The sequence below is a fragment of the Phacochoerus africanus genome, chromosome 3 (genome assembly GCF_016906955.1).
Source record: "Phacochoerus africanus isolate WHEZ1 chromosome 3, ROS_Pafr_v1, whole genome shotgun sequence".
NCBI lineage: Eukaryota > Metazoa > Chordata > Mammalia > Artiodactyla > Suidae > Phacochoerus > Phacochoerus africanus.
In genome coordinates this window covers 8,069,071-8,357,428 of record NC_062546.1, presented here as the reverse complement: position 1 = coordinate 8,357,428, position 288,358 = coordinate 8,069,071, and the positions used below count along the sequence as shown (strand labels likewise).

The following is a 288,358-nucleotide window of genomic DNA, read 5'->3' as shown; positions in this document are numbered from 1 at the left end:
GCCATGTCGGTGACGGACACCACAGCTCACTGCAACACCAGATCCTTAACCCACTGAGCAAGGCCAGGGATCGAACCCGCAACCTTACGGCTCCTAGTTGGATTCGTTAACCACTGTGCCACGACAGGAACTCCTAAATGCAAAACTTCTGAGTCAGGGATTTAGTGGTGGGGAGAGTAAGTCATAGGTTTTGAGCGTGTACAAAAGTGATGGAAAATTACCAACAACGATAACACTAACAACAAATAATAATCATAGCTCACTTATAGCTCTCTGTCAGGCACTGCTTTAGGTCGTTGCAAGGATTAATTCACTGAATGATCACGTCAACTCTGTAAGGTAGATGTTCTTATCCCCACTGCGGAGTTGAGAAAACCCATACGGTGCAGCTAAGAAACTTGTCCAAGGCTGGTCCTAAAGAAACACCTCCGTTCCCATCCTCCCCTGGCGGTGATTATAAACATAGGTTTAGGAGTTCCCGTCGTGGCTCAGTGGTTAACGAATCCGACTAGGAACCATGAGGTTGTGGGCTGGATCCCTGGCCTTGCTCAGTGGGTTAAGGATCCGGTGTTGCTGTGAGCTGTGGTGTGGGTCACAGATGCGGCTCGGATCCCGTGCTGCTGTGGCTCTGGTGGAGGCCGGTGGCTATAGCTCCGATTCGACCCCTAGCCTGGGAATCTCCATATGCCGCGGGAGCGGCCCAAGAAATGGCAAAAGACAAAAAAACAAAACAAAACAAACCTCCCCCCAAAAAACCCACATGGGTTTAGGCGTCTATTAATTCTATTCTCGTTGGCCTCTGCAGCCCTAGTCCATCTGGGACCTTTGGGCTAATTAGAGAAAGGTGCTCCCTCAGGGCAGGTGCTGCCTCTTTGAGATGAGGGCTTGACAGGCCTGCCTCAGGGGCCCCACGAGGCAAACGGCAGAGGCACTCGATTTCAGCTGACCCGCATTTCTCTGTGCCAGGCCCCCTGGAGTAGGGCCGGTCTGCCTGTGTGTGGGGGGGCCATGGCTCCCCCCGCCCCAACTGCTTCTCCGTTTAACCATCACGCTGCGGCGGACCTCAGACGGAGCTGGTGGGGAGGGTCAAAGCCAGAACGGCCCTGGCGCATGGGATGCCCAAAGGAGGTGAGAGCCAACGTGAGGCAGTCACACCGCTCCTCTTGTTGGATCCCAAGCTTGTTGGAGACAGAGAGGAGACATTCAGAGGTTCACTTTAAAATGCTGAGGACTCCGTGCCACAGAAAGGGCACTGGTGTTCTCTAAGCAGTAGATCACGTCTTTGGTTATTGCTGGTGAAGCTACGTTGTCAGCGAACTCCCTGAGACTGTTGTCAGAGCAGCGCCCTGTTGAAATAGACAGAGGCACTGTCACTGCGTTTGGGAATTGCCTTCAGAATGCCTTCACTGGGTTCCAGTGGGCTCCCAGATGTTATGTGGGGGACCAGATGGCCCGCAGGTACAGCCCAGAGCTGCTGCTGTAAGGCTGTGTGACTTAGTCATGCTCCACGTTGAGTTTCCTCGTCTGTAAAAGGGGCTAAGAGCAACTCCTTGTAGACTTGGGAGGGTAAATAAAAAAACGACGTCAACTCTGTCACCCCATCCAAAGCAAACGGTGCTCAGAAAACATTTGCTGGCTTCGTCAGTTTGATGACGATGATGACGTGGAATACAGAATTAAGGGCAGCCTTGGAGTTTTTCTTTCTTTCTTTTTCTTTCGGCCGCACTGGAGGCGTGAGGAAATTCCCAGTCCAGGGGCTGAAACTGAGCTGCAGCTGCCACCTACACCACAGCTCCAGCAACACTGGATCCTTAACCCACTGCACCATAGTGGGAACTCCAGCATTGGTGTTTCCTGATTCTCTTAAATTCTCTAAGTTTAACCTCACAGGAAACTATATTCAATATTCACTTTAAGTGCCTGATTGGTGTTCTCTCTCTTGCCGTCTTAGGGGATGTGATATTTTTTCTTCAATCAATAGATGAGTATGAAGTCTAGCTCCAGACTTGCCTGTGCGTTTCTGCTGCGAGGAAGAAGTTCAAGGTAGAGGATGAGTTGGCATCTTTCACTGCTTCATCACCAGGACTAGGGTTCTTGGAAGCTCCAGAGTTGAGGGTAGCTGTTCCTTGCTTCTGTTCGCATTTGGGCCATGGCTTTTCCTTCTCTGAGTGCATCAAAGGCCAAGGCCCACTGTGAACTTGGGAGAGTGATGAAAGCCAGTGAAGGTATTTCTCTCTTCCTTTGCCTATTTGGTATGTGAAATTCATGAATGATGCAACCCCACTTAACACGCTTGTACATTGAGAAGAGTCCCTCTGAGCTCTGGTGAGCTCACTGGATTAGAAAAGGTCACATCGAGCTGTCCTCGCATGGAACACCCAGGCTGCTCTCTGGAGCGGGTACTACCGGCTGTCGAACAACAAGTTGCCTTGGCTGCAGGTAGTAAGAACTTCCAAACGGGGGTTAACCAATAGGCTATTTTTCTCCTCCACATAATAAGAAGTCTTAGATTCTAGGGCTGGTGGGACAGTCCAAGGAAGTCAGCAAGGATGCAGACTCCTTCTGCATCAAGGTCCACCGCCCTTTGCACGTGGCCCTCGACCTCATGATTCCATGGTGGCTGCTCCATCACGAGAAGGGGGACATACCCCAAACGGGAAGCAGAGGGTAGGTGATGAATGGGCATGCGGCAGAGTCTAGGCCTTTTAATCAAGAACAAAAAATTCTCCAAGGAAATCTGGAAAATCTTGTCTTTTTCTTTCCTTCAGCCGCACCTGCACCCTGTGGAAGTTCCTGGGCCAGGGATGGAACTTGTGCCCCAACAGCGACAACACCAGATCCTCAACCCACTGGGCCCCAAGGGGACTCCAATCAAGTTCTTCTTTTAGCTGGGCTTAATGGCACCCTGAATAATCTCAGAATGGTAATAATTAAAAAATAAAAGAAATTATATATGAGCAACCAGTGTTGTGTACCAATTACCCCCTGATATTCCCTCCTCCCTGAAAGAGACCTTTGCTTCTCAGGGTGGCCACATCCTGCTGAGAATATCTGTACCAGCCCCAGGAGGTGGGCTCTGATTAGCTTAAGCTATTCCGGGTGACCTTTTTCCTCTTACTAATGATTAAGTTATGTATGGATAGGCGACATCATTTTGGACAATGAGCCAAAGGCGACATCATTTTGGACAAAGGATGCCAAGGGGTCTAGGGGAAGAGGTTCCTTCTTCCCAAAGAGAGACTTGAGGAACTGAAGAGCTTTTTTTTCTGCTTCTAGATGTTTTGTGAAGATGTGGAGGCTGGAGTGAAATGCAAACATGAGGGGAGGTACCTCAAGGCCAACATGCTGGGCTTGGCATGATGAAGAGAGGAGGAAAATCCATGCTATTTAAGAGGCTATAGAGCTGCTAAATTAGCTGAAGCTACTGTTCTTCCAGACTCCTTTTTTTTTTTTTTTTTTTTAAATGTGAGATGATAACTTTCCTTATGGTTTAGCTACTTTAAATTTTTTTTTCTGCCTCTGCAGCATACGGAAGTTCCTGGGCCAGGAATCGAATCCAAGCCATAGCTGCGACCTATACCATAGCTGTGGCAATGCAGGATCCTTAACACACTGTGCCAGGCTGGGGATCAAACTCGTGCCTCTGTGGTGACCCAAGCTGCTGTAGTGACAATATCAGATCCTTAACCCACTGAGCCACCAGGGAACTCCTGAAGTTGGATTTTCTGCTCCTTTCCTCCCAGGGCATTCTAATGGATACTCCTGTATGATGAGACCAATAAATGGATCAATGTTTTGTGTGTGTGTGAATAAACCTCTGAGTGATAGAAATAACTCTCTCTTTGACTTCATTTTCTCCCACTTCCTCCCAGTTTGCTGCTATTTTTCCACCAGGACAAGAACACTCCCGCCTCAGGGCCCTCACGCTTGTGCTGTTCCCTCTGCCTGGAATGCTTTCCTCCCAAAGAGTCATTCAGTTTCATCCATCCCTTTATTCTGTCTCTACTCAATTATCACCTCATCACAAAGGCTTCTCCAACCACCCCATCTGAACTATAGCTCAGGGCCCTGCCCGGCCCCGCCATCTCCTCGCTCCGTTTTATTCTTTTTCATAGAGCACATCCTGTCTCTTGCTTCTTGACTGTCTCCTTAACCAGTGTGGAAGGTCCCGAGAGCCAGGGCTTTGCTAGATCCAGCTCCCTGCTCACACAGTGCCTGGTACGTGGTGGCCGCTCAATATATATGCGATGGCTGAGTAGGGAAGTTTGTTCAAAGTTCCCCTTCTGTGACTACTTCCATTGCACCAGAGGCTCATATACTGCGGCGCTAAAGAATGCAGGATGTGGAGTCAAACACACCAGACGCTGAACCGTGGCTCTGCCGCTTGCTGCGTAAACTTGGCCAAGGCGCTGAGCCCGTTTCTTCCTTGATAAAATGTGAGTGCTGTTTTTTTTAAGAAGGGAGCTCATGGACTTGATGTTAGAGAGAAAGACGATCATGAACATGACATCAAGGGCGTCACGTCGGGGGAGCCGGGACGTGGGAGGGGATTATTGTGCAATGGTTAGAGCCAGCTGCTCTGTACCCAGCAGCCGAGGTCCTCCCTTTGCCCAGGTGAGAGCTTTGAAACGAGACTTGAAATATTTCATCAGGCAAAATGTGGGAGAAATGTGAAAAACGTACAACTAAATAAACATCTCAAAACTGCTGTCCGCCCGGGTCCATGGTAAGAAGACCAGAACATTCTTCCTGCACAGATGTTATTAAAGATGCTGTTTGCCAGAGTGGAGGATCTGGAGCCATCTGCCACCGCAAATCCTCCTGCGCTCCTTTGAAGAGAAGCCTGTTTCCTCCTCCTTCCCTCCGAAGGTTGACCAGTATAAATACTGCTAATGGCAAATATAGGGAAAGAATAATCCCACTCAGCTATTTTTAGTTTCCCCTTGAAGTCGTACATTTCACATTTTAAGTTTGTTTTCAAAGTTCTCTTCCAACCCAAATAAACCCAGGCTCGAAATGAAAGGACTTGGGTTATTACTTTCTGATTCTCCCAGGGGGAGGCAAGGAGGCCGGCCTCCCGAGGAATTTTCAGCGAGTGCATCGGCCGGGCGAGGACCGGACCAGTGGCCACGGCAGCCACTGCCCACGCCATCGCCACCAGCCCCTGCTCCTTGACACTCAGACTTGGCGAGGCGGCCGACTTCCCCCGACCTTTCAAGATAACCCATGCAAATAGAATCTTTCAGGATTTTCCATTCAGATCTTGTAAAAACCTTTCTGTTCGCGTTGCTCCGTTGCTTGCTGATTCAAGGAAGCGTGCCTTTTCATGTAGGCATTCATTCAGCAAAGAGTTATGAGGTGCCTACCGCGTGCCCAGGACTATGCGGGAGAGTCCCTGCTCTCAGGGCACTTATTTTCTTTTTTTATCTTTTTAGGGCCACACCTACGGCATATGGAAGCTCCCAGGCTAGGGGTCTAATCAGAGCTACAGCCACCAGCCACAGCCACGCCAGATCCTTAATCCACTGAACAAGGCCAGGGATCAAACCCACGTCCTCACGGTTACTGGTTGGGTTCGTTACCTCTGAGCCACATCAGGAACTCCAGAGCACTTCTTTTTCATTAAGGAAACTGGCAAAGCACTAATACCAAAAAATGAATGAATTTATAAATCATTACAGAATTGAATGGATTTCCTGTTATACTGTAATTATAATGAATCAAATAACTTATTTATTAAGACATGACAATATAGGGAGAGGACTTTTTACATGCTGGGTACCATCCTAAGCTCTTTATATATTAACTCATTTAAGGCTTCCCTGGTGGGGAAACTAAGGCATCAAAAAGCCAAATATCTTTTAAACGTCCCAAGCCAGTTGAGTGGCCAGTGGGATTTGCAGGTCAGTCTTAGGGACTTAGGGTCTGTCTTGTAACCATACTACAACTTCGGTCTGGTCTTTAAGACAGCCCGTGAACAAGTGGGAGGGATGATGGCAGGAAGTGACAAATGCCACAAAGGAGGGTGAGCCGGGGGATGAAGAGGGTGACTGGTGGGTGGGGCGGGGGCTGCTCTCAGGGCAGGTGGACCAGGCAGAGCCCTGAGGAACCAGAAGGGACACACCTCAGGGACAGGGGGACTGTCTGCGTGACCATGCTGTGTGCCTGGGACAAGCTGTTTCTTGGGGTGCTGATGGGGGACAAATAAGCAGGGAGACAGATCCTGGTGGGTTTTCAATTTCAACTGCCACTGAAAAAAGGAAATTCTTTAATGGTTCATCTGGCTCGGGGTTTTGTGGGGACTGGCCTTTGTCACAGAGCTCAAGGATATGCAGAAAACCTGACATCATCCTTTGGGGCTGAACACCTTGAAGCGTTTTCAAATCTGTCCTTCCTTCGTACGTCTCCGAACATAACCGGGTCACTGGGATGATTGGTGGTCTGACCTGGGTGACAGTTCAGGACCCAGTGACCCGCGTTGAGCACCAGTGATCTTGTAACCATCTGAACAGCACTTACCCTCACCTCAAGATTTCCCCGAAACGGTATGTCTTTGGTTGCGGTTTAAAAATAAATTCTGAAGATTAGGTTATTTTCCTATGATTTACATGATGTCTAAAAATGGGACACAGAGGCCAAAAGTACAAAGAGAAGGAGGTGGGCTTTATGCAACCTGCTTCCAGTGACTCACGGTCGTTCTGTTGTTGGTGAATGCCTCCACGGTGGGGCTCTTTACAGATCTGTGGCTTCGGCGAGGAAATAAAAGGCCTGAGTTAAGGGAAAATAAACAGCCTGGCCAATGACCAAATACTTGGCAACAAAAATGTGTGCACTGGCACCACTTGGAATTGATGCAATTGGTTAATAGTCCGAGCAGAACAAGAGGAACGGCCTGGCAGACCTGCGAGTCAAAGCACCTTGGCCCCAAATCGGTCCCTGGGAGGCTCTTCTGAGGGTAAATGGGGGGGGGGGTTTCACAGAACATTCATCAAGAGGAAAGGAAGCGTCCTGGCAGCCTGAGTGAGAATCCCCCAATCCTCCATTCCTTGACGTGCGACGTTGGGAAAGTCACCTCTCTTCCCCGAGGCTCAATGTCCTCATCTGCAAGATGGGTATACAAATAGCACCTACTTGGCAGGGTTGTCCTGATGACAATCAATCCATCGATGGGTAGCAGATTAAACTGAGGTACAGAAGGTGGCTGAGAGACGTGCGTGAGGCAGGCCTCAGGAGACATTTCTGTGTGTTTCCTTCTCCACCACACCCCTTCCAGCCCTCAGCCGGTGGTCCCAGTGCTGCTGTCCCGGAGCCACCTCTGCACAGCTCTACTCAAGGGAGGGGAGTGGGTATTTCGAGGTTGGCAGAGCAGCGGAGGGAGAAGCCGTCGCGGGGCGGGCGCCTCTTCAGAGAACCTGCGCCTTAGCAAGGAGGCTTTTGCTCCTCGGCAGGGTGCTACTGACATTCGGGGACAGGCACCCTCTGCTGTGGGGGACTGCGCTCTGCAGGGTGAGCAGCAGTAGCCCTGGTCCCCGCCTGCCGGGTGCTAGTGTCCCCAGCCCCCAACGGCGGTGGCAACCCAAAGCGTCTCTGGACATTGTCCAAGTCCCCTGGGGGACAAACTGCTTGGTATAATTTAAATTCGTTTTTTTTTTTTTTAAATCATGAACTAAATTATATATCCTTATTGCTGGGGAAAGGCCGAGAGATGGACGGAGTAAGGATGAGAAGGAAGAAAGGAAGGAAAGGAGGGAGGGAGAGAGGAGGAAAGACATCGTGCGCAGAGGACAAAGCACACCTGACACAAATGAGAACCGTTAGACCACTCCTAAAAATCACAACACACGTTTCATAAACTATGCTTGAAAAGCAATCTGTGTATGAGTGAATTTATAATCAAAACATCTTTGGACCCACCTCGCACACAGATGTCTGGAGCAATGTCTCCTGGATCAGAAACCACGGGCTTGAACCTCAGCCCCACCCCTCAACGAGCTGTGGACAGTGGCCGAGCTGCTTTACATCCTCAAGCCTCAGTTTCCTCATCTGTAAGCGGGAACGATCATGGTACCTAGCCAGCACAGTGCCTGAAACACCCACTTCTCGTGGGCTCGTACTACGTGCAAACATATGTACAGCAGGTGCCCTGGGCCAAACACAGCACTATGAACGAAGCGCTTTCCGCAAGTCAGGTCATAAAGTGATCAAACAGCTGATGAAGCAGGCCTTCTTCTGTCCCCAGTCTATAGGTAAGGAACTTGCCGCTTCCAGAGTGACTTGCTGCGGGTCTCAGGGTCTCACACCCGGGAGGAGGAAGCAGCAAAGAGTAAGCGTTCGCTCTCTCAACTATTCTGCTCTCCCGCTGTTACTCGGAATTCTAAAACCTTTCCTAACTGCGTGTAAGCAGTTCAGTCTCTCTGCATCTCTGGGATCTCTTGCCTTGGGACAGTCGGGAATTTAGGGCACTTATTCCATTGAGAGGCTCAATTACTTTCTGCTGTCACCTGCTGAAGACAGGCCGTTCTTCATTCCACCGGAAATCCGGGGAAATATCCCCAATTCAAAAAGATGGCAAAACTCTGGAGATGCCTGTGCTCTGGGGTTTGCTGCAGTGTCTTTGCCAACCTACTCCTGGAAGGGACACCCTACCACGTCTGTGTATTCCACCCCACAGATCCGCCCCAATACAGTGGAAAGGGCATCACGGAGGGTGAGGTGAACGTGTGTAATTCTGGAATTTAACGTCTGTCTAAGAATATAGTAAATACTGTTTTAACTGAAAATACAGCAAAATGTTGTCTCAATGGAAAATGATTCATGGGGTAATGATTTGCATGTCAATTCCATTAAGCCACACTAATACTAAGTCAGAGCTCACCAACATAATAAAAATGCACAGCAACTGAAAACAAAGAGTAAATTACTAAATATTAGTAAACCCAAATCCTTTAAAAGTGTATGTCTGGTCAACCGTGGCGATTCTTTTAGGATGTCCAGGGTTAAAGATTAGATATGCACCTCTACTGACAAGGAGAAATAATTTCTTTGAATAGCACGCTTCAGTTTTCGTGAAGTATTATTAACTACAGGGCCCTACGCCATCTGGCTCTTGCCTGGTGGAAAGACATCATCTCACCCACCACAGTCTAGCTCGAGTGGGCACGTTCCTGATTGTCAAACCCAAGCTGGTCCAGACCTCAGGGCCTATGCACTTCCTGTCCCCTGCTCTTGGAGGACAGTCCCAAGGACCACCCATCACTGGCTTGGCCGTCTTGAGTTTCTGTACGTATGTGCCTTCTCCAGAGAGGCCTTCCTCTAGCCCCTTCAATGAGTTTCTTTCCCATTGTCTGGTTTTGTTCTCCAGAGCACTGGCGATGACCTGATTTATCTTCATTTTTCAAACTGCTTATTTTTCAGATTGTACCTGCCCCTAAAAATATACGCTTCTTGAAAACATGTTTGAGTGTCTATTCCCCAGGACGCCAGCACATTATCTTGCATACAGTAGGTGCTAAATAAACCTTCTCTGAATTTGTTTTCGACTCAATTTATACATAGGTGAGCCACACTTGGTTGCGATCACTTTTGATTGGCAGGCGAACTGCAATTCACTTATTTCCAGTTGCCAAGGGTTGCCGGGCTGGGGGAACGACAATCCCCCCCACAATGGCTGTCCTGCGCGCCACCAGCGTGACGCTGAAATGTCAGGTGACGCCAGAGAAAGAATGGCTCACGGCAGCTCTTCAAACCTATAAACTACGAAACATCCGATACACCAGGACCTGGCTCAGGGAGAACTCCGCCCCTGCCTTAGTACAGGGAAGAGTTGGGATTTACAGTCAAAGTCCACTTAGCAAAGGTTTACTCTGCAAGTTCTTTCCTTTTGTTTCCTGTAATAGAGCTTCACGCCCTGCCAGGATCTGAGGTCACGGAAACACGAGGAGGTTATTAACATATCAATGGAGGATCTCCTTGGAATCCAGAATTTGGAAGAATATTTGCATCTCAAGCTCAGCAGCCGCCCAGGCAAGCCTGCTTATGGATGGCCTTTAATTTCCCCTTAAAACAGTGTCTCTTTCTGAATAAAAGATTAATAGAGGAGGGCTCCGTGTGTCGAGTGATTTACACTCCAGTTCTGCCTCCTCTCCATTCAGAAGAGCTTTGCACACACGTCCCCGCCCCCAAGCGGTTTGGATTCAGTTCTCCAAGAAAAATCACTGCTGGCCACCAAAGCCTGCAGCTTAATTGAATTTGTCTTTGTTCACTTAACCTTCAGGCTTACAGAAAGTGTAGGGGGGTGGGATCGGTGTAGAAAAAAAACACACCTGAGAAATACAGATGATCGCTAGGAGGATGGGATGAGGAAAGAGATATAAAATTCGCTGTGAAAAATGAAAATCAAGGATGCCATTTGGAACGTCTGTGCTATACTTGCTTTAGTATTAACAGATACACCAGTATCACCCCAGCATAAACACGGTGACCTCAAAAGTAAACTATTGCACCAACTTGGAGCAGTTCTATCATTTTTGTCTTGATTGTTTCCTTTTGGGGAAGAAGAAACACGAGAGGAAAGTGAAGATTTGTTTTGTATAAAGTTTGGAAACCTTTCTCTGTAAATGAATGGTTGTTAATAATATTAATAACAGCATTCATTCATCAAGCACTTCCCCCCCCAACCATTGCACTACATGCTTCATATTCTTTATCTCATTTAATCTTGGCTCCAACCCTCTGAGGAGGTCCCATTAACAAGGGCATTCAGGCAAAGCGTGGCAAAGTGCAGGAAGCCCGGTTTGTGAAGAGGCAGAGCCTGGTTTTGAAGCTGGTTGTATCTGAATTGAAAATCCAAGACTGTAGTCCCACCAAGAGAAGGGCATCCTCGGGTTTGCTTCCCCCGCGTTTATGTCTTCAACATACAGGATGGAGGGAGGAAGGATGAGCTTTCGAGGTGAGCGGCTTGAGCTTGGAACCCCAGATCTGTTTCTTACTCCCTATTCTTAACCGCTAGGCAGCATTATCTCCCAGGGCCAAGCAGCGTTCCTGGAACCAGCCTGCTTGCAGTCTGTCGGCTTTATCTACTACAGAGTCACTTTTCGGGCAAGTGACTTATGACGCTGCAGAGAGGAAAGCTGGATCAATAAGAATCCGAATATCCAGCAGCGCACCTCACCCCAGCCGCCAAGAATTACATCCCAGGCTCTGATAAAGGGAAGGGCACTTTCGAGATGCCATTCACTCAGAAGCTCACCGTTTTCCTCTTAGCCTAAATAAGCCCGATGATGTTCAAGGCTGGAGCTGTGAGCACAAGAGGTGCTCAGGCGGAGGTTCTCTGGTTTCCCTCTTTGATCGGACACGTGTGGCATAATTCTTGGTCTAGTGATCAACCCAGAGCTAGAATGCAGGGTCTGAAGAACGAACGCGGTCAGATTTGGGAAGGCAGGAGGGGACCGTGCCAGCTTTCTTGGCGGGGATCATGAGCCCCCGGTTTTGTGACTCTCCACACTGGCTCTTTCCTGGACTCAAACGCAAAAAAACAAAAAGCGAAATGGAAGATACTGGTGGTGCGCTGACTACGTGCAGACCCTGTCAGAGGCGCTGGGCCCAAGACCATAAGCAAGACAAGGTCCTTACAAATAATTACCTGGAGACACACACTGAATAAATAATTCCTCACCAAGCAATTTAATTACCATTCGATACTTGCTATGAAAAGAAAGGCGCTGAGGATGCAGTGAGGCTCTATCTGCGTGGCATCTGAGCTTCCATCCCACCTCCTGCCTCCCTGGGACTCCTTCTCCCTTTGCTCCACGGCAGGAGCCCGGCAGCGGTCCCATCACAGAGCTTCGGATCCTGTATTATCACTTAGCGGCTGTGTGACCTTGGACAAGTTACTGAACTTATCTGAGCCTTAGGTCCCAAGCAGTAGAATGAGATCATAGAAGTGCCTACTCATAGAGGTATTATTAGAATCCAGCGAGATGATCGAGGTGAAGCCCTTCGCCTTAGGAACGGGCACAGAGGGTGCTCAGTGAAGGCTAGTTGTTATGATTCGCCCCGGAAAGCGCCATCTCTGCTCTTTTCTCCCTCACGTCCGGAGGGAGTGGGTTGTTTGCTCAAGATGCAACGAGGAGCATGATTTGGAGAATGACTCGTCAGGGTCAGAAGCTTGGGAACCCCTCAAGAGCTGTGTGTCTTTGGGCAAGTCAGGCGGCCTCTCTGGACCCCATTTCCTTCTTCTACAAAGGGAAGATCTCAAATCCCCTCAAGGGTTGACGTGCATAAAACCCTTAGCTCAGTAAACAACAGCTGCTATTGTCATTACCTTATTATTATTTTTAGACTCTATGTAAAACTTTATAAAGCCCAACTGTACCTTCTAATCCCACAGTGCTAGGGATGTTTATGCACCAGTTTCACTGCGGGATTCTGGAGGTCTTTCTCCCTTGCGTGAATGGTCTCTGTCTCCTCCCACATTTCTCCCGAAAGCTTTTATTTGGTGAGTAACACTTACAAGAGGGATGGTAGATAAGGGATTCAGATGGAGTTTGTCCTGAAAACACTTCTTTAATCTCCACAGTTGCTGTGGAATTTGTGTCATTTTTGCTTGGGAGATTAGATTACGTTTCATAAACAATATCCCCTATGTTTAAAAATCTTTAAACAGCCACTTGTGAGTGGCTTGACGTGGAGTGCAGTTAATGCCTTGTTTGACATGGACCTTCCAGTGTGGACGGGGTCGACAGTCCACTGTCCATGCCGGCATGAGGCTCCTGAGAGGAGACCTAGATTTTTTTGACAATATGCTTTCTCACTGGAAATACTTCCTTATTTTTTCTGATACCCTCCTGTCGAAGAATTTGGGCCTATGGACTGTCTCTTGCAATCTTCCCCAAACTGGAATTATTGCTGCGTTTTGAGAATTCTTTCTTTTCGTCCTGGTGTTCATCTTCATTTTCTTCACTTTGAAACTTTCAAACATCAAAATTGACAGCTCACTCTGATCCTTCACCACCCTGGGGGTATTAGGGAAAACCGGCTATTTTCTTTTTTTTTTCCTTTTTTTTAGGATTTATTCTTTTTCAAAGTCATGTGGATTGGTTCTAGTGTCTCAAGTAAAACTTTGGTTATAACATAACATAGTTGGCCAAGGAAACCAACTCATGAACTCACAATTTTCCATCCTCTGACTTCTGAACATTTAAAAAAAAAATTTTTTTTTTTTTCCCACTGTACAGCAAGGGGGTCAGGTTTAAAACTGGCTATTTTCAATTGCATTCTTAACTAAACTAAAACTTCCAAATTGAAGGATTAAAACTTCGTTTATTGTTTATTTTGTTTACAGGCTGCTCCTACAGGGGACACCCTTGATCTGTGCTCTCCCACCGATTCTCTCCTCCAGAGTCCCAGCCGGTTCACCTCCACAAATGCGTCTCCCATCATTTCCCGAGTGCTCCCCTCTCACTGCGACGGTGCATCTGCCTGCCTTTCTTGCTTCATTACGGCCGGCTTCAGCTCATCGTTCACAGAGCAGCCAAAAGGGCTTTATTCAAATGCCCATCTGACCATGCCCCCTTCCTATTTAAGGATCCCACTGTACTTGCAACAAAATAAAAACTCCTCAGCAGGTGTCTGGCCCCTTTTCCTCCTGCACCATCTCCAGCCACCTCTGCTCATTCTATTTCAGCCACACTCTCCTTCCCTCTCTTCACGAAGGAGCCAAGCGTGTCCCGCCTTTGGGGCTTTGCCTTCCCTTCCTTCTGGGCCTCCACTGCTTGTCCCCAAGACAGGAGTTTGCCAGTTACTGTTCAGCAAAAATGTCCTATCCTCAAAGACACCCTCCCTCCCCCAGTTACGACAGCCATCCAGATCCCTCTGTCCCGTTCCTGGATTTGCTGAGCAGTATCTTAACCCGTCTTTTGTCTGTTTTCTCTGACTTGGTTTGCTCTTTCTCCTTCCAGGACAGGGGGCAGGAGCTCTCAACATCAGCACGACTGGGTAACTGTGTCAGGGGGACCAGCCTGTGCAGGGCAGAGTCTCTAGCTGCACCCCTGGTCTCTACCCGCCAGATGCAGCTTGCATCTTCCTCAGCTCCCCCAAGCTGTGACAGCTCAAAATGTCTCTAGATGTTGCCAGTGTTTTCTAAAAGGCCCAACTGCTCTCTGTTGAGAAGCAGGGGTCTAGAATTTAGGGTCTTGTCTCATCTGAACACAGTGCCTGGCACGTTCTTAGGTGTTAAAAGTTTACATGGTGAAGGGATGAATAAACAGCCCTCATTCATGGTCTGTTAAGAGCCCTCACTCCACACAGCTCCTGGGACTGCAATTGATGCGACCAGCTCCGGGGGACGGAGCAGCGAGCACCGGAGCCAGGTTCCACCCGGATTGGTTGGAAATGCACGTCCATCTTGTTACTTTAGGCCACATTAATACACAGGCGATTCAATGATAATACCACCGAGGTGCGTTGAAGAGCCTCAATTTAAACCCCACTCTAGGCGGAGATACCATTACTATTTACCTAACTTCATCTAATTTCTACATAGTGCAGGAAGATACAAATATTTTAACAGCGAGTAGCAACATCCTCTCAGAAGATAACCACTGTTTTAAACTTTACCTTGATGGCTTTTTTTTTTTAAAGCCACCTTGATAGCTTTTTACAAAAATCAAGCCTTTGGATAGTTCATGCCTTCCTATGGTTTGAAAAGACATTATAAAAAGGAAAATAACGAGAAGTCGAATTCCTGTCTCCATCCGACCCAGTCCTGTCTCCATATGCCCCTTTTTATTAGTTTCTTAGACGTCCTTTCAGGGTTTTCCCGTGTACCTAAAGCTAACACATTTTCTTGTTCAATCTTGCATTTTCCGAAGGCAAACTCTGTTGTAACATCTTTTTAGGCATCTTGCTTTTTTCACCTAGCATGGTATCTCTCCACATTAGTGCAAAGAGAGCTTTTTCTGTCCTTTTTACAGCTGCAAAATATCCCACTTTATGATCACATGCAAGTTTGTTTAACCAGTTCTCTGTTGCTGGATATTTGGGTGGTTTCTTTCTTGTGTATTATAAACAGTGCTGACACGAACAGCTTCAATATACAGTATTTTTCCTGAACCGAGAGCGATACATCTTCATATCATGCAGAACTGCTGGGTCAAAAGGACAGTGCGCTTGAGAGACACAACGATGGCTTCTTTGGGCAGGAGAGTCCAGCTGCCCAGGTGAGGTATCGGGGGTGGGGGTGCGGGTGGGGGTCCAGGGAGATGAACATTGAAGAGGGTCAGTTAGAACGATGGACCGGAACGGGGAGGGAAGTTCAAGGCAGGTGGCAGTCTCTGAACCTGGGAGAGACGCCGACAGGAGAAGAGGCCAGAGGGGGCAGGTGGCAGGGTAATGATGAGCACAGATTTCCAGCGAAACATCTCCAGTGGCAGAGATGGATGAGGGGCTTCGGAAAAGACCTCCATTTCCTCCAGATGCTCGGCCAATTTCTACCCTACCGGGGCGGGGGCGGGGGGTGGCGGGAAACCCTAGCTTTTCCACAAGATTGGAGAAATTGCAGGCGCCCAGTGGCGGGTGACGCAGAGTCTGTTCATGTTCCCATTTTACAGACGAGGAAGGTGAGGTTCAGAGGAGGTAGCCCGACTCCACAGTTGTGTGTCTACCAAGCAGCAGACTCGAGACTTGCCCTCTGATGTCTGCTCTGTTCTCGTAAGCATTTTTCTCAAAGGAAGTTATATTTGTTAAAGACGAGTAGGCAGCAAGAGGTACAAATAAACTTGATGAGCAATGTCCAGGCTTTCGTTCTCATTACCTATGTCTTCTTGCGGCATTAAAACCAGTCAATTATTATGGTTCAGATTTGTTGTGCTTCTGCAGGTGAAAGTGACCCACCACACACCTGGCCTGAAAACTGCTAACCCTGACAAACACAGGGTTAAGCTGGTGGAGGTTTATAGCATAGCTGTGCCTGCAAGAAGCCCAGGAACACTGCGAGTGCCTGCATTTCCTGTCCGCAGCAGGATGCATCTCTGGAACACTAGCCTTCTCTGAAAGAGCACGAGATGCCTGTTTTGTTCTCTGCAACGTGCTCAGGTTCACAGCGGTCTTCAGAGTTGTCAGTGACTTCTCCCCTGGTTCCCCGGTTCCAACCCCTTCGTGCTGCCACAGGACGTCCGTTACCCCTGGATCGATCTTCCCTCTTCTGCTTCCCAGGCTTGCGTTCTAACTTCCAATAGAACCAACCTACCTCCTTTCTCCTTTCTTTTCTTTTCTCTTGTCTAGTCTTTTCTTTCTTTCTCTCTCTCTTTCTTTCTTTCCTTCCTTCCTTCCTTCTTCTTTCTTTGGTGCTCTCTCTCCCCTTCTCTCTCTTCCGTCCTTCCTTATTTCCTTCTTTCTTTTCTCCCTCCCTCCCTTCTTTCCTTCCTTCCTTTATGCATGCAGAAGAACAAATTGGACTCAGAATGAGTACTGCACTCAGATTTGCATCATGAAATGCTAAATGCCCTGGCCAGAGGGAAACAGTGTGGCCACCATATGCTAGGACTCAGAGCAAGGGGAAGGGTGTGTGTGTGTGTACTGGATTGCTATGAATTTACTTTGGGAATTTGCAGAAAAAGGTCTCACAACAAATGGACTTAGAAGGAATTACTGCCATTCAGGGCAACTTGAAATAGGAGATGAATGAATCTTTACTCAAATGAATGGATTTTAAAAGGTCTCAGTCTTGCTGGATCTGGCTATGATCCTCATTTAGCCAGTAACTCAAAGTTCTTTAGTGAGAGAAATTAACCCGCCAAATTAGGAGTCAGGATGGTTGAAGATGGGTGAGCAAGTTATGACCCATGGGCCAAATTCAGTTTATGTCTAGTTTTGTAACTTAAAGGTCACATTTGAGCCACATACTTGAGTAGGATTTTGCCATGCAGATTTGGAAGGAAGAACGTCCTAGGATGGACTGACAAACTACCACCTGTGAAGCAAATGGGGGCACCACCTGCTTTTGTAAATAAAGTTTTATTTGAACACAGCCATGTCCATTATTTATGTTTTATGTACAGCAACTTTCACTCTACAAAGGCAGACACTGGGTGGTCCCCAAAGCCCAAAATATTTACTGCCTGATCTGAAAAAAATATGCCCACCCCTGGTGTTAGGATTAAGCACTTATGCTGTCAACAGCTTTCCTTCAAATCTTAGTTCTACAACTTACTTCTGTGCAGTTTTGGTTACATAGCCACAAAATGGGAATTATGAATACCTCTGGGTTGATGTGAGAAGCAGGTTCAATAATCTTAGTAAGTCCTGGTGGTTAGCATGATTCATCTGAATTAAAGACTTCCAGAGGTTTTGCTGTATTCTTGGATGCCCTGTATTATAAACATGTTGGATCTTTTCTCTCCTTATAAAAATTAAGCATCAAAAACATTTGAGGAATTCATGGAGCCACCCTTCCTTTTCCAGGAATATAAGAACATAAAATACTTGCAGCGTATATTTTCAGTATATTTAATGTTGATTAATAAAGCCATGGCAACTTAGGACGTGTCCATTGGTGTGCCATGGAGCACTGACTTGGGTCTATTCTGGATATCTTTTTGGTTCAGGACTGAAAAATGAAGGGATACAGATGGAATCTCTAGGAGACAAAAAACTGATATAATAGGATCAAGATTCACAATGGTCTCTGGTTAGCACCAAATGAAGAAATGGAAGAAGTAAGAGAATATTTCCCAGAGATGGATGTGGATTCTGGCACCAATTATTGAAGTCTGGGAATGGGGAGACTTGGCCAGACAGCAGTTCCTGGGAAGTAGATCTAGGGCTTCTAGTTGGCCACAAGCTCAATTTGAGCCAGATGGAGACAGCTGCCAAGGAAATGATCTGAGGCTGCATTAACAGAGTCAGTACATGCCTTGTGGGTCTAAGGAAGGTAAAGGAAGAAAACAATTTCAATGAGCCAGGCAGCCCACATTTGGAGAAGGGAGGTTAGTTATGGAGACAAATTACAAATCTGAACGGGACATTGCAAAGGAGCACAGCTGAGGGCTGGGGGAGCGGTCAGGTTGATGAGTCATCTGGGAACTGTCCTAGAGAGGCATGACTGGAGGATCTAGCGAAGTTTCCCAGGAAAGGAGCTGACCGCAAGGGAAGAGAGAGCTTTTTAAAAGCCCCAAAGGTCTTCCACATGGAGGAAGCTGCCTTCCTATCTCTATTTCTTTTTTGGCAAACATTGGGGAAATAAATGTGATACCTCTTGGGGTGTCAGCTCAGTTCATGACAGTTCCTCCACCCCTCCCCTGTGTACCCCAAGTCCACTGTCAAGTGCGGCGAGTCCCTGAAAGCCGTGTTTGTTCTTTACAACCCTGCCTTTCTGTTGCCAGCTGATGGGACAAGCGGTGGATGTCTGCTGGAAACTGGAAGCACTGATCCTTGCCCTGGGGAATGTGGAATCTGCCTTGGGGACCGCCAGTCTGCCTCTCCATATGATGGGACCTGTAGTAAATTGTGTAACTACGGGACAGGCATTTGCCACCATGGCAATGGAGGAGCCAAGAAAATCAGTCTGCACAGAAATGCAAAGAGGCAGAGATGGGAGAGAGAGGGTCTTCTCTGGCTGGGTTCTTTTCAGCTTCTCTTTTCTTTTCCTTTCTCTTTTTTGCTCTTTAGGGTCGCATCCATGGCATACAGAGGTTCCCAGGCTAGGGGTCTAATCAGAGCTACAGCTGCCAGCTTACACCACAGCCATAGCAATGGTAGGTCACAGATCCAAGCTGCGTCTGTGACCTACACCACAGTCCACGGCAACGCCGGATCCTTGACCCACTGAGCAAGGCCAGGGATTGAACCCCAAACCGCATGGTTTCTAGTTGGATTCATTTCCGCAGCACCACGATGGGAACTCCCCCATTTCTTCCAAAAGCCAAAATGCCTTTCTGGACATGGGCTTCGTGAGCTATCTTTGTGACCTTGTTATAAATCCCCATTCCCCTTTACTTCCACCAGCCCAACTGGGTGGCTTCACTTATAACTAAGTATTGCAGAGTGTAGCAGAAAGCAGCTTAGTATGTGGAAGACATAATGGTGAATCCTATTCAGCCATCGAAAGAGTAGCCTCAGGAGTTCCCGTCATGGCGCAGTGGTTAACGAATCCGACTAGGAACCATGAGGTTGCGGGTTCGGTCCCTGCCCTTGCTCAGTGGGTTAACGATCCGGCGTTGCCGTGAGCTGTGGTGTAGGTTGCAGACGCGGCTTGGATCCCGCTTTGCTGTGGCTCTGGCATAGGCCGGTGGCTACAGCTCCGATTCGACCCCTAGCCTGGGAACCTCCATATGCCTCGGGAGCGGCCCAAGAAATAGCAACAACAACAACAACAACAACAACAACAACAAAAAGGAAAAAAAAAAAGAAAGAGTAGCCTCAGGAAGCAAGGGTATTTCTGTTTCTGGGCTCATTCAAGTAGGAGCTGAAAGACTGTAGATAATGGGGAGGCATAAGGAGAGAGCTTGCACTGGGGCTTCAGAAAGACTTGGAACTGACCCTGGGCTCCAGCACTCTCCTGCAATTTTCTAAATCTTACTGAGCCTATTTCTCCTGCAGAATACGGAAAACAGGCACACCTCACAGAACTGTTGTGAGGAGGAAATAACCTAATGTATTAGTTTCCTATTTCTGCTGTAAGAAACTGCAACATACTTGGTGGTTTAAAAAAAGAACAAATTCATTATCTTACAATGAAATCCAAAACGGGTTTCACTGGCTGAGGTCAAGGGGTCGGTCGGGCTGTGTCGCTCTGGAGGCTGCAGGGGAGAATGCGCTTCCTGGGCTTTTGCAAGTTTCTTGAAATTATGGCCCCTTCCTCCATCTCCAAAGAGCATCATTTCAGCCTCTGTCTCCATCATCACATCTCCTCCGTCTTTCACTTACAAGGACCCTGCGATGACACTGGACTCCCACCCCCGCCCCCCATAATCCAAGATAATCTCTAATTTAAAAATCCTTAAGGTCATCACACCTGCAACATCTCTTTGGCCACAGAAGGTACCATACTCACAGGTTTTGGGATCAGGATGCGGACATCTTTAGGGGGCCATTATTCTGCCTCCCACATGTAACAAGAGTAAGAGCTAACTTTGATTGAAAGCTGTCTATTAGGCACAGTGCTAAATGCTTTTAGGAAGATCACCTTATTGGAGCACCGCCACAGCTCCAGAAGAGAGACTCAGAAAGGTGAACTGATTTGCCTGAGGCCACCCAGCTGGGAAGAGGCAACGCCAAGAACTAAGACTTGTTATTTCACTCCAGAGTTCTCTCTCTTCACCACCAGCGAGAAACGGCAAACCCACAGGCCTTACTTCAGGCCAGAGTCGGTGGTGAACCAGAAAGGACTCACGCTGCCTTATGAGGTCAGTGGCTCCATAGTTCCAGCCCATAGGCGCCAGTTTTCCGGGAGATGCCATGTATCTGGATTATTCATGTGCAATGAATGTCCCAATCTGGAGCTGTTGGAAACATTCAAATGTTTAAAAAACTTTATGAAGCCAAATAATACAGGTTGATGGGTATCCCTCACCCCTACACTGTCAATTTAAGATATCTTCAAACACATACCATACATATACATTTGTATTTGAAGATCTCTGGCTCATCGTCATGACTAACCGTTAGTGAGCAGTTATTAAATGCCTGGCATGATGTTACATGCTTCACTGTCTTATTTCATTCACTGATATGTGGTTTTCTTTTAATTAAAAAAATTGCTTTTTTGTCTTTGTAGGGCTGCACCTGCAGCATGTGGAGGTTCCCAGGCTAGGGGTCAAATTGGAGCTATAGCCACCAGCCTACACCACACCCATAGCAACGCAGGATCTGAGTCGCATCTGCGACCTATACCACATCGCATGGCAACACAAGATCCTTAACTCACTGAGCAAGGCCAGGGATCGAACCTGCGTCCTCATGGATGGTACTCCTAAAACTTTTTTTATTATAGTTGATTTACAATGTTCTGTCAATTTCTGCTGAACAGCAAAGGAACCCAGTTATATATATATATATATTCTTTTCTTTCACATTATCCCCCATCACTATGTTTTTAATTAAGAATTTAATTCCCTAGTTGGGAAGTTATTTTTATTTTTAATGGGATTCTTACTGGTAAGTGTAAGATTTTCGTGAAGGGTCTTAAAGAGCAAAGGTTCAGCTGATCTTGGGTTCCAAATGTGGGCCCCGCAGTTAACCAGCTATGTGATATGGGCAAGTTAAGGCACCTCTCTGAAGCTGTTTCCTCATCTGTAAAGACTGTCTGCAGCTTTCTGGTAGGGCTTCTATGACAAATACAATTGTAGGTGGAAGCACTTTCCAAGGCGCCCTGAAGATATGACTCATGACTCATAGATAATTCACCCAAAGAACGTAACCAGGAGATAAACAGCACAGAGCTGGTGGCCCCTGTTATTAACAGACGGTTGAGATGAAATGTGAAGTTTGCAGCTAGAACGAGTCACACGTCGGGTCTCAGGACTGGAAGCAGCTTCAACTGCCCTGGAGGAAAGAGGGACATTGGCTGGCCGGGAAACAGACCAGTTCTGCCTTGGAGTTACCAGTATAACCTTCTTGAGTTTCTCACCCATTGAACAGGTCTGTTTTCTACAGTGGAGACTTTCATGCCTGAAGTGGCAGCAAGGACTGCATCTCAGGGAATCTGGCTGTTGTGTGTAGACTGGTCATTAATCAGATGGCCTTGGGACTTTTTCATGTTCTCAACTCAGTTTTCGCATCTGGCGAATGGGGCAAATATCTGTGATAGGCCTTTTACTTTAAAAAACAGACCAAAAAGATACCATGGAAATCCTTGGCAATGCATCTTCAAACGTTTTCTATTTTCAGAAGTGGTTTCTGTTTTGGAGCGTAGAAGAGTGGTTACCAGGAGCTGGGGTGGGGAAGGGTGATGGAATTAGGAGAGATGTTTAAGGCACCAACTTGCAAGAGTAGATAAATAAGTCCTGGGACTCGAATGCTCTGCACAGGGTTTAGAGATGACAATACTGTATCATAAACAACAAACCTGCTAACAGCCTAGATCCTAACTATTTTCCAACACACACACACACAGAAGAAATGGTAATTACGTGACTTGACGGAGGTGTTAGCTAACCCTATAATGGCAATCGTATTGCAATTATAAATTAATCAGATCAGCATGTTGTAGATCTTAAACATATACAATGTTACATGTCAAACATCTCGATTTTAAAGGAAGTGGTTTCTGTTTTGAAGGCATCTGGACACCAGAAAAAAAGTGAAAATGAAAGTGTCTTAAAATATTCATGTTTCAAAAGTTCAAACAGGCGAAAATCAAGTTTCCCACCCTATTTTGTTCATGAGCTTTGAGTTTTCATCTTCAGAGGAAACAATCACAGGGTTTTTGCTATCTTCTTCCAGGGATGGTCTATGCCCGTGGTTCTCAAGGGAGGGTGACCTTTTTATTTTTTTTTATCATTTTTGTTTTTTCCATTATAGCTGGTTTACAGTCTTCTGTCAATTTTCTACTGGACTGCAAAGTGACTCAGTCACACATACAGACATACATTCTTTTTTCCCACATTATCCTCCATCATGCTCCCTCATAGGTGACTAGATTTAGTTTCCAGTCAAGGCAGGATGATGCTGATGGTAGGGACGATTGGCAATGTCTGGAGGCACCAGGTAGAGACCAGGGATCCTAACAACATACAGGACCATTCCCACAGCAAAGCATTATCTGGTCCTCAAAGTTAACAGTGCTGAGGGGGAGAAACTTTGCTGTACGCAGATATTAGCAAATACAAGGGTGTGTGCACACCCAAACACACCCCTTTTTATATACAAAAGGCAGATACGGCACACACGTTACTTCTTTCCCTTTTCCTTTAACCTCCAAGATTGTTCTGTATCTACACAAGCAGATTCTTTTAATCTACAGACTAGCCTGCTGTATAAATGATCATTTATTTGCTCAGTCTCCTATTGAGACACAACTTAGTTTCCAGCATCTACAAACGATATTGCCATGATTCTTTTTCACAAATGCCCATACGCTGGTCTATGACACTTCCTCTAAGTGGAAGAACCAGATCAAGTCCTACATGGCTTTAAACAGTCGACAGGTGTACCCAAAGGTCCTGCAAAGACACCTAATTCACATTCCCCCTGAGGATGGAGAGAGAGAGTCTCGCTGGCGCCTTACCAACAGAATATGGCCCTTCTGGCTTTCAACTGACTTCTCCTCAACTAACTGCACACTTTAAACCAACTGTAATTTCCAACCATTCATGTCACAACATATATTTATTCTTTTTGACGGGCACTGGGGCAGGGTGGGAGGAAGACTAAATCTTAGCGTCTGCTCTCAAAGGTACTCCCGGCAGAAGAGAGGGGCGCAGAGTCTGCAATGGAGTGTGATAAATTCTTTGAGTTAGGCCAGCATAGAAAGGCACCACTTTCCGCTTTTTGCTTTTTTGTGGGCCCAGGGTGTGTCTGATCTAATTATTCAAAAAATGCTTGGAAATTAGAATTTTAGGGGACAGCTCGTTTTGAAACAGGGGCTAAAAATTCAAATGATTTAAAAACTTTTTGAGAACTAGAGAAATCAGGTCTGAAGGGTGACTCTAGCTCGTGGACCCTTAGCTGGGTCAACCTCTGATGTTCGGCTCTCCTACTGCTTCTTAAGGAGACTGATGGATGTAAAACCTCCCTCCACAGGGACCAGAGGTGGGGTATGTACGTTTGCATGTGTCTTTTATTTCTTCAGGATAAATCCTCAGATGCGCAATTGCTCAATAAAATAAAAGCTTCCTGGGCATTTGCTACACATTGCCAAGGTGGTAGAAAACTATGCTGTGTTACCTTTCTACCATCAGTATGTGTCTGCTTTCCCCTGTTCTCTTGCCGACACTGGTTATTAATAACGAAAACATTCTTTTGCCAGTTTTACAGTTTAAAATAGTATTAGGAGTTCCCGCCATGGCTCAGCGGAAATGGTTCTGACTGGCAACCATAAGGATGCAGGTTCAATCCCTGCTCCCTCAGTGGGTTAAGGATCCGGGGTTGCTGTGAGCTATGGTGTAGGTCACAGATGCGGCTCAGATCTGGTGTGGCTGTGGCTGTGGCCGGCAGCTGTAGCTCCATTTCCACCCCAGCCTGGGAACCTCCATATGCCACTGGTGTGGTCCTAAAAGACAAATGAAATAAAATAAAATAGTATCATTATTATGCTGTTTTTATTATTTATGATAGTCTTGGCTAAAATTAAAATGCTGACTTTACAAAATGTTGGTGAGAATATAGAAATGAAATGTTCATATACCACCGGTAGGAATGCAAAATGGTACAACCACTTTGGAAAATAGTTTGCCACTTTCTTAAAGTGTTAAAAAATATACCTAGCCTATGACTCAGCCATTCCATATTTAGGTGTTTATTCAAGAGAAAAGGAAATAGATGTCCATGGGGAGACATGTACACAAATACCTACAGCGGCTTTTATTGCAATAGCCCCAAACTGAAAATAACCCATATATATGTCCATCAACAGAGGTGTGGAGAAACAAATGATGGTTTACCCAATCAACAACGTGCTACTTGGCAATAAAAAGAAACGAACTATTGATACATGTGAAAATATGGGTGAATGTCAAAATCATTACGGTTAAAGGTGCCAGGCAAAAAAAAAAAAAAAGAGTTATGTATTGTATGATTCCATTTAACTCTTAAAAACTCTAGATAGTATACCCTCATCTAGAGTGACCGAAAAAGCAGACTTGGTTGCCTGGTGATGATAAAGGAGAGTGAAAAAGAAGGATTTCAAAGGAAATTTGGGAAGAGGTTACGCTCACTAAACTAATTGCTGGTGATGCCTTCATGGGGCCATACAGAGGCCTGAACATAGCAAATTGTACTTTTTAAAAAAATATTTATTTATTGTCTTTTTTTTTTTTAAGGGCTGCACCTGCATCATTTGGGAGTTCCCAGACTAGGGGTCGAGTTCCCAGCTGCCGGCCTACACCACAGCCATGGCAATACCAGATCTGAGCTGCATCTGCAAACTATACCACAGCGCACAGTGATGCAGGATCCTTAACCCACTGCGTGAGGCCAGGGATGGAACCTGCATCCTCATGGATACTAGTCGGGTTCGTTACCGCTAAGCCACAATGGGAACGCCCTGTACCCTTTAAAAATGTGCAATTTACTGTATGTCAATTACATGTCAATAAAGCTATCTGTTTGTTCATATTTGGGTTTTTAGGGTCACACCCATGGCATGTGGAAATTCCTGGGCCAGGGATGGAAGCTGGGCCACAGCAGGGACCTGAGCCGCCGCAGCGACAACACTGGCCCATACCCCGCTACGCCCCCAGGGAATATCCTGCAAACTCTCTTTCTATACGACGGCTCCCAAATGAGTGTCTGTCAGACAGGTGACAAAAACATCTTCCCCAGCTTTGCGTTTCAGAGCTGAGTTTTGCTTCCACTGAACTGGTGACATTTACTTCTGATCTGACCACTTCCTTGGCAAAGCACTACCCTGCCAACTAGTGTCTTGGCACCTAGGATCATGGCCTCAGCACTCGTTATTTTAGAAAACAGGTTTGTCCAGCAACTTGTATTTGTAAACTTCCTTGTGATTCATTTGACCAAATGTATCATCTCTGAGACTGGAGGGCCACCGGCTTACAGGTCAAATGCCGTCAAGCTTTGGTGGGCATTCTGAAGCGTTTACCAGAAACCCCAGCTCTTAATAAGATAACTGTCAAGTGGGCTTCTCCTTTTCTCTTCTCTTCTTTTTATTTCACTTACACTGATCACCATCATTACCTCGGTATTGTGAGTTCCATTTTATAAGGAAGGACACTAACTTTAGGAGAAGTGAAAAATCTAGGGTCACGTGGGGAACAGGTGAGGAAGCTGAATTTTGGACTCATCTTGGTTAGATTCCAAATGTCAAGCTGTTTCCCACTCCCACTCTGGGTTTCAATCAGTTGTTTATGAGACTGTCTTTATCTTTTTTTTTTTTTTCTTTAACGGTCGCACCCGCGGCATATGGAAGTTCCCAGGCTAGGGGTCGAGTCAGAGCTGCAGCTGCCAGCCGACACCACAGCCACAGCAACGCTGGATTCCAGCCACATCTGCCACTTATACTGCAGCTTGCAGCAACACTGGATCCTTAATCCAATGAGCGAGGCCAGGGATCCTCACTGCCACGGATACGCTTCGGGTTCCTAACCTGCTGAGTCACAACGGGAATTCCCAGCGCAGCTACTAGTATGTCCTTGGCCGAAGAAAGTCCTCTTCTCCTGGGGATGGTTGTCCTCTTTGACCGAGAGCACAGCTTCAGGAGGGGTGCACGTGCAACCTCCACGTGCGCACAGGGAGGAAGGCACCTCCCGCCCAGTCAGCCAGATCTGCCGAATCACCCCCTGCCATCAATGGGGTGACAGACGTCGCCGCCAGATCGCCCCCACATCCAGTCCGCCTTTATCTTAAAAGGACAAAGACAGAAACATGCCTCATCTTTCAACCTTGATAACAAACCTACGAGCTTGTACACAACAGGCCTTGCAATCTGGTGGGTTTCAAGAGGAAAAATAACAGTCTGTATGGAGTGAGGGGATGGAGGCGGGGGTCGGGGGGGGTGGTTCTAAAATGGTTTCATTTCAGTCCCACACACAGTCCTACTGACTTTAACACAGTAAGACAGTAAACTCGTTCTGTCACACATCCCTCCAGTGGTCAGATAGTACATGATAACACGGGCAGGGAAGTTTCTCAACTTCGGCCCTGCCGACATTGGGGAAGAGAGTTCTCTAGGCTGGCCTGTGCCCTGCAGGGTGTTTACAGCTTCCCTGGCCTCTGCCCACAGATGCTTGGTTGTGACTACCACAACTGCCACCAGGTATTGCCAATCGCCCTCTGGGTCGTGGGGAAACTGCCTCTGGTGAAAAGCCCCTGGTCCGTGATTAATAAAGGCTTTGCAATGACTTTCAGAATACCAAAAAAATATCCTTAGATTACAGGGCCAGGGGAAAACACACCAGGCATCTCTCTCTCTTTCCACCGGCAGGACTTCCTAGCTAAGTGTTTGATGAGCATGCTTAGTAGCCTGAGAAATGTTAACTTTACACATGGTGGAGTCAAAGACAACCTTTTTACAGTCGCTTTCTCATTACAGATGATACTTATTGAACTCATACGATCTGCCAATTTCAGTGCTAAGCTCCTTAATGCGAGTCATCTTAAGCTAGGCAGAAACACCATCCCCATTTTACGGATGACAAAGCAGAGATTCAGGGAAACGAAATAACTTCTTCAAAGTCACTCAGAAGAACTGATGCAGCTGGGATGCTCGTAGCCCCCCTTTGTTTAACACTGGGGTTCACTCACCATGCTGATTTCTAAAATATGAATGCATTTACGGTAGGGCATTAAAAAAACCCCAACATGAAAAGGAGAAAATAAAACCACTGCTGATCTCACCAACTAGCAATCACTAGTGTTGACGTTGTGTTAAGAATCCATCCAGTCAATTTTCTCTGCTTTTAAAACCACATGTATTTTAAAAATAAATAAGTACATATTTTAGAAAAGAAGGGACATGTTTAACAGTCTGCTCTTTCTCCTGTTACTTGGGACTGCTCATCCATCAGGACGTTAAATACTCTCCTCCAGCGTCATTCGAAAGGGCGGGAGCATGTGCCGGGGGACGAATACCCTCCCACTGTCAGACAACCCAGGCGCACTGTTTTCTCCCTCCTTTCCCTCTTCCTTTCTTCTTCCCTCCATCCCTCCTTCCTTCCTCCTCCAGGCTGTTCACTCCGGATAAATTCCTGGCAGTTAATCCTGGAGTCGTGGTCATCGTATTCTTAAGGGTTTGTTTGTTTGTTTTTCGTCTTTTTTTAGGGCCGAAACCGCCACACATGTAAGTTCCCGGGCTAGGGGCTAAATCGGAGCTGCAGGTGCTGACCTACCCCCTGGCCACAGCAACACAGGATCTGAGTTGCATCTGCGACCACAGCTCACCGCAATGCTGGATCCTTAACTCACTGAGCGAGGCCAGGGGTTGAACCCAAGCCCTCGTGGATTTGGGTTTGTTTCTGCTGAGCCCCAAGAGGAGTTCTGTTAAGGCTCTTCTTGATGCTGCTGTCAAACTGCACTGATTTACAGTCTCCTTGCCCTGTGTGGATGGATACATCTGTTTCTCCCAAGAAACGCAGGCCTTTTAACTTAAAGCAGGTACATACGCACGCGCAGATATCACAGAGGAAATCATATTTGGATTTGCATGTCTTTGACGACTAGCAAGATTGAAATTTCTTTGTGAAACATACGGCAAATGTGTACACTTTAAAAAAAGTAGTGGGGCAGCAGTGGTGAAAGACAGACTCTCTGAAATATGAGTAATCTACAGGCTCCCTTTCAAGGAAAAACGTCCTGTTGATTCCAAGTGTGAACATATACATTTAATTATACAACACTCAGGCACAGCCACATAAGAGAAGGCTTACGTTCCGCACACTAAAGAACCCTAAGATCAAAGCAAACGTACAGATTAATACAAACAAAACTACGAAAACTGTTAAACCCAAACTAGCTGCATAATTTAACACGGTGGTTGAAACAACTGCACAGAAGTGAAACCTGGAAATCTCCGCAGGCAACGCAGACTCCCGGTCACAGGCACTTTCTGAGGTGCAGTGACTCAGCCCGCCCACCACTTTCCTCCGTTGGGACCAAAGTGAGAGAAACAAAACCTTCCTGGGGCACAGATACGCCCTGTACACGTTCAGCCTGCCTCTCTTTTCTTCCTGTTCACCCCACAGATGAAGTACTATAACTCAGGGCCAGTCGCTGTCAACCCAAGTGCAGGAGCAAGTGCGATGCTCAGACTACAGGAAGATTCTTTTCAGATGATGTGCAAGAGGGAACATAAAATGACAGCTATGTTCTTACCAACCCGAAAGCCTCACTGGGCTGGACTCGGACAGCACAGAGCAAGGATCAGACACGTTGGAGCCCCAGCTCTCTCATCTGTACTATGGAGCACTAATAACTCCCTCACCAGACTGGAGTGGGCTGAGTGAGAATAAAGCAGGTAGGCTGCTCAGAACAGGCCAATACGTTCTCAGTTCCTCAATTGGTTTCCGCGGGATTTTAAAATGCTGTCTTTGCAGGAGAAAGGCTGCATTCCAAATCAGGACCACAAGTTATGTTTTTAGAAAGTCCCCAAAGCAAAAATACATGCTCCAGGATGCCCCCTTTGCCCGCCTTAGCCTAGGGGTGGCTTGAAGGTTCTAGGTTCACTGGCACAATTCAACTTGAGCACAGAAGGCTTCTTAGTCTCCCTGATCAAACAGCTGGATACATTTGGACTGATCTCAGGGAGAGAATCACTGGCTTCTACACTGCACCAACCCCGGGAAGCTGATTCACAATGTTCTGTGTGGGTCTGACTCTCCCCCAGGTCCCCCCAGGAGGATCGCCCCTCACCTTCCTGCTGTCTGACTCCAGGAAGGTGATGTTTCGGCCTCCTCCTGCCAGCAAACTCCTGGGAAAACGACACCGGCCCCACTCAGGCAAACCCCCGTCACCCCTGCTGGCGGGAATGGCTTGACATGCGCTGTTTGTGGATGTTTCCTGCGTGTCTCTCGAAAACGTAAAAGAATTCTCCTCCTTTCTGTAGTAGCAGGAGCAGGTGAGGATACATTCAGTGCTTACAGGTTTCTCATGCTTCCCTAATGCTGTGACTCACGGAGCCTCAGGCTCACAGAGAAATCCTGCCGGTTCCTCCCGGCGTTTCTAAGAAGGCCTTTGGAGGTCCAACTTAATGACTATTATTAACTAGGGTCCAATTTGCATATAAGAAATTGCAAATATTTATAAAGTACAGTTTTACGAGCTCTGACAAGTGTCTGCAACCTTGTAGCCACCGTCTAATTGATGTAGAACCTTCCACAGCCCCACTATCCTCCCTCGTGCCGCTTCTGAGTAATAACCTGCCCACTTGCCATGGTTTGGATTTCTATCCCCATAGCTCAGGTTTGCCAGTTCTGGATCTTCATGTAAATAGAACGAGGCAAAATGTACACTCTTGGGTCTGGCTTTTTCTCATAATGTTTTTGCATTCATATTATGTATATCCTTAGTTTTATTTATTTATTGTCTATTTAGGGCTGCACCTGGTAACACTGAAGTTACCAGACTAGGGGTTGAATGGAGTTGTGGTCGCCAGCCGATGCCACAGCCACAATGATACCAGATCTGAGCCACATCTGCTCTCTACACCACAGCTCATGGCAACACCGGATCCTTTAACCCACTGATCAAGGCCAGGGATCGAACCCATATTCTCATGGATACTAGTTGGGTTCATTAGTTCATTTTTTTTTTTAATTTAAATTTTTTTTTTTTTTTTTTGCTTTTTAGGGCTGCACCCATGGCATGTGGAAGTTCCCAGGCTAGGGGTCAAAATGGAGCTGTAGCCACCAACCTACACCACAGCCTCAGGCACTTGGGATTTGAGACGTGTCTGTGACCTACACCACAGCTCATGGCAATGTTGGATCCTCAGCCCACTGAGTGAGGCCAGGGATCGAACCCGCATCCTCACGGATACCAGTAGATTCATTTCCCCTGCGCTACAACGAGAACTCCTTAGTTCACTTTTAAATTGCTTCCAGGTCACAGTCTGCTGTGTGGATATGCAGCACTTTGTTTATCCATCTGTCGGTTGATGGACACTGACCACTTTTTTTCCCCTGCATTTGGCTACGACAAGTAAATCTGTAGTGGATGTATCTATGTAACTCTTTCTGGAGACACGTATGTTTATCTCTTGAATAAACACCTAGGAATGGAACTGCTGGGTCACGGGGTGCATGTAAGTTTAATCTACATGTGAGACACTGCCAACTGTTCTCCAAAGTGGGGAACATCCTTGGCTCTGAAATTTAAATCGTGTGCCTCATTACCTACCCTTTAGTAACATAAGACCTTGTATTTTTCTTTGTCGGGGTAGAATGACTGCAAGAATGGCTGTGTCTCGTCACAGCTCCTTATGTTCACAGCCTCTGCGACGTCCCTTGTGGTGCCTTCCATCAAAGAGGTGGAGTCTATTTGCCACTCCTTGAACATCAGAGTTGTGTCTTGTTTTGACCAACCAACTGCAGCAGAAAGAGCAGTAAGCCAGTTCCCAGCCTTTACCTCAAGAGGTCTCAGCTCTTCTGGGCATAGTTTGGAATGCTGCTCCTGCCACAGGCACAGGCCTGGCATGGCCACACAAAGCTGGGCTCACTTGTCTCAGCTGAAGCCATCCAGGACCCACCTACACCAGCCAACCTGGCTCACATGGGAGAGAGCCCACTCTGGATGGGCAGAGCCCCGCTACTCAACCCACGGCTGACCACGGAAGCCTGAATGAGTTTAACCTTGAAGAGAAGAACCACCTGGCTAAGTCCTTAAACTGATAACCAATAATAAATGCCTATTGTTTTAAGTTACTGAGTTTTGGGGGGATGTGTTACACAGCCACACCAACGGACACATCTCTATTTTCCAGTAGGAGAGCTCTTGGCTTCTTCCTCTACCATTTACCACTTATGTAAACACAGTCAACGTAGTTAACATCTTGGAGCCTTAAGACACCTTATCTGTAAGATGAGTGTGTGTGTGTGTGTGTGTGTGTGTGTGTATTTTTTTGTCTTTTGTCTTCTTAGGGCCGCACCTGCAGCATATGGAGGTTCCCAGGCTAGGGGTCGAATCGGAGCTGTAGCTGCCAGCCTATACAGCAGCCACAGCCACACGGGATCCAAGCCTCATCAGCAACCTACACCACTGCTCACGGCAACACCGGATCCTTAACCCACTGAGCGAGGCCAGGGATTGAACCTGCATCCTCCTGAATGCTAGTCAGATTCGTTTCTACTGAGCCACAACGGGAACTCCTAAAATGGGTATTGTGATATTTACTTTACAAAACTGTTTTGAAGATTAGATGAGTAACTGAGAGAACATAATAGTGCCCAGCTGATAGCAAGTCCTCGATAAACTGTGGCTATAGTAATAATAATACATTTAAAAAATCACCCACGCTCTTTTTGCCGTAAGACATTTTCTTAGAGCAGACTCTTCTAGGATTTTAGAAACAGGAGGTTCTGGACATTCTGAAGACTTGTCCTTCCAGGTTGGAATATGAACTCATTTTTTTTTCCCACCAGACATTTCATAGTCACATGATATGGTCAAGCTATTCATTTTCTTTTTTTTTTTTTGTCTTTTTGCTATTTCTTTGGGCCACTCCCGCAGCATATGGAGGTTCCCAGGCTAGGGGTCGAATCGGAGCTGCAGCCACCAGCCTACGCCAGAGCCACAGCAACGCGGGATTCGAACCAAGTCTGCCATCTACACCACAGCTCACAGCAACACCAGATCCTTAACCCACTGAGCGAAGCCAGGGATCGAACCCACAACCCCATGGTTCCTAGTTGGATTTGTTCATCTCTGAGCCACGATGGGAACTCCCACTTTGGCCATTTTTAAGTATACAATTCGGTGGCATTAAGTCCACTTACAGTGTTGCATAGCCATCACCACTATTTCCAGAACTTTTTCAGCAGCCCACACAGAACCCTGTACCCAGCAACGAGTAAATCCCATTCCCTCCTCCAGCCCCCACTCCCCAGGAACCTCCTTTCTTCCTGTTTCTATGAAGGTTCCTATTCCAGGTACTTCATGAAAGTGGAAGCACACAGTTTTGTCCTTTTGTGTCTAGTTTATTTCTTTTTATTTTTTTATTTTTTTATTTTCCCACTGTACAGCAAGGGGGTCAGGTTATCCTTACATGTATACATTACAATTACATTTTCCCCCCAGCCTTTCTTCTGTTACAACATGAGTATCTAGACAAAGTTCTCAATGCTATTCAGCAGGATCTCCTTGTAAATCTATTCTAAGTTGTGTCTGATAAGCCCAAGCTCCCGATCCCTCCCACTCCCTCCCCCTCCCATCAGGCAGCCACAAGTCTCTTCTCCAAGTCCATGATTTTCTTTTCTAAGGAGATGTTCATTTGTGCTGGATATTAGATTCCAGTTATAAGTGATATCATATGGTATTTGTCTTTGTCTTTCTGGCTCATTTCACTCAGTATGAGATTCTCTAGCTCCATCCATGTTGCTGCAAATGGCATTATGTCATTCTTTTTTATGGCTGAGTAGTATTCCATTGTGTATATATACCACATCTTCCGAATCCAATCATCTGTCGATGGACAGCTTATTTCACTTCACATATCCTTTGTGTTTCATACCGTGTATCTCATTATAAGTTTGCAGAATTTAATTTTTTCAAAGGCTGTGTTTAACAACCAGCTTGGGAGATTCCAGGCAATTTGACCATCAGCTCCCTGAGCCAGCCTGTGGTCCAGCTGGGACTCTCCACTCTTCATCACGGGTCCCAGAGGACTTCCTGGCCCCATTCTGTTCCATCGGCAGTGATGTCATCACAAACCACAGCAGAACCCGGCATCCTAACCCTGTCTTTAGAAACATGGCTGAAGAACACCCGGGAACATGGATGGGGCTTTTGTAGTATTGCCAACACCTACTGACTCACACTAGACACAATGCAGACTCCATTTGACCCACCTCAAAGCCATTATGTATTTTTAAGGCAAGAAAACTGAGAAAATAACGCTCTTGAAAGAGTAGTGTCATATGAATTTTTTTTCATCACCTAGAAATTGAAGTCTCTCACTAGGAACAAGTAGTGTCATGTAAATTTTTTTCATTACTTAGAAACTGAATTTGCGATTCACTCATTCACCTGACTCTCATGAGTCTGAGGTGAGAAGCCTTTTAATATACACAGAATGTGCATCCATCCTCATGTCATAAATCTTCCAACAGAAGATGAGGACACGACTTATGCGCTACAGTGTAATTTCTTCCCCCTGTTCGATTTGCAAGGGTCCCGCCATGTCGCCGGTGGTCAGGGCATCTGACAATGAGATCAGAGGGGCTGGACAGCTGCTAAGATGGCACATGATGGAGAGACACCTCCCACGGGGGCTGGAGCTCTGGGTGCCCACTCAACTCACAACACCTCTCCAGGCCCTCTGGGGGGTCTCATCTGTGGGACTCCAGGCGGGCTGCTCAGCACTCTGAGCTCCCTGGGTCGTGACCCCAAGGCCGTCCAGCGTGGACCGCTTCCACGCCAGCCTCCGTCACCAGTGTTCCCTTCATTTCCTCTGCCCCGCCACACGCGTCCCCTGCTGGTCCTTACAACCGCACGCTCCTGCCGCAGGGCTTCTGCCCTCCAGGTGCCTCTGCCGGGCACTCTTTCCCCAGATAAACCCCAGAGCTTGATTTCTCACTTGATTCCGTCTTGGCTCAGTTGCCACCTCTTTATATAGGAATTTCTGGACCATTTTGTCTAAAAGAGCACCTTTCTCTACCCAAATCACTCTGTCACCTTTTCCTGCTCTCTTTTCTCCATGATGGTCCAGGATGTAATTGGTTTTGTTTGTTTGTTTTGTTTTTAACAGCTTTATTGGGATATCATTCACACGCCATATAATTCATCCGTTTAAAGTGTACAATTTCATGGTGTTTCGTACCTTGTGCCGCCATCACCACTGTCAATTCTAGAACATTTCCATCCTCTCAAAAAGAAACTCAAAAAAAAAGAAAAAAAAAAGAAAGAAAAAAGGAGTTCCTGTCGTGGTGCAGTGGTTAACGAATCCGACTAGGAACCATGAGATTTCGGGTTCGATCCCTGCCCTTGCTCAGTGGGTTAACGAGCCGGCGTGGCCGTGAGCTGTGGTGTAGGTTGTAGACGCGGCTTGGATCCCGCTTTGCTGTGGCTCTGGCGTAGGCCGGTGGCTACAGCTCCGATTCGACCCCTAGCCTGGGAACCTCCATATGCCGTGGGAGCTGCCCAAGAAATAGCAAAAAAAGACAAAAAAAAAGAAAAAGAAACTCAGTACCCTTTACAGATCATTCTTCATTATCCCCTTTCTCAGCCCTAAGCAACTGCATCTACTTTTTGTCTTAGATTTGCCTCTTTTTGATGTTTCCTATAGATAGAGTCATGTAATGTGCATCTGTTGTGACAGCTTCTTTTCCTTAATGTTTCCAAGGCCCATCCACGGTACAGGGTGTATCGCTACTTCATTTCTTTGTATGTCTAATAACAGTCCACTGTACGGATGCTCTACATATTTGAAAATTCATTCACTGGTTGATGGGCATTTGGGTTGTGCCCTGCTCTTGGCTACTATGAATAATGCTGCTATAAACATTTACATACAAGTTTCTGTGCAGACATGTCTTTTCAGTTTTCCTCGGGTACACATCTGGGAGTGAAAGTTCTGGGTCAATATGGTACCTCTGTGTTTAACCATCCGAGGAACTGCCAGGTGGTTTTTCCAAAGTGGTTGCACCATCGTACATGTTACCGTGGGCAGCACATGAGGGTCCAGCTTCTCCACATCCTCTCCAGCCAGGACATACCTGTTTACCTGTCTGTCATCTCCACCTCTGGGATGTAAGTGGCCTGGAGAAGGACTTTTTGGAGCTGTTCATGCCTGCACACCCTTCCTCACTCTGGAATGTAGTGGGTAACAATACTGGATGCAAGAATGACTCTCTCTTTGCCTAGAACCTGGCACAGCACTTGGCATCTAGGATGGGATTGGAAATCTTCAAAACCTGAAAATACTGGTGACTGCAGAAGTCCATTTGAAATGCATCATATGTGCACTTAATTTTCAAACTGAAAAATTTTTTTTCTTTTCATTTTACAACCAAACCTGCAGCACATGGACGTTCTGGGCCAGGGGTTGAATCAGAGCTGCAGCTGAGGCCTACGCCACAGGCACAGAAGAGGGCTTGAGTGCTTAGCCTCGGGGACTGTTGAGTCTTTCATTTTTGTTTTTCTTTTTTTGCTCTTTCAGGGCTGCACCTGTGGCATACGGAGATTCCCAGGCTAGGGCTCAAATCAGAGCTGCAGATGCCAGCCTACACCACAGCCACAGCAACATGGGATCTGAGCCACCACGCCTGCGATCTACACCACAACTCACAGCAATGCTGGATCCTTAACCCACTGAGCGACGCCAGGGATCAAACCCGAATCCTCGTGGGTACTAGTTGGGTTCATTACCACTGAGCCACAATAGGACCTCCGAAGTCTTTCATTTTTAAATGATATAGCACCTGCCAGTCACATTGATAAGGGAGCTGGCAAGCATCACATGAAGCACACGCAGGTACCAGCAGACCTTCGTAGCATTTTTCCAAAGGACTACAGGGGAGCGGCTACAGGGATGGATAGACAGCATTTCTTGAACTCAAAAGACTCTATTGCTATGTAGGAGGGATTCGTTACTTTTCAAAAGTACTGCTGGCGCACGCACTGTGCTGGGCTTTCTTCAAGGCACAGGGGAGGTGGAGTCAGTGGTTAAACTCAAATATATGTTTCAGGGAGTTTATAGACTAACGGAGCAGTCAGGTCATAAACTAAACATATTGATTTATGACTCATTATCAGATGGTAACACATGCTGCGAGGGAAAAAACACAGCATAGGAGGGAAGAGAGAGCACTCAGAGGGAGAAGCTATCTTAGATGGTGTGACCAGGGGCGACCCCTCTGCAGAGTGTCACCTGTGCAGAAGCTGTGATGAGGAAGCCTCTGAGGAAGAGCATCCCAGACAGAAGGAACAGCACGTGCAAAGGTCCGGAGGAGGAGTAAGTGTGGCAGGTAAGGACCAGCGTGAAGGTCCGTGCTCACAGCACAGGGATCAAAGGGAGGTGGGCAACGTGAAGGATTAAGTTGGAAGGTGCCCAGATTGTACAGGACCTCATGAGCCACGGTAAGGACTTCACGTTTTCTTTTATTTGCTTTATTTGGATGAAAGTCATTGGAAGGGTGATTATATTTTACTTCCTTAATCTTTATGAAAATATTATCTTGCTTAATCCTTGTCATAATACTGTGGGAATAAGCATAGTTATCCCCAGTGGACATTAGAAAAGAGGCTGAGGAGTTCCCGTCGTGGCTGCAGTGGAAATGAATCTGACTAGGATCCATGAGGATGCAGGTTCGACCCCTGGCCTCACTCAGTGGGTTAAGGATCTGGCGTTGCTGTGAACTGTGGTGTAGGTCACTGATGCGGCTCAGATTTGCCATTGCTGTGTAGGCCAGTGGCTACAGCTCCAGTATGACCCCTAGCCTGGGAACCTCCATATGCCGTGGGTGTGGCCCTAAAAAGACACACATGAAAAAGAGAAGTGGCTGAGAGAGACACACAGAGAGAGAAAATGAGCCCAGGGTCACACAAATAGTAGAGCCAGGATTTGATCCCAGATGGCATGACCAACTAGCCTGATGTACCCAGACTTGGTCCAGTTTTAGCACTGAGAACTCTCCTTACCTAGAGTGACCATCTATCACACAAACGGAGTTGCTATTAAGAGTGAAAAGGATCCTGCTGTGTAGCTCTGGGAACTATATCGAGTCACTTAGGATGGAATATGATAATGTGAGGAAAAAAGAATGTACACATGTATGTGTGACTGGGTCACCTTGCTCTACAGTAGAAAATTGACAGAACACTGTAAACCAGCTAGAATGGAAAAAAATAAAAATCATTAAAAATCACTCAATCAATAATGACATAAAATAAAATAGTATAAAGGATGTTATTAATAATCACGGGGAAACCAAGAGCATTAATCAGGGCAGTCCTGGGCAAGCTGGGCTGGAGAATCGCCCAATCCATACCTGGATTTCACCGCCAAGGTTCTAGCACCTGCGCGCGTTTCTCGGGCTTTAAGTTCCAGAAGCTCTGATCAGGGTGTTTTTCTGATACAAAGCTCGAAATCCTCTTAGAAGAACCAGTTGAGATACGTGGGCCCTCTGCTCTCTGTCTGTGTGATAGTTTTCAAGCTTCAATAGTCACGGGGGAAGGTTTTTTTTCCCCTCAAGTCACTAATGACTCAGTTTGATTCTGTTAAAAGCACTGGCACTTCCCAGGTCAAAAAGAACTGGCCTAAGTCCAATAGAAATAGTAGCTACTACTATTTTCTGAGCATCAGTTACATGTCAGGCAGGCGTCTGCATAACTTAAGCATCAGAACATTCCTTGGCGTTGGCTGCCATTAGCCCCCATGTTATAGATGAAGACACTTAGGCTCAGAGTAGTGAGCCTGCGTAGCCAAGGTCACACAGCCTGTATGAGGCAGACATAAGAATCTGAATTTGGAAACATTTGACAGCAACGCCTGGCTTTTCATCCATACAAGAAACATTTTCTCTGTATCCCTTTGAACTCTTGAGCTGACTGTTCTTGCCTCAGGAATCCTTAACCTGGTACCCATGGATCTTCCTGAGTGATCCTTGGATAAAATTCGGGATAAACAGATAAAGCAAATAAACACACAAACGCTAACCTGAATGTTATTTTTTCCCCCTCATTCTGAAAACAAGGAAAAAAATTGGCAGCATTTTAAACTTGGTCACCAATGGGAACCAAATATTTTCCCAGCACATCAGTGACAGATAATTTGAAATATCTTTTATTTATTCATTTATTTGTCTTTTTGCCTTTTCTAGAGCTGCACCCGTGGCATTATGGAGGTTCCCAGGCTAGGGGTCCAATCGGAGCTGTCGCTGCCGGCCTACGGCAGAGCCACAGCAACTCGGGATCTGAGCCGCATCTTCGACCTACACCACAGCAACTCCAGATCCTTAACCCACTGAGCGGGGCCAGGAATCAAAGCCACAACCTCATGGTTCCTAGTCGGATTCATTAACCACTGCGCCACGACGGGAACTCCTGAAGTATCTTTTAGAGTCACTGCTACTTGCAAATCTCAGTTGTTACTAGAGTTCCCACCAGACCTGTCCTTCACTGTGTTAATAAAAAAGCACATTTTTCTCACATTATACATTTGCTTAAGCCATTTTTTTGGTAACTGTGTTTCAGTATAACTGTTTTTCTTCGCCAGCCTATGCATCTTTCATACATTTAGAAACACTTCTGAGAAGGGCATCACAGCCTTCCCTAGACCCCCAACAGGGTCGATGGCATAAAAAAAAAAAGACTGCACTCCTGCAAAGAGCTGGGAAGCAGGCCATTTCTTTAACAAATGATTCATTCTTTGGGCACAACGTGTTACAAAATTTCTTTGCCGTCTCACCAAAACTTGCACATATAAGAGGGAGGGAAAGTCTTCACAGAAATATCTCATTCATTCACGCCTTCCTGAAACAAACATTATTTGGGCACCGACTGTGTACCACTGTGAGGGGCACGGGAGGGGGGTCGGACCCAAACGCCGCCTTCGCAGCAGCACTGGCCTCGAGACTGGTGGAGACAACACTGCAACAATCACAGCACCTCTAGTGAAGTAACACAATGGTGACAGGGCCTGGGGTGGGTGCACGGAGAACCCCCCGACCAGGACTGCTTGGCCAAGATCTGCAGGACAGGGAGGAGCTGACTGGGCAGAGGGATGGAGAGTGAGCTTCATGGCGTTGACTCGCCCAGGCTCAGGAAAGCCAACTGAGGAACTTCCAGGGATTCTGTGATCTGGTTGTGAAACACAGCCAGTATTTTAAAAAATTAACTCTATAAAACAATTGGATGAGTTACATTTAAAACAACGAAAAGAAATCCCTCGCGCGCTGCTCCCGAGGTGCCAACGGGGGTGGGGGCGGGCTTTGTTTTCTGACATCCGTCAGCCACGGTGGGGGTCACTGCTACTCGTTTCCAACATCCCCTTTCCTCTGCGAGCCCCTGGACCCCTACAACTCCTATCACCTCCCACCTCCCTGAACTGCTTGCTTGTCTTGCCTCCAGAATTTCTAGCACCTTCCAACATCCTATATAACTGGATCATTCATCTCCTGTGTTTACCACTCTAACGTTATACTCCATGGAGCAAGGGTTTTTTTCCCCCCGTTGCCTTCCCCACCAGGTCTCCAGTTCTAGAACCATCCTGGCATAGAGGAATGAGTGTTGGGATCTGAATCCTTGTTATGAGTTGACTTTAGAGTCTATTTCCTTAACCCTCATCCCTTCCTGGCTGAAGCAGCAGTGGCATGGCCCACTGCTCTGCCCTCTGCCCTCCAGCACACTGTGTTCTGACACGCAGACTCTGGGATCTTTGACTTGAACTTGAATCCCAGCTCTCTGTGGCCAAAAAACTAGATACAGATCTAAAATGCTTTACAGAAATTTGAGGGAAAAAAATATCCAGAAAAGCCAGAAAAATCCTCTGTCAAATGGGGATAATAATAGCACAGTCCAACCATTCTGAGAAGCCACCAAAATGCAACATTAGGAAGCAGGAAGAAAGAAAAAAATTGTTACTAATTATAAAGATAGCCCACGGACTCTAAGACTTACAGGAACTTTAGAAATGTTTAGAGTTGCCACATAAGATACAGGATGTCCAGTTGAATTTGAAATTTGGGTTAAAAAAATGAGTATTGTCTTAGGATCCTCTTATCTCTTTTGGAGCCCGCTACTTGGGACATCTCCAAACCAGGAAATCATCATCATCATTATTATTTTTGCTTTTTAGGGCTGCATGTGCAGCATACGGAAGTCCCCAGGCTAGGGATCGAATCAGAGCTACAGCTGCCAACCTACACCACAGCCACAGCAACATGGGATCGGAGCCGCATCTGCAAACTACACCACAACTCATGGCAATGCTGGATCCTTAACTTATTGAGTGAGGCCAGGGATCGAACCCGCATCCTCATGGAGCCTCATCAGGTTCGTTACCGCCGAGCCACGATGGGAACTCCTATACAAGGAAATTATGTGTGTATCTGGATTTCAACTGTATTGGGATCCCACATATTATTTGCTAACTCTGGTACATCTAGTTAGAAAGGCCCAGATGCATGTCCTAGACTCAGCGAAACAAGGGTGTGTCGGCGCATTGGGAGGTGTGAGCTGAAGGAATTATGGTAGGAAAAACCTTAGATAGGCACCTGGCACATAGTAGGCCCTCAGTAACTACTGGGTTGCTGTAAAGTAGCTCATACCGGTTCAACAGGCTGTTTCCTCCAGCCGGGGGCTCCCAGGAAGCTCAGTGTTCCAGCCCCAGGTCTTGGCACACATCATCTTACCCTGAAAGAATCCAGTATATTTATTCAGTGAAGAGAGACTCACTTTTTCCCCTCAATGAATGGAAGAATACCCCTTTAAAAAACTCCATGAATGGAGCGCTTCCACTTTGTTTTTCACCCGTCTTCTGTACTGATTGGCCCACAGTCTCAATCCTTTGACTGCTCACAGGGTCGGTGGGGGGGGGGAATGCAGTCTGTTCTAAACTTTCTCTGCAGTGCGGGAAGCGAAGACTTTAGAGAAGCCCTGGCCTCAAACTCCTCTCCTCCAGGAGCCTTCCAGCAGCTACCTTTGGGAGCTCAGGTGCCTGCAGCCAACTGCATTTCCATGCTCCTGGTGAAACCGCTTCATTAGCCTAATTGCAGGGCTTCGGGCTGCCTGGGAAGCGGTATTAACCCCGCATGTCCCATGCACATGGAGGCCCCCAGGGTCCCCCGGGCCCTTCTAGACAAATTCTCTTGCAGTGGCCAGAACGCACTCCAGTTGGTTCCGAGTCTGTTTCAAACCACCACCACCAATAACGTAAAAATAACAGTAATATGGACTCATGGCCCAACATTCTAAATAGGACACGCGTGTAAAGTGAGACCTAAACGTGGTCTGAACACTCATCGCCTGCATTCCAGCTTCGCTTCCCGAAGTAAAAATTGCTGTTTCTAACATATATATATAGGAATGTTCTACACCCAAATTATAAGTATACATCACGTCTGTAAGCGTTTGTATATATTTGGGATATATTTAGGTTCTTGATCTTTGGCACCAAACTGGAAGATACTGTCTTTGTTTTGTTGATAGTTAGTTTTTCTAATTAAGAATGAATGATATCAGTTGAACACTACGCAGTCATTCTAAGTGCATTGCCCGTTTTATATGGATCTGTTCACCCATAAATAGCTGTTCTACTTATTTTGACAACTGGGATTATAACATATATGCATAGGGGACCTGCCTTGGTGGTGGAACGATCCACCCTGGCTGTGTTTAATGTCCACACATTAGAGCTGACTGTTCTTTCCTCTAAGGCTGCACGACAGTCAACAGGAAGGACAGGTTATCATTTATTTAACAAGCCTCCTATAGGAACCATTTAGGGTGCTTCCAGATTTGTGCCATTAAAAAAATATATATATATATGCAGGGAGTTCCCAGCATGGCTCAGCGGTAACAAACTGGACCAGTATCCATGAGGACACAGGCAATGCCTGGACTTTCTCAGTGGGTTGAGGATCTGGCGTTGCCCTGAGCTGTGGTGTAGGTCACAGACATGGCTCGGATCCTGTGCAGCTGTGGCTGTGGTGTAGGCCGGCAGCTGTAGCTCCAAGTCAACCCCTAGCCTGGGAAACTCCATATGCCACGGATAGGGAACTAAAAAGACTCTCTCTCTATATATTATATATACATTATATTTCCACATATGTTATATATATATATTTCCATATATATGGAAAGGTAAACAAAACATGGCAACATCCTTGAAGTGGTGGTGATGGTGATGGTGCATCTTCAAAGAAGCCCTGTCTGCCCAGGTTTGGACCAATCAGAAGGAAGCAGGCAGTGGTCCGCTGGGGATTCTGTGTTAACACTTTTTCTTTCTTTCTTTCTTTTTTTTGCTCTTTTCTAGGGCTGCATATGGAGGTTCCCAGGCTAGGGGTCGAATCAGAGCTGTAGCTGCCAGCCTACACCAGAGCCACAGCGATGCTGGATCTGAGCCATGTCTGTGACCTACACCACAGCTCACGGCAACAGCAGATCCTTAACCCACTGAGCGAGGCCAGGGATTGAACCCACAACCTCATGGTTCCTAGTCAGATTCCTTTCTGCTGCGCCATGACGGGAACTCCAACACTTTTTCCCTTTCTATTCCCTTTCTCCCTAACTCAGTCTCTCTGCCTGCCAGGTCTTTGAAGAGCTGAGCCCACTTCCCTTGTTGAACCCAGTGATCCTGTGGAAATCCAGATGTGATTCCTCTGGGAATCCTCCCCAGCCCCTTTCCTGGGGGCGGGGGGAGGGGTCCTGTCCTTTCTCTGCTACCCCGATCCCTGATCACACTTTGTTGTTCTCCCTGGTTCTCTGTCCCCTGCCCCCAATAATGTGTGAACCACATGAAGGCAGCTAGCCATGTTAAAACCATATCCCCAGTGTCTAGCGTGAGTGAATGGCACTGGTGGCTCCTATGTGCACTTAGTGAAGGGATGGGCAAGCCTGGGAGGCTCTTGCTTCGCTTAATGCAGCATGGATGGCAGCATGTGTGTGCCTTCAGACTCCATGAGAAGGGGTGGGGTAGGGGAGTAAAGGGTTGGGCTGGGACTGTGTTCCTGCCATGGGTTATCTTAGACTGCCAGCTTCAGACGCTCTTAAGAGGCACGCAGTGCCCAGCATCCCGGTGACTCACTCTCAGCATCGTGAGTGCTGGCTCCACCCACCCCTGGTGTTCATGTCAACAAAGATCTAGGGAAACAGGAATAGTATTACTGATTAATATTGTGCTGGCCTCCCCATATGGTACCCAGATCCTACAAGTATTTCACCCGGATGCTGGCGCACAGAGATCAGAGTTTTAACCACGTTGCTGGGCACATGGTTTTTTTTTTTTTTTTTTCTGACGTTCTCATCATCCCTTTTGGTTTAACAGGTGTGCACGCAGGTGTTTTATGTGTCAAATCTCCGATGTGCTGTGGGACACAAATTGGTACTGATGGGCTCAGGAGGCAGAGACCACGGAGAAATCTCTGCAGAAGTGGAGGAGGGCTCGCGTGTGTATGTGACTGTGTGGGCGAGAGTGAGCAAAGGCATCTGAAGTGGGTGTGTGGATGTGTGATTGTCTACAAGAGCAAAGGAAGACGCTCCAAGGACAACCCTGGTTTGGGAGGATCCTCAGCATCTCCTGTGGGTGTCAGGGCATTTTCATCTTTGAATGTGGGAGTGAGCAACTGCGTTCCGGAGTAACACCTACTCCAGAGGGGATCCAACGGTGGAAAGAAGAGGCCGTATCAGAGCTGTGCCGTGGAAGAGATCGCACTGTTCTCATCACCTAGAGATAACCTTCGACAACACGGTGGTGCACGTTCTTTAGAAATTATTCTGTGTGTGTGTATGTATGAGACACCATGCTGTACTCACCAACTACCTACGGTGTAGTCAAATACGTTATGAGCATCTTGTCAGGTCATTAAATGTCCGTTCACTACCTTAGTTCTCAGGGCTATCTAATATTCTACTTTATGATGGGGTTATGACGCATTTTTCTTTCATTGCGAAATATTTAGGTTTCTAACTCCCAACGCCCATGAACAATCCCTTGGAAATAAAAATAGAATCTGGACAATCAAATAAAGTCTAACCTTTTCTTTTTCCTTTTCCTTTGTGCTGAGTCCAGTTTCGCTGGGTGGCTTGGAGCCTCATGCAGAGGCCCGGCTCCTGGACCTTCAGACGGGCGTTCTTCGCACCACAACGCGGCACTGGCTGCTTCCACCCGCAGGCTGCGTGGGGAAGCACTGCGCATGACACGCAATTCAAGATTCAAGATGGCGGCAGGGGCCCGCGGGCAGCGACTGCGCATGACAGTTGGAGCCAGAGCCTGGGTGCCTCTCAGCTGCGCCTGTCCCGCGAGAACTCTGCGCCCTCCCCGAGACCCTGTTAAAAAGCCCCGCGCACAGCCTGTCGGGAGAGCGTGCTCTGCAGCACAAGCTCCTGTTACCTCTTCGTTCTTTCTTTCGGGGATGACGCTTTCTTTTGCGAACCTGTCTTGTTTAATTGGCTCCAAGGACGCCAGGCGGAAGGACACTTGGGTAGGTTCCGGTCTAAAGGTAAGTAACAGGTTATTTTCTGTTTGTCACTCTTTATTCCAGCGCAGTTTGACTTGTAAAAATATCAGTTTACCAAATGGAATGCCGTTTGGGGAAAGGCTTAGTGCATACTCAAGTGTGTAAATTTTTACCGTGTTCATGGTCAGCTTCGGCTCACGCAAGTGAGTTGCTTTCTTGGCCCTGACCCCTCGGGAAGTGTTGAGGGCAAAGACAGTTCCTAATTCTTGCCTTGAGGTGTCCCGACCCCTACACAACGCTGAGCACATGGTGGGCATTGGGCAGGAGAGGTCAGGTGTGAGGTGGTCCCTGATTGGCAGCAGCTGGCTGCCATAGCGTCTTGAAAACAGTAATCACAGTTGGTAGTTTTTTTAAATTAAGGGGTAGATCATTGAGATAACTTTCTAATTCATTTGTATGTATATATATCATAAATGTATATAGCTCAGTGGATTTTCACTCACTGAACAAGCCTGAGCAAACAACAACCAGATCTAGACATAGAATATTCTAGCACCCCCAAAACTCTTAACCCCCTTACACTCCAGGCATTCATTTCTGTTTTGTTTTGTTTTGTTTTGCTTTGTGGTCATTGTAGTTGGGTTTTGTTTCGTTTTGTTTTTCAAATACAACCTTTGCAAATGGAATCTTGCCTACAGCCTGGGGAGAGCAAGCCCTCATTGTCAGTTGCTGGTACAAGGAGCTTTGGGCTGGTGAGGGGGACTGTTGATGCAAATGCAAGAAGACAAAATATAACAATAACAAAAAATTAAGGCATTTAGAAGAGCTGATGAGATGCAGTTGGAGGTTAAGAACATTTACGAAAATGTCATCCTTCTAAACTTCTGAGTCCAGACCTCCAAGGGAGAAAATTCATACTTGGTACTATCAGGGCCTACATTCATTTCATCTGCATTCTTCATTCCATCTAGCCAGTATTTTAATTGACTACCTACTACAGGTCTTAGACCATTGTGCGTGCTGGAGAGAGCAGGAATCAAAATCAGTAAACCCTCTGCCCTCAGGGACAGACAGAGAAGGGAATAAGAAAAGCAGATTTGCAAGTGAAATGGATGGGGCGCTGCTAGAGCAATGAGATGCGGTGAGGGGACTGGTGGTGCCAGCAGGCAGCCCTGTTTTCTACAGGCAGCCAGAGGAGGACCTCACAGGAGGACCTTTAGAAAGTAGCCATGGAGCCACACATGGAAAGAACATTCCAGAAAGAGGTCCCAACTGGGGCAAAGGCTTGGAGGCCAGAGCTGTGGGGCCTGTCTGAGGAATGGGAATGAGACTCAAGTGGTTGGAGTCAGAGGCCTGAGAGGAGGAGTCTGGACTTGAGCTTAGGTTGTTTTCTGTGTGGGGGGTGTGTGTGTGTGTATCGTTTCTACTTTATACCTGGACTTTCCCCTTTTACAGGAGGAACTGGAAAATAGGATGTCAGGATGTTCTAGGTATGCCTTAAATTTGAAAGCATGGGAGTTCCCTTCATGGCTCAGTGGTTAACGAATCTGACTGACTAGGAACCATAAGGTTGAGGGTTCGATCTGTGGCCTTGCTTAGTGGGTTAAGGATCTGGTGTTGCTGTGAGCTGTGGTGTAGGTCGCAGACGTGGCTCGGAGTCCGCGTTGCTGTAGCTCTGGTGTAGGCCGGCGGCTACAGCTCTGATTCGACCCCTAGCCTGGGAACCTCCATATGCCGAGGGAGCAGCCCTAGAAAAGGCAAAAAAACCAAACAAAACCATGAAGAGGAGTAACTCACTTCATCTAGGGGAACGTAAGCGTGTTTCACTGGGCGGGTGGAGAGGCATATGGTGAGGACCTTGGAGGTGGTTGTGGGGATTGTGTGTTTACTTTGGGGGAAATGGGGAGCCATGGTAGGGTGGGGAGCATAAGAGTTACATGACCTGGACTAGATTACAAAGATCACTCTGATGGCTATTGGGGTATTTATGGGGGGGGGAGGATGGAACAGGAAAATCAGTTTGGAGGCTAGTACAACAATCCAGAGGAGAGATTTTTTCCCCCAGTTATTTTTATGGTTTATCAAACACCCCAACATTTGTGGCTTAAAGCGTCAGTAGTTTATTATTTCTCATGGTTCTGTGAGCCACCTGGGCAGTTCTTTTGCTTCACACATATCAGCTGGGTTCTGTTTTCCTCCATCTTTGCATGTCTAGTAATTTTTTTTTTTATCATTGTTTGCCCATATGATTTGATCTTGTTGGGTGTGGGGTGTTTTTATGCTTCCATGAACAGTCTCAAGCTTTATTGTGGGATGCAGTTCAATAACCCAGAAACATTTTGATCCTTTCAGGTCTTGCTTTTAAGATTTGTTAGGATCAGAGCGGTGTTTAGTGTTCAGGGTTAATTATTCCCTACTTTGAGGCAAGACCCTTCTGCTTGTTCTGCCCATTACCTGGGAGTCGTGAGGTTGAACAGCCTGGCTGTGTGAGCTCCAGTGTGATTGGCTCTAGTCTGGCGATGGTTCTCTCTGCTGCCTCGTGAAGTTTCTTCTGGGGTGTGTACTGGTCAGTATTCAGCTGAAGACCTCACGTGGGTCCTTTGCAGGTCTCTCGAGTTCTCTCTCCCTGCCCCACTCGTCTCTCTGGTATCCTGCCTGCTGGACTCTGGCTACCTAAGTCACCTTGACCTCTCAGCTCCATCTCTAACTCAGAGCATCCATCCTGCTCCTCCTGGGTTTTCCTTCCTCAAACCTTTGAGATGCTTCTTAACCAGCCCAGCAGAGATTCCTTGAACTATCCAGAAGAGTCCCCTACAGCACCCCAGACTTCTCTTAAGATGTGTCAGGGATGGAGTTCCCGTTGTGGCACAGTGGTTAACGAATCCGACTAGGAACCATGAGGTTGCGGGTTCCATCCCTGGCCTTGCTCAGTGGGTTGGGGAGCCGGCGTTGCAGTGAGCTGTGGTGTAGGTCGCAGACGCAGCTCGGATCTCATGTTGCTGTGGCTCTGGTGTAGGCCGGTGGCTACAACTCCGATTCGACCCCTTAGCCTGGGAACCTCCATATGCCTCGGGAAGCGGCCCTAGAAAAGGCAAAAAAGACAAAAAAAAAAAAAAGATGTGTCAGGGACTCACATGGGTCTCCTGTGGAATGAAATGTTGCCTATCAAGTGACTGCCTTGACCTTTGAGGTCAATCTGGCAACTCGACTGTAACTCCTTAAATTATTTCACATACTAGGTCTTTGATTTGGTCCATGAACCTCAGAACTTTAGCTTTTTCTCTTCTGTGTTCAGCTAAAGGAAAACAATGCACTGGTGATTGTCTTTATCCCTTATTTTGAGTGTATGTGGAAGAGATTGTGCTTTTGATTAGTGGGCTGCAGTGCTGTATGTTAGTTGTAGTAGTTTAAGTACTGGCATCGGTGAATGATATGCTCTTATAAATACTGGTTAGAAAGTGTTTAAGGCACTCTTATAATAATACCACGCTCACTTGCCAGCTTCTATATCAGCCAAGACCCTTGATTGCAAATCGTGGAGGTCCACCTCAAACTAGCTTAAGCAAAACTCCTAAAAGAAGTCTCCTTATACGAATGGAATGTGTAGGCTCATGTAGCTCAGTGCTTAAGAAGTAGGGAGGCAGGGCCTGATTCAAAGTCTTCAGCTGCCTCTCCTTTTCCCTCTCAGTTCCGCTTACCTCTCCCTGTCTGCATTCTCAATTTGGTGGGAACAAGCTTCTGTCGGCCTTAGAGTTATGATCTCAGCAATAGAGAACACTTTCCCCAGTATCTCTCCTGTGGGCAAGGGCATCCCAGTTGGCCAGGGGTGGCTCCCGTGCCCATCCTTGATGTGGGGTCAGAAAGAGGTCAGGACCCCAGAGGGACAGGACCGGAGCAGGGTTCCTCATTCCCGGCAGCACCGATGTTCTGGGCCCTGTAATTCTTTGCTCTGCGAGCTGTCCTGTGTGTCCTAGGATGTTTACCAGTACCCTTGGCCTCTACCCGTGAGATGCCAGTCTAACCTGCACCCCCTATTGTGACAATCCCAAATCTCCCCAAATGGTGTCAGAAGTGCCCTGGCTGGCAGAACCACTTCTATGGAGTGAGAGTAGTTTTCTGTGGGGAGAGATGCTGGCTGGGAAAAGTGCGTTTTCTGAGCAGAACAGGAAGAGGTGGATGCGCTGGGATCTGTTAGTGTACTCTGACCCTCTGCGATGGGTACAGTTTAGTGCAGCTCTTTAATTCTTACAGTGTTATTTTGTGACAGGGTTCGTAAACCTTGGGAGATACCTGTGAACACGTGAGAGGTGTATGAACGTTGTAGCAAAACCAGAAGAGGTGAAAACCCTCTCGTGTTACGTGTTAAGGTAGGAGCAGTAGACTAAGAAGGAACTACCAAGGTGCATTTTGGCTCAGTCTTGTCCTAGGTGTTCCATCTTTTTAAAATCATTTATTCTCCTTTAATCTTTGCCTTTCTCCAGTATAAAAGACGATTAACGAAATCAGACAAAATAATAAAACAATTAAATGATTAAAACAATATATGTGAAAGCCCTGGATAAACTCTAAATGGCAGGCAAACTGAAGGTATTATTTAAAATGTACTCTTCAATTAGCTGAATGTGGAAGCTACTTGGGTGATCTCTGAGTTTCTGGATTACTCCGCTTAGAAGGTGTCCTCGGATTGTTTATTCCATGACTGTGGAGCGTTGCGTTCTTTTTCTTGTTCTCTCTCTTCCTCCCTCCCTCTCGGCTCCTTCTCTCCTTCTCTGGTTTGTTGATTAATGTAGAGATGTCAGTGCTGCAAGAAAGAGGATGGTTATTTTTACTTTCTAGTATGTTCCAGGAGGCAAACGAATTGCTCACCTGGTTAATTACTGATCTCTTCTGTTCCTGCTGTTTAAAAAGGAAAGAAAAACATTTCCAGCTCATTGAGCCACCTGGTGGGTAAGCGTGCTAGGATGACCCTGTCCTCATGAAGGCAGACAGACGGTAGGTCCCAACAACACATCGTATGTGTGTTTGCAGCTTTTTGGCTCTGTTCCACCTTGGTCATAACCTAGCCAGTTGATGCAGTGGGATTTAAGCTTCTGATCTTTGTCTCAACAAATCAGAAATTGCCAGAAAACGTTTGAACAAATCGTGGAACCCGGTTGTAGTCAAGGGTAGACTCTATCCCAGAAACAAACAGATGACCTAATCCCATGTCAGATGCAGGGACTAAATGATTCATCTCTTAAAAGAAACTTAGAGTCCGTGTTTATGTCCCGAGTGAAAGAGAGAAAATTTGCTTCTTGATCTAAACCAGTTGTAGGAAAATCTTAAGTGTGTCATCTTTTGGAGCAAACATGGTTTGACTTTTGGATAAGATTCGTGATTAATTACACAAGACCGTCTCCAGAGGCTGGGGTTAGGGATGCTGCGTGTGTTCCTTTGCTGTTGTAAAGACAGGCTCTCCCGGTGACGTCTCTGGTTGTGATCACCATCAGTGGATTGTTTCTCATATTCTTGTTTCAAATCTAACAGTCACTGACATGACACATAGCATTTTGCAGCCAGTAAAATATCTCCTGAAAGATGGCTTCCTTCTCAGCAGGAAGCTTTGGAAACTTCCGGAGAAATTTGGCAGTCTTTAAGTCAGAGACCACATGAACAATCATCACAGTTTACATGTGAAGAGTCTAAACTGCAGGAAATCACACACACACGCACACACACAAGAGCATTTTATTATGTGCTTGGCTAGGAGTCTGAATGTTTATAGTCTGGGAGCGGATCCTGTGAGCGTCTTTCTGCTGTTAGGGAGTGGCCACGTTCCCACCCCACACCCCCATCTACGGCCTTGGCCTTGGAATCAAAATAGCACTCATCCTACACTTCATAGGACTGGGGAGATGTTTTTCCCCCTTGGCATACTTCTGCAGCTGGAAACTAAGGGAGCAAGGAGGCTGATTAATCGCATTCTGGCTCAGCACGTTAATACTATCCTCTGCATCTCCCAACAGTTTGTTTTGTTTGGTTGTGAGGACCTGTTTCCTTTCTAATGAACTTTTGGTATGTCCTTCTGTGAAGGCTTCTTTTTGGGCCCGTTGGGGTTTCTTTTACCAGCGTTGTTACTTTGACCAGAGAGCTGAGCTGCTTCTATCTGTGGACTTCTGCAGGCACAAGAACTGTGCAGGAATTCGAGCCACAGGATATATGTGAGTGTGTGGTGAGGAGGAGACACCTCTGCTTTTCTTTTTTCTTTTTCTTTCTTTCTTCTTTTTTTTTTTTTTTTCTTTTTAGGGCCGTACCTGTGGCATATGGAAGTTTCCAGACTAGGGGCTGAATCAGAGCTGCAGCTGCTGGCCTACGCCACAGCCACAGCAGCGCTGGATCCGAGCCATGTCTGTAACCTACGCCACAGCTCACGGCAATGCCAGATCCCTGACCCAGTGGTCGAAGCCAGGGATTGAGCCTGAATCCTTACGGATACTAGTTGGGTTTGTAACCACTGAGCCACATCGGGAACTCCTTATTTTGCACTTTTAAAATTATAGTTGATTTGCGATGCCCTGCCAATTTCTGCTATACAGCAGAGTGACCCAGTCATACATATACACACATGCTTTTTCTCATATCATATCCCCCATCATGTTGTGTCGCAAGAGATTGGGCACAGTTCCCTGTGCTGTACAGCAGGACCCCGTTACCCATCCGTTCTAAATGTCAGTTTGCATCTACTAACCCCATACTCCCTGTCCATCCCCCTCCCCCTCTGCTTTTCCAAATATGTCCTCAAGCACTCACAGCTCTCCTTCCAGGGTGGATAAACGTGGTTATTCCAACCGCTTTTAAGGTTTGAAGGGCCAGTCAACATAAATAATAACCCAAATCTTTCTTCTTACTCAAAGGTATGTGAGAACTCTGGCCACAACCTAATTTTCAAAAGCATAACATATTAGTGATTAGAACAAAATTCTTTCCCAGGGCTCTTTTGGATAATGCCTCCCTAAGTGAGTCAGTTTCAGGAGCCGACCACTGGCCGCACTTCTATTTTTAAGAATCACTAGGAAAAACTGGAAACGATTTTAGAAAATAAAGGAAGTACTCTTTGTCCTTTTTTTTTTTTTTCTTTTCTTGTGGGGGAATTAGAAGAGACAGAGTCTTTGACTTATGTCCAGCCAAGATCTAGGAGTAAAACAAATAGAGTAGAACTCTTTCCTCAGTGGTAGGCACACGCCTCATTTCTGCGGTTCAGGGATCTGGTCTACATCAAGGTTTTTGTGGGGGTGGGGGCGCGGTGCTTGTTGTCAGCAACGTGGTTTGACCTCATGGTCCACCTAGGGTGCCCTGAATATGAAAGCAAAAATATATTGAAATATTGTATTGGATTCGAATCGCCTAAACACAGCTCTCATGTACACAGTCTTATTGTTCTAGTATCAAACTTTGCATCGTCCATTGTCAGGTTTAATTAAACTGCGGTGAACCTGTGGCAACTGTAGATGATGGAATCCATCAACCAATAAACAGCTCTGATTGTGCACACCTGACATTTTAGGGCTTCCAAAGTTCAGTCACATTTTATAGTTCCAACAGTTGCCCTGCTTTGATTCGTGTTTATTTTCATTTCCCCTGGGCAGAACTCTAATCTGGGCTTAAGTTTTTATGCTATACTTTGGAGAGGAGCTCCGATTACCCTATCCCAGGAATGCAATATTCTTAACATGGGAGATTTTGAAAGTGCCTCTGTCCACCTGAAACAGAATTTGCACGACGATGCACTTATTATTCTGTAGATACAGGAAACACAGTTATTGTTTGGAATTGAACTAGGCCCTTGAGGGACGTGAAGCTCTGTTTTCTCCCCCCATCATCAGACATGGGCTTTCTTTTATCAGAATTAAATAAAAATGGATGATGTGGTTGCAAATAGCTACAGGGAGGGGAAAATTTGTTTGTAAATCTTGACTCCTTGTGCCTGAATAAGAGTGGTCTCTGATTATTTGCTATTTACAAGAGAAAATCATTTTTCCTGGCTCCTAAGTCTAGAAGTCATTCATACAAGAAGGAACAACATTCTTGAGCTGTTTTTATTCCCTCACTTCTCCTCTAGGCATTCGGTATTTTGGCTGATAATACAGTGAAAGAACAGCTTTAAGCAGTTTTTTTCTGGAAATCGAGATTTCTTTACTTTTTTTTGTTGCTTTTCAGGGCCGAACCCAAGGTGTATGGAGGTTCCCAGGCTAGGGGTCTAATTGGAGCTACAGCCGCCAAGCTACACCACAGCCCATGACAATGCTGGATCTGAGCCAAGTCTGTGACCTGTACCACAGCCCTTGGCAAAACTGGATCCTTAACCCACTGAGCAAGGCCAGGGATCAAACCCACATCCTCATGGATCCTAGTCAGATTTGTTTCCACTGCGCCACAACGGGAACTCCCTCTTTACTTCTTTGGATAATCAAATATTCCTTCCTCAGAAAGGTCTCCTGTGAACAACCTTCATGAAATGCGGCCAGAGCCCCCACCTCCCACCCCTCTCCATTTTCTTGCCCAGCTTCATTTTTCTTCAAGGCATTTATCCACACAAAGTATTATGTTAACACATGTATTTATCTGCTAGCGCATAAACCTCTAGGATGGTGCTACCCGGTAGAAATGCAATGCAAGCCACATAGGACATTTGAATTTTTCTAGGAAACACATTCTAAAGGTAAAAAGAAACAGATGAAATTAATTATAATGTTGTCAACCTGGGCCCTTGGACTCTAATCAATAGAAATTGATAAGAGGCCAGAGAATTCCTGGCAAGGCTTTACTGGGGCTTGTGCTATGGCAGGAGGGAGCGAGAACAAGAAACAGGTGCCTTCACTTGCTCTGGAGAGGAGCTGCTTGAGTTCCTAAATGGGATAATAATGGGGGCGGGTCCCTGGGTTGGACAGGAGGGGTCGCTTAGTCTGCCCACCTGCTGGTGGTGCTGCACATGGTGGCCTGCCTTTGCGCCCAGCACCTCGGGAATGGCAGTTGGTTTGTGGCCTTTCGGTGTCCTGTTGTTCATAATTGCCCCAGTTGTGGCATCGTGCAGTTATTTTTAGTCCCTTATAGTTTCTTTCTTTCTTTCTTGGCCACTCCGCAGCATATGGAGCTCCCGGGCCAGGGATCAGATCTTGGCCGCAGCTGCAGCAACGTCAGATCCTTTAATCAATCCGCTGTCCTGGGCCAGGGGTCGAACTGACGTCCCGGCGCTGCAGGGGTTCCGCTGATCCCATTGGGCCACAGCAGGAACTATGCCCCTGTGTATTCTGTTGTTCAGGGAGACAGTGAGTGGTCCAAGTGCAGTCTCTCTGGTAGAGGATCCTAGGTCCCAGCCTGTCTCCACAGTATGCTTTGTTAAACTCAGTGCATCCGTAATTATTTTAAGACCAAGTCCATATAAAGTGAATAAATTTTATATTCATTTTTTGGATTAAATCTTCAAAATCCAATGTCACCTAGCCTGTCTCAATCCCAACCGGCCACCTTTCAAGTGCTCTGGGGCCTCAGGTGGCTGTGGCTGCCCTGCTGGACTGTGCGGCTCTGGGATATAATCTCCAGATGGTTAGTGACTTTGTTTTGTTCACTGGAGAAAGTAAATACTGTGCACATATTAAGTGCATAGTAGTCAAAGAAATAACAATTGAATATTAAAATCAGAAGGACCACAACTCTTCTGCCAGAGGTCTATTAGATGTCGTCCGGCATGCTGCAGTGCCTGTTTTTCTCTTTTTCCTAACATTTCCCTCTTGCCTACGACTCTAAGAATATCAGAATTCGAGAAAAGTCCCTGTACTCATTTATTCTGCCATTGACCTACTTTTGCTGGGAAAAGCCGAATGCCGTGTCCTGTGGTGACTCTGCCCACACACCCCACAGACAGGCTCAATAAAGTCCCTGCCTACTTGTTTTCTCCCCTCTTGGTTCTGTGCTCCTCTTTCATCATGTCTCAATCTGCCAAATCAGCAGTGGTTTATAACATTTTTAAAAAGATCGCACACCCCTTGATATTTGGGAGGCACCTCCTTTCTCCTCTGCCAAGTCCCATAAATAAAAGATGCATCTGGCACCTTTTCAGTGCCAGATGCCATTGAAGTAGGCACTGCACATACACCTCAAGGCAGCGTAGATGCTGGCCCTGGCTTTGAAGAACTTTCATTCCCGTGGGGGAAAAAGACCGAGGGGTTGGCACGTGGTGCTGCCACTTACCAGGTATGTGGGTTTGAGCTGACCATGATACACCTCTCTGCCTTAGTTCCCTCGCCTGTAAGACGGAGATCCTAAAAGTTTGTCCTGCATAGTCTTGTTGTGATGGGTAAATTATATAGAGGTGTACCCTGTTTTTCTGCACTTGCGTATTGCACTTTGAGATACTGTTTTGTTTTTTGACTTTTTTTTTTTTTTTTTTTTTTTAACAAATGAAAGTTTTGAGGCAACCCTGTGTTGTCGGTGCCATTTTCCCAGCAGCATCTACTCACTTTGAGTCTCTATCACATTTTGGTAATTCTCACACGGCTTCAGGCCTTCTCATTACTGTATTTGTTGCCGTGATCTGTGGCCACTGATCTTGGACGTCACTACCACGAAGCTTGCTGAAGGCTCAGAGGACGGTTAGCAATTCTTAGCAGTCAAGTATTTCTCTAAATTTTATTTTATTGAAGTACAGTTGATGTACAGCATTGTATCAGTTACTGGTATAATTCAACCATTTTATTACTATTATTATTTTTTGTCTTTTTCTAGGGCTGCTCGCGTGGCATATGGAGGTTCCCAGGCTAGGGATTTAGTCAGAGCTGTTGCCACCGGCCTACGCCACAGCCACAGCAATGCGGACCCGAGCCGCGGCTGCAACCTACACCACAGCTCACGGCAACGCCAAATCCTTAACCCACTGAGCAAGGCCAGGGATCGAACCCGCAACCTCATGGTTCCTAGTCAGATTCGTTAACCACTGAGCCACAACGGGAACTCCTAATTCAACTATTTTAAAATTAAGGTATAGACATTGTTTTAAGACATAATGCCATCACACACTTAATAGGCTACAGTATGGTATGAACATAACTTTCATATGCACGGGGAAACCAGAAGAGTCATGTGCCTTGCTTTATTGTCACATTTGCTTCATTCTGGTGATCTGGAACTGAATGGGCAATATTTCCGAGGTGCCTCTGTGGGTATTGCACGTTATACTCTTGTAAAGGGGTGGCCTTGGGTCACTGCTAACTGTGGTTGAGACGTGTGTGTCTAATTTATGTGACTTACTAGAAGAGTGCCTGGCACTAGTGTATTTCTGAGTGTTAGGTATTCGTATTGGAAGAATCAGGCTCTTGGGGAGAATTCAGGGGGCACAGCAGCCCTGACAGGTTGGGTGACATTTCCTGAAGGAAACACCACCCATCACCAGTGAAGCCTGATGCGGAATTTAAGGGGGGAGGGAACAACATTTGTGAAGACCTGGAAGTGAGCGCTCTTAGGGCAGTTTGAGGAACTGAAAAAGCTAAAGCTGCCTAAAGCACAAGCCCAGAGGCCACCGAGGACCGGGAGGAACCTATGAAAGTGAGCCGTGTGATTGTCCACAGTCAGCTGTGTCCACATGTAAAAATGGCGGTGGTGGCATAGCCTGTTAGTCTGGCTGGAGAGAGCTGTGTGTAAAAAGAAGACAAACGAAACAAGAGGAAGCACCTTGCTCCACAGCATGGCCTAGGACGCTTCGTCTCACTGGCCACCTGCTGCTGGGCTGGGATGGCTTGTGGGGAAGAGGCCACGGGGGCCGAGGCGGCCTGGATGCATGGCCGGCTGCAGGGACCCTGAGGGATTGTGCATACCTGATGGTGCCCATTTGATTTATTTACGTGTTTATTATTATTATCACTATTTGTCTTTTTAGGGCCGCACCTGCAGCATATGGGGGTTCCCAGGCTAGGGGTCCAGTTAGAGCTGTAGCCACTGGCCTACACCACAGCCACAGAAACACCACATCTGAGTGAGCCTTGTCTGCAACCTACACCACAGCTCACCGCAATGCCAGATCCTTAAGCCACTGATGGAGGCTAGGGATCAAACCTTGGTTGGAACATTAGGTTAGTTAGATTATTTAGAATCCCTCATGGACTTAGATTTGTTTCTGCTGAGCCACGATGGGAACTCCCAGTGGCGCTCATTTTAAAAGATAGATCCAAAGAGTGAAGATTTGCAGGTTGTCTGTGATTTTAAAATGTTAGCTCAGATTTTGGGGAGGAGAGGAGTTCCCACTGTGGTGCAGCAGGTTAAGGATATGGCGTTGCCTCAGCAATAGTGTAGGTTCCATCCCCGGCCCAGCACAGTGAGTTAAGGCGCTGGTGTTGCTGCAGCTGTGGCGTAGGTCACCGGTGTGGCTCGGATTCGATCCCTGGCCCAGTAATTTCCATATGCTGTGGGTGCAGCCAAAAGAAATTTTTCTGGGTGGTGGGGGGAGCGGGGCACAGTAGGGACCAGAGGACTTGTTGGATGAACAAGCCAACAAGATGGGGGGTGGGGGGTGGGTGGGCAGGAATGAGGCTAGACGTCTGAGTCTGAGATACTCTTTAGGAGTGAATTATTAGCTGTTTTTCTTACTTTCTCTTGCTCTGCTTGCTGCCATCATCATTCAAAGTCATTTCCTGGAGTTCCCATTGTGGTGCAGTGAAAATGAATCCAACTAGGAACCATGAGGTTTCGCATTCAGTCCCTGGCCTCGGTCAGTGGGTTAAGGATCCGGTGTTGCTGTGAGCTATGGTGTAGGTGGCAGACGCAGCTTGGATCTGAGGTGGCTGTGGTGTGGTGTAGGCCGGTGTCCGTAGTTCCGATTAGACCCCTAGCCTGGGAACCTCCATATGCCTTGAGTGCCGCCCTAAAAAAAAAAATTAAAAAGTCATTTCCTTCTGAAGCCCTCCAGTGGCTTCCTACCATGCTTAGATCACATTCAGATCCACCCCAGTTTATAAGACTCCAACTGACTGACCCGGCCACCTTCCAACCCTGCACGGTGCTCCATCTACACCTTTTTAAAAAAAAATTCCTGAAACCTACCCAGCTCATTCTGGCCTCAGGCCCTTTGCATGAACTGTTGTCTGCTTTAAGTACTTTTCTCTCTGACCCGCCAGAGAAAGGTTGGCTCTTTCTCACTCAAGGGTCAGCTCAAATGTTATGTCTTCAGAGAGGCTGTGTCGGAGGCCTTCAAAAACACTTGGAGATTTGAGGATTAGCTGGGAGGACTCCCAGGACCCAGCCTGGCCTTGATTTAGTGCAGTGAAAGGATGCAAAGGAACATCAGCCCCGGGAAAAGTCACGTGGGGTGAAGTCCAGAGGAGACCAGGAGCTAGCTCCCGAGGGCCCTCTCCCAGCGGGTCGCTCAGTGACATCCCCTGTAAGGCAGCGTCCACCACGGAAGCTCATCAGAGACCCAGTGCCCAGGGTTCCTGGGGGAGGCAGGCCCTGCCCAATATGGACCCAAATCCCGGACCCCCAGGAGGAAAACAGGTGCTTGTCACAGCCGCACTCAAGCTCAGTGAACCCTTCTCTACAGCGGGGATCCTTCTGAAAATCAAGGTTCCAGGCGGCAGCCCAGGGCCAGTGTTACCCAGGCCTCCGTCAGGACAGCCCCGCCTCATGAACCTTTCTGCACCCAGGCCTTTTCTGAGCTCCCCACCCAAAATTACTCTGCTGAGTCACTCCTGGACCTTTCTCCTCGGTCTTGCGATGATCTGACGTCCTCCCATGTGTTCTCGGCTCACGGGTCGACTGCCTCCCAGGACGTGACCCTCTGGAGCGAGGGAATCGTGTCGGCTCTGTGGCAGGGCCCGACTCGGGCGGGCGGGGAACATCCATCGGGGGGAGGATTGTGCCAGTCCACGCGCAAGGGCAGTGCTCGCTCCCCCACCCGAGCTGTCTCAGGCGGCTGCTTCTAGGCGTTTCCCTTTGACCTGTAGGTACAGTGTTCAGGGTTTTCGCCCAGTGTGTGCGCCCAGCTGAGAGGCAGCTTTCGTGAGAACAGATTTTGTCTTGTCCCCGACCAGACTTGAGCTTTTCAGACTGAACTGTCCTGGGTTTATTAGCTGTGTCCTGGCATCCCCTGCCCTTCAGCCTCCCTCTGTTCCCTCACCCCTTTGATCAAAGGTGTTGTTCTTCTCTGGCTGAACTGTGTACACGTGCGCACACACACACGTAGAAGCACTGAAAGAGTAAAAAGGCAGAACTTTGACCCTCACACTGTCTTTACTTAATGGCAAACTTCTCCAAAGAGATTCAGCTGAAGAAGCTTCTAAAACTCCTTTCTTCCTTCATCCATCTTTTCTTCGCTCTTATGTGAAACTCTCTGAGCCAGGCACTTCGTCAGACATGGGAAAACAGGTGCAAACGAGACAAACACCTGTGGCTTTTGTCTAAGATCTGGCTTTCAGGAGTTGCCGTTGTGGCTTAGCGGAAATGATCCTGACTAGTATCCATGAGGACGCAGGTTTAATGCCTGGCCCCACTCAGTGGGTTAAGGATCTGGTGTTGCCGTGAGCTGTGGTGTGGGTGGCAGATGCAGCTCGGATCATGAGTTGCTGTGGCCGTGGTGTAGGCTGGCAGCTGTAGCTCCGATTGGACCCCTAGCCTGGGAACCTCCATGTGCTGAGGGTGCAGCCCTAAAAAGCAAAAAAACCAAAAAATCTTGCTTTCAGATGCCATGGGCATGGATGCTAACAGATAAGGAAATATTCAGCTGCAGTCATTTTGCAAAAGGACCCCACCGGTGAGGAAGCTGCTGAGGTTATAACTGCTCAGGGCCCCACTCCGCACTGAAGGTAAGGCCACGACCGCCAGGCCTGTCCACACCTGGACATAAAAATGACACCTCTTTCCAGCTAAGAAGCTTAAGTGAGCACAGCCCCACTCGTTCAGCCTGTGTCCAGAGCCCAGTCCCTCCACCTGAGGGTGGCGCCCTCCCACGTTGTGCATTGAACAGGCTGTGTGGCTGTGGGCTGTTTTCTACTGCTTTTAGTGGTAGTGCTAGAATTTGCAATGTACGCATATATGCATTTACACACACACACACACACATTTGTAATTGATCCGGGTCCACTTTCAAATAACACCACATCCTTCACAGGTACTGTGGGTGCCTTTAACAGATAATCCTGATTCCTCCCATCCCTTGTCCATTGCTCTCATTCTACACACACACAGATGTCAATAAAGAATAAGAGATAAACATTTTTATTCTCCCTTCACTTATTCCTTCGCTGATGCTCTTCTTTCTCTATGTAGATTTGAGTTCTGACCTATTTTCTTTCTCTCTAAAGGACTTTGTGAAATATTTTGCAAGGCTGGTGTGCTGGCCACAAATCTCAGTCTTTGTCTGAGAAAGTATTTCTCCTTCACTTTTGAAGGATGATTTTGCCTGGAACAGGATTTTCAGTTGGTTGGGTTTTTTTCCCCTCTCAACCCTTTAAGCATCTCTCTCCACTCTTTTCCTCGCTTGGTTTCTGAGCGGTCAGGTGTCCTGATTGTCCTTGCTCATCAGTAAGGTGGTTTTCCCTCTGACCTCTTTTAGGAATTTTAAACATTTATTTTCCGCGTGTTATATGCTTAGATATAGGTGTTCAGCCTGTAGAAATAGGGTGTAGCCTGAGCACAGGCATTTATCCTGCCTCATGTCTCTGAGCTTCCTGGATCTGTGGTTTAGTGTCTGACATTAGTTCTGGGAAATGTCCAGTCATTGGTGCTCCAGATAGTTCTGCTGCTGCTTTCTATCGCTTCTCTTTCTGGCGTCCCTCTCACACATATGTTACACCTTTCGGAGTTCTCCCACAGCCCTCGGACATTCCACTCTGATTTTATCAGTCTTCATTCTCTATGCTTTTTGGTTTATGGGGAGTCTCTTGATAGATTCTCAAGCTCAGAGATTGTTTTCTCTGCCATAGCCTGTCTACTAATAAGCCAACTAAAGACATCTTTCACTTCTCTTGCAGTGCTCCCCCCACCCCCACCACACCCAAGGCCTGTTGAATTCCTGTTCAACTCCTGGATTGCATCTGAGCCACAGCTGTTGCCTGTGCTATCGCTGTGGCAGTGCCAGATCCTTTAACCCTCTGCACTGGGCAGGGGATGGAACCGTGTCTCTGCAGCCACTACAGTCAGGTTCTTAACCCACTGAGCCACAGTGGGAACTCCTGTCACAGTGCTTTTTTATCTCTAGCATTTTTTTTTTTTAATTTTTAGAATTCCTCTTTCCCTGCTTATGGTGCCCGTCTGTTCCTATGTGCTCTCTCCCCAGTAGAGTTTTTAGCATCTAATCATAGCCAATTTAAATTAGTCTGAGGTTTCCAGCATCGCTGCCACGTTGGAATCCAGTTCTGATGCTTGCACCCTTTCTCCAAACCATGTTTTCCCTTTAGTATGCCTTGTGATTTTTTACTGATGGCCTGGCATGATGTCCCTGGTAAATGAGGTACCTGGTAACAGGAACAGCTGCAGGTTTTTAGAATGTGGTGATGAGGGCAGGGGCCGCATTCTGCAGTCCTGTGTTTAGCTCTCAGTCTCTTAGTGAGCCTGTGCCTCTGGACTGTGAGTCCACAAGTGCTTCTCAGCTCGTCTTCCCCACCCTCTCAAGTGGGACGGGGTGACTAAAGCGGGCTAGAGTTGGGCAGTTCCTTCCTCCATGTGGAAAGCCTCGGGGGCCTGGAGTTAGGTGTGTCCTTCTCCTAAATCAGTCAGGCTCTGATAAAACCCCGGCAGGCTAAGTTCTGGTTAAGTAGTTTCTCCTGAGCCCCTGTTAGGAGGGACAGAGTGTTTTGGCCTATTTCAGTTTGATTTCTTCTCCCCGCCCCTGCTGGAAGCACACAGAGGCTTTCCTCTGATACTCACTGTGGGAGCCTACAAGTATAACTTGCAGACTGCCCCCCGCCCCCCCATGACTGGGTACCTCTGGAAATTCTGAGTCTCTGATCTATACACACGAGCCTCCGGCAATTCACTGATTTCTGCTCTGATTTTCCTGCCCCGCCCCGGCTCCCTCCAGGGTTGAGGGTCCCTCCATTCACCTGTCTTCTTCCTTCGGGGCAGTGGTTTGCCCTTTGACCTCATTTTCTTACTGATCTAAGGAGAGCTCTTAATTTTTCAGTTTGTTCAGTCTTTCACCTGCGGCTGTGACAAAGTGGTGACTTCTGAGTTTCTTACATGCTGAACCAGAAACTGAAAGTTGGCCTGCCAGTTTTAAGAACCAAAAAAGTGACTGATTGAAAATGTCAAGAATTTTTTTTTTTTTTGGGGGGGGGAGGCATTTGTCGGGTTAGAAATGGAAATTTTAGGCGTCTGCTGGACGTTTCAAAGGTGCCTGAAAGAGAAAGTTTTCACTGACATTCTGGCCACATGTGGAAAACTGTGCTAAGGCAGCGCACATGAGTCCCGGGATGAGGAAGGGGAGCTTGAACCCTGCTGCTCTCCAGGCCCCGCTGTGTGACCCCAGGCTGGTCACTTCCCTTTTCTGAGATTCATTTTCTCATCTGAAACTGGGTGTTGGGACATTCACCGGAAGTTGTCGAAGAGATTAGAGGTAATTGGTATGAAGTTCAAAGCAGAAGGCACAATCCCAGTTATTTTATAATAGTAGTAAAGAAACCATATAGCGCATTATAGACGCCACGTTTTCTCTTCCCTTTACTGTATATTTAAAAAAAAAATCAACCAACTGAAAGAATGTTTACTTAAGTCTGCAAAAACACAGGAAGTGACTTAAGGTTAACACAGCACAAACCAAGCTGGAGACGGGTGTGTGGAAAAGCACATTTGACCAAAAGGTAGAAACCCCGAGTCATTGCTGACATCTGCCTGGAGCGTCTGGGCACAGCTGGCAAAGTATAAGAGGGCAAGCTCCCCCCGAGGAGTTGTCTTTACTGGGGAGTTTCTCCCTTGAGGGGAATCATTTTATAATACAGGAACTGAGTAGGGAGAGAGAACCCTCTTGTTAAAAACAGTACATGGCCGGGTAACACATCTTCATCAGTTATCAAGAGCACCCCTAAAAAGGAAAAGTCAGTGTACCACTCAGCACAGGGTATTCTTCTGTGGCTGGGAGCGTAAACTTATGTATAAAGCACAAAGGTGCCCCCTCCCCCTTTGAAAAATCTCCAACTTCTGTTTCCTCCCTGCTTCGAGGGAAGTGATACACTAAAATGAAGCAGCGGCTTCTCATCGTGGTTGGCAACATGCACTTGGAGCCAGTCTGTCCTAGATTTGCAGCCGGGCTGGCCACCACGTGTCCTCGTGTGACCTGGGGTGAATTAACTGACTTCCCTCAGCCTCTGTTCCTCACCTGTAAAGTGCCCATTGTTGCAAACATGAAATTTTGGTAATCCCTGAAAAGAACCCAGCTCCAAGCTTGTGAAGATGTGCCATCGCGATTTCCAGAAAAGGGCCGGTTTAAGGATGTTTTGAAAGTCTGCATCCTTCTCTGGAAACTGTGATTCAGAAAGACCTTGGAAACTACGGGAGCAATTCAGAACAAGGTTTAAAAGCTGGGAAAATGCAGAATTAGGGATGGTGAGAGATAATCTTGGCACCTGGAAGAGAAGCCAACATGCTCCTGTGGTTTTGCTTTCCTAGAATCCTTCTGCTTCTAGCCCACAAATGGACAAAGGTGGAGAGAGAGCAGGAAGGAGCAAAATGAAAGTGATGAAAAGTGTTCCATTTTAAGAAGGAGCCAGTTCCCAGTTCTGGGCCGAGCCCGGGCCCTAGTGTATAAGTAGAGGGCGGGACGAATGGATGCATGGAACTCGTACTGCACTGTCAGGCTCCAGCTAAGTCCCCTTTCATGCTGTGCTGCTCTGTCTGCCGCCACCCCTGACACACACGTCTCCAGGGAGCACAGAACTGCCCTCCAGGGGGTCATACTCTTTCTTAATTTCTCAAAAATTATGCTGTTTATAAAGCACACAAATAGGCACAGTACATGAACAGATAGACAGTATATCTGTGGCATGAATGTTTCATGGTATGAATATTTAGAAAAAAATGGCTAAAAACATTCCTTAAGGGAGCATGCAAATGAAAAACATGTTGGGTGATACTGGTGGACTCTGATCATGGGAGGAGGGGGCTGTGGGGGAGGGGCAGGACCCAATATAGGTATGAATATTTAGAAAAAAATGGCTAAAAACATTCCTTAAGGGAGCATGCAAATGAAAAACATGTTGGGTGATACTGGTGGACTCTGATCATGGGAGGAGGGGGCTGTGGGGGAGGGGCAGGTACCCAATATAGGACTGAAAATGGAGGGACCTCGGATGGCAGGAAGGTGGTGATGGGTGATGGGAGGAAGGATTGTGTGTGCAGGAAGCGCCTTCAATAATGTGAGAAATGTCCCCTGAGGGAGCAGCATCGCTCTCTTTGCTGCTGCTGCTTCCCAGTGGGGAAGGCTGTGTTGTGTAAGGAGGAGAAAACAAACGTCTTGGGAATTCTGGCTCTGCCGTTCTTTTGCTGTGTGTCATTGGGCAAACTAGTGACCTCTCTGAGCCGCATCTGTGACCTGGGACTAGCCATGTGAGAGGCTGAATGAAGTACCTGAGAACAGCAGATGTTTGGTAAGTGTGACGTCATTTTCACACCATCCTCCTGGTCCTGTGAAGCAGGACATGGCCCAGTCCGTAGTGGTGGAAATTTTCAGGAAGAGAAATCAGTTCCTTTGAGGTGGACCCTTATACACCGACCTTTTATTCACATTTTAGTCCCTTTCTCTTCTTTCTAGCCATCTCCTCTAAAGCTCTGGTTCTTCGTTTTCTTTGGGAATTTCCCATAGCACATAGATTAGGGATGCATTATTTGCCAGGTATCAAACACATTATTTAATCCTCACAACAGCCCTATGAAAGCTAGCACTTGATATACCAGTTTTTTTAAAAACCTTAGCCATTCTAATAGGTTCGTGGTGGTCTCCCCATTGTGGTGATGAAAGATATTGAGCATTTTCTCATTTGCTTATTTGTCATCTATATATTTTATTTGTGTCTATTTAAATCTTTTGCCCACTTAAAATATTAGGTGGTTTGTTATGATTTTTCTCACGGTCATGGTTCTCAGACCCATGTTCCGAATCCTTTGTCAGATATGTGACTTACAAGTATCTCCTCCTAGTCTGGCTCGCCTTTTCATTCTCTCGGCAGTTTCTTGCACAGGGTACATTTTTACATGTCAATGATGTCCAACGTATCAACATTTTTTTTTTAATTCTGTGGGTGGAGGTTTTGGTATCATGGCGAATGTTTGTCACCACCACGAGCCAACTGAAATACATCTGTAGGCCACGTTCATCCTGCAGGCCCACGTTTGGGTGGGATTTTTAGATCAGAAGGAACCTTGGGGGTGGGGAAGCCCTGAGGCTATGCCTCTGCGCTCAGGTCCACCTTTGTGCCAAGACCCTGTTTCCCTCCCGTTGCCCCTTACCTGTGGCCGCCTGACATGGGGGACTAAAGCAGCCTCATTCCTGGGACACTTTATGAAAGCTTTGCCAAAACTTTCTTAGAGGAGTTCCCACTGTGGCACAGTAGGTTAGGGACCTGGTGGTGTCTGCAGCAGCCTGGGTTCGATCCCCAGCCTAGCACAGTGGCTTAAGGATCTGGCATTAACACAGCTATGGCACAGGTTGCAGCTGCAGCTCAGATTTGATCCCGGGCCCGGGGAACTTCCATATATACCTTGAAGTGGCCAAAAAAGAAAAACAAAACAAAACAAAAACCCTCTTAGAATAGCACCAGAATCTCAGATTATTCCTACCTACCTGTTCTTTCTTTTCTCCTCTGCAAAGGTTATTTTTTATTTTTATTTTCTTGGTCCTTTTAGGGCTGCACTTGTGGCATATAGAAGTTTCCAGGCTAAGGTCCATCTCAGAGCTGTAGCTGCTGGCCTACACCACAGCCATGCCAGATTCAAGCCGTGTCTGCAATCTGTGCCACAGCTCATGGCAACGCTGGATCTTTAACTCACTGAGCAAGGCCAGGGATCGAACTCACATCCTCATGGATACCAGTCAGATTCATTACCGCTGAGCCACAGTGGGAACTTCTTGGTAGCAATTAGACCAGCACTGTGCTCTCACTCTTCTCCCAGCCTCCCCTGGCCTCCTCGTCATGTTCTTCCTTGTATTCCCACCGGAGAAATATCTTGTATGTCCTCTCACAGCTTGGCATCTCCCAGCATCACTGCCTCACCTGCCATGCCTGGCAGGTGATATAAATAGGTAAAGTGGTTTGGGGAGGGGGGTGAGGTGAATGAAACCCCATCCCTGTTTCATGAGGACAATTTTTATCTAATCCTAATTGATGCTTGCCAGGTGGAACATGAGCCCAGGGCGAAACATTCATTTTTAAGGAGAAAACTTCAAAAAGTTCCAGCCCCTAATTCAGCCCTCTCATTTGACAGAAGAGATGGAGGCAAGGAAGAGAAATGCCTTTTCTCTGGTCACCTCTGTACTAGGTGGTGGAATGTGGCCAGAACCCGGAGATGCCAGCTCCTTATCCAGCTCTTTCTTTCCTTCCTCTCTGTGTGTTATTAATTGACTGGGTAGGTCTGTGTTAGTCATCTGTTTTTGTGTAACAAATTGTCCCCCCCCCCATCCCATCCACTCCCTGCCCCCACTGCAGCTTATAATAAGGCACACATGTCTCACAGTTTCTGTGGATCAGAATCTGGACCATGCTTAGCTGGGTCTCTTGCAGGTCTGCACTCAAGGGGTCACTTTAGGCTGAGGCCTCATCTGAAGGCTCAAGTGGAGAAGCATCTGCCTCCAAGCTCACGTACCTCTTAGTAGGATTGGTTTCCTCAAGGGCTGGTGGATGGAGGACTTCGGGTCTTTCCTTGATCTTGGTCAGAGGCTCCTTGCCACACGGGGCCTCCTCACGTGGCAGCTTGCTTCATCACAGTGTATAAGCTGAGCAGGCAATAGAGTCTGCCGGCAAAGGTGGAAGGTACAGTCCTCTGTGACCTGATCCTGAGGTGACATTGCATCATGTTTGCTGTATTCTATCTGTTGGAAAGTCACTAGACCAGCCCTTATCCAATTGCCGTGTTTGAACATGAGCCACCACAGGTCTTCCTTGGAAATTAGGACATCCCCAGTCGTGTGTGATTCTCTCCTGTAAACCAAGACACTAGTGAGGGGAGAGCTCAGCCCTCTATTTTAAAGCAAAAAAAAAGTGATGAACAGCAAAGAATAGTTCTCTAGTGATGTAACTAGAGAGCCAGGTCCATGAGGACAAGAGGGTAGTGGTGGCAGGGGACAGGGGGACAGGTCGCAAAAAGAATCTCCAAGCCAGGGCAGCAGACCCCTCCATTCTCCCCCCAGGAGCCCTCACTGTGTCCTCTTTCCATTTTGTTCTGTGCCATGGCCATGGAAGACAGATTACTTTTAGCAAAATTCGGGACATTGCTCTTAGAGATCATTTGCTCTCAGATTATTACAGATTCTTCCTAGTACCCAGAGGGCACAAAATTGTTGAGAAATATAGGGAGGAAATATAGGGAGGACAATAATTAAAATAATGATAACCATGAATATTTGCCAAGGGGCTGGCTGGAGAGCCTGCTGGGATCCCAGAAGCTTTGCCCATTGAGTCTTCAGCACAACTCTGTGAGGGTGTATTCCTGTTTTCTCCATTTTACAGAGGAAGAAACTGACACGTAGAGACTGTGAGGTTTACCTCATGTCACAGCTAGATGGGGCTGGAGCGGGAATTAACCCATGTTCATTTCTCTTCAATATCCGCCACCAGACTATTTCCCAAACTTCATTCACTCATGTATGAACTGTCAGAGGTGCTGCCATAGCCAGTGGCATTTATTCCACTGTCACAGAGGGGACACATTTTACGGCTCCCTCCCCCAGCCTACGATGGCACAGGCTTCGGCCTCTGGCAGAGCAGAGTTTAATCCTGCCCCACCACCCTGCAGCCACCCAGTCTCTCTCATCTATAAAATGGGTGCACTATTAGTGTGTCGTCTAACAGAGAAACCAAGATAACAAGAGTTAGTTAGGCACATTGTAGATGCCCTATAAATGTTTGGTTGAAGGGACCCTCAAGGAATGGGATCTTTATTAACTCTTCTAAAAGATATATCCACAGGTAGCATAATGTCATCAATATTAGGAATCCCTTAGCACTTTCCATGACCTCCCAGAAATTTCCAATTAAGTGTTTGTTAATATAGTGGTTTTTGTTTGTTTTTTCTGCTTTTTAAGGCCGCACCCACAGCATGTGGAGGTTCCCAGGCCAGGGGTCTAATTGGAGTTACAGCTGCTGGCCCATGCCACAAGCCCTTCCAGATCTACGTCTGTAACCTACACCACAGCTCACAGCAATGCCAGATCTTAACCCACTGAGCGAGGCCAGGGATCAAACCTGCAACCTCATGGTTCCTAGTCGGATTCGTTTCCACTGCGCCACAACGGGAACTCCCTGGAATGTCCTCAAGTTTGAGGAAACATCAGATAGTTTTGTTAAATCTATCTGGAGCAAAAACATTTTGCTAGTGTTTTTGCTTGTGGAAACCATAATGACAGTATCACACCATGATTAAGAGTGTAGGTTTTGAAGTCAGTAAGATCTGGTTTTGCTCTCAGATCACTCCATTCACTGGCTTTGTGACCTTGGCTATCTGATTGTTTGCGTTCAGTGTCATTCAGTCAGTTGGGAATGCTTTCAGCTGTAAGTAGCAACCACCATAACAAAAGGTCAGCAGAGACTTAGGGTTTTTTTCCCCCTCACTGAGATAGAAGTCCAGAGGCAGGAAGTTATTGTTACGTTTCATTAGCTCCAGAATATCAGAGCTTTGCGGATTTTCTCTGTGTGCTTGCAGGGCGCCCTACCCATTTTACTCTCAAGTCAGGGAAAAGGAAGACAAATAGTACTAGGGACAGCTTTTCCTTTTCAGGACAACACACCTGCCCGGCGCTCTCCTGTTCATGCCTCACTGGCCTGAGCAGTGTCATGATCAAGTTGCAAGAGCGGCGAGGAAGGACTCCAGAGTGGACTTAGGTAAGGCAGAGGGGGCGCTGGTGGAGATTAGATCAGATAATGCATATAACTGGAACAGGGAAACTGAGGCTTGATTACAGTGTCCTGTGGTGAGTGAGCATCAGAGACAAGAGCAAAAACCTGGTTTTCTACCGGACATTCCATGAGGCATAAGGGGAGGGGTTTTTTCCTGCCTTTCTCATTTATTTTTCTAGCTTAATGCCTAGAACACAGATAAAGATAGGGTGCTTCTCAATAAATATTTGGTGAATAAATGGATAATTTGGTACATTAATTTACTGTCATTTATAATTTTCTCAAACATTTATTCAATACCCATTAAACAAACATCAGAATGTGAGAGTAAGCCCCTCCCTCCCCGACTCCAACCTGTGCCCTTTGGTAATCATATGCTTTTCAAAGTCTCTGAGTCAGTTTCTGTTCTGCAGGGCTTGCTATGTGACAGAATATTCCAAAACTTAGGAAAATAACAAACATTCCTTATCTCACCCAGTTTCTGAGGTCAGGAATCACTGAGAACAGTCTGGATGGACGGTTTTGGCTCAAGCTCTCTCCCAAGTAGTCACGGTACAGTCAGGATGTTGGTCGAGGCTGCCAGCATCTAAAAGCTTGACTGCAGTTGGAGCATCTGCTTCTAAGATGGTGCACTCACACGGCTGTTGGCTGGAGGCCTCAGTTCTTCACCATGTGGATTTTTTCTTGAATGTTCTCATGACATGGCCATTGTCTTCCAGAGGGAAAGAGCAAGGAGGAAACTACAGTGTGTTTTATGACTCAGCTTGGATGTCACCCAGTGTCATTTGCACGGTATTCCTCTCCTTTGAGAGTTGCGAGGCACAGCCTAAACCCAAAGGGAGAGGCTTCTGTCTTTCTCAGGGGGAGTGTCACAAATTTGTGAACATTCCCCCCCCCCCCAATATCTTTATACTTTATTTATTTATTTATTTATTTATTTATTTATTTTTTGCTATTTCTTGGGCCGCTCCCGTGGCATTTGGAGGTTCCCTGGCTAGGGCTTGAATCGGAGCTGCAGCCACCGGCCTACGCCAGAGCCACAGCAACGTGGGATCCGAGCTGTGTCTGCAACCTACACCACAGCTCACGGCAATGCCGGATCGTTAACCCACTGAGCAAGGGCAGGGACCGAACCCGAAACCTCATGGTTCCTAGTCGGATTCGTTAACCACTGCGCCACGACGGGAACTCCTTTATACTTTATTTTTTATTGAAGTATAGCTGATGTAGTGTTTCAGGTGTACAGCAAAGTGTTTAAGATATATGTATATATGTTATGTATGTTATGTATGTATTTCAGATTCTTTTCCTGTGGACAGATCTTAAAACCACCACTCTCAGTTCCATTCCATGTTGTATATTTGTAGCATCTAGATATGCTTGATTAATATAATAAATGCTTAATCAGAGCTGGTTCCAGTTCAGTAGGCCTTGAAGGTTTTAAAATTTAGGAGCATTCTTTTTTTTTAATTCAATGAATTTTATTATATTTTTTGTTGTACAACCATCTTCACAACCTAATTTTGCGACATATCTATCCCAAACCACCAGCCCCTCCCTCCCCGACTCCAACCTGTGCCCTTTGGTAATCATATGCTGTTCAAAGTCTCTGAGTCAGTTTCTGTTCTGCAAATAAGTTCATTGTATCCTTTTTTTTTTTATTCCACATATAAGTGATAGCATATGATGTTTGTGTCTCACTGTCTAACTTCACTTAGCATGATAACTTATAGGCAATCCATGTTTCTGCAGATGCCATTATTTCATTCCTTTTTATGGATGAGTAATATTCCATTGTGTATATAGTTACCACATCTTTATCCACTCCTCTGTTGATGGACATTTAGGTTGCTTCCATGTCTTGACTGTTTTATATAGTGGTGCAGTGAACATTGGGGTACTAGGATTGCTGGATCGTATGGTAATTCTATTTTTAATATTTGGAGAAATCTCCGTACTGTTTCCCATAGTGGTTGTACCAATTTACGTTCCTGCTAACAGTGTAAGAGGGTTCCCTTTTCTCCACACCCTCTCCAGCATTTATTGTCCATAGACGTTTTGATGATGGCTTTTCTGGCTGGTGTAAGGTGTGGTACCTCATAGTGGTTTTGATTTGCATGTCTTTAATAATTAGTGATGTTGAACATCTTTTCATGTGTTTGTTTTGCCATCTGTACGTCATCTTTGGAGAATTGTCTATTTACATCTTCTGCTCATTTGTTGATTGGGTTGTTTGTTTTTTTTGGTATTGAGCTGCAAGAGGTGTTCATTCATATATTTTGGAGATTAATCCCTTGTCAGTCGCTTCATTTGCAAATATTTTCTCCCATTCTCTGGGTGTCTTTCATTTCATTTAGGGTTTCCCTTGTTGTGCAGAAACTTTTAAGTTTAAGTAGGTCCCATTCGTTTGCTTTTATTGTCATTACTCTAGGAGGTAGATCTGAGAAGATATTGCAGTGGTTTATGTCAGAGAGTGTTTGGCCTGTGTTTTCCTCTAAGAGTTTTATAGTATCCAGTCTTATATTTAGGTCTTTAATCCATTTTGAGTTTATTTTTGTGTATGGTGTTAGCAAGTGTTCTAATTTTATTCTTTTTTTTTGTCTTGTCTTTGTTGTTGTTGTTGTTGTTGTTGCTATTTCTTGGGCCGCTCCCACGGCATATGGAGGTTCCCAGGCTAGGGGTTGAATCGGAGCTGTAGCCACTGGCCTACGCCAGAGCCACAGCAACGCGGGATCCGAGCCGCGTCTGCAACCTACACCACAGCTCACGGCAACGCCGGATCATCAACCCACTGAGCAAGGGCAGGGACCGAACCCGCAACCTCATGGTTCCTAGTCGGATTCGTTAACCACTGCGCCACGACGGGAACTCCCTAATTTTATTCTTTTACAGGTAGCTCTCCAGTTTCCCCAGTACCACTTAGTGAAGGGACTGTGTTTTCTCCATCGTATTTTCTTACCTCCTTTGCCATAGATTAGTTGACTGTAGGTGCATGGGTTTAATTCTGGGATTTCTGTCCAGTTGCATTGATCTCTATTTCTGTTTTTGTGCCAGTACCATACCGTTTTGATGATACAGCTTTGAGGTGTAGTCTGAAGTCAGGAGCCTGATTCCTTCAGCTCCGTTTTTCTTTCTCAGGATGGCTTTGGCTATTCTGGGTCTTTTGTGCTTTCAAACAAACTTTAAAATGTTTTGTTCTAGTTCTGTGAAAAAATGCCATTGGTAATTTGATAGGGATTGCATTGAATCTGTAGATTGTGTTGGGTAGTAATGGTCATTTTGACAGTGTTGATTCTTCCAACCCAAAAGCATGGAATATCTTTCCATCTGTTTGTGTCATCTTTGATTTCTTTCATTAGCATCTTAGAGTTTTCAGAGTACAAGTCTTTTGTCTCTCTAGGGAGGTTTATTCCTAGGTATTTTATTCTTTTTGATGTGGTAAATGGGATTGTTTCCCTAATTTCTCTTTCTGATCTTTCACTATTAGCATAGAAAAATGCAGTCAATATCTGTGTATTGTTTCCTGCAACTTTATCAAATTTATTGATGAGCTGTAACAGTTTTCTGGTCTCTATGATTTTCTAGGTATATAGTATCATGTCGTCTGCAAACAGTGATAATTTTACTACTTCCTTTCCAATTTGGATTCCTTTTATTTCTTTTTCTTCTCTGATTGCCATGGCTAGGACTTCCAAAACTCTGTTGAATAGTAGAGGTGAGAGTGGACATCCTTGTCTTGTTCCTGATATTAATGGGAATTCTTTCAGCTTTTCATGATTGAGAATGATGTTGGCTGTGGGTTGTCATTTATGGCCTTTATTATGTTGAGGTAGTTTCCTTCTGTTCCCACTTTCTGGAGGGTTTTTATCAGAAATGGGTGTTGGATTTTGTCGAGAGTTGTTTTTTTTGTTTGTTTTTTTGCATTTATTGAGAGGATCATATGGTTTTTATTCTTTAGTTTCTTAATGTGTCTCACACTGAATGATTTGTGGATGTTGAAAAATCCTTGCATCCCAGGAGTAAATCTCACTTGATTATGGTGTACAGTTCTTTAATGTATTGCTGGATTTGCTTTGCTAGTGTTTTTTTGAGGATTTTTGCATCTATGTTCATCAGCGATACTGGCCTGTAATTTTTGTGTGTGTGTGTTGTCTTTGTCTCGTTTGAGTATCAGGGTGACGGTGGCCTCACAGAATGAGTTTGGGAGTCTTCCTTCCTATGCTATTTTTTGGAATAGTTTCAGAAGCGTTGGTGTTAACTCTTCTCTAAATTTTCTTAGAATTCACCTGTGAAGCCACCTGGTCCTGTACTTTTGTTTGTCAGAAGTTTTTAAGTCACAGTTTCAATTCCAATACTTGTGATTGGTCCATGCATCTTTTCTGTTTCATCTTGGTTGTCTTGGAAGATCGTACTTTTCCAAGAATTTGTCCATCTCTTCTAGGTTGCCCGATTTATTGGCACATAGTTGCTTGTAGTAGTCTCTTATGACCCTTTGTATTTTTTCTGATGTCCGTTCTGACTTCTTTTTTCATTTCTGATTTGAGCCCTCTCTTTTTTTGATGAGTCTGGCTAAGGGTTTACCAATTTTGTTGATCTTTTCAAAGAAACAGCTTTTAGTTTCTTCTCTATGGTTTTTCTTTGTTTCTGTTTCATTTATTTCTGCTCTGATCTTTATGATTTCTTTCCTTCTGCTAACTTTGGGTTTTGTCTCTTCTTCTTTCTCTAGTTGCTTAGGTGTAAAGTTAGGTTGTTTGAGATTTTTCTTGTTTCCTGAAGTAGGCTTGTATTGCTAAAACTTCCCTCTTAGAACTGCTTTTGCTGCATCCCATAGGTTTTGGATTGTTGTGTCTTTGTTATCATTTTCTTTTAGGTACTTTTGAATTTCCTCTTTGATTTCTTCAGTGATCCATTGGTTGTTGAGTGGCATGTTGTTTAGTCTTCATGTGTTGGTGTTTCTTGCAGTTTTTTTCCTTGTTGATTTCTAGTCTTAATAACATTGTGGTCAGACAAGATGCTCAATATGATTTCAGTTTTCTTAAATTTACCAAGGCTTGATTTGTGGCCCAGAATGGGATCTATCCTAGAGAATGTTTTGTGTGCACTTAAGAATGTGAATTCTGCTGCTTTTGGATGGAATATTCTATAAAGATTAAGTCCATCTGGTCTAATGCATCATTTAGGGCCTGTGTTTCTTGTTGCTTTTCTGTCTGGATGATCTGTACATTGCTGTAAGTGGGGTGTTAAAGTCCCCTGCTATTATTGTGTTATTTATTGTTCATTTCTCCTTTTTTTTGTCTTTTGTCTTTTTGTTGTTGTTGTTGTTGTTGTTGCTATTTCTTGGGCCGTTCCCGCGGCATATGGAGGTTCCCAGGCTAGGGGTTGAATCGGAGCTGTAGCCACCAGCCTACGCCAGAGCCACAGCAACGCGGGATCCGAGCCGCGTCTGCAACCTACACCACAGCTCACGGCAACGCCGGATCGTTAACCCACTGAGCAAGGGCAGGGACCGAACCTGCAACCTCATGGTTCCTAGTCGGATTCGTTAACCACTGTGCCACGAAGGGAACTCCCCATTTCTCCTTTTAAGGTTGTTATTAGTTGCCTTATATATTAAGGTGATCCTATGTTGGGCGCATATATAATTGTTATATCTTCTTCTTGGATTGTTCCTTTGATCATTGTATAATGTCCTTCTTTTATAATATTCTTTAAGACCTATTTTGTCTGATATGAGTATTGCTACTCCAGCTTTCTTTTGATTTCTGTTTGCATGGAATATTTTCTTCCATCCTCTCACTTTGAATTTGTGTGAGTCTCTTGAAGACAGCATATATGGATGTTTTTGTATCCATTTAGCCGTTTTGTGTCTATGTCTCTTGGTTGGGGCATTATTCCATTTACATTTAATGTAATTATTGATATGTGTGTTCTTATTGCCATTTTATTTTTTGTTTTGTATTTGTTTTGTTGGTCTTTTTTCTTCCATTTTTCTCTTGTGGTTTGATGACTATCTTCAGTGTTGTGTTTGCATTGCTTTTTCTTATTTGTGTGTGTGTGTGTCATAGATTTTTGGTTTACAGTTACCATGAAGTTTTGATATGAGTCTCTATATATACAGGATTGTTTTAAGTTGTTGATCTCTTCATTGCAAATGTATCTCCAGTATCTTGTACTTGTACCCTCTTCATGATTTCTGGTTTTGGTAGCATATTTGTATGTGGATGATTCCTACCTTTACTATATGTATGCCTTTACTGGTGAGCCTTGTCATTTGTAATATTATTTCTAGTTGTGTTTTTTTCTTTTTCACCTAGAGAAGTTCCTTTACAACAAATACTAAAGCTGGCTTAGTGGTGCTGAATTCTCTTAGCTTTTGCTTGTGTGTAAAGCTTTTGATTTCTCCTTCAAATCTGAATGAGAACCTTGCTGGATAGAGTAATCTTGGTTGGAGGTTTTTTCCTTTCATCACTTTAAGTATATCTTGCCACTCCCTTCTGGCCCACAGAGTTTGTGCTGAAAAACCAGCTGATAATCTTATCGGGGTCCCTTTGTATGTTATTTGTTTCTTTTCCCTAGCTGGCTTTCAATATTTTCTCTTTAATTTTGGTCAGTTTGATTAATATGTGTCTCGGGGTGTTCTCCTTGAGTTTATTTTATATGGTAGCTGTTGTGCTTTCTGGATTTGAGTGAGTGATTTCTTCCCCATGTTAAGTTTTCAGCTATTATCTTTTCAAATATTTTCTCTGGCCCTTTCTCTCTTCTCCTTCCTGGCACCCTTATAATACTGATACTCATTTAAAGTTGTCCCAGAGGTCTCTTAGACTGTCTTCATTTCTTTTCAATCTTTTTTATCTTCTGTTCTGCATTAGTGATTTCCACCAGTCTGTCATCCGTATCACTTACTCTCTGCCTCCTGTATTCTGCTGTTGGTTCCTTCTAGTGACTTTATTTAGCTATTGTATTTTGCATCTCTACTTACTTAGTCTTTACATATTCTATTTTTTTTTATCAATCTTTGCCTCCAGTTTATTTCCAAGATCTTGAATCATCGTTAGTAGTAAAGTCTTTTTCATGGAGGTTTCAATCTCCAGATCATTTAGCTGTCTTTTTTTTTTTTTTCTTGTTCCTTTATCTGAGTCCTAATTCTATGCCTTTTTTCATTTTGTATAGATTTTTAGTGTGGTAATAGAGTTGTAGTCTCTCTTGCTTCTGATATCCACCCCCCTTGAGGGTGGCTGAAGTTGGTATGGGGGCATGCTGCCTACTTCCTGATGGGAGGGACTGGTGCCTGCCCCCTAGTGGGTGGAGCTGAGTCTTGTCCTTCTGGTGGGTGGGGCTTTGTCTCTGGGTGTGATTAGAGGAGTCTATGTGCCTGGGTGGGGGCGGGACTTTAGGTAGCCTGTTTGCTGATGGGTGGGGCTGTGTTCCCACTGGGTTTGTTCTCTGGCCTGGTGCTAAATTTTTCCAAAATGGCCACCTCTAGAGGAATTCATGCTGATGATTATTTCCGAGACCTTTGCCTCCACAGTATCCTTGCCCAACAACGAGCCACAGTCACCCACTGTTTTTCCAGGAGATCTTCCAAGAACCACAGGCAAGTCTGACCTAGATTCCTATGGAGTCTCTGCTTTGTCCTTGGACCCAAACACACAAAAGCCTGTGTGTGCCTTTCAAGAGTGGAGTCTCCATTTCCCCCAGTTCCATGAAGCTCCTGTGTGTAAGCCCCACTGGCCTTCAATGCCAAATGCTCCCGGGGCTCCCTCTCCCAATGCCAGATCCCCAAGCATGGGAACCTGACATGGGGCGCAGAACCCTTACTCCCGTGGGTGAGCCCCTGTGATACAGTTAACTTTCCAGTCTGTGGGCTATCCCCCCGTGGGTATGGAGTTGCTTATATCACATAATCACCCCTTTTACCATCTCAATGTGGCCTCTTATTTGTCTTTTGGAGTAGGATATCTTTTTTGATAGTTTCCAGTCTGTTTTGAAGGTTGTTCAGCCGTTGGTTGTAATTTTGTTGTTTTCATGAGAGAAGGCGAGCTTTACTCCTTCTACTCCACTGTCTCAATCCCATCTCCTGTGTATATTTTTTAAAAGTAACTGTGTGTGCAAACAATTTGGTTTCAGAGGTTAAGTCCCTCTGCAAACTGGAGGTCCAGGAAAGCCCAGTTAGTTCCAGTCCAGGACCCAAGTCTGAAGGCCTGAGAACAGGTCCAAAGGAAGGAAAGGATAGCTGTCCTGGGGAAATAGGCCATAAGCGCTCTTCCAAGGCAGAGGCAGGTCGGCAGCTTTAAGAAAAAGGATGTAGATGAGTTCCCTGTGGTACAACAGGTTAAAAATCTGGTGTTGTCACTGCTATGGCATGGGTTCAGTCCCTGGCCTGGGAACTTCCGCATGCTGTAGGCATGGCTAAAAGAAAAGAACTGTAGACATTTAAAAAAATAAGTTATAGGAGTTCCCGTCATGGATCAGTGATTAACAAATCTGACTAGGAACCATGATGTTGTGGGTTCGGTCCCTGGCCTCGCTCAGTGGGTTAAGGATCCGGCATTGGCATAAGCTGTGGTGTAGGTCGCAGACGCAGCTCAGATCCCACGTTGCTGTGGCATAGGCCGGCAGCTACAGCTCTGATTGGGCCCCTATCCTGGGAACCTCCATATGCCATGGGCGTGGCCCTAGAAAAGACAAAAAGACCAAAAAAAAAAGTTAAAAGATTTTTTTTTTCTTTTTATGGCCACACTTTCAACAGATGGAAGTTCCTGGGCCAGAGGTCAAATCAGAGCTGCAGCTGCCAGCCACAGCCACACCTGCAACCTGTGCCTCAGTCTGCAGCAACACCAGATCCTTAAGTCACTGATATAGGCCAGAGATCAAACCCGCATCCTCATGGATGCTAGTCAGGTTCTTAACCCACTGATCCACAATAGGAACTCCACAAATTACGCAATTTTTAAAGCTGAAATATACATCACAAAATCCCCCAAATAACATGCTTATTTTTTATTAACTACCTGACTTTTCCTATAATGTGTGTTTCCTGTATATTTTGGCTACATACTCTTGGATTACCTGTTAATACAGTGGTCTTGGATTATCATTTTCTATAGAAATTATTCGAAAGAGGATTTAATCTTTCTACCTTCTGGATTGATCAAAACTTATTGTCAATTTAGAAAAGTTTATTTTGGCTTCATAACTCATTACTGGTTAGGTGATATAAATTTTTAGGATTGTCACGTCAGCTTTAGGAAAGTATCCATCAAGTGTGTTATAGGCGACCTCTTAAGATTTTAGACAATTTTAGTTTTCTGGGGCAGTGATCAATCTGAAATACTCTTTGAATGATGACGCATTCATTATTTTGTTGTTGTTCTCTTTGTAAAGATGGAACATTCCTTTGTATTATCTTTATCGATGCCAATATTTTTTTCCTGGGTGATGATTTGTTCTTCTTTATCAGACTGTAATGGTTAAAATTTTGTGTGTCATCTTGACTGGATCACGGGTTGCCCAGATACTGGTTAAATGTTATTTCTGAAAATGTCTGTGAAGGCGTGTCCAGATGAAATTAGCATTTGAGCCAGTGCACTCGGCAAAGCACTGTGCCCTCCCCAGGGTGGGTGGGCTTAGCCACTCTGCTGAGAGCCTGAACAGAACATAAAGGCAGAGGAAGGAAGAGTTTGGCCCTTCCAGACTCACTGCTTGAGCTGGGACATTGGCCCTCCTTCCCTGGGTGCTCCTGTTTCTTGGGCTTTCAGACTCAGACTAGGATCTACACCACTGCCTCTTCTGGGTTGCCAGCTGGCGGGCAAAATTATGCAACTTTCCAGCCTCCGTAATTGTGTGAGCCATTTATCTGCTAACAAATCTCTTCATATACATACATATCCTATTGATACTATTTTTCCTGGATAATCCTGATTAAGAGTGATTTAAAAACCAATAGCCCAGTTACTAAATTTTATTCAAAATTGTTTCTTGCTTTTACATTCCATCAGCCGACAGAATTCACTGAGCTCTAAGGTTAAGGTGCATTGGATATATGTAAGAATTAATGTGTTGGAAATGCACCAAATGGGACTCTTACGTGTTTTCACACATATACTTACTATTTGTGGAACTGTCTCACTGAAGTCTAAATTCTGCTGTCCGTATATACCGTTTCATTGGAACATACATGCTCGTCCGTTTCCTGTCACACTGAAATCTAAATTCCAGTGTCCCTATGTGCACTTTTATTGCAACATACATGCTCACCTGTTTACTTATATGCAGTAGCTTTCACGCTGCAGCGTCAGAGTTGCATAATTGTGATGGAGGCTGCATGGCCTACAAAGCTTAAAATAGTTACTCCTTGGTGCCATACACAAAAAATCTACTGACCAATCCCTGTCCTATGGCAGCGAGCAAGAAGAGACACACTCCCCTTTATGGCCTTCTGAAGCAGTGGCCATTTTTCAGTCCTTCAAATATAACCAAGCTGTGTACTGCCTACTGTTCTCTCTATAGCACAGTCTTCTCTGTCTCAGCCATTCTTGGTCTGATAGTATTCATCCCTCATACATTCACCTACCTGGAGAAGACTTCTCTGGCCGCCTGGCTAAAACAGTTTATTGTTCCTAACTCTTGTTTTTCCTGTTCTTTTCAATCACGGTCCTGCCTTGGTTTTAATGACTGATTTGTCTTTTTTGTTAAGGCTGCCACCCCTTTTTACTCTGTAAGCTCCTTGTCAGCATGTCTGTGTCTTTCCAGGGTGGGCAGGACTGTGAGCTCTGAAACCAGACAGTTTAGATGTGAACCCCACTTACTTGCGTAAGTCACGTATCCTTTTCATTCCTCAATTTTCTCACCTGCAAAACAGGGATAAACAAAGTACCACATTAAGTTTTGAGGATTAAATAAGTTGTAGATAAAGCACTAAGAACAGTGCCTGACAGCAAAGGAAACCAGAAACAAAAAGACAGCCTACAGAGGGAAGAAAACATTCACAAACAATGCAACTAACAAGGGCAAAATTTCCAGAATATACAAAGAGCTCATACAACTCAGTATCAAAACAACAACCCAATCAAAAAATGGGTAGAAGACCTAAATAGGCATTTCTCTAGAGACATACAAATGGCCAACAGGCACATGAAACATGTTCAGCATTGCCGATTGTTGGAAAAATGCAAATCAAAGCTACAATGAGATCACCTCACACTAGTCAGAATGGCCATCATCAAAAAGTCTACAAATAATAAATGCTGGAGAGGATGTGGAGAAAAAGGAACCCTTCTACACTGTTGGTGGGAATGTAAAATTTTGCAGCCATAATGGGGAACAGTACTTTAAAAAAAAAAAAAAACTAAAAGTAGTTATTATATGATCTAGCAATTCCACTGCTGGACAAAACGACAAAAACTTAACATATACCCCGTTGTTTACAGTAGCAAACCCATGGAAGCAACCAAAATGTCCATCAACAAATGAATAAAGAAGATATGTGTGTGTGTGTGTGTATAAATAAATATTACTCAGCCATAAAAAAAGAATGAAATAATGCCATTTGCAGCAACATAGAGGTACCTAGATTATCATACTAAGTGAAGCATGTCAGATGAAGGCAAATGCATATCACTTATGTGTAGAATCTTAGAAATACAATGAACTTACTTAAATGGACTTACAGACAGAAAACAATCTTTGATTATTAAAGAGAAAGGGGGGAATAAGGGGTTTGGGATTGACAGATACACACTACTGTATATTATAAAACAACAAGGAAGGAACACTCCCGAAGACATTCTGTGAAGCCACCATCACCCTAATACCAAAACCGGACAAAGATACTACCAAAAAAGAAAATAATAGGCCATTATCTTCGATGAATATAGATGCAAAAATTCTCAACAAAAGTTTTAGCAAACCGGAGTTCCCATTGTGGCTCAGCAGGTTAAGAACCCACCTTATTCTCTGTGAGAATGTGGGTTTGATCCCACCTCTCACTCAGTGGGTTATAGATCCTTTGTTGCTGCAAGATACTGTGAGGGCTGTCAGCTGCAGCTCCGATTCAGCTCCTAGCCCAGGCACCTCTAATGCCACAGGTGTGGATGTAAAAAGAAGAAAAAAAAAAAATTAGCAAACCCAATCCAACAACGCATAACAAGGGTCATACACCACGACCAAGTGGGATTCATCCCAAGTTGACAAGGATTTTTCAACATATGCAAATCAATGTAATAAATACACCACATTAACAAAAGTCAAAAATCACATGATCATCTCAGTAGATGCAGAAAAGGCATTTGACAAAATTCAACATCTAGTCATGATACAAACTCTTACCAAAGTGGGTATAGAGGGAACAGATCCCATCATAATAAAAGCCATTTATCACAGACCTACAGCCAATATAACATTCAACAGAGAAAAAGCTGAAAGCCTTCATATTAAAATCTGGAACAAGACAAGGATGTCCACTCTTTTATTCAACATAATGTTGGAAATCCTAGCTACAGCAATCAGACAAAAAATAAAAATAAAAAGTATCCAAATTGGAAGAGAAGAGGTAAAATTGTCTCTATACGCAGATGACATTATATAGAAAACCCTAAGGATTCCACACAAAAACGACTTGATCAACAAATTCAGCAAAGTAGCAGGATACAAGAGGAACACTCAGAAATTGGTTGTGTTTCTATATACTAACTGAGATAGTAGAAAAGGAGTATAAAAAAAACAATACCTTTTAAAAATTGCATCAAAAAATTAAATATCTAGGAATAAACCTGACCAAGAAGGTGAAAGACTTATATGCTGAAAACTATAAAACATTAATCAAGGAAATTAAAGAGAACTCAAATAAATGGAAGATATTCCCATGCTCCTGGATTGGAAGAATTAATGCTGTTAAAATGGCCATACTACCCAAAGCAGTCTACAGATTTAATGCTATCCCTATCAAATTACCCATGACATTTTTTTACAGAACTAGAACAAATAATCCAAAAATTTATATGGAATCATGAAAGACCCAGAATTGCCAAAGCAATCCTGAGGAACAAAAACCAAGCAGGAGGCAGCATCACTCTCCCAGACTTCAGACAATATTACAAAGCTGTAGTCATCAAGACAGTGTGGTACTGGCATAAAAACGGACATACAGGTCAATGGAACAGAATAGAGAGCCCAGAAGTAAACCCAGACCCCTATGGTCAATTAATCTTTGATAAAGGAGGCAAGAATGTAAAATGGGAAAGAGTCTCTTCAGCAAGTGGTGCTGGGAAAACTAGACAGCTGCATGTAAGTCAATGAAAGTAAAATATATCCTCACACCATGGACAAAAATAAACTGGAAATGGGAGTTCCTGTTGTAGCGCAGTGGAAATGAACCCTACTGGTATCCATGAGGACACCAGTTCAATCCCTATCTTCGCTCAGTGGGTTGGGGAACCTAGCATTGCCATGAGCTATGATGTAGGTTGCAACCATGGCTTGGATCCAGCAATGCTGTAGCATAGGCTGGCAGCTGTAGTTCCAATTCGACTCCTAACCTGGAAACTTCCATATGCCATGGGTGTGGCCCTAAAAAAAAGCAAAAAAAACCCCAAACCAACAAAACCCCGAAAAACACAACAAACAAAAAGCCCCCCTCAAAATGGCTCAGAGTCTTAAATGTAAGACAAGACACCATAAAACTCCTAGACAAGAACATAGGCAAAACATCCTCTGACATAATCTGTACGTATGCTTTCTTAGGTCAGTTTCTAAGGCAGTAGAAATAAAAAAAATAAACCAGTGGGACCTAATCAAAGTTAAAAGCTTTTGCACAGCAAAGGAAACCATAAAAAAGAAAAAACAAAAAACATGAAAATATAACCTATGGAATGGGAGAAAATAGTTGCAAATGATGCAACCAACAAGAGCTCAATCTCCAAAATATACAGACAACTTATACAACTCAACAACAAAACAAACCAATCAAAAAATGGGCAGAAGACTTAAATAGACATTTCTCCAAAGAGGACATTTGGATGGCCAGTAGGCACATGGGAAGATGCCCAATACCACTAATTAGAGAAATGCAAATCAAAACTACAATGAGGTACCACCTCATACCAGTCAGAATAGCCACCATTAGTCTACAAACAACAAATGCTGGAGAAGGTGTGAAAAAAAGAGAACCCTCTTATGCTGTTGGTGGGAGTGTAAATCAGTACAACCACTATGGAAAACAGGATGGAGTTTCCGCAGAAAAATGTCATAGGAGCCAGCAATCCCACTCCTGGGCATATATCTGGACAAAACTATAATTCAAAAAAATGTATGCACCCATATGTTCATTGCAGCACCATTCACAATAACCAGGACATGGAAACAACCAAGTGTCCATTGACAGATGAATGGATTAAGATGTGGTACATATATATATATAGTGGAATGCTACTTAGTCATAAAAAAGAATGAAATAATGCCATTTGCAGCAACATGGTTGCAAGTAGAGATTTTCATACTAAGTGAAGTAAGTTAGACAAATACCATATGATATCACTTATATGTGGAACCTACAGTACAGCACAAATGAACCTAACTGCAAAACAGAAACAGACTCACATAGAGGACAGACTTCTAGTTGCCAAGGGGGAGGGAAGAGGGAGTGGGATGGGCCGGGAGCTTGGGGTTAGCAGATGCAGCTATTTAATTTAGAAGGAATAAACGATGAGATCCTACTGTATAGCACAGGGAGCTATATCCAGTCTCTTGAGATGGACCATGATGGAAGATGATGTAAGGAATGCATATATACATATGACTGGGTCACTTTGCTATACAGCAGAAATTGGCACAACATTATAAATCAGCTATGCTTTAATTTTAAAAAAACTAGGATTTATTATATAGCAGAGGGAACTATATTCAACATCTGATAGTAACCTATAATGGAAAAGAATCAAAGATTATATATATACATACACACACACACTCATATATATGTAGTGTGTGTGCATATATATACATACATATGAGAATCAGTTTTCTGTATACCTGAAACTAACACAACATTGTAAATCAACTGTAACTCAGTTAAAAAAACCCCAAAAAACCCAAAACCCAGTGCCTGGCTCATAGTAAGCATTTGATAACGGTTGGCTATTAATATGTAATATTATATCTTCAAGGTTGAACACAAAAATACAATTAGTATCTCTTGGAACAAATTTTTTTGGATGAAGCATTTGTGGAATGAAGGCTTTATCTAGTGAATACATGGATGCTTCATATCTCTTATTCTTTAGCCATATACTATTTTCATTTACACATGATGGGCCTCAAGTTTCATTTAGTCCATGAAAGGCTGTAATTGACCTTGATTTACATAACAAAGTCAACTCAGCAAGGCAAATGTTTGAAGCATCTTTTGAATTACTTTTTTGGGGGTCATTTAGTATCTGTCATGGTAAGCCCAAGGATAGATTAAGACTTAGAAATATTATGGGGCCTACATCAGTCAGCTATTGCCATAATAATGTCCTGTAACAAGTTACTCAAAGCTCAGTGGCTTAAAACAGTATATTTAATCTCACAACAGCATCTGCAAGTTGGCTGGTTTTCAGGTGATCCAGGCTCGGCAGGACTTCAAGATGTGGGTTGCATCCAGGTCTGCTCTAGGTGTCTTTCATCCTTTTTGGATAAATAGGCAGCCACTTCTCATGGCCATGCTGGACGTGCAAAAAGAGCCAGACCCGTGGTGCAAACATGTTTCAAGGCTCTGCTTGCATCCTGCTTCCTGACAGCCTATTAGCACACAAAGTCACATGACCAAGTTCAATCTCAGTGGGACAAGGAAGTCTCTTCCATTCCAAAGCAGGCATGAGAGAGGAGCATTTTCTGAACCATAATACACACAACCCCAGGACCCTGACTCAAATAAGTAAAAATAAAAATCAAACTGAAAATGAAAAGTCATGTTTTTCAAAGAGACAAAAACATGGACATGTTAAAACTTGCTCTTCTGAATTTTCTGGTTGTCTCTTTGGGTGAGCAGGAAGGGGCTGTATGGTGTCCCTGCTTTTCAGGTCCTTCCTCTGTGTGTCTAGCCTGCATCTGGTGTCAGCCAGCACTGACGAGCAACCCTTTTTATGCCCTGGTGCCCTGCACGCAGTAGGTCTTTGATAAAGTTTGTCAGAGGCACTTGTTGAATTCTGTAAATGTATGGTGATTGCATCCATGCTCTATGTGCTCTCTTTGCTTTACTGAAATTTGGGAGCACTGTCAGTGTTACATGTTTCTACATCAAAGCTTCAAAGGTAGTTCCGGGGTGGGGCGTCCACAGAACTTCTGACACCGCCCTGCATACCTTGGAGGCCTCCAAGCAAGTCGCTGCCTCTGGGTCTTCTGTTTGTCTCCCCTGTGATGGAAATGAAATCACTTTCTCATCTGACGTTGCTCAAGGGAAGTGTATGCCTGGAAAATAATCAACAGGGAGGAGAGTGTAGACAAGTAAATAAACAGTTAAATGAATATAAGATAAAACATGAATTAAAGCCAGCTCTCACATCCTCACATTTTCCTTTCATCCACTGTTTATTCAGTAATTGCACAGTCAATTACAACTTGCATAACTGATTTTATATACCTATTAGTCTATAAATACCTACAGTATATATATATATTCGTAGATAAGGAGGGCGGGGACCATCGTGATTGAACAAACATGTTCTGACATAGAAATAACTTTGCAGACACCATCCAGTTCAGATTCTACCAATGCTAGTTTTTCCTGACCCAGGCGAACTCAGTGTTAGGAATTTTAATCATAACTACCTATAATTGAGAGCCTAACACAGGCCACACATTGGGGTGAGATGTATCTGTTATTTTTAACCCATATAACTGTACTGCCATGTTAAAACGTATCCTCAAACTGCAGAAGGGAACAGGGAGATGCAGGAAGTAGCTTGAGCTGGTATTTGAACTCTTACGTGCTTCACTAGACAATTGGGCTGTTTCGAAGGTTGACTACCCACCTGTGTACAGCAAGGGCCAATGGAGGACAAGCAGGGGTGGCACCTAGTGACCACGACATCTTATTTCTTGCACCAGGATTAATGGAGCAGAACAGTCGGGGGGGGGGGGGGAAGCCACCTCAGGGCCACCCTGCAGATGTCAGTACATCTCCCACCATTGCGTTTTCCTTCAGTTAGGTAGCGCGGAGCTGCTGTTTTTAGAGGACTAGGAGAGGCGTGGTAAACATGTCACCTGGATTGTCAGGTGCTCTGGTCTGGAAATGTTCACAGAACCACCAGCGAAACCCAGAGATGCCATCTTACCAGCTGGTGATAGAGCTTCGAGTAGCTTCCCCTGTGAGAAGGGCCTGATTACGTGTGATTTTTCAAGCGGTATCTGTAGATGATACAGGTAAGGTGTCTCCTCTCTGTCTGCTGTGCACCGTACTGAATCATGGCTGTGAGCTCCCCGTGGCTGTGTGTGAGGGCCGCAGAGGTCTCCAGTCGGGTTCAGCCACTGCCCACGCCAAGCTCATCATTGCTCTTTTGGCTGACACTTGAAGGAAAGAACAACAGTTAGGTGAAACTCATGTCAAGGAAGCACTCTGGTCTGCAAAGTAAAAAAAAAAAACAAAAAGCGTTAACCTTCAAGGTATTTCTTTTCTGAAAAATAAATTTAGTGTTTTTTTTTTTAAACTACAAGGGTTTCTTGTCTTTCCAGTTAACAGCAATCTTTAAAAGGCATCCAAAAAAAAAAAAAAAAAGTTGGCTCTGTTTTCTGAATTGCTAGTTGGGAGAACAAAAGCAGCAAGGGAAAATTTGACTTGACTTCCTCTACAATTTGTTTATATCATCGGAGCAGAAAGAATCTCAGGGCTCAGCTCACCACTTCCTGAATGAAAAGAGAAAAATGCCCAGCGCTGGATTCATTGAGAAGCACAGCGTGATCCACAGAAACCCAGACCGCTGGGAGGGGCCCAGAAGGCAAAGGAAGAAGCTTCTTCCCTCAGCCACCCCCTGACAAGATAACTGCAAAGTCCCGAGTCTCCAAAATGCTCGTGGGAGGCCCCCTGGGTGGAAGGTGCAGGCTTCCCTGGCTTGTTGCTATGGAGTCAGCTTCCTCGGAGACAGCATTGTCCGTCACGCCAGGTCACACGGCAAGGAGAGAGCCTTGAAATTACCAATATTTACTTGAAAATAATGTCCAAGTTAGACGTAACTGAAATGATAAGGTTCTGTCTGCTTCTGTCCGTAGTAGCCAGGAAACAGCCACACCGGTTAGGTGGGCAGTTTTCTCTTTTTGGTCAGGTATGTACTGAGCCCCTGGCAGCAGACTTCAGGAATTTTTGGAAGAGCAGTTCTTTCTCTCTAGGTTCTCCTGGGCAGAAAGCCTGCATCCCTTCTCCACACACACAGTTTTTACAAGAACCATCCCGAGGCTGGCTGAGCTCATTTGATTATCGCTGTTAAGTTTCCTGCCACTTGTCTTTGTGGGCTGGAGTGAGGCCTAAGGATTTAGACGGAAAATATCAGGCCCCTCTCCTCTTGGTGAATCTCCCCTGTGCAGATTTTCCAGCTTGCCTTTGCATAATTTTATTTGGTTGAGGTCTGCCATCGCTGGCCTATGAAAGAGAAATTTGAAATCAGTGAAGGGAAGGGCCAAGAAGCAGAAAAATACAGTCGAGCAGTGAATGTACTTGGCTGAGTACCCCTTGGGAGAGAGATTTCATCGGCCTTTGGAACACTGAGGAGATTGCAAAACACGCAGATGGAACAGAGATAGAACTCAGAGACAGGGAGGCAGAACGCGGAGATAAGGAGGTTCTCCTTTCCTCTGAAAGGGGGGCTCGGTCTTACTAAAGTACATTTCTTGGGGCAGCTCAGAAGCCAGAGAAAAGGCTGTGTAATAGGGCTAGAGGCCATTTGAATAATGAATAATATAACATGCAGTGATCTCAAACCTTGCAGTTTGTTATTGGAAGTTTTTCTTCCAGTTTGGAGGGCAGGTTTCATTCCTGCTTCCTGCCAAGCTGCCGCTGTGAGTGTTTTCAAGAAAAAACCTGGGTCATCATTTGAGAGCTTCAAAAACCTCAGTGTTCAATTAGCCTTCTTTTGAATCACTTTTGATGGTTGGTTAAATATGGGTCCAAAGTGCTTTCTGTAAATGGAGCCAATCTTGGGGTGAGGAAATTTGATTTTCTGAGTGTTAAACTGAAAAATACATACTGTTTTCACAGCACCATTACTAGAAAACTTGGAAACGGCATTCTTCTAGGCTGTTGTGTTCAATTCTATTTTATTGACATCTGAACATTTCAAAGTACAAAGCGTTATTATAGTAAAAGGACACTTGGATATTCTCCTTAAAGGAATGTTGACAAGATTACCAAGTATGCTTTCTCATCACTGTATATTTTAAATGGCTCAGCTATGACTCCCACGTTTGTTTGAGAATCATTGAAACTGCTTGAATGGTACTGGGATATCCTTTGTTCCCACTGATTTGGAAACAAACGACTCAGGAAAAAAAGTTTACTTTGCTGCTAAATGCCATATGCAGATGAACGTATTGCTGATTAAATTAAACCAAGGATCTGAAGACTTCTTCAAGTCATAGAAAGAATGCTCTCGTTGTTACCGTACATGTTACAATTTGCCCTCCCGTTTTCGTTTATCCCACTGGGCTTGGGTCCGACATAGGGTTACTTACATCCCACACCCGAGTCTTCAGGAATAATAAAGCGTAATCAATACAGGAGAGGCAGCATCAAAGACAACAAAAGATGCTGTGTTGTTTCTGAGGTGGAAAAGAACCACATGGACATAAGCAGGCAGTGCCCTCTGCTCATTTTCTCCTCTCCATCTTTTCCAGTTTCTCAAGGCTGAGGGTCTCATCTCATGGCACTGCTGACATTGAGATTGTTGTGCCTTGTGGGGTGTTTATCAGCTTCCCTGGCCTGGACCACCACATGCCAGCAGCACCCTGTTTGCAGTCATGACAAGCAGCTTCCCCTCCTCCTACCCTGCTGCCACATCACATGTCTCCTAGAAGGGGGGATCGTCACTGGCTAGGTTTGGATTGCCTCTGGTTGAGAACCACCGTTCTGGATCAACCCACCCCCAGAATCTTGTTTGAAGGAGGAAGAGTAACTTAGTGCTCAGTCAGTGACATGAAAGTCACTGGTTACAATTCATTATTTCAGTCAGAAGTCATAGAGTTAGAATTGAAAATCTAAGAGAAGGGGAAAGAGAATGAATCAAAGAACTCAGAGATAACTTACAGCCAGCCTTTTGTTTGCACAAGTGAGGCTGGTAGAGAAGTGTGTTCCCAAGTATGATGAGATGGTGAGCTAAGGCTTGCTAGCTCTGTTTTAGGTAGCGCTGAGATGCCCTTACCTATCAGCGTGCTGCTCCTGCTGGTCAGCGTCTCAGAGCAGACTGCACACAACACGTCCCAGGATCCTTTTCCTTAAGACCTGGAAGTAATATTTATTAATTTTCAGTGGATAAAAATGGGCATGTACGACAATAGTAAAATACACATATCTTATGAGGTACTGTTAGTATAATAAAAGGAGCTCCCTGGTGGCTCAGCAGGTTAAGGATCTGGCACTGTCACCATTATGGTTCAGGTTCGATCCCTGGCCCGGGAACTTTTGCATGCTGCAGGCATGGCCAAAAACAGCTAAAATAAAATTTAATGACCACATATGACTAAAGAAGTTTAAAACATTTTTCAGTATATAAAGATGTCTCTCTGTTTTCTCTAGCATGTATCGTTCTCAGTGATTATTTTTATTAAATAGCGAAAAAAGAGAAGCAGTGCCCAGAACCACATAACCTGAGTCCTGTATATCCATAGCTAATAAAGCCATCAGTGTTCATTTTTACTTCTTTGAAAAAAAAGTTGTAAATTATGAAATATTTTGAACACTGTGACATGGCAGAAAAAAATTGTACAGTAGTCATGACCTCACCGATAAGACTTAATGGTTTCCAGCTCTCCCATTTCAGGGCCTTTCCTGGTCCGTCCTTCAGCTCTTGGCGTGGCTCATCCCTTCCTTGCCTCCATCCAGGTCACTGCTGAAGTCTCTGCCTCCTCAGGCCTCCTGACCTTTCTCTGCAGTGATGCAACTGCGGCCTGTGTTCTGTGCACACCCTCCATCTCCACCGGTCACTCGCCACCCAGCCCTTCTTTAATTTTTCAATGCAGCTCTTGTTACGTGTTTGTATATAATGTCTACTTACTTATTGTGTTTCCTCCAACTTGAATCTAGTCTGTGACTCCCTGCGAGCTTTGTTTTATCTACTGGTACTCAGAATAATGCCTGGTACACAGTAGGCACTCAGATAACTGTTGAATAAAAGGGTTATTGTCCGGGCAAACTTTGTGGGCACCAGCAGGCTGGTAGCAGTTTGGTGTGGGTTGAGGAATTCTTGCACTCTTTAAATGACCTTTGTCTTTTCAAGTGTAACATTATATTTAATTGGCTTGGCATGACAAGTTAAATATTTCAGGCAGTTAATCATTTATTCACTTTAACAGGTTTTTTTTTTTTAAATAAAATCTAATGAAGAAGATAAAAATGGACTCTCAGCTTATTGATCAGAAAAGCCCTGCTGATATTTAAATAAGAGAACAAATAATAGAGAGTTCCCATCATGGCTCAGGGGTAACAAACCTGACTAGTATTCATGAAGACCCAGGTTCGATCCCTGGCCTTGCTCAGCGGGTTAAGGATCCGGCGTTGCCATGAGCTGTGGTGTAGGTCACAGATGTGGCTCAGATCTGGCATGGCTGTGGCGTAGACCGGCAGCTACAGCTCCAATTCAACCCCTGGCCTGGGAACTTCCATAGACTGCGAGTGCAACCCTCAAAAGACAAAATAATAAATAAACATTAAAAAACATAATAAAAATATATGCCTATAGTTAGAAACTTCAAAATGTACAGAAAAGTTATAGAATAAAAAGCAGAAGATGTCCCTCTCTCTCCCTTTCTGGTTCCTGTCACAAAAAGAAACCCTCGTCACCAATTCCTCGTGAATTGTTCCAGGAAATTTTTCTCGGCCTATAGGTATATACATTTACTGGCAAAAAATGCATTCTCTTAAATTGCTTCAAACACACACACATACACCAGAATAGTTTCTTCCCCAGCACTTGCACAGTTCGTACGTACTTATTTGCTCAGCTCTACGTTAGACACCTGTCTGCCACCTGACTCTGCCTGCCTGTCCACCACTCAGTCCCTGGGGCCTGGCACACAGCAAGCCTCATTACCTCCTTAGTGAGTGAGTGGCTAAGCTGGTACATACTCTCCAGTAGCAGGCCCTTCGCTTTTATTAACATACCGTGGCCAAAACAGTATTCTTATTCCATTAGTGAAGTTCCTCAAGATTGGTGTTCCATGAACATTTATAGATTTAAAAAATTATTAGCATTCTAGCTGTTTTCACATGAATCATGTGATCCTCAGGCAAATCTCCTAAAGTGATTATTTTCATGTCTGTTTTTCAAATGAGAAAACAGATGTCAAAACTGAAATCTATATATGCAGATTTTAATATTAGGAAAAAGTTCTAGGCCTCCATGTCCTATTTATAGTCTAAATATCTTTTTTTTTTTTCTTCCACCAATCCCAACAGTCAGAATGCTATGAACGTTTTAGTTGAGCTCTAAATACCAAATATTTCTGTATAGTCTTTCATATCACAAAGATAGCATTTTCGGGTCTCTCTGTCATTACCTCAGCAGATGAAGCAAAGATCTGAAGATTAACAAAACAAACAAAAAACCCAGAAAACTCCTCTGACACAAGAGAAACTTCTTGACAGTGTAAAAACTAATCCACTTGGCTTCTAAGAAGTAGGCCTGAGCAGCTCAGAATCAAAACACAGGAAGTAAGTTGTAAATGGCAGAATGAATAAAAACTACTTGGGGAGGGGGGGGTGAAACAGAACCTGCTCTTTAACTGTCACATTTCCAAGTGGGGAGGAAGCTCAAGGGGTGAGAGTGTTCATCCAGTGGCTCTGTTTGCAAAAAAGAAAACAGCCAGGATACAACTCAGTAAACTTAAAAAGCCATTGAATCACACCCTTAAAATGGGTGAATTTTATGGCACGTAAATTATATCTCAATTAAGGTGTTAAAAAAGTTAAAGTCAACTTAACAGTTAAAAGTTGTTTGATTTTGCCCTGGGTCAGCCAGTACGGGTTCCACTCTTGTGCGTGCATGTGTGCGTGGTTGAAAAATGTGGTGTGTGTGTCTGGAGCACCCCAGGATGTGGGAGACGCAAAGGTTACTGTTTAATATTATGTAGAGAACACATGTGCAGAGCCAAGGAGGCAGAAAACATAGTAGCTAGTATGAAAAAAAAAAAAATGTATATATGTGTGTGTTGTGTGGCTGGGTCACTTTGCTGTACAGTAGAAATTGAAAGAACATTGTAAACCTATACTTTAATGAAAAATTTGAGACCATGGGGCTGGGGTCTCCTGAGAAGTAAACATAGATGAAAAGATGAACCCTTAGTCCTAGAGCTGTCCCCATGTCGTCCTCCTCCGGGAGCAAAACCGCAGAGCCCAGGACGTGCCTCCTGCCCTTCGTTCCCTCGCAAGAGCAGCCTTGCTCCATCTGCGGGGATTCAGAGGTTTGTGGAGGTCGAGTGCAAGGGGAATTATTTCTGAAAGAAATCATCACAGGAACAGAGAGAGGGATGGAGGGAAAGAGAGAGAAATGGAAGAGAAATTAATTTCCAGGAGAGAATAAAATTGGCTCTCCTGTCATTAAGAACTACACACTGGCGATGCTGCTTTAAAAAGAGCCATCTGTTGGGACGGGACCAGTAAAATGAAACTCAAGAGGCGAAGGGGATGGGCGGGGAGCAGGGCTTCGCAGTTAAACCTCATGTTGTGGTTTTCATGTCTCTTTGACTCACGGAAGCCAGAAGAAGGCAGCAGCCCACTAGCTGGGGTCAGGCGGGACCTCACTCACACTCAGCAGCGCCTCCTGTGGGATGAAGGAGAAAAAGACACTCCAGCAAACCTTGAAATGACTCATGGCAGAACAAAACCCGAGTCTACAAAAACAAGGGAGGTATTTTTCTGAGAATTACATAAGCAAATACCCCACGCTTACCTCTGATTATTATCTCTTAATCATAGGTTTTCAAATGTCAATAAAAAGTATGTCAGGCTGGGACAATGGTGGCCTTGGGGAAAGAAGAATGGAGGGGGCACAGAGGGACTTTTGGGGTGCTGATTACTGGAATCTGTCACTTTGGGAAAATTTATCAAGCTGGATGCTGATTTGTTCGCTATTCTGTATGTATAATTATTAACATTAGACAGTGCCAACGTGGAGTTCCCTGGTGGCTCAGCAGGGTTGGGGATCCGGCATTGTTACTGCTGTGGCTCGGGTTTGATCCCTGGCCCTGGAACTTCCGCATGCCACACACACACACACACACAAAAATCCAATATGATCCCCAAGTTCTTAGTTCTTCCTTCATTTGAAACTTCCCAGAGAGGACCCAGATCCTCCCCTCCCCATGCTCCCCCTGCTGTGCTCACGGTAGCCTTCAGCAGGTACTCACCCCAAGACGTCGGCGTCGTCCTGGATTCCTTTCTCCCATTCTGTTGTCTCTGCCTCCAAAGCAGATCCCGCATCTCTCCAACTCCCTCCGTCTCCACTGATCTTCCGAGTCCACACCGTATTTGCTGGACAGCGGTGGACCGGCTGCCAGTTGGGTCTCCTACTCCAACGCTCGCCTCTCTCTCCTGTTAATCCATCCTCCAAAGTTGCCTATAAAAATGGAAATCAGGAGACCACACGATCCCTCCTCGAGGTCTTCTAAGGGCTTCCATCCCTTGTAAGACCCAGCTGTGGGCAAGCCTCTGGAGTCACCTTCTTTCTGTTCCTCAAACTTACTAAGCTCATCCGTTCCTCAGGGACTTGGCTTTCCCATCCCCTGTCCTGGTCTCCACTCTCAGGTCCCTTCACCTCCGATGGTCACCCCTCCCCATCACCTTAACTTCACTATGCCTGGCACTACTCACAGCGGGGTCTCTCTCAGTTGTATTGCTGACTGGACTTCCTCACACCAGTTTCCCAGGGAGGCCGGGACTCTGTCTAGTCCATATCCCCACCTGCAGGATAAAAATAGCTTCAAATGTCACACGCCTGAAACCCTGCCCCCCCCTCCCCCCCATCCTTCAACCTGCTTTCCTCAGTCTTCCTCGACTAGGCATCTCTTACATTCAGTCTCAGGCTAGAAATTCTGGAATCACCCTGACACCCTCCCCGCCTCCCACACCCAATCCGTCAGCACCTCTGATGGCCTTACTTTCAAAGAGCCTGACGGCTCGTCACCATGTCATGAAAAAAGGACTCCCAGACCTTCCCAACTCTCCCTGGTGTCCCCCAAGGCCCCCTTTCCTTTAATCCCCGCAGCGGGATGATTTGGAAATCATTTTAAATCCCACGTCTCTTTCCAGGTGTGTCTTCCCAGTGACTCGCCATCACAGAGCAAACTCTAAAGGCCTGCGGAGACCCCCCACATCTGCTCCTCTCGTAAGTCATCCACCCACCCTCTTGTCCTTCACTCTGGCACAGTGGCCCAGGACACGCCTGACCCTGTGAACTGCCCGCCGCTGTTTTTGGAATTATCCCCCAGGGGCCCCAGGCCGCCTTCCCCCGCCTGGGGTTCCTGCCCAAGGGGCTTTCTCCAGCATCTCTCCCCCAAATTGCCCCCATCCTGACCCTGTTTCTCTCCTCTACTTGTTTTTCTCTGAAGCACTTGGGACATGTGACCAAGGAGTCCTGCTTCTCTCTTCATTGATGCTCTCTCCCCCTGTACTGCAAGTTCCATGTGTCGAGGCTCACCCGGCCCCCAGAGGTGCTTGGCAGATAGTAAGCACTTAGGGGTTATTAATTCGTAATCAACTGAATGAACTAATGATGCTATTCATCATTGAAAAATACATGGTAAAGAGTTAAGGCCTCATGGAGTGAATGGAGAAATAATTAATAGAACTTTGTTAAAGTCATTAAACCAGCAAAGATATAACAGTTTCTATTGTGGGTCTGAGACCAATCTAACCACATCTGTAGTTGTATATACAACAGACAGGGTCACTGGTCACCTGGAACATGCAGCCAACTTAAAGGAGCAACCGATCCAACAATCACAACAAACATCTCATTACAGACATGGTACTGCTGGGATAAAAAAACACTGAGAGCAGAGCTCCATTAGTGAGAACTGGGAAGGCTTCTCGGAGGAGGTGATATTTGAGCTGAGAAAGTTTGGGTGTACGGGGAAGAGACTGGCTGGGGAGAACATTTGTGGCAGAAGAAACTTCCAAAGCAAAGCCCTCCCCCCCAAACATCAAATCCAACAGCTGTGGATTATTTCACATCTTACTGTTCCCAAGACCCTAGTAAGCCTTGGTATTGGGTCTCTGATGTATACCGTTAAGCTTACCTTTTAGCTGCCAGTATTGGTGTTGGTTGTGATTCTTTTCCTAATGGAGGTGGCAGCTGTCTTCAAACTTGAGACTAAATATCAGAAACCTCAGAGTTTATGCAGTGTGTGATTGGATTTTTACATCATCCTTGTTTGTTTTCTTCTTTTTCCAATCCTTCCACACTAGCTGGTCATTAAAATTTAGAACTCACCCTGGGTTAAGTGGATGATTTCCTGGAAAACAGCTGGTGGAGCTTCCCCCTGTGTGCCTCTGAAATAAACATCCCCTTTGGAGAAAGGCTTTCTTTAGTGCCTTCCTGCTCAGCATCTTTTTTGCAATTCACATTCCTGTTTTGCATGACTTCTCAGGAGAAATCTAGAAGAATAATCACTAAAATAACAACCAAAGGTTATTATGCATTTTGCAGCATCACTGGTCTTAGGAGCATGGTACTGATCTTGTCCTATAGTCAGAGAGGAGGAGCTGAAGCTTGGCAAGTGAAGTGATGGGTCGAAATCAATCAGTAACTAAACGGCCGAGGCGGGCTTTTTCTTCCAGGCCAGGTGACTCAAGAACTCGTGCTGTTAATCAAAAAGCTACAAGGCTTCCTTGACCCCAAATTTGAAAGTCTCCCCTTCAGTTTCTCCAGATGTGAGCTGGAGGTATGGGACCCAAGGTTCTAATTCTTCCCATCCTTGTGCAGACAGCTGGGTTGGTATTTTCCCCCACAAAGCCAGCTGGTTCCTGCTGACATGGGCTGAGAAGAGTTTAGTGGACTGATACCGAGTGACTCACAGATGGGGAATTGAGAGCGAAGAAAGAAAAGAGGGGAAGAGAGAATTAGGCTGCCCCATGCCTCTGGGGAGCAGGTAGACTTCTCAAAAAAATATCCTTCTAGAGCGAGGGAGCTGTGGCGTGTGCCTTCCACCCTGCATCATTCTGGTGACGCTCGACCATCCCCACGCCTGGTGGGTGATGCTTTATCTTGGCTGTGGATTCCCCCGAGGCAGGTGCCTCGACCTTCCCACTGGGGTGAGTCACAACAAGGTAATTCCTCAAAGGAAGAGCAGGGCCCTGTAACCGGGGAATGGGAAATGGATGCTGGGCTTCTCAGGGACAGCTGAGCCCACTCCCTCTACCTCAGAAAGGCTGGAAGTGAAAACTTCATTCAGTCTCCATTAAGCTGTCTGCTCCCACTTTTCAGGGCTCATCCTTATCTAAAGGGTGCCCGGTGCAGTGCCAGGCACAGAGCAGGTGCCAAGCAAGTAAATGTGGGATGAAGAACTGAGAAGAAACACTATCTCCAATCCCGAATCATGGCTCTCACTTAGAAAGCAGACATCACTAAAACCAGCGTCCCCCGTGAGGGGTTTTGGGGAAGGTCTCTTCCCTGGCAGAGTTCTTATTCATCTGAGAAACAAACAATTGAGCAGGTGGTCTTCCTCCATCTGGGCTGCTGTAACCAAAACCCTAGACTGGGTGACTGATAAGCAAAGGAAATGTCTTTCTCACTGTTCTGGAGGCTGAAAGGCAGAGATGAGGGTGCAGCACGGCCAGGCCAGGCCTCTTCGCAGCTGCTGACGTCTGTGTCCTAGCAGTCCTAGCACTGTGTCCACTCGTGCAGGCTCCACCTTATGACCTAAGCACCTCTCAAAGGCCCCATCTCCTAATACTGTCTCATCGGGGGTTAGGTTTCAACATGTGCATGTAAGCAGGGGAAGGACACCCATCCAGTCTGTGGCGCAGATGGGAGCCAAAACGCCCCCTTTATTGCTGGTCAGTCTCACTATCTGTGGGCCCCTGGGCTTCCCAACACTGACCCCAGAGTAAAGTGAATCTTCCAGTTCCAATCCAGGAGCAGAGAACTGCCCCCTCCTCTGCCGCCCCCCCCCCCCCCAACAAGGAAGGGCACAAGGAGCAGGGCACAGCTCAGTTCTTCCCAAATTTACCTGCCGGATAAGCCTCCCCTCCTCTCCGTGTGGGGGGTGGGCAGTGACTGAGGGGAAGCACCTGCTCAGGGGAGACGCCCTCCTCCCCAGCCTCCAGCCCCAGCACCACGTGGCCCGGGGAAGGTGCACGTGGGGCTCTGACCCCGAGCTGATAGCAATCTACTCTGCAGCCCCGTTCGTATCCTTGGTGGCTCTCTACTGGTTACGTTCTCACAGCTGTGACGATAAATCTTTCCATCACTCAGGACTTGGCACGAAAACACCTGGTTTTGAAAAGTGGAAAATTTTGTCAGAGGACTGTGAAGGTTCTCTCAAAATAGAAACGTTCAAAGCCCCAGAAAGGAAGGTACGATAATTAGCATCATCAACTCAGTGACAATCAAAGGCCAGTTTGCCTGACGCTGGGTTGATTGACAGGCCAGGAGAACAGTGGCTAAGATTTGGTGTTGTGAGACTCCCGAGTTTGAACTCCTGCTTCTTATAAAGTAGGTAAACTGAGGCTTGTTATTGCTTCTAGACCTCGTTTCCATAACTGAAAGGATGAGAACAGCTTCTATTCCATATGTTTGTTTTTTTTTTTTTTTGAGAGGATCTGTGGATACCATGCAGGTCAAAGACGCAGACCAGAGCCCAGCACAGAGTAGGCACTTAGCGAATCTTAGTTAATGCTCTTATGATGATTTGGGGCCATTGGTGATGGTGGTTAGAGTCCTTGTACTCCCATGCAACATGCTGCTTATTCATTTGCATTATCCTCTGGTTGGTTGTTTGCTGATGTGCAGTAGAAACAACACTGGAAGAAGAATTTGGGGATCCAAGTTCAAATCCAAGTTCTTATACTTTCTAGCCACCTGCTACTTGACAAAAATCACTAAACCTCTTTAAGCCTCAGTTTCCTTATCCGTAAGGGGTGACATCATAGAAAAGCTTAATTTGAACTTGGAACATGAATTTCTTCCCTTGGAACATTCTTTCCTTTATCCCCTCATCTGTTACCAAGTGTTCAGCCAGGATCTCAGCTCATCTGCTGCTTCTACAGGGCAGGCCCCCCTGCCCATCGTGCGTGTCCATTTGCTCCACAAGTTTTAATGAGCACCTACCCTGCGTGCCTGATACTGTTCTCTGGGCAGAGTGATCAATAAGCCAAATGTGGTCTCAGGCTTTCAGAATTAGAGGGAAAAGGAGTTCCCGTCATGGCTCAGTGGTTAACAAATCCGACTAGGAACCATGAGGTTGCAGGTTCGATCCCTGGCCTTGCTCAGTGGGTTAAGGATCTGGTGTTGCTGTGAGCTGTGGTGTAGGTCACAGATGCGGCTCAGATCTAGCGTTGCTGTGGCTCTGGAGTAGGCTGGCAGCTACAGCTCCGATTCGACCCCTAGCCTGGGAACCTTCATATGCCACGGCAGCGGCCCAATAAATGACAAACAAAAAAAACAAACAAAAAAGAATTAGAGGGAAAAGTCAAGAGCCTTCTCTCCTTATTGTCTTCTCCAAGGTCACGCCCTCTCCAGGGTCACACCTCTCCCTGGTCAGACTTGCTCCAAGCTGTGGACACCATCAATAAGATCTAGGGTGAGAAACACACACAGTCTCTCTCACCTTCTCCCTGGACCAGCTAATAAAACTCCAGCTAATACACTGAACTTCCCCAGCAAAGTCCTCCCAGCCTCAGCCTCCTCTTCCCTGCAGAGTGAGATTGTTCAGATTCATGAACAAACTTCCTTGGAGCAGCTCCAGCCCATGATGTAGGAGCACCAGGGTCCTGACTCAGTCAAGACGCCTTGCCACAGGTGGACCTGCACAAAAACAAGACAAAACCAGACAAACGCCAGAGGTGGGTAGATCACCTCCTTTCTCACTATTCCTGCCAGGACGCCCTGGGCCAGCTTCAGTGGGCGGACAGGCTGGAGAGCTAGGCGTGGACAGCATGGGCCTGGGCACCCCCTACTCCTCGTAACCAGTATGACCTTGCACAAGCAACTCTCTTAAGGCCTCAGTTGCCTCATCTGTAAAATGGGGATGGTGACATTTCCTTCCTAAGACCATCATGAATGTTAATAAGAGACAAAGTAGGAGACGCATTTAGTGTCGAGCTTGAGGCATCACTGCTCAATAAGTATCAGCTGCTGCTCCCACCAGGACACATGTCATGCTCACACAGGAATAAGGCCAGCTCATACATGACTCATCCACTGTATGGCCTGGAGTGAACCCTTCTCCCCACGTGGCTGAGTCCTGTTCTCTTTTGAGGTCATGGCTGTTAATACCATCTCAGTTATTCTCAACCTTGGCTACACACTGGCAGCTCCTGGGCGCTTTTACAGCGAGTGATGCCTGGGGCAACTTCCCGAGGTTCTGATCTAACCAGGGGTGCTCCCCAGGCCACACTAGTGTTTGGCCTCAGCTGAGAGTCACCGCTGCTGGAGCCGGTGGAGCATGACAGCCAAACGCCAGCCTAGAGCCAGACTGCTGCAACTGGTTTGATTCCTGGTTCTGCAACTCACTAGCTGTGCGACTTTGGGCAAGTTGTCAGCGCTCTCGGTGCCTCAGTCCATTGCCTGTGAGACGGGTGTAGCGATGACAGAACCTACCTCATGGTGGTGTAAAGATTAAGTGGATGGATGTGTGATATGCTTAGTACAGTGCCTGACAGATTCCTAGTCAGCCCTGTAGTTATAATTCCTTTAAATTTTTTTATCGAGGTAAAATATACATAAAATTTACCATTTATCCAGTATTCAAGTGTACAGTTCAGTGGCGTTCAGTGCATTTTCAGTGCTATACAGTAACCACCCCTCCGGGTTCCATTATCATCCCAAACGGGAACTCTGTACCAATTAAAGAACTTGCACCCCTGCCCCCCGCCTCCCAGCTGCTGGTAACCCCCTTAATACCTTCTGTCTCCATGAACTTGCCTCCATGTTCCAACAGATAAGTGGAATCATACAATATTTGTCTTTCTGTGTCTGGCTTTTTTTTTCACTCAGCATCATGTTTTGTAGGTTTCATCCACGTTGTAGCATGTATTAGAATTTTTCTTAGAGGCGAATAATATCCCATTGCATGTATATACCTGTTGCTTCTCTCCTCTGTTGATGGACATTTGGGTCGCTTCCACCGTTTGGCTCTTGCAAACAGCACTGCTGTGAACTTGCATGTACACGTATCTGGGTCTCTGTTTCCAGTTCTTTGGGTATAAACCTGGAGTCGAATTGCTGAATCGTATGGTAATTATCTGTTCAACGTTTTATGGTTTTTCACAGGGGCTACACCATTTTACGTTCCCAACAGCAAGGCACAGAGGTTCTAATTTCTCCACATCTTCCCCAACCCCCCCCCTTTTTTTAAATAATAACCATCCTAATGGGTGTGAAGTGGTGTCTCATCGTGGTTTGGTTATAATTCCTTTTGATCTCATCCAAAGTGGCTTATCCATCGCCTGTTACTCACTCACCCACAGAACACAGCTCTTTACTTTCATGCTGTTATCACAGCGTGTCCTTTTGTTTGTTGAATGTTTGCCTTGCCAAGTAGCCCAGGACTTGGCAAACTGTGGCTCGAGGCTGCAGGTCAAATCTGGCTGCTCTTTGTTTTTGTACAGCCCCCAAGCTAAAAATGATTTGCCCATTTTTAACTGGTTAAAAAATAAAAGACTACTATTTCATGAAATCACAAGTATTTTCTGAAATGTGAAAATTATGATATTCAAATTTCATTGCCTGCAAATTAAGTTTCATTGGGACACAGCTATGCCCTTGTGTTTCCGTATTGTCTGTAGCTGCTTTTACACGATAAAGTTAAGTTGCATAAAGGGACCATATGGCCTGTAAAGCAAAAAATATTTCCTGTCTGGCCCTGTTTCTACGTAAAGAAAAGATCTGCTGAATCCCGCACTGGACCCTGAACTTGGGAACAGCCATCCCGATGCCTGAACAGGACTGCATGGAATTGGTTTATCCATCTCCCACACTAACTCCAGACACAAAAATAAATTTGAGATGGATCAGAGAATTAAATGTAAAAGCTAGAACTAGGAATCTTCTAGAAGAAGACAGAGGAAAATATCTTTGTAAAAGAAAAATATCTTTTATCAACTTGGGTCAAAGATTTCTTCAGACAAGGAGTTCCCATTGTGGCTCAACAGGTTAAGAACCCAACTAGTATCCATGAGGATGCTAGTTCAATCCCTGGCGTCACTCAGTGGGTTAAAGATCTGGCGTGGCTGTGGTGTAGGCGGGCCAGTTCGACCCCTAGCCTGGGAACGCCCATCTGCCGCAGGTGCGGCTATAAAAAAGGAAAAGAAGAAAAGATTTCTTCAGACACAATTTAACATAAGATAAATCGAACCACATTAAAAGTTTGTTTCTTCTTATTCAAAGATACTCTTAAAACAGACAAGCCACAGATTGGAGAAAGTTTTTACGTTTTATACCTATGTGTCATTAAGAACTTGGATCTTGAAACTTTTACAACTAATGAAAGACAAACATACCTATTTTTAAAATGGGCAAGAAACTCAGATACTTAAAAGATACAGGCATGGCCAATAAGCACATGAAAAAGTACTTAACATCATTAGTCATCAGGGAAATGCAATTTAAACCCACAATGAGATACAATCAATTTCACACATTAGAAAAGCCAAAAAAAAAAAAAAACCCAAAAAAACAAAAAACACACACACAACAGTCAATGTTGGTGAAGAGAGGAGAACTCAGCTTTTACTAGGGCCTGTCATTTAATAGCTGAAAGCACAACCGCTCTGGAGAACTGGCAGTTTCTCATTTCTACTCCTAGGTTGTTACCCAAGAGAAATGAAAACAAATGTCCATACAAAAGCCTTCTCCGTGAATGTTTACAGCATTTGATTCACAACAGCCACAAGCTGGAAAGGACCCCAAAGGCCTTAACAACAAAAGAGATTTTTAAAACCAAGGTCCATTCATCCGATGTACCTCCTCAGTCTTAGGATGCAAAGACGTGTGTGGATGCATGAAACGGCATGGATGACTCTCAAAATGATGCAAAGTGGGGAAAAAAAGGAGGAAACGCTATGTGATGCATTTCTATGAAGTTCTAGAAAAGACTAACCTCCACCGACAAAAGCAGATCAGTGGTTGCCCCTGGGGCGGGGGGGGGGGGGGGGTGGCAGTGGTGGTTGGTTTTGTCCAGAAAAGGGCGGTTCTGAGGTAATGAACCGCCAGTCTATCATTTGTTTGGGGTGGACATTTATCACAAAGGTGTATGTAGTTGTCAAAACTCAGAACAGTTAAGATCTGGGTTTGTACCTAAATGTTACTGCCATTTAAACAATGAGTGAACAGCTGAACTTGAAAGTGGACCTCTCAGGGTCTGCCTCTCCCGCCTCTGATGAACCCGCTCAGATGTACAGAGGAAGAGGAGAAAGCGGGGCCCCGACGTCTGTCAGCTGCCAAAGACCAGGTTCCTCTTTAACCTGAGCTCTGGCGTGAAGGGAATAACTGAGGTCCCTCCTCCTCGGAGCCCTGGAACTCGGAGACTAGAAAGCTGTTTCCTGGTCTTGCAAGACAGCTTCCTCTGCTCAGCTGGAAACTCCTTGCACCTGCTCCCTCGTGGAGACTGCTGGTGGCTAAGCCCCACCACAGAGCGCCCCTCCTCCCACAGGCCAGCCAGAAGCTCCCTTCTGCATCAGGCTGCATAGACCCCCGAGGGAGCACATAGGTCCCAGCTCGCAGGGTAGCTGGAGATGCGGAGGCAGGGCTGGATGGGGGTTTATGTGAAACCAAACTGCCTGCGGGAGGCGAACTGGCCAGACCCCTGACTTCCTTACACATCTGAGGCCTGAGCCGCAGTCTTTCCTTGCCGAGGGAGTGTCCTAGGGCTGCAGTAGCGAATCACCTCAAACACAGTGGCTCAAAAATAACAAAGTTATTACCTTACATTTCGGGATGTCAGACACCCAAGGCAGGCCTCGGGGCTACAGTCAAGGTGCTGGTGGGGATGCATTCTTTCGGGAGAAGATTCTTGGGGAGCATCCGATCCCGCACCTCTTCCATCTTAGAGGCGGCCTGTGTTCCTTGGCTCATGGCGCCTCTGAGCATCTTCACAAAGTCAGCAACGTAAGCCCGCCATGACTTGCTTCTAGAATCACGCCCCGTCCCTCCTCCCCCTTTTAAAGCCTCTCTGATTACATAGGCTCCACCTGGATAATCCAGGCCCCCTCTCCCTACTTTGAGCAAGCTTAGTTCCACCTGCAGGCTTTACCCCCGTTGCCATTCAAGGTAACAGTTCACAGGTGCAGGGCATTAGGACATGGCCCTTTCTGGGGAGCCAGTGTTGTCTGCCAACAACACCCCCTGGTGTTCAAATTGGACGTCCACTCCCAACCTCCTCAGTCTTGTAAAATGGACCTGGTTGATCAGTTCTGAGACTGACAGGTTGTGTGGATAATGACAGTTACATCAGCAACCACCACCGCGACCATACCTTGAGGACATGATTGATGCAAAAGCAGGCTCTGGGGACACAAGGTCTCCTTCGATCCTTCTGGGACCCCAGTGGAGTGCAGATCATCATCTCGTTGGAGATGAGGAAACGGAGGCCCAGCAGTAGAAACGGCCAGCCCCGGGATGCTCGGCTTTAAGAGGCAGATCCGAGATTGGTACCTAGTTTCTCTGACTTTGGAGCCTTTGGCCTCAACAGCAAGTGCCTTTTTAAAAAAATTTATTGTATTAAAGCATAGTAGATTTGCAATATTGCATTCATTTCTGCTGTATAGCAAAGTGACTCAGTTTCTGTGTAAACATATATCCTTTTTCATAGTCTTTTCCACGATGGTTTATCACAGGACAGTGACTCCAGTTCCCTGTGCTCTACAGTAGGACCTTGATGTGCAGCCATCGTATATGTAAGAGTTGGCATCTGCTGATCCCAGACTCCCAATCCCTCCCTCCCCCACCGCCTTCGCCTTGGTAACCACGAATCTGCCTTCTGTGTCTTAGTGGTAAATGTCTTAAGAGCGAGCCTCTATGATGTTTCCAAGGCACCCATTCTCTGAGCAGAGATCTTAGATGAGGATTAAAGATAATGTCTGTCCAGTGCTTAGCACAAAGTAGAACCTATGACCTGGAACTTTTATGGGTAGCTCAAAAATAATCCTGTTGTCTCTTTATACCGCTTCTATGCCTGCCTTCCTTCCATCCATCTATCCACCCACCCATCCATCCATCCATCCTAGGCATCTTTTAAAGTGGATTCAATGCTGCATAATAGTTAGAATCTAGGCTCCAAATTCAGACTACCACCCCGGTTCAACACCTAGTTTTATTTGTTTATTTATTTTCAATTTATTTATTTATTTATTTATTTACTTACTTACTTATTTTTGTCTTTTTTTAGGCCCGCACCTGCGGCACATGGAGGTTCCCAGGCTAGGGGTCGAATTGGAGCTGTAGCTGCCAGTCTATGCCACAGCCACAGCAACGTGGGATCTGAGCCCCATCTGTGACCTACACCATAGCTCACGGCAATGCCAGATCCTTAACCCACTGAGCAAGGCCAGGGATCGAACCTGTGTCCTCGTGGTTCCTATTCAGATTCGTTAATCACTGAGCCATGACAGGAACGCCCTCAACTTCTAGTTTTAGCTGTTTCCTTTTGGGCTCACATCATCTCTGGAGGCCTGAAATATTTCCTCATTTATAAAAATTAGGCAATTTTATCTACCCTATCAAGTTATTGTGGGGATTCAAAGCCATCATGCATTCACAAAATACAAGGTGAGCGATCATGATTAAGTCACTCCTGTGTGTCCCCTACTGAGGCAGGTTGTGTAAATAAGGAACGTACCACCTTTGTTCGCAAGGATCTCTCTTGCTTTCTCTTGCGTGCGTGCACGCGCGCGCGCGCACACACACACACGCACATTGCAATTAATGACATAAAATGGGAAATTAGGCAGGACTAAAATTGGGAGACCAAGATAGTTGCTAACATGGTTCTAATTTGTGGTTAGGAAATCCATCAAGGACGAGGTCAGTGTGTACTCAGAGAAAGGAAGGATTCACTAAGAAAGAGCTCAGCATGAACCACACGGGCCGTCACTGCCTGCAGCCCTTGAAGAGGCTCCGGGACCATCTCGATGGGCTATTTTTGTCACCAGATGTGGTTTTCCGCAGCACCCCACGTGGCCCTTCACGTATGAACATCATGATTTTTCACCCTGTCTCTGCCTTGCCTAGTAGTCTACTTAATTCTTTAGCTCCGCCTCCTACTTATTACAACCTTGTTAATAGTCATAGTGATAAAATTATATCAACAAGTAGTACTTAGGACTACTTAACTACATTTCCATCACAAGGAGACTTTATGTCCCTCCAGTAAGGGGGAGACTGATTCGCTCGCCACAGATAGAAAGAAACTGAAAAGAAAACTATGGCTATTGAAAGTGATAAACCATTTTACCCTCCATCTCTTAATGCCATTCCGTATCCCGCCGACGGTCGGCATAGCATCCCTGGGGATGCACCTTCCCCACGGAGAGCACCGAGGATGCCACACCTTTCCATGCTTGTTGCCTAAACTTTCTGGCTCTCGGTGTCTTGAGCTGTCAGTGAACATAGCCACCCTTATCGAGAGATGACTGAGCTGAGCAGTGGCCACCCCATAGCCCATTCATTTCTCGCAACGTTTCCAGGATGATGTGTTGTCACTGAGGTTGTGTCAAACCGAGGCACAGAGAGGGGAAGTGGCTTAGCCCCATCACACAGCGGGAGATTGGACGAGCGGGAATGTGCAGCCAAGTCCATCTGCACGCATGCTCTGGCCTCCTGTGTCCCTCTGTGCCGCTTCATGGGGGCAGAGGGCAATCAGATCCGCTAGCGCTTAGGAAGAGGTACTGGGGAAAAGAGGGGAGGATATTTTGGATGCCTAGCAGGGGCAAGACCCTCTTCTAAACACTCTTTCTGTATTAACTCATCCCGTCCTCAGAGTGGACCTGCGATGGAGGTCACCTTGCGGTTCCCATCTTACAAATGAGGATGTTGAGGCACAAAAGAACCTTTAACAAACTTGCAACTCGTCCACGGTGGATTGGAACCTAAGGGGTCTTGCTCCAGAGCCTATGCGCCCCCCCTCCCATTTTATCCAGGCATCAGTGGCACAGCTGTTAATGTCATTGCCTCTGCCAGTTTCCTCTTTGCTGCTGAACATTGATCTGGTAGCCCCAGGTCTTATCTCGCACCTGCCAACCCCACCTTGCTTAATTTCCTGTCTCAGGTAGAATTCCAATGACCTTGGCCTTCCAAGAAATTAACCTCATGCCAAGAAAGTGATGATCCACTCACTCAGCATCAGGAAGGCTGGCTGCAGGGCGCAGCACTCAGTGGGATGGCTCGGACGGAAGACACCGCCAGCATAGAGACGGAAGATGCACACTCAGCCCCGGCGTTTGCCTGCGGTGGGACTTAGGGTTCGAAGCCCACCAAGTGTGTTTCCTCATCTGTAAGAGGAGATTACTACACCTGCCCACAACTCTTTTTCCCCATAATTTACCTTTTGGAGAGAATTTTGGGGGTGAGTGTTTACTCAGCAACACCCTCTTCATTCATTCATTCTATTCTTTTGCGTAGAAGAGCATCATAATGCCTTTCAGATGTTTTTGCGTGTTTGTTTTGCGGGTCGGAAACGTCATACAGGACCCCAGTCCTCTGTCCCAAAACCTAGGGGCCAGGTACATTGTCTAAACCAGATTTCTTTCAGATTTTAGATGTTTTGTTTACACTGAATATCCAATACCACATTAATAATTCTTCCAAGAAATGTATGAATAGTCACACCACCTGAGGTCATGAAAGCCCTCGGGTACATTCAGAGGAGCCCAGGTCGGCTGTCAGTTGAGCTTTGTGGCTTTGGGAATGATGGGTGAAGGATGATGAACAGGACCTGCTATGGTGGAAAATTTGGAAAAACACAAGCAGGTATTGAAAACAGAATAATCATATTAACAAGAGATAACAAGTGACATTTCCATGGATCTCTTCCAATTCATTGAATTATTCAAAACAATATGATTGGACATTTTTTATATGTCTAGGCCAGTGGTTCTCTACCAGGGGTGACTTTGTCCCCCAAAGGTTGTTTGGTAATATTTGGAGACATTTTGGTTGTCAAAGGGGGGGTGGGTGGAGGGATGCTGCTGACCTCCAGTGAGTAGAGGCCGGGGATGCAGCTAAACATCCTACAGTGCACAGGATGGCCCTCAAAGAATTATCTAGCCAGGAGTTCCCATTGTGGCTCAGTAGTAAAAAACCTGACACGTATCCATGAGGACACAGGTTCAATCCCTGGCCTTGCTCAGTGGGTTAAGTGTTGCCATGAGCTGTGGTGTAGATTGCAGATGCAGCTCAGATCTGGAATTACCGTGGCTGTGGGGTAGGCCGGCAGCTGTAGCTCGGACTTGACCCCTAGCCTGGGAATCTCCATATGTCTCGGGTGCAGCCCTAAAAATACCAAAAAACAACAAACAAACAAAAAAACCCTGGAGTCTTATGGTATTAGATGAAAAGCGTAGCTGGTTCAAGCTACTTAGGACGCATCTAGAAAATTCTGGTGACCAGAAAAGGCCTTCAGAAAGAGGGGAATGGTAAGAGGGGGTCCAAGTTGGACTTGCCATTTCAACCTGACTGGATTGGGTCTGTTTCCTCTTCATCAGTCTCCCGGCACTCATTGAACCTTAGTCATCCCCGAATGGAAGCGGGTTGGAAACCGTTCAAAGCCTGGGCAACAAACCATAATTAAGAAGCGGCTGACTTATGGGAAAAGAGGATAAAGGCTCAAAGTCTGAGCGCTGTGTGGCAGAAAACCCTGGAAGCAGGTTATCAGCATTTCCAAGCATTGAAATTCAGCAAATAAAAAGCTAGAAGAGGAACTTCTTGGGGGGGGGGGTTCAAAAGGTAATGGGATATATTTGAACAATGAGAATTCCAGAGCAAAATCTCAAGAGGAAACTTCCTCATCGTTCTCTCTGTGCCTGCTCTGTTGAGGACAGGAATCAAGTTCCTCTCAGAGGGTTAGTAGGTGAAACGTAGGCGAGATGCCGGCCCATCAGAGGCTGTGATTTGGTTCTCCACTGAGTGTTGTATGAGAACTTAATGGAATGATTGAGTCTGCCTTGGGCGGGGGCGGGGGGGGGGGTGCTGAGGCTACACAGCCTCTGCTATAAGCCACAGAGAATTCACATTTTACTTGAGGCTAAACAACAATATCAACATCATTTAGAGTAGGCGTTGGCAAATTCTCCATAGAGACAGATGGCAAATATTTCTGGCCGTGCATATCTCTATCACCTCCTGAACTCTGCCTTGGTAGGCTAAAAGCAGTCACAGGCAAGATGTCACTAATGTGCATGGCTGTGTTTCAATAAAACTTTATTTATAAAACTAGATAGGGCCCCAGAAGCCGGGTTTGCTGACCCCTGATCCAGGGACTGTGGGAAAAAATGAGGTGATTTCTTGAAATCTGGGTTCGAATTCCATCACTACCCGCTAATGGCTGTGGGACCCCAGACAAGTTAATTAACCTTTCTGAACATCACTTTTCTTAAGTATAAAAAAGGACTAATTGGAGTAACCACTTTATGAGTTTGTTCTCCGAATCAAATAGAACAACGCTTGCATGATGTTTAGCATTGGCCCAGACACATGGCAATACTGTATTAAAAGGAAGGTAAGAAAGAATGCAGGTGTTACAGTTCTCACCTGGTTACGTTTGGGTTTGCGTAACTGTTTTCCTCACTAGCATGAGCTCCTGAAGTTCAAGGACCATATCTGAGTGTCCCAGAGCCTGTGGCCTTGGCACATAGTGGGACTCTAGGAGCAGAAGTCGGAATGTGGACTTGGGTGCACGTGGTGTAGCCAAGGAAGGCGGCCAAAAGGCGAGGGAGGGAAACAGGACAGAGCAGGCAGAGGCCATGAGCAGAGCTTTTTTCTTAACTGGAGTCTAGCTTCAGCCTGATCCCTAAAGCATACATTGCACCACGGCGTCACCTGGAGGTAAACAAGCTGGCCCTTCACACCTGGGACAGTCAGTTAGTGGTTATGGGCTGTCCCATGAAAGGTGCAGGACAGTGCCCCAAGTGAGTTGGCACCTGTTGTGCCAACAGCAGCTCCAAGGATGAGCAGCTAAAGCGGCGTCGGCGACACAGCAGCCGGGAGGGTGGGCGTTTGCTCATAGGGAGATCTGAGGGGATACCAAGGGCCTTCCACACAGCGCCTGGCGAGGGCTGCTTATGTCAATTATGTGCTCTAAGCCACCCATGAAACAGCTGCTTATAGGAAAAGGGGGAAGGGCAGAGCCTGGGGACAGGTCATCGTCTGTGACTACAAAGATCAACTGTGGCTGAACCCAGGGATGGGGAGGACCTTGAGGGGGATGTTCTCGTTCTGCAGGGACGGGAAAGGGTTTCTTGCCCAGGGCCTGGGGTGCTTCCCTTGCCCGGAGGAGTGAGTGGCATCACTCGATGACCCAACACTGCCCTGGGCACAGATGGCTCTGACCTCCCCGTCAGTGATGCTCGGGCTCTGGGGCTGAGTGGTGGGCGGGGGTGGGGTGGGGTGGGTTGGGGGGGTCAATTCCTAGCTCTGCCGCTATAGCCATGTCACCCTGAGCCAGTACTTGGCATTCCTCGGCCTCGGTGTCCTCATCTGTAAACTGGGGGTAGTCGTCTTTCCTAATTCATGGCGTCTTTGCGAGGATTACAGGTCAGGCCTCTAAGATAATCTATATGCATCAAGTGCTCGGCCCCTAAGGAAGGTTTACTGCATGGCCAGTTTTTTTTCTTTTTTCCCTTCTCTGTTGTGGTGGTGGTTTTTGTTTTGTTTCAAGAAACGGCATTGTCCAGCTCACTGTTTCTCTGTTGTCATTTGCCTATTACTTTGGATTTTTGCCATATCTGTTACCACCTACACTATTTTTCGTGCAATGTACATTAACCGACTTCTTTTTTTTTTTTTTTTGCCACACCCACCGCATGGGGAAGTTCCTGTTGCAGAGATCAAATCCGTGCCACAGCAGTGACAGCTGAATCCTTGACCTAATAAGTCATCAGGGAACTCCTGACATGTACTGACTCACACAGAAAACAAAACGCTTAAACATTAAAACTCGCAAACACGAGCAGTCCAATCATGGTTCCGATGAACGAGTGCCTGGCACATGCTATGTTGGCTATAATGAGAGCCATTGGCACCATCACCACGGCTGCTGGATGACGGTCCGTGTGGCCCCATTTCATCCCTTTCTCGTAGAATCAAGTCTCTTGTGTTCCCTCCGCTGAATGAGGTCACATCTTCATTCTTGCATGAGCTCATGGACGTGTTCTCAGAGTGTCTGGCTTGACTAGAAATTTTATGTCTAATATCAGGGGATTTTTTTCCCCCCCTGTTAAATAACTTGGGCTCTGACAGATCACAAGGAAGTGGTTACTCAGAAGGGAGTGCTCCCGCCTGATTAGAGAGAGGAATGGAAATTCCCTTTCTTTGCCTAAAATAACTGGAACTAGAACTCGACAATATGAGCTTTGTCCAGGCTTGAAACCGTATCCTTTCCAAGTGCATTTTAAACGGAAATGCTTACCAATATACGGTGGTAGTTCTCGCTGACAGGCTAGAAAAACTTCAGTCATGCTGTGTTCATTTCAGAAAGGGTCATTGTAGGAACCATGAGTCCCAGAGGAGTGAAGTCCAAGTGTGTGGACGTGGTAATGCCGGATTCACCTGACTTCTCTCTGCCCCTTATCCTCTGTGGGTTTTTTTGTTTTGTTTTGTTTTTCTTATCACATACACACAGAATCAAATTCTGGAAATAGACAAGCACATCTGTTCGTGACAACCTTCTCCCAGACACTCCCGAGCAGAGTCTGAGGAAATGAGAGAAGGAAATGCCCAGATGCTTATAGTGGAGCAGAGTTCAGAGTGGCTGAGTCAGGACGGAATCCCATGCCTGGAGCTGGGTCAGAAGGTCCATAATTAGAGCGAGGGCAGGTGTTCAGCCTGGTCCCAACTCAGGATGAAAAGACCTGGCATTTGGTTTGGATGAATAGACTAACCCACAACTGTGATTTCTGACTATTGGAAACTTAAAAAAGAAAATAGATTGGTGGGATCTCCAGAACCACTTCACTCTCTGTTTTTTAAACATTTGATTGTCATTTACCAAAATGCATTTAAGGCTAAGAGGAGGAGGGCCAGGAATGGAAGTGGGAAGTTATAAGTTGGATTTTTTTTTTTTTTTTTTGGCGCCAAGAGATTTTGTTATTGCCGGCGTGTTAGCCAGTGTTAAGATGTTCTCAAGGCCTCAAGTCTACCGTGGATGTGGATGATTGATGACGATGAAGCATCCATGTCAGGGGAAATTTCCCTCTAAAAGAAGGAGGCAGAGCGTACAGGTCGTCTTGACTCGCTTTTCCTGGCTGAGGGCTCTGTCTGTCGGCCCTGTTTCAGGAGGAAACATCCAGGGCAGGGACTGGCTCCACCCACAGATTGAGGCTCAAGGCTTTTGGCCTTTGCAGAGTGGCAGGTGGGACTTCACTTTCCCTCAAGCCTTTTCTCTTTTTCCTCTCCTGTTATATCCTTCTTGTCAAGGCAGAGAAGTTGCATCTTTCTGCTCATTGAATATATACATATATGTTACTTGAACTCTGTGATCCAAGTTGGCCCAGGGTTGTCATAGGAGACAGAAAATAACATTTGCCATGCTGGTGACAGTCCCTTCAACTCTTGGGAAAGCTGGAGCTGGGAGGTCACGCCTGCCCTTCCCATAGGAAGGGAGAGCCCTCATAGTTTACAGATTCATAGTGGGTTTTGTGTGTGTGTGTGTGTGTGTGTGTGTGTTTGCCTTTTCTAGGGCCGCTTCTGTGGCATATGAAGGTTCCCAGGCTAGGCGTCCAATCGGAGCTGTAGCCGCCAGCCTACACCAGGGCCACAGCAACACGGGATCTGAGCCTCGTCTTCGACCTACACCATGGCTCACGGCAAAGCTGGATCTTAACCCACTGAGCAAGGCCAGGGATCGAACCGGCAACCTCATGGTTCCTAGTTGGATTCTCTAACCACTGAACCATGATGGGAACTCTGATTCATAGTGTTTTCTTAGACCGTGATTCCTAAAGGTAAGCCAAGGATTGTGTCTGGTGTTCAAAGAAATAGTCGCCTCTGTATTCCAGAGTAACCCAACACGAATGCCTAACAGAGGTCTGGAGAAGAATGGACAGGTCGGTCTGGTTTGTCATGGAAACAGGTGAATTTGCACAAAACGGCCAGTTACGAGAGAATGTATTCTGGGTTGAGTATATGCCTCAAGTGGATGGTCAGTGAGATTCTTACCTGGCACTTTGGTTGGAAGAATTAGGGAAAAGAGGTGGGTGTGTGTTCTTCATCTAGGCCTGAAGCTACAGATGAATCCTTGACATTCGCCTGGACAGAGTCTACCTGAAAATAATGTCGACATAGAGGAAAAGAGAGCCAAGAAACAGAGAATGGCAAACTCCTGTTAACCGTATTTGACACCTGGATCCAGCTATGCCTTCGGCAGCAGTGAATGTAGATGCATCCGTTACACACAATGATAAATCCCTTTTTTATTCTTACATCAGATTGAGCTATGTATGCTGCTGCCACTTGCAACTGAAGTATTCTGGCTATTATCTCATTCTCCTTCTGACCTGAACTCTACATGGATAGGTAAATACTTAACTTTGGTTAAGGACCAAACTTTGCAAGAGAGAAAACCCACTAACCCAAGAATCAAGTGCTAAGACTTTTCTATGTGCAAGGTTGGACTTTTAAGAAATTGGGCTGCTTCGATTTGGACAATTTGTCTAAGGGGAAATGAAAAGATATTCCAATTGCCATTGAATAGCCATTTGGGGTTTAATTTTGGACCCAGTTGATGGTATCAAATCCTGGGATATCGGTGATAAGTGCAAAGGATTTCTTTAACAATCTCTTTTCATCATAGAAGTATAAACTCCCCCTCTGAGTCACCGGTTAGCTAATAGTTCTTTCTGCCAATTTGGGATGGCTGTTTACCCAGATTTTGAGTTTCTGACAAATACACACTCCCCAATATCTGCCTCTAATGAGCCTCTAGGTCGTGCTGTGGTGTGTGGGATGTTACTTTGTAATCCTGTGAAGTGAGTAAAACCAGGGACCCATTTCCCACGCTGCCCACTGCGTGGTGATTTCGCCATCCGGGGCATAAGCCTTTGACTTGTTTTTCTTGTAGAAATAGTGCTTCATGGCAAGTCATCCACAGAACAGTGTGCAACCAGGGACGAGGCTGGGCTGTCTTAAGATGCAAAAGGCAATTCCTGTAAGCTAGTTGCATCACGGCCACCTCCTGTTGGAGTTTGTGCCTAAGAAGCGCCCTCTCTCTTCAGCCTTCCAGAGACCTGTGTGGCTTCAGGGAGGGAGCCCGATGGGGATCTATCTGGAAGAATGTGGACATTAAACAGGTACAGGACCCGAGACCATGGAGAGTCTGGGAGAGGCCTAGGCAGTGCCTCCTTGGTGAGACGTCTAGCATCTCAAGAGACAAAAATGAAGAGCTGCCAAAACAAGGGCTACCAGAAATTATGGAATATTTTCAGTGTTTACGTTGAACAAAAGCAAAGCTTAAATACAAACACTAATTACTGCTCATTGCAGTGACATTGTGCTGTACGCAGGATTATAGGGCTTTTAGACACATGTCTTAGAATAAACTACGTCCAGCATGATCTGTTGATGGAACACATGTGTTGAAGTTGTCCTGTGAACTGGATCCCTGTGAAGGCCTCCAGTCTCTTTGGAGATGACATCAGAAGATGAATGGGAGGGCTAGGTCAAATGTCCCCTGGACCCCTCACAGCCAGCCCTACCACATGACATGAAAATTAACTTGAGGAGTTCCTGTCATGGCTCAGTGGTTAACGAATCCAACTAGGATCCATGAAGTTGAGGGTTCAATCCCGGGCCTCGCTCAGTGGGTTGAGGATCCGGCATTGCCGTGAGCTGTGGTGGAGGTCGCAGACGCGGCTCAGATCTGGCATTGCTGTGGCTCTGGCGTAGGCTGGCAGCTACAGCTCCAATTAGACCCCTAGCCTGGGAACCTCCATATGCCGTGGGAGCGGCCCTAGAAGTGGCAAAAAGACAAAAAAAAAATTAAATTAAATTAACTTTAAAATCTAAATAGATATTTTCCCCCAGACGGACAGATGGCCAAAAGGCACATGAAAAGATGCTCAACAGAAAAATGCAAATCAAAATTACAATGAGGTGTCCCCTCACACCCGTCAGAATGGCCATCATCAAAAAGTCTATAAACAATAAATGCTAGAACAGGTGTGGAAGAAAGGGAACCCTCCTACGCTGTTGGTGGGAATGTAAGCCAGTGCAGCCGTTATGGAGAACAGTATGGAGGTTCCTTAAAAAACTAACTATAGAACTGACATATGATCCAGCAATTCCACTCTTGGGCATATATCTGGAAAAAACCATAATTCGAACCTATACATGCACCTCAGGGCTCCTTGCAGCACTATTTACAATAGCCAAGACATGGAAGCAACCTAAATGTCCACAACAGAGGAATGGGTAAAGCAGAGGTGGTGCATATATATACAATGGGCTATCATTCAGCTGTAAAAAAGAATGAAATAATGCCATTTGCAGCAACATGGATGAACCAAGAGATTATCATACTAAGTGAAGTAAGCCAGACAGAGAAAGACAAATATCATATGAGAGCGCGAATATGTGGAATCTAATAGAAATGATGTAACAGAACTTACAAGACAGAAGCAGACTTAAAGATTTAGAAACCAAACTTATGTTTACCAAAGGGAAAAGGATAAATTAGGGAGTTGGTTTACACACTGCTATGTATAGACTAGACAGGGAATGGGGCCCTACTGCATAGCACAGGGAAACTTACTCAGTACTGTGTGGTAACCTATATGGGAAAAGAATCTGAAAAGGAGTGGAGATATGTGTGTATATATATATATATATATATATATATATATATATATATATATATGAATGATTCACTTTGCTCTACACCTAAAATTAACACAAGTCAAAAATACCCCAATAAAGTTTTAAACATAAAGTTAACTTTAAAAAATTAAGATAAAAATGATTGTCATAAGTTGTGCCTGTCTTTTGCCTTCTTAACCCTGGAAACGGGGACAGTGTGAAGTAGCAGAACCATCACTTGCTGGGGACCCTAAAGAATTCAATGCTTGCTCTAAGGCTTTGTCCCAACCTGCTGTGTGACCTTGAGGAAGTCACTTAACCTCTCTGGATTTCCCATCTATAAAAACGCAAGCACTGGATGAGGGCCCTAGAAGTTCCTTCTAAAACTTTATGATTACACCTGTTGAGAAGAGTCTAAGTACTAAGGATAGAGTGGCGGGGAAAGACAACCCTACACTCCACGGAGATTCATCAGTCTTTGCCTACAGGGAGCTTACATTCTATGTGCAAGTGGGGGATGAGTACAGGGTGTGTGTGTGTGTGTGTGTGTGTTGACAGTCAGCAAAAATGATACTCAGCAGTGTAAAAGAGGGTGAATGCAGTGAAGAACAATACAGCAATGAAAGGAGATAGAAAGTGGTCTGAAGAGATGGCCATTAATGCTTCCCAACTGATTGGATATTCTTTCAGCAAGATGCCGATAAAGGATGTGCCACAGAGGCGGGCAGAAGACTCAGTGGGCAGAGGGCTTATTGAAGGATCTAATGATACAGGAAATGACTCCTTGGTGAGTCAAGAAGAGAAGGGAAAGAAGAGAAAAGAGCAGTGATGATCAGACCTGGATTCCTGTCACACGACTGGCAGGCAGGTCTGGACTTGAGTCCCCGCTCTAACCTCTTACCAGCTGTCCGCCCGCCAGTCTGATCTTTAGCCTCATCTGTAAGAGGGAGGTAAGAACAAGCCCCGCCTTGTGAGCGTGAATTGGAATAATGTCTCCAAAGAGCTTAGCTGAGGACTGGGCCCATTAATATACACCCAACCTATAATTAGTATTGTGCTTGCTAATATGTACGGAGCACCAACCAAGTCATACTTCATACGGATGACTTCCGCTACCCCTCCCCAGACAAGCCTATGGGGCAGGGACTCTGACGATCCCATTTTACGGATGAGGAGGCCAGGAGGAGTGATTGGGTCCAGGCGTGAGCGTTACTCATCATTAGTATTTGTCCTCTGGCAGCACCAGAGGAGGCTGTGGCCACCAAGCAGCTTAACAAGAATGTCAGCATGGACCAGCAATGGCTGTTAAGGCTGGCGTTCTTCTAGAGGTGGGAAAGTGAAGAAATACCATATTTGACAGATAGGCATTTTTCTTCATCCAACATGCTTGTATTTTATTGAGGTGTCATTTACACACAACACAATGCACCAACGTCAGGTCTTGTTTTGACTTCTGAGAAAGACCCAGCTCAGCAACCATCACGACACCCTTGGTGATCACTGATTTGCTTTCTGTCGCAATAGCTTTGCCTTTTCTAGAGTTTCATGTAAATAGACCCTATACTTCTTTCACTGAGCATGTATTCGAGATTCACCCATATTCTTGAGGGTATTAGTAATTCTGCCCCTTACGTTGCTGTGTCATATTCCATCACAGGAATGCACAGCAATTTGTTTATTCATTCATCGGTGGATGGACCTGTGCGTTATTTCCATATTGTTGGCTATCATAAATGTATTATGTTATTCTATATTATAATATACTATGTTATATATAATGTATAAGAGCATATTATATTATTAAATATAATATATAACATAAATTATAATATGTTGTATTATATCATTAAATATAACAACTTTATTAAATATATGTTATATACTATACAATATAAATATCTTCACTTATGACATTATTATATATTATAAATATTATAAATAGCTGACACTATAAATGATTAAACACACTTTTTTGTGTAGACGTGTGCTTTTATTTCTCCTCAGTAACACCCTGGAGTGGGATTGCTGGGTCCCATGCTAAGTGTATGTTTCACTTTATAAGAAACACCAAACTGTTTGACGTGGCTGCACCATTGTGCCTTCCCATCAGCCCCGTATGGAACTTACAATTGCTCCCCAACCTTGCTCACAGCTGGTGTTATCCATCTTGAAAATTTGAGCCAATCTAACAGTAATTGTGTTTACTGTGGATTTAATGTGTGTGTCCCTAATGACTGATCACATCGAGCATCTGTACATGTGCTTATTTGCTATTCTTATTTCTTCTGTGGCAAAATGCCTGCTTAAACATTTTAGTGTATGAACTCCCTGCCCTCCTGGAGTTTCCAGTCTGTTGGGGGTTGGCCTTGGGCAACTGGAATGATAATCAGAAATATATGTAAATTATAGTTGTGAGGTGTATACCGTGTGTGTGTGTGTGTGCACTCAGACAGTAATAAGTGCTATGAAGACAACTAAGCAAAGGAAGAAGGAAGGAATGGATGTGTGTCTCTATGTAAGTGAATCACTTTGTGGTACAGCAGAAATTACCACAAATTGGAAATCAACAGTACTCCAATAAAACTTGAGAAAATGAAAAAAGAAAAGAAAAGAAAAGGAAGGAGGAGAATGGTGAGGAAAGGGCTCAGTGAGGAGGTGAGAGTAAACCCAAAAGAAGTGAGGGGTTGAGCCAGGCCACATGTTCTCTTCAGGGCAGGCGGGAAAAGAAATGCCTAGAGCCTGAGCAGAGTAGGAAATATTTAGACAAAGTTAATGTACTATATTTGTATGGAGTTTTAAAAAAATTCCACTTAGTGGAGTTTCTATAATAAATCAAGCTGGATAATGGTTGAATTGAGTCTGAAATGATCTTAGAAGATGAAGGCAGCAAAACACTGGATAAGAGCTTTCCAGGAGAGGGAACAGCAGGTGCAAAGGCCCTGAGGTAAGAAAGACTCTGGCATGCTGAAGAACCAGAAAGCAGGCTAATTGGGAGAGTCTTTCAGATGAAGCCCAGCAAATAAAAACGAATACACACACACACACACACACACACACACACACACACACACACACATGACTAGGTCACTTTGCTGTATAGTAGAGAGTGACAGAACACTGTAAATCAACTATAATAGAAAAAAAAAAATCTTAAAAAAAAAGAGGCCAAATGCCTGCAGGCAGGACTTTGTGAGCCAGAAGTTAAGAATGTGGATTTTATTCTAAGAGGCAATGATCTTTAAGGAGAGGGAGACATAAGATTGATTTCCATTTTTAAAAGTCTGTGTGTACTTCAATGTAACTTAGTAGCCTGTATTTCAGAAACTTCTAGAGTCCTAAGAAACCATTGGGGTGTGGCTCTGCCATCTGGCAGCTTCCAGTAAACCCTTCAATCTGGGAAAATTTATGAGAATGTTCAGGAATGTACTTCACATTTTGACTGTGGAATTGTCTTGGGTGCAAACAAGGACGCTTTATTTTATTAGGATGAGGTATGACTTTTGATATATGGGGGGGGGGTGTGGGTGTGGGTGGGTGCATGTGTGATTGGAATTCTTAATCTTGATGAGTCATGGAGTGCATTTCCACATTTCAATGAGATGAACATTCAGTTTATTGTTTATAGGCTTTCTCTGTCCCTGGCTTTAAAAATAAGACTTTTTACGTGAAAATAATTTCAAACTTACCTACTGAGTTGCAAATATAGAAATGATATAGATCACCTATGTAGCCCTTTATCGTATTTACCTATTACTATTACTAATATTTTACTCCATCTGCTTGATTGTTTGGTCTTTCTCCACACACACACACACACACACACACACACACACACACAATTTCTTCCTGGACCATCTGTGGCTGTTACAGTCACTCTAGACCTATACTCATAAATACTCCAAGTAGGTATTTGTTAAGAGACACAGAAGGTTTAACAACTTTATACCTTTGTGCTGATGCGACTCTTTCATTCTCATCCATACTCCCATGCCATCAGTTAGCCTTCTGCTGTTCTTTTTGACTTCTTCCCCCCAGGGCCCTGCCGAGGGACAGTCTTTGCATTTCACTGTCATTTTTTTTTAGCCTTCTTTGACCTGGAGCGTTTCCAGAGCTTTTCTTTGTCTTTCGTGATATGAGAATTTTTGAAGGCCAAAATCCTTCCCGTGTCCCCTGCCCCACTATAACAGAATGTTCCTCGGTTTGTGTTTGTCTAATGTTTCCTCACGATGAGAAAGAGGTTAAACGCAAAGCAGAGAGAATTGTATCCTCAGGATATTGTTTCTGGAGGCATATGATATCCAGCTGTCTGTCACTGGTGACATTAAGTACTCACAACCTTTTATCTGATGTGTGTGGACAACACAAACTGGGGCAGGAGTGAAGAAAGCTGAAATACCAAGGAGGCCCATGACTCAGCACTAGTTAAGTTCCTGAGTCATTTGTGCTGCTGATTTAACCACCCAAAGCAAGGTTTTGTATAATCACAAGGGGCAAGGACACACAGACACACACACACAGACATATACACACCTCCAGGCTCTGTTCTATCCTGCATTTTTTTAAAGCTACCGCCAGAGTCCTGTTTTAACACATGGGACATTGGAATGAATAACATAGGAGAGATTTTCAAATTCTGCATTGAAGCTTCTCATAAAATCATGACTTCCTCATCATTCCTTGGGTCTTAAAGGATGTGGTGCTATAGTTAAGAGCTTTGTGGGCACTAGCCAAGCATGTGCATTAGCTTAAAGCAGTGGTTTTCAGCCCCATATATTACATGCTCCTGGGTGCACTTAACACCCTGTGCTGGGCAGACCCCACCCCAGATCAACTGAATCAGAACCTCTGAGGTTGGTGCTCAGGGAGGAAAGAGTTTTAAGATAAAGAATCACTATCTTAAAGGCATGATTCTGGAGCTTCAATGACCCCCAAAGTTCTTTAACTTTTGGTCAAGCAGCTAAAAAGTATATTGAGCATTACTGGTGTCATGGATGTCCATAGATTTTTGTTTGCAGAGCATCCACTTTCCCTTCCTTGGGTAAAAAGCTCCCTGGTTTTCCTTTGGCTAATACCAGCCCCCTTGCAACTCAGGTGGTTTGGGGGTGGGGCAGTGGGTGGGGAGGCAGACCCTCAATCCTGATTTCAGGAATGGACTTAGTTCCTAGTCTTGGCAAGTTGATTTGTCCATGAATGGTCTAAGTTGTTCAGATGAGGCCTGAGCCAAGACTTTTGCTAGAATTACTGGCAAAGAGGTGTTTTATTTCCAGTGGGGCTTAAAACTGAGAGAATGTAAATGTGAAGTTACTAGGGGCTACTACAGAAAGGAGACCTACCCAAGAGGGAAGCCAACATAAAGGAAAGCAGAAAAAGAGATGAACTCAGTGGATATTGTTTAGAGCCCCAGCCCTGGATCCAGCCATGCCTGAAGCTTGTCAACTCCTAGATTTAGCTTATATGTGCCAACAAATTCCTATTTTGTTTAAGTCAGTTCGAGCTGAGGTGTAAGAAGCAGGTAAGACAAATCTCAGCTATGAGGACTGATATAACTTGATCTAAGGTGGAAAGTTATCAGAGGCAAGAAACCCTTAGAGAAGGAGAAGATTTCAAACACTTGGGCCTATGGCCTGTGTGGGCGATGTCACGATCACTCAGTCTCTCTGGGCTCTAGCTTCCTCCTCAGTAGGGCAGGGGCTGTGATAGTGGGGCTGATTCCACAGCGTTGCTTAAGGATTCAGCTGCAGGCCTAGTAAGGCCCTTCATAGCAAGTGGTTACTGATGCCATTTTTAGGCGCCTGCATGAAATTCAAGAAGGTATTTGGGGAGTTGATGGAGCAGGAGATGAGGCTGTTTCTGAAATGAAAATTGTGCCTGCTTCAGCCACAGCCTCGTCCTCTCTGGGTGGGTGTATATGCGAGCGGGGCATGAATAGGAGGTCTGGGTTCCAGTTTGCAAGGCCACTGTCTTTGTCTCCCCTCCCCTGTCCTGTCCCCCAACATCGAGCCATCATCCTTGCTCCTGGTCACATGGTGTACATCCCCGACCCTAGCTCTCACCCTCCCGGCCTGCTGTGTCATTGGGACCTTAGGTGACACCTAATCTAACAGTCAAGCCCTAACAATTTGCAAAGCCACCTGAGAGGCCTTCATGGACCAGTGGGTTCCTCTCCCTGGCCCCAGAAGAGGTTTAAAAGACAAATGGACAAAGCCATAAAATAGAATTCTATTTCTTGACATGACACACAGCATTATCTGCTACAATTATTTCCTTTTGAGGTGTCCTGTTTCTTTCTTGGGGAAGTGAACCCTTTCTTTGCTGCTGCCTCAACTGTGTGACTGGTCGCCCGTTGAGAAAACCTTCCCTGCCTGTGCACCAGCCAGGCCAAAGCACCTGCCTGCTGTTAGCCCACCAGCCCCGGTGGCACGTTTTCCCCCAGTGATCTCTGGTTCCCAGATGTGGAGAGGAAGAGGGGAGGGGATTTGCCCATCGTCAGGGAGCTACTCAGCTCTGCAGGTAGGAGGGGATGCCTGGCCTAGTTCTCTTATTCTCTCGTCTGTTTCTGTCTTTCTATTATCTATCTATCTATCTATCTGTCTGTCTGTCTGTCTATCATCTTTCTGTCTAGATCTAGCAATCATCTATCATCTATTTACCTATCCATTTATCTATCAGCTATCACCTGTTTGTCTATCATTTATCAATTATCTATCTATCCACCCATCCATCATCCACCTATGTAGCTCTGTCTCTTACACCTGACTTTGAACTTACCCAGGCCTCGTGTTATATTTTTGGCAGAGTGACCTTATTTGCCACCCAATGGAGCACACTTGGGGAGTGGAAGGGGGCACTCGTAGCTCTGAGGTGAACATGGGCACTGCCTCAGGCACCCTGGCAAGCGTGGCGGTGAGGAGGGCCATGGCCCAGGTATTTCTCTCTAGACCTTAGCTCATCATCTGGGCTCCAGGAAGGTGTCTGAGTGTGTTTTATCAACAGTATCAGAGGGCTGGTAAGGAAAGAGCCATTGTTTTAGTCAAAGAGAAACTGGATTGCAAAGCCATGACTTACAAGGTGACAGAGAGGAAGTCACAGGTGAAGTGGGGCCACACCTCTCCCAGGATTCCAGGGTTCAGGTGATACAAAGCTCCCGCCATCAAGCATCTGTGCTCAGGAGCCCAGCGCTAGCCTCCTGGAGGGAGCTAGTGGCAAAGAAGTAATGAACTAGTTCTCACTGGTGTTCACTGAATTCATGCCGTGTGCCTTCCCTAAGCCCTTTACCTGCATCGTCCTCCTTATTCCCATGGAAGAAGTGACTGCTACAGAAAAGGAACCCGAGAATGCCGGCGACCAGTCCCTGGAGCCCAGAAGACCAGGCGTGTGCCTGTTTTCTTCCCTAAAGGTGCGAAGGAGCAGTGCTGGGAGGTTGCCACTGAGAAGCCCCTTCGGCAAGTTTTCTGGAAATCTTAAAAAGAGCAGTGAACCCCCCCCGCCCCGCGCCTTTAGAAAGGAGCTTTTTCACCTCACACATATGTTCAAGGCACCAAAACACAACGAACAAAATAACCCAAACCCAAACTTGGCTCAGCACCTCGGCCCTTAGATACAGAAAAACAAATCACAAACTAGGCTCAGTAATGAATTAGTAACATGGAGTAGGCATCGCATCAGCCGGACCTCAGCCCCCTTCCGTAGGGGGAAGGGAAGATCCTGCGGAAAATGTGCCAGAGAAGGAGGAGGAGAAAGAAGGAGGGGGGGGGGAGGAGGGAGAGAGAAGGAGGGGGAGGAGGGAGAGAGAAGGAGGGGGGAGGAGGGAGAGAGGAGGAGGGGAGGAGGGAGAGAGAAGGAGGGGGGAGGAGGGAGAGAGAAGGAGGGGGGAGGAGGGAGAGAGAAGCGGGGGAGGAGGGAGAGAATGAAACGGAGAGATTGGGCAGGAGGGAGTGGGGGGGAGAGGGAAACGGGGGGGGGCGGGTAATTGAGAAAAAGAAAGAGATTGAAGGAGATGCTAGATGGTAGACAGATGGACAGAAAGATGTTGAACGTCGACCGCTGGTGTAGAGAGAGGCAGTCACGCAAGTTGTATCCGAGCCGCCTCTGCTTCCAGCCCCGCCATGTGTCCCCTGGCAGGGGTGTGAGATGCACGGCTGTTTCAAGAGCCCCACCAGGAGAGAGGCTGGCGTGGGGCGAGGGCTCCTGGGGGCGGCCCTCTAGCCCCCCCTCCCCGCCCCAGACCCGGCTCTTGGAGCGGCTCGGGTTGCATGGAACACGGTATAGCCCTCCTTCCTTAGTTCTGCAAAATGGTGTCTGCGGTGTTTACACTGGCGGCTGCCTGGGTGCCGAGCCCGCGCGGGGGGGGGGGTGGGGGGGAGAGCAAGTGTTCAGTTCCCTAAGGAGCCGCCTGCTGGCCTGAACGGCTCTAATCTCCACGTTTCGATGACATGTCCTTAAAGTGACCTATATTATCTGGCACCTTGGATTGCTGCTCACCAAAAAAGTAACACTGGAAGAAAAAAAAAAAAATCCCTAATGATTGTGTAAATATTCTTTGCCAAGAATATTAAACTCAGGTGCCCTCTGCTGGGCGAGCTAAGTAGGGGCCAAGGCCAGGAGCAAAGGCAGCTGCTGGTCGGGCAGCGGGTGCCAGGAGGTCCCTGGAATAGAGGCGGAGCCTGGGGCCGTGGTGGGCGGGGCCTGCCGCCCCTTCCTGTGCGCCCCGCTGGCATCACTCAGGGCAAATGGAGCCAAACCGAGCTCTTTCAGGCAAGGGGAACTAAAAAACAAAGCTGAAACTGCTTACAAGTTAATCATTCACTTTGGGAGAACTGACAATTTCTTCACTGGGATTTTTTTTTTTTTCTCTTCTAGTAATAAGTTTTTTTCTCTCCTGTTGAATTTGACCGGTGGGAGAGAATGAGGAAAAAAGGCAGGGGGCTTGCTGACACTGCCCTTTTTCATCAAAGCAAAGGGTTTAGGATTTCAGGGAAATCCTGGCAAAGACTAGCTGGGGGCCGTGGGGCGGGGGGGGGGGGGGGGGCTGCGAGGACATGGTGGCCGGGTTTATTTCCAGTCTTAAATTATTGTTGTTTTTACGTCCGCACCTGGTATATGGAAGTTCCCCCACTAGTGGTCGAGTCAGAACTGCAGCTACCGGTCTGCACCACAGACACAGCCAAGCCAGATCCAAGCTGCATTTGTGACCCCCTCGGGCAACATGGAATCCTTAACCCACTGATGAGGCCAGGGTTTCAACCCTCATCCTCACAGACACTATGTCAGGTTCTTAACCCACTGAGCCACAACGGCAACTCCCCAGTCTTTAAATGATCATTTCTCAACCAGGACACCTTGAGAGTAAAAGAAGCTGCTGTTAATGATTATACCAGGTCAGTAGGTGTAATCCCAGCATGTCCCAGGCAAGTCCGATTTAGCACAGACCTGTTCAAAAAGAACTTTCTCCAGTGACTAATATGTTCTAGATCTGTGCTGTCCAAGCTGGTAACACCAGCCCCGGGTAACTATTGAGCATTTGAGAGGTGGCCAGTGCAACTCAGAAGATGAATTTGTAGCTTCATTTAATTTGGACTAATTTAAATTTAAATAGTTGCATATGTCTAGTGGCTAGTATATTAGACAGCAGAGCTCCGGTCATATTATTCATAGCAGAAGACCAGAACCCTGGGTGACAGCAGCTAAGGCCCCAGGCAGACGACTTGCTGATGGGGGCCCTCAGTAAGAACTTGTTGAACAAATAAAAACGCAGTCCTCCAAAGTCACTGGGCTCCATCTCCACCGGGCAGAAACTCAGACTGCTTCTCAGAGACTTCCAGGAACTTTGAGAAACACAGCTTCGCCTGGGGAGAGCCAAGATCCCAGTGACATTTCCTGTCAAGTGTCCAAGGCTAATCCCAGGTCCTGAGTGTCCGCCCTGGCATGTGGTACTGGGATCAGCACTGGAAGGGTTGTTCACTGCTTGTTCCCAGTGCTTGCCCAGCAGTGTCCAGAAAGCCAGCGGAGTTTCCATGCCTGGTCAGAAAAGGCCTCTTACATTTGGGATTTCACCAGCAACTGAAAAAAATCTCTCCCATGGTCTCCCGGTGTTATAGATTTGGAAAGAGGCGTTTTCGTTTCTAATTATAAATTCCTGGGTGAAGTCATTCAGTCCCCAAACACCCACTGGGGCCGTGCCGAAGAGGAAAAGACAGTATGCAAACAAGTTATCTGGAGGTGTCAGCAAGAAACAATGCAGAACAGTACAGTTTGGGGAAATGTTTTCCAGGCTGCTTTCTGGTTTTAGCAACTGCAGGGGAAGCGATAAGATACACATGGCTTTTATAAGGAGGCAACGGGATCCCCAGGGGACATGAGGCAAGAGAAAAGAATCAGGCAGAAAACATTCAATCATCACATAGTCACTGAGAAACAGATTACAGTATAGCAAAGGACGCTCTTCAAGGAAGGGCTGCTATGGGGACCTTTGGGGCAAAGATTCAGCGGGCTCTGGGACAACTTGACTTCAACCTGATGGTATTTGAATAATCTGCCAGAGAGAAAACAGCTATAGCACCCTGTCACATGAAGCGCTGAAACTCTCAGTTTGACCGTGAATGATGTTCAGCCATGCCCAGAGGTCAGGCCTACACTCACTCAGAAGCAAGTGGGGAATTGAAGCTGTTATTCAGGTATCCACAGACCTAGCTACTGGCCAGGGTTGCATCCTTGATTTAGCCCGAGAACAATAACACTGTTCTAAGCTGTTTGCATTGTATGGGTTTATCTTGAATTTATTAAGGAAAGGAGATTACAGAAAAATCCAGACTGTCAGTGGGAATGCAGTCTGGTCAAGTCACAACGACAGAGCAAAGTAGGAGATTGAGGGCCTCTTACCCCTGAAAAGGACGTTTTGCATTTGACCAAAATGGAAATAAAGAGTTGGGCTTAAATGTTCCAGATGGTCAGTTCTTCACATATCTTTAATAGGCACCGTTGCTACATTTCACGTTGGACTGCATTGGGGCCAAAAGATAGAAAATGGAAAAACAGCACATTAAGAATTTTGAAATACGGTGAATATAGGAATATTATTTATAGCTGTCCCTTTCTGTGATTTTTCGTGGGCTAGTCAGGTGGGAAAAAATTTTTTTTCCCTCCTGGATTGTTCAGAGTAGTTTTAAATAGAATATAGTTTACTTGCCTGTAGGAGAAATCCAAATACAAGCAGCTTAAATAAACTTATTTTCCCTATTTAGTAAGAAATCAGGAAGTACATTGGTGTAGTATGAATTTTTTTTTTTTTTGGTCTTTTGTTGTTGTTGCTTTTTTTTTTTTTTGTCTTTTGTCTTTGTTGTTGTTGCTATTTCTTGGGCCGCTCCCGCGGCATATGGAGGTTCCCAGGCTAGGGGTTGAATCGGAGCTGTAGCCACCGGCCTACGCCAGAGCCACAGCAACGCGGGATCCGAGCCGCGTCTGCAACCTACACCACAGCTCACGGCAACGCCGGATCATTAACCCACTGAGCAAGGGCAGGGACCGAACCCGCGACCTCATGGTTCCTAGTCGGATTCGTTAACCACTGCGCCACGACGGGAACTCCGTGTAGTATGAATTTTTAAAAAATTATTATTATTATTTGGCCTCACCCGTGGCATGTGGAAATTCTGGGGCCAGGGATCGAACCCACACCACAGCAGTAACCTGAGCCACAGCAGTGACAAAGATGGCTCCTTAACCCCCTGTGCCACCAGGGAACTCCCTCGTGTGGATTTAAGGCCAAAGTTTTGGGTCTTTTTCTCTTGGTCTCATAATTCTTCAGGTAGCAGAAAAGAAGAATGGGAAAATAGATCGCTTAAGTCTTGATCACCATCCCCTCCCGGCACTGCCCCCAGAATTTTAAGGAGAATCTTGGGAAGTCCACCCAGTGGGATCTGACATCTCATTGGCCAATGCCTTGTTAAATGGCTACGTCTACTTGCAAAGGGGGCTGGGAAATGTAGTTTTTAAAGCTGCAGTTTTTAAAGTCCTCTTCTCCCATTAAAGGGATATTGTGTGAATAAGAAAGAAGACTGGATATGGGTTACACATCAGGTAGACTGCACCATGTCAAATCATCTTAAAACAAATCTTAAAAAATGTTATCTATTTTTGCAAAAATAATCTTGATATGAATGACTTATTTATAACTAATTACCATGTAGTCAAACATGCTCAGGCCTATTAAATATGTATGTCAAGGAAGAAAACCAGAGGAGTGTGTGTGTGTGTGTGTGTGTGTTCTCCACGAAGCTCAGCTGCATTTTTGCTGCGTGATGATCTGTAGGACATTCCTCCCAGAGGTTTACATGAAGTAGGTGTGACTTTGGCAGCCCTGAGTCTCCTTCCATTAGAATCTGAGCTGAGTGGGATCCTCCTGAGAATGAACTTCAGTAGGGAGTTTCTTAAACCTGAAACGCACAGTCTAGAGCAAGTTCAACTTCATTAGTGATTTGAAGAGAGATTTATTGAGCCAAAAAGAAGACCTCTCTGAACAGAGGATGTCTGCCTTGGTTTAAGTAACTAAAGCACTCACAGTCACAGTATTTGAGTGGTGCTTAGACCCAGGTCTGAAGCAATTTCTTTGTGAGTCACGGGGGTGTGGGGGGAGAGTTGAAGGGAGGGGCTGGGAATTAAGGCCGATATGAGGGTGGGGCAGAGGGGCCATTGACAGGTCCTTTGTGCCTCTTAACAGGTTGATCTTCAGCCTGTGGTTCTTGGCTTGCAAACTCTTTCGGAGCCAGGCAATAACATGGGTCCAGGAGGCTGGCCAGGGTCAGAAAACGGGGATGAGGACAAAGGCCCCAGCTCCTCATGGTGAGAGTCACTGCTGGGCTGGGGAGGCTCTACACTTTTTTCCACCACCCACCCCCAGCTCCATCCACGCTTGCCTTCTTGAAATCTACATGTAATCCTCTCAGGTATTAACTGGCCGTGTTAATTCCATGGGTGAGTAGAGACCCAGTGCTGCCAGCCAGCCAAATCTTTCAATATCTGAACATTTATATGAAATCTGATTTGATAATGTTGAGTCAAGATTTATAATGCTGGGCCAAGTGCTAATCAAATGTGGCCACAGCGGGCAACTTTGCTTTGTGAGCAACGTGGCGCCACTCAGGCTGCCTGAGCTGGTTGGGGAGGGGATGGTGAGAATGCTTGAGAGTGGTGAGGGGGGTAGAGAAAGGCAGGGGCCAGGGAAGCATCCAGGAAAGCCAGTTAGGATGCTCTAGTCCCAGCCAGGGTGTGATCTGGTTAGAGCTTTGGAATTAAGGCAGCGTCGGTGAGGATGGAAGGATGGGCTGAATTCTAGCATAATTTCTCAGGCAGAATCAGAGGATTCATGACTGACTGGATAAGGGACAGGCCCAAGGAAGGAAAAGGGGGGTTTGAAAAGGGATTGATTTTCTAGGAGGGAAAAGTCATCGCCTAGCATCTCAGCAGCTGAACCATCCTCATAGGTATGTTTTGTGGCCCATGTGGAATTATAGTTTCTCTTAAGTTAATTTCCAATTCTTAACAAAAAATGTGAGCCTTTACACACCAGCCTAGAGTTCCAGCTCATTACCTGAGAGTATTACATGCAGATTTCAAGAAGGCAAGCGTGGCTGGAGCTGGGGGTGGGTTGGGGCTTGGGTGGTGGGGAAGAAGTGTAGAGACTCCCCAGTATTTAATATCACACACCTGTTTCCTATACACATTTGAGTCTGTGGACCCTTGCGGGAGCCAATTGTGCAAGCCACAATTGTACAGGAGATCACTCAGGTGGAGCAAGAAGTGAGGAATTCCAGGCAACAGCCACGTTTCAGGACTGATAGAGTAGAGGAAAGGGGTTTAGCAAAGATAGGCTGGAAGAATAAAAGAGCCATAAAAAAGGTAGAATGAGAAGTAGAAGTGAGTAATCCTTCACATCATGTACAAAAATAAACTCTAAATGGTTTAAAGACCTAAATATAAGACATGATACCACAAAACTCCTAGAAGAGAACAGAGGTAAAACATTCCCAGACATAAATGTGGCAATCTTTTTTTTTGTAGATCAATCGAAAAAGGCAAAAGAAATAGAAGCAAAAATAAACAAATGGGACCTAATCAAACTTAAAAGCTCTTACACAGCAAAGGAAACCATAAACAAAATGAAAAGACAACCCACGGAATGGGAGATAGTATTTGGCAAATAATATACTGATGATATATTAATATCTAAAATGTACCAACAGCTCATACAACTCAATATCAAAAAAAACAAACAACCCAATCAAAGAATGGGCAGAAGACCGAAAGAGACATTTCTCCGCAGGAGCCATACAGACGGCCAACAGGCACGTGAAAAGAGGTTCAGCATCACTAATTATTAGAGACATGCACATCAAACCCACAATGAGGTGTCATTGCACACTGGTCAGAATGGCCATCATCACAAAGTCTACAAATGTAAATACCGAAGAGGGTGTGGAGAAAAGGCAACTCTTGTATGCTCTGTGCCAGTGTAAATTGGCACAGCCACTATGGAAAACAGTGTGGAGGCTCCTTAAAAAGCTAAAAATAGGGTTACTATATATCTAGCAGTCCCCACTCCTGGGCATAGATCCAGAATAGATAACTCTAATTCAAAAAGACACATGTAGGAGCTCCCATTGTGGCTCAGTTAATGAATCCGACTAGGAACCATGAGGTTGTGGGTTCGATCCCTGGTCTTGCTCAGTGGGTTAAGGATCCGGTGTTGCCATGAGCAGTGGTGTAGGTCGAAGACTCGGCTTGGATCTGGTGTTGCTGTGGCTGTGGTGTAGGCCAGTGGCTACAGCTCTGATTTGACCCTTAGCCTGGGAACCCCCATGTGCCACGAGTGCGGCCTTAGAAAAGGCAAAAAGACAAAACAACAACAACAACAACAACAACAAAACCATGGACCCCAGCGTTTAGAACGGCACTTTTACAATAGCCAAGACACGGAAACAACACAAGTGCCCATCAACAGACAATTGGTTTAAGATGTGTACACAGACACACACACACACACACACACTGGAATGCTACCCAGCCATGAAAAGAATGAAATAATGCCATTTGCAGCAACATGGATGGACTTAGAGATTATCATACTAAATGAAGTAGATCGATAGAGAAAAAATATTCTATATCACTGACACGCAGAATCTAAAATATAATACAAATGAATCTATATACAGAACAGAAGCAGACTCACAGACAGAAAACAAGTGTATGGTTACCAAAAAGGAAAGGGATGAGGGGGGTAGGAATAAACGAGGCGGATGGATTAACAGATACAAATAATTACTCCTGAAATAGAGAAGCAACAAAGATTTACTGTATAGCACAGGGAACCACATTCAGTATCTGAGAATAAACTATGGTTATAAACTATTATAACAATAATCTGAAAAGATAGATGTGTACCTGCTCCACTTTGCCTTGTACCTGAGACTAACACAATATTGCAAACCAACCAAATTTCAATTTTAAAAGCGTCTCGTCGAAGGGATGCTATTTCTGCACGATGCTCCTGAAGAGCCCAGTGCAGAAGGACTGAAATGGGCTATTCGAGTAGATCGGTGGGGTCCCTCGGGAGGGATACTGGTCCACGGTGCATGAACATTAACAGGAGCAGTGCCAGCTCAGGGGCCTGGGGGTCCCATCCTCTGCATTTGCCCCAGAGGAATGGAATTCATGCCCAAGTGCCCAGAGAGAAGGGGTCACGACTATGCTTTGCTGCCTCCTTGTCTGCAGTAATAAGGAGCCAGAAACCACCTCGTGCCTCTCAGTAGAGCTACAGATAAATAAACGCTGAGGCATGGTATAGCTGAGCCCTGGAGGCACAGGGAACACTTTGAGAAGATACACTAAGTACCTTCCAAAGAAAATGGATAACACCTGACACGCGCCCGTTCCCCTCTCATTCTCTCTCTCTCAGTCTCTCCCTATGCGCAGATATAGGACCTGAGGTTCCCCCGCCCCCCACCCCCACCCCACTTGCAAAGAAACTAGACAGCCTTGTTAAAGGAGAAAGTTGCCTAGATGAGGGGTTAGCGGTTACCAGCAAATCTACTTTAAGTTGGCAATTATTATTATTATTTTTTGTCTTTTTAGCGCCTCACCCATGGCATATGGAGGTTCCCGGGCTAGGGGTCTAATTGGAATGGAGCTGTTGCTGCCGACCTACGCCAGAGCCACAGCAACGCCAGATCTGAGCCGTGTCTGCAACCTACGCCACAGCGCACAGCAATGCCGGATCCTTAACCCACTGAGCAAGGCCAGGGATCGAACCCACAACCTCATGGTTCCTAGTCTGATTTGTTAACCACTGCGCCACAAAAGGAACTCCTAAGGTGGTAATTATTTTACCTAGGAAAGTGCATTTCTGTATCACGTATGCAGTTAAACATAAATTGATCATTTGAAAGCCTAGAACAATGCATCTAGCATTTTGCAGTGATGGTTGTAGCAGGCAAAGCGAGTGGGGAAGAGATGACTTGAGGAATAAATGGGAGGTTGAGAGGCAGGCAAAGAGAAACACAAGCTGCAGGAAGGCTGGGGTCGGGGACACTCACAGGAAGGCCCCTTGTTGCCTGGCTTTTAACAGGGTGACCGAAAAGCTCCAGAAAAGGGCCTTTCGTTTTCCTCTTACAAGGTCCTGCTTGTACAGCACAGCATGGGGTTTGCTTCTGATTTGACATCACTCCAATGACTTGCATCCTAACTCTCCTGATATGGAAAAGTCTAGAAGGATTGATGGGAAACGAAAATTGACTGATTGGCAGGAGAAGACCAGAATACTTGTATAAAGGCAAAGCGTTCATCAGGAGAAAATGTTGCTTAAAAGAGAACACTGAGGAATGTCCACCAGTGGAGAAATGATTAAAAATGTTATAATAGGTGTTCCTATCGTGGCTCAGTGGTTAACTAATCCAACTAGGAACCGAGGTTGTGGGTTCGATCCCTGGCCTTGCTCAGTGGGTTAAGGATCTGGCATTGCCGTGAGCTGTGGTGTGGGTCGCCGACGCGGCTCAGATCCCCAGTTGCTGTGGCTGTGGTGTAGGCGGGTGGCTACAGCTCAGATTGGACCCCTAGCCTGGGAACCTCCATATGCCGCGGGAGCGGCCCAAGAAACAGCAAAAAGACAAAAAAAAAGTTATAATAATTAATTATACACGGAATAATAATTGATAGGGTGGACGCTTAGGGACGTTATTAAAAATCATGTTTTCCAAGTTTTAAAATTTAAAAACATGGGGAAATGCTGGTGATGCAGTGTTTGCTTTAGAAGAGGCGGAGGCACACATTCCATTGTTAACAGTGCTTGCTCTGGGTGATGGGGAAATAGGTGATTTTCGTTTTCATGCATTTCTGGGGACACAATTGTTTTCTATCAAAAACATGATTGCTCTTATAATTCCCCAAAAGAATTGTTTGAAAAACTGTGTTTGAAAGTTTGAGGGAAGATTGTCCAGGGAGGGTTCCTGTTTGGCAAGGAATCAGGCGGTCAGGCCCCAAGCAGCCTTTTTTTTCCCCCCCTTTTGTCCCAATGCAAAGTGTCCGCACAGTTAAAAAGGACCTTAAACCATCAACTTCCCCAAAGCTGGGTGACAAAGGTCAGCTCCTTCCCTGACCCCACCCTAAGCCACGAGGCTGTTATGTGTTCTTAAATTTACAAGAGAAAACACTGAACTTGAGGGGCTGAAGCCACAGGCTGGCAACAGAGGCTTGGTCTGTGTCTCCTTAGACCAAAACTGTTGTGTTATGTAACAAGCAGACCGAACGAGGCCCCGGCTCTGTCCCACCCTTTCCACCAACATGGCAAGAAGCAATACAGCCTCGTGAGCAAGCCTATAAACTTTGGAATCAAACAAACCCGTCTGGAATCCACTTAACAGCTCTGTAGTTTCTGGCAAATTCTGTAACTTCTTTGTACTTCTTTTTTCCCTGTGTATGACATGGGGCTGAAGAGCCCCCCTTCCTGTGTTCCTTTGAAGATGAAATAGGATAAAACGCGGAGAGTGGACGTGTAACAATCATAGAATCAATGGTTTTATTCTCAGGTTTTCTATTTTAATTTTCTTCTCAACCCTCCGTTAGGGCTCCCATTCCTGGCATGAAATAAGGAAGGACCGTTTTGGGGGGAAAGATACTCTAGTTAACTTGCAGGTTTTCCTGCGAAAAGCAAAACCTCCCAGGTCCAGGTTAATATCCATGTGGCACCGATGAGCCAATATGCTGAGCAGTATCACCTTCCAGGCGGTGTGCTTAAGCCCCTTTCAGGTACACGACCGACTTCCACATAGATGATAGTATCCTGTCGTGTTTTATTCAAATAAGTCCTGAAAACGGCCACCTCTCACCACCTCTTCAGCCTCCACGCAAGTCTCAGCCACCGCCGCTTTGCAGGAAGGCAGGGCAATGGCCTTCTCCTTGACCGCCCCACTTTCATTCTTCCCATTTCCACTGAATTGTGGAGCCCACCAAAATGAGACAACAGCCAGTCTGGAGAGAGAAGCCTTATATGTGGAAGCCCAGGGACTTTGGAAGACTTAGGACTGAACCCTGCCTTGGCCACACCTTCGGTCACAAGGTGCTTTTCATGCTTTGGAAACCCCACTCTTGACCACGAGGCTTGAGGTCCCCCATCGTTGCCATGACGAGCAAGCGTCAGATGCATCTCGCTGGCTCTGCATTGCCAGGCTCATGCCTCTTACTTAAGTAGATTTGCTGTGATTCCTCCTTCTTCTCTGCTCTATGACCCATGAGAGAGAAATTTAGCCACTCTACTCATCCTAAGATGTGGGCGGTGCTGCTCCAGGAAACACAATGCATAGCAAGAAATCTTTCTCTGCAGCTTTTTAAAGCTGCCTTTGGATTAACCAGAGGTCTGATCGGCTTTTTTTTTTTTGTAAACATTATACCTACTAAGAATGAATGTGTTGTTGTGGCTCATGAATTCATCAAAATACTCATACCTTTTATTGATGTGTGTGTTGGGAGAGTTGTCAGTTTTCATACCACGTTTTGGGAAAGAGTGCAAAGCAATACTTCAAAATGAAAACAGGATCATGCAAGGCAAGGTTTGATTGTCTCGTGGAGCTCATTTCATTACAACCTGATCTCAGGAAAGGAATCCCATTTGGTTTAACCTTTTTTGTTTTGTTTTGTTTTGTTTGTATTTTCTAGGGCCAAACTTGTGGCATATGGAGGTTCCCAGGCTAGGGGTCTAATCAGAGCTATAGCGTCCAGCCTTTGCCAGAGCCACAGCAACGCGGGATCTGAGCCATGTCTGCGACCTACACCACAGCTCACGGCAACGCTGGATCCTTAACCCACTGAGCAAGGCCAGGGATCGAACACACAACCTCATGGTTCCTAGTCAGATTTGTTAACCATTGAGCCACAATGGGAACTCCTGGTTTAACCTTTTGAGGCTCCCCACTCAGCTAACTTCAAGGTTTAGCTTGGCGCATTTAATTCCATAGTCTACAATCTTAAGTCTACATCTTAAGAAATTTTATGAAAAAGTCAAAAACACCATATAGAGAACTCTGCTGTGGCAGAGTCTAAAGTGGAATGATCTGTAATAATTCTAAGTACAACAATATAGCAAAAGAGAAATGGCTTAGCCAAAGCTTGTACATTGACACGAGATATCCTGGAGCCATAAAATTATAAGCATGCAGCTTATGAAAAGGGAATGTACATATTATAATTATATCATATCATATAAAATATAATATAAACTTAGGTACACAGGCATAACAAAATAGTTTGCACTGAATTGGTCAGGCGGTCTGTATGCATTTTATTTTATGTTTGCTTTTTAGGGCCACACCCACGGCACATGGAGGTTCTCAGGCTAGGGGTCCAATTGGAGCTGCAGCCACAGGCCCACACCACAGACACAGCAATGCCAGATCCGAGCCTTATCTGTGACCTACAACACAGCTCACGGCAATGCTGGATCCTTAACCCACTGAGTGAGGCCAGGGATCAAACCTGCAACCTCATGATTCCTAGTTGGATTCATTTCCACTGTACCATGACTGGAACTCCTGTGTGCATTTTATTGGTCACCTGCTGTATGCCAGGTACTTTCATAACTATGAAATAATCAATACAAAAAAGATTTGAAGGGACAATGTAAAAATAAAACTGAGTCAGAATTCCTGTTGTGGTGCAAATACAGTGGGATACTACTCACTCATTAAAAAGAATGAAATTTTGCTGTTTGCAGCATGGATTGACTTGGCGGGAATTATGCTAAGGGAAATAAGTCCAACAGAGAAAGACAAATACTCTATGATATTACTTATATGTGGAATCTAAAAAATGCAACAAACTAGTGACAATAACGAAAAAGAAACAGACTCACAGATATAAAGAATAAAGTAGTAGAGAAGGGGAGGAGGGAGGGGCAATACAGAGATAGGGGATTAAGGGGTACAGACAATTATTTATAAAGTAAACCCCAAGGATACACTGTACAACACAGAGAATATAGCCAGCCAATATTCTACGCTAACTATAAATGGACTATAATCTTTAAAAATACATGGTTTCATAATTTTTTTTGAAAAGGAAACAAATGCTTGAAGTAGCATAATGATAAATGCTAATTTTGTGCTAACTTAATCCCAGGCACTGCTCTGTGCAGGCTGTGAATATAATTTGATTTACTTCTACAGTGATGGTATTATCAACAATATCACTCATATTTTACAGTGAAGAAACTGAGACAGGATGTTTTATATAAGCCCACTGTCTTTTAGAGATAGTTTATAGGAGAAATGAATTCTAAAACGTTCTTAGAACTACTACTCCAAACATATTACACATGGAGATGGAGGGAACAAAACTATGCATGTGGGATTTCCTGTAGCATTTTCTTTTTCTCTTTTTACAGCCACACCTGTGTCATATGGACGTTCCCAGGCTAGGGGTCGAATCAGACTCGCAGCTCTCAGCCTATGCCTCAGCCACAGTAATGCCAGATCTGAGCTGCATCTGTGACCCACGCCACGGCTTGCAGCAACCATGGATCCTTAACCCACTCAACAAGGCCAGGCATCAAACCCACACCCTCCAAGATATTATGTCAGGTTCTTGACCCTTGAAGCCACAATGGGAACTCCCCTACTGAATTTTCTTGATATTTGGCCTTTGGAGTAGATGCCTCCTCAGCTATCAAGTGGTGTCCTCTGCCTTTCTTATTTTTCACTCTCCCAGACCCAGACTCACAACTCACAATCAGTCAATGAAGAAACCAACCCCACCTGTTTAAAGGCAACCAGGAATGGGGTCTTCCACTTCATTTTTTCAGAAGTATCTGTCCACACCATGGGACGTCAATAAGTTTATAATGTGTGTTCACCATCCCAGGTTGAAACAGAAGATGGTATCCCAGTTCACAAGACAAGCCAACACTTAAGCTGAGAAGACAGTGAGAAACCCAGGGACTTACTGCACCCTGGAAATGTTTTGGAAATAAATGCTTCATGTTCCGTAGGACACAGACTCATTTGCAAGTTGACTCACACATACATGGACTCCTGACTATCTTATGACTGCTACACAACTCCCCCCCGCCCCCACCGCGGCACACACACCCCATCTTTCCAAAATGCTAACCATGCAGCACGAACCACTCACGCTTGAGAGCCCTGAATCCTTCAGTGTCAGCCTTGACTCCTGTCTTTCTCTGATGTTCACATCCAATCCCACAGCAAACCCTACCCATCTTCTAAATTTGAGACCTACCGTATGGGTTGGCACATGCCAATTTTGATAAATATTCCATGTGTACTTGAAATGGAATATATATTCTGCAATTATTGGTCATTTTGTTCTATAAACATCAATTAAACTGAGTGTGTAAATAGTGCTGATCAATTTTTTTTTTATTCCTCCTGATTTGCTTTTGTTGTTTTCTTTGTTAGTTACTGATTGAGGAATGCTGAAGCCCACCACTAGGACTGTGGCTTTCTTTATTTCTCCTTTTAGATCTGGGGGTTTCTGTTTTATATATATCAAAGCTGTATTAGCAAGAGTTTGTAGATTTTTAATTGTTCTCCTTTTCTGGTGGGACTGACGCTTTTTGTTGTTATAAAATATCTCTCCTTATCTATGATATTGCTTCTTATCCTAAAATCTAGTTCATCCGATACTAGGCTAATCAGCTTTCGCTTGGGTAGGGTGTGCATATAATATCTTTTTCAATCCTTTTACTTTCATCCTTTCTGTGTGTTTATATTTAAGGCTCATCTCTTATCATCAGAATACAGTGTTTTTAAATTTAATATGACATGCCTTTTAATTGAAGTATAGCATCCACTTACATTTAGCATAATTACAAATACATTAGTAATGGAGTATACATATATTATGAGCCGTTTCAATTGATTCCATCTGTTATGAGTTCCCTTTTCTCTCCTTTATGAATTTTAACATTAGCAAGGTCTTTTTTTTAGGTCATTCTATTTCTCCTCTTTATTAGCTTCTTATTTCCATATTTTCTTTCTTTTTAAATCACTCTACAGATTACAAGTGTGACCCTTGACTTAATCGAGTTTAATAGAAATAGTGCTTTTACTACTTCTCCGACAGTACAAGGAACTTAGGACATACTTAATTCCCTTTTATTCTTACCTTCCTTTTTTTTGGTTATTGCTGCCAAAAATATTAATTCTATAGGCGTTCCCATTGTGGCTCAGCGGAAACGAATTTGACTAGCATCCATGAGGACACAGGTTTGGTCCCTGGCTCTGCTTCCTGGGTTAAGGATCCGGCATTGCTGTGAGCAGGGGTGTAGATCACAGATGCGGCTCGGATCTGGCGTTGCTGTGGCTGTGGTGTAGGTCTGATACCACCCCTGGCTCGGGAACCTCCTCACAAGGCATTATTATTATATTTTAATGTAGCCAATATTTGCTTAGATTTACCAACACATTTATCTTTCTGCTGCTCGCTGTTTTTTCCTAAATTTTTATTTTTCCATATGAGATTATTTTCTCTTTCCTTAAAGGACTTTCTTCAGTCTTTTAGTTAGGATCCGCTGATAAAACATCCATTCAGTTTTGGTCGAAAGGTACATTTATTTCATCTTACGTTTCTAGGAGTATCTTTTACTGATTGTAGAATTAGAGACTGGTAGTTACTCTCTTTCAGCCCTCCACATTTTTTTAAAAAGGGTCTTATCTTTTGGCTTCCATTAGTTCTGCCAAAAGTCAACCTGCCAGTCTCACTGTCACTTTCCACGGGAGTGGAACACTGTGTGTCTTTGTTCTAGAATGCCTTCTGATCAAATTTTTTTTTTTTTTTGTGGTCTAGCTTTTGCAGTTGTTTCCAGTGGGGGGGATGATCTACAACTAACTATTTGGACACTTTTCTAGAGAGACATTTTCTGTACTGAACGGCTCTTATTTTCCCCAGACGTTGTTGGAGATCTATCAGCTGGAGGTCGAGGGGATAACGGATGAGCAGAGGCAGAGAGGCTGGGACAGAAGTTGTAGCCTTACTTAAAAGGCACGGGCTGGAGAACATGAGCAGCAGTCTGGAGCCAAAGCAGAGATGTCCGCAGAGAGAATGATACTTTCTGAAAAGAAATAGCCCTAGAACCTCAAAGACTATGTTCTCTCTATTGCGTTGCACTACCCTGAAGTGACAGAGATCCGGAGAGGTTGGTCAGCTTGTCCAATGCCACACAGCTAGTGCACTTACTGAGATTAAACCCATGCCAGTAGCCTCCAGAACCTACACTTTTAACCACTAAACTATATCAAGGTCAGAGACTTTTAAATTTTTCTGATTATAAACCACAGTAAGAGATCTGAGTCTATATGTTCATAATTAAATAACCTTTCCCTAATCAATATTATTCACTGACCTGTACTACAACACGAGGTATTCTGCCTATTCTACTCCATTCCATTTCATTCTGGATCAACATTAATGGGTTGGTCCCAGTTTCAGATAAAAATCACTGCCAAAGACAATGATGTACCTTGAAGATGAATAAAGTACAAAGCTCTGATTTGCCAGGGGACGCTCGGAAAGCAAGAAGGAAGGGCAAAGGACAGTTCCTATTGTCTTTCAGAGTTGATTTTTTTTTTTTTTAAGGCTGCACCTGTGGCAGGTAGCAATTACTAGGCTAGTGGTTGAATCAGAACTGCAGCTTCAGGTTAATGCCAGATCCTTAACCCACTGAACAAGTCCAGGGATCGAGCCTGCATCCTCACCGCCACTCCAGCAGGTTCCTAACCCACTGAGCCACAACATGAACTCCTGTCTTACAGGGATTTTGACAAGAGAACAGCTGTGGATCTCCCCCCTCCAGCTTCTCCTAGCAGGCAGCCTCCAGTGGCGCCTTTGACTTAGCTGGCACAGAGCAAGTTATTTGCCTGTTTCGGGGCCCATCGGCTCCCCCCTGCGCAGTGCAGGGGCAGTGCAGGCACTCAAGTTAAGGGGTCAGAGCGGGGGCGGCAACTCAGAGTCTGCTCTGCATCTCAGCTCGAATATTCTCCACTGGCCCCTGCATCAAGACGTCTGCCACATGCCCCTGTGAGTCAGAATCAACAGCGAGAAAATCTCCCAGCACGGTCACTTTTCCAGAGTTGCCATCCCAGGCTGTCCTGGCAGCGAGGGATTCAAGAAAAATCACTACCATCCCCCTTCCAGAATTTCCTGTCTTGTCTTGCGGTTGACTTAAAACACTTCAACTCCCCGCCTCCCTCTTTCTCACCCTCTCTCTTCAGAGGTTACAAATTTGCAAAGGAAATGATTAAGCAAATCCTGAGATCTTGGCTAGGGGACCTGATTTTCCAAGGCCCTGGTTTTTGAGCGCTGAAGAAATCTGAATGATGAAGGGTTTGCTCAGGAGTTTTTAGCTTTGGTCAGGACTGGTGCATAATTTCCTGTTTTTGTATCCTCCAAACGGCTAAGCTACTTGTGAACAACTGGCCGGCCAAGATAGGGAGGGGGCAGGGGCTGAGGAGAGAGGCTTGTGAGCCAAGAGGGGTGGGGAAAGCTGTTCCTCCTTCAGTTCTGGCAGAACTGTGAAAGTGGAAACGTTTGGGGGTTTTTTAAAAATTTTTGTTTTGTTTAAAGGCAATGAAGGCGAGCCTGGAGGCAGATGCTGAGATTCTGGTCCCGAAGCTGGGGGATAGGGTGGTAAAGAGAAGCAGAAACAAGTTTGAGCAGGAAGTTTAATAGGTTCCCAGACACTCAGACAACGGCCTCTCACAAAGTTCTGATAAGCAGGAGCCTTTATTAGGCACTCACTATGGGCCAGGCCCCGAGCTGACTGCTTTGCAGGGAATCCATCCTCCAGTCTCCACAGCAACCCCAGGAGGTGGATTCACTCTCAGCTCCATTTTATGGAGGTGAAAGTGAGGCTGGAAGAAGTTAAGGGACTTGGCATTCCAACCCAGGTTTTCAGACCCTGTGTCCTAACCACTCCTCTGTCTTGAAGATACAGAAGGTGACAGGATTGTCCCAGGGACCGCAATATACATGCTCATTTATTTAGATCCAGGGGAGGGGGTGGGGCTCTAATAAAAGTTGCTCCCTTTTTTTTTGTTTTTGTTTTGTTTTTCCACTCTCAAAGCAGGTTCTCAGTTGGTGCTGGACATTTGCCTGTTCGCCCTTAGCTCCTCTTTCCATGCTTGCCTTCAAACTGCCTTCCCCGGGATGCATTGCCAACTGGCTGGTTTGGTTCAGCCAGGGAGAGGCCCTGGCACCAAATGATATTTTCCCCTCCCATCAGCAGAAAAGCGGTGCTTCCGGAAAGCCCCGCTCTGGTCCCAGCTGCCCTCCTCCCACTCCCTCCTCAAGGTGCTGCCCTTCCCACGGGACATCCAGGTTCCTGGCCTCTGGTGACATCACCATCACCACTTCCTTTCATCTGTCTGGCCCTAGTAGTAGGTGCAGCTTCTTACTGTGTCCCTCTCTGGATGGCCTCCTTGTCATGTGCTTGCCTTGTCAGCCCTCCTGGCATCTTTAAAGCTAGTATCCACATCAACCCCCCTCTATGAAACTACATGGCACAAGCTGGGTTTCTCTGATGGAACCCTCAGTGAGACAGAGATGTTTGTGCTTTAGATACAGACCCTGAGACAAGAAGGTAGATGCAGGTCGTTTATTTGGGAAGGGATCCCAAGGAGCACAAACGAGGGAGGGTGTGTTTGTGAGGGTGCTACTGCTGTGGGCATCTGGGTTCTGCCTTGCTGGGGACACCTGTACGGACATGAAGAAGACACCTTCAAACGGCCACCCTGAAAGATGGGGAAGCTGAGACAGTCACTTGCCACCTTCCATCCCTCACGGGTTGAGGGTTGTCTCTGGGGGGGGGGGCAGGAACATTCCGGCATTTCTAGGAGGCCCCTGCGTGGGGGCTGAACAGGTTCCCAAGCCCCTGGAGGAAGCCACCAAGAAGAAAAGCAAAGAACCGGAGGGGTCATGAAGGTGGGATGTTGTCACTGTGGCAGGTGAGTTCAGAGATGGGCTGAGCCATGAGACGGGGCATCCACAGCACCCGCTGCTATGGCAACCAGGCTAACAGCTTAAGTAGCGACAACCGAGGAAAGTCAAAGGCAGACCTGAGTCCCTCCTGCCCCTCAAATTCCACTTTATTTTAAAATGGGATGGACACGGGGGAAAAAAAAAAAAATCAACATTTTTTTTTTCCTTTTCTCCTCCCTCCTCTATCTTTTCCGTGGTTACAGGGACACAGCTTAAGGGTGTCCCAAAGACGGGGCGGGCTTTGAGCCCTTGAACCGGAAGACTTCCATCCTACCTTGAGCAGATGGGATCTGCACCCTCATGAATAATGCTTACGGAGCACTTATTCTCCGGGCACCCTGCCGACAAGCTATAAAGGTGTGGTCTTATTTACCCTTCTCAGCAACTAAATTCTTCCCGTTCTGCTGAGGAACAAACTAAGGTGAAGTAACGTAAGATCACACGGGTTAGGTCACAGGTGTGGGTGATCTGGATGGACTGTGGGGCCAAATTCAAATTTGCATTGATGACCCTTGGACATAAACATTTATGCATCCTTTATTTTTTTCTTTTTGGCTGAATTTGAGGCATGTGGAAGTTCCTGGACCAGGGATCAAACCCACACCACAGTAGTGATCCAAGCCAGTAGAGTGACCATGCTGGATCCTTTACCCACTGTGCTACAAAGAATTCCTGAGCATCCTTTTAAGGACCAAAGCCAATAAAGTTTTTATCTAAGTGAATATTTTTTTTATTCTCATCAAAGAGGCTTACAAATAAAATGATTATACTTCCTGATATCCAGGAAATAGTTCGGGTCACTCAATGACTATGAGTTGAATTAGTTCAGTTAGTTGAGTTGAATATCAGTTGAATTGAATATCAGTTAAATTGAGGTTGCATTAGATTCTACCTACAAACAAAATACCAATCTGATCACCCTCTTGCTCAGATCTCTCCCATGGCTCCCTACTGCCCTCAGGAGAAAGTTTAAACTTACTATGGGCTCCTTCCTACATGTCTTTGATCTGACCCGCACCTTCTCTCCAGCCTCAACATCTTCTCTGCCCTCCCTGCAGACTCACTCCAGCCATGCTGAACTACTTGCCTTTCTCTCTGTAGACTCTGGGCCATTGTACTTCTGTTCTACTGGAAGCCCATTGGGCCATTCTTTTGGATTTAGCTAATCTATGACCTCCTCAGACGGCCAACCTCATCCCCTATAGTCTTGCGGCCAAGCTTTCCTCTGAGCTCCTCGATGCCCTGCATTCACGGATCTTACATTATTTTAGGATTGTCTTTTGGCCTGCCCGTCTCTATCATAGACATGAAAACATGCCTTTAAGAGCTGAGGTTGGGTTTCGACCTTGGCTCGCAACTGTGTGTCCTCGGGCAAAGTGTGTCCTCCCCTCTGAGCCTTGGTTTCCTCATCTGTAAAGTGGGCAGTAAACAAGGAATTCGTGTGAAGCACAATTCCTGGCCTAAAGTCCAGTGTGAGCTGCTATTTCTTTGCATCTTCCAGATTGGTCTTTTTTAGTTGACGCTCAGTGAAGGAACAGTTCAACCTAGATGACTGGTTTTCATTTTTTTCTGCATCAGAGCCACCAGGAGGGCTTGCTAAAACACACATAGCTGGGCTTCACCCCTGGCATTTTTGACCCCTAGGCCTGGAGTGGGGCTTAAGATTTTGTTCCTAATTGTTCTTCAGATGATGCTGATGCTGATTGTGGTGGGACCATACTCGGAAGACCACTGGGCTGGGCACATGAGAAGGGAAGACGTCCAATTAGCATGATCACCCATTTGGAGCTGAAGTAAACTCATGCTAGAGTGTAAGGCAACCCACTTCCCAATGGATGAGGCCCTAGGATATTTATCTATCAATGTGTCCATTCACTAGCTATTGATTGAGTGTCTACTATGCCCAGGCATTGTGCTAGACATTAACAATAGAGCAGTGACAGAGATAAAGTCTCTGCTGTTGATGAGATGAGCTCACAGTCTAATGGCCCTGGGGTGGGGAGGGCAGGCATAACTGCTCAGGTCCCATCTCTTTGCATCCAAGGGGCATGGTTGCTGTGGGGAATGGCTAACTTTAAAAATACTGGTATTGGAGTTCCCGCCCTGGTACAGTGGGTTCAGAATCCAACTCCAGTGGCTTGGGTCGCGGCGGAGGCTGGGGTTCGATCCTGGCCAGGCACAGTGGTTTAAAAGGATCCAGCATTGCCACAGCTGCAATTCAATTTCTGGCCTGGGAAACTCCATTTGCTGTGGGTGCGGCCATAAAATGTAAAAAAAACCCCTGGTATTAATGATTGCTTTACTGTTTAGTGCATCATCGTAGGTGCCTTCTCAAGATCAATTTCACCAAAATGACAAATCAAAAGCAATGGCGGTACTCCTGTAATTCCCCGGCCTGGCACTGCCACCATCAGTTGGCTGTGGTTTTAGGATGAGGTCAGCTCATGGGACATAGCAGAGCAGAGTCCCCGGAATCAGAGCCAGGCTGTGACAAAACACCTGTTACACGAAATGATAAATATCTGTGCTGTTGTTATAATTATCATTAGCCAGTCTGAGTAGGAGTTTTCAGGGACTTGGTGCTCAAATTTCGTACAGCCCTCATATACTGTTGGCTACACACCAGCCGCTGTATTGAAGGGTTTGCATGCTCCATCTTACTCCACACACACAGCAACTCCGCAAAGCAGGAGGATTAAGAGGCATAACTTGTGTCCTCCTGTTTCAGGTAGAGACTGACAGGTGAAATCACTCGGCCTCTCCTTTAGTTGGCTGTGGCAACTGGAGAGGGAAGGGGGGCATGATGGGCTGGTGAGGGGGACTTGATTCCTTGGCCATGACACCAACTTAAATGGTTTGCAATCACACTATCCTTCCTTAAGCTTCTTCCAAGACTGAGCTGATAAGAATGGAAAAACCAACGCACCAACCCGCCTTATCTTTGTCTGGGGGGACTGGGCAGTTGACTCACCGGGTTTGGCCCTCTGATTCTAGCTCTCTTCATAAAACTTGATGGCTTTCTAGACGTTCGTCCGCGGACACCTTCTTAAGAGTTGCTTCAGCCCGCCCTCCTGGTTAGGCAGTCAGTCAGGGACCAGGAGCCAGGCTAGATGGAGACTGTGGGACCCTAGGTCCTAGATCGCCCCCCTGTGGCCAGATTTAAATGCAAAGTCCCTCGAGGAGAACAAGTCACGTGACCAGTGAGCACCCTTTGCCCGAAACACAGCTGGGGGCCATTTTGTCTCCCCTGCGCCTTTGGAGGGGGGAGGAGGCCCTACAGGTGCACACCTGCCCCCTCATAATTCAATGTAAAAAAGGAGGCAATTAAGTTCAGTTAGGGGCAGACAGCTGTAAATTAGGTCGTGTATTCAAAAAGCATTCTACACACTGTGCGGTGTGGTAATAATTGTTATTATCCTTATTTCTATGAATTCGCATGGGTTGCTACCCATTCACGGGCTAGTTAAAGGCCCAGGGGATGGAGAGCCTCCCATGAGCAGCTTTCTGGGGGAGGGAGGCAGAGGCGAACGAGTTAAACGCTCCAGAAAACCAATTTATGCAAAGGGCTGGATCCTGACCGGCATTCCTGCCCGTGCTAAAGATCTGAATTACAAATTTAACCAAATTTGCTGCTCTCTAAGTAATTTCTTTTCTTCCTAATGGAGCCCGTAATTTTCCAGTGGGCTGGGGCTACTTTATTTCCAGGGATAGAGGGAACGCGCTCTAGACCACTGAGGAGTTGATGCCGCTCCCCGTGCAAAGTGCCTTTTTAAAAGGCTGCTTCAAAAGGAACACGGGGAGGATGGTTAAAAGCTGCTAAGAATCCTCTTGTATTTCTGCAAACACGTGCCCTGCGTTTGCAGCTTGGCTGAGTGAATAATGGAAACCATTTTCCTTTCCTTCTCTTGAAGGGAGGGAGGCCGGCTGTGGTTATTTTGTAAGGCTTAAGATCAATTTGGGACTATCCAACAGAAGAAATGATACCTGTTAAGTCTGCTCCCTTCCAGGCAGCTGGCAAAGGAGCCAGCTGGACACAGGTTCTAGCCCCTTAGAATCTAATTTAATGGGACCCCAGGGCATCTGTTTGCAAACAAACCACCATTCAACTGAAGGGTCTGTGTGTGTGTGTGTTTAAATCATGGGTAATTGGTTTAAAAGGCAGGGGGCTACACAAAACCACCCGAACTTCACTTTTTTCTCTTTTCCTTCCCCCTTGGGCCTTTCTTTGGGTACTAAGGATCCCCCTTCCCCCAGATGATGAAGCCTGAGGGACCTCGGGGGCTGCTGAGAACAACGACGGTGCTTCTGAATGAATTCTTCTATTGGGTATCCGTCAAAAAGTCACCGTTAGCTGGAACTGGAAAGCGGAATTTGAGGGTTTTTTTTCCCCCTCCTCCGATGGCAGCTGTTTCAGCTCAAAAGCCCAGTTCTTGGAAAGGCCACTTCTTCTTGACACTGGAGAAGACACGCTTCCCTGTGCACCTAAAAATAAATCCGTAAATAACGTCATGAGGATGGCCGTTCTTGCAAAGCACCTCTGCCCCCTGCTCTCGGTCTTAATCTCCCCTTCAGCTTCTGCGTGTTCTCCGCATCTTACTGTGGGAGCTCTTGCTGTCCACATGGCAGTCCTGACTCTGCATTTTGAGGAACTTCAGTCCTGAACTCATTTGGGGAGCGCCTGTCCCCCTTTTCACACTAGTTCAGCGGGAGGCATGGACGTCAGTATTTTTTTTTTTTTTTTTTTTGGTAAATGCATCAGGTCTGGACTCTTGATGCAAAAAACAAACCCCACAAAACTCAAAAATGGAGTTCAATCTGCTTCTTAGGCTACAATTGGCTTTAGAACTCCCCTCCCTCTCAAGCCTTTTTTTTTTTTTTTTTTGAGTCCTCTCTGGCTTAAATTTTCTTTTCTTAAAAAAAACCAAGCAATTGTATTAAAAGAGCGTTCTCTTTTTTGGCCAGGAGGATAGGAAACCAGTTACAGAAACTGCTGGCATGCTTTGCAACAAGATTCTCAGCAGAGAACTTCTTTTTAAAAGTTAAAAAAAGTTTTTCCGGGGTGGGAGGGAGTGGGAGGGCTCCTGAATTGGTGACTAAGTCCCTCCTGGGGACATTTCTCATCAGGGCAAAAACCCCCTGTGTCCAGTGAGGTGAAACTTGCCAATAATACTGTCACCCTTCTCAATGGACTGGTATGGCCCAGGGCTCAAAGGTCATACCAGCCACCCCCCCTGGTGTTTAGAGACAAAGCAGTAACCAGCTGCCTGTTTGCCTTGAATCATCCCAAGCTCTCGGAGGGCAAAGGTGGAGGGAACGTCACCCCCCATCCAGGGCTTCCCCAAAGGGCTTCTTCCTGCTTTGAGCCAAGTTAAGCATTCAGACATGAAGCAGCATGAGGTCATTCTCAGCTGGGTGAGTCACAGACACTGAGGACTCTCCAGGTTCGGGCAGGAGGACCGATAAAGCTAAGCCAGGTGCGAGGAAAAGACCTCTGGTCTTTATCTGAAGCTGAGCATCAGCCAGTCCACGCTGGGAGCTGGTGGGTCCCGGGAGCAAAGAGCCTCCTCTCCCCAATCTGTTTTTAGAAAGAGATCATTTTTGTCCTGAACGTACTTTCCAAAGGCCTTTTTGCCTAAGCCATGGTGTGAGTGACCTAAGGTACCGATTTGTCAGTGTCATTTCTCCTCAGTGCGTGATGGACTGCACACGTGATGGATTCATCTGAGCCAGTGTGCGTGTGTGGGTCTGTGTCAGTTACACACGTCTATTTGTATGTGTATGACTAGCAGCATGTGCCTGCATCTCCCTACTCCTGTATGGAGGTAAATATACAAGGATGAATATGTGCCTATGTGGGCATAAACGCATGTCTGGGTCTCTGTGTGTGTGTCTGGAGTGGACCTTGCTGAGTGCCTCATCTTCCAGCTGCTAAGGGATCCCAGCTTCTCAGCTCAATGGGAGCAGCTGGCCTGTCCCTCCACCTCCCAGGGCGGCCCAGGAATCACCCACAAGCGTCCAAAGCCAGCCAGCTCGCCTGTAGGTAGAACAGCGTTATGGCGCAATTCATGCTCTAGGGCCCCCTGGGAGATCAGGATGAAATTCCAGCTGAGACCAATCCCTGCCCTGTCCTTTATGTCCCCCTTTCCCCGGGACCCCTCCTTCAGCCCATCAGGTGCATCTGAATGCCTGTCTCAGGCTCTGCTCTAGGCAGCATCGCCATGACAGTATTTACACACGTGTGCGCTTGTGTATGAAAATACACACGTGAACCCATTGCTGTGTGCAAGTGCCCACGGACAAGGATACCTAGGAGCATCTGGGAGAGAAGACACGATGGAGGAAGAGCACTGAGTTTATGCTGTGGAAGCAAAAGGCATCTCGGACATGGAGTACGAGAGACCTGCTTTAAAAGGTGAAAATTAAAAGATCCTTTAGATATAAATGTATTTTTTTTATTAAATCAGAAAAAGGTACAGTATACATGATATCAGTCCATCATCTGGCTACTGTGGATTACATTTTAATAGACTCGTGGTCCTATTTACTCCTTTGCACACGTATTAAAAAAAACTCAGGTATTTGAATAATCTTCTATAAATTTTTATTATTAACTGGGGTTAGGGGGAGGGTTTTATCAGAGCACATCCTGAGAACATTAGGAAATTACAGACAGACTTGAGATAAGTGTCAGACAGAACAGATGAAGCAAGCCCCTCAGCCATCTGAGAAACATTAATAATGTAAGATTGCAGAGACCACATCTTTGTTAGGGATACAGGATGCAGGATTAAAACGGAGACCTTGGCGCCCCCTAGTGTTGCAAAATAAATCTGCAACTTCATTTATTTTGTTTTGTTTTGTTTTTCAAGTTGGAATCCTCGCCTTGGTCACTGAGCCTCAAAAAGCAATTGTTTTCCCAAATCATTTCAAGCCCTCTCCAGTCAATCTTTTCCCTCTTGTCAATAACGTTCAAGGATCCTATTTGAAAAACAATTCTTATTCATTCTTTTTTCATTCCCCACACATTCCATTCCAGAAAATTGGCCACCTCCCAACACAGAGCCCACAACAACGTTCTCCCTCCTTGAAACGTGAACTTACTTCTCTCCTCAAGCTTAGAGGATGAGCATGTATTTACTACCAAGCTTCATTCTTTCCAGCAGGCATTTTTCCTTCTGTAACTGACTTGTCACTGTCATTTTTCATGACCTAACCAGAATGCAGCCCTCCACCCCTCTCCCACCCTGCTTGGCACCCATCAACCCTTCTGACCTGGCTAGTTAACCTGCTAAACCATCTTTACAACTATTTACCAGGAAAGACTGGACCAGAGACGTAAATAATACACCTCAATATACAACAGCTCAGACCTAATGTGTAGGCAGAATTTCATATCATGGCCATCAGCAGAAAAGATATGTACACGGAGTGGATTTGGGGAGTAGGAAGAAGACATCTTGGTGGCAGAACTTGGGAACCAAGGTGATTTGTTTACTTGGATTTGCCAACTGGTCCGATGGATACGGGGTCAGTTTGCACTTGAGCATCCAACATCCGCTTTGGTCCCTGGAGAAACATATAAAAGGAGTTGCATCTTTGTGAAGATCTGTAATAGCAATAGCAACAATTGCCACTTATTTATTAGCACTTACTTGGGGCCAGGTGCTGGGCTAAGTAAATATCCCTTGTTCCTGGGTGGTGGATGAGAGAATGGACTCCAACCAGATGCCCACGTTCAATGTCCAGGTAGCTTACCTTCTAGCTTTGTGAAATCTTGGATAAATGACCGATTCTTTGTGCTTCAGTTTCTTCATCTTTAGAATGGAGGTGATAAAACTGACCTCAGAGGGTTGTTCCAAGGTAAAGTGAGTTCTTACTTGGGATGCACTTAGAATGGTACCTGGACTGTCGAAAACCGTCCAGTTTTAGCTCATTTCAGTCAGCGTCTCTAACCACGTTCTCACCACACTGCCCTGTTTTATCTTCCTACAAATCATATCACTCGCCGACATGACCTTTTTATCTATGTCTGACTAACATCTGTCTCCACCAGAACGAAAGCTCCGTGGATTCTGTCTGCTGTATTCTCAGTGCCTAACGAGCGCCTGGAACATAGTAGGTGCACCTTCCTATTAACGGACTGCAGCTGAATAATCTCCCTGGGTCAAGTACTATTATTGCGATTGCTGTTATTGTTATTTACCTTTCTGTTAAGTATAATTTACATACAGTAGAATCAACACTTTTTTGAGTACAGTGCTATGAGCTTTGGCCAACACAGTCACGTAACCATCTGCCAAATCAAGGTACAGAACAGTTCAATCATCTCCAAGGTGCCTCTTGTGTTCCTTTGTAGTCAGCTCCTCCCAACCCCCAGACCCTGGAAATCGCTGTTCTCGCCTTCATCCCTAGAGTTCTGCCTCTTCCAGGATGTCTTATCAATGGACTCATAGCGTATGTAGCCTTGTGTGTAGTATAGAAAGAGATGGGATAGTATATATAGTATGATGAAGCATATACATGTATGTATATACACACACACACGCATAGTATACAGTATTATACTACAGTATTTATAGTCATATAGTACAGAGCAGTAAATTAATATACAGCTATCCCTTGAACAATGCAGGAGTTAGGGGCACTGACCCCTGGATGGTCAAACATCTGAGTAAAGCTTTCAGTTGGGAAGTTTCCTTGTGGTGCAGCAGGTTAGGGATCTGGCATTGTCATTGCAGTGGCTCAGGTCACTGCTACGGCACAGGTTCAATCCCCGGCCCGGGAACTTCCACATGCTGCAGGTGTGGACCAAAAAATGACCCCAAATAAACTTTACATTTGGGGCCCTATGTCCACAGTGCTGCATCCCTGGATTCAGCCAACCCTGGGTTGTGTACGACTGCAGTATTTACTGAAAATAAAGCTGCATGTTTGTGGCCCTGTGCAGGTCAAACCTGTGTTGTTCAAGGGTCAACTGTAATACAGTAGAGAGCAGCACACGACAGCATAGTAAAATATAGTAAATAGAGCAGCATAGTATAAGTAGTCTAATATATGGTATAGCATACGCAGACAGTGTGGTACAAGGCGGCATAGGATACTGCAATACAGGATAGTGCCTACAGTAGATAGCGCATAGGAGACTCATATATATATATATATATATATATACACAGCATGACATAGTACAGGGAGGGTAATGTACTATTGAAGAGTATATATCTATAGCATATATGCAAGGTGCCATGTGGTACAATGCATTATAGTACTGTAGACATAGTATAGGATGGTGTAATGCAATACTTGGTATATGCAATGTATATAGTATATTTATACTACAGTATACTAAGTATATGATATATAGTATACTATACATACTACAGTATACTAAGAATAGCACAGCATAGCAATGTATGTAGTATATATCCTGTATACCAAGTATACGATATATAGTATATTCTGTATACTATAGTAAGTATACTATGTAGCGTATGGTATACTAAGTATATTACACAGAGTATACTATATGTACTGAAGCATACTAGGTATAGCACAGTGTAGCATAGTATAGATAACATATAGAGGGTGTATATATCACACATAAACAGTGCTCTATAGAGGGTGCTACACAGTATGTACTCTACAAGTGGAGTTTACCACTGGGGCCAGATTGCTGGCTTTTGAATCCCAGATCTGCCACCTCCAAGCTGTGAAACTTTGGTCCAGATGCATAACCTTCTGCACTCAGTACAACTGCTGATAAAATGGAGTCCACAGGGCAGTTACGAAGATTACATGTCAGTCTCTGTAAAGGGGTTAGGAGGGTGTTTGTCACAGCAGGTGCAAGAAGAGTTGTCATTACCACTAATGGCAGCAGCTGGATCATTCATTCATTCGACACCGTACGTGGAGCTTCTGTGATGCGTGACGCACGTGTGAGTCTTTGGGAACGTGAAGACCACGTACAGGTCCCCACAGATGATGGGAAGCATGGGCTCCAGAGTCACCCAGAGTTGGGTGACCGCCCCCTTCTCAGGTGGTGTGACCTCCAGTCAACTCCTCATCCTGTGAGTGTGTTCTGCCCTGGTGACAGCTGGGTCACACCTGGTCCTCACCACGCCCTATGAAGGTGACCCCATGATCACTCACACCAAAAAAGGAGGAAGCTCAGTGCGTGTAAGTCACTTGAGTCCTCTGTCAGTAAGGGGGGGAGCCGGCTTCGGCCAATGGCCTGCCCACGAAGCGCGAGGCAATTCCAGCGGCTCCTGTGCGCTGCATTATAAACACTGGCTGCTTGTTGAGACCACAGACTCCTCAGGACACAGCAGCAGCATCTTAGTCACCTCTGCGCCTTTCCAACCTGTCAGGAGCTGCCTAAACAATCATCACAAAAGCAGGGATTCCTTCCTGACAAATTAAAATGTGCCAGGCATCGTTCTAAGGACTCCGTACACAATTTCATTTCAGCCTCTTGCTGATGCTGTGACGTCAGCATTATCAACCCCACTGATACGGTTCCAGCAACTCAGGAAAGTGACGTGTCCAAGGTCACACAGCTGCTGTGTGGCAGAGCTGGGTTCAAGTGCAGAAACCACTCTAAGTTTGCAGGGCCTGGACTGAGGCTGGCTCAGGGGGAGTTTTCCTTCCCGCCCTTCTGCTCCCAGCGCTCCTGCCTGCTGTCCTGGTTCACAAAGCCCCCCTCCCCATGTCACTGGCCTCTACAGCGCTACCAGTGACAGGTCCACTCCTTTGAGTGTCCTGACCTGGGGCCTGCCTGGCCCAGCCCATCAAATTCAGGTCGCCAAGTGGCAACCATGAGCTGAATCTGGCTTGTGGATGGGCTTCATTTGACAGGCAATTTTTTTCTTTTTCTTTTTTTTTGTCTTTTTGCCTTTTCTACTTCCTGCGGCATATGGAGGTTCCCGGGCTAGGGGTCCAATCGGAGCTGTAGTCTTCAGCCTACACCAGAGCCACAGCAATGCAGGATCTGAGCCACGTCTGCGACCTACACCACAGCTCACAGCAACGCTGGATTGTTAACCCACTGAGCAAGGGCAGGGATCGAACCCGCAACCTCAAGGTTCCTAGTCGGATTCATTAACCACTGCGCCACGACGGGAACTCCGTCACGACGGGAACTCCTCTTTTAATTAATTAACTTACTTATTTTTTTGATCTTTTGAGAGCCTGGGTCTATGGAGGTTCCCAGGCTAGGAGTCGAATCAGAGCTGTAGCTGCCAGCCTACACCACAGCCACAGCTACTCGGGATGCAAGCCACATCTGCCATCTACACCACAGCTCATGGCAATGCCAGGTCCTTAACCCACTGAGCGAGGCCAGGGATAGAACCTGTGTCCTCATGGAAACTAGTTGGGTTTGTTAACCTCTGAGCCATGACTGGAACTCATCTTTTAATTTTTAAATTAAACACTGACATTTAAAAATACCTTCACATTCAAATTTGCATATTTGCTCTTTTCTCTTGAAAAATGTCAAGACCCTGCCACATGGAGGTCACCGTCCTGCAAGGCAACGGGGGCGGGTGGCAGTGCCGCCTTGGGAAGGGCCCTTGCTTCCAGCCCAGCCCTGCAGGCCACAGATCGTCTCCCCGGACCCCATTAGGCCTGGACTCTGGAGACGGGACACACAGACGCGCCTCGGTCCTGCCCTGTCCTCAGCACCGCACTTCACCATGTGTAATGCCCAATGGATCTATTCCCTCATTGGGTCCTCTCCTGATGGATCCCCATGAGCTGGGAAGTGATTACTGACCCAGTTTTACAGATGTGGAAACTGAGGCTCCGGGTGACCTGAGACTAGCGTGTGTAGTGATGGCCTGGCCACCGTGACGTGGCACCTGGCCCCCAGCTCACCTGCCCTCCCAGGCCTCATCTGGTCTGCTCTGTCTCACCCCCACCCCCAGGTGGAAAAACTGAGCCAATGGTCACAAGCCTCGGCTCAGCCTGTTCCCAGCATAGAGAGGCAACGAGGACAGGCAGGGGACTCTGGGGGTTCACTCCGAGTAAGGAACTGGTCCTGCCTTCTCGCAAAGCCTCCTGCAGATCGGCTCACACAGAATCCCAGAACCTCACAGAGCTGCCTCAGGGCCCGTGAACATGAGAAAGACGAGGGGTCTATCCAGCAGGTGGTACCTGGGTGGGTGGCGGTGGGGCACCTACTCCCGCTCCAATCAGGGAGCTCCCCCTTGATCAGCGATTACGTGTGTTTGTGTGTATGTGTGTATATACACATGCATGTGCATGTGCACACACAGGCATACACACATACTCCTGCAGAGGTTCTGTGCCAATTTCTTTGTCAAAGAAGTCCCTCTGCTCCAAACCAAAATGTTTGCAAACGGTTGCACTTGATTTCTCGAGGCTTCCTTCCAGGGCTTTGCAAGCTCTTCACATAAGACCAAGGAGGCTGCTCTCTGTTAGAATCCAAGCCACATATGGAGGGGGAGAGAAAAGGGACGAGCCAGGAGGATGTCACTAGGAGGGCAAAGGTCACACAGGGACTAGCTGCCCTGCAGGTGCTGGGGCTGTGACAGTTCCCTGGCTGGTGCCAGTCCTGCTGCCAGGGCTGCCCTCTCAGGAAGGGGGTCAGGCAACCCGGGGAAATGTGTCCAGCCTGGAAGTCCTCCAGGCTTGACTGGATCCCTGCAAAGGGGCAGGAAAGCCCTCCCTCCGCCACCACTGTTGGAAGCCTCGCGACAATGGGAAGATACGGACTGTGAGGAATGAGCATTTCTGGCTCAAAGGGACATTGCCAGAATTAAGGACAGAAGTGTAAAAGGGAGCAGGGCCTCAGAAGAGGGGCTCAGAGACATGAGCTGTAATTATTATCCAGAATCTGCCCACCGCTTGTCATCTCTGCAGGCGTCCCGATGCCAACCGCCATGGCTCTCCCAGGTGACCCTAGAAGCGTGTTACCTGGGCCTCTATTTCTGCTCTTGTCCATCTATGGCCATTTCTCCACTATAGCAGCAAGGAGAGTCTTTAAAGGCTGTAAACAAGGGTGCAATACTTCCTCGCTTGACCCCTTTTAAAAGCTTCCCAGCTGAAGTAGGATTTCATCAACATTCTTTGCACAGCCTGTACAGCCTGCCTGAGCTGCCCGCTGCCCCAGCCTTACCTACTTTTGTTACCCACCTAGCTCACCTCCTCCCAGCAACTAGGGCCCCCCTTCTCTTCCTCATTCCCACCCCAGGGCCTTTGCACATGCCGTCCCCTCCTCCTGGAATGAAGAGCCTTGCTCTCTTCCTGTCTGGAACCAATAATCATTCCTGGCTCATCTCAAATATGGTCTCCTCGGAAACATTTTCTGGATCCATCACCTCCAAGCAGCACACACGCCCCTCCTCGGTCCCCAGGGTAACTATGGCGTTATCATGTTTATTTCCCCTCTGCGATTTCCCCCACTTACATTTTTCTTTTTAAACTTATCTATGTTATAGCTCCATGCTACTTACATTTTTCTTTTTAAACTTATCTATGTTATAGCTCCATGCTTTCCTCCTAGAAGGTGGGCCTCACACTGAGGTTCTACACACACTGCCAAGGACCCAAGGCCTAGAAATGACCGTTTATCATAAAACGTTAAACTTGGAGCCTGAGATTCTGCATTTCTTTTTGTTGCCATTTCTCAGGCTGTTCCTGCGGCATATGGAGATTCCCAAGCTAGGGGTCAAATCAGAGCTGGAGCTGCTGGTCTACACCAGAGCCACAGCAACTCGGGATCCGAGCCACGTCTGCAACCTATACCACAGCTCACAGCCACGCCGGATCCTCAACCCACTGAGCAAGGCCAGGGATCAAACCCACAACCCCATGGTTCCTAGTCGGATTCGTTAACCACGGAGCCAGGACAGGAACTCCAGATTCTGCATTTCTAATAAGCTCCCAGAGATGCTTCTAGAGACCAAGCTTGGGCCAGAGGAACCAGAGCCCTCACCTACCTCTATCTATTAGAGGTCACCAAAGCCTATGGATATTCATGGGGAGGAGATAGGAAAGAACCAGACTGACACAAACAAAGACCTCAAGCCTGCTGTGTGGCACTGGAAACTACATCTAGTCACTTATGATGGCGCATGACGGAGGATCATGGGAGAAAAAGTGTGTGTGTGTGACTGGGTCTCTTTCTGTACCGCAGAAAATTGACAGAACACTGTAAACCAGCCAGAATGGAAAAAATAAAAATCACTAAAAAAAAAGAACCCAAGCTTAATTCATTATTTAATGCCTGGCCTCTACTCACTCCCACCAGCCGCCCCTGGGGGGAAGGAGCCAAGTTTCAGCCTGGTCTGTCCACCAGCACCCGGGTCCGGCTCCGAGGGGTTCCCTGGATGTGAACTCCACAAGGGCCACTTCTGGCCACAGACGCACATGGGGGCACATCGCACCTGTTCCTGCCAGCCTCCTCTCCTTGGGTTCTCTCCTCCAGCCAGACTGAGCCTCAGATCCCTGCTGTCTCTCCAGCACCTCTTTGCTCCTGTTACCCCCTGCCTGGACCACACCTGCCTTCAGACCTCCCCTGGCCTCCTCCCCCTGCAGGGTAATTGGAGGCGTCACACAGAACCTCTGAGAAGCCTTCCCGGGCCCTCCTCTCAACCCCAAGGCCAGGCCACGTCCTCCCACCCGGGCTCCCTCCATGTGCCGCCTCTGCCTCCAGCTCCTCCCCGACGCGACGCCCGCCCCCACCGCCCCCATCCATACACACCTGCCTGAGGCTGCACAGCAGCCACGCCTGCGCCCACCTCGCCCTCTGCACCTGGCACGCACCTGGCACACAGCAGGCGCTTGCTCTCTCTGTGTGGCAAAGGTCCGGCCAGCCCCTGGCCAGTCGGTCCCCTTTGCTGTCAGGACCCACCCCCCTGGCCCCAGAGCCCAGGACAACGAGGTGAACCGTGCACCCACCAGGCCCTTGAAGAAGCCCCCGAGGGACTGCCGCCGCTTCTCGGGTCTCTTCTGGGACTTGTCCCCATTCGGCAGCGAGTTGGCCTCCACCGAGGCGGGCTCCGCGCTCGGGGCCGGCTCTTTGGCTTCCTGCTTGTTGCTCTTCTGCTTGTTGGGCTCGGTGGCCGCCTTCTTGTCCTTGGAGGAGGGCTCTTTGCCCTTCGGGGCGGCAGCTGCCGGGTCCGGCTCTGGCGGCGGGACGGCCTTCTCCGTGGCGTCCGATGTCTATGGCAAGTTTAAACAAAACGCCGTTTTAGCGGCTGCAAGACAACGCTCACTAGCAAGTGGGTCAATATGTTAAAACAGAGGTTATCTATGCATTCATGAGTCCTGGGTGAGATGGGAAAAAATAATAGGAAAAATGTGTAAAGACTTTTTATGGTACAAGGTCACAGTAGGGGACATTTATTGATCTGGTCACTCATTCATTCATGAATGCTTTCCCAGCGCACAATCTTTCCTCCTCCTCTGGAACTAACTAGAACCTGGGTCTTCCCTTCTCTCTTGTTTATTCCCTGTGGTTTGGGAATAAAAGCACGTGTCTCACTCCTGCCAATCAGAGCACTGCATGTGACTGAGCTGATGGGGTTGGTTGAGGCTGGCCAGACGCAGCTATCACTGCGCTAATCGCAGTAATAGCTTTGCTAGAACCGTCGAGAGTGTGGTCTGCTCCCTCTCCTTTGAATTTGATGCTGAGAAGATGAAAACCTAGAAGCTTCCAGAACCACCACCATTTCCAGGAAAAATCTGCTTAAAAAAAGAAACCACGTGACACAGAGGAAAGCAGAGCTGGGAGATGAAGCTGGAGAAAGGGAGAAAAAGTCCACATAGGGGTGGCATCACATATGCCCCTAGATCTAGCTGTTCCTGAAGCCCATTTTTGCATGAGCTGACTTTGAGAGGATTTCTCCCACTCGCAATGTGATTCTTCTTGGGGATGCCTATTCTTTTCTTCATGATTATGTCTATATTAATGTCTGGTATGAAACTGTCCTCTCATTTCATGAAACGGTGGCCCAAGAAGATGATTGTTTTCTTTAGTTTTGAATGTACGTCTTTTCACGGTAAACTGAAATGTCTGCAGTCCTACTCCGTTCTTACAATTTGGAGAAATAAGGCCGTCAAATCGAAAATGCTAGGTAAATTACAGACAACCAAAAATCTGTTAGGGAGTAAACGCCTTTTTTTTTTTTTCCTCATAATTGAACAGAAATGACTAGGGGTTCAGAAAGATAAAAACACGAAGGAGCCTAGAGGTGAGAACAATCACGTGGTGACCATCCTTCCCAAGTTGTAAAAGCAACAGGAGACCAGAGAAATATTCCTCTAATGTAAGAAAAACCAGTTCAGGCAATGCTGGCTTTGCGGCTGGTGAGACAATGTGACGTATAGGGGACCCTGGTGAGATGAACGTCACGTGCCCTGTTTAAAGGGCCAACAGCTGCTCCGATCCACCAGACTGCAGGAGGTAGGATCACAGCCCCAGTGCTGTCAGGTCTGTTTTTTCCCAATGGAAACTTGAATTATTTTAAATGTAAAATACATCCATTTTTAAAAACGGTTTTAAGACCCTGTTCACAGCAAACACACACGATCCGAGTATCTCTCTGTGAGCTGCATTTGGCCCACTGGCTATCTATTTGTCACGTGTGATTCGTGAAAGTTATGTGTTGTCCCCAGGTCACCAAGTTCTCTGACAAAGTGGCAGTTTTGATTGAGAGGGCAGTAAGCAGAGACCCATCATGTCACATCAGTGGATTGAACACACCCCTTAGAAATGAGCAAGAAGGCAGAGGCAACCCCTGAGTCCTGCAGGCCGCCCCAGGTTGCAGTCCCCTGGAGAGCAGGATTCCTTGGAGAACAAAGCATCAGATGCCCAGTGCCCATGCCAAGGGGCTGTTTTACAAGCACTCATCCTGAATCTTTCCATCAGACCCCAGGTGCCAAAGCCGCAGCAAACGCTAAGCTGCAGATCAAGTACAACAGACAGCCCAGAGCAGACGCCTGCCTTAGAAGGAGACAGAAGCTCCCACTACACTGCTCTGCAGAAAGGCCAGAAACCAGTGACTCCTGTTCAAACACCCCATTAACTGTTTTTGTTGTGGAGAAGATTTTAAGATACAGGGAGGAGCTCAGGGCTTGGTGTCTAAAGTCCAAAGAACACGGTGTGGTCTGGTTGCACCACAACCTTGCTGTGCAACCTGAAACAAACCCATCTCTCAGCTTCCTCTGCTGTAGGCAGGTGATGCCAACAACAAGCCAGCAGTTTCCTGTCATGGCTCAGCGGGCTAATAACCCAACGTGGTCTCTATGAGGACCTGGGTTCAATCCCTGGCCTCGCTCAGTGGGTTGGGGATTTGGCATTGCCGTGAGCTGCAGTGTAGGTTGCAGACTCGGCTCAGATCTGGCATTGCTGTGGCTGTGGTGTAGACCGGCAGCTGCACCTCCAACTCAACCCCTAGCCTGGGAACTTCCATATGCTGTGGGTGCGGCCCTAAAAAGACAAAACAAAACAAAACAAAACAACCCCATGAAGGGACAGATGAGGCTCTCGAGAAATGCTTGTTCGGTCGTGTCCCCAGTCCCCCTGCAACCTCCTCTCCTGTCCTCGTCCCCTCAGCATCCTGCTCCAGCCACACAGTCCCCTTCCTCCTCGAAGAAGCTTATTCTCAAGCCAGAGCCTCCTGTTTACTGCCCGTCTGTCCGGCACGTCTCAGGGCTTTGGATGACAGCTTGTTCCCATCAAGTCTCAGCTTCAGTGTCGCCTCCTTGGAGACACGGTCCCCAGTGAGATGATCTAAAGAAGCCTGAGCCCCTCCTGTGGAAGTGCTGACTAGCCCTTATATTTGCAGTCATCTGGGGATTTCTTTGCTCATTAGAAGCGCATGGAAAGGAAGCTCCAGAGAACAAAACTCCTCTGTCTCTTCCACCTGCTTTATCCTCGGCACCTCACCCGGCACTCAGTGAGGCTCTGTCACAGCACGGGGAATGAATGGCCAGCAATTCACTTTCCAAATATTTCCAAAATATTTCCCTTGGCTTGTCACTCGCGTGTGAAATGGGAAGTCCCCACAAACCAACAATGCTCCCTGGGCTGACTTATTTCAAGAGGGGAGCTTTCAATGATCATATCCATTTACCACATGGTAACTCCCTTCCCAGGAGGCTTAATTTGTTTTCTTTCATTTGTCCGTTTGGCCACGCCTGCAGCATGCAAAAGTTCCTGGGCCAGGGATCAAACCCACACCACAGCAGTAACCAGAGCCATAGCAGTGACAATGCCAGGCCCTTAAGCCACAGAGCCACCAGGGAACTCCTTGTTTGTTTTCTTTTTACTGGCTTAGAAACTAACTTCTGGAAACAATTCATAGCCCCTTCCTTACCTTCAGAGTAAGGTAAGAATCTAACCCATGCATGACTGTTTATCATTAAATGCTGAAGATTTGCAACCCTTGCTAGGAGTTTGATGCTGTCTCAAAATTTACAACAAAAATTATTCACATCTGAATCATCTGAGGGTATCCTCTTCTAGAACCCACGGACACTGGCAGGGAGCTGATGGACAAGGTCACTAGAATGTTTCATTTGATGCAGATACTGAAGATAGCCTTGGCTGAGAATTCCTTGGGCTTTTTTTTTTTTCCTTTCATAGAAATAGCAAGTAAGGCTTTTATAACTCTGAGAGGGCAAATTTAAAGGGAGCAGAGAGTAATTCCTGCCTGGGTCTGTAGGTTCTAGAAGACAGCGACAGGACTGGCGGCCGCTCTGAAGCACTGGGACACAGGTTCGCTCCCTGGCCCAGCACTGGGTTAAGGATCCAGCATTGCTGCAGCTGCCGCCCACATCATAACTGTGGCTCAGCTCTGATCCCTGGCCAGGGAACTCCATATGCTGCCAGGTGGCCAAAAAAGAAAATGAATAAATAAATGGTGCGGAGAATGTCTATTCCTATTTCCCAAATTAAACCAAGCATTTTCCCATCATCCAGCAGGAGACACCAATCTTCCCAGATCTGGATCCAAGGCCCCATGAAGCAGCATTCTCAAAACATTCCTGGATGAGTGTAAATAGAATGACGTTTCCAGCTCATTCGGATTTCCACAGGCTGCATTCAGATTTTAGAATCATCAAAATGGTGGGCATAACTGTTTCACTGTCAGATTCCAGACGAAATGGTACAAGCATATTTAAATGTTTCATGGTGAATAAAGTACGTTTATCATGTTTCCGAGATAGTAATCTTTGGGACTTTTTTTGGTTCCGAAGTGCTCTAGAATACGGGTTTGGAGGGGCAACCATAGAGAGTTAAAAAAGAAAAGTGAAAATAATTTGAATGTAATAAAAAGCAATATATTCCATGTTGAAATATATAGGATAAGCTAGTTATGGAAATCGAAGTATCATAAACTATTTAGGTGTTACGGGTGGCATCTGTGCGTGTGTGTATAATAGGAACATTATAGGATGGTAATTGCTTATCAGAAGCATAACAGTAACAGTAATAAAACAACAGCAATAGCGATGGCTTTATATGTTGAAGCTTCCTGCCGCTGTGAAAGGATCTGGAGTATGGAAGTAATTAAATTGGTTAACTGAGGTCATAAGGATGGGGCTGTGATGTAACAGGGATTCGTGTCTTTGTAAGAAGAGACGCCAAAGAGCTCATTCTCTTTCCTCTGCATGGTATTGTGTTGTGGCAGCACGTGCTGATTAACACAGAAACGAACATTTATCAAGCCTGCTCTGCCAGGAATGTTCTAAGTGCTTTACGTGTACAGATCCATCCACATACGACAGCCCCAGGAGGCAGTACTTTTTCTAGCTTCCTTACACAGAGAGGAAACTGATAAGAAATTTCCCTTTAGTCACATTGCTCAACGGTAGCTGAGCCAGGGTTCAAAGCCAGGCAGTTTGAGTCTGCAACCCATATCCTTAACCCCTTCTCTATGTTGCCAAAATTAGAAGACTATTTCATGACATTGGTGGAGATATATTATTAAGTTAAGAAAGAGTGCAGCTTATAAAATAGGCTGTTGAGGATGAGATGATCCCACTGGGGGGAAAAAGACCTATAGTGATAAAAATGTCATAGCTATTTCTTTAGGATAGAGAGAATAACAGAAACAAACCGTATGATCCTGTCTCTTTCATTCATCTATGCCAGAAATAGCTCCTACTCGGTACCAGGCACCATGAAATCTGATAAAAAATAGAAGAGGACCCTTCCTTGCTCCACAGATGCTCCGGACAGGGCTGAAAATGGGTAGGAGAGACAGATAACTGAGAGACAGATAGATGACTTATTTCAGCTGCCACAAGCACAGCAACGTGGAGAACACGAGGCAAGTTCGGGAATGGATGACCTCAGCCATGCACGGTTGAGGTTCAAGGTCCAGACAAATGAAAGACCAGCTAGAAACGCATTACTCGTGAGACGTATGATGACCATGGGGTCTGTAACCACAGTCTGATCATATCCAAGGGTTGGTCTCCCAACAATTAAAACCTTAAATCCCGGGATTAAGTAATTTGGGGATAAATAAATGATGAATACTAATGTTGGAACCAGAAGGTAGCTGAACATATAGAAGGAATGAATAAATAAATGAACAATTAAACCATTGGGAGTTATCTATTTATAACACTTAAGTGGTAGGTGTTTTGTGGTAGTTGGTTTAACCCCCTAGTAGAGATGGGTTAAGCTGAACATTTTCCAATAATGGGACAGGGCTGAATGGGGTTGAAGTCACAGCTTTGGCTCCTTAAACCAAGAATTTAAGCTAATGGTTCTAAAAGTGTGGTGTGGGGTCCAGCAGCTTCAGCATCCTTAGGGTACTGGACAGAAATACAGACTCTTGAGAGCTACACCAGATCTACTGTTGAAAACTCTGGGGGTGGGACCCAGCCAATCCGTGTTTTAACAAGCCCTCCAGGGAATTCTGAGGCACAAGAGAGTGAGCATCAGTGCTTTAAGCTACCTGGCCAAAAATAACAGAGTTTCTGTTTAAAGAGGCTAAAATCCTTTCAGAGTCTATTTACCAAATACTGGGATCTATAGTTTTCGCCACGGATTTAGTAATGCCTTATGCTTGATGCCTGATAAAAGACCTAAGAAATCTGCCAATGAATTCTTAACAATTTGAACTCAGGTCTAACCCTCACGTGGTCAGTCAATGGTTACGGCCTCCTCCTCCCAGCAATGGAGGAAGGGATTGTAGGAAGCAGGGGTTAAATTCTGTGGGGCAAAGAGGAGACTTCAGCTTCCACTGTTCTTATCTTGGCTGTTCTGCTAGAACGCCTGCACTAAGAATACACACATTAAAGGCCCCTTAATACTTTTTTGACTGATTAATATTATGTGCCTCTCTAATCCGAGATCAGGTACTTATATTAGCAGAGAGAGCAAAAATTATTATGCATGAAGGCTTTTCGTGGAGGGCTAAGTGCCAGGAATTGTGCTAAATGAGATAATAACACGTGTTGCTTCATTTATGTATCATGCTAGAACCTTAAGATAGAGGGACAATTTTTTCTTTCTCATCTTACGGCAAGAAAATAGAAGCTCCAAGAAACTAACACGGGTCATGGAAGTAGCAGGATGGGGAGCCATGCTGGACACTATGGCAACGAGTCCACGTTCTATACTCTTAACCCCCTCCCCATACTGCCCCTAGAGGGAGGAGGTACCACTCGCTGAACAAGTATTTATTGAGCATCGACTATGAAGCTACCTAATGAGGAAAAACGATAAGGACTTGGATAAGGTGGAGGCTGAAAATCTCAAGGAGGGATGCCTGTGGGACACGCTTATCAGGGCCACACTCCTCCACTGGTTAGGGATGGAAGACGTCTTTCTTTAGCTTGACTTCTTGGTGTCTGGCAGTTCCATGCACTTTCCTTCAGGATGTCACTGCTGTGAATGGCACCAAGGTGCTCAACCCAAAGGCAAAGGGATCTGTTCTCTACGTGCAGTTGTGATTCCATCCGGACGGAAGGTGGTTTTTTCCTTCCTCTAGGTCTTCTGCATTCTTCGACAAGGACCCATCTTATCTGAGCACATTTAGGGAGAGAAATGGACTCTCTCCGTTATCATTTTCCCCCCTACCGCCAGCTCTTTCAGCTCTCACCCCCAAAGTCTTACCACTTGGGACCTGCATCAGTCTCCAGAATTCAGGCTGTGTTGAACTGTCTCTCCTGCTCAAACTTGCTCCCCGGCGTCCTTCAGCAGACAGGGTCCTGTCCTCAGCAGTTGGTCTTTAGGGAATGAATGTCCAATGGCAAAAACCAACCAACCAACAAACCAAAGTGGCTTTTAAGTAAAGCCTGAATGGCTCTCAGGAGTCCCATTACACCCTCGGAGAGAGAGATTTTCAGCTTCCTTCTGACTGTGTCTATTTGGTATCATTAGGTACTCTGTTGGTTTAAGGTTTAAATAAGCTTCCTTCTTCCTCTCCTTTCTAGTCCTTGGAGGAGAATTGGGATCAAATCAGAAGGCTCTCTTGATAGCAGTGGATCTAGTCTACCGTCCTGAAAACAGACCCTCGTGCTGCCAGAGAAATTACGGCAAAGAGGTTCAAACTCTTTAAAAAAAAGAAAGGAGACGACCTCAAGCTTTGCTGTGATTTTCCTCTGCTGTTCATTTTGAGGCATAGAAACTGTCTTTATGCAAAGGCAACTGCTGAGTTTAGACTAGTTCATCTGAGGACTCTTCTATCACTGCGGTCACTGACGACTCTCTCCCTCCTTCCCTCCTCCGGTCCTCTCTTCCTCCCTCTCTTTTGCTTGCTTTCTATCCCCCCTCCCCTTCCTCTGGGCAGAGCCCTCTTTCAGGGACAAATGAAAATAGTTCATGCTGGCCTTTACAGTCAAAGGACCATAACCACAGAAGCTTATTTTTTCCAGCTGTCAAAAATAACAGAGTTTCTGTTTAAAGAGGCTAAAATCCTTTCAGAGTCTATTTAGCACTTTAAAGAGCAGTCTGAAGACTATTAAGTAATTTCAGAGATTCCCCAGTGTGATATGGAGCAACTTTCTTTACAGAGTTGATTTTTATTCATAAGAATCAAAGTTGAAGCACCTCAGGGCTGTCTAGCCTGCAGCGCTGAGCTGGGATCTAGTGGCAAATCTAAGCCTTGCCTCTGAATGAAATCATTTTTAATGTCTTTCACTGCGTCATGCATTCCTATAGCTTGATACACTGAAGGATGTCTGAACCATCTCCAAAATATATCACTTAGATGTTCAAAATCCTAGCGGAAATGTTTGGTGGTCAGTTGACATTTCTTTGCAAGGAATGCAAATGTATTTTGATAGAGATTTATTCCAACTGATGTTGAGATTTAAAAGGAGAAGTGGAATGACATTTTAATGGATGTGAGTACAGTAGCCCACCTGTCTACCAGAGCTCCCTCATGACAATAAATCCAGGCAACGAGACCTGCTAGAAACTTCCAGGATAAACAGAGGTTTTTGAGTCCAACCTCTGTGGTTTACCAAGCTGCTCCCCTGAAATCGAACTGGACAACTCAGACAAAATTACACAGCCAAGGCAAAGCTCATTTTTGTGACAAGCATATTCAGAAAGCTCACATCCAAGCTTCGCTGAAGTCATGTATGGATTCTCCTTTCTTTCACTTTGTTGTCATTTCAGGTAAGCAGAATTTCGGGTAAGCCCAACACATAAAAATGATGTTTCTGCAGAAAACATTAATAACAGAGTCCCCAAAATGGAGCTATAGTTGTTCTACTTACTCTCAAAGAAAATGGCTCCCAGAAGCACAGGAAGCAGCAATAACACAGGAGCACAAGGGTGAGCTTTAGAAAAGCCCATGCCTGAATGTGGGCTCTGCCCCCACCAGCTCTGTGACCTTGGGCAGGTCATCTGCACAGGAGAGCAGTAAGAATGCTTCCCAGGAGGTTTATATTAATAAACGAGTTGATGCATGCACTGTGCTTTGCACAGGCCTGGCCAAATCATTTGCATGCAATAAACAAGTGGTAGCTATTATTATTATTACTATTAATAGCTGACACCCGCCAAATGACTACAGAGCCCCCTTTTAGGGTAGGAAGGAATGCAAGTCGCGGGTGGAGACAGGAATTGCCCAAACAAATGCTACTTTCAGCAACTTTTCCTTAAAAACCAACTCAGTCTTCGTATTTGAATACTCAGGGAAGAATCTGAAATCAAAAACTTTGGCTGGAAGACTCCTGTTTTTTTTGGTTTTACAGTTATCCTTCCAAACCACCCTCTTTCTCCTTTAGACAATACCTTTCAGCAGGTTATCTGATGGAATGTGATGGAGAAAACCCCTCTCATTTCCTGGCTGCCTCCTTTGGTCTTTAATTTGCCTAATACTGACACTCAGTCTTTCTTAGCTGAGCCTGAGAAGGTTATTCCCCCAAAGAGTTTCTTACAAAACGGATGGTCTAAAGAAAGAGACAAAAGAAACAGCAGGTGGGAAACACACAATCGTCTGGAGGAAGAAAAGCACTTTTCAAGTGTAAGGTGTTACTAAGATTGACAAAGTATAAATCTGTATTTCCAAACCTCCATCTCCCATCTTTCTGGTTTCACCTGCCTGCCTGGTTTGTGTGAATATACGACCAGAGTTCTCCACACACTCACTCTGTAAAATTATACCAGTGCTTCAAATAGCCAATTTCCTGACGAATCATTGAGTTATTACACATACGCGTCCTTTTCTCTTTAGGGTGTGACAGATGTCTTAATTATTCCTTGCAATTACTCTGAAAGCCCGTGGGCGCTCACAGGATTTTTGTGAAGTGCTATATCTGTATCCAATGCAATATTAGGACATCTCTGCTTTCTCTTCCCTGAAATACAATCATTTGAAAAAATGATATTCTATTTTTATTTGTATGAAAGATTAACTTCTGGAAAGACCAAGCTCTCTTTAGAAATGAACTGGGCAATGCATTTATTTAAAAAAAATTCAACCAAGAAGTACTATGGGAGAGTAAAATATAGTATCTAAAAGAAACATAAGGGAAGGGAAGGCTAGAAAGTAGAAAGTCAATGATCAGATAAAGGGAAACACTGATTATAAAACAAGGGTGATGCGTTTGCCACTGTTTTCTATTAAATCAATTATTTTTTAAAACTATGTTTTGCTAAAAATATCCAAAATCAGTTTCAAGCCCCCGCTTATTCAATAATAATGCTCAGGCACATACTAAAAAAAAAAAAAAAAAAAAGAGAGAGAGAGAGAAAGAAAAATTCCATAGTGATGGGCCAGATACTGTCTCTGTCTTCAAGGCCTTAGAGCGGGTTTGTTTTTCCTGCATAAATTCCAAGACTTTAGTTTGGAAGCCACGAACTGTTTGGCAAAAAATAAGGGCTGAAGCTGACTTCCAGGAGTCTATAATATGAGGATATCAACACGTGTGCAAAAAGTGGGTCTGTAAGGATGTTCTTACAGGTTCATGAAGAAATGGTGATCACGTGTGGAAGGCATGGTACCAACTCACTGCATATTGCGTCGGGTTAAAAAGAAATCTGTTTTCTTTACCAGGCTTCACTCTCCCTGGGGCCAGGGACCACATCTATGCACACTGTTATATCTCCAGTGCCTGGAATAGAGTGGGCCCTTAACAATCATTTGTTGAATAAGTGAATAACATGCGAACCGCTGGAAACAAACCAAATGTCCATGCATAGAGCAGGGGTTAATCAAAACAAGATAAATCCAGATGGGATTCAATGAAGTCATTATAAAGAGTGAGGCAGCTCTAGATCTGGGGCTACAAACTCAAATCCTCAGAGGGAATGGGCCAGTAACGTAAACGACGGAGCTGGGCTGGGTGTGACAATAGGGAGGAGTGGGGATTGGGGTGAGCTGGAAAACCCCTGTCTTTTGTGTATTTGAATTAATCTCCAGGGTAATATAATGTTCTAATGAAAACAAAACAGAAGGCAAGACAAGAATAATGAGGATATCTGGAATTTTAGGGGAAATCACAACAATTCTGGAAGCATGGGGGTTTAAACATTAAAAGGAAGCAATAATATTCAAGCTCCCAGGTACTACCCTTTCAATGGGCAAGAGGAAATAAGAACAATGGACATTTGAAGACCTGACACTATGAACTGACCTTTGCTACTCCCCCAGTCCAGGGGAGAATCACTTCCAAAGGTCCCCTGCTTCCACTTCACCCCAACAGTTCAGATTTATAGTTTCTACCGCTCGAGAAAATAATCCCAAACAGCATCTAATGGATAACTCCGGAGGATAAATGTGAATGTGGAACCTCATTCGAATTTAAGGATGTGTCTGAATGGAGGCAGGAGGTGGCTTATAAGTCTTTCTTGCTTTTCTTCTCTTTTAAATGAGAAGTTTCATGTTGATGATTTGGAAGAGAACATCATTCTATTTGCTGGTTTGTTTTTTCTTTTTTTTCCGATCTCTCAACTCTATCCAGAAACGAGAAAGCTGGCTCATCCTCAATGTTATGATGAGTTATTTGGGGATCCCATTTGTAATTTAGATGGGTTGCCAGAAAGAGGCCAAATGTTCTTTTCTTTCCTGATGTCGTGTAAAAATTGATTTAAAAATCTCAAAATCTTGATGCCCGTTTTCAGTGCCAAACTGCAGAGTAAATGGCCAGGACTACAGACGGGGTTCCAGCCATACAGGCTGCCCACTGAGAATTCAACAATAAAAGAAAATGATTCCTGTCAACTATTTCCAACGGAGCGATTTCTAATATGCCACATCTCCCGCTGGCAAGGGTTTTATTCTGTTTTGTTTTGTGGATGAGAAAGAATTCCTTAACAGGTTGAGCTTGTGAAATGAGAAAGTTGCTTTCTCAAGGGATTAAATTCCCAAATACTCCTGAAAATAAAGGCACACTATAATGAAATTCTTGTTTTTCATTAAAAGAGAATTAAACCAATGACCTCTTTTAAGGGCTTTTGTTTTTTGGTCTTCCAACCAATTTGGGCTTGATTGCATTATATTATTTAAGGTCCTGGATGTTTAGATATTTAACGCACATGACTCTTCATTGACTCCAAAAGATGTCTGCCCCCATTCTTTCTGTTCTACGGAAATTAAAAGCATGGCGAATTCACCAACTAAATTGTACACACTCACTATCAGAAAATTACAGTTTCCTTTTTGGAATTATCTACAAACCAGCTTAGCCCAAATTTCTGCCACTCATACATCCCCTTCAGAATTTTTCCAACATCAATATACAACTTGAACTATTTATTCCTTAATCCTTTTTAAAAAATGCCTTATGTTCTTTATGTAAATAAACGCCTTTTCAAAGGAAACTGCATATCATTACCATAACGAGAAAAGCAGCCTCATTTGCCATAAACAGAAGGAAACTTTCACAAATAAATAAAATTAAAAGTAAACAATAATATATTAACTTCCAGGTGGGTACTGTTGGCTTTCACGGCTCAGAAGCCAAGGCCAGCTCTTCCACTGTTAAAATGGGAGTCAGCAGGGCTTAAAGAAAGGTTAAGGAACATTAGCACAAACAGAGACAGCCTCTGTGATTGAATCAGAAGCACACAAAGCAAGGTTCTCACTGCATAACTCTTATTCCATTCCTCTCCCAACTGTCCCACCTAGGATCATATCTCGCCACCTGTGACAGGGGTTCTCTGGTCCCGGAAGCTGACCGAGGGGTTTCAGCTGCCCCGTCCTGGACGCAAGGGCTTACCATCTGCCTGAGAAACGCCGTCAGGGAGGGTCTGGGTGCTTTGCGATCTTCCCTCTTGGGCGTCGCTTCTGCGGGTTCAGGGGTGTGATCGTCTTCGTTGAGATCCACGGTTTGTAGGGCGGATTCTACCTCCTCGGACTTTACAACCTCTACGGGTGATTCACACACCACCTGGATTGATTTGCCAGGTAAAAAGACAGTGGGGAAAAAAAAAAAAAATCATCCCCCAAACATGTTTCCTAAAGGGGGGGTCCTGGTTGCCTCCGCGACCACACAACAGTAGCTACGGGTTGGTGTCTAGGGCTGTTTCTACACAGGCAGGTCTTTAGTAAGTTACGCCACATCACCTCCAAAGAGGCAAAACTCCCGCCTCACTCGGAGGCCCTTTAAGGACCGCCCTTCAGAGCATGCGCAGTACCTCTTCCTCGCCCTTAGGCCACCTGTTCAGTCTGCGCTAAAGGTGAATCACACCTGGCCTGGGTAAAAATCGGGCGTAAGGATTTCCTTAAGAGTCCAACCTTAGGACGGTGGCCAGGATGTAGTCCACTCCATCCTCGCTCCCCCGAGACTGGTGAAATTGTCCTCTTTGCAGAAAGGCTAGTGGGAAAGCCTCTCAATTGAAAGGACTCGACTTCCTCGTTAACTTATTTCTCACTTCTCCCCAGACCAGCCGTCTGTTCTTGTTACTTAACTGAGGTTCCCGCTTTCAGAAGCAAGATGACCTTGGCCAAAGAACTCTGGCTGAGTTCCGTATGGCGCTCAGCAAGGCACCTAGTGAGCTCAGCACCCCTTGAAGGTCTGAAGAGATGGCCCACGCTGGGATGGCAGGTCTGATTCACCTGTGCTCTGATGCTAAATTTTGTGGATTGTGTTGCCTCATGCCACTTGCGCTGGGCCCCGGTCAGTTTCTGTATTTGCATTGGCCCCTGCAACACGACAGTGTTAAATTGGCCCGGAGAGAGTTTCAGAATTTCCTTTTTGTTTTCTCTGGCAAGCAAGGGTTGGCAGACTCCTTCCAAATTCATCCCTGGGCCTGTTGGAGGATGGCCCCTGAGCTAAGAATAGATTCTACATTTTCAAAGGCTTGTACAATTTTTTTTTTAAAGTTGAAAAATTGGCAACAGAGCCTGTAGGTGGCCAGCACAGTCTAAAACACTGTCTGGCCCTTTACCTGAACGTTGGCTATATCCTTGCCTCAGGGGGGAGCACCCTAGAGCCAAAGACATTTTTACATTGGTTTTGGCTGCTGTCAGACCCTCAGCTCCCCTGAACTTGTTCCTGCTGTTAGGGAGCAGGGGAAGGGAAACAGCAGTTTCAGAAAACACAGAGTGATCGTGGAAAAATCATTTTCCTTTCCTTCATGCAGGATCTTCCATTGGGTTGCAAAGAACCGAAATGATCTGAGTTGAGAATGACCCTTAATCCTTATATTGTCAGCTGAAGCAGGAAGGGGCTGGTCAAGAAACCAACACAGAGAAGCATCCCCAAACATGGCAATGGAATCATAGCCTTCCCTGCTCACCTTTGATTTCTTAAGATATGGACACAAGTCCCAGCATTTTCCCTTTGCAGTCAAAGATCTAGTTTGGGGAGCTATAAATGCAAAGGTCCCCAGGATGCAAGGCAGGTGAAGTTCACATGGACTGACCAAAAGGAGTCGTGGGGACTATGCCAAATAAACATTAAGCTGTCCCATCAAAAGACACTCAGAGAATCGAAAGCCCTGGACTGGCCAACAAAACACATCTGTGAGGAGGCGTCTGCTGCTGGGCAGCCGTCTTTGACTCAGGCCCGTCTTTAGGAAACTTGGTAGAGAATGAAGCCAAATAAGAGACTGGATGTGATATAGAGTTCCACATCCGGGCCTGGTTTAATTCAATCGCATGTCTGAAAAATAAGCTTCAGCCACAAGTGCGCTGGGGTTTATGTCTGAAATACAGGCAGCCTGACATAGTCATTGCGAGCACAGCTTTTAGTGCCAGCCTTCCTGGGCCTAAATCTTTTGTTGTTGGTTGGTTGGTTGGTTGGTTGGTTGGTTGGTTTGGTGGCCACACTCCCAGCATGTGGAAGTTCCCAGGCCAGGAAGCGAACCCACACCAGAGCAGCAACCCAAGTGGCTGCAGTGACAGTGCCAGAACCTTAACCCGCTGACCTAAATCTTGACGCTGCTCCTTCCAGGGGCTCTAATCCAACATTCCTACTCAACATCTCTGTGCCTTTGTTTTTTCATTTCTCAATGGGGACAGTACACTCATCAGAAAGTTGTTTTGAGAATTAAATCAGGCAATGCATGTACAATTCTTAGAACAGTGCCTGACATACAATAAGCACTCAATTAATTCTAGTGGTTATTACTTAGGCCACATGAGAGCAATTTATTCCATGGGCACGACTTATCTGGAATCATCCACCATGCACATGTCCACTATTTAGAGATGATATTAATAACTATCTCTTACTATGTCAGACATTGTATAAGGTATTTTTAATATATTACAGCCATAAAGAGTTACTGAATTACTCAAGACAGCCCAGCGTAGATAACATTATCCCTGTCCTACAGATGAAGAATCTTAATGAGTGAATGACTTAGCCAACGTCAACCACAAGTAAGCAGTCATTTCAATGAGGATGGAGTTGTTTACCAGTAACTTAATATCTAATAGTGACTTAACCAGTAACAATATGGAACAAGATGTTTGAAAGTAGAAGTTATTGGGTTGGTTCAGGGGCTCCACAATATTTTTAAAACCTGGGCTCTTTCTCTCCTATGGCTCTGCCATGCTTGCCATGCTAGATTTTCATCCTTTTATTTGCTACCCCATGGATATAAAGGAGCTGCCACAGTTCCAGGCATCACATCCTCAACCCAACGTCCTAAGAAAGGTCACAGCAAAAAAATTTGCTCCACATGAACTTCTGTATTTTGATCCTCTACCTCTGAGTACATTTCATCGGCTAAAAGCAGGTCACCCTTAGATTAATTATTGGGCAAGAACATGGGATTGTTGGTAGAGAAATCATAATAAAATACTTTGGGCATGTAGTAGTTGCCAACTTTAACTGAGATCAAGGGGAAAAGGGTGGAGAAATAGGAAATGGCCCTTGGGAAAGTAGTGAACAGAGTCTGACTCACTGACTCTGGATTCAGAATTATTCTGTGGTTGAGGCAGCAAGTACTTTTTTGTGTGCAGAGGCCTTGGAGGGACAATTACTCACATGATAAAACAACTGCATGGCAATAACTTTGTAAATCAATTTTATTTGCGTGCCAATAGTTTTCTTGCTGGGCCTTTCCAAGTGTCAAGAGGTGTCACCTTATACATCCTAGCCCAGAGTCCATTTTTCAAAACACGACTTTTTCAGTAGGGGTGAAAAAGGGGGGAAACTTCTAGAGACTCTCATTAGCTTTGAAGTCAGGCCAAGAAGTTAGCATTTAGCAGCCAAGGAACAAATCCACTGACATCCAGTGTGGAAAATCTAGAAGGAGTTGAGCTAAGTGAGGATCTAATCTGCATATACAGACATAAGCATCTGATTTTTATTTGGATAGCTTTCTGATTTCTTTCCAGGCCAGAGCTTTGGAGAAAGTTGTTCCTTATTCAGACTACATGACTGCATCTGTACATCTGAATGTGAGGTACGATGGACATGATAAAAATCAGATGCATGCTATATTTTCACATTAAATCTCCCTTGTTTGATTTCGGTAGGGGATATTATATGTTGCATGAAGGTGGCCAGTGGGATTAACACAGATGATATGCACTTCAGCAAAAGGTTTCACTTTTTGCCCCTACTGTACTACCATATTTACTCTTGAAATTTGGTTTATATAGTTTTTACTAGAGCTGTGAGTTTGGGAAACAGCTTTAGAGCAAAACAGATCTCCTCCATTCAAACTTCACCCATGACAGGATAATATTGATACTGAAAATTTTAATTTCAGAATCCTTTTTTGATTCTATCCGATTGGACTTGTAACAGGATTATCTGAGGGCAAATACATTACAGAGATTTTACTTCATTTTTAAAATTTTTATCATTTTTTGCAGGAAGACTACACCTACACCAAAGGGAACTTCCCAGGCCAGGAATCCAGCTTGAGCCACAGTCGTGACAACACTGTGTCCTTAACTACCAGGCCACCGGGGAACTTTGAGATTTTATTTTTCTACCCAGTAACTCTGCATTCTCTCTCATTCACAACCTCCCCTCTCCCCCAGGTTTTTCTTTGAGGGAACAATCATTTCTAACTTTATTTATTTTTGCTGCACTCCTGGCATGCAGAAGTTCCCAGGCCAGGGATCGAACCCAAGCCATGGCAGTGACACTGTCTAACTTTAAGACTACATAATTTGGATGGAGCTGGTTGAGCAGGTCTAAGCCAGTCAACGTGGTCTAGCTGCTTGGCCATATGAGTTCAGCGACAGGAGCATGTGGCAGGAAGTGTTATTTTTCCCAATTATTCATTCTGCCTTCCCCTAAAAGAACTGTACACCCATGCCCACTGCTGTGTGACTTGCTTTGGAGAACGGGAGGTGAGTGGACAGGATGTAAATCTAGGCTGAGTGAAGGTTTTCAGAGCTATTCCATGAGCTCACCCATGGCGCTATTTTCTCGCCGCCACTCCACCTGCATGTCCTTGTTGAAGGAGCTGCTTTTTGCATCAAGATTTTAGGAGAAGAGGCCATAAGGATTGCCCACAAGCCAACTGACAGCTGACAGGCAGCATGAGTGAGGAAAAAAGAAGAATCTTTGCTGTTGAAAAGTGCTGGAATTTGGGGCGTGCTTGTCACTGCAACACCAGCGGGCAATGCCGACTAACAGAGCACACGAGCCTGTTGAAGTCAATGAAAAAGAGCAAGTTCCGGGACATGAAGGGTTGCTCTGGACCAGTCTCTCCTCTACTCGGCACTGGGTGATGTGCTATGGAAAAGCTGAGAAGTAGGTAGGCTCTGAAGGCCGAGCCAAGGGAGAGCCTGAATCAAGCTTCACTGGAAACCAATTCTACCTCCTCATCACGCAAGCCAATAAATTCCACTTTCTTTTTAGTCCAGGTTAAGCTGAGTTTTCTTTCACATACAACTGAGAAATTCCTCACTAAGAGAAACAACAGAAATAACTGTTACCTTGCTTATAGGTCATCGGGAAGGAAAGCCTTCCCCCCTCCCCCCCCCCCATTAGTTAGAATATTACCTCAATTAACCAGGGGTCAAAACATTTTCAGATTACAATGAAAGAGTCAATATTTTCTGTAGTCAGGATGGATAGATTTTATTTCTGATGGGGACCAGTGGCTCATTCTAAGAAAAGTGTTAAACTCTCTGGGCCCCCCAAATCTTATTTTTCTTTTCATGAAAAATTTTGAAAGGGGTTGAAATCACCCTGCTCTTTGCTCTGCACTGGTGGATAGATCTGTTTTGGAAATTTGCGGTAGAGAACTTTTAAAACATTTCAGCCAGAAAGTGAAAGGACTCTGGTAATGTGGTTCATGACACCGAATTGTCCTGTTCGGAAGGTTTAGAGTCTTATCCCTTGTTTGGACTAAGAGCATCTCTCTTACTTGGGAAAAGGAAAGTGAATTAGTTGTTTTACATACACCTTCACTCCACGTGGACACGGAGTCAGCTGCGAGGTGTCATTTCAGGAGGACATATAATCGCTGGTTACAGGAAGCACCCATTTCCTGACGTCACACCTCGACCTGACATCACCGCCGGGGGCGGCCAACCTTTCCTGCAAAGGGCCCTGCGATTACTCACCTCTGCCCCTGTGGCGTGAAAGCTCCCCCAGAGAGGGTATAAAAGAAGAAGGGTGTCTGTGTTCTAATAAAACTTTATTTATACACACTGACATTTGAATTTTGTATCATTTCCACATATCAAAATAGTCTTCTTCTTTTTTTTTCTTTTTTTTCCCAACCATTCAAAATCTAAGAACCATTCTTAGCACATGGGCCATAAAAGCACAGCTGATGCCTGGCTGTGGCCCGTGAACCAGAGTTTGCCAACCCCTGAATTCCTGAGTTCTTCCTGTGTGTCAGGCACTAAAGTATGCACATGACATGCATCATTCATTTAATTCTCACAAGAATCCTAAGAGGTAGGTAATCTTACTATGGCTATTTAAGAAATGAGTAAAACTAAGTCCAAGTGGTGGCACAGCTTGGGGTGATGGGCTCAAGATCACAATGTTTTAGCCTCATTCTTTCCAACTAATAGTCAGTAAGGAGATGAAATGTGGCAGTTTAAAAACAGAAACATTATTCATAGCAATTTAAATTTAAAGCAATTTTTAAATGTTTCATTCTTAACAAAATGTTTTGCTTTCATTTGTATCTCGATCTGATGTTGTGTTATCTTTTGGTATCAATCATTTAACTCTAATTGATGGTATTATTCTGTTTCAAATTTCACACTAGAAATAAACTACTTTCTGTTTGCCTGTTAGAGATCAACTCTGCATTTTCGCCTGTGAGCTGCAAGAGACACAGGGTTTTTCGGATCAGCACACACATATCCAAAAAAGAATTTTCTCTTCAAAACACTTGGAACCTCGAAGCTAAAAGATGCTCTGGATTTAACGTATAGCTTTTTCAAGTTCATGGGAAGAAGACTCACGGAGCTCCTCCTTTCAGGTTGCTGAAATACAGACTTAAATGCTCTAGAAAATAGCCGATACATTCATGAGACCTGAGCTTTAGGAGCTAAGTTTGGCTTCAAAAAGAAAGAAAGAGAGAAAGGTGGAGAGGTGGGAAGAAGGAGGAAGGAAAGGAGGAAGGAGGGAAGAAAGGCAGGGTGAAAGAAAGAAGGAGAGGGAGAAAGAGAGGGAGGGAAAGAAAAAGAGGGCGGGAGAGAAGGAAAAAGAAAGAGCAAAAACAAAGCAGACTTCAAAGCTCTTTCACCCAACAAGAATTACAACACAGCCACTCCAGCTTTTACTCCACATCACAGACATATCTGAAACATGTTTGGATTTTCAACTTCTGCTCAGTCCCCGCAATGAAATAAAAGCGAAAACACAAGCCCTATCCCATGGCAAGCAGACAAGAGACACCTAGAAAGGTCCAAACATACTTGGCTTTGGCAAAATGATAACGATCAGTGTCTGTCTTAAGGAGCTGTGAACCTACTTATCCCACTTAAAATATTTCCCAAAGACGGCACTGTTTCAGAGCAGAAAGCTGCTGTTTGGGGTCTGAAACATATGAGACCAATTTATTCATCTCCCTGGAAGATGTTGCGGCAAGATAAATGTTTGTGGTGTCTCACACAGAGCCACCTCCTTCAGACGTGAATACACTGTCTTGAAACTTTTGAGCATCACTTTTGGAAATTAGAGGCCCAAAAGAGAGGGAGGCTCAACCTACGTTTGTCAAGTACAGACCCACACAGACTGCTCTCCAGCCCGAGACCCGGGTTCCCAGCATCTACTGCAGCAGTATGCTCTCATACCTGCTGCCTACCTGTCCTGGGTACCACCCGCAGTTAGTAGAAAATCTTGGTTGCCATGGAAATAAAGGCAAAAGAGCAATCAAAGTAGAATGAAGCAGAGGGTGCAGCACCATTGTCCCTTAAGGTGGTGGAAAGATGTTGGTATGCTTAGTAGACTCTTTCAGCCCCTACTTGATAACAAATGCTAAAACGCGTGCTCTGATTTTGTGTTTCATTTGCATTGATTCCATGAGCATTACGGATATCCATCCAAAGGTATTCCCGATGGTCCCCAACCACGTGAAAGGGTGAAAGAGTCTACAGGCAATGAATCACACTGGAAGCATGCAGGGACCCAGGACCCCAGAGCTGAGATGCCCAGGGGTCCCTTACGCCAGAGATGAGCATGGAATGATTTTCTGTCATTTAACACATAACTTACATTCTCCTCTGCACCTGTGGGAACTGAATCCTCTTTAACTGACTAAAGGGGAGATAAAAACAAAAGGAAGAGTCAGGATGTTACCAAAACCAGAGCCAAGAGCTTGCTGCTGCAATTCTTGGATGCTGCATATGTACACCTGGTTCTGAGAACTTCAAGGAGGTTTACACAAATATAAACAGTGCGGCAGGATAAATACAAATTAAGCGATGTATTTTAAAATGCAACAAAGGAAAAAGAAACATACAGATGCAGCCAGAATACAAAAGGAGCGGGGAGTGGGGTTGCTGCGGAAAACACCCACCCCTGTCTTGGCTGTGGGCAAGTGATATGCTTGACTGGACAGCTTCTGGTAGCTGATGAAAAAAGGCACCTCTGATCAGTCACACAGGTAAGACACTTGAGCTGCTCAGGAAAATTCTGGTCCTAAGTCCAGAGAAATTCAGCCCATAGTCGCCATAGAGGGAAGAGGCACTGATGTAAAGTATCCGCCGTATCCTGATGGTGGGGCAGGGCCAGCATCCCAGGCTGTTTCTTGCATCAGCCTTAAGTGTAGGCCAGTGTCTTTCTGCCAAAGTAAAATCTGGTTAAAATACTTTCACGGAAGGCCACGTGGCCGGGATCCAATGCCTATGACTTCAAGCCCTGTTATTCTCTGCAGTAATTCTGGCATCTGCAGTCCTGCCCCAACAGGAGAGGAGTTGTCCAAATGCTATCAATGTCACAATCATTATGTCGGCTTGCCAAGCTCCAACGTGGGAGGTCATCTTTGCATATATTTTGCATTTGTTCCGAAGCCTTTTTCCGGCTGGGGAGGGTGGTAGTGTTTACAGACCCCTTGAGACTCACTTGACGGAGCCGGACTCTCCAGAAAAGCAAGCATACACAAGATATTTTGCAAAAAATATCAGGGTGTCCGTGGACCCTTGCATTTCGTCTCTTGGATTCCAAGGTAAGAACTCTCACCCATGTTGATTTTGTTCCAAGTCCTGCCTTTGTGTTTACCTTTAAAACTGGCAGTAGGAGAGGGACAGGGGAACTGACACTGACATTTACAAATGTATCTCCTTCCTTCAGTGCTTTGCATAATCTCACTTAACTACCCCTGAGCCGGGAGTGTGATGATTTTCACTTACACAGCAAGAACTGGAAGCATGGAGACGTAAAGACACGTGTTCAGAAGGGCACACTCAGAAAAAGGTGGAAATGGTTCAAAGACCTGAATTTCCCTGCTGACCACGATGATTTGAAGGATAAGAATTTTTTTGGGGGGGGGGAGGGTGATTGTAGGGGCTGCTTTTTCTGCTTCCAGACTTGCTTTCTGTCTAGATAAGCTCTTCAGCATGGACCACTTATCATCTCATATGGATGCTTACCTGGGCACACCCCAAAAATATCCCTAAAGTGGATTGTGGGTTTTCTGGAAGCTTCTCATTGTCAGGAAATTATAGAGCACTGAGAAAGAATTACAAGCGGTATAGTTTTCCTGGAATGACACCCCTTCTCCCCCAGACCACTTTGCTGCTCTTTAACCTTTCACGAAAAGGGAAAGAATTGAATGATATTTTAAAAGACCTGCTGAAACCTCACCCACAAACGTTTCAAGAGTCAAGATACTGTCTCCCTGAGGCTGAGAGAACCCTCCCACGGTGGAAATCAGCCCTTTTAGTTTTTCGAGCGCGCTTTCCTGCCCCAGTTGGTTGTAAGGAGACTAGATAGTGCTTTTGGTTTCCTGTGTCTGGAAAGTTCCTGGCCGTTGACTGCTCGCTGTATTCCAGAGGACACAGAACTTGGGGGAGACGACGGTGAGGAGGGGAGGAGCTACTCTGAGCAGTGATGCTTCCACCAGCTTCATCTCCATCCAGATCTTTCTGAGGTTTCAAAAGTTGGCCTTAGAAGTACTGCCTGTTCCCCAAGAAATTGCTGTTGCCTGTTTTAAACATTAGACTACTCAGCAAAACACTCTTTATTTGGGGAATTAGTCCAGTGGAGCAGTTCTTAAAATGTCAGTAACTTGCATAGCATTTTCACGATGCTTAACCTGCTCGTGTAAAACCTGTATTTACTTGATATTTTTCTTTAAGTTGACTAGCTTTTTACTGAAAAAATATTTTAAAAGAAAACATCTTGGAGTTCCCGTCATGGCTCAGTGGTAACAAAACTGACTAGGATCCATGAGGATGTGGGTTCGATCCCTGGCCTCAACCAGCATTGCCGAGAGCTGTGGTGTGGGTCGCAGATGCAGCTCAGATCCTGCATGGCTGTGGCTGTGGCATAGGCCGGCAGCTGTAGCTCCAATTCGACCTCTTGCCTGGGAACTTCCATGTGCCGAGGGTATGGCTCTCAAAAGCAAAAAAAAAAAGAAAGAAAGAAAACATCTTATTATTATTACGAATGTAATGTAAAACAAAAATGCTCATTAAATTCGAATCATTTTTAAGTTCTTGTTGAAAAGAGATCAGCAAGCGTTAACACAGTAAAAAAAAAAAAGCCTATTAATATCAAGAAGAGATTTCATAATTAATGTCACCAAAGGAAACAAAGTAGAATGGGAGGAAAATCACTTTGTCTTATGTGACCATTTAAATGTTTGGGGCTGTCTCCAAGAACCACTCAAGATCATTTTGCATATTTGTGTATGTTTGCACAGCAGCCCACGGATGTAGCCTTCATGTTGGGGTGGCTGAAATATCCAGTTAAAAGAAGGACCCTAAAATGGATAATGAGACTCCAGGTTCTTGGTTCTCTTTAGTGTTCAGCACACAAACCAACCTGCTCAGAACCCAAGATCGAGCATTTTGGACTGTGGAGTCAGGTTCCAATTCTCTGTTTTAGCTGTGCAACCTTGGCAAGCCAACCACACCTCTCTGAGCCTCAGTTCACCTACTCAAAGGTAGGTTGGTTAGTAGACCAGAGGGTTGGTCTGAGGAATAAAGATGAGAAATCATGAGACGGGAAGTCATGGCTGAGGCAGAGCTGAAACTCACCTATGTCTGGCATCTGGGGGTCAGGCCACCCCACTCCTCCAGGTACGTAAGGACCTTCCTTTCCGTGGGCATCTGAGGCTTTGGAGGTGTGTGTGTGTGTGCTAGGAGGAACAACGTGGACCATGTTTGGAATGAGGGTTCAGTTGTCTCTAGTCTTTTCTAGAAGTCAGGGTGTCTCAGAGGAGCAGAAATAAAGATTTTAGGAAATGGATGTTAGAAAGAGAACCCCCTGCCCCACACCCCAGAAGGAAGGACTCCAGGCCAACCCGCCACCTGCAGGTCGGTGCTGGGGAGGGTGCTGGTGGTTGACAGAGAAACTCAGCCCAGCTCAGCTACCCTTGAGCTAGGTGTGCACTGGGGAGAAGGGGGCTGTGTGGATGCCGAGGTGAGCCTTGTTAAACGGTGTCACTCTGTGTCCCAACAGGCTGGTCCAGAGCGAAGCACAGCACAGAGTTTCTCCTCCTACTTTGCAAGTGGCAGTGACTTCGGCTAGTGAGGATGTGGGTGAGGCGTCTGGTGAGTGGGCAAGGATCTTGTGGGTGGCTCCAGTGGCGGTGGTGAGGTTTGGGACTGCGCACCCAGTAGGGACATGTGGGGGCCTGGACCTCATTGGTGGTCGCCTTTCCTAGACTCCTAGAACTATGTGAACGAGATGAGTAGGGGTGTGGATTTATGTCCATCAGTCTATGAAAATCGCCGATGTTAGTCTTATATAAAGCACCTAGCACGGGGCCTGCACATAGTGTGTACTCAATTAATGGAAGCGATTTTTTTTTTTTTTTTTGGCCCTACCCCACAGCATATGGAGGTTCCCAGGCTAGGGGTCTCATCAGAGCTACAGCTGCTGGCTTACACCACAGCCACAGCAACGCCCGATCGGAGCCACGTCTGTGACCTACAGCACAGCTCACGGCAACCCTGGATCCTTAACCCACTGAGCGAGGCCAGGGATTGAACCTCAGATTCATTTCTGCTGTGCCTCGCCGGGAACTCCAATGGAAGCAATGTCGTGAATGCTGGGGACAAGCGGCCCAAGCCAGGTTTCCGTGGCCTGTTGAAGACTTCTCTTGATTAATTCCATGTTGCTTTAGAAATTTCCTTATATCCAGCCCAGAGATATGTTTGCTCCTGAATCCCATATGAGCAGACTTGTTTTTATTTTTTATTTTTTTTGTCTTTTTGCCATTTCTTGGGCCGCACCCACGGCATGTGGGGGTTCCCGGGCTAGAGGTCAAATCGGAGTTACACAGGCCGGCCTACACCAGAGCCACAGCAACGCGGGATCTGAGCTGCGTCTGCAACCTACACCACAGCTCACGGCAACACCGGACCCTCAACCCACTTAGCAAGGCCAGGGATCGAACCCTCAAGCTCATGGTCGGATTCGTTAACCACGGAGCCACGACGGAAACTCCAAGAGCAGACATTGTTTCACACAGCTCTTAGGTTGTATTAGGCTCCAAAACTGGACCGAGGAACAGGACGATACGGATCTCAGATAAAAGCGTGATGACCTGCCCCCCGAAGGCTGATGGCACACAGACCTTTGTGAAACAAAAGCCCTAGGACATCCTAACTTCAGCCCAGCGTGCTAGTATTCCAAAATCCTTATTGTTTATATTTTGGCTTCCGTTAATGAGCCCACCCAGCTTGGTCCTTGACCAAGTTACAAAAGAACATTCTTGAATAAACAGGCCTGAGGCCAAGTGCCAGAGGCTGCCCCAGAGACAGCTTCCTGCATGTGGTTTTGATGCTCTAATAAATACTCTTTGTTGGCTTGCATCTCTCCATCTTGTGAACATGCCTTAGAGGCAACTCTACAGCAATGAAAAAAAAAAATGGTAATACTAACACAGATAATAATAACAATAACAACCCATATTATTGGGCTCTGTGTGAGGTTAGTTTTTTTCACCAGTATTCCAGGTCACAGTGGAGCCAGAGGTCCCTCCTTTCTAGGAAACATCTATGACACTTTTGCTCTTGCTCTGAAGCCTTTGAAAATGAGGTGTGTCTTTATTTTCCTTTCTCACATTTCATTGCATATCTGCAACCAGCCTGGATTCCATGTTCAACACATAACTATAGACGAAGGCCTTGGAGAACGAATTCCTTTTCTCCCCATCTTCTCCACACAGTGGAAAGCCTGGGAGCTGAGGACCCAGCAGGACCAGATTCCCATCCTCACGTCCACGGCCGGCAAGGATGCTGTGATGGGTGATCTCTGATGGATGAGGAAGGGGACAGCTGACAGGCTCTCCCACACGGGGGATGTATTCAGGAAGGGAATTCCAGAGACAGGAAGGATGGCGCTGCCGCTCACATCAAAGCGAATGAGAGGGAAGGAGGCTAAAGCACGCAGTCGACCTCTGCAGACCGGAAGGCGTGTCTGGGGGTCTCGAATCCCTCCGTCAGAAGAACACCACAAGGTGTGAGGCTGGTCAGCAAACACGAGAGCGTGGGATTCTCATTCCAGTCTCAAAACCAGAAACACTTCAATCTTTCTCCATGAACTGGACCTCTAGCTATAATCGGGTGGGTCAAAATTGTCCAGCCTCCTTAACCACCACAAAAGCCCAGTTTGAAATCTAAAGGATCTTGGGTGGACATTTAATTGCTGAGAATAAGGATCTACAGGGCACATGTACTTATCATGTAACTTTCATGAACACGTGCCCCTCTCCTGTGAAGAGCACGTTCAGTTCTCAAAGGAACGTTTGCTTAAAATGCAGCCCATCGCCCTTAAACCAGCAGACAGCCTCTTGCTAGCAGGTCTTCCAAAGCACCAGTTTGATCGGGTGACGGCTGTTCCACGTTCATTGATTTCACGGTGTTCCCAACACCTTTTCTTTTCTTTTTAAATTTTAAACATTTTATCACCGTTGATTTACAAGGTTCTGCCAAGTTCTGCTGCACAGCAAAGTGACATGCTTTTTCTCATATTATCTTCTGTCACGTGTTATCACAGTCGATGGGGTAGAGTTCCCTCTGCTCTAAGGCAGGTCCTCGTTGCTCCCCTTCTAAGTGTACTAGTTTGCATCATGAACCCCAACATCCCAGCCCATCCCCCTCCCTCCCCATCCCCCTTGGCAACCACAAGGGCGTTCTTCATGCCCACAACCGTTTCTACCAGGCTAGGTGTTTCAGCCCACTTTCAAGTGCCCCGTAACTGTCCACCCTATGCCAGGCTTTCTTAACTAGAATCCCTGTGGATTCTGGGGTCACACACAGACTTCTGCATTTGAAACCAATAACCCAGATGAGTCACAGGCGCTCTTAAGTTCTCTTGGTTGCTTCTGACCTACACTGACCACTGCCTTGTCTAATCACCTGCAGCATTTTTTACCTGTCCTCCTCGGATTAATGAACGCTGGATCCCAAATTTGATTGTTTAGGGGGTAGAACTATCACTCACTGAGAACCAGGCACTTTGCCCTCATTTTCTTACTCGGTTCTCCCCCAAATCATGAAAGGTAGGTATCACCACTTACTCTGAGAGCAGAGGAAAGCAAGACCTGGAGGGTCTAAGTCATGGGCCAGGAACTGTCAGGGCTGAGACTTGATTATGTGTCTCTTTGGCTTCAGAGCTCACATTATTTTTCTGCCTCCTCATTTGTCTCCTCCAGAGGAAAGGAGGAAAAGAGCCACTTTGAAGATATTCCAAATATATCATTTACGAATTGTGTGCAGACACACACATGTACACACCCGCAGGTGCATGCTCGAGTATGTATCTCTTTCCTCCAAGTGGACTTTAAGTCGTTCGATGGTAGCGTATAAACCTCATTGTTTTGTGCATCGGGTGCTGTTGGCACCAGGAGCCACACACAGATTTTTTTTTTCCTTTTTTTGGCCGCATTTGTGGCACATAGAGTTCCCAGGCCAGGGATCAGATCCAAGCTGCAGTTACAATCTATGCTGCAACAATACCGGATCCTTTACAGTGGTGGGCCAGGGATCGAACGTGTGTCCTGGTGCTCCAGAGACACCACCGATCCCGTGGCGACACAGTGGGAACACCACACACGGATGTTGAGATCACGGCCAGCGATGACACACTCGATGAGGGTAACACTGTCCACGGAGCCGTGTCTCGGATGCTCTCAGTGTCAATGACTGGATTCTCATGACAACACGAGAGACTCTCAAGGTCTCTGTTTTACACATAAGAAAATAGAGGCTCTGCGTGTTCAAGTCATTTGCCCACAGTCACACAGTCCCATCCTTCCGATTCTGGCTGCTATGCGAACTTGCCCTACCCAAGATTTTTAAGGATCATCTGTTCCAATCTTTTCACGCAGCAGACGAGGAAAAAGAAACCCAAACAGAGACAATAACCTTCATGAGGTCCCAAGGCAAATGGTATTCCAATGAACTCTGAGTAATAAGGGACAGTTTTCCACATAACCGGATTTAGACATTTGGGGGGGCAACTACAGCATGACTTGAAGTTAATATTCTCAGAGGGTGTTTTTGTTTATAATAAGAATTACTTTAGGAATCAAGAATATACATCAAAACAATGTATAACTTCACACTGACAGCCTGTTGGGGGAAAAATTCATTTCTGATATTCATAATTACAGACTTAGGAAGCTACAACATTTGCTTAAAAGTGTCTCAATTAAAAGAGAAGAAAGAGAGGTTAGGGTTAGTGGAAATATCAGAATTTTCTATTATATGCCTTGTTCTGAAAATTTTTACAAGAATGGTTTTCTTTCTTTCTCTTTCTTTCTTTCTTTCTTTCTTTCTTTCTTTCTTTCTTTCTCTCTCTCTCTCTCTCTTTCTTTCTCTCTTTCTCTCTCTCTCTCTTTCTTTCTCTCTTTCTCTCTCTCTCTCTCTTTCTTTCTTTCTTTCTTTTGCTTTTTAGGGCTGCACCTCCATCATATGGGAGTTCCCAGGCTAGGCTGCCAGCCACAGCCACAGCCACAGCAACGGGGGATCCAAGTGGCATCCGTGACCTACGCCACACAGCTCATGGAGACGTTGGATTCCCCAACCCACTGAGCGAGGCCAGGGATTGAACCTGCATCCTCGTGAATACTAGTCAGATTCGCTTCCGCTGCACCACAACAGGAACTCCCAAGAATGGTTTTATAACCAAAGCTTATTCTAATTTAAAGAAAAAAGAAGACTTTTGTTCTGTTTCCTACTAGAAATAAGTTCCTCTATGAGAATGTAAGCAATCTATTTATTCCCTGATTTTTCTTCTTCTTCTTTTGTGTTTTACTTGGGGACTGTTTTTATTTTATTTTACTTTAAAATTTTATTGGAGTATAGTTGGCTTACAATGTTGTGTTACTTTTAGGTGTACAGCAAAGCGAGTCCCTGAGGTTTCTTCAATGTCCAGTACTTCGCATACATACAAACAAACAAAAACTTGGCACAAAGACAGTGAATAAAACTACTGCTGGATGACCGCATCACCCCCATTTCACGTCCATGTAAATCTGTTCTTTCTGAATGGGTGAAGAAGGCAAGACAAGAGTCACAGGTGATTTGGTTTTTAGTTTCTCTTAACTTCATTTGGTCGACTAAACAAATAAAGCCAAATAGCGGTCAAACAAACAAACAAAGCCAAAACCAAAACCCAATGAGACTGAAATAAATGAACAGACGAACGCCAAGTGGTCCTGATTTTCATGTTCAATGGGAAGCTCTTGACTTTCAAAGGGGAACTAACATACCCCTTACAGATCCCAAAAGGAACCAAAGATAAAATACATAAGGTTTAGAAGCTTAGAAACTTCCCCAAACTGGACAGTGCAGAAAGATGAAGAGGGGGACGCGGTTCCTGCCTCCGCCTCCTGAGCCCACAGGAAGTAAGTGACGGAGGTAGGAGTGACTGCTCTTTGGCTGCTGTTGTGTGAGTCCTGGTGTGGGGGCTTTTAGCGGCATGATTTAATTTAATCCTCACTTCATTTCAATAACTTAGGTACGACTATTATTTGCATTTCACAAATGTGGAAACTGAGGCTCACAGAGGCGGACTGGGACTCAAAGTTGAATCAGTCTGACTCCAGGCTTTTAACCCTTACACCAGTGTTCCCCAAACATCAGTTCTTTTCCGACCTCCTGTGTAGGTGTTGCCACACTGTATCCATCGTCTGTGACAGCCGAGGACCTGTGCTGCTCAGACGTCCCTGCAAGAAGGACAGCCTGACCCTCACGCCTTCGGCATCCACTGCCACGGAGCTTCCCCCGGCTGTGGCCAGGAAGTGACTGAGCACAGAGGGTGCTGGGCTATTCCTGCCCAACGCAGGACCGCCCCCCACCCCAGGGGGCAGGCTCTGCTCTGGGATCCCCACTGGCTCAGCATCACCTTCAGTCTGGCTCCTTCCCTCTCTCCCTTCACAGGTGTCAGACCCTCACTCTGGTCTGCAGCCTCTCTCCACCTATTCCTGCCCCCTCCCCTTTATCCGCTACTGCTGTTTTCCTGCAACAAACCTGCACATCAGTTCTGTCATCTTGGAGGACCCTGATTACTTATTATCAGTACCATTGTAATTACATAACATTTCCTTTTAATTGAATTACCTTTTTTATTTTATTTTATTTTATTTATTTATTTATTTATTTTTTTGTCTTTTTGTTGTTGTTGTTGTTGCTATTTCTTGGGCCGCTCCCGCGGCACATGGAGGTTCCCAGGCTAGGGGTCTAATGGGAGCTGTAGCCACCGGCCTACGCCAGAGCCACAGCAACGCAGGATCCGAGCCGCGTCTGCAACCTACACCACAGCTCATGGCAACGCCAGATCCTTAACCCACTGAGCAAGGGCAGGGACCAAACCCGCAACCTCATGGTTCCTAGTCAGATTCGTTAACCACTGCGCCACGACAGGAACTCCATGAATTACCTTTTTGATTTGTTTGTTTGTGTTTTGTTTTGTTTTTAGGGCCGAACCTGAGGCATATGGAGGATCCCAGGCTAGGCATCGAATCGGAGCTGCAGCTGCTGGCCTACACAACAGCTCACGGCAACTCAGGGTCTGAGCCACATCTGCAACCTACACTCCAGCTCATGGCAACGCCAGGTCCTGAACCCACTGAGCAGGGCCAGGGATTGAACCCGAATCCTCATGGATGCTAGTTGGGTTCATGACCCTTGAGCCACAAGGGGAACTTCTAATTGGATTACTTTTCTTTTTCTTTTCGGCCACACCCACGGCATGTGGAAGTTCCCAGGCCAGGGACTGAACCCTCGCCACAGCAGTGACAATGCCAGATCCTTAACCACTAGGCCACCAGGGAACTCCTGGGTTACTTTTTAAACTAAATAACACAGTCTCCCTTTGGGCAAAATATGTATTAAATCTTGAGTGTAATGTGCTGATGTTATTTTTTTCCTAATGCATGCTAATTTAAGTAAAATGTTTGACTATGAGTCACTCGAAGTCTCTAGCTACACGCCATGGATGGAACCTACTTGGAAATTGTTCCCTTCATTATATTGCTGATAACATATTTTTTAAAATAGAGATTGATGAGGAAGGAGGATTAGAATGCCAAATGACATCATGCAAAGTTTTCATTAAGTTTTGGAATTTGTGTTCTGGGCAGAACCCAGAAGGAAGATTTCTATGCAATATAAAACTGACAGGAAAAAGTTTCAGAAATCCAGCTGGATTCTGGACAAGAGAACAGCTAACACCACTGCGGCATCTATATCTGTCACCGTCCTTGCATTGTGTGCCAAGTGGCACAGATGTTTGGTTAAAATTGCTAAATTAGGTTTTTCCAGCTCTATTTTACAGCCCCCCCACCCCTCCCCAACCCCATCCCTGACTTCTTGCTCATCTCTTGGCCACATTTGAAACCGGCAAGAATTCTGAACATGTGTGGCAGCTGGGGTTTGCTCAGCAATGATGAGCAAGGCAGAGCTCCGGGAATATTGCTCAGCCCCGCCTGCCGCATTTCCTTGTGTGGCCTGTCCTCATTTCTACAGAAGACAACAATTCAGACAGTGGTTTGAAGCTTCCTGTCACGAGCACATTGTGTGCTTGCCCTGGAAAACCAATGGGTTGACACCTTGGTTTTCCAAAGGGAGCAGCAAGTGGCTCTTACTGACGGATTCCATCGGGCTGGGGAAGAAGAGGGAGAGCCAGCCCAGAGGTGGTTCATCTCCCAGGGTGAGAGAGAGCTCAGAGAAAACCAGAAGAATCCACCATTCTTAAAAGAAAAATGAAATCACGAAATACCACAACCCTCTGTCATGAGCCGGAGTCATTCCCAGAATGAAAAATTCGACGTGTTCATTTCCTTTCCTTTCCCACAGAACACATGCATATAACACAACAGGCGTGTCATTTTTTCCGGGGAGTGAGTTACAAGTCTTCCACTCAAGGGCGAGTGGAGTCATCTTAGATGAGAAGAAAATCCATGCATTGTTGAGTAGCTCGGTTGGCCCCATAGAAGCCCCTTCTCACGCCACCCTAACCCCAAACCTCTGCATTTGAAAACAGGACTTACCTTTTTCCAGAACAGTTTGCTCAGAGGCAGAGAGGCGGGGCCCCCCTTTTCCTTGGCGCCTTCCTTTGCTGTTTCGGTGGGTGTAGAAGTCTTGGCGGCCCCCTGAGGCTCCTGGGCCGTAACGTTGGCTCTGTCCGACTTGAGGTCGGCTGAAGCGGAGGGTGACTTTTCGGCGCCCTGCAAGAGTTTAAAAAGCATTGCTAAGGATCTCGGGATTTCAAAAGCCAAAGGTCTCTTTTTCTAGAAAAGAGCTGGGCTGGGGGCTATCCGTGGACAGTTTCCTCTTCGTGATTTTCTGTCTCTCCCAGATATTCTACGTGGATGTGGACTTGTGTTAAAATCTTGGAAAAGTCAAGATAGTTTCCTTTCGCAAAACACACATATTGAACCATTACGTATCATGTTGGTGGAGGTAACGTGTTAGGTATCAAAGCGATGGTTAGAAGGGGAGTTAGGTTGAGGCCATCGGTCTTCAAGGGGTGGTGACCACGCTGATGGCAATAAAAGCAATCTGAACATGCATGTTTGTTTATATGACAAGGACAGTTTACTAGTCCACATGAGAAACTAAAGATGGCTTTTACAATAAATACACTTTAAAAGACAAGTCACGTTTTCCTCCCACCCTCTGCTTTGGAGATCGCTGGTCTAGTCTATAAAATACATGGCAGGCAGGTACACTGGGATCCAGGGATGAGGTGTGAGTCCCAGGAGCATCCATAAGCCCCATTTCTTCACTTTTTTCAAATTTTGTTTTTTAAAAATAAAATGCAGTTGATTTACAATGTTGTGCCAATTTCTGCTATATAGCAAAGGGACCCAGTCAGACACACATCTATCCCCTTCTATTATCTTGCATCTTCGTCTGTCCCAAGAGACTGGATATAGTTCCCTGTGCTGTACGGTAGGACCTTGTGTGGCCTGGCCCGAGGGCCTCTTCCATCCTTGCCAAAGGGAGCACTGACCTTCTCTTGTTTCGCGTGACACTTTTCTTCACTTTTAGATTCAGCCTCCACATCGAAGTTAAACATGAGTGAATGGATGGCACCTGACATAGAACCCCATGCAGCCGCCACTCTTCCTGCTTTTCTCTCTCCCACGCTTCCTCCTACCTCATCCCTCGTCCCTCTCCCCTCGGAGAGGTCACGCCGAGGCCCAATTCCGGGACATCTGACCTCCTCAGGGACTAGGCTGTGACTCCCTGTGCTCTGTCACTTCCTGAGTCATGGCACAGAGGAAGCTTTGGAAGAATTACAATCTCCATTTATCTCGACACGTGTGAACGTTGCATGAAAAGGGTTAACACTGGGCTCATCTGACTTAACCTTGTCATCCTAAGTATCTACATTGTAATGATTCTGGGTGAAGGACTGGTGACAGAAACCTTTTATATTCCCAGGGGTGTCGGATCTCTGACTACATTCCCTGATTAAAAGAAAAAAGAAAAGAAAAGAAAAAAATCTAGCAAAAATAAGAGGGTACAGACAAATTCAGGACATTACATAGTACTTTTGATGCTGGAAAGAGTCTTGGAGCCCAGCTAGCTCCATGCCGGATTTTTCTCGGATGGGGAAACCGAGACCCCCAACCCCCACCCCGGACACTAATCAGTCTGGGCTCAGAGCTGAACTTCCGGCTCCTACCTGGTGGGTGTTCTTGCCACACAGCACGTTGCCTCTCCAAGGGAAGTTCACAAATACTGTGAATTTTACCAGCTGATGCAAGACAATATCTTCTGGGCTGACATTTTTGATACAAGCAGGGAGTCATTTACTGAGCAGATGCTACGTTTGAATCAGGAGATAAAGGGTCAATGTCTAGACATCAATGTCTAGAAATTACTTTTGTGAAAGGTGATCCCGGAATAATCCCAGTTCCATTTTTTTTTTAATGTAAAAAAACCACATAATGCCGGGGTTTAAAATACCCTCTGGCTTGTATCAACAGTGAAATCGAAACGGTTGAGCTCAGACGGTTCTGCATTTATGCATGTTCCAAATGTTCTCGGACACCTGGTGCTGCTTGAGCGCTAAGTGGTAATGAAATTAACGAGGGCTGGTTGAAGGGGAAGTGCCCTTCCCCAGCTAGCTTCCCTGCTTTCTCAGAAGACATAAGGAAAGCATTATTTGTTCATTTGCTCATCAAAAACGCATCGAGTGCCTCCTATGACCTGTGGTGTGTACTCAGTGCTGGGGTTAGAAGTCCTCACAGAGAGAGACACTGTACAAATAGTTACACAAAGGAATGCAAAATTTCAGCCATGCGGAGTTCCCGTCGGGGCGCAGTGGTTAAAGAATCCGACTAGGAACCATGAGGTTGTGGGTTCGATCCCTGGCCTTGCTCAGTGGGTTAAGGATCTGGTGTTGCCGTGAGCTGTGGTGTAGGTCACAGACGCAGCTTGGATCCCGTGTTGCTGTGGCTGTGGTGTAGGCCGGTGGCTACAGCTCCTATTCGACCCTTAGCCTGGGAACCTTCATATGCCACGGGAGCGGCCCTAGAAATGGCAAAAAGACCAAAAAAAAAAAAAAAAAATCAGCAATGCTAAGTGCCACGGGGTGGGATGGAGGGAAGGATTTGGTGCTTAAAAAAAAAAAAAAAAAAAAAAGGCTAAATAGGAATTAGCTCCATCGTGACAATCAGGAAAGGCTTGACAGAGAAAAGGATACCATGCCATGACCTGAAGGGTGACCAGAAATTAACTGCAGAAGGAGGAAGAGCACCCAGGGACAGCATGCTCTCAGAGCCCTTGGCAAGCATCAGAGGGATGTGACCGGGGCAGGAAGAGCAGGGGTAGCCAGGCTTGGGTCCCAACATCAATGTCCCTTCTGTGTTCCTGGGAGAATCCCCGTGGGCCCAGGGGTCCACTTTAGGTCAAGAACCTGGGGAGGTTGGGGCTGGGCTCCACTGCCTCGCTCAGAAGGTGTTCTCCTTGTCTTATGTAAATCATCAATCCCTCCAATGTCATTACAGGAGATGCTCCATGGTTTCATGACCCCACGCTGTTTTGATTTAAATTCTGTTGCTTTGCTTTCTACACTTTAGATGCTCTGTTATCATGCCGGCCCCTTATACATGCTCAGCGGACTCAGCCAACGCCACTCAGGAGTTACAGAAAACAGACTGGTTCTGGAGTTCTAGAATTCTCCCAGCACGGGTGCAGCTTTCTTAATCCATCACACCCCTCTGGGTTGGCCGGCTTTGCTCTTCCTTTTGTCCTCCTCAGACTCTTCTCTCTGTCAGTCCCTCGAAGAGGGGACACAGGTCCCAGAGGCCAAGGCACAGAGATTTCCAGCATTTAACTCTGGTTTAATAATAACAATAAAAGGTACCAGTGCCAGGTACTGCTCTAAGCAATTGAATATTCTAACAATAGCCCTATGAAAAGGGAACTAATTATGTCCATTTTATTGTTAGGGAAATTCTGGCCCCAGGTGGTGAAATAATTTACCTGTGATTGGTTGCACTAAGAAGGGGACAGAATTGACGTCACAATCCAGGGAGTCTGCTACTCAAACCCAGACTCTCGAGAGCTACTCTATACTGCTTCCAACAAACAGAGGTACCCCCACTCCGTGTGCGCATCAGGAGATAGAACCGCCTATGCCAACCACAGCAACCTTAACTCTAAGTGGGGGGAGAGCTGAAGGTGATACTCCCCTTGTTTTCTGGGGGGGCGTTATGAAACATTTTTAGATATTGATATTGCCTATGACTCTACGAAGGGCCACAGTACATAAACGGATAAACAGAACATCTGTGGTACTAAAATTCCATGGGGAAAAGGGCAACTAGGGAGAAAACATCTAAAGATGCTTCCCGGTGGGGAATGACAGGGAGAACAAGGTTAAGAAAGTCATCCAGGAGTTCCCACTGTGGCGCAGCGGAAACGAATCCGACTAGGAACCCTGAGGTTGCGGGTTCCATCCCTGGCCTCTCTCAGGGGGTTAAGGTTCTGGCATTGACATGAGCTGTGGTGTAGGTTGCAGACGCGGCTTGGATCTGGCATTGCTGTGGTTCTGGCGTAGGCTGGCGGCTACAGCTCTGATTCGACCCCTAGCCTGGGAACCTCCATATGCCGCGGATGCGGCCCCCAAAAGGACAAAAGATACAATAAAATAAAATAAAATTTAAAAAAGAAAAAGAAAAAGAAGAAGAAATGCATCCATACTGATCAGTTTCTTTGGGAAATAGCTAAGTTCCCTTGCCCTGGAAAGATACCCCGAGATCCTTGAGAAACAGAACAAGGTCACGACTCCATCAGATGAATAGTGATGTAACACTAATACATTTGTGTAACTGTTGAAAAATGCTTCTCCCTGGCCAGACCATGCGCTCTGTGACGGTAAGAGCTGTTATGTCTTGGTTACCACTATATTCCTACCTCCCACCAGACCCAGGGTCAGGCACAAAAGAGGCATTAAACAAATAACAAATCAATGTTGTGGGAGGGACCCCAGGGAGATACCCACACAGCATCCTGCCAGGTCAGGCTTCCTCCACCTCCACCGCCCCACCCCCACCCCCACCCAGCCTTGCTGGGCTGGGGAGTGGTTGTCATCATGCGTCATCTCTCGCCCTGCCCACTCATCGTCTCACTTTCCAAAGAAGGGCCCCAAAGGGTGTTCTGCCAGCATCAACTGAATTCATACGCTCTGTCTGCATTGTGGAGGAGACTACAAAAGTTTTGTGTTTTTTTTGGAGACAATCTCCTGAGCAGGGTTGCCGGGTTGAGCAAATAACCGTGAGACTCGAGCACATCCTATTCAATCTGAATTTCCGATCAACAAAGAATAATTTTTTTTTGCACATCTACGTCCCAAATATTGCCTGCGACATACTTACATTTATACTAAAAAGTTTGCTGTTTATCTGAGATTTGAATTTAAATGGCTACCTGTTATGTATCTGGCAAACCTCCCCATCAAATTCCAGTGTGTTGGATTTGGAAATTGCATATGGGATGACCTTACCTTCTTCCCCAATAACTTTCCATCTCGTTTGCACATTTGGGAGAGGGGAGGCATTAGTAAGACGCATTATGTTATACCAAGAACCAAAAAAGCAATGAATGTGTGGCAGAAGCTTGTGAATCACACAAGGCAGCTGCTAATAGCCTAGCTGCCTTCCACAGAGGGTTGGCATGGTGTGAACCTGAGTGGGGAGAGGAACATTTCTGGGCATGGCACAGACATCCTAAAACAATGTCCTGCCTTGTGTGCCCGGGGACATGTCCAGCATGTTGGAGGACGTGTGAAAAACTTTTATTCTGAGGCATCGCATGTGATTAAGCCAAGGGGGGGAAAAAAAGGATTCAGAGTCAGCAAAGAAATACTGACCCCCTCATTATCAATAAAAATGAACTTCTTAATTCCAGGCTTCTCCAGTCTTATAAACTAAGGATGTTCTTTTTATAGGAAGTAAAATTGACACGGAGAGAAGTGAACCTAGGTGTTAATCAGGATGGGAGTGAAGCAGTATTTTTTTTTTTTTTTTTTTAGAGAAAAACTAGAAGATAATGTTTCCTCCGTGAGTTTGCTCGGATGTCGTCTTCTCTGTCCTGGGCTACGCTGCAGTCAAGGCAGATGAGCACCCCCCCCCCCCCGGTCATGCAACAAGCATCACTGAAAGAATCTGGCTGGTCCATTTTAAGGGTCCTCTTTTCCTATCTTTTTGGATGACAGAACAATCCATTGAGGAAAAAGAAAAACACTGCCCTAGGCAGGAAGGGAAAAGCCAATGAGATCTCCCAAACTTCCATATAAATGAGAATTAAGAACATCTGGGAATCATCCCCTTACTTTGACGTTTAAAAAAAAAAAGACCGAATGTAACTCAAGGCAAAACCTTAGGTCTGTTTTTCTGAATCCCAGAAAGGGTCACTTTTTCTACATCTTCCCAGGAGTTCTAGAATCCTCTCTTACCCCACAATGCTACTCAGAGGCAGGATGTGAGACCAATGATTCAATGCGGGGAAGTCCCGGGAATACTGAACTTGGATATGCTCCACCGTGGGAGGGGACGGGATTCTGGAGACAGGGAAACTTTGTGGGGCATAAAACCAATGTCCTTTTGCAGATCTGAGAGGGGAAAAGTCATACATGCCTTCAACTTCCAAGGCCCCCGACGCACAGAATCTCCACGTGGGAATTCAGCTAGATTCCTTCGTACCAGATCGATGACATGTCTCACTAGCACATACCAAACTGTCTCCCAGGTATAACAGTACCCCTTTCTAATGTTCCCACCCCCACTGCAGGATCTCTCCTCCACCCGCTTTTCTCTTTATAGAACCAAAAATCCCTGTATGGAGATTGAAAGGTGGCTTCATAACATCATTTGTTGATGCAAATTTCGATTCGGCCAAGAGAGATTTCTGTGGTGCTTTCATTTGCATACACAATCCTGAGACTATAACATCCAGCTGGGGAAGTTCTTTTTTATTTTATTTTTTATTTTATTTATTTATTTATTTATTTTTGTCTTTTTTGCTATTTCTAGGGCCGCTCCCGCGGCATATGGAGGTTCCCAGGCTAGGGGTCAAATCGGAGCTGTAGCCACCGGCCTACGCCAGAGCCACAGTAACGCAGGATCCGAGCCACGTCTGCAACCTACACCACAGCTCACGGCAACGCTGGATCGTTAACCCACTGAGCAAGGGCAGGGATCGAACCCTCGACCTCATGGTTCCTAGTCGGATTCGTTAACCACTGCGCCACGACGGGAACTCCAGAAAGTTCTTTTTTAATAAGTTCATTCAACTTAGTGGAGAATGGTGGCTATGGTCAACAAGTTTAGACGCATGCTGGTTCAGTGCAGGGGTCCTTTTAAATGATGGTTTCAGACAAACACTGGTGTTTTCTTAGAGAAAGAAGAGTGAACTCTCCAAAACTGACCACTCTTAATATCTTTACTCCCCAAGAACACGGAGATAGAACTTGCTCTGCCTTCATTCATTGTTTTTTTTGTTTTTTGTTTTTCTCTCTCTGGGCTTCCATTTGGATTCAGTATAAGCTTAGTTAATACAGGGAAGAGGTGGAACAGACCGCAGAAAGATAAAACTATTATCTTGAGGTTAGAATAGTATTTCCCAAACTGTAGAAAGCATACCACTGGTGGAATCAGAGATGGTTTTTGGTGGTGCCGAGAGGGGATATTAAATCACATTAAAATTGTGAAAATACTTTTCCTTTTTCAATTCTCATCCTTATAAAACCATTTGGGAGAAAACTCTCTGTCTGGGGCTGGTAGAGAAATCTTTAACGTTTCTCTACCAGTGGCTAGCTGCCTTTTCATAAAGCTGGAAAGGGCAATAGTTTCAGAGCTTAACACAAACGAGGTAGCTAGAAAGCAGTGTCTTTTTTTCATTACCCACGTAATGGTAGCTTCCTCTTATGAAAAACAATTCTGGTTTTCCAAGTGTGATGTAACATAAGGGTCTTTTTTTTTTTTTTTTTTAAAGACACCTTGAAATGGGAAGTGAGTCGATTTCAACATGCACATCTCAAGTCAGCAGCACATCTGCCAAAAATGATGAAGGTGGTATGCACGTTTCAACAACTGGGAAACACTGGGTTAGAAGAATCATTTTAGAACCCTGGTCCACACTCGGAAAGTAGTCTGAGATGTTTGCAAGTAGGAGATGTTTACAACTTCATACATCACCGAAATTTGATTCATACAACATTTAATTCCCCTCTAATAATCCCAACCATCCACCCCTCAGTCTCCACTGAAGTGGAGCTGGGTGGATATGCAGGATGGTCATGTGTGTCACGTGCTGAAGACCAGGGTTCTTTTTTAGCTCCAAGTTTAACAAGATACAGACCTTATGCCTAAAGACTTTTCTAAAGGCAAGTCCTAGCCTGGGGCTATGCAGGTGCTTTTTCTTGGCGCCTTTAGCCTGGATCTCGGATGTCTTCTGCCCCGCTGGTCCATCACAGACATTTTCTGCTTTGGATGCCTTTTGGGCAATAGCGGTCACAGCTTAGAACTTCGTTTTTAAACAAAATCCATTTTTTCTGCCCTTTGTAAGTGCCATAAAACACTTTGACAATTAGCTGCTGGTACATCAGCCCCCTCTCCCAAACACGAGACATCCCGTGAATGCTTATTTTTTCAAACTCTCAAAGATGATTTGTCAAAGAGCATATTCACAATGTATTTCAGATACACACTGATTTGGAACATAGTAACCTGTTTAAATGACCCAGATTAATGCAACTCCGCTTAAGAAAGACCAAGATACTTAGGCTTTGTCTATAGGGGATAAAATATTCAGGAGCAAAATTTTTGAATAAAAAATAAAAAAGATGATGCAGACATGATCTGATAGTTTTAAATATCTAAATGCTATTGTCACACACACACACACACACACACACACACACACACGCTGCCGCTGCAGGGCTTTCATTCTCAGGCTGATCTCTTCTTTTTCAGTATTAGAAACTTCAGGGAAGCAGTGTCACCCACAAAAATTTCCATGGATTTTTAGATGAGCAGATCTTCCAGGTGAAAGATGTTTCTAGTGTGAGCCAGTCCACTGAGCCAAAGTGGTGGGGAGATTGGAACTAAAATAGCCCAGCTACAACCATCCAGAATTGTTGACTCAAGTTACAAATGGCAGGGGATTTTTTTTTGGGGGGGGGTAGAGGATTCTAAACATAGCCCAGGTCTGGGAGTTCCCGGGGTGGCTCAGCAGTAGCCAACCGGACTGGTGTCCACGAAGGCGTGAGTTCAGTCCCTGGTCTCGCTCAGTGGGCTGGGGATCCAGTGTTGCCATGACCTGCGGTGTGGGTCGTGGATGTGGCTCGGATCCTGCATTGCTGTGGCTATGGGGTGGGCCGGTGGCTGCAGCTCCAATTTGACCCCTGGCCTGGGAGCTTTCATGGGCCACAGGTGTGGCACTAAAAAAAAAAAAAAGCCCAAGGCCAAATGAGAATATGGACAAAAGTGTGGATGTTTCAAAAACATGAATCCAAGAAGGCAAATATGAGAGCCAGGTTGACAGAAGGAGGTGGGTGTAGGTATGTGGGTGTCACAAACAGCTCCCATTCACAAAACTCTTTGGAGATCCAGCTCCATGAGCAGGGACCCCACAGCTCAGCGGGCAAGGCCATGAGATTTTATCACTAGCGGCATTCAGCTGGGACCTCACGGTGGGTGGGGGAAGAGTCTTGGTATGCGAGCCGCAGAAGAGTGAAGGCATCGGGTCACCAGGGAAGCCACACAACACACCCACATACCCCCCTGTGGACAGCCTATGGTGCTGACCCTGTGACTCCAAACAATGCAAGACACAGAACACAAAGGCAAACATGTGAAACCAATCATTCATTGAACTTGACCCTAGCTGCCGTGTAGCAAGGACATAATTTCATAGGGAAATGCATGAAGATGCCTCAGCTATATCTTTTCCCCTCCCATGTGGAAGAAGAAAATTCCAGAGAGGCCAAGCAATACAATACAAATATAACCTAGTGCTCCGTCTGTCCTGCGGGGCTCAGGGAAATAGGGATTGCCTGTGTTTGGATAGAGCTCTGTGGTTTCCCAGGCATTATCACTGGGGTTGGGAAGGTCGAATTTTTATTGTCCCGCCTTTACAGATGGGAAAATTTGGGTTCTTAGAGGTTAGGATGACACAGCTATCAGGTAGCAGGGACACAGGTCTTCTGAGACAGATTCTAGGGTCCTTTTCATCGCTTAGCCCCTTCAAATAGGGGGGAACTTCAAATAGGGGGACCATGCTGGTCAAGATATTTGTTTGGTCTCAGTGTCTTTCAGCACGTTCAGTCATCAAAAGAAGGGCACGAGACACGTATCTGTCACCAGGTTAAACTTTCCTCATCATTCCTGTGAAATTTAAACCATGTGTTCTAGAGATAACTGGTTCTGTCAAGTGGAAAGGGAAAACCTCTCTAGAAAGTAGTCATTCCAAACAAAATTTATTTTGAGGGGAACTGGCTGAATTTCTAGGCTGACAGTGGAAAAGCGCACATTCTCTGGGGCCTCCTAACTCCTCTGCACGTTCCTTCACTTGGCAAGTGTTGACTGGCGACCGTTTCATGTCACCACACAATTGCTGTTGCACTGGAGATAGATTTTTTTCAAACTTCATGAAAAACAAAGCAAGACATAGGTTTTTTGTTTTTTTTTGTTTTTTTTTTTTTGGCTGCATCCAGGGCCTGTGGAAGTTCCTTGGGCTAGGGATCAAACCCATGCCACAGCAGTGACCCAAGCCTCTGCAGTGACAACGTCAGATCCTTAACCCACTGCACCACGAGGGAACTCTATTTTCAAAAAACCAAAGGTCTAGCAGCTGATATCTACTTTTTTTTTTTTCCTGTCTTGGCTGCCCCGTAGCATATGGAGTTCCCAGTTCAGGGATCAGATCTGAGCCTCGACTGTGACCTATGAAGTCGGTGCAAGGCTGGATCCTTAACCCCCGGGGCTCAGCCGGGGATCGAACTTGCATCCCATTGCTCCAGAAAGGCCACCAGCCACCGATCTCACTGCACCGCAGTGGGAACTCCACATCTACTTTAAATTGAGTCTCACCACCTTCTCATTTCCAGTGGCTAGTTTTTAGTATATTCCCTGGATCTCTCTACACAGAATTAAAAAGACTAAAATGATGTATAATTATTAACATTCTGTTCTTATTCTAGATAAAAAAAATTGGTTTTGGTGACATTATTTCACCAGAATTGGTACATATTTCAAGCCTCCCACCAAAATTTTCATTAAAATACTATTAACGTAAATGGAACATTTTAAAGACAATTTAACAGCACTATTAAATTGCTAAATATGCATATATGTGTACAGATATGCACGCACACCTAAAATTCAAAAACCAAAGAGACATACATAAATCCAAATCCAATTCTATGCGCAAACACAATTCAAACTACCTACCGTGTCTTCCAGATCTTTTTTTGTTTCAGCTTTGTTAGGCGAAACCTTAAAAGTTTGGGGGGAAAAAAGTGTTAAAAACCACATCTCATTAGGATTATTTTATTTAATAAATACATCATTTTTAAGGCTGGTCCAGTCACTCTACTAAGAAATGTAACGAAAAGTCCGTTTAGGTTAGTGGAAGCCCATAGACTTCTGGGTAATACCTAAGTATTCATAAGTTAACAAAATTAAGATGCTATAATGAAATGCATCAGATCTTAGACATTCACCAAGAGCTTGAGCGCCTTCAGAGCTGCCTCCTAGAAGGCCACAGACTTTCCCACAATTTTCTCACTAATCCAAACAGACGTCCGACCCTTTGGCGTTTGTGGCACATTCTGCTTTTTCTGTCTTAGCTTTTGACGTTGTCTTGGTCTTTGGAAATAGCCCAAACACTTGGAGCTGTCTGCTTAATTATGCATGCACCCATTCAGCCCTTTCTGGTGTGTCCGGCACGTGCCAAGCCGTGGGCTCTGAACAGTCAGAGATGAGCAAGCAAGGCAAGAAGACATGAGTGCTGGCCGCCACCCAATCAAAAAGGAAGCTTTAGCTCCAACAGGACAGAAAGTGAGCTCTACCGCTGTATGTGCCGTTTGAGTGGCAAAAATGCTCTGATGGGTCAGCAAGGCCAGGAAGTCTTTTCAATCATTTTCATGATCAACAGCCATAGGACATCCTACTGCTGTAGAGTTCCATCACCACGCAGCTCCTGGCAAAGACTCTGGGCGCCTGGGGTCCGCAGCTCAGTTCCCAGGACTAAAGACTCCCTAGCGGAACGCCAGTTCCCTTCCAAAGCACATCTTGCCCCTGTTCTGGAAGGTCCCAGCTGCATCATGATGTCATCCCACTTAGAACAGTAACATTCAAGCAGCCATCGTTCTTAGAACTAACAAAACATCTGAACAACAGCCACCGAAGAGTGAGGAAGAGAACAGAAGAGGAGATGAGACTACTTACCAGAGTTTTAAAGAAGCTCATGATGGAGTTATTATTCTCTGTCGGGGGCTCCTCCTTTGCAATCTCCAGCTCTGCAGGGTCCCTGGGGACAGAGCAGCTCTCAGCTGGGATTGCCTGTCCTGCGTTTCCCTTGCCGTCCACTAGGTCCTAGGAGCAAGACGGAGTTTTCACAGTTGCAACGTGTTGAATGTAGACTCTCAAAGTCATATTTTTGCTTCGCGCCCCTTTCTCCTCTACCCCCTCATTCCAGCCATACTTTTCTGCCCACGGGTGTGCAGAACAATCAGGAGCTTATGAGAGGCGCTCTTCCTTCCCCTCCCCCTCTTTCTAACACATTTAGCCTGTGCAGTTGGAGGGACGTTTTGTTGGGAGCCAGAGGCTAACCAACACAGCAGTGCACACTGAATTCCAAACAAAACCCCCTTTCTCCCGATGCTGCAAAGAGGTTGTGCATGATGCCAATATTTTGTGGTCTCCCAGTCTAATCTTTGGTATATCAGCCCCAGAGGTATCTCCATTTGACTTCCTACCATCCCCACAGGGGTGAATCGTATCAGCGCATAAAAAATGATGGATGTTTTCAAATCATAATTCCACTTTCAGGATCTGGGCGTTTATCGGTGCAAAGGGGATGTGACATGGGGACCAATTTTCTTCTTCGGCTCATCCAGGACGGTAGGATGCATTTGAGTGTCCTTGTTTCATCTCCATACCCATGACCCTGGGCCAAGCCAGGGTACCTCAAATCCAGCCATCCTTCAGGCTTGGGTTTGAGCTGACTTCCTCCACGGAAGTCTTTCTGGGTCACAGCACCCGGAGAACCTATTCCCTCCTCTGAGCTTCCAGACCACCTCCTGCACACTCACTCATTAGGGTGCATGCGTTACCCTGAGGCCACTGATGGGGTCAGAAGCGTCTGCGTTAAAAATGAGGCTTTGGTAGAACAGAGATAAAAATATATAAACACATTCTGGTAACTATTTTAAGAGGTAATAGTTAATGCCTGTATTTCACAGGGTTCCTTTAACAAATGCTTCTTGTGAAATTCGTATAAAGAGCTAGAACTTCATAAAACCCAAAGCAAATAAAAGCCATGACCTCACCAAGCCTCTCTCTGCTCTTCTGGTTAATTCTGGGCAAAACGTGTTTTACCTGGGAAGAGACACACTTCGAAACAGATTCTAATATAACTTATTGCTCATACTAGAAGTCTGTGGAGTTCCCATTGTGGTTCAGAGGTAATGCACCCGACTAGTATCCATGAGGATGCGGGTTTGCTCCCTGGCCTCATTGATAAGGATGGATTAAGGGGTTAAGGATGGGTTAGGTATCAGTGAGTTAAGGATCTGGCGTTGCTGTGAGCTATGGTGTCGGTCACAGATGTGGCTCAGACCCCAAGTTGCTGTGGCTGTGGTGTAGGCTGGCAGCTGCAGCTCCAATTCGACCCCTAGCCTGGGAACTTCCATATGGCACGGGTGTGGCCATAAAAAGCCAAAAAGAAAAAAAGAAAAAAAAAGAAGACATCTGCTATGAGTTGACCTATTTATAACTCCCAGATATAATCCAGATCCGGGTTGTTAAGGAGGTTGATGAGGATGGTTGAACATCATCTTTGCGGCACACGAGCGCAGCGCACCTACAGGGGTGCCGATTTTGCTTTAGATGCTGAGCGCGCGCGCACACACACACACACACACACACGAGGTGGGGAGGGATGGGGTGGTGGAGAGCATGAAAAAAATGTAGAGAAGCATGAGATGAGAAGGGCTTAGGGGGTTGTTTATGCAGTGTGACTGAGACACAGGGGACATGAGAGGCACGACGGGCAGAAAAAACCGACGGCGCCCGCTGCGGTTTCAGCATCCTCTCAATCTGCCGAGTTCCAGCTTAAAAAGCAGACAAGGGGCGAGGCAGGGCAAAGCGCCCCCCACGGCAGCAGAAGCCCCAGAGCGTTCCGTTAGGGAACTGCCAGGTGGAGACGTCCCCCGCTAGACCAGCAAAGAGACCTCACTGGAGTGTCGGCGACGGAAAAGATCCAGAGAGTAGGGGGGACAGTGTCACCAGCGTGTTTCCCTCAGTCCCTCCTCCCTGCATCACCCACCTGCGGGAGGAGGAGGAGAGATGAAAGAGCAAAGCCTGCTCCCCCCCAGACTGCGCGGACCTCAGCCCGTGGGCATGTCAGAGTCGGCTTCCAGAAGGAACGGGGACAAATGCTAAAAGGGATGTCAGACTGAAGTTTTTATTTATTTATTTACTTTTGTCTTTTTACCTTTTCTAGGGCCGCTCCCACGGCATATGGAGGTTCCCAGGCGAGGGGTCGAATCGGAGCTGTAGCCACCGGCCTACGCCAGAGCCACAGCAACGCGGGATCCGAGCCGCGTCTGCGACCTACACCACAGCTCATGGCAACGCCGGATCGTTAACCCACTGAGCAAGGGCAGGGACCGAACCCGCAACCTCATGGTTCCTAGTCGGATTCGTTAACCACTGCGCCACAGCGGGAACTCCTTTTTATTTATTTTTTAAAAGAAACTTTCCATGTGTTTATCGACCATTTGTATATTTTCCTTGGAGAAATGTCTATTCAGTCTTTTGCCCATTTAATTGATTTATTTCTTTGTTTTTGCTTTTTAGGGCCACACCTGCTGCATATGGAAGTTCCCAGGCTAGGGGCCAAATTGGAGCTGCAGCTGCCGGCCTACACCACAGCCACAGCAGCATGGGATTCGAGCCGCGTCTGCGACCTACACCACAGCTCACGGCAACACCAGATCCTTAACCCACTGAGTGGGGCCAGGGATTGAAGCCTCATTCTCACGGGTACTAGTTGCGTTCGTTACCGCTGAGACTGAAGTTTTTAAACTGGACTGAGCTGGACTTTCGAATCACTTTTTCTAGGCTTGGGATCTGCCTATGACACCATGAAGGATCAGGGCGGGAGCTACTGATCAACTGCCTCCCAAGTGCCTTTCACCGATCGAGGCACTGGGACTAGAGAGCCAAGTAAGACAGAGACAGTCCCTGTCCTTGGGGAGCTGCATTCCTGAAGGGGAGAAAAAGAAAACTAACAAAAATTCAGAGAAGCCAATAAAGGCACATGACTCGGGCGGTGAAGACTGCAAGGGAGAAAACGAAGACCAGGGGAACGGATGGTGACCAGGAGGCTGATCCTTCTGAAAGCCGGTGGTGTCCTCCAACATATGTGCATGGAAGGGGGGAGGCATCTATTCTGGGGGGACCCTGACTCTCCAGGCTCACCACCCACGGGCTCCCCAGTGCTCATTACAGTGAAGGGAATGGTCTGTGGTCTCCCCCAGCTTCCAGACTGGGAACTTCCCATGGGGAGCCTGGGGCATTGATTCCTCTCTGTGATCCCAGGGAACATGCTTGAACTACCTGGAGGTAAAGTGGACTCCAGGTAAGGCAACCGAAGAGAAGACGAATTGGTAGAACACAGGGCAGTGCCCATGGGTCCAGCTGCCGTCAGGGAGACTCTGCCATGAGGAGCTTGCTCCCCTGAGCAAGGCAGAGAAGCAGCCCTTCCTCCCCCAAGACAGAGAACCCGGGCAGGAGAAGTCACAGTGCAACACGACTCCAGGGACAGAGGCGTCCCCCAGCTATTTGCTTGGCTCTGTGGCATCTCGTCCAGGCACCTCCGAAGATGATGCCTCCCATCACCCTGACTCCTGGGGTGCAGCAGTGTCTCAAGACTCGGACAGAAGCTCAGGGCAGGCGGGCCAGCTAGCTCAGTGCAGGGAGCTGGTGTGTGGGTCCAAGTGAGCGTTTATGGACTTTCGAACTGAACCTGAGCTCTTTTTTCAAACTATGTTTTTCTTCTTAGAACTGGTTTTAAAAAAGAACATAAGGAGTTCTCCTTGAGGCTCAGAATGTTACGAACCCACATTGTTCCCGTGAGGATGTGCGCTCTATCCCTAGCCTCACTCAGTGGGTTAAGGATTCCACGTTGCTGGGGCTGTGGTGTAGGCTGGCTTCTGCAGCTCTGATTCGACTCCTAGCGTGGGACATTCCATATGCTGCAGGTTGGCCCTAAAAAGGAAGAAAAAGGGGGAAAAAAAAAGAACATAAGATTCTGCTTTCAGGAAGGAGGAGGAAATAGACTTTCCCTCACTCAGCCATGAAGCACCGTGGAAAATCCTGGACATTATGTAGAAAAAGGACTCGGAGTGGTGGAGAGGAGAAGGCAGGCAGCTAGGGTCCTGAACAGCACCACGGGGGTGATTCCCTGGGTTTCTTTTTGCCACAGATGTCCTGGACTTGGAGCTGAGGAAGCCAGCAACCTGGAGACACAAATGGGCACTGACCAAAAAAAAAAAAAAAAAAAATCCTCTCAAAACGACTGCTAGAACCAAAGGGCTAGAAAAGGGCCAGTTTAGCGTGACCGAAAATGTCTAGACACCAGCCAAACATCACAGAAATGCAAATAAAAAACATGAGATATCACCTCACACCTGTCAGAATGGCTATTATCAAAAAGACAAGGAGTTCCCACTGTGGCTCAGTGGTAACAAATCCAACTAGTATCCATGAGGACACAGGATTGATCCCTGGCCTCTCTCAGTGGGTTAAGGATCTGGTGTTGCCGTGAGCTGCAGTGTAGGCTGCAGACTCGGCTCAGGTCTGGCCTTGCTGTAACTGTGGTGTAGGCCAGCAACTACAGCTCTGATTTGATCCCTAGCCTGGGAAATTCCATATACTGTGGATGTGCCTCTAAAAAGCTAAAAATAAAATAAAATAAATAATAAAATAAAATACAGAAAAGAGATAACACATGTTTGCAAGGATATGGAAAAGAGAACCCCTGAGCACTGCTGGTGGGAATGTAAATTGGTGCAGCCACTATGGGGAACAGTATGGACATGCCTCAAAAAATTAAAAATAAACCACACTATGATCCCACAATCCCCCTCATGGAGAAAGAAAATGAAAGAAGAATCTTGAAGAGATATCTAAAATCCCTTGTTCATCGCTGCATTATTCACAATAGCCAAGATATGGAAACAACTTAAGTCTGTCTGTCTACAGATAAATGGATAAAGAAGGCTTTATACATTGTATATTATTCAACCATGAAAAAGAAGATAACCCTGCCATTTGTGACAACATGAATGGTCCTTGGAGCATCCTGCTAAGGGATACATGTCAGAGAAAGACAAACATATGAGATCATTTATATACCGCCTTTTAAAGAGCTGAGGTCACAGAAGTAGAGAGTACAAAAGTGGCTGCGGGGTTGGAAGGTGAGGGAAATAGGAGATGTTGGTCAAAGGGTACACGCTTCCAGCAATTAGATAAATAAGTTGTGGGGAATCTAACATACGGCATGGTGACTATAGTTCACAACACTGTATTGTATACTTGTAAGTTTCTGAGAGAGTAGGTCTTAAACGTCTTCATCCGAAGAGAGAAATGGAAATTATATGAGATGATGGAGTCGTTAACTAGCATACGATGGTAATCATTTTGCAGTATATAGGTATCAAGTCATCAAGTTGTACACTTTGAATTTACACAATATTGTATTTCAATTATAGTCCAATAAAGCTAGAAAAGAAACAATACCATTTATAATTGTACAAAAATGAAATACAAAACATGTATAGGACTTTTATGCAGAATACTATACAATGCTAATGAAGGAATTAATGAAGAAATAAATAGGCATACAATGTTCATGGACTGGAAGACTCAACACAATATCGGTGTCAATCCTGGAGACGGGATTAAGGTGGGGAAATGGAAGGACTGGAGCTCACCTTCTCTCATAAAAACAACAGCATTACAACCAAATGCTGACAACCTTCAACCAAATGGACTGGAAACCTTCAAAAAGATGTCAATCCTCCCAAGTTTATGTATAGGTTTAATGCAATTCCATCAAAATCCCAGCAAGTTGGTTCATAGAGATGGGTGAAATTATTCTAAAATGTATAAGCCAAAGGAATTAGAATATCTAAAACAAATTGGGGGGGGGGGGCTGCCCACTGCATGGGGAATTCTGGGCCAGGGATCAAGCCTGAGCTTCAGCAGTGACCCGGGCCACTGAAGTGACAACAGTGGATCCTTAACCCACTGTGCCACATGAGAACTCCAATCGAAACAACTTTGAAAAGAAAGAACAAAGTAGAAGGAGGCAGGCTCCCTGATTTCAAGTCTTGTTGTTTAGCTATAGTGAGCAAGGCTGTGTGATATTTGTGGGTGAAAGCATAGACACATAGCTGAACGGGAGAGAATAGAAGACTCAGAATTAGACCCACACAACTTCACTCAACAGATTTTTGACAAAAGCACAAAGTAACTCAATAGAGGAAAGAGCATCTCTTCAAAAAATGATGCAGGAACAATTTGACATCCATGGGAGAAAAAAAAAGAACTTCAATCTAAGTCTTGCACCTTACACAAAAGTTAACTCAAGGAGTTCCTGTTGGGGCTTAGCAAAAACGAATTTGACTAGTATCAATGAAGATTTGGGTTGGATCACTGGCCTCAATCAGTGAGCTAATAAGGATCTGGCATTGCTGTGAGCTGTGGTGTAGGTCACAGGTGTGGCTCTGATCCTGCGTTGCTGTGGTTGTGGCTAGGGCGGCAGCTGCAGCTCCAATTTGACCCCTAGCCTGGGAACTTCAGGATGTGGCCTGAAAAAGCAAAAAAAAAAAAAAAAAAAGTTAACTCAAAACAGATCAAAGACTTAAATACAAAATGTAAAGTATAAAACTTTTAAAAAAATAAGAGAAAAATATCTGGGATCTGTATGGCAAAGAGATCTTAGACATGACATCAAAAACATAATCCAGAAAAGGAAAATAACGATAAATTAGTCTTCATCCAAATTAAAAGATTTTGCTTTGAGAAAGATCCTGTTAAAAGAATGAAAAAAAAAAAAAAGCTAAAAAGGGGAAGAAAGTATTTACAAAGCACTTATCTGACAAAGGACTAGAATCTAGAATATATAAAGAACTCTCAAAGCTCAACAGGTAAAAAGTTTTTAAAAATTATAAAAACCCTCAAGCAATCCAACTGGAGAATGGCAAAGACATGAAGAGACATTTTACTGAGAGAAACTAGATGGCAAATAAGCACATGAATGATGTCCAATTGCATTAACCATTAGGGAAATGCAAAGTAAAACCACAGTAAGATATGGCCAAACACCCATAAGAATGGGTAAAATAAAAACAGTGGCAGTTTCAAATGCTAGCAAGGGTGCAAAGAAACTAGATTAGTCATACGCTGCTGGTGGGAATGCAAAATGGTACAGCCAATCTGGAAAAGTTTAGTAGTTTCTTGAACTAAATATGTAACTCCAATATAACGTAGCAATTGCACTTCCGTTTTTTGTTTTTTGTTTTTTAAAGCTACACATTCATGTTTATAAAAACTTTATTTGCAATAGTCAACAACTGGAAACAACCAAATGTTTCTCAATGGATGAATGTTTAAACTAAATGTGCTATATCCATCACATGGAATACTATTCAGCAATAAAAAAGGAAGGAGAGGAACAATATCTATTGATATACTTAAATACCCAGACAAGTCTCCAGAGAATTATACTGAAGGAAAAAAGCACCTATACCATATGACTACATTTATATAACAGCTTTGAAATGACCTACCTATGGAAATGGAGAATAAGAGTCAGAAGTTAAGAAAGGGGTGAAGGTGGAAGGGAAATGGAGGTGCTGATAAAAGGGCCACCTGAGGTTGTGTCATCGTGGAAAGGCTCTGTATGAGATTGTCTCCACATCAGTCTCCTGGCTATGATGTTATACTGCAGTTTTGCAAGAAAAAGGGACTTCATACTATTTCCTACAACTGCATGTGAATCTACAATAATTACAAGATTAAAAAGTTTATAGAAGCATTATATTTGTTTGTTTGTTTTTAGGGCCACACCTGTGACATATGGAGGTTCCCAGGCTACAGCTCCTGGCCTATACCATAGCCACAGCAATGTAGGATCCAAGCCTAGTCTGCGACCTACACCACAACTCATGGCAACGCCAGATCCTTAAACCCACTGGTCGAGGCCAGGGATTGAACCTGCATCCTCATGGATGCTAGTCAGATTTGTTTCCACTGAGCCACCATGGGAACGCCAAGATTAGGAAAAAAGCATTATAAGAGTATTATAGGGTAGATCTAAAAAAAAAAAAAAAAAAGTAAGAGTGAAGAACCATCAAATTCTTTATAATTCTGGAATAGGTAAATAAAGCAGCATGTGGTATTAACATGTGAAATTTACCTAACACCATGTGATTGGATATTTTGTAGCCATAAAGCCTTGGAGGAATGTGTAATGAGGAGGGAAAATGTGCAAGATAGTGATAAAAATGACCATTTATATGACAGGCCCAATGCTAAGCTAGTTAAGTAGATCTTGTTGAATTTTTATAATGATCCCATGAAGTGTGTACTATTTATCATTTCTGTTTTTACCAATAAATAAATTGATGCATGAAAAGAATAAATAACTTGCCTTTGGTCACAGAATAAAACTGGGATTTGACCCCAGGCCCAAATGATTTCAGAGGCAAAAAATTTCTAAGCACCAGGCTGCACTGCCTCAATTATCCCCCTTTCTTCGGGTGTTTACTCAAGAGTTTTCCTATTTTAATTTCCCTTGTCTCAACTCTTCTTCCCTGCAATAGCTTTTCCCCTCATTTTTGTCATCATCCACATACAATATATTTGAACCAAAGACATATAAGAATTTAGTGTATGGTAAAGATGACACCTATCAAAAGGAAGGATTTTTTTTTTATTTTATTTTTTATAATGATTTTTGTTTTTTCCATTATAGCTGATTTACAGTGTTCTGTCAACTTTCTACTGTAGAGCAAAGTGACCCAGTCACACATACATGTATACATTCTTTTTTCTCACATTATCATGCTCCACCACAAGTGGCCATACATAGTTCCCAGTGCTATACAGCAAGATCCCATTGCTTATCCATTCCAAAGGCAATAGTTTGCATCTATTAACCCCGAATTCCCAGTCCTTCCCACTCCCTCCCCCTCCTTAGATTTTTTTTTAATTAAAAATATTTCTATTATTTTTGGGGGGGCCACACCTGTGGCACATGGAAGTTCCTGGACCAAGGATCAAACCCATGCCACATCAGCGACTTGGGGTGCTGCAGTGACAATGCAGGATCCTTAACTTGCTGTGCCATCAAGAAGGATTTTTTTAAATACAGATGTAGGGACAACTGGATGACCATTTGAAAAAAAAATAAACTTAGTGACATACTTATGTCAGGAAAAAAATCTAAATGGATAAATATACAAGAAGAACACATGGGGAAAAAAAAGCTTTATAATTTTGGATTGAGAGGGCTTTTGTAATTTTGAATTAAAATCCAAAAGTCAAACCCAGACACTTATGGTCAATTAATCTTTGACAAAGGAGGCAAGAATATAAAATGGGAAAAAGACAGTCTTTTCAGCAAGGGGTGCTGGGGAAACTGGACACCCACATGTAAATCAATGAAACTGGAACACACCCTCATACCATGCACAAAAATAAACTCAAAATGGCTTCGGGACTTAAACATAAGACACCAACAAACGCCTAGAAGAGAACATAGGCAAAACATTCTCTGACATCAACCTTACAAATGTTTTCTCAGATCAGACTCCCAAGGCAACAGAAATAAAAGCAAAAATAAACCAATGGGACCTAATCAAACTGACAAGTTTTTGCAAAGCAAAGGAAACCATAAAAAAAAAAAAAGACAGCTTACAGAATGGAGAAAATAGTTTCAAATGATGCAACTGACAAGGGTTTAATCTCTAAAATATACAAACAACTTAAACAACTCAACAGCAAAACAAACAAACAAACAAACAAAAACCCCCAGCAACCCAATTTAAAAATGGGCAAAAGACCTGATTAGACATTTCTCCAAAGAAGATATACAGATGGCCAACAAGCCATTTGAAAAATGCTCAACATGAAAATATGCTCAACATCCCTGATTATTAGAGAAATGCAAATCAAACTACTATGAGGTACCACCTCACACCAGTCAGAATGACCATCATTAATAACTCCACAAACAAATGCTGGAGAGGGTGTGGAGAAAAGGGAACCCTCCTGCACTGTTGGTGGGAATGTAAATTGGTATGACCACGATGGAGAACAGTATGGAGGTACCTTAGAAAACCATATGTAGAACTACCATATGACCCAGCAATCCCACTCGTGGGCATATATCCAGACAAAACTTCCCCTGAAAAAGACACAGGCACCTGTATGTTCATTGCAGCACTATTCACAATAACCAAGACATGGAAACAACCTCAATGTCCATCAACAGATGAATGGATTAAGAAGATGTGGTTATATATACACAATGGAATACCATTCAGCCATAAAAAAGAACAAAATAGCAATTTGCAGCAACATGGATGGAACTAGAGATTCTCACACTAAGTGAAGTAAGTCAGAAAGAGAAAGACAAATACCATACAATATCACTTATATCTGGAATCTAATATACAGCACAAATGAACCTTTCCACAGAAAAGAAATTCATGAACTTGGAGAACAGACTTGTGGTTGCCAAGGGGGAGGGGGAGGGAGTGGGATGGATTGGGAATTTGGGGTTCATAGATGCAAACTATTGCCTTTGAAATGGATAAGCAATGAGATCCTGCTGTATAGCACTGAGAACTATATCTAGTCACTTATGATAGAGCATGATAATGTGAGAAAAAAGTGCATACATGTATGTGTGACTGGGTCACTTTGCTCTACAGTAGAAAATTGACAGAATACAGTAAATCAGCTATAATGGAAAAAATAAAAATCATTATTAAATAAAAAAGTAAGAACCAATGAATCAAAAAAAAAAAAAAAAAATCCAGAAGTCACAAAAGATTGAAAGTCAAACCATCCAAATGTTTGAAAACATTCAGTAGGGAGGCTGGAGTGAGAAGGAGGCACCTGCACATGTTACTGGTTGCAGTGTAAATGACCTCAGTCTTGATGGTAGCCTGAAATGTTGGCATTACCAAATTAAAGGATATATTCTTTTACCCAGCAATTCCACTTTGAAGAGTTGATTCTAAACCTCAATTGACATAAGTGTGAAATAACAAATACGAGTTTACTCATTGCAATGAGGTCACAGCAAATGTCTGGAAACCAGCCAAATGTCATTAATCAGGTCTTGGTTAAATAAAGCATGGTACATCCATTTGATGGAAAACTATGCAAGTGTTATAAATGCAGAAGCTGTACAGATAGCTACAGTAAATACTGTTAACTGAAAAAAAAAAGTATGGAATAGAACAGAGTGTATATTATGTTACCATTTGCCGAAGAAAGAAGGAATGTGCATTTATGCTTGTCTTTTGCTCGTGTATGCTTAAAAAAAGCATAGAAAGATTCATTTCAAAATACAAACAGTGATTATCTATGGGCGTGGTGTTGGTAGATAAGTAACCATTTTATAAGTTCTTATTTTGAGCCATGTGAATGTATTTCCTATTAAAATTTAAAATGAAGACAAAAATGTGGGCAAAACTTCCGAATTTTAAAAAACATCCAGAGGGTCAAACTCAACCCGGTTGGGAAGGTGATCCAGCCCCCGGCTACGAGTTTGTGGCCGGTACCTTCAATACTGGGTTGTTTGTAGGATCTTTGCCCTTAGCTACAAATACATCTTTGCTATTCTCATCAGGCCTCCAGATCATTTTCAGCAAGCAGAAATTTTAGACAGAAACACAGATGTTCTCCAGGAAATATCTGGAAACTTTAAGCAAACAGGAGTCTGTGGTGTCAGCTTGCTTTTCATCTGTACGGAGGAAGAAAGCTCCACTTTTCCTTTCTGTTGGCTTCAGAGGGCAAACAGGCAGGAACACTAGTTAAGTGATCACAATTTGTCATGTTGAAAAAATTGTGCCACCTTACCATCATTTGATGATTTATAATAAAACCTGTATGGAATTTCTGGCACCTTCCTACCACAGTAAATTGTTGATTGGATTTCATCCTCCTTGAAGCAGGGTCTGTGTTGTCTAAGTAAAAACAGAAGCCAAGGCAGAAGGATCAAGGCTTTAAAAAAGCCTTGTCTGGAACTAGGATGAAGGTCTACCACACCCAGATGCCCCCACCGATTGGACTTCACTGGTTTCATTTTGAATCTTTGTACCAAGAATCAGTGCCTAATGTGCAGCTTAACACAGGAAAATTTGTCTGAAAAAAAGGTGACTGCTACAGAAACCCATTCCTCCAGTCTTTTCCATCTGTTAGAAATTTGAGCCACATGCTGTCTGGGATAAAAGCGAGCGCTCAGTTTCCTCTCCCACCTGGTTGCCCCAGCAGCGCCAAGGGCATCATTTGCTCAGCAACAATGGTCTCCAGACAAACACCAAGCCTTTACTTTTCCTCTTCTTCTAAAGAAACAGTCACCTGCATGCACCCATGGTCAGATTCAGAATGAAAAATGGGATGTGGTTAATTCCAAAAGGTAAAAATTTATCCTCCAGTTTTCCTAGACGGGAAGGCAAATTAATTAAACTAGCAGGAGAGAATCTAAGACGAAAAGTCCACTCAACATGTTTTGTGGGACTTGAACACTTCCAAAGCACTCTGGGATTTTTTTTTTTTTTCCTTAACTTTTATTACAAAGCTCAGAGCCACCAAAGGGAGGTTTTATTCCCATAGCTAATTTTGTATTTTTATTTTTTCTCACTATTGCTGCCCAATTCACATCAATGGAGAAAAACGCATTCACATCTTGTAAGCCCATGACAAAAACAGGGAAAGAACTCAAGCAGCACAACTGTAAGAAACACCAGTTATGAAAGGACGTTGGAAATGGGCCATCCACGACAAAATTTCTCTTTCCAAAATACACACTAGCTATACGTGTTAAAGTCAGTGTTAGAGCTGAACAAGAAATTGCCACGCAAGCTCTGTATTGCCCAGTGCCAGAATTATCGCAAGTGAAAACCTCTTGTTAGGGACTGTGGTTTCTAAAACAACCCAGGCAGCCGCAAGCTTTATAGCGCTCTCTAGTGGAGAAATCTGGAAATTACTTCGATGGTAGTATTTTCCTTATACCTGGGCAGCACACCGTATTTGCCTCATTTATAAAAAAGAGACAATTTGGATAAGCAAAGAGTAAAAACATAAAACGCACTCATTATCCTATTATGGAAAATAACTACCACTAACAATTTGCAGTTTTTCAATCCACACCCCTCTTTAGGGGGAAGAAGGAACATGAGTGGGCAGGCAAGGAAAACATGATTTTTACCCAAAAGGGATCTTTCTGTATACAGGTTTTCTGGTTGTTTTTTTTTCCCACATCCACCACACGAAGAAGTTCCCAGGCCAGGGATGGAATCCACACCATGGCCGTAACCAGAGTCAGAGCAGTGACAACACTGGATCCTTAATCCACAGAGCTACCAGGGAACTCCCTGTATACACCATTTTGAAACCCGCTTTTCTCATTTAACATTGCATTGCAACTGTCCCCACATGTCAATAATTCTCTTTCCTTATTTATGATGGAGAATATAGAAATCAGAATCAGTACCAAAATCCTCCAATTGGATCTTTCAGACCTTCCCAACTTTTCTCTTACAGACATTGCTGGGCTTTAAAAAAAAAACAAATTATTGAGAAAATGTTGCTCATTTTCTCAATAAATTCCTAGATGTCAAATTGCTCAAATTACTTGCTTGAAGACTTTGAATGTGTGTACTGCCAAAGTGCCACAGGAGAAATAAACTTCCTAGTGATTCAGGTGGTTGATTAAGAAATTATCAGGCACTTCAGAGGGCAGTAAAAATAACATCAAATATTGAAAGGAGAAATCTAGATTTTCACTGTCCTCTGGCATCTTTTCTAAGAGGGGAAATCTGCAGGACTCAGGGCTAAAAATACTCCACTCTTTTAGGGAAGAGAGAGGCAACATCGTTCAACATATAGCTGCTTATGCTAATTGACTCAAGCTAGGCTGGACCAATAATCCAGCATGATGCTCTTTATTATAAATCATAAGATCCCCACCTATTTCAATACTCTGTAGACATAACCTCAGGGCATTAAAAATTCCTTTCCTATCTTGGCAGCAGAAGTGTAACGTAGCACCTTTATACGGTACAGCCTGATTAACCCATGATATTGACTGATGCAGAGATGTTATCTTTACAAGATTAAATAAACCAGTTGTTCATTGGAGTCATACGGGGAGGGTGGAAAGAAATCTATCAGAGAAAGCAATTCACACCTTCTTCCTATAAATAAAGGTTTTCCATTTTCTCTCTCAGCAACTCCTCCACTTGTGGGGTAAGTGAATTTGTCAACTTGATTTCCAGTGGCAAGTGCAATGTGGGGAGAGAATTAAGCAATAAAATGTTCTTTTCTTGCTTCTTTTTTTGGCAGCAGTAATTACTTTGGGGATATTCCTGAGGGCACAAGAGTTGGCACCTTCTTAAATAAAGTTCACTGCATATGATATAAAACAGAAAAACACATTTGCTGTGGGCAAGGAGTGGGTCCCAGGTCACACAGGACAAAAAAAGGAATCTATTTGTGATAGATTCTTCTGTTCTATGATTAGTTCCAACATGTACAACCTCCAGACTGATAATGACATGTTACATTTATTAGAGGAAAAAATATCCAACCTAAACAAACAAACAAACAAAAAACAAAAACCTACTTCAAAATACAAAAGCAAATAACCCATAGCCTAGAACAAGTTTGTCATCTGTTTAACAAACACTTCCCAACAGTGAGAAAACTGTTTTGAATGCTGCCAAAATTAGGTTGCAGATTTTCTAAGAATCCTTTGGCCTTGTGCAGAAAAAGAAAAAAGCCACATGCTTTCCCCTGAATTGTTAGATGAGCCCAAACTCCTTTCTGACCCTACCCTCTATCCAATCCTCATTATCACCCTCCTCTCTCCTCTACTTTCCATCTCTGAACTTTGTTTATTTCACTTGTAGCCCTTTTTATACACTGGAACTATTTGCTTTTTTATTTATTTTCTGGTTTATTGCTGCTGTCTCCATAGAATGAAAGTACATCACGTACTTTCCATGATGGGACCTGTGAGGTACATCATTGCAGCCATCCTACAATCATTCCTGGCCCAAAGAAAGCATTCAGATGTTTGTTGAATGAATAAATAAAAGCATGGATGCCTCCTATTCATTGTTCAACACTTGGCATCAAATTGGACTCTCAGGCTAGATTTACAGTGTATTAACCACATGGTCACCTAAACTACTTCAAACTGTCTTACATGTTATGAAGGATGAAAAGTGGTTTCTGATAGAAATTTTTATTTTACTGTCAACTCTGCCACAAGAAAATAACAAGGTAAGTGTTATAATGAAGGACAACTCACATGCTGTACTATTGGAAACAATAAGGAGGGGTGGGGACTTGGGTAAACTGGGGAGCGAAAGCCCCACCTCGAGGGCAGTCACAGCTCACTCCCAGCTGGGAATACAGGGTGAAATTTCCCATTTTTTCAGAAATGTTTGAAACATGGGATTCTACTTAAATCTCCTAATTAAAAAATACTGTCAAATTTGTCAATTTCAAAATGTTATCAGTTAATTCAAATATTATTTAAAACACTGTGCAGGTCAAATAAAACCTGTCGGTGGCCTTCTGCATCTTACAAAATGCCATGGTCCAATTTTGGTTTACATGCCCAGCTCGGCATTTCCTAGAAGAACAATTCCTTGGAAGATACACCCAATTGGTTAGATGGCTGATAGTTCTGTGAATAAATAAGTCTGAGAAACAGTCGAACAAAGTGAGCAGCCATGCTTGCTGCAGGACTTCTCAGAGCCTTTAATGACCACCGTGAATCTTTAGGAGAGCGTATAAAGCAAGCACTATTTTCCCAAGCTTTTGATGGTGAAGCCCTGTTACAAGGATGATCTTATTGTACTGATGAGTCCACAGAACATCAGTTTGGGAAATTTAAACTTCTAGCTTCAGGAATTTTAAAAAGATATGTTTCAAAAGGCACTGAGTGTTCCCTCTTTTTTGAATTCATAGGCTCAGTGGCTAAGTGTGTAGGCAATAAATACCAGCTCGGCTACTTTCTCACCAGGTGATCTCAGGCAAATTACTTCATCTCTCTGTGGGTTAGTAAACACTCAATAAATCAGGGCTATTATTATCATCTTGGAAGGAGAGAATCAGAGTGGATGTCACCAAAGGGAAATAAACTCAAAATATATTTTGCAAATTCATTGCAAAACACAATTCACTTGATATTCAACCATGATGTTTAACACTATGACATGTTAAAGACCGAAAAATACCAAATAAATAGTAGCGATACATGGTTGTACGTAGTTTATCTAAGTGAAGGCATCTATAGTGTATATATTTTTTAAGATCACTTTTTTAAAGTTGCATCAGGCAGAGCTGATAATGAAATTGCAACATTCTTTGAAAAATTGTAACATGATGTGTACCATCTTTATTCTTGTTAGGTTTATCTGACAAACATTACCGCATGCCAAGGTGTGACGGGCAGTGTGCCCTGGGAATGCCCACTTTCATAAGAAACAGTCACATCCCTCAAGATCACTCTTGCAAACCTGAAAAGCGTGATTACGGCAGAAAAGAATTTTTCAAACTTCAGATTGTGACTATGAATGGATTGGAACATAATTCCTGGGGCAAAACTAGCATTTAAGACCATCCAACAGGAGTTCCTGCTGTAGTCCAGCAGGTTAAGGATCTGGCATTGTCTCTGCGGCAGCTTGGGTTCAATCCCTGGCCCCCTGCAGTGGGTTAAGGATCTGCCATTTCCACAGCTGTGGCGTAGGTTGCAGCTGTGGCTTTGTATTCAGTCCCTAGCCCTGGAACTTCTATATGCCGTGGGTGCAGACAAAAACCAAAAACCAAAAAACAAAAACAAAATAAAAATAAAAACCATCAAACAAAATAGACTAGAAAGAATAGAAAATACCAGCCTATGTTACATGCTGTAAGAATAGCATCATCTTGTGGATACTTTGTCTCATGTATATGCATACAGATCAGGTCAAGCTGTAAAATATATTTCTTACTGTGTGTCATAGTTAAGTTTAAGAGCTAGTGCCATGAATGTATTTAAATAAATTACCATAAGGGGATATCATAGTAGCCTTTACTAGCCACTCACTTAATGATTTCCTAACATAAAGTTGGATAGGAAATAATGTATCTGGTTTCTACCTGTGCCTTATCATCTTTGCCGGCAGAACTTTCCAACCCCCCTTCCCCCTTGTACCCCTACCCAGACATGTGACTCAGTTTCACCAATGAGTAAATTTTAGGAAACTCCTATTTCATTTAATAGGACATTACGACTATATGCACTGCTTGGAGTACGGCAACCTTTCTAAAACCACTAAGCCAATATTTTACAGTAACTGTAAATGGAATATAACCTTCAAAACTTGTGAATCATGGCTGTACACCTACAACTTACATAATATTGTACACCAACTATACCCCCCCCCACACACACACACAAAGAAATAAAAGAAAAGAAAAACCACAAGCCTGTGAACCAAGATGAAACACAGAGGGTACTGGAGACAGATATACGCGGGGGCCATGAATATGCTGAACCAGATTAAACCACTGAATCTAGAATTCTCTCTCTTTTTTTTTTTTTGTCTTTTTGCTATTTCTTGGGCCGCTCCCGAGGCATATGGAGGTTCCCAGGCTAGGAGTCGAATCGGAGCTGTAGCCACCGGCCTACGCCAGAGCCACAGAAACACGGGATCCGAGCCGCGTCTGCAACCTACACCACAGCTCACGGCAACGCCGGACCCTTAACCCACTGAGCAAGGGCAGGGATCGAACCCTCGACCTCATGGTTCCTAGTCGGATTCGTTAACCACTGCACCACGATGGGAACTCCTGAATCTAGAATTCTTATTCTTCACAAGAAATAGTATGTTCTCCTCATTAAGAAAGCCACTATTGATTGAGAAGCTTTTTTTTTTTTTAATTTGCAGCCAAAGGCACCCTAGATGGTATACTATATGCACTCCATCATGCTGGAAGACTATTTAACCTATTTCGTAATTCTTTATTTTCTAATTTTCTGACAATTTAAAACATACACTCTTTTATTTAGATCATTACTATTGACTTTCCGTATCATCTCTACCCTTGCTATAGCCTCTAGGTAGGCATCTTCCTTTTCTGGAGGGAAACACAAGGTTTTGAATTGACTAAGTGTAACAGGCTTGGGTGACTGCTAGATCTCGATTCCAGTTCTGCCATTCATTTAGCTGTGTGGCCTTGAGCAAGTAACTTAACTTCTCTGAGCACCGGTTTCCTCATTTGTTACATGGCCCTAAAAATATCTACCCTGTTGTTATAGCAGATAAGGTATGTGAAATGCTTACTACACAGCCTAGGAATAACAAATTATTAAAAGCAGGGGCAGCTGTTATAATCGGACTCTGCCGCACAGCTAGTAAGTGGTAGAATTTAAACTCCTTCCCAAACCATTCAGGCTCCTAACACTTGCATGTCAGCTCCGCTACTATAAATGTTTCATATCAAACGTTTCTTAGTGTTAATTTATAAAGTTCATAAAAATTGTAGTGCTGGAGCTGAAAACCTTGCTTAGTTTATAACTTGCATAATTTGAGATGAGTTTTCCCTCTGTAATGACAAAATCTTTTGAGGGGATAGTTCTCTTTCCCTGTTGAAATGTCACGGCTCTGGTCAGAGGAAGGAAACAGAAGTAAATAAAAAACACACCTTACAATTTGCTTGTCTTTCTAATGCTGGAATTAGGTGATGCTTTTTATTTTTCTTTTTGCGATTAACTTGGTATTTCCAATTTTGCACGCGCTCACATTTTTGAAGAGCACTTCCTTACATTATTGTTATTCAATTTTCCAGAGCAGCCGTCTCAGTGCCATTTCAAATCACTGGTAAAAACATAATACTGAGTATGCAAAGTATGAGCTTTGGAGACGGACCCTTCTTTTTTAGCTGTGTAACTTGGACTGCGTTGCTTGGTTTCTCTAAAGCTTGGATTTCTTCATCTGGAAAATGGCAAAAATATTAAAAATTCCCTTGTAAGTTCTGATGTCTCAATGAGACGATTCGAAGTGATTTTATCTCAGAATTTCCCTTAACACACAGGATGTCACAAAAATATATCAGGGGGGGTTCTTGTCATCAGAAACCACCCAGGAGGGGGGACCTCTGATCAGCTTCATGGAGAACTTGGCACTTGAAGGTGAAGGAAATGTTGTTGGTTTTTCTTGTTTGTTTGTTTGTTTTGCCATTTCTTGGGCCGCTCCCGTGGCATATGGAGGTTCCCAGGCTAGGGGTCGAATCGGAGCTGTAGCTGTCGGTACCTGTCGGCCTAGGCCAGAGCCACAGCAATTCGGGATCCGAGCCGCGTCTGCAACCTACACCACAGCTCACGGCAACGCCAGATCGTTAACCCACTGAGCAAGGGCAGGGATCGAACCCGCAACCTCATGGTTCCTAGTCGGATTCGTTAACCACTGCACCACGACGGGAACTCCGGAAATGTTTGCTAAACAGAGAGAGAAGGATATACAGGCAGAGAAAACACCAGGAAAAGTCAATGGTAGGCGCACAGCCCTTGTGTTGGCCATTCTGACCAGATAAATTTAAGGGAATGGGGGCGGGGGGGGGGGGCGGAAATACAGTTAGAAAACCAGGTAGGGAAGCTTGTAGAGACCCTTGAACGTCAGACGAAGACACTGGGGCTTGTGGGTAGAAGCATTTAAGTTCTACTATTTCTAAGATAACTTTACAACTTCTGCACCCTTTTTTTTTTTTAACCCCAATTTAGGACTTATGCTTTTGGTTAAGTAGATTCAATTGTGCTATCTCTGTGAGCTTGGGTTGAGGACTATAGAAGGGAAGTAAAAAGACTAAAATGTGTAGCAATAGGGAGGAAAACCACGATACTGATAATAGCTAACTTTTTTTTTTTCTCAGAATGCAATATTTCTGTGTTAAATCCTTTACATGACTTACTGTACTTAATTTTCACGAATTTGAATAATGGGAAAATGTGCTTGATGCTATTATCATCCCCATTTTACAGATGAAGAAACTGAGGCCCAGAGAGGTTAAGTAACTTGCCCAAGGTCACAGAGCCAGCAGGTGACAGAGGCACCGTTGAAACCTAGACTACTTGATTGCAATGCTTATGTTTTAATTCACTACTTTATATCCCATAGAAAAAGACTCCAGAGATCTTGACTCTTTTCATTCGAATTCTACCACTGAAGAGCAGTAGTAGAATGGAGTTTCCATTGACTAAAATGAGAAGCCTGTGGATTGAAGAACTAGATATTTGGTTGCTGCTGCTGGGTGTCAGTGAAGAGTTCAGTTTTACACGTGCAGAAGCTGAGATGCTCAGTGTACATTCAAATGGAGATGGAGCGATCCGGGCAGCTAGATACTGAAGTCAGGAGTTCAGGGGTAGATCTAAGCTAGAGACATCAATTTGCGACTTGTCAGCAGATGGCTGTATTTAAACCCTCGGGACTAGGGGAGAGCTCTAAGGAAGTGAGTGTAGTGAAAGAAGACATCCAAGAATTGAACTCTGGGCAACTCCAACGTTTAGAGGAGACAAGACTCAGCACAAAAGATGAAGGCAGAGAGGCCAGGGAGGTGGGAGAACCTGCAAATCAAGTGAAGATGATGTTTTGAGAAGGAAGGGGTGGCAGGCTGGGTCCGAGGATAAGGATGGAAATGCATCCTATTTGGCAGCTGAGGTGAGGGGTAGCGGGAGGGGCAACGCCATGGTCGCTTTACCAAGAGCAGGTGTAACAGAGGACAGAAGCCTGAACGGTGTGTGTTCAAAAGAGACAGGAGAGGAGGAGGAAAAACCCTGAGTATTTCTCTTAATATCTGTAGCCTGAATGAATCTGAGGATGGATGCACTTATCATAACCCCCCCTAAAAAACGCATGTCTCTTACTAGATTCCACAAATTTTTATGGTTTAGGACCATGATTTATCTTTCAAATGCTTTGCACAATTGCATAAACAACAACTGCAGAATGTAACTAAACTTCTAAAAGAAAAGGAATCTTCTTGTTTAAATCTTCTGAATCTGTGCTTGGCAACACTTCAAGCACCTCCCCCTACTCTAAAACAAAGACCCTTCTAGAATCACCAGTAACAACAGAAATTCAGTGTTTGGTTTTTTTAACCAATAAAGGTCAGATTTTCATTATGCGATCAGTTGGGGGGAGGAATTAATTTCTTAAATGTGTATCTTATACTTCTGGTTCAATTATTGGGGGGAGGGAAAATTAAAAAAAAAACAAAACCTTACTCCTGCCAACACATTGGTTTGTGTGAATCACAGCTCAGTGAAACCTTTCAGGCATATAATTTATCTTTTCTTTGGCCTATGTAGTAAATGGTTTATTTGTTCATGAATTCTGGCCTTGTTTTAATTATGCTATGCTCTGAATGTAGTTTTATAAGGCACAAAAATAAGACTGTCGTTTGGAAAACACAGAAGATTTGTGTGTTTCCCTCAGAATGAAATGGTGGCATCTTTCTCCCAATTCACAGCTCTGTGGGTCTGTGGTTGGAATTCCAATCCAATAAGGGGCATGCAGTAAAACTAGGGGGGAAGGGTGTGGGGGGGTTGGGGGAGGGGGAGGGACAGCTGACAGGCTGAGCCCAAGGCATAATTTACCCTAGGAATTCTGAATCAATACATCAATGGGCACATATGCATAATGTGGCACTCCCACCAAGCAAGCCATTGATTGAGAAGTTTTATCCCTGTTACTTTCGGAGGGCTAGCGAGAGCCTTTCATTACACTTCTGGAACAATCGACTCCCCACCCCCACCCAAATACGGCTCCACAGCCAGGGATGGAATCAGAAATCCTATAAATCAGAAGGCTGCTTTCGTGGCTGTTGTTGTTAAAAGGCTTTGCAGATGTGTGTATTGGGGGATCCATTAAGGTCACGGGCTGAAGGAGAAATGAGTGGCTGGTTCATAACTTCTCCATGTTTTATTAGCACAGAGTGCAGAGCAGGCTGCCAACCAAAAATGATACTGCCAACCCAAAATAGAAATCGGTAGTGTTGCGGAGGCAAATTTCATGGGTGACTCTAAGGAAACAAATTCCCTGATTCCAAAAGGAAGGTAAGTTACAATATTTGGATCTCCCAGGAGGTTCCTGTAACTTCCAAATGTCACCCACAGGGCTTTTGCTACATTAACTTCCAGCCAGTTCCCAGCACAGACCCCGTCTTCTGAATCAAATTTCATTTTGGAACTTATTCCACTCCAACTGAGGTTGCTGTCCTTAAGAGCGTTCCAAAAAAAAAAAAAAAACTAAGCCGATAAAGCACAATTCTAAAACCTTTTCCCACTTTTCTTTTCTTTTCTTTTTTTTTTGGTCTTTTTGTTGTTGTTGTTGTTGTTGCTATTTCTTGGGCCGCTCCCACGGCATATGGAGGTTCCCAGGCTAGGGGTTGAATCGGAGCTGTAGCCACCGGCCTACGCCAGAGCCACAGCAACGCGGGATCCGAGCTGCGTCTGCAACCTACACCACAGCTCACAGCAACGCCGGATCGTTAACCCACCGAGCAAGGGCAGGGATCAAACCTGAAACCTCATGGTTCCTAGTCGGTCGGATTCGTTAACCACTGTGTCACGACGGGAACTCCCCACTTTTCTTAAAATAGGAATGGATTGATCACATTAAGGTCTTATGGTTCAATACATTCAAAGGTTGGTTATCAGAGGCTGAGCCGGTTTTACTTAATTGCGATGGGGATTTGGATACATCCTGAGACACCTGCCCAAAGGTGAGTAAAGCTCAGTCCTTCCTTCTTTTCCTGTAAATAACACAGTCTTTTCCGAACTCGGGCAATGGGCTGGCTTGGGATGCCTGCGTACATGAGACACGTGACTACTCAAAAACTCGGACCCTCAGAATGGTCTTAGGCGCCGTGACCAATAATGACCATGAACAAGGGCTTCCCACTCAAAGTAAAGCAGTTAAAAGCTTCTCAAATATTCATGAATATTGATGAGCAGTTTACAGCGCCAAGACAACCTCACGGGCTCCAGGTTTACTCATGTGGTGGAAGATGCCCCCTGGGCCAGTGAGGCTAATTCTCCCGAGTCTAGACATCCTCTTCAACACTCAGCCTCCTCCCACAGAACCCTGGGCACCTTGCATCATAACTGAGTTCTTTGTACCTCTTCTCTCGATAGACCACACACTCCCTGAGGACGGGGACTCTGTCCTGTCCACCACTGTGGCACTGCCTCACTTGTGCCTGGCAGTGTCCCACTCGGTTAAAGACCTGGTGGCTGGGTACATCTGAAGGCTCACTTTGAATTATACAGATAGCTATTCGATTGGCTCCTGAACTGGTGCATTTGGGAAAGAGGGGCATTTAAAGGGCAACTTTTCTACCTTTTTTAAGAAATCGTAAAAATCAGTCCTGGGGGTTAAAATGTCCAGAAACAACAAGAATGCTGAGTGCGTGGGTCTAAACACATGTGCCTACTATCTTTTTCCCTAGTCTAATTGTCCAGAGTTTTCAGCTGGTGTCTAATAGGTACAGTATAATTCTTGACACCACCCTGGGTGCAGTAGAACCACAGATGAATGTGGTACTCATTTTCCTGAAGGAAAATAATATCTGGACAGTCCTTAGACCAGAGCCTGGCACAGTGTAAATGCTAAATAATTGAGAGCCAGTGTTATTATTAGAACTTGGCAGGATACTAGTCAAGACAAATATATTGACTCCACCATGGAATAAAAAACAGTCCATCTAATTTTTTCCCGGGGGTCTAACCTCAACTAGAAGCACTTTATTCCCAAATTTTGAAAAACACTGTTGTTTCAAAGTCCATTAACTAAGGAAATAAGTGTCTTAAAATACAATGTATCTACTTTTATTTCCTTCTTTATTCAAGGAGTTCTTTTCTTGGGCCCCCCCCCCCAGTACAAACAAACTCTCAAGGTTGAAAGCAAATGCTCTTTTGAAGATCAAAAGAACTTGCCTTTCTTGGGGCAGGAAAGAAAGCAACCAGTTCAGATGCCTCCTTAAAAAAAAAAAAAAAAAAAGATTCCATTTTCAAACAAAGGTATTACTCCAGCTTTGTAACTAGTAACTAGTACATAAAAGAGTCTGCCCAGAGCTGTAAGAGTTCTTTACTCAAATGCACACTTGAGTGCAAAAGATAGTTAAAGATCAGTCCAGGCGATTAAAAGCAAGAAATGAAATGCATTCCAACAAAAGATGATAAACATACTATGTTCCGAATGAGCTGCTGCGACGGGGGGTGGGGGGGGGTAGGTATTTGAAATCTTTTAGGGACCGTTTTTATCCTGCTAAAGCCTTTCCCTGCAGGCTCCGTGGATCACACGTGCGACCTGTCCACCTCTGCCTTTGATAAATGGAAGGACGAATTCATCTGTATCTAACCCACCTCCTTGTTTCTTTGACATCAACCAGATGCCACAGCTGTTATTGTTCTCCCAGCAGATGTTCCTGCCCACGCAGCATGGGCAGTCGTGGCGCGGCAATGTGCTGTTTGTTCTAGAGGGATCCAGGGCTTCATACCTGGTCAGGATCCCTCGGTGATGGCAGAGCAACACAGGAGCAATCACCTGCCCCCCCCAGCCCCGCCCCGCCGAGGCTGGCATTAGGAGCAAGTGGATCGTCCCTTTCAGCACTTACCGTCTCTGCAGAGACATCGTCTGCCTGCGGGGATAATGCAGGACTTTCGTTGGCCTGGGCGTGATGCTCCGCGCTCCGGGCTTCCTGCTGGCCGGCCCCCGGTGCCTTTTCGCGTCCCTTGTCCAGTTTGAAGAGTTTGTCAAAGAAGCCGGAGTCCTTCGGCTTGGAGGGGGCTGCTCCCCCGGCCTCAGGTGGACTCGGCGCTGGTCCCCACGGGGCAGAGAGGCCCTCACGTTGGGCCGGGGTCTGCCCGGGGGTTTTATCTGGGTCTCGCCCCGATGCAGCTGCCACCGGAAGTGCCATGGGCTCACTCGGGTCTTTGTTCCCTAGCGCTTTACTGGAGCTGACATCAAGCTTCACTGACCCAGGGGATGAATCCGTGGCTTGGTCTCCGGTACGTCCTGGTACAGGCCGAGAGAGTGTCAAGAAAAAACGAGATTTAGCAGCTGGTGCCTCGGCTTTGGCCTCCTTCCCAAGATTCTTTCCGCTGGCATCCGCAACAGCGCTGATCTCCATTGTCTTGGGAGAAGAAGTGGCCACATTATCCTCCTGGACACTTATTCCCAGATCAACTGCAAACACAAACAGAAACAGCGGTCATTCAACCCAGCGGGGAAATTCAGGGATTGCTAATGGACTCCAAGCGTTCCCAGCGCAGAGGCCACCGTGCACACGGGGACTGTCCTGTGCTCCGTCCCCTGCAGAGCTGCAGTCAGTTAGCAAGATGCCTTCTGAACCTGCTCTTCTCCGAAAGGTCAGAGGGGGCGAGCCCAGTTATCGGGACACACACACCAGGTGCTGTGTCAGGAGTACTAGTGATACACGAGTTATCTTCTTTTATGGCCCCAGGAATCCTCTGAGGAGCAAATTATCCCGAGTCCAACTGCGAGGCAGGTCGGTAGTTGTGGCTTTAGGAGAACAAGTTTCCCAGTCTCGGGACCGTTGCCACGTGGGGCCAGATGCTTCTTGTGCTCCGGGGTCCTTGTGAGGTGTTTCACAGCATCTCTGGCCTCTGCCCACCAGGTGCCTGAATGACCACCAGAAATGTCGCCGGCTGTTGCCAAAGGTCCCTTGAGGGCAAAACTCGTGTTGGAGAGCCACACTGATGCTAGATTGTCTATTGAAATCTGAGTTACTTGTCTGTGCCTCGATTTTCTGGTAAAATAAGGCAAATAGCAGAACCTACCGCATAACTTTGTTGGGAAGATTGTGTGAGTTACTATTCTTAAGGCACACCAGACAGTGCCTGGGATATAGTAAGTGTCAACAAATGTCATGAGCGTTGGTTATTATCATTATTCACAAGTGAGAAAACTGACAGCCAGAGAGGTTGATTCACTTTCCCACGGCTGCCCAGCAAGCAGAGTCTGGTTGCGCACAGAAATCTGACTCCAAGGTTCATGCTCTTTATTTTACCATAGACCTACATTACCACAGTCTGTTGCGAATACTGGTGATGTTAAAAAGAAATAACAGAAGGCTTCCATTTCGAAGGCTGGAAGAGCAGATGTCGACATAAGAAGGCGGATTGGACTTTGGGCAGAAGTGTTACCTGCGCAAGACTGTGGATGCAGGTTCTGCCTCCTCCAAGGAGGGGGCGCTGTTTCCAGAATCCACCTGCAGTCTTGAACGCTGCATTGACCTCACTGAACTGCCTTCTTCTTCTAGGTGCAGTTTATAAGGGGACAGATTCAGGAAATAGAATATTCAGCTCAATATTCAGGAAAAAGATAACACTACAAAATTTGAAACCGCAGTGAAAGATCAAGATTCTCTATTGAGAAGCTGTGTGACCTTGGGCAAGTCACTGAATATCTCTGAATTTCTGCATACGTAAAATGGAAATAATAGAAGCCTCTTGCAGGGTTGTCGTGATGTCTAAAGGAGAAAACTCATGCAGAGGATCAGGAACCCTGCCTTTTCCTTAGTAGGTGCTCAATAATTGACAGATACTGTGGTTGTGTAGTTTATAGGTGACAACTTCTTAATGTCTGTTTGCAGGAAAATAGAGAAAGGAGAGAACGAAGATGTCTTTAGATCTTCTCTTACTGCTTCTAGGTACTGAGAAACACACACACATCCATTAGCTATTGTTTTCGTCAAACTCTAGTATCTCAGTGTCCGGAGTCAAGAACAAACAGAAAAGGAGAGACACTGAGAGACAGAGAGATAGATTCTTGTGCAGAACGGTGGTCTCCTCTTTGCACATCGAGGAGCAGAGACGACACGGTACAGACCTGTGACAAGCACTAGGGGTTCCTCATAAACTTGGATCCCAAGAAAATCACCTTGCATGAATAGTGGATGTATCTTCTAGCTCTTCTCAACCATTTTTTTCTGTAGTCTTGGATTTCAAAATTGTGGTGACTGGCATGCTCAGAAGGAAAGAGGAAGGGAACGAGCGAGAATAAGGAAGTGATGGGTAGATGGGTCAGGATGCCAAGCAAGTCAGCAGTTGAATTGTCAGAGTGAATATAAATGAATTGTGGGGGTGCCCCATGCCAGGAGAAGAGGAGACAGTTGACAAAAAGGGAGAGACTAAGATTCAAAACAAGGAAGGGCTTTTCAAAATGCCAAGAACACCAACTGATGTCTTTTATTAGTCTTTTGCTTCTCTTCCTTATTCTCTGGCTAGAAACCAGAGGAGCTAGTGATAAGTAAGAGTGTTACAATCAGAGAAAAAGTCCTTGAAAGCAAAGCTTCCTATGGACAGACATTTTAAAAAGTGCCAATATATTGGTCTGATAAAGGATCCATTCCTTACATCCAGGCTTCTAGACTAGACTTTAGTGCATTTAGAGTCACAGCAGATGCAAACCATAGCTCTTGATATCAGAGAATGGATAACGTGTTCTTGATAACTTGGAAGAACTAGGACTACTTAGATGGGACAATCCAGAACAATGAAGCTCTGCCCTCCATACTTGGGGGAGTGCACACCCAAGTCGATCTCCTGGAGCTTCTATTTCCCTTGCTAAAATGCTCACCTCCTAGGTGGGCACATGACCTATGCTAGACTAATAAAAATAAATCCTATGATTTTTGCTGAACCTACTAAAACAGAGTTAAAATCTTTGTACTTGGGTTGGCAAACCAGAAGAGGGTGCATATGGAGTCTGTGGCCTTGGCCATCACATTTGGGAGTGCTTGTCTGAGAACCAACACAGGTGAAAGCGGAGCCACGAGATCCATGGAGCAGATACCCAATGATAGCATTTGGACGCCTGAATCCAGCTGTCCCTGAAGCTGGTGCACCATTACATAGCTAGCAACTCTCTCTCTCTCCCTCCCCCGCCCCTTCTTTTTTCACTTATGCCAGTTTCAGTTAAGTACATACTCAGTGACTCCTAGAGAATCTCAGGGAATTGGTCAGTATCGATTTCACTTGTTAATTAATAGCAATCCTTCTCCTTGAGAAGCTGTCTCCAGGCTCTTCAAATATGCCTAGGAGACATTTAACATGGGATGAAGGCGGGGCAAGGAAAGGAAACAGGAGAAAGTTAAATCCTAAGGAGTGGGATAGAAACAAAGAAGCACCCATCAACATTTTGTCTTCTTAGTAAAAATGAAGACAAAAAATACATTTGGGGATTTACTTGAGATCTTAGTAAGTGTTAAAAAACAAATTATGTGGTAAAACATTAACCCTCTCTCTCTCTCTCACACACACACACACACACACATCCAATCTGTGTGAATGAATAGGAAGAAAACCCACTGGAGTTCCAGGTTTTACACACTCGCAAAGATGGGGCTCATTTACCTCCCTTCCTCACATTATTACGGAAAGAATAAAAAGTTCCTGCTAGATGACCAGAATTCCTATGAAAAATCTTGGGAGAAGCCCATCTGGAATCTGGTTTCAACAAAAAGTTTTCTCATAAAGCAGACAAACAGATGACATGCCAAAGAGATTTTACTTTCCGTGAAAAAAAAATGTGTAAGAGTTTAAGGAAGATAAAAAGAAATCAAGGAAGAGTGCAAATGGTAGCACCCAAGTATTTAGGAGCGTTGAATATGTTCATGCCCTTAGTTCAGAAAAGATACTGTGTAGTGTGCGTGTGTGTGTGTGTGTGTGTGTGTATGCACGCACGCATCCACACGTGTTTTAAGTCATTTTATCTAGCCATGTGATGGAGAATTTACTTCCGATGGCATCTTTGTGTAATTGTCAAGAACTTATACAGTGGATCAGAGAGACCTGGATTTAACTTAAAATATTGTGTGTGTGTGACCTGGGCAAGTTATTTTATATCTCTGTGCCTCAATTTTCTTATAAAATACACCAGAAAATAAGTGCTTTCTTCAAAGAGTGACTGGGAGGATGAAACGAAGTACCTCCTACAAGAGATTTGGCATAGGCTCGTATGTGCTGGAGAGCTAATAAATATTAGCTGTTTTGTTACATTTACATATTATTACTACAATTACTAGTTAACTTCCTAAATAGCCTAAGGAAAGGAATTATTCCTATGGTTTAATCTATAGACTTGGTGCTCTGGAAACCCTTTTTAAGATAGTAATGATAGGAATTAATTTATCTTGAGAAAACTAAGGATCTTGGCCAGAGCCATTTCTAGAATGCTTTTTCCAAGCGCCAAGTCTTAATTAAAACAAACTCCTTCATTAGAATTCTTATTACACACACACACACACACACACACACACGGTTTTCATTTTCCTCTTCAGAACTTCTGAGTAGGGGCCATCTTTTGTTTTGGTTTTTACATGTGCCAAAGCTACAATTTTCACTTGGTACAACTATAAACACAATAGCTGAGAGTCATTGACTGTTGCCCAGGTGCCGGCCATGATGGTAAATGCTGTGTGTAACAAGAAATGTTTTATTTATGTGTTACAGCAAATATATGCTAGGTACCATCTTCATGCCCACTTTACAGGTGGGGAAACCGAAGCTTTGAGAATAAAGGCACTTTCTAACCTTATCCTGCGCATGATGGCGGAGTCAGGATTTGAACCCATGTTTGCCTGATTCTGAAGCTCAAATTTCTAACAACGTGTTGCAGAAGCAGCAAGAACAGAAGAGGAAAGGAGGAAAGATGAGTGGAACAAAGTAAAATGTGTACTTTTATTCCACAAGAGAATGAGTGGATTTTCAAGAAAAGCTATGCGTGGGGGTAGGGGTGACAGGGGGAGGCTGTGCTTTCTCATATGTCAAACATTTGTGTATGATTTTTGTTTGCTTTAAATAAAAATTAGATCATATCGTTCATCTGCATGAAACGATCCAAAGCGGGCCTCACTGCAATTAAAGTCAAGTCCAAATGCGACAGAGAACAGACTTGACCTCATATCGGTTCTGTTCCTATAGATGTAACCTTTGTGATTCTGCTCCTCTGCTTCGTCTTGGTGGCTCCGAACCTATGTCAAAAAAATGGGGCCTGGCGCCTGAATGATACAGGATAGGCTCTGACCTTTAAAGATGGAACCCTTTTCCATCTAAGCAGAGACAAAAAGTTGCAGAAGAGAAAATAACAATTATCCTGTTAGAGGCTTATAGCAATGTTGTGAACAGATCTACCAACCAGGACAGCTGCAAGAACAAAGAATTTGTCACCAAGAAGTTTGCAACAACCAGCCACACCCTCTTTTAGTATAAAAGAAGCCTCAATTCTAATTCAGGGAAGACGATTTTGTTTTGGGGGGGGTTGTTTGTTTTTTTGTTTTTTTAGGGCTGCACCCTCGGCATATGGAGGGTCCCAGGCTAGGGGACCAGTCAGAGCTGTAGCCGCTGCCCTACGCCAGAGCCTTAGCAATGCGGGATCCGAGCCACATCTGTGACCTCCATCACAGCTCACGGAAACGCCAGATCCTTAACCCACTGAGCGAGGCCAGGGATCGAACCTGCATCCTCATAGATGCTAGTTGGGTTCGTTAACCACTGAGCCATGACAGGAACTCCTAAGATTTTTTTTTTTTTTTTAATTTGGCTATGCCTGCAGCATGTAGAAGTTCCTAGGCCAGGGATGAAACCTACGCCGCAACAGTGACCCCAAGTCACTGGCAGTGACGATGCTGGATCCTTAACCCACTGCACCACAAGGGAACTCCTGGTCCGACGGCTCTTGAGAACACTAGTCCACTCCCTTCTCAGTCTGCTGGCTTCCCAAGTAAAGTCACTATTCCTTGGTCCCCACCTGGTCTCTGGGTTGTGCAGTATGAGCCTAGACTAGGTTCTGTTCCATGGACCACAGCCATCAGAACCTCAGCGCACCTGTGTGCTTCCTCTCACCTCTTAGCATGCCAACCTTGTCCCTCCCCGAAGCCCTTCACCCTCAGGTCTTTTCCCCTGGGAACGCTTCCTCTGCCGTCTTCTGTGGCTACTTGGTTATGGGTCAGCCCCAGGTCAGGCCTTCTGAGACCCCCACCTTCTCTAAAGCAGCCCTCCCCTCTCATCCCCCCTCGCTCAGCCCCCTGTCACTCTGTGGATTCTGCAGAACGTTCCTCAGTCTCTGAAAAAGAAATTCCATTAATTCATCATGTGCTCGTTTCCTCCTCACTAGACTTTAAGCCCTGAGTGGAAAGACTTGGCCTCTTCTGACCACAGCCGCATCCCCAGTACCTCCAGCAGATCGAGAGTTCTGTACTTTTTTGGTTTTCTTTCATTTTTAGCCTTTTATGTATTTTTTAAAAAATTGAAGTATAATTGACGTACAATGTTAGTTTCAGGTGTACAGCATAGTGATTCAATATTTTTGTAGCTTATACTAAGCTCAAAATTATTACAAAACAATAGCCATATTTCCCTGTGCTGTATGATATATGCGTTTGTTTTCTTCTATTTTATACCTGGTAGTTTGCATCTGGGAATCCTTTACCCCCATCTGTCCCCTCCCCCCGGCCACATTCATTTTATTTTATTTTATTTTTTTGCTTTTTTAGGGCTGCACCCATAGCCTATGGAAGTTCTCAGGCTAGGGGTCGAATGGGAGCTATAGCTGCCAGCCTACACCACAGCCACAGCCACACGGGATCTGAGCCGTGTCTGCAACCTACATCACAGCTCATGCACGGCAATCCCGGATCCTTAGCCCACTGAGCGAGGCCAGGGATCGAACCTGTGTCCTCATGGATGCTAGTAGATTCATTTCTGCTGAGCCACGACAGGAACTCCCACATTCATTTTAAAAAATGGCTAAATTTGTCCTGGAGTTCCTTTATGAATTCATTATCCAAATCCTCCTTGCTCTTAAGGTTAAAGAGGGACGCAGAAATGGTCATCACACTTAATAGTCACAAACCGAGTGTCCTCTTAGAATTTCTCACGCAGACACCCCCCTCCTATGTGTCAGTATGGTGATCAGTCAGGATACAGGCTAAATAAAGAGGAAATCGAATGCACACTGATTGCAAAGGGATACCGTAAATCTTGCAACAGATAGAGAAGTTTGTAGAGTCCGATAAAGATTGCATACAAAGCTATTGTTGGATGAGGATCTGGCAGAGTTAAGATAGTTCACCAAAGAAAAAGGGAAAATGGAAGGGAAAGTAGATGATGACACACTGAATTCTTTAAGAGAACTGTATTTGAATTTCAAAGGATTACGATAGGCCTGGGGGAAAACGGACAAAGACCTCAAAAAGTTTTGCAAAAATGACCTTTCCGCAGTCAGGCTGCAGGAGTCAAATGACACTGCCAACTGTGGCTTTCTGTGTTATGCAAATGCATGTGTTGTTTTAAAAGTTTTGAAATAAGGATTCACGTGGCTGATAGTTAGGGAGGAAGATGTTAGATTTGACAATTTCCCTGAATGATCAGATTTCATGCTCTCCTTCTCAACATTAAAAACCCAGAAAGCCTTTTCCAAGAGAGTCTAGCATAAATAAAAGCAAGGAATGAGTTTGGGGGGGCAAGAGGGAAGAATTCTCAACTCTCAGTTGAATACAGCGTGTCTGAACATTTGGTGATGAAAATGCTGGGTTCAAATGTTAAGTGGGGCAAAAAGGTAACTCACCCCACGTTTTCAAGAAAGCATCCCCTGAATCCAGCAGAGAATGTCAGTCACTGGGGGGCTCGGCTGCACTAGCGACCCTCTCCACTTCCCTCCTCTTAACTCACACATTTCCTGTCATTCATATGCCTATACCAAAATCAGCAACAGATGAAGATAATTCAAATGCAGAACCAGCCTTTGCTCCAATATGAGCCAACACTGCCACTCAAAGACACATGAGATGCTTGATTTTTTTCTCTCAATTTAATAATAACACACATTTAACATGTGTTTACCCCCGATAGGATAAATTTCTCTCTCTCTCTCTTTTTTTTTTCTTTTTTTGCTTTTTAGGGCTGCACTTGTGGCACATGGAGGTTCCCAGGCTAGGAGTCCAATCAGAACTACAGCTGCCAGCCACAGCCACAGCAATGCAGGGTCCAAGCCGTGTCTTCAGCCTACATACACCACAGCTCATGGCAACACCGGGTCCTCAACCCACTGAGTGAGGCCAGGGATGGAACTCGCAAACTCATGGTAACCAGCCGGATTTGTTTCCACTGCGCCACAATGGGAACTCCTGTCAACGTTTTTCTTTCCCTGTCTCTACCCTGTTTGCAGTAGAATGAACATCTGCCATGCGGTATGGCTTATCAAACTTTGTCCATACATGTACACAGATGTTGTTAGGTTTTATAAAAATAGGATGATTTTAGATACAGCTTTTGATTGCTACTATGTATCATTGCTATGGGTTGGTTATTCGTGTTCCCTTCCAAGTTCATATGCAGAAACTTAACGTCCATTGTGATGGTTTTGGGAGGTGAAGCCTTTGGGTAATTAGGTCAGGAGGGTGGAGCCTTCATGAATGGGATTAGTGTCCTTACAGAGGAGCCTCCAGGAGTTCCCCTCGTGGCTCAGTGGTTAACGAATCTGACTAGGAACCATGAAGTTTCAGGTTCGATCCCTGGCCTTGCTTAGTGGGTTAAGGATCCAGCGTTGCCGTGAGCTGTGGTGTAGGTTGCAGATGCGGCTCGGATCTGGTGTTGCTGTGGCTCTGGTGTAGGCCGGCGGCTACAGCTCCGATTCGACCCCTAGCCTGGGAACCTCCATATGCCACGGGAGTGGCCCCCAAAATGGCAAAAAGACAAAAAAATAAAAAATAAATTAAAAAAAATAAAGGAGGCTCCAAAGAGCTCCTTTGCCCCTTCCATCCTGTGAGGACCCAGTGAAAAGATGGCCATGAGCCAGGATGAGGGTCCTTGCCAGACAAGGAATCTGCTGGCACCTTGATCTTGGACTTCTCAGCCTCCAGAACTATGAGAAATAAATGATATTGTTTAAATTATGCAGTCTATGGTATTTTTGTTGGAGCAGCCCAGATAGACTAAGAGAACCACAGTTCTCCCTCGCAGTAAATATATCCAACTCTACCTTATTGTTTTGAATGGCTACAAAATATTCCTTACCCAAAAACATTTAAGCCATTGCCTAATCAATGAACAATCTGATAGTTTCCAAATCATTTTTCTCTCCACTTCCATTACAAACAACACTGGGGAAAACCTCCAAGATCAAAAATCCCAAATGAGTGCTTTATTTCTCTAGAAGAGAGGTACAGAAGAATTGCTGTACCCCAACTAATGTGCACTTGATTTTAAAAAATAGACAGGGCCAGATTACTTTCCCCAAAGAACCTCTGGAGATTCACATTTCTGGCAGCCATGAGATGTCTCCCACCCCCAAGGGTGGCAGGGATGCGAAGCAGCAGGAACATTGATCACATATACAACATTAAACACCTTTTAAATGGTTAAAACAAAGAAAAAAAAACCTTGCCAGGGAAAATCATGTAGCATTCGATTAGAGCCCTCAGCTGTTAGGACACAAAAGGTAAGCTTTGGGGATGGCAGGTGAGGGTAGGTTGAATTCAGGCTATACAGAACACTGCTAAAGAGTGACAATTATTCTGGCATGGCCACTGCTGTGGTGTGGGTTCGACCCCTGGCCCGGGAACTGCCACATGCCACAGCTAGCTTGGGACCCCTGGGGCACTGAGATTAACTAGCCAGAAAGCAACATGAGACAAGGGACTGAGGGGAGAAGGTTGGGGAAAAGCAGCCAAATCAAGAAGACATCATATTCTCCAGAGTAGAGATACAAATGGTCAATGAGCACCTAAAAAGATGCTCACTATCCCCAGTCATTAGGGAAAGACAATCAAAACCGCAACATGATACCACTGCACACCCACTAGGCTGGCCATTATCAAAAAGACAGACAATAACCAGGGGTGGTGAGGATGCCGAGAAATCAGAACACTCACACGTTACAGGTGGGATGTAAAAAGGTGTGATTGCTTTGGGAAGCCTTTTAATGGTTCCTCAAAAAGTTAGACATCGCGTTACTATATGACCCAGAAATTCCATTCCTAGGTACATAACCAAGAGAATGAAAACATATGTTTACATAAAAAAAATTGTACACAAATATTCAGAGCAGCATTATTCATAACAGCCAAAAGGTGGAAATGACGCAAACGTCCATCACCCGATGAATGGATAAACAAAACGTGGCATATCCATAAGGCAGAGTCCATTTAACCATCTAAAACAGGGAAGCACTGCTACCTGCTACCACACGGATGAGCCTTGAGAACATTACGCTAAGTGAAAGAATCCAGGTACAAATGCCATATATTGCCTGATTTTCTTTGTAGAAAATGTCCAGAATAGGCAAATCCACAGAGACAGGAGGCAATAAGCGGTTCCTGGGAGGCTGAGGAAGGGGAAATAGAGATGAACTCTTCAAGGAACGTCTTTGTGAGGTGGTGAAAACCTTCAGGAACCAGATATGGATGTGGTTGCACTACCTTGTGAATATACCCCAAAGCCCTAAATTGTACACTTTAAAAGCATGCGTTTCATGATATGTGAATTATATCTCAGTTTTGAAAATGAAGGCATTATAGCAACACCACCACAGGGGGATGGGGTTGGTGGGGTGGGGAGATGGGGTTGGTGGGGTAGCGGGTGGACACCAGGTATGAGCAGAGTCCACAGACAAGGCAGCTGGCTTTTAAGCCAGTGAAGAGATGTGCAACCTCATCAACAGTAAAATATAAGCAAAATACAATTACAGCAAGACTTAGCTTTCCTCCTATCAAATTGGTAAAAAGGGAGGCATTCAGCGACAAGCAGCTGAGAGAGCAGGAGAAAGAATGACTGTATCTATTGTTGATGGGAGTGGAAATCGGTCAGCTCTTTGGGGGATCGTTCAGTCATACACATCAATATTTAAAAATTCACAAGCTCCGTGAGCTCTAATTTCTACTTCTAGAATGTTACCCTAAAAATACAATAGCACAGAGGCACAAAGATACTTACAACAGATATATACCATCTGCTGGACTATTGCTGTGAGGGCAAGATTTTAGAAACAACCTAACTGCTTATCAATAGGGACCTGGTTAAATAAATTATCATTTGTCCATACTGTGAAATAATCCACAGGCCTTCGGATTCTCCCAGACACACAGTAAGTGAAAGAAGCCATGTCTAAACTATATGTACAGTATGTGCTAGTTTGTTTGTTTTTTTAAACAGTGTTGAGGTGTTCTTGCTGTGCCGCCACGGGATCGGCAGTGTCTCTGCAGTACCAGGATTCGGGTTCGACCCCTAGCCTGGTGCAGTCGGTTAAAGGACCCAGGATTGCCACAGCTTTGGACAACTGCAGCTCAGATCTGATCCCTGGCCCAGGGACTCCATAGGCTTTAGGGTGGCCAAAAATGAAAAATAAAATAAAATAAAATGGTGTTAAGAGGTGGAGGGGAGGATGTAAAAATACACAGACTTGGCATCCCTGGGCCACAAGAAACGTAGAGCTCGTGCCTCTGAGAAAGGGAATGTGGGGATGGGCGCTGGGGAGTGATGAGAGTTGGGGTGGAAATTCTCCCTGGCCTTCCTGATTATGCAGACCGGTGAGAGTGTTTGCATGTCTATGCACCAAGCCCCAGCCCATCCCATGTCACTTCAAAAATGTAAAATCATGAAAAGCAAAAAATAAAAGGAAAGGAGAGGGTCTAGAAGGGAGAGAGGTGGGATTCGAAGCCAACGGAAGGGATGTCTGACCCGCTTCCGGTTTGCCTGGGGCTGGCGCAGCCTTGGTGTTAGCTCGGAAACTAACAGGGACAGCTCGAATGGGAAGGGTTGGCCAGGCCCAGTGGGTCCTGCCTCCTGGAGTGAATGGCATGGCCTCAGGGGCACCCCCCTATTCCAGAGTCTGACCCTCTGCTCAGCAAACTCAGAGACTCAACTTTCTAGGTCACCTGGAGTCGGTGTTCCTCCCAGGGGTCCTTCTAAAAAGGACTCACGAGGAGTTCCCATCGTGGCTCAGTGGTTAATGAATCTGACTGGCATCCATGAGGACACAGGTTTGATCCCTGGCCTCACTCAGTGGGTTAAGGATCCGACGTTGCCGTGAGCTGTGGTGTAGGTCAGAGATGTGGTTCGGATCCCGCACTGCTGTGGCTGTGGCGTAAACCAGCAGCTACAGCTCTGATTGGACCCCTTGCCTGGGAACCTCCATATGCTGCAGGGTGTGGCCTAAAAAGCAAAAAATAAAATAAAAATAAAATAAAATAAAATAAAAAATAAAAAGGACTCACGAATTAGCCACAGGCACCTTCTTGGTTTAAGACGATAGAGCTGCAAAGGGGCAGGGCCATTGGTGACCTCCTGCCCACTCGGTCCCTCCTTGAGGGCCACTTACACGGGAGCCCGGGGAGCCCAGAGGTCAAGCAATGTGCTTAGAATGGGACGTAGGTTTTAACTATTAAATTGTTTCAGGCTGGGATAATTTGATGGCAGTGATGGTGGTTTTGTTTGTTTGTTTGTTTGTTTGTAAGGCTATCTTTGTTGAGAGAGGTGATTTAGGGGGAAAAACTTGATAGAATCAGAGGCTGGTAAATATGAGACCCATTGACAACTTGGTGTTGGGCTGGCAGAGTGTTTACATGTTTTTGAATGGAATTGAATTCATTTGCAAATCTTAAAATTGGGCTTCCACTGAAATACCTCCTTAGCTGCTGAGGGATCCTCAGAGGGCGGCCCTAAGGAGCTGAGACAAGAGAAGCTTCCAGTGTCCTGCAGCCTCCACACCTCCCTGAGCCTAGTGCTAGTTCGCAGATGCAGTGGTTCTCAGCCCTGGGGGAGCATCGGAATCTCTTGGGGGGCTTGTGAGAACAGATGGCGGGCCCCGCTCTCAGTGTCTGATTCTGGATGTGTGAGTTGGCCTGCAAGTCACACTCGTTTGAGGTGACCGGAGGCAGCTGGTTCAAGGACCACTTCTGAGAATTTCCAACACACATCCCAGCTTTTGCACCTACACACGGAGCCAAACTCCACTGATATTTTCCAGCTCTCGTTCCCAGAAATATTTGGTCTTTGAGATATGTTTGCATATATCAGGTCTCACCCACTAATACATTGCTTGCTTGCGAAACTTCTAGAAATGCAGAGAGCACCATACCATTTCTTTGGTCTCACTGATGTATTATTTTTGTTTTTGTTGAATGAACAGTGTTGGTAAGCGGGGCTAAGTGTTGGTTCGGTTTTTGATCTGGTGAAAAGGCAGCCCGGGGAAATGAGATAACGTGAAATATTCACAGAACACTATTCCTCTTCTTGCCATTTTTAATGTTTTTCTTGGTCGATCCCTAGCTCTCTTGGCCTTCCCTTCAAGGCAAGGACGGGTTCATTTCGCTCAAGCTCCTAGAACCGTGTGGATGTTTCTGGCTCTAGAGCAGACTGTGCCACCTGGGTTGTCTTCTGGGTCCAGAGAAGCAAGGAGCAGGTTGTGCGGTATCCAGAAGTTAATGTGCCCAGACAGAGCATGCCCTGGGATGGAAAGCTGGGCCCTGAGTGCCAGCCACAGCAGGACAACAAAGTCCCCCAGCAAATTAAAATAGAAATGCCACTATTTTAACTCTGAGAAGTGTGAATAAGGAATCTTCTTTTTTTCTTTTTTGGCTGTGTCTGTAGCATGCGGAAGTTTCCAAGCCAGAGATGGAACCCGCACCACAGCAGTGACAAGGCCAGATCCTTAACTATTAGGCCACGAGGGAACTCCAGGAATTTCTTTTTTTCTTTTTTTTTTTTTTTGCTTTGTAGGGCCGCACTGGCGGCATATGCAGGTCCCCAGGCTAGGGATCGAATCAGAGCTACAGCGGCCGACCTACGCCAGAGCCACAGACACGCCAGATCCGAGCGGCATCTGCAACCCACACCACAGCTCACGGCAACGCCAGATCTTTAACCCACTAAGTGAGGCCAGGGATCAAACCCAAAACCTCATGGTTCCTCCAGGGCTTCTGATGGTATTATTCCGGGGGTGGGGTGGGGCAGGATTTTAAAAATTCCCCCAGCAGATCCTAATCTACATTCAAAACTGGGAAGCACTGTTTTTAGGAGTCTGTATAACTATAACGACCACCATTTACTGTGTCAGGCACCAAGGAAAGCGATTTGCAAGCATTATCTGATTTTCTCCCCTAATGTTGAGAAGCCCCTTGTTTAAGCTCCCACAGCTGCAGAGAGGTGGAGAGAGGCCTCAAACACGAGCGTTATGTCCAAAAGCACCTGCCTAACCACTGCACAGGCAGACCTCGGAGATATTGCAGGTTTGGTACCTGACCACAGCATTAAAATGACTATTGCAATAAAGCAAGTCACCAAATTGTTTTCGTTTCCCAGTGCAAATAAAAGTTATGTTCACATTATACTGTAGCCTAGCAAGTGTGCAATAGCCTTATGTCTCCAAAATGTGCATACCTCAATTAAAACACACCTTATTGCTAAAAATGCTATCATTTATAGAGCACAGGCAGAGTAGTATAATTCTTCAGGATTTTCAGGAAGGGAAAGGAGAATTGGCATCAACTTAAAAAGTCACTGGCTATGGCACAATTGAACCTGTCTGCAGAAAAGAAACAAATGCATGGACACGGAGAACAGACTTGAGGTTGCCAAGAGGGAGGGAGAGGGAGTGGGAGGGATGGGGAGTTTGGGGTTAGTAGATGCAAACTATTGCCTTCGGAATAGATAAGCAATGAGATGCTGCTGTATAGCACAGGGAACTATATCTGATCCCTTGTAATGGAATATGATGGAGGACAATGTGAAAAAAAAAATTTTGCTGTACAGCAAAAATTGACGGAACATTGTAAATCAACTATAATAAAAAATAAATTAAGAAAAAAGTCACTGGCTGCATTAGCCCCTAACAGGAGAGTCAGCTTGTCTTCTGAAGCTTAGAAGCCAGGCATTGACTTCTCCTCTTTAGCTATGAAAGTACTAGACGGCATCTTCTTCCAGTAGGAGGCTGTTTCATCTGCAATGAAAATCTGTTGTTTGGTGTCACCGCCTTCATGCATTATCTGAGCTGGACCTTTTGGATAACTTGCTGCAGCTTCTGCGTCAGCACTTGCTCCTTCGCCCTGCACTTTTATATTATGGAGAGCGCTTCTTTCTTTAAACCTCATGAAACAACCTTTACAAGCTTCAGAGTTTTCTTCTGCAGTTTCCTGATTTCTCTCAGGCTTCATAGAAGTGAAAAGAATTAGGGATTCCTCTGGATTACGCCTTTTTTTTTCTTTTTTCTTTTTTTGGCAAAAGAGAATGTTGTAACTGGTTTGACCTTCTATCCAGACCACTGAAACTTTCTCCAAGTCAGCAATAAGACTGTTTCACTTTCTCACCATTTATCTGCTTATTGGAAGAGCTGCTTTAATTTCCTTCAAGAACTGTTCCTTTGCGGGAATTCCCACTGGGGTGCAGCGGAAATGAATCTGACTAGAGTCCATAAGGATGTGGGTTCAATCTCTGGCCTCACTCAGTGGGTCGGGGATCCAGCGTTGCCTGGAGCTGTGGTGGAGGTCACAGATGTGGCTCAGATCTGGCGTTGCTGTGGCTGTGGTGTTGGCCGGCAGCAGCTCCTGGTCTGGGAACTTCCATATGATGCAGGTGCAGCCCTAAAAAGCAAGAAAAAAAAAAAAAAAGGCTAACAATTTGGCACAAGAAACCTAGCTTTCAGTTCGTCTTGTTCTTTGACATGCCTTTCTAAGTTTAATCATTTCTAATTTTTGATTTAAAGTGAGAGACATAGGACTCTTTGTTTGAACACTTAGAGGTCACTGGAGGGTTATTAACTGTCCTAATTTCCATATCGTTGTGTCTCAGGGAACAGGGAGGGCCGAGGGGAGGAAGGAAGCCGGGGAAGGGAGGTCAGCGGAGCCATCAACACACACATTTATTGATTACGTGATGAGTGAGTTCTGTGACTTCCTAAAGCAATCCCAACAGTAGCATCAAAGAACACTGGTCACAGATCATCATATAGAATAACAGGAAAGATTCTGAAACATAGTGAGAATTACTAAAACGTGATACAAAGACACAGAGCGAGCAAATGCTGTTGGGAAGCTGGTGGCTATAGGCTTGCTTGACACAGGGTTGCCACAAAACTTCAATGTGTAAAAAATGCACTATGTGCAAAGCACCATAAAGTGCATCGCAATAAAACAAGGTCTGACTCTCACACAGCATCCCTCTTGAAGAAGCTATCTAAAATGCAAGAATGATTAGTGTGGAGTTCCCGCTGTGGTGCAGTGGGTTGACGCTATTGAGTGTAGCGGCTCAGGTCACCGTGTAGAGGCAGGTTTGATCTCTGGCCTGGCATAGTGGGTTAAAGGGTCTGGCGTTGCTGCAGCTGCAGCATGGGTTGCAGCGGAGGCTCAGATTCAATCCCTAGCCTGGAAACTTCCATACCCAGCTGGAGCAGCCATAAAAGAAAAAAAAAAAAAAGAATATTTATTGCAACTTTGTTTAGAGTAGAGAAAAATAGAAAAAAATAAATGCCCAGGCTCAGGGTAATGGTTGCATGAATTAAGATATTTTGTAGCTGGTACACAAAGAATTAAAGAGGAACCAGCTGGGTTGGAGGGATTTGCTACATATTTGTGGATTTCAAGGATTTGTCCTGGGCTGAGATGGTTGGAAAATTTGGGGAGTAGCTGGGCATTTCTTTCTTGCCACATGGCTTCTTCATGTGACTAGCTTGGGCTCCCTTCCAGCAACAGCTCCAGAGTAGTTCTGACAGGGTCACTAGCTTTGCCAGAGCTAGAGCTACAAAAGATAAAGGCTAGGCTTCTTAAGGCTCAGGCTTGGAAGTCCTGCGTCAAACCTTCCATGACACATACTTGGTTCTACAAGGTCTTCTCTGATTCCACAAGAGAGGACCACACAGGGTGTGAATGCTGGGAAGCCTCGATTATTGGCAGGAGGATAGGGATATACAGTATTGGAGACTGTGGACCCCAAGAGTGGAACAGGGAGAAATTCTTCACTAGAATTTCTGTTATGAGAAAAAGCACTAAGAAGTTGAGAAGTATTAGATTTCACAGGGACTTCTGCATACGTCCAAGGACAGAGGGCCAGGGAGCTCTTGGGCCATCTGGTAGAGCCGGTTTTCAGAATTCTCTGTAATGACTATGCAGAGAGCGGATGCAGTGCAATGTAGAGGAAGTGCCTGTGTGGGTGGCATCTTGCAGGGTTGCCGGGTGGAGAATTGAAGATAAGGAGCTTATTTATTGAGTGAGATATACAGCAAGATGATGGGAGGAGAGAGAAAGTGGGCACTCAGGAAATGAGCTAGATCCTTTTAATGTCTTTTGAGAAGGCTGAGTTAACATAGGTGCTACTTTTGGTTGCTTAATTGTAATTCTCTGAAATCAACACTGGTGGACACTAGGAACTGCCTGTCCAGTGGCCAATCCACGCCAATCTATTTTCTCTGCTTGCTGCCCAGAGAGGTACCTGGCTTCCCAGCATCCCATGCAGCTTGTGGTGGCCATGTGACCTCCTTCTGGCCAATGAGGTCTAAGCAGATGCCTACTGGGGGCAGGGGCTTCTGGGAAGGACCTTCTTTTCCTAATAGAAGGAGAAAAAAATGGTGGCAAATCTTGGCCTCTCCCTTCCTGTGCCTGGGTCCCATCATGTGAAGACATGATGTTTGGGTCTGTGGCAGTCCTCCTGTGAGAAGCAGTACATGATTGGCACACTTCTTTGGTATCCTAATAATGCTGTCCAGCTGCTGTCACAAACTCGGAACTGCTGATCCCCAGACTTCTTGTTATAATTAAAAATGTTATTGACTTTGGGTTGCATTACTTGAAGCAGATACATCAGGATCTAGAACTTTCTCTTCAGCTGCATTTTCTTGCGCCTCTGCTCCTGCCAGTCCAATGTGCCACTGTTCATTTATTCATCGGTCATTTCCAAGCTGTTTGTGTATTGCAGAGCCTGTGCTAAACTCTTGGATTATTGCAGCAACAAAGGAAATTCTCTATTCTCAGGAACTTTTATCCAAGTAGGGGAAACAGATTAAAAAAGCTGGCCAATGGGGGGAGAAAGTGGATGCTAAAAGGACACATCCATTTGCTCCCTTTCCCAACCAATGATGCTGGTCCCACATTTTTCACTCTATCAAGTGGCAGTGATTTTTGGCACTTGGTCTTCCATCACACTTTGCCCAGGCATTGTGATTGGCAAATGCTTCTCTTCTCATTCATTATGTTACAGCATCAACAGGAACATTTTTTACTCATGTAAGAATTTTCAATCCAGTAAAATGATCCCATTTCTTTTTTTCTTTCTTTCTTACTTTTTTTTTTTAAGCACAATTAGTCAATTCTCTATAGAAAAAAAAATTGACTAGAAAGAAAAAAGATTCATTTTTTAGAAACTTCTTATCCAGGTGAAACAGAGACAGTCTTCCGGTCAGATGATATGGCAGAGAGAAAACCAGTGATAAAGTACACTCATGACAGTGGACTCTGCTTACAGTCTTCTCTGTCTTGTTGATTCCATCACACTTACGCTGTACTGGCCACTGTTCTTAGAGCCACCCTACAAAGCTAATATTATCTGCCAGAAAACATCATTTTTTTTTGACGTTCAAAAAAAATTGATGTTTTCTGGCAGACAAACCATGCCTTAGTCTCTGCCATTCATTAGTAGTGAGAAGTGAACAAATTAAAGAAGGAAATAATTAATGTGATGGAGTTCCCAGAGCCAGGGATCAGCTCTAAGCCACAATTGCTCTCTACCACATAGCTGCAGCAATGCCGGATCCTTTAACCCGGTGGGCTAAGCTGGGGATCCAACTTGTGTCCTGGTGTTGCAGAGATGCCACAGGTCCCATTGTGCTGCAGCAGGAACTCAAAATAATGTAATAAATTTGATAGAAAGAAATCAAAAGAGCAAAATGAGGCATTTTTATTTCGCTAAAGACCGGTAAAGTTTTAGGCATAAAGACACAGATAGGAAAATCTGGTCAGACGGTATGGCAGAGGGAAAGCCAGTGATAAAGTACACTCATGACAGTGGACTCTGCTTACGGTTTTCTCTGTCTTGTTGATTTCCTCACACTTATGCTGGACTGGCCACTGTTCTTAGTTAGAGCCACCCTACAAAGCTAATATTATTCGCATTTTCTAGGTGAGTCGCAGAGAGTACACATTTCTTGCCAAGGTTACATAGCTAGTGAGTGGCTGAGCCAAGACCGAAGTCCAGGTCTGGGAGCCTCCAAAGTTCAGCGCACTAATATTACTGCTGTAAAAATTACCATCATTTTTGCGCCTTAAAACAACACCAATGTCTTACACTTTTGAAGGTCAGACATCAAAAATGGCCAACTCCTGGAAGTTCTAGGGGAGCATTTATTTCCTTGCTCTGAAATCAAGCAGGACCCTACAGGGTCGCCCTGTGTCTCCTGCTTCTTGTTTGTAGAAAGGCTTTAGCTTCCTAGGCCTTCCCCAAGTCCCAAAGAGCAAATTTAGTCAAAGAAATGAGAAAATGCAGAAACAAAGGAAAACCATCCAGCAAGACAAAAGAATAAGAGTTTAGCCACCAAACTAAGTCAAGGCCTTTAATTCCTCTTCAAGGGCTATAGGTAACATCCTGAGCCATATCCTTGAGTTGTTTTGCAGAGACCAAGACCCCCACCAGGTGGAGGAGGTTAACTACACGAGGGCCACCAGCACAGAGACCCTGTGGAACCAGAGGTGGATGATTGAGGTTCCCCAAATACCTCCAGGTACTTCACCACCAGTCAATCAGAAGAATGTCCATGAGGTGATCAGGTAGGCTGCAACCCTCTCCCTCACCTTGCCTTTAAAACCCTTCCCCAAAAACCCTCAGAGAGTTTGAGTCTTTTGAGCCTGAGGTGCCCATTTTCCTCAGTGGACACCTTGCAATAAACGCTGTACTTTCCATCACCACCATCCAGCATCAGCAGATTGGCTTTGCTGTGCATGGGATGAGCTGCCCCAAGTTTGGTTTGGTAACATCTCTTTACAGCTTCTGGAGGCCACCTGCGTTCCTTGCCTCACGGCCCTTTCCTCCATCTTCAAGGCCAGCAGTGCAGCATCTCTACGTCTCTCTCTGGCTGTGTGACATCCACTCCCATCACTGGGTCTCTTTCTCAGACCCTCCCCCTCCCGTTACCAGGGCTGTCAGCCTCCAGCTCTAACCCTCCCCCTTCCTTGGGGGAATGTAAGCTGCGGAGAAGTGATATCCTCATTTACTGGAAAGCATCAGAAGAGAAAAACAAGAGCCCGCCAGGACTGTTTCGAAGCAACTCGGGCCAAGATGGTGGAAATCCTGACCTCCAGTAGACCTCAAGCCTCATACACACATTGTAAAACATTAGCAGGCGAACCCACAGGCCTACCGGTGCCATGACAGTTGCCAGTTGCCATGGCAACAGTCAGACAGGCACTTACCTGGACTGAAAAGGGTGTGGTCCCAATCCTGAGCATACCACACCCCTGTCCTCAGGCACATCATGAATATTCATGAATATTCCTCCCTCTCCTTACTCAATCCCTCCCTTTTACCTCGACCCTCCTGTATACACAGTGTCTCAGCCCAAGTCAGGTTGAGAAGTTGATTTTCTTTCTTTTTTTTTTTTTTTAAATTAAGGGCCACACAGGCAGCATACGGAAGTTCCCAGGCTAAGGGTCAAATTGGAGCTGCAGCTACTGCCTATGGCATGGCCACAGCATTCAGGATCTGAGCCACGTCTGCCACCTAGGCCGCAGCTTGTGGCAGCGCGGGATCCTTAACGCACTTAAAAGAAGTGTTTTTCCTAATTGATCTCTCCCACAGGGTATCTGGAAGACTACGAAATACAACATTCAAAAAGTATAAGGGATGCCAGGGGAAAAAGTTTTAATGTCCGATTTCAAATTTGCAAGCGCTATGGTAGCTGGCAGAGATACAGTTAACTTCAAACTGTAGATGAAATTACATTAATAAGTTACATTATTAACATTAAATCCAACACAGAAAAATAAACTTTCCTCATATGTTGACCACATGCCAGGCACTCTTCCAAATATTGTAGGTGTATCAACTCATTAAGCTTTGCAATGATCTTTGAAGCCTTGTCCTGCCATTATTAGGATTTCCATTTTTCAGATGAGTGGACAGAGAGGCTCGGCAACTTGCCTAAGGTCACACAGCAGATCCAGGATTTAAATTTAGGATCCTGGCTCTCTAGGCTGTGTACTCAGCCACTGAGCCATCACTGCTTCTCCATACATCTTGACAGGAAACGTTGCCATGTGGCAATCAATGACTTTAAGTGTAACAGGAAAAAAAGGGAAAAGTATAGAGAGAAAGAAGGAATACAGTCCCCCAGGATCCCCTTGACCTATTTTTCTGGTGACTTTTCTCTATATCTCTACGTACATGCAGACACCAAGAAAGATGAACACAAATGTGCCTCAAAGGACATGGTCGGAGAACTCTGTCCAAAGGGCCAAAAAAAAAAAAAAAAAAAAAACCAAAACAAAAAAGTCACCCAGAATCCCACTATTGTACGCCTTTAAAAACTGCACAGAACCTGGAGAAAAGAACCAGAGGATGATAAGCTGCCTCCCCATTCAATGGGATAATCGCTCCTACATGACTTGCTGAACCCCAGGTGGTGGTTGAATATGCAGGCAGAGTTTTGACCTGAGCAGATGAGCCTAAACTTCACAGATTCTCCAGCAGGTGCTGAAGTAGGGCTGCCGGGTCAGGGAGCTGGTGCAAACCACGTGCAACCCTCCAAAAGGAGACCTTCCTTCTGCTTGCATGTAGGCATCCGCCCAGCAATACTCTGTCCCAGGCTGTTGTCCTATAGCTCAGTCACCTATTGTCCTCCTTCCAGGAAGACCTTCTAGTTATGCATACATAAATGTTGGGGGCAAGAAGGAACGGATGGAAAGAGGGAGGAAAAAGAGGAAGGGAGATGGAGGAGAAAGAGAAAGAGGCTTTCTCAATTTCCAATATTTTGCTCCCATATACATCTTCCTACACACTCCTTGCTCTTGTGCCCCATATTAAAAATAGGCATGTAACAACAACAACAGCAATAATAATAAAATGATGATAAAGAAAGCTGTTTCTGTAGGGTATATTATATTCTTGGTGCGTCAGTTTTTCGAGCGTGTCTATAGTTTGCAAATTATAAAAACAATATGATTTTCATTTCAAAGTCTGTGCGTCTCAATAGCCGGCATCTACACTGTTCTCATCAAAGGCTGCTGCTGTCAATACAATCCATTTTGTGTACATCAAAGTAGAAGTTTGACTCACGGGGTTGAAAGGCAGGAAGAGATGTGTGACATTATCTCATCCTGTGGTTGCCAATCCTGGCTGTGCGTCCAAATCCTCTAGAGAGCTTTCAACAGCTCAGATCCCCAGGTCTCAACCGCCGGGTATTCTAGACAGAGGCTAAGGGATGGACCCAGGCATGGGAGTTTTAAATAAGCCACGTAGTAAGATGTTGGGATGTAATATAAGAAGCAGCCTATATTTGGTCTTCATCCTTGTTCCTGGCACATGGCTCCTAAAACTTAACTCTGAGAGCCATGAAGATGACTCTTGTTCATGAGGAGCCAGCCCCTTTTAACCACATCTGAGTTTATGTTAATGAGGTGACTTTCGAAAAGCCCCTGAGGATGGGGGGTGGCAGTTGCTAGGGGAACAAGCCACGTGATGAGATGGCTGGGACGTTCAGCCTCAGCCCCCATCTCCAGGGAGGGGAGAGTGGCTGGATATGAGTCCACCACCAGCGGCCATGATTTAATGAAGCCTCCACAATAAAGCCTCCGCAGCATTCCTAAAGAACAGAGTGCAGAGAGCTTCCGGGTAAGTGACCACATGGAGGTCCTGGGAGGGTGGCCTGTCCAGAGAGCATGGACGTGCCACCGCCTCCAGGACCCCCCATCCCAGTAAACCTCCCCTTTGCATCTCTTCCATCTGTCTGTCACTGAGTTGTATTCTCTTATAATAAACCGATAATCTAGCAGGTACACTGCTTTCCTGAATTCTTTTTTGTTTTTTTGGCTGCACCCAAGGCATGTGGAAGTTCCCAAGCCAGGGGTTGAACCTGCGCCGCGGTAGCCACCCAAGCTGCTGTAGTCACAACCTGAGACCCTTAACATGCTGAGCCACGTGGGAACTCCTGCTTTTCTGAGTTCTGTGAGCCATTCTAGTAAGTGACTGACCCCGAGGAGGAGGTCATGGGAACTTCTGCTTTGTAGCTGAGTAGGACAGAAGTTGTGGGTAACGGGGGGCTCCCCACTTGTAAATGGTAACCGAGGTGGGAGGTAGTCTCTGAACCCGTGAGAACCGATGCTAACTCTGGGTAGATGGTGTTGGAATAGAATTAGATGGTGGGACACCCAGCTGGTGTCACAGAATCACTCGGTACGGAAAGCTCACACATCAGGTGTCAGATGTGGTGTGTGTGCTGCAGATCGTCGAGAGGGGAAACAGAGCTGTTCTTTCCTTACACTAGGAAAGTCTAAAGCCTCTGGAACCGATGCTCTGATTCATCCCCTCTTGGTTCAGGAGAGGATCTGAAGCCCAGAAACTGACAGGTAACTGACACCAACCACAACCATCAGAAAATCGTGATGGCAAACACGCACAGAAGAATTAGTATATGCCAGGCACGCAAGCACATGCATACTATATCTGATACCTATGTGGTAGGTACTATTATTATCACACTTCGCGGGACAAGGAGGCTGAGGTTCAGAGAGGTTAAGGAAGTGGCTCAAGGTCACACAGATGCTAGGGGGCAAAACCGACAGTCTGATTCTGCTGGCCTCTTATGTAATTTACAGATATTCTTCACAGAGTAGAACTCAGCCACTTTTGAGGCTTTGAATGTATAGCCCTATATCCCAGAATAAAATCTAATAGGAAAGCCCATTGTCCAGTGTTAACACTTCCCTCATGTAGAGAACATTCGGTTGTCATCTTCTACTCATTTCTTAGGGATTCCTAAGTGCTAGGTAATATGGCAAATGCTTTGTGAATGATCTCCTTGAGTCCTCTCAGCAGTTCTCTGAGGTAGGTGTTCTTCCCCCCATTTTAGAGATGAGAAAACTGAGGCTTAGAAAGCCTGGTGACTTGTTTCAGGTCACGCGGCTGGTACGGGGCAGGGCAGGGATTGTAACCGTGATCTGTCAGACTCCAAAGAGACCCCCTCTTAGTGTTTTCACCCTGTTGCTTCTAACTCATCTGCTGTAAATCCTTGGCCTTCTGTGGAAGTCTCACATTCCCAGGAGAGAGGAGGGGTGTTGAGTTGAATCGTATCCCCTGCTGCTGAGACCCCAAGTTCCTGCGACCTCGTTAGGAAGTAGGGTCTTTGCAGACCTGGCCCCACCGTGCTGAGACAATACACGGCTGTTGCCGAAGCTGCCTGATGTGTGATGCTGTGTTTGCGACCCTAGAAAACTAACACGAGTGTCTTCCACACGAGCCTGTGGCTTCAACGCTTCCGCTTTGTTCCACTATCCACAGGATCAGCTGGCCCTCCCCTGGCCCCCTCCCAGGAGCAGTCCCCGTGAAACACTGACCTTCGTCGTAGAGTTGAACCGTGTGGGTTGATATAATCACCGGCATCCCGTTCTGAGCACACCCGCTCCCAGATGCCCCCTGGAACAGAACACGTGTCAGTATTAGCGGAGTCTTTTGGGAAAATCAGATAAACTCAAGGAAGAACCTTTAAGGCCACAAGGGTACCTCACAAAATTAAGCTTTTTTTTTTTTTTTTTAAAAATCATAGTTAATGAACAAGGTGGTGCCAATTTCTGCTGTACAGCAAAGTGACCCAGTCATGCATATATGCATTCTTTTTCTCCTATTATCTTCCATCATGGTCTATCCCAGGAGACTGGGTAGTGACAGTTCCCTGTGCTGCATAGTAGGACCTCACTGCTTATCCATTCTAACTATAAGTGCACAAAACTCAGCGTAAAGTCTGTATTTCCAGAAACTGCTGTGCTTTCTGCCAGGCCTCAAAGAAATGAAATAACCCGCTCTAAGGACCGGATTCCTGTGTCGATAAGAGCTTTGCATGGTTTATGCCTTGTTTTAATGAGCCTCACAAGCACAGGCAGGATGAATAGGAGACCAGGTGGGGCGCTGGTCTGATCAGCCAGGGAGTAAGAACTTAACATGCTGATTTCAAACCCTGTGAGGTTGTAACCACACCCCACTGTCCTGCACACCAGCCCAGGCCTTTACTCAACAAGCCGGTCAAAGACAGGAAGTGCAGTGCTGCTATTTTTTCTGTTCCACACCCACTCGTTCCATCACTCTGGCTGCAAACACTTTCCAATTGTAGACCACCGCCCTGATTTTTTTTTTTTAATTTTATGAGAGTATAGTTGACTTGACAATGTTGTGTTAGTTTCAGGTCTTTAGCAATGTGAATCGGTTCTACGTATACCTGTTCCTTTTTAGATTCTTTTCCCGTATAGGTTATTACACAGGATTGGGTAGATTTCCCCCTGCTATGCAGTAGGTCCTGTTCTTACCTGTTCAATGTATAATAGTATCTGTTCCTTCCAACCGCCTATTTTATCCCTCCCCCCAGGGTGTCTCCTTTGGCAACTGTAAGTTTGGTTTCAAAATTGTTGAGTCTGTTTCCGTTTTGCGAATAAGTTATTTTGTATCATTTTTTTTTTACTAGAGTCCACCTGTTAGTCATCTCACATGATACTTGTCTTTCTCTGACTTATTTCACTTAGTATGGTAATTGCTAGGTCTATGCACATTCTTGCAAATGGCATTATTTTGTTCTTTTTTATGACTGCCCAGGTTTTTTTTCTCTTTTATTATTTATTGCAGATATTAAAAAAAAGAAAGATTTTAGGAGCTCCTTCTGTGGCTCAGCAGGTTAAGAACCCGATCAGTATCCATGAGGATGTGGGTTCAATCCTTGGCCTCGCTCAGGGGGTTAAAGGATCCAGCTTTGTTGCAAAATGCAACGTAGGTCACAGGACCAGGTGTTGCTGCGACTGTGGCTGTGGCGGGCAGCTGCAGCTCCAATTCAACCCGTAGTCTGGAAACCTCCATATGCCGCAGGTGCAGCCCTTTAAAAAAAAAAGGTTTATATATATATGTGTGTGTGTGTATGCATTTATGTACACACACACACACACACTCATATGGAAACCAAAAAAGTTGCAAAACAGAATGTACGTTACATGTCATCTTAGTAATAACATAAATTACACTTCTAATAGTTGGCATTAATTGAGTATTGATTATATGCTAAGTATTTGCATTTTGTCATATTGCGTTAATACTATTAGTAGTATAGGAGTTCCTGTCCGGGCGCAGTGGTTAACCAATCCGACTAGGAACCAGGAGGTTTCGGGTTCGATCCCTGCCCTTGCTCAGTGGGTTAAGGATCTGGCGTGGCCGTGAGCTGTGGTGTAGGTTGCAGATGCGGCTTAGATCCCATGTTGCTGTGGCTCTGGTGTAGGCTGGCGGCTACAGCTCCGATTAGACCCCTAGCCTGGGAACCTCCATATGCTGTGGAAAGCGGCCCTAGAAAAGGCAAAAAGACAAAAAAAAAATACTATTAGTAGTATAATATATGTTAATAAGTACAGAGAGAAAAAAACTAAAAGACTACTGACCTCCCAATGACAGGAAACTTCTGGGGTGATACAGATTTTTCCTTTCTTTATATTTTTGTTTAACAGTTTTGTTTAGAATAAGCCTGTGTTCTTGAATTTATCATGAGCCCTGCCAAGAAATCCTAAAATCTAAATATCCAACTCACGTGACTCTGGCTCTGTGGTCACAAATGGGATTCCTGGGATGGCACTTGGTGTGCAAATTTGATGCATTTGGCTCACAGAGGTTTTTTGGTTTGTGTGTTTGTTTTAAATATTTTGGAATCAGTTGCCAATTGCCGATACTTAAAAAATCGGGAGCTTTCATTGACATCGTTTTCCAGCTCCTAACAAAAAAGAAGGCTCTGGGAACGCACTGAGGGTATAGTCCACCGGAGCCAGCCGTCTTCAAACGGACTTCAATCTCCCGCTTTGCTGGGTTTTGTGGCTGCCTGGTCCCTGGAGGCCAAAGGCTCCCAGACTTGGGATCATTTGTGGATCTTGGGAAATGACTGACCCTGGGCCCACACCCAGGGGGCCGTGTGTTCATGGCTCTCAGGTGGGGCTGGCCACCAGGAGTTTTCTTTTCTTTCTTTCTTTCTTTTTTTTTTTTTTTTTGGTCTTTTTGCCATTTCTTGAGCCGCTCCTGCGGCATATGGAGGTTCCCAGGCTAGGGGTCTAATTGGAGCTGTAGCTGCCAGCCTATGCCAGAGCCACAGCAACGCAAGATCCGAGCCACGTCTGCAACCTACACCACAGCTCATGGCAACACCGGATCGTTAACCCACTGAGCAAGGGCAGGGACCGAACCCGCAACCTCATGGTTCCTAGTTGGATTCGTTAACCACTGCGCCACGACGGGAACTCCTACCAGGAGTTTTCAAAATTTCCCGGGGAATTTTAACACATACGATTGAGGCCAACTCTGAGTTTCCCGCCCATTTCTCCAAACCAGCTTCTACTCTGCGTGGGCGATCCCTCTGTGCTGCTTCAGTGTTAGTTCACAGGTCCGAGGATTTCCATGCTGAGCTGGGCTGCAAGGCTCAGACCAGACTGATTATGGAAGCACTGATGGTGGGAACGGAGGCTTTCTGTTACCTGATTGTAGATCTAATAAGACCTATGGACAAGCAGGGGGGTGTCCCTGGCCTCGGCCCTCCCAAGCAGTCTTCCAAAGGGGGAGTCACAGATGAGAAGCTCTCCACCTTGGCTGGACATGCAACAGCTGAGGAGCTCTGAAGCCACAGATGCCTGCCTTTGCTCCCACACACAGACCCTGGTCATTGGTCTAGGGTACAGTGCCAGTCTCCTTATTTATTTATTTATTGGTTTGTTTTTCTTTTTCTTCTTACAGCTGCACCTGCAACATGTGGAAGTCCCCAGGCTAGGGGTCGAATCAGAGCTCCAGCCGATGGCCTACACCACAGCCACAGCAACACTGGGTCCAAGCGGCATAGCTGCTTACCTATGCTGCAGCTTGTGGCAACGCTGGATCCTGAACCCCCTGAGCGAAGCCAGGGATGAAACCTGCATCGTCATGGACACTATGTCGGGTTCCTAACCCACTAAGCCACAGCAGGAACTCCCCCAATTTGTTAAGTTTCCCAGATGATTCCAATGTTCAGCCATGGCTGCAAACTACTGATGGAAAAATGGGGTTTCCCATCCTCGGCACTGCCAAGAGTTTGGGCAGGATCCTTCTTTGTCATAGGGGACCATCCTGGGCACTGCAGGATGTGGAGCGGCAGCTCTGGCCTCTACCCACTAGGTGCCAGGGGCAATTCCCCATCTGTGACAGCTAAGGAACATCTCCAGATAATGCCAAGTGTCCCTTGATGGTGAGGCAAAATTCACCCACTGGTGGGAAGCACTGGTCCAAACCTACCTGGGACCAGGTATCAAATTGGCCCCATAGGATTCATCACCACGGAGGACCTTAAAGAGGCAGGGTCCATGGGTTTCTGATTCAGCGGGCCTTGGGTGGGGCTGGGGAGCCTGCACTTTGAGCAAGGTCCTGGATGAGTTCTGGAGTTCTCAAATACAACCGAACAACCCCTGGGGACAGCAGCGCATCCATCACGCCTATGGGGTGAGCCCCGAGCAGGCCTTTACTCTCGCCATCCCCGCCTCTACCGACCAGTAGCGAATGACCCCGGGACCGTAACTACACGACCTTGTGAGTATCTGTTTCCGATTCATTCTCTTGATCTTCAGTCCTTTGGGGGACACTCATTTGGTTACCCATTGTTCCTGCAATAGACAAAAAGAGAGGGGCTGAGAAAAATTAAAACCCGAGACAAACAGAAGTGTAACTCCTGCCTGTGAAACTGTGGGTATATTTATCACCAGCCCCAGGTAGATCAATTGCTTATGTTTATTTTGAGGAATAAGAGCAGATTTGGGGCTCATGCAGCCAATGGAATTAAAGGCAAACACAGCCCTGATTTTCCATTGCATTTCATCATTATGAAACGTTTATTCCCTGTAGATAACATTTTCTTCCCTCTTAGCCAGGCGCAGCTGTTAAGGAGATTTTAGAATTTATTCAACTGTCATTAAAATAATACTGACAATTTTTAGTATTCTCTGATCCTCAAACTAAATTAGGTCCCTTGTTAAAAACTCTCACAGCATTGGCACTTTTTTTTTTTTTTTTACATAGTGCTTGGCACCACTTGTAATTATATATTTACTTGCTTGTATTTTCATTCGGTCATTGATTCAACAAATGTGTAGAGAGCACAGACTCTGTACCTTATGTCATGCATAGCACTAGGGTTATAGCTGTGAATTTAAACAGATGAGGCCCCCTGATTTCATTGAGCTGAAATCTGTTGGGTGGACAGAAGATAAATAGACAATAAGTCTACAAATCAGGGCTTTTTTTCGTTGTTGTTGCCATACCTGCAGCATGCACGAATTCCTGGGCCAGGGATCAAAGCTGAGCCACAGCAGTGACAACACCAGATCCCTAACCTGCTAGAGGCCATTTGACAGTTCAAGGCAGCGTGGTGCAGGAGTTATGAGCACAGACTGGGAGCAAGGGGACCTGGGCTTGAACCCTCTCTCTGCCTCTTGAAGCCTCTCTCTGCTGTGTGTCCTTGGATGAGTTAATTAGCCTCTCTGGGCCTTACAGGTCAGCTATAAGGACACAATGAGTTAATGCTTGTACGGTAGTTAGAATGATGTCTGGCTCTTAACAAGCAATATATATGTGTTTGAAACAAAATACATAGGGTTCAATACTATGAATAAAAAGGAAACATGTAACGTGCAAGACGGGGTCATGACAGAAGGCAGGCGGTGGCAGCACTAGGTAGGATGGTTCTGGAAGGAAGCAGCCACTGATCCAGACTTGGAGGGCCTATCAGAATATTTAACTTCTGTCTCCCTTCCCCAATAAATTGTAAGCACCATGAGGGCAGGGACTGTCTGCCTTTTACCTCCTATTCTCAGCACCGTGCCTACATTGATCAGGTGCTAAATTATTACTTATTCGTTGCGTGGAGGGAATAATCGTTAAGAGCAACCCCCTGCCCTGCAGGCACTGAACCAGGCCCTCCCGGCATCATCACTAAACCTCCCAAGCGCTGGTCCTAACAATAAGGATAATAGTTAACCATTGTGCAGCGCGTTCTCATTCCTGGCACTGTTTTCAAAAGCATTTCCTGTACTGGGTGCTTTAGCCCCTCAGCCTGTGCAGGTGTCACCATCACCTCACTGGAGACAGAGGAAGCTGACCCTTGTGGAGGTTACGTTGCTTCCCAAAGGTCAGCCACTTAAGGATGGCAGAGGCACGATTCAAACGCAGGTGGCCTGTGGTCCCAGCCGCTGGAACGTTCTGCATCTCATTACCTCCTCTTGGAAAGGAGGGAACTGAGACTCCCAAAGGCTCCCAGGGCACAATCCAGGAAACGACCGAGTGAGGATTTGACCCAAGTACATCTGGCTCCAGAAGTGGGGCTCTTTTGGCCACTCCCAGCTGCCTTACGACCTAAAAGCTTCTTTTTCGCACACAAACGATTCCAACATAACCTGTCTCTAAAGACCTGGCTGCTGGCTCATTGGCCCTTCTGGCACTGAGAATCACAGCCAGGACTTTGGATTTCTGGCTGAAAGCAGCCATTGCGTCTCCAAGGATCCCCATTGACCTCTGGCTCATGGTATGAGTTTTAATGCCCTGGTAATAGACTTAAGTAATCAGAAATGATGGAGGCCAGAAAAGGGCATCCTTTGAGGGAATTTTATATGTTTACTAACTGCAACGTGTAATAAAGCTGAACGGGGCTAAAACATACAGGACACTAGTTATGTTGCAATATTTACTTTTCTTTTTTGTTGTTGGGGTTGTGGTTGTCGGCTTTTTAGGGCATATGGAAGTTCCCAGGCTAGGGGTCTAATTGGAGCTGCAGCCTACACCACACCCACGGCAACTCGGGATCTGAGCTGCATCTTCGACCTACGCCACAGCTCACGGCAACGCTGGATTCTCCTTAACCCCCTGAGTAAGGCCAGGGGTCAAACCTTCATCCTCACGGATACTAGTCGAGTTCACTACCACTGAGCCACAATGGAAACGCCAATATTTTCTATTTATAAAACCCAAGATATGCATACTAACCACAGGCCATCACTTCCACTGTAAGTGGAATATTATGAATATAATATTGACTGTTCAAGGCCAGAGGCAGCAAAAGACAGCTGTGCAACAAATGCAGCTGGCTGGTGGTGTAGTACGCCCAGGGAGCTAAGAATGGATTTCACATTTGTTAAGTAGTTGGAAAAAAAAAAATCAGAGGAACCACAGATTGTGACGCAAGAAAATGATATGAAATTGAGATTTTAGTATCCAGAAATGAAACTTTGTTGGAGGACTCCACGCTGCTTCATTTATGCATCGTCTACATAGAGCTGCTTTCACGTACTGAGGCAGAGTTGAGTAGCTGCTGCAGAGGCCATATGGCCTGCAAAGCCGAAGCTATTTACTCTGTGTCCCTGTCTGGAAGCTTTATCAGTTCTGGTCAAGATCACCCTAGGCAACATTTACCCCTTTTTTAAACAAGGAAATTGAAGCAGCAGAGAGATTAAGTGTTGCCCAGGCTAAGACTGACCAGGATTTGAACCCACCGTATATAAAAATAATGCCAACCACAACTCCAGCAACCATAGTAATGATAAAATAGTAACAATAATATAAAAGGACCGATGTTCTGAGGGCCTACTGTGTGTAGAGAAAGTGTTCTAAGAGCTTTACTGGCTCTAAGTGAATTTACTCCTAACGGCAAGTCAACAAGGCAGTGGTATCATCATTCCAGTTTACAGATGAGAAAACTGAGATGTGTAGGTTAAATGCCTTGACCAAGGCCACTTGCAAAAATGTGTACATGCTGTATGTACCATGTCTCCATCTAAATCCAGCTTTTTTTCCAAATTAGAAATTATTTACTAATAGGTTTACACACTTTGAAAGCACCTATTTCTCAATTTAAATTGAGTCTAATTTGGAGGCGACTTTCAAATAAAAATATTTGAGGTTATGAAAAACCTTTGGGCTAGCAGTGCCAGGCCTGCCAGCAGGAGCGAAAGTTTTTTACCCCCCAGAGTTTGGGCTTCATTATCCTGATCATTGCACTTTCAAGTAGCCTCCTGACAAGTTCAAGCCCAAATGGACTGAAAGAAGGAAAATCCATTTTGCATGTCTTTTGCAGGAACAACCTGGATTCAGGCAACATTGCTTTCCTCCTTGCGGTTACAACGTGGGTGTAGCCGGATTTCCAGGAGACAAAAACGAATGGTTACTGCCACCTATCGGTCAACATCCGTATCGACAGAAATGAACGTGTGCCGCCTACAGGGCGGGGTCAGAATCCCCGGGGAGGTAGAAGGAACCTAGGTTTAGCTATTAAACGGCCCTTTAAATGTTGGCAAGAGAGTGGCAGGTCCTCTAATGCCCCAAAGACAGTACAGCTAATAAGACAGTCGTGGGGATCATATCTGACTGGTATGGAGAGCTTGCCGTGTGTCAGCCCAGTGCTGAGACTTCTAGGAGGACAGCAGGGTAGCAGGTAGGAGAAAAATGTGGGCATCCCCTCTCGGCCACATACTGAATGAGCGACCCAGGGCAACTTACTGGGCCTCTGTTTCCTCTGTAAAGTGGGGATAAGTAAGAACACAGACTGCAGAGGTCGTTGGGGAATTAAAGGTGTTCATACAGGGAAGGTGCCCTGAACAGGTCCTGGCACACGATGGGTGTACCCCGAAGGTGACATCCATGATTAGAAGTATCAGCAGGATCGTCACTGATATTTTCACATCGCTTTCCCCAAACTTGTCTGATACAATCAATTAAAGGCCTTGCCCATGAGTCCCATGATTTTCTCACCAAAAAAGTCAGGTGCAGGTCTGGGACCTGCATTTTTAGCAAATGCACAGAGGTGAGTGTCACGATCAGGCACGTGGGGACGCCGTGACCAGGAGCATCTGTGCAGCTCGTCCTAGAAAGACCAGGAATGAGGGTGTCCTGGGAGGCGGGGCTTCCCCGTTAAGGCTAGGAAAAATCCTGAGCAAACCCGTGAGCTCATCACTCTAGCAGCCGGGTCAGGGACTCTGGGAGGCAAGGACTCTTTTCTCTTTCTTTTTAGGGCCACACCTGCAGCATATGGAGGTTCCCAGGCTAGGGGTCGAATCAGAGCTGCAGCTACCGGCCTACACCAGAGGCACAGCAACGCAGGATCCAAGCCACATCTGGGACCTAGGCCGAAGCCCCTGGCAACGCTGCACCCTTAACCCCCTGAGCAAAGTCAGGGATCAAACCCACATCCTGATGGATACTAGTCGGGTTCTTAACCCGCTGAGCCACAACGGGAACTTCACCAAGGACTTTTTTTATCCCCATGTAGCAGGTGGCAAAACTGAGGCTCTGGGGGGTCCAGATGATAATTTCTGTCTGTGATGAAGTTTTCGTTAATCTCCAACAAAGGAGAAACATAAATCAGATGCCAAGTCTTTCCATCAAGAAAAACCTATTTGTTGAAAGAGCTAGGTTTTATTTTGGAAACAAACAAACAAACAAACAAAAAACCACAAAGTTTCAAGGTGATGTCAAAATGCCCTTTCTTTCCTGAACCGATGGTGTTAGTTGTTTTGCTTCTATGACCTTATCAGACATGCATCACAAGCCTCCATATGGCAGAGGGGTTTGTTTTCGAAATTGGACTCAAATTTGAAGGCTTTGCATCTGAGGACACAGGGCGAGTCTTTGGCTGGCGTCATTCAGGTGAGAAAATCCCTTTACTTCTTTCTCCACTTCCCAGCTGTGTCCTTGAGGCCAGTCCTCACACTGGGTGACACAGGAGAATGAGGATGGAGATTTAAATCCCCAGGCCAGGCCCCAGCCAGCCCGATTCCATCAGACTCTCCGGAATGGGGCCCGGGCCTGGGAATAGTTTCAACTCAAGGGGATTCCCGTGACCGCTGAGGGTGACAGGTGCCGTGTGGGTTATTTGGGGCCAGGACTCTCCCGGCTGCTGGCCACCCCGACACACAGAACCAGGCACAGAACCAGGCCGGGATTCTCAGATGGAGGGAGGGCCTTGACCTTCAAGGTCCACAAATCCCCGTCCCCTGGGAACCTGAAAGCATTCACAACCCTTCGAGCTCTCCTTTCTGAGCCCTCTGTTTTATCAGCCTGCACATCAAGAGATACCTCCAGGGCCTCAGACTTTCCTCTCCAGGGAGTGGGGTGCAGGCCTTGCTCCCCACACAGCCTCCCCTTGCTGATTGGCTGTTGAGAAGTGAGGGGCCCTGCCTCTGGGGGGGAGGGGAAGAGCAGCCTCATGGGGAGCAATCACTCCCCTCCGATTCAGGGCACCCCCCCCTTTCTCCCCCCAGAAAGAGCTCTGGAGTGAGACATGCCTCTTCAAAGCCCATGGTTGTGAGCCTTCGGGGCAAAATGTACTTTTCTCGTGGAAAATGACAGTATTGTAATGACAAAGGTACCCAACATGTTTTGAGTGTTTTGCAGGAGCCGCGCGTTTTGATGTCTGTGTATTGATTTGCCCTGGCCCTCCAACCATCTGGGTTAGATATTCTTCTTTCCTCGATTTTCTTTTTTTCCTTTCCAACTGAATAAAAGATTCTTTAAATTCTTTTTTTATTTTTTTATTTTTTTGACCGCAGCACGAGGAAGTTCCAAGGCCAGGGATCAAACCTGCACTGTAGCAGCAACCCGAGCCACAGTAGTGACAACACTGGGTCTTCAACCTGCTGTGCCACAAGAGCACTCCTTTGGAGGCCTGTCTGATGGTCATGACTCAAGACGGAAGGCTGCTACTGACATCCAGGGGGCAGGGGGCAGGGGCCAGGGGGCAGAGACCAGAGATGCTGCTAAACTTCCCACAATGCTCGGGACAGCCCCACAGCAAAGGATGATCTGGCTCCAGTGTCATTTGTGTGGAGGTCCAGGGACTCTGCTCTGAGGGTTGGACTTAGTGGTTTAGTGTTTTTTTGTTGGTTTGTTGGTTTGTTTGTGTTTAATGCTTATGGCCACTATTGCCCCATTTCTGAAGAGCTGGTGGAGAACTAGTCCATAGGGTGACAGAGTAAACCCTCCCTCCTGGGTTCAGGTCCAGCCGTGTGCAGGAACTGCAGCTCCTGGTCTGTGGAGGTTGAGGTGGCAAAAGGACCGTAAGAGATCCAGCCTCACCAGGCTCCCAGGAATGTGAAAAGAAGGCAGTTCACGCGGTGTTTAGCTCAGCGCTGGTGCTCAGCAGTTGAGGAATGAGGATTAGCCATGATGATAAGCAGTAAATTAAATGGACCACGGCTTAAAAATAATACTGGAAGGTTCTACAATGCTATCTCTATGCTGGGCATTTCTCTAAATGCTTTCCTGTCTGAACTCATTGCATCCTCCTGAGACCCTCACAGGGGCAGGTGTTCTTAGGATCCCCACTGTACAGATGCAGAACCTGAGCCCAGGGACTCTACATTCCTTGCCTAAGATCATGCTATGGACTGAATTATGTTGTCTCCCTCCAAGTTCATATGTCAAAACTCTAACCCAATGTGACTCTATTTGGAGATAGAAGAGAGGAAGTTATAAGGGTGGGGCCCTAATCCTGTAGGATTAACATCCTTATAAGAGGAGACACCCAAGAGCTTTCTCTCTCTCTCTCTCTCTACCAGGTGAGGACATAGTAAGAGGGCTGAGGCATGAGGACTGCCAGCCAGAAGGAGAACTTTCACCACAAATGGAACTGGCTAGGATCTTGATCTTAGACCTCCTGGCCTCCCGAATTGTGAGAAAACAAATATCCATTGTTTAAGCCACCCAGTCGATGGCATTTTTGTTATGCAGCCTGAGCTGACTAATACAGATCATCTGCTAGTAAGTGGGAGACTTAACCCTCAGCAACCTTGTTCCAGAGTTCAAACGCTTCACTTCTTACTGTCTAACTTTTATTGTAGCCTCTGCCCAACAAGTTATGCTATATTTTATGTCATGTAGTAAAACCTAAAATATGAAACATTTTTTGGATGTTTGTTTTTACAATTAAAAAATAGAAATGAAAATCCTAACTAGTCAAGGAACGTAGCCAGAGCTAAGTGAGTAATAAAGACTTGAAAACTCATCAATAATCTTTGGAAAGATTCAGCCCAAAGGCTTAGCAGTTAATCACAGGAGAAAATGCTAGTTCTTACTACTACTTTTTACTTCTCTTGTTAATGTGATTCATGAGCTCTGTGTTCTGATCTATGAGACAACTGGTCATTCTGGAAGTTTCCCTCAAAACCCTCCTCATTTATCCCAGTGATGGGTGTTCATAGGGCCTCATTTAATTAATCCATTAATTCAAGATTTTTATTGAATAAATTTGAGGTGTCATGTGTCAGTTTAAGGTGTAGCATGTGTTACTTGGACACAAGTATATATTGTAATATGATTGTCAGTATAATGATATTTGTCACATTATGCAATTACAGTGCGATATTACTGTCATTTTCATTATAGTGTGCACTAGATCTCGATGGCTTATTTACTACTCATTCCAAGTCTAGATCCTTACGCACCTTCACGCTCATCCCCTTCCACCCCTCCTACTGCCACCACCACCATCAGTTACAGTTTAACAGTATGCTCTCCTCCTAGGAATAGATCAAACACCAAATATGGTACGAGCTGCCCTGGAGAAAGAGCATTTCAGCAGCTGCTTTGCCAGCCGGCAGTTAAATGCCTGTCAAATGGGAGGAGGAGGTCCTCGAAGGGTGGAATGGTGACAGAATTAGTCACCAGGTACACAGAAACACCTTTGATCAATGCAGTGGAATGTGGGCACACCGTGGCTCCTCTCACCACCTGATGAGGGTGGTGCCGACATGGCCGGGCTGCCACGCCCAGCAGAACAGGCCCTCTGCTGCCCAGCTCCAAAGCTAAGGTCAATGAGTAAAGAGAACAGACCTGCCGGGCAAGGTGCTAGGGTCCTGCACCTCCCCGTGGCCCCCAGCACCATGCTGGCATTGGGGCTGCCATGTGCAGGGGTACAGGCTGCCTCCTGCACAAGGGGCAGGTGAGGACTGAGATCCATCCCTCTCTGCGCTCCCCAAGCCCTGGGCCCTGGGCCCTGATATGGGCCTGATTGGGCCAAGGGCAGAGGGGCTTCTTTATCAAAGTCGCGTTGAGTGTTTCAGGAACGCATAGTGGCTGGTGGATTGCTCGATTGTATTTGCATCCACTTATGCGCCGCTGTTCCTAGAAGGTCAGCGCTCAGTACCTTATTCTGAGTGTTGCACCGAACCTTTAAGCTCATCAGGAGAGCAGGTGACCTTAACTGCAGCCTGACTCGGAGCCGGCCTGGCAGGAGAGGCGTCCATGCAGAAGTCAAAGGAGCCCCCTCTCAAGGTTGGGCAGGTGCAAATGGGCACCTCGGAGTGAGCGCCTCCCTGCATGACCCCAAGGTGCTGACTCGCTTCACCCTAGTCCTGGCCCTGGGACCAGAGCTTTACGTGCACTGTCTCCACTTCCTCTTAGAGCAGCCCATTATTCCCCCACTACACCGATAAAGAAACTGAGGCTCGGAGATGCAAGCCCCTCACCCTTAGAACGTCAGCTCCCTGAGGTTCAGGCACCCTGGCTCATCCTGTTGCACAGAGGGAGCCCTCAGTTCCCATTTGGTGATTGAGGGGGTAAAGGAGCGTAAAGAAACTCTGACCGGAAAGAAAGCTCTGGAGAGGCAGAGCCAAGGATGAACCTGGTTCCATCTGACTCGGGCTCTCAACTTCTTAACTGCGTCCCAGCCCAGCTCTGGGCAGCAAGAGCTGACGGTGCCACCCTCCAGCAGGGGTGAGCCTGCAGCACGGGGGAGCCTGTGTGGAGCGGTGGCGGCGACCCTCCGAGGCCTTTTCCCACCCTCTGCCCGTGCATCCTCTGTCATCCGAAACCAGCCAGGATGGGCTCTTTCAGACCCGTTTCTCTCTGGAAACACATGTCTTTTGCCAACAAGATAATCCTTCCCAAGTCTCAAAATCCTTTGGGGGGAAAAAATCCACCGTGATTTGGGATTCCTTAAATTGAAAATTCTAATAGCACGCCCCGCTCTGGGCTTTTATTTATGAAGAGAGCACGGATCTATAACCCCAGGTCATAGTGGGTGCACGATGAGGGTGGGGCTAGGTGCCCCCCCTCCAATGGTGCAAAATTTAAGGGGGCGCCCAAGCACTCAGCCAGCAAGATTAATAGTATTTTTTAACACAATATTTACGAAACCCAAAATTAATGCTGCGTCTCATCCTGTCTTTAATGAACATGTTATTTTGTTCATCATGGGTGTTTTGGCATTCATTTTAGAATTTTAAAATATTGCTTCAAATTTTCATTTATCTCAGTGACTGGGATCTTTGGTGTCTCTTAAATTCTGCGCCCGGGGCGAGGCCTCACTCTTCTCACTGGAGTCCTGGCCCTGACTGGATCCCAGCTTCACAGCTTCCCTTCTGAGATCTAGAAGGAGTTCCCACCTCCTCCCCCTCCCCCGGCCTCCTGTTCCCAATTATCACATGGAGACGGGGACCACAACAAAAATAACAGCTAATATTTATTAAGTGCATGGGTGTTCTCATGCATTAGTCTGCTTAGCCCTTGTGGATGTCACTTGGCTCTTGCTACCATGATTGTGCCCATTGTACAGATAAGGAAACTTAAGCCCAGAGGGTGAGGTCACCTGCTCCAGGACAGCCAGCCAGCCAGGGGTGGGGCCCAGACTGGCATCTAGGAGTCCGTGGGGCTTCAAACCACTCACCCTCCCATCACCACGACTCTTCAAGGCAGAAGACAGAGTTTCCAAGGACCGTGCAAATTTCTGGAGTCCTGCAGGTGGACTACCTCAAGGGGTGTGCTCTTGGAGGTGAAATAGGACAATTTATGGAAAGAGCCAGATTCTCGAAGGGTGCTGGAGGAAGCTTTCTCCTTGTCTGCCTCACTTCCCTAGCCCGTGCCCCTCAGTGGAGACTCAAAGTTGGCTTCACTGTGGGAGCCACCTCTCCATCCGCCGGCTCCCCCGTGTTTGACACCTGAGTGGTTCTGTGCAAACAGGAGCTCTTTCTGTTGCTCTGTATTGGACACAGCCCACATTGCCACAGAATCCTTGCACAACTCTTTTATGTAATGCTATCTTTGGATCCACTTCACCAATGGCGAAACTGAGGCTTTCACATACCCAACACTCCTCGGGGATCACAGAGCCGGGGGTCCGACCCCTGGGGTCCCACTCAACCCCCTCTGATCGCCAGCTCAACTCCTGCACGTCACTGCTCACCACAGACAACAAACCCTCCAGCCACGCTTCAAGGATCTGCAAGCAGTTACCTGCTGAGCCCCTGGTGGGAGTGTCTTCAGTCCCCTGGTGTCACCTGGAGCTGCTTCTGCTCAGAGTGCCGTGTCTCCAGCTGGTGCTGCCCAGTGCCCAGCTGCCAACTGAGCTGGGCAGGCTGCCCTGTGCTTCCTCACCCGGAGCCTACTGGCTGAATACACAGAGCCGGGCAAACACAAGTCTGGGTGGGGCTTTCCTCTCCCCTGACCGCCCTCTAGAAGCAGGTTCTCTTCCTGGATTCGAGGCTGTCCTTCCCTCACTAATAAAAACCAGGGACTCGATTTCTCCTGTGCCCAACGCCTCCCTGGCACCACCAGTATCCTGTTTGGTGGCCTTCACCCACCATAGCTCGCTAATTCCCTTCCCCAGTAACCACAGGTCACGGGCAGAGCAGGGCAAACACGTTCTATGAGGTTTTTGCAGTTCTGTCTGCCTTTCACCTTCATTTTTTTCTGGAACACCACCTCCTCCACCACCCAAGTGGGAGGAAAAAGCGTCTCAGCCACAGCACCGCCCCCAGTCATGTAACCATTACTCCCAAAGGGCTTTGGATGCTGGAAAGCAGGTAACCTGAGGGTGGCTTATTGCTCTGGAGACAACATAGCAATGGAAATGGCGTGCTTTTCTCTGCAGGCTAGAACTTCAAGGCAGGCTATTTAATTTATTTAATCCCAGCAAGGATGTTTACTAAGGTTTAGAAAGACATATGAGGGAGCGTAAAAAGGATATTAAAATAAGAGTGAGTACAGCAAATGGGACCAGGACCCCAAATAAATGTGCAGGTTGATTTACAGGCTTGCTATGAAGCCTTCATAGATGTGGCTTTGAGCTTCCTAACAGCCAGTGCAAAAAGGGAAACATGATAAGTTATATTATTCAGTGTTCTTGAGAAAACATTCAGGAGAAAGACAAACCAGTCATCACTGTGGCTTTATGTGTGAATATGTGCATCCAAGCACCCCTGATGAACACTTGCTGAGTGCCAGGCTGTCGGTAGGCCTGCGTTTAGAACAGGGAGGCAAAGAGGCCCTGTCTCTACCCTGCCTGGGCTCCTTATAATTAAACACAGAGTCCTACAAATAAATAGAGTCAGAGTATGGTCCTCATGAAACAAAAGCCGAGGCTGCGAAGAGAGAGGAACAGGGAGAGCTGGAAAAGGGCCCTTTCAGAAAGCCACGCTTAAGGGACAAAAATACTATTTCAATAAATATTGAAGTCACAATTGGACGCATCATAATTAGGTCTATAACCTTCAGTCCAGCTCAGGGCTGTACCTTAAAATCTGGAATGCAATAAACTCAATTGCCAAGCAGCTGTCAGGCGCACACACCAGGCCAACACAAGCACACAGAGGCAGGCTGGCCTGGAGGGTCAAGGGCTTAGGTTCCCTGACTGTGTTCAGATCGTGACTCTGACCAGCTGTCCGATGGGGGCCAGCAGCTTTCCTTCCCTCCATCCCTGATGCCCCTCTTGGTCGTGAGTGCCTTTGCGTTTACTCTGGGCTCACCTGTGTATCCTGGGGTCCTAGCATCCTGCGGAAGGGGGTGGCCAGCTCCCTGCCGTCCAGTAGGTCCTCCGCAGGCACTGCCGGATGGGACCAGTTCACTCGTCAATATCTGTGACAGTAAGTACCCCATGGATGGCGTTTTACTCTCTGTAGAGCGTTTGGCATCCATTCATCTCAGTGAGGTCCACACTGCAATGAGGAGTTTTGCACCCATTTTACAGAAGTGGTGTATTAGGTTTAGGGCTCCGGGAGGGACATAAGGGAACATCATTCAGCCAAGGCACTTGGTAGCATGCCCGGGGTGTCACAGACCCTTCTCAAGTGTCACCTGAATAGTGGCAGCATAGGCAGGGCTGGCTGTGATTTGTAGGACCAGTGCAAGAGGAAAATGCGATTACAGCTCACTCGTGATATTATACATTCTGTGGGTTTGGACAAATGTACAATGACATGTATCTGCCACCGTAGTTTCTAGAATAACATCACTGTCCTAAAGATCTTTTGTCCTCTGCCTAGTCAGCCTTCCTTCCCCCCTCATCCCTAGGAACCATCAATCTTTTCTTAATTTACTATTATTATTATTTTTTTTTAGGGCTGCCCCTGTGGCACATGGAAGTTCCTAGGCTGGGGTCAAATCAGACCTGCAGCTGCCAGCCTATGTCAGGGCCACAGCAACACAGGATCTGAGCGACATCTACAACCTACACCATAGCTTACGGCAACTTTGGATCTTTAACCCGCTGAGCGAGGCCAGGGATTGAACCTGCATCCTCACGGATGCCAGTCAGTTTTGTTAACTGCTGAGCCAGGACAACAGGAACTCCTGCTTAATGTCTTTTTAGTTTTGCTTTTTCCAGAACATCAGATAGTTGGAATTAGATAGTTTGTAGCCTTTTCAGCTTGGCTTCTTTCACTCAGTAACAAGTATTTAAGTCTCCTCAGTTTCTTTCCATCGCTTGCCAGCTCATTTCTTTTTCACACTGAGTAATACTTCATTGCCTAGAAATACTAGTATAGTTATCCGTTCACCTACTGAAGGATATTTTGATTATTTCCAAGTTTTGGTAATTATGGATAAAGATGCTTTAAATATCCATGAGCAGGGTTTCAATTCCTTTGGGTAAATTACCAAGGAGTATGAATGCTGGATCATATGTTAAAAGTAGATTTAGTTTTATAAAACATTGCCTTGGAGTTCCCATCGTTGCTCAGTGGTTAACGAATCTGACTAGGAACCATGAGGTTTCGGGTTCAATCCCTGCTCTTGCTCAATGGGTTAAGGATCCAGCATTGCTGTGAGCTGTGGTGTAGGTAGCAGACGCGGCTCGTGTTGCTGTGGCTCTGGCGTAGGCCGGTGGCTACAGTTCTGATTAGACCCCTAGCCTGGGAACCTCCATATGCCACGGGTGCAGCCCTAGAAAAGGCAAAAAGACCAAAAAGAAAAAAAGAAAAAGAAATTGCCAAACATTTTGCATTCCCACCAGCAATGTATGAGAGTTCCTGTTGCTCCACATTCATGCCAGCATTTGACAGTGTCAGGGTTCTGGTCTGACCATCCTAATAGGTTGTCCCATTAGCCTATTTTACTTCTGCAACACAAGTTCAAGGAGAAAAATTGTGAAGAATTTCAAGACGGTGCCCACAGAGTATTACATCAAGCCCGGGGCGCTGGCTGGAGGGAGCAGCACACGCTCAGAAGCAGAAATCTCTTGGTGGGAGAATTTATTTCCGACTGTCCCCAGGGCAGGAGCTGAGTGGGAATGGCGTTGCTCCGGCCATGCATACCTGAGGTGGTATTCATCATTGCACCTGCTGATCTGGTTCTCTCTTAATCTTCTTGCTTTATGATCTCCTCCCCTCTTCAAATATTGACAAGCTCATGAAGTTTTCATCTCCTGCTATCAAGTCGCTTTCCTGGAATCTGGACTGGAGCTGGTCCTTGTGCTGAAGGATCCCTGGGAGCCTGAAATCTGAGGTCTCTCTGCACCATTTCCAGGCCTCCCCTGCCAGCCTTGCAGACAATCCTTTCCTCCTACACACAAGCCTCTCATTCAATCTGAGCCAATTTCAGCCGTGTTTTTGATCACTGAGCCAGAGAGGGGCACGACCCAGACATCACAGTGTGGTCATGCATGCTCGCCCTGCTTCGAATGAGATGGTAAATCTGATATGCACATTGTCTCGTTATTTTTTGTCTTTTTAGGGCTGCTCCTGTGACAAATGGAAGTTCCCAGGCTAGGGGTCGAATAGGAGCTGCAGCTGCTGACCTACACCACAGCCACAGCCACACCAGATCTGAGCCATGTCTGCGACCTACACCATAGCTCACGGCAACGCCAGGTCCTTAACCCCCTGAGTGAAGCCAGGGATCGAACCTGCATCCTTGGGTTCATTACCGCTGAGTCACAATGGGAACTCCACACACCGTCTTTTTGTGTCCACCCCTCACTTGGCATTTTTCAGATCACTTTCTTGTACATTATCCAATGTGCTCCTTGGTAGAATCCTATGGCATCAGAAGTAGCCACTTGGGTAAGAAGGAAACAGAGGTTCAGAGAGGACAAATGTCTCCCTCCAAATCAAACCACGGACAGGAACTGGAGTCAGTACAAGGCTAAACCCTGGGCCCAGCCTTGATTAGAAACCCTGGCTCTAGAGCCATGCAGAAAAAGAATCCTGGCTTCGGCAGCTGATTAGCTGTGTGACGTTGAGCAAGTGGCTTGCCCTCTCTGGGCTTTTATCATCTGTAAAATGGGGGTTGGGGCAGCACCCAAGTCATAGACTTGTCATGGGTATCAAATGAGTTAATTCACAGGAAATACTTAACACGGCGCCGGACACAAAGTATGGCTCTGGGTTTGGAAAGAAAGGGACAACGTTAGCTTCTACAGGACAGCACTGATGAGAGAGGGATCTTGACCGCATGGATCCTAGGCGAGGTCTGGGGACTAGATGTAGGGAGGGGACAGGTAAGGGAGCTCACTCAGTCTAGCCCACCTGATTTTGCAGACCAGGCTCCAACCCCAGCTCTGCGGTGGTCTCTGCACCCTTAGCCTTGTTCCGAATTTATAGGGACATAAAGGCCACAGGAGGAGCTACACAGAGAATGTACACTAATCTACACAGACTGGCATAGAAGTCAAATACCGTGTTAGAGCCCCACAATTTTAGCCTTTGGTTCTTTCTTCTAATCGTTGGAATGAATGGCTTCCCCACTAACCCCTGTTCTTAGGGGTGGCAAGATGGGGGCTCTGTTTTCTGCCATCTTTCTAGCTTGTTCCAAGATTTCCTCCCACGAGCAGAGAGTAAAATAAAACTAGGTAGCGCCTGCTTGTCAGTGTTCTCTGCTTCAGAGACTTGAGTCAGAAAGCTGTTTTAAATGAGAAGCATCTGCAAATACTTCTGCAAATGGCGTTGGCCATAGGCCATAGGGTCATATGAGGTGCTAATAATTTCTCCTCTTTGTGTGAATTCTTCTGGGGTCTTCCTGCTCTCAGTGAATGAAATGAGAGAAAGAAAATATGGACTCGGGCAGGCAGGGGTTTGTTTCTTTTCTTTCTCCGCTTTCGGGAAAGTGGATGGGGTTTTCTGAGCAGTGGTGTCAGGGAACAGCCTCCGTTCTCCCTCTCAGAGCAAACATGAGCTCTGCGACAGATGCTGACTAGAAATTTCTTTCCGTCGGGGCTTGGAGAGCAGAGAAGAGGTTACTATGTAGAGAGATTCAGGCGGTTACTGTACTCATTACGGCTGTGTGGGGATAGAAGCATTTGTCGCTCCCATACCTGGGTACCTCCATCTCAGGTCTTAGCTGTTGGACGTGGGTATTTCCATGCCAATATTTTTTTCTTTTTCATTTCAGGAGTTCCCTGGTAGCCTAGCAGTTAAGGATCTTGTGTTGTCACTGCTGTGGCTCAGGTCAGCGCTGTGACTCCGGTTCAATTCCTGGCCTGGAAACTTCTACATGCCACCAATGATTTCACTTTATTAACATGAGCACTTCAGATTCAAGATGATGTTTTCAAGGTTTGGTGTCGGCAGTTTCCTTGCCCTTCCTGGTCAATTAACTCATTTATTCCCATTATCATGGGAAAAGGGCAGGACTCTTCAGAGAAAGTCTTCCACTTTCCCAGAAAACCTCCTGTGAGAGCCCAGAGCACATTGCACATGGACCTGCCTATCCTGCTTGCAGACAAGAGAGACCATATCCTCCCCGCAAGAGGAGCAGAGCGCCCAGGGCCAGCTGTACTCATGCAGGACGTGGTGGTATGCAGAACCCGCCCCTTCTTCTCATGCGACCAACTCAAGATTGTCCTGGCATGGTCGTCATACGAGTGGATGGGTGGATAGGATTTGCATTAGGTGAAGAAAGTGTTCAGAGGGTCTCTCTACAGAGGTTCCAGAGTCCAATGGACTCTGGGGCCAGCGTTTCTAATCCCAACTTGGGCACTGAACTAGCCATGTGGCTGCAGCAGGTGTCTGCCCAGACCCCGCCTTGGGACCCTCCCAGCTTCTGGAAGGGTTGGCCGTGGGTGGCCCTCTCTTTCTCTCTCTCTGGAACTTGCCCTGCTGCAGACCAGCCCCTTCTGGTCTGGGCAGTCAGCATCCTACGACGGACTGATATAAATAAGACCTGGGGACAGCCTTGAAAGATGGACTCAGCTCCAGAGGTCGCGGCCGGATGGACTGAGCCCTTGGTGAGACCATGTGGCAGTGGCCACCTTCTCTCTCTGCCCAGTCCTGCCCCCCTTCACCCCACACCCCCAACCCAGGGGTCTAGGAGATCACACCCTCTTTAACTAACTCCCCATCAGACAAGTCTCCATTTGAAGGTCTGATTCCCATGGAACCAGAACCAATCTATGAGAAGGATCTTAGGAAAGTCAGCTTTTGAACATCAAAATGCACATGGGGAAAAGTGAAATAAATAGTTCAAAAGGTTATTCAAACAAAGGCAAGCAAACAAAAATGTGGAGCTGTCACTCCAACCCTCCTAGGCTGATGCCCTAAAGCTACACACCTTCTAGTGGATCATTGAAGGCAGGGCTTCTCAAAGTATGGTCCAGGAAGCCGTGGATGTCTCTGAGCCTTTCAAGCAGTCCACGAGGTTACACCGTCTTCATAACATCACTAAGATGCTAGCTGCATTTCTCTTGCTTATCTCCTCACAGGTACAAAGAGAATAAGAAATTCATGACATGGCTTCAGATTCTACACTACAACTAACCTTAGAAACTATCCCCTGCCAAGTTTTGGTGTGGTATCAAAGCACACTACCCCCAATTATTAGAAAAGGCTATTCAAATACTTCCCCTTTCTGGAGTTCCTGTCTCGGTGCAGTGGAAACAAAGCTGACTAGGAACCGTGAAGTTTCAGGTTCGATCCCTGGCCTCACTCAGTGGGTTAAGGATCTGGCGTTGCCGTGAGCTGTGGTGCAGGTCGAAGACGTGGCTTGGATCCCATGTTGCTGTGGCTCTGGTGTAGGCTCCAGATTAGACCCCTAGCCTGGGAACCTCCAGATGCCGTGGGTGTGGCCCTAAAAAAAAGGACAAAAAGCCAAAAAAATAAAAACTTCCTTTTCCAACTACTTAACTGTGTGGGGCTGAATTTTCTTCCTATATTTGAACCAAAACAACACATGGAAACACATTATATAGAGAGAAGATATGGGAATCTAGCCGTGTCCTCTGAAGGCAGAAATTTAAAAGATTGGCAAAAATGAAAAACTATGCTATTATTACTGCCTTTTGTTTTCTATTTGGAATAAACCAAATAGTTTTGTTGGAAGCTATTGAAAAGAGTTATTTTTCATAAAAATGTAATTTTTGTTAACATGGAATGGGTTTATTATTTTTAAATGCATTTATAAATGTTTTTAAAAGTCTTAGTTGTCATTTCTAATATGGCAAATTCCTGTAGCTCTAATCCACATAAAGAAAAGCAATTGTGGGGCCTCAATACTTTTTAGTGACTTAAAAGGGTTCTTGAGAACAAAACTTCAAAAACTCCCCGCTTTTCCCCTCATTACAGAAAGAATAGATGCACATTGTAAAATATACAGGAAGCAAATATAGATATAAGGAAGAATAATCCATAATCCCATCACTGAGAAAGTCTCTCTTCTGGTCTTTTTCTCTTTCCATATCAATATCATGCATTACTGGTTCTGAAATACTCTTTTGAAGCTGACATCTTTTTTTTTTTTAATCATCGTATATGCTGTCAATATGTCATGTACCAGGGGGTTGGGGTTTCTTTGAGTGGCTGTGTCCCAGGTAAATGGTCTTGTTGTACATTTTAGTGTTTGACACCTGCTGTTCTAAGCACAGAGTTGGTCCTCCTTCTAGCAGAGTTATTGAAGTCATTTCAGAGATCTTTCTCTTGGAAGCCTTTCCCAGATGTTTCATGTGGGATCAAAGGCTAGTCATGTTTAAGAGTTCCCGTCGTGGCGCAGTGGTTAACGAATCCGACTAGGAACCATGAGGTTGCAGGTTCGATCCCTGGGCTTGCTCCGTGGGTTAAGGATCTGGCATTGCCATGAGCTGTGGTGTAGGTCACAGACACGGCTCGGATCCTGTGTTGCTGTGGCTCTGGCGTAGGCCGGTGGCTACAGCTCTGATCAGACCCCTAGCCTGGGAACCTCCATATGCCAAGGGAGAGGCCCTAGAAAAGGCAAAAAGACAACAACAAAAAAAAAGTAGTCATGTTTTAAAGGCATCGGATACACATGGCCAAATTTCCTCTCCACTAAATGGCCTTCTGCGAGGCCAGGGGCGGGGTCTCCATCACTCGGGATGCTAGTCTGTGTTGGCACAGAGGAATAAGTGAGTGCGTGTGTGAGAAGGACAGATTTGTTGTATCCAGATTAAAATTAGGCATTAGCCGTTAAAAAAGTATTTCGTACTTGCTTAGTGAAAAAAAGGGGATCCCTCACCAGTATTGCATCTTGTCTTTTTCCCCCTTGGCGACCATGAGGCGGAAAATGTTGTCACATTGGACATGTGTCTGTATTCTTTGCCAGCTGCCAAAACAACTGACTCTCGACAGACACCCAGCGCCGTTTATCTTCCAGGACCCGCCTCCTGCCTCATCAGCTTTCATTACTCGACCAAGGAGAGGTGGAAATAGGTAGCACGAGGGTCATGATCCTAGTGCTTAATCGCCCCTGATCTTACGAGAGGGAGGAGCATTTTTTAAAAGCAGGAATTCATTTAAAAATCAGGGAACCTCCTACGAGCATGCACAGCATATCCACGGCTCTAACTGAAAGGGCTTGGAAACAGCTTCTCATCACTGCTGCCTGCGCCTGGATACTGGATGTTCCTTTTTTTATATATAAACATTTTTATTTTTTCCATTATAGCTGGTTTACAGTGTCCTGGCAATTTTCTACTGTACAGCATGGGGACCCAGTCACACACATATATATATATACATTGTTTTTCTCACATTATCCTCCATCCTGCTCCATCATAACTGACTAGATATAGTTGCCTGTGCTAAACAGCAGGGTCTCATTGCTTATCCATTCCAAAGGCAATAGTTTGCATCTATTCATTAGAGATGTCCAGTCCATCCCACTCGCTTCCCTCCACCTTGGCAACCACAAGTCTGTTCTTCAAGTCCATGAGTTTCTTTTCTGTGGAAGAGTTTATTTGTGCCATACATTAGATTCCAGATATAAGTGATATTACATGGTATTTGTCTTTCTCTTTCTGACTTACTTCACTCGGTATGAGAGTCTCTCGTTCCATCCATGTTGCTACAAATTGCATTATTTTATTCTTTTCTTGTGTCTTAGTAGTATTCCATTGTGTATATATACCACATCTTCTTAATCCAGTCATCTGTCGATGGACATGGAGGTTGTTTCCATGTCTTGGCTATTGTGAATAGTGCTGCAATGAACATACAGATGCCTGTGTCTTTTTCAGGGAAAGTTTTGTCTGGATATATCCCCAAGAGTGGGATTGCTGGGTCATATGGTAGTTCTATATTTAGTTTTCTGAGGTACCTCCATATTATCTTCCATCGTGGTTGTACCAATGTACATTCCCACCAACAGTGCAGGAGGGTTCCCTTTTCTCCACACCCTCTCCAGCATTTGTTATTTGTGGGCTTATTAATGATGGCCATTCTGACTGGTGTGAGATGGTATCTCATGGTAGTTTTGATTTGCATTTCTCTAATAATCAGGGATGTTGAGTATTTTTTCATGAGCTTGTTGGCCATCTGTAGATCTTCTTTGGAGAAATGTCCATTCAGGTCTTCTGCTCATTTTTCAATGGGGTTGTTGGCTTTTTTGCTGTTGAGTTGTTTAAGTTGTTTGTATATTTTAGAGATCAAGCCCTTGTCGGTTGCATCTTTTGAAACTATTTTCTCCCATTCTGTAAGTTGTCTTTTGGGTTTTTTTTTTTATTATTATTGTTTTCTTTCCTTTGCAAAAGCTTGTCAGTTTGATTAGGTCCCATTAGTTTATTTTTGTTTTTATTTCTGTTGCCTTGGAAGTCTGACCTGAGAAAACATTTATAAGGTTGATGTCAGAGAATGTTTTGCCTATGTTCTCTTCTAAGTGTTTGATGGTGTCTTACGTTTAAGTCTTGAAGCCATTTTGAGTTTATTTTGGGCATGGTGTGAGAGGGTGTTCCAGTTTCATTGATTTACATGTGGGTGTCCAGTTTTCCCAGCACCACTTGCTGAAAAGACTGTCTTTTTCCCATTTTATATTCTTGCCTCCTTTGTTGAAGGTTAATTGACCATAGGTGTCTGGGTTTATTTCTGGGTTCTCTCTTCTGTTCTGTTGGTCTGTCTGTCTGTTTTGGTATCAGTACCACACTGTCTTAATTACTGTGGCTTTGTAATATTTCCTGAAGTCTGGGAGAGCTATGCTTCCTGCTTGGTTTTTGTTCCTCAGGATTGCTTTGGCAATTCTGGTTTTTTTAGGGTTCCATTGAAGTTTTTGGGTTGTTTGTTCTAATTCTGTGAAAAACATCATTTGTAATTTGATAGGGGTTGTATTGAATCTGTAGATTGCTTTGGGTCGTATGGCCATTTTTGCAATATTAATTTTTCCAACCCAGGCACATGGAACATCTTTCCATTTCTTTGAATTCTCTTTAATTTCCATGATTAATGTTTTATAGTTTTCAGCAGATAAGTCTTTCACCTTCTTGGGTATCTGTGGCTGTTTCTTTTAAAGAGACTTGCTCCTTGCTCAAGTTCCCATTCACCTTGATTGACCTGGGTCCCCACCTCTTCCTAGCAGCTCCCTCACTGCTCAGTCCCATCCCCAATCTCACTCTCTCACTCCTCTCTCTTTCTCTGGCCCCCAGTCCGTGCATCATTTATCCTCACCCTTGTGCTGCCATTTTTCTTAAGGAGAATTTAAAAGAACCACGAGCTATTTCTTATGCACAAATTTCTATCAAAAGGTACCAAAAAGAAAAGCAAGAGACCCCACTGTCTCCATGAAAATGTGTAAGTCTCCATGAAAAGGAGATGACATCTATTTTGTATATGATCCATATTTAATGTGATTTAAGCTTTTACATATTTAATGCAATGCAAGCCCTGTAATATATTACATACATATGTAAATATAGTGGCGTATACTTAATATGCAACGTGCATGTGTTTAAAGCAGCAGGTATGATTTTTCATCCAATACATAACTATTATGGGAGAGGTGAACTCTGAAAGCATGCCTAGGCATCAAGCTCTTTTTAGATGGAGAGCTTTCACCAGCATGTGTTCTGTGTGCTCTGAGCCTCTCTGAACCTGTAGACACTTGAGTCTGTGAGTCCCAGCAAGGCTGTCGGGGTCCATCCATCTTCCTGTTGCGCTCAGGTAGAAATTTTAAGCTGAGCTCAGGGACTGTTTTCCCTTCTCTCTGGAGGAGGCGTCCCAGCTCCCCCCATGCAGTGTTTAGACATCGGGGTTATCTTAGCCTCTCTAAGGAGGCTAGAGCCGAGAAAATGAGAAAAGCCATCTCTTAGGAGCCCTAACATACACTGCTCTGACAGATTAAAACAGACCCTTAGGGGAAAAGATGGCAAGTTTGTCAGAGATGGATTTAAACTTAACCCCAGGGGCCATATTTGTGTTTTCTCCCTCTTCCTGCAGGGTTTTCTGAACTTTACTCACTTTTGGTTTTGCTGTAACTCCCGGGCCACCTCACCTACCACTTACTTTTTTCCTTTAAATTGACTCACTGTTTGATTTAGCGAATTTTTTTAAAAATTGGCTATGATGACCATAAAAGGGAAACAGTGTTATTTCCCATGATTAAAAGGGAACCTTAAAAAAATAAACCTGCAACACGTATCGAGAAAGGACTTGTCTTCTAGCTAGATGCTGTTGCCTGCCTAAGACCAAGGCCTGAGTCCATCTCACTCTGTTAAAAGACGTTACAGTCCAGCATCAACCTAAGATGGGCTCCTTGACACAATTAGGAGCAGTCATTCATAACTGAAAGGAAGCTGCACCGGGAATAGCTTTTCTATTTGCTGACTTGGTGAGTTAAAGCTAGTCAAAGCTCATTTTATCTCCAATGTAAATTTTTTTCTCTATCACCACCTGTGAGTATTCCATAACTTGTGAAACACTATCCCAGGGTATGGTTAATCATTTATTAATTGAATTGAAAATATTTGCATTCCCCCTTGGATTACTTGCACTTATCAGTTACTATGTCAACCTATATATTGACGGAACAATTACTACACAGTACTGTTTTTTTCAAGTCCCGACATAACTCTATGAGATATTCTTTCGTATGATTATTCAATCATCTCTGCTGCTCATTTTACAGATGAGGAAACGGAGACTTAGAGAAGTTAAACTGAGCCAAGTGTTCTCACAAGCGGAAGTGATGGAATTGAAATTCAGACTCAGATCTGATTGCACTTGGACTATAGCTTGGATGATTTACTTGTCAGATCAACTACCAATCTCACTACAGTTTTGCCCCCACAACCTAAGAAACCAGTGATGTTCCAGGGGTTTTCCCCTGCCAGAAAGATGGGATAGAAAACATCCCTAGAAGTGTTTTTCCACCCCCTTAGGGACAAGGGTGGGTGTGGTTTCAGACCTCAAGTTCAATTATAGATGTGATTTGCAATGAACTATGCTTTTACCCAAGGGAAATTTGCTTAAAATGAGCAACCAGGGTTATCTTGAAGGAGACTAAGTGTCCAAAAATAAGATAATTTTTATTCTGAGAAAGGGGAAGTGTGGGCTGTGCCTTCTTCCATAGGAATAAATTTACAGAATTCCATGGATCAACTATAGGTGGAGAAGACTTGATTTCTTTGAAATCTAGAAGACAGAAGCTTTTGTCATTCCTTCATCAGCTGCCTCCTAGAGGCATTTATCCATTGGTCCACTCATGCATCCATTCAACCATCCCCTTAAATGCTCATTCACCTACCTACCCACCCATCCATCCAAATACCCAACTGTCCATTCACCCAGTTATCCACCCCTCCATCCAGCCATCATCCATCCACCATTCTTTTCTCCTTTCACCATTTATTAAGCATTTATCATGTGCCAGGCTTTGTACTAAGTGCTAAGATTAGAGGAGGATACAAAGATACAAAAAGTCTAGTTTTGGAGTTCCCATCATGGCGCAGTGGTTAACGAATCCGACTAGGAACCATGAAGTTGCAGGTTCGATCCCTGGCCCTGCTCAGTGGGTGTTGCTGTGGGCTGTGGTGTAGGTTGCAGACGCGGCTAGGATCCCGAGTTGCTGTGGCTCTGGCATAGGCCGGTGGCTACAGCTCCGATCAGACCCCTAGCCTGGGAACCTCCATGTGCTGCGGGAGAGGCCCTAGAAAGAAAAAAAAAAAAGAAAGAAAGAAAGAAAATCTAGTTTTGTCTGGGCCATAGGGAGAAACACATGTGTATAAACTGGAAGAAAAAAAAAAAAAAGCGTTCAAACAGCAGCTAGTAAACGGGTAAAAGAGACTGAGGAGGAGATGCCCTCTTTCAGCCTTGAGTGGGGAGAAAACTTTCCTAAAGGAAGCATCTTACACATGAGCATTGAATCAAAAAGTGGCATTGCCCAGGTGAAAGCCAGGGATCTGGTGGGGTGGAGAAAGTTGCTTCTAGCACAGAGAGTCTCACGTGCAAAGGCCCGGCACACACAGTGCTTCTAGCAGTGAAGTGCAGGCATATAGGCTCCCTCCCCGATTTTAGGTTCTGAGCCTTAGTTGCTCTTCCTGGCCATTCAGATTTCTGCTTGCACTCTCTACCCAAGGACTTGGATTTTCGTTTGCGTTTGCTTTCTGATATTGGCTGAATCATGGTCAATATTGTCTCAGTTCGTTTGGCATCAGGATTAAATGCTGCAATATTACTCAGAGCAATTAACCTTCAGTGTCCAGCCCTGTGTATCTACTTTATCCCTGCTGAATAAAAATGGGCATTTCCCTAGCTCATTTCTCCTGGCCCAGGGCTGCCTGTGGGTAGCATTTCATGCAGAGTTATTTTGGTCTGCAGGCAAACGGGGTGGAGGTTCTCTTGAATCTCTGAGCTTCAACCAGCACAGGGCTTGCTTTTTCACGTCTTCTTGGCGTCTCCACTGAGGCCATGACTCACCCCAAGCTGTTTTATGGTGCGGATGAGGGTTGAAAACCAAAATCGGTTTCCTTCACGCTTTTGCAAAGAACACCACTTTATGGCATGGGAATACACCTCACTGAGTCTGTAGGCAATTCGACCTTGTCACTTGCAAAAGGTGACAGTGCCTGATGTTGGTTTTATTGGTAAACTTAAGAAGAGCTGGGTTTAGAATTGGAAAGACTCTGTGATCTGGGGCAAATACTTAACTTCTCTGGGCTTCAGTTTTCTCCACTGTAAAGATGAGATGATAATAGGGCCTACATCATGAGGTTTTTATGGGGATGACACAAGTTAATATTTGAAGGGTTCAGAACAGTTCCTGGCCTAGAGTAAGCATAGAAATGTTTGTTAAACGCAATAAAGAATGGTGCGCAGTATGGGGTAGGGAGTTAGAGCAAAGGTGCAGGAGCCAGGCAGACGGAGGTGCTCATGTGAGTTCTAGCTCCTAGCTGTGTGGCCTTGGGCAAGTTGCTTAATCTCTCTGGTACTCAGTTTATTCACTGCCCACATGGGATAACCCTTCCTCCCTCTTAGGATTGTATGGGGTTGAAATGAGACGGCGCACACAGCACTCCCGGCACAGGGCTGGCCACAAATGATTGGTGGTTGTTTTGTTCAGCCTTATCATTATTATTATTATTATTATTATTATTCTCAACTTAAGGCCCCACCCAGTTGGCTACATGAATGGCAGAAGCAGATTTGCAAAGGGACACCCCTGCAATTCCAACCACCTGCCCTTCTCCTGCACGGTCTTGAGTGTCCACTCTGTGACAAGGGTCTCTGCAGGGGGCAGAGGGTACCTGGATTCATCTTAACGGTCCCGGGGTGCAGGTGATATTAGCCTTATTGTATAAACATGGGATCTGAGTCTTGGTGACACGCCCAGGGCAACCCAAGCACTAAGGGGCCAAGACAGCATTTGAACTCAGATCTTGCCTCTGGACCAACACTTGGCCTGTCCCAGGGCAGCGATGGCCTGGCTTTGAATCTTGTCTTTGCTGTTTACGGGCTGTGTGACCGAGGGTGTGCCATTTCACTCCCACCCCCCTCGGATTCCTCATCTGTAAAACAATGCATGAACAATAGCAGCTCCTCTCAGGGCACTAGCCAGGGCTGGTCAGCGTGCCACTCGCGCCTCGTGCCCGGGAAGCACTTCATCCCCGTTTGCACCAATTAATTTCCTGTCATTTTTACTGCTCCTCTGAGCCAGCACACTTGCCACACTGCTCGAAGGATCCAGACGCAGAGAAGAGGATTTCCAAAGAAGAGAAGAATTTCCTCACCCTCTCATGTCATCATTTACTGCTGCCGATTTTCCGAGAATCATGTTTTTCCTGTTACAATGTGTAAACGCTCATAAAAGGACATCGCCTTGTTTGAAAGCCGAGAGCACCTGTTCGGAGGACACGTGATATTGGGAGCTTCTCAAACAATCCCACACCCTTGTCACCAAGCTGGTGTTGGGAGGAGCTGCTTTTGATGCTGGACAATTTCTCCTTCTAAAGGGCAACTATGTCCATCACGGTCTCTTCCCCCATTGACTTTCTCCTCCTGTGACTTTGGAATCCAAAGTTCAAGGTTAGAATCCGAGAGAGGCCCCCAGTGGTGTCTCAGTGAGGGTCGGGGGGAAACAGAGGGTGTGCTCAGGGGAGGACCATTCACAGGAGATTTATCTCCCGAGAGATTCATTCCCAGGGTGTGGGTGGGGCTTTGCCAAAGGAGGAGGGCAGCGAGGAAACCCAAGGGGTAGCCGCCAAGGCCCCAGAAAGAAAGCGAGTGGGAGAAAGCTGGTTATTTTAAGCCGAACAGTGACCTTCTGTCGAAGGACGTGGCCAGCCTGAGGTCACCTCACTCCTCTGCTTTACTCGAATTTCCTGTCCGGTGTCCCCACTGGCCAAACCCACTCAGAAGCCAAGGACACAGCGTCATGTCAATTGCTTGTTGACATTGTCTACACAGGCTGGCCTTGGGAGGCAGAGCGTGGGTGGAGAGAGGTGGAAACAGAAGAAGCAAACAGAAGAAACACCCCAGGAGAGTGAGGGTGACCAGCTTCCTGGACTGGAAGGTACTGGAGAAGCTGATTCTACAAAACCAGTTGTGTCATTGATCAACTGCTGGGCCAGCAACTTGAGGTACCCATTAAAGTTGGGTAAGTTTTTGCTATGTTTTGTTTAGTGGGTTTTTAATTTTTTTTATTTTTATTTTTTGTCTTTTTAGGACTGTACCTACGTCATACGGAGGTTCCCAGGCCAGGGGTCAAACCAGAGCTGCAGCTGCCAGCATACACCATAGCCTTAGCAACACAGGATCTGAGTCGCATCTGCTACCTACACCACAGCTCACGGCAACACGGACGGGATCCTTAACCCACTGAGGCAGGCCAGGGAGTGAACCCACATCCTCGTGGATACTAGTCAGGATTTTCAACCTGCTGAGCCGCCAGGAGTAAATCTTTTAAAACCAGATTATCATGCTGCATTCCAATTCAAGAACCACCATCTCTACCTCAGGGGAGTATATTTGAAAGCCCAGATAAGAGAATGATTGACTAAAGGAACACAGATCTTATTATTCACTTCTGGATTAACTTCTCCATTCTCTCTGTAAACAGGTCCTTTATTTGCACACACACAGCCTGGAAAGCACACTGAGGATGCCCCCAGCATTTGACGGCCGTGGGGAGTTGGTTAATCCATGATCTGGGTTCCCTTTCTTCCCACCTGTCGAATTTTACATTGACCAGGAATCAGTTACCTTTGTCCCTGGTGAGACCAGCTCAGCAGGTGAGGGCTCAAGAACCGGTGTGGTGAAACGTAAGAAAAACTTAACATAAAACAAGACACAGAGACATTTATCTTAATTAAAGGTGGGAACTGGGGGACTCAAGGTCTCAGGGGCCAAGAGCGCCGCCTCAAGAAGCCACACTGCTTTTATTGTGCTCTTTAGGATTATGTCAAGTGAGGAGGGGGTTGTAGGTGCAGGATATAGTTCTTTAAGTATTTTAAGAGTTCTTTTATTATTTTAAAAGTCACATAGCTGGTTGATGGTTAAGCTTTTTTTTTTTTTTTTTGTCTTTTTGCTTTTTTCTAAGGCCAATCCCACGGCATATGGAGGTTCCCAGGCTAGGGGTCTAATTGGAGCTGTAGCCACCGGCCTACACCACAGCCACAGCAACTTGGGATTCGAGCCGCGTCTGCAACCTACACCACAGCTCACGGCAACGCCAGATCCTCAACCCACTGAGCAAGGTCAGGGATCGAACCCTCGACCTCATAGTTCTTAGTCAGATTTGTTAACCACTGCACCACAACGGGAACTCCGATGGTTAAGCTTTTATTCTGACATTTAGGCATTTAGCAATCATTAGCATTGAGGAAGCTTGGCGTTAGCTGTCTGCACATAGCATCTAGAGTATCACTGCTATGCTTCCGCAAAAGGCATGCCTAGCTGCCTGCACCTCCTCTCCTTGCTGATGCATATTCTGCTAATGCCACTCACAAAGCCCCTGGGGCCATGAGGTTCCTCTTTCTCGTATTTTACCAGGACAGATGATGCTGTGCAAACGGCATGCCTATCTGCACAGGTCCGGCGTGCCTGGACCAATGCATTAGGTCCTCATTCAGCTGACCCTATGAATAGCTTATGCCTTTAGGTCTTTGTTCTTAAGCGGAAGTCATTGACCAGCACTGCGACTGCTTTTCAAGCAGGAAGATGGGGTCAAGTAAAGCAGGACAAGATGGAGTTTTCAGCATAGAAAATAGAAGCAAAGAGGCTAGGAAAAGATTGTAGACACATGTCTTCCGTCATGTCCCCATACCCGCTTCCAACAGGTACTGCCTGTCAGGGATGGCTGAAATAACCATTAATTCAGCAAACCATCAGGATCAAAATAAAGAGAGTGGTTAACTTCCTTGAAATTTTTGTTAAATTCCTTTGGGGGAAATAAACTCAGGCAAGGAGAACTTAAAAAAAAGAGAAAAGATTGCTGTCTCGTTAGTTTCAAATAAGGCAACAGTGAATGACGGGGGAAAATAAGAATCCGGAAGGATCTACTTGTAATTTATGGTTGTCAATCTTATATTTCCGCCTGGTCCTCATTTCAAGCTAATGGCCAGGCTTTTAATAACTGCCTTGAGAGATTTTTGCAAGGGCAGACGCTTCTGCTCTGAAGTCACTTGCTAAAGCCTTGCTAATTGCCTGGAATCTCCAACATCCCTTTCCTTTCATTGAAAGGACGTCTCTCCTTCCCCTCCCCCTCTCGAACCTCAAAGTCACCTGGAACAATTTCTTCATTTGTCTCTTAAGCTTACCAGGGATGGGACATGCCCTTCACCTCTGACCATTTCTGCTTGATACCAAAATTCTTGAGGGCACTGAAAACATTTTGAGCATCCCCCTCTCGGCTAACCTTGAACCTTCACCTGCTCTGCTTGGGACTTTTCCTTCCCATGCCTATTTCTCCACTAAAGGGTGAGCCCAGGAGGATCGGGGGCTCATGTCTCAGGCATCTCCCTGCCCCACTCCGCTGCCTTCCCCAGCATCCTCCGGAATATAAACGTTTGTGGAATTCTCTGAAAAGTTTTTGAAGAGTACCATCAGAGACACAAAGGGATCCAAAGATTTTGCCTTTGTAGGTAATAACAGATCACCCCCAACTCTTCAAACTGGAAGGGGCTTTGGGAGCGAAGCTTGGATAGCTAAGCTAAGGAAACACTTTTACGTCAAAGAAGTCAGTGCCTTAAAGTTTGCTCAGGTGTTTCTAATGATTTATGAAGGGTTCATGCCCCGGTAGGAAAGAATCTTAGCCACAAGTAGCAGAATGTCCAGCAAACAGTGGTTTAACCATAAGATACATATTTATTAAGAAATACACAGAAGGAGTTCCCTGGTGGCTCAGTGGGTTAAGGACCTGGTATTGTCACTGCTGCGGCACACACAGGTTTGGTCCCTGGCCCAGGAACGTTCCCATGCTGCAGACATGGCCAGGGGAAAAAAAAAAAAGTACACAGATTTTACAGCCCCACAGCTGATACATGGTCTACTAATGTCATCGAGAAAAGCACAACTTTTCACCTTCCAATCAAACTATTCTTGGAACACTGACTTTTGTCCTTGGGCTATGATCTCATGGTTGTATTGATCTAAATACCACACTCTGGCACGAAGGCTTCCAAAACATGGTGGGGCATCTTCTTTTTGTGGCTCTCTTGCATGAGGGAGAAAGATATTTTCCAAAAACCCCTCACCCACAGACAAATCACCGGCAAATTGCAATGCATTACCATGTGTGTCAACTGGCTTGAAACAAGCATGGCTCTCTCTCTAGGTCTGGATGCATCGCTATCTGGAAAAATAAACAGGGTTCTGTTTGCACAGAAGTTGGGAACCAACAGTGTCTGCTGAAATTATGTGTTACCATGGCACACCTCAGATATTGAGATACTTTTTTTTTTTTTTGGTCTTTTTAGGGCCCCACCTGTGGCATATGGAGGTTCCCAGGCTAGCAGTCTAATCGGAGTTGTAGCCACAGGCCTACGCCAGAGCCACAGCAACTGGGGATCTGAGCTGCGTCTTCGACCTACACCACCGCTCATGGCAAGGCCGGATCCTTAACCCACTGAGTGAGGCCAGGGATCAAACCTGCAACCTCATGGCTCAGATCCATTAACCACTGAGCCATGACGGGAACTCCAAATATTGAGATACTCTTAATGCAAGTATTTTGAAATCATGAGAGGTTCCTTAAGACATGAGCCACACTGGGAGTTCCCACTGTGGCACAGTGGGCTAAGAATCCAACTGCAGCAGTTTGGAGTTGCTGCATAGGTGCAGGTATGATCCCTGGCTTGGCGCAGTGAGTTAAAGGATCTCGTGTTGCTGCAGCTGTGGTGTAGATGCAGGTCATAGCTGCGGCTCTGATTCAATCCCTGGCCTAGGAAATTCCATATGCTGAAGGTGCAGCCATTAAAAAAAAAAAAAGAGGAAGAAATTGGCCAAACTGAGTTTAGTGTTTGTGTTTCGCTGAGACATGACTTTTATGCCTCAAGCTCAAAGAGAGTGGTTGAGAGGTTTCTAAACGTTCAGAGGACAAGATTTAAGTTTTTCTTGGGAGATGGAGATGCAGAGAGGGTCAGAGGAGGGAAGCCGGGGCTGGTGGGTGAAAGGGGGAGTGATTCCACCCTGCACTACAGCAGTGACAATGCCAGATCCTTAACCCGCTGAGCCACCAGTGGACAGAGGGTGATGCTCAATTCCATGGAAGGGACAACGCTTCTCCTTGGGAGGTTGGTGTTTTCATTAGGGCCCGAGACCTGCACTACCCTTGCTCTCGTGTCTCATGGGGAGCGGCCGTGGGATGCCAGTGGGGTTCAGCTGCTCAGAGCTGAGGTTCTAACAGTAGCAATGAGGGTTAGACCCTGAGCTTGTGCTCGGGGGAAAGATCTGCCAAGAAAAGCATCTCAGGGCGCACTTAAAGCATCTGGGTTCTGCACATGGAAGAACAGGTCAGGAAGGGAGGTACTTCGCAGAAACAGCAAGTGTAACCTCCAAGCGAATCCCTGGAGGTGCTGAACCCCTGGTTTCCCATTGGAAGAATCGTGATTAGAAAGTAAGCATCTCATAGGTGGGATTACACCGTACAATGTGTCTCACTGCTTAGCACAGTGGCTGGCACATCATAAAGTTCATAAATAATAGCTATTCCGTTATTATTATTATTTTCTAATTGTGTATGATCACAAAAAAAGAGCAAAGACCCCATAGTCAGGACTAAGACTGAATTTCTCAGCCATCAAGGGAGTGAAGGTTTTCAGCTGGATTCATTTGAAGATGAGGAAAAGATGCGGCATGTCTTGAATCTGAGTGTGATGGAGAAAATTCCCATTCATCACCTTTGGGATGCAGTCGAGGGTTTGCATCCCTTCGCAAATCAGGCTCTCTCAGCCACAGACCTTCCGATTCTAACAATACTGAAGTGGTTCCACTGTCATCCTGCTGATTCTGTCATCTGTGCACCAAACCAGGCATACTGGGCTAGAGATTGCCTGTCTACCTGTTAATCTATTCATCTATCTGCCTCCTTAATCTCTCTCTACTTCATATGCGACACACACTACAGCATTATCTCATTTTATCGTCCCCCAAAAACCGTGTAGGCAAGAAACACCGGCTTTCGAACTTCCCTGACAGTCACCAACAAGGAAGACACATTTTTTTCACCAGGATCCTCTTCACAGAAACACACACACATCTGACAAAAACTGCTCATACTTATGCTATGTGGTACACTCTATTTCAAGTATATTCTTTCTACTGCATTCTATCCCGGGCCGCTTACAAAGTAGTTCTGGAGAGCCACGGTAGTGATTTTATGAAGCCTTAGTAGAAAGAGGTCTTTTCCTCGGTTCACAGACGTTCAGGGAGGTTCGGGCGGGTTGCGGAAAAAGCCTGACGAAGCCCCGGCCAATCAAAGTCAGACTGGAATTAGACCAGTGACTCCTCTGATAGGTATCACCGTGAGCAGCATCCACCCAGAGGCCCTGATGCCTCCCACAGCGCATCTCCTTGACGACGGCGGAAGAGCCCAGTGTGCTTGGCTATGGGGAGCCGTCTGGCCCCGCCCACTGGTCCACGCATTAGGGGGGTTCTCAGCCCTGGCTGTGCATTGGATGATCCAAGCTCCCCTCCCAGGGGATAAGTTTCCACCGGTCCTTGGCCGGCCTGGGCGGGGGTTCTTTGTGTTATTTTAAGGCTACTCGGGTAATTTCAACGTACGTCCAGGGTGAGAATCACCTTACAGGGGAGCCCTGAAGGGCTCTTACTGTTTCCTACTTTGGTGGGGGCTGAGGTTACAGCTCCGTTAATTGGCTGGGCCATTTATAACCGGAGAAGATCCAATACTATGTACAAGCAGAAACACAAAGCATATTATTAAAGCAAGCCTGTGTGCAACGCAGTGTTCTTTCCATTGAAATATCGTTTCCCTTTTTGCCCCAGCTGGCTGCCAAGTAGGCACTTCCATGGCATAACCCGCTGGGGGGAGAAAAACACGGCGTGTGTTTTCCTGACTTTGACTGAAACCATCCACGTTCACGCAACCCTCCCTCGAGGAGAAAAGAACAATGACTCCATTGAAAGGGATTTGTAGCCTGAATCTGAATCTGCTTTAATAATTCCGGCTTTTCTGTTTGTCTCTAATTACTTAAAGGCTCCAAGTCCTAAGGTTCTTGTCTAAATTGAAAAGCTACTTTATTTTTATAGCTATGGCATAAAAAGCCCAAAGAATACAGCCAAGTGGAATTTCCTCCTCCTGAATAGACTGAAGAATTTATGAATTCTAAGTGGTTTCTCCGTATGAACAATTTATTCTTAAAGCAAGAGAACTGTCCTTCATGAATCATGGAGGAGGCCTCCTCGGTTAGAAGGGTTCATTTCCTTCTCAGGAAGCAGCACTAAGAATTCACGGCTTGTTTGTTTCCTGATATGCAAAAAAGGATGCACCTTTTCAACAACATAAACTCCCAAGCCACGTATTTAGAAACGAAACAAGAATGAAAACCTCCAACTGGAGTTCCCAGCGTGGCTCAGCGGAAATGACTCTATTATCCATGAGGACGCAGGTTCGATCCCCGGCCTTGCTCAGTGGGTTGAGGATCCAGCATTGCTGTGGCTGTGGTGTAGGCCAGTGGCTACAGCTCCGATTTGCCCCCTACCCTGGGAACCTCCATAGCCATGAGTACAGCCCTAAAAAGACAACAACAACAAACAAGCAAACAACCTCCT

The 288,358-nt window shown here is 45.6% G+C and overlaps 1 protein-coding gene, 2 long non-coding RNA genes and 1 pseudogene across 10 annotated transcripts; 1 reads left to right on the top strand and 3 right to left on the bottom strand.

The window, feature by feature from the left end:
- Positions 1-69,280: 69,280 nt before the first annotated feature.
- On the bottom strand, positions 69,281-96,435 carry LOC125122471 (uncharacterized). 2 transcript variants are annotated; one of them, XR_007133826.1, is made up of 9 exons: positions 95,480-96,435; positions 94,053-94,142; positions 93,590-93,798; positions 92,933-93,003; positions 89,389-89,468; positions 86,014-87,614; positions 85,344-85,450; positions 79,813-79,854; positions 69,281-69,716 (listed from the first exon to the last, which is right to left on the bottom strand). It is a non-coding gene; the product is annotated as an uncharacterized LOC125122471 (long non-coding RNA). The 2 variants fall into 2 exon arrangements; XR_007133825.1 differs by having other exon boundaries at positions 86,317-87,614; positions 95,480-96,434.
- A 52,088-nt stretch (positions 96,436-148,523) lies between these two features.
- Positions 148,524-265,626, bottom strand: BCAS1 (brain enriched myelin associated protein 1). Of its 5 annotated transcripts, XM_047770830.1 has the most exons (12): positions 265,443-265,626; positions 254,757-254,833; positions 250,532-250,610; positions 225,599-226,170; positions 200,849-200,995; positions 199,850-199,894; positions 196,758-196,892; positions 188,933-189,109; positions 177,478-177,519; positions 169,600-169,770; positions 156,862-157,125; positions 148,524-149,505 (listed from the first exon to the last, which is right to left on the bottom strand). In XM_047770830.1, the coding sequence occupies exons 2-12, from the start codon at positions 254,826-254,828 to the stop codon at positions 149,431-149,433; spliced, it is 1,779 nt and encodes a 592-aa protein (XP_047626786.1). In that variant the 5' UTR covers positions 254,829-254,833; positions 265,443-265,626; the 3' UTR covers positions 148,524-149,430. The 5 variants fall into 5 exon arrangements, with proteins under 5 accessions (XP_047626786.1, XP_047626782.1, XP_047626784.1 ...); XM_047770826.1 differs by lacking the exon at positions 196,758-196,892 and having other exon boundaries at positions 265,443-265,622; XM_047770828.1 differs by lacking the exons at positions 169,600-169,770; positions 196,758-196,892 and having other exon boundaries at positions 265,443-265,625.
- LOC125122470 (uncharacterized) lies at positions 178,278-186,997 on the top strand. Of its 3 annotated transcripts, none has more exons than XR_007133823.1 (4): positions 178,278-178,429; positions 180,313-180,980; positions 185,773-185,958; positions 186,548-186,997. It is a non-coding gene; the product is annotated as an uncharacterized LOC125122470 (long non-coding RNA). The 3 variants fall into 3 exon arrangements; XR_007133824.1 differs by lacking the exon at positions 178,278-178,429 and having other exon boundaries at positions 179,875-180,506; positions 180,889-180,980; XR_007133822.1 differs by lacking the exon at positions 178,278-178,429 and having other exon boundaries at positions 179,875-180,980.
- Positions 189,813-189,919, bottom strand: LOC125123825 (uncharacterized; annotated as a pseudogene).
- Positions 265,627-288,358: the final 22,732 nt, after the last annotated feature.

Excerpts from the sequence above, each read along its gene's own strand:
- BCAS1 (XM_047770830.1), bottom strand. The coding sequence starts at position 254,828 with ATGGGTAACCAAATGAGTGTCCCCCAAAGGACTGAAGATCAAGAGAAT. Across the intron at positions 199,895-200,848 it reads TGAGCTTCTTTAAAACTCTG|GTTTCGCCTAACAAAGCTGA; the intron begins GTAAGTAGTCTC and ends CAAACTTTTAAG. Across the intron at positions 157,126-169,599 it reads CGGCGTTTCTCAGGCAGATG|ACATCGGACGCCACGGAGAA; the intron begins GTAAGCCCTTGC and ends AACTTGCCATAG.